Consider the following 264,553-nt stretch of genomic DNA (forward strand, 5'->3'; position numbering starts at 1 on the left):
ACTCGTGGATATTTAAGAAGTATTTTTTATGGACACCCAAGCCTCGTGGACTGGACTGAATATTTTTTGTAGATACGAAAGGCTCGTGGATTTTTAAGGAACATTTTTGTTGACTTGGATTTTGAAGGAATTTTTTTATAGACACCCAAACCTCATGGATTTTTAAGGATTATATTTGGAGACTCTCATGAAACGTGGATTTTTAAGGAATATTTTTTGTGGCCCCCATGTTCGGGGATTTTAAAGTAATATTTTTTGCGGACACCCAGGACTCGTGTATTTTTAAGAAATATTTTTTTTTTTTGAAATCCAAGACTCGTGGATTTTTACGGGATAAGTTTTGTGCACACCCAAGGCTCGTGGATTTTTAAGAAATATTTGTCGAGGACTCTAAAGACTCTTGAATTTTTAATGAATATTTTCTTGTGGACTCCAAAGACTCGTGGATTTTTAAGGAATGTTTTCTGTGGTCACCCAAGACTCCTGGATTTTTAAGGAATATTTTTATAGACACCCAAGACTCGTGGATTTTTAAGGAATATTTTTTGGGGACTCTAAAGACTCGTGAATTTTTAATGAATATTTTCTTGTGGACTCCAAAGACTCGTGGATTTTTAAGGAATGTTTCCTGTGGTCACCCAAGACTCCTGGATTTTTAAGGAATATTTTTATAGACACCCAAGACTCGTGGATTTTTAAAGTATATTTTTTGGAAGAACCTAAGACTCGTGGATTTTTAAAGTATATTTTTTTGAAGAACCTAAGACTCGTAGATTTTTAAACTATATTTTTTGTGGACACCCAAGACTCATGGATTTTTAAGGAATATTTTTTGTGGACACCCAAGACTCGTGGATATTTAAGGAATATTTTTTGTGGACACCCAAGGCTCGTGGATTTTTAAGGAATATTTTTTGTGGACACCCAAGACTCGTGGATATTTAAGGGATATTTTTTGTGGACACCCAAGGCTCGTAGATTTTTAAGGAATACTTTTTTGTGGACACCCAAGGCTCGTGGATTTTTAAGGAATATTTTTTGTGAACACCCAAGTCTCGTGGATTTTTAAGAAATATTTTTTGTGGACGCCCAAGGCTCGTGGATTTTAAGAAATATTTTTTGTGGACACCCAAGGCTCGTGGATTTTTAAGAATTTTTTTTGAGGACTCCAAAGACTCGTGGATTTTTAAGAATTATTTTTGAGAACTCTGAAGACTAAAGTGGATATTTAAGAAGTATTTTTTATGGGTACCCAAGGCCCGTGGATTTTTACTGAATATTTTTTGTGGACACCCAAGGCTCGTGGATTTTTAAGGAATATTTTTTGTTGACTCTAAACACAGGTGGATTTTGAAGGATTTTTTTTATATACACCCAAGACTCATGGATTTTTAAAGAATATTTTAGGGGGACTCTAAACACACGTGGATTTTTAAGGAATCCCCCAATGCTCGGGGATTTTAAAGAAATATTTTTTGCTGACACCCAGGACTCGTGTATTTTTAAGAAATATTTTTTTTTTTGAAATCCAAGACTCGTGGATTTTTACGGGATAAGTTTTGTGCACACCCAAGGCTCGTGGATTTTTAAGAAATATTTGTTGTGGCCACCCAAGTCTCGTGGATTTTTAAGGAATATTTTTTTGTGGACACCCAAGGCTCTTGGATTTTTAAGAAATATTTTTTGTGGCCACCCAAGGCTCGAGGAATGTTTTTTTTGTGGACACCCAAGGCTCCTGGATTTTTAAGAAATATTTTATGTGGTCACCCAAGGCTCGTGGAATATTTTTTTGTGGACATCCAAGGCTGGTGGATTTTTAAGAAATATTTTTTGTGGCCTCCAAGGCTCGTGGATTTTTAAGAAATATTTTTTGTGCCTTGGGTGCTCGTGGATTTTTAAGGAATATTTTTGGGACTCAAAAGACTCTTGGATTTTTAAGGAATATCTTTTACGGGACACCCAAGACTCATCGATTTTTAAAGAATGTTTTTTGTGGGCACCTAAGCCTCGTGGATTTTTACGGAATATTTTTTATGGACACCCAAGACTCCTGGATTTTTAAGGTATATTTTTTTGGGGACTACCACGACTCATGGATTTTTACGCAATATTTTTTGTGGACACCCAAGGCTCGGGGATTTTTAAGTAATATTTTTTTGTGGACACCCAAGTCTAGTGGATTGTTACGGAATATTTTTTGTGGAACCCAAGGCTCGTGCATTTTTAAGGAATATTTTTTTTTGTGGACACCCAAGGATCGTGGATTTTTAAGGAATATTTTTTTTGTGGACACCCAATGCTCGTGGATTTTGAAGGAATACTTTTTGTTGACTCTAAACACAAGTGGATTTTTAAGGAATATGTTTTCTAGACACCCAAGACTCGTGGATTTTTAAAGAATATTTTTTTGTGGGCACCTAAGCCTCGTGGAATATTTTTTATGGACACCCAAACCTCCTGGGTTTTTAAGGAATCTTTTTTTTGGGGACTCTAAAGACTCGTGGATTTTTAAGGAATATTTTTTGTGGACACCCAAGGCTCGTGGATTTTTATAAAATATTTTTTGTGATACCTTAGGCTCGTGGATTTTTAAGAAATAGTTTTTGTGATACCCTAGGCTCGGAGATTTTTGAGGAATATATATTTTTTTTGATAGCCAAGACTATTAGGGAAGAAATTATAACCAATAATTTTATTTAAAACAAATTTTCAAAAAAGTTTCCAATTCAATAATTTGACATTTTTGTTGCAAAAAAAAAAATTAAATCTACCTTACACACATTTCAAATTTTCCTTCTTCTCTTCCATTGCCCTACAATTGATTTTCATAGGCATTACGCCACTCTTCATTGTGGTATTCAATTGCTTGGCCACGTGCTGCCAATTCTTCAGATGTTAATTGATATTCTTCCTCTTCGGTGATAAACAATTGACGTAAAGCATCAGCAAAATGTTTGGCGGTATCCACCATAGATTGCCACATATTGGCAAATGTTTGAGCTATTTTTTCGGCCCTTTCAGAAATAGGCTCGCCAGGTGATTTTGGTCTTTCTGCCTCTGCAAATGAGGGTATGACATCGTAATTTTCATCTTCTTCCCCATAAGTATCACGTCTAAGGCGGTGAAGATGATGATGTAAGGGTCCTGGTTGGGCTTTCATCAAAGTAGATGATGATGCATAAGCCTATTTTTATGTTTTTTAGAAGGGTACACCATTAAAGAAAATTAATGATTTATAACGTAAAAGGGGAAAAATGTTTAAAAAAGTACTTACCTTGGGTTTATTTAAAGCCCGCGACCCCTCAACTCTCATTAGCATCAAACAACCCAAACCCATCATTAAGCACAGCATCAAAAGCGGAAACGAACCATTGAAAGTTTGGGTAATTTTGTGTGTCCCCTTTATCAACGACATCTTCGTGATTGCTGACAAATAATAAGAATAATAATTGTTATTAATTTTGCTTTTGTTGTTCTTCTTCTTGTTTCTCTTTTGTTTAATTTTTCTGTGATGGCTTTTAATTTTATTGAGTTTGTTGTTTTTGTTGTTGTTTTTTGTGAATGTTCCCAATTTACAAGGCCTTTAATTGCCAAGAGCTATTGTTTGCCCATGTTGTTGTATCCTTATTTTCAACTTTCTAATATCCTTTTCTGTATAAAACACAAAATTGAGAATTTAAACGTTTATTTATTATTTCCTACCGTTCAGTTACAGTTGCTGGAAAAATTTTACAATTGTTAACAAAGCCATTTTCTAACAGGGCTATTATACTTTTTGTTACCTTCAAAAGGTATACAATTACTCTTTGTTGTAGAGTGGTGAAGGAGTGTGGGAGGAATGGTGTATGGTTGCAAAAACATGTACTTTGGTGATATCTGTTTGCATTTCATCAGCATAGCTGGTGGCAGCAGTAGACTGATTATTCTGCTGTGTTTGATGTAAAGGAAGTGACCGGAAATGTTTTTGTTTTCAGTTTTTTTGCTTTATTTGCCCAGCTTAGTTTGTTATCTTTGTACAGCAAACATGCAAACTTGGCATATTGTGCACAAATAATGTCATAGTTGTTGTTGTTATTAAAGATATTCATCATTAGATTGTTTGAGTAACAGCAGTTGTGGCAGTGCTCTACATTAAAATTCATTAAATTAACCTAAATTTGAAAACTACAGTGAATTACGATGAAATACCCAAGGGGGAGATTTTTTAAGGAATATTTGTGGGGCCTCCAAAGACCCAGGGATTTTAAGGAATATTTTTTTGGGGACACCCAAAGACTCGTGGGGTTGTAAGGAATATTTTTAAATGTCTTCAAAGACTCGTGGCTTTTTAAGATATATTTTGGGTACAGCAAAGACACGTGGATTTTTTAGGAATATTTTTTTGGGGCAACAAAGACTCGACGAGGATTTGAAGGAAATATATTTTTGGGGACCCCAAAGACTCGTGGATTTTTTACGAAATATTTTTTCAATGACTCCAAAGGCTCGTGGATTTTTAAGGAATATTTTTTCAAAGACTCCAAAGACTCGTGGATTTTTAAGGAATATCATTGGCACCAAAGTCTCGTGGATTTTTAAAGAATATTTTTTTATTGGCACCAAAGACTCGTGGATTTTTAAGGAATATTTTTTCAATGACTCCAAAGACTTGTGGATTTTAAGGAATATTTTTTCAATTACTCCAAAGACTCGTGGATTTTTAAGGAATATTTTTTCCATGACGACAAATACTTGTCTTTTTGTAAGGAATTTTTTTTAATGACTCCAAAGACTCCTGGATTTTTAAGGAATATTTTTTCAAAGACTCCAAGAACTCGTAGATTTTTAAGGAATATCTTTTTAATGTCTCCAAAGACTCGTGCATTTTAAGGAATATTTTTTCATTGGCACCAAAGACTCGTGGATTTTTAAGGAATATTTTTTTATTGGCACCAAAGACTCGTGAATTTTTAAGGAATATTTTTTTTCATTGGCACCAAAGATTCGTGGATTTTTAAGGAATATTTTTTAGGGGACAAAAAAGGCTCATGAGTTTTAAGGAATATTTTTTGGGGACTACCTATAAAGTCTCAGGGGTTTGTAAGGAATATTTTTTGGGGACTACCTATAAAGGTTCAGGTGCTATAAGGAATATTTTTTGGGGCTATAAAGGCTCATGGGTTTTTAAGGAATATTTCTGGGGACTATAAAGGCTTGTGGATTTTTGAGGAATATTTTTTTGTGGACACCCAAGGCTCGTGGATTTTTAAGGAATATTTTTTTAATGACTCCAAAGACTCGTGGGTTTTTACGGAATATTTTTTCAATGACTCCAAAGACTCGTGGATTTTTAAGGAATATTTTTTCAATGACTCCAAAGACTCGTGGATTTTTAAGGAATATTTTTTCAATGACTCCAAAGACTCGTGGATTTTTAAGGAATATTTTTTCAATGACTCCAAAGACTCGTGGATTTTTAAGGAATATTTTTTCAATGACTCCAAAGACTCGTGGATTTTTAAGGAATATTTTTTCAATGACTCCAAAGACTCGTGGATTTTTAAGGAATATTTTTTCAATGACTCCAAAGACTCGTAGATTTTTAAGGAATATTTTTTCAATGACTCCAATGACTCGTGGATTTTTAAGGAATATTTTTTCAATGACTCCAAAGACTCGTGGATTTTTAAGGAATATTTTTTCAATGACTCCAAAGACTCGTGGATTTTTAAGGAATATTTTTTCAATGACTCCAAAGACTCGTGGATTTTTAAGGAATATTTTTTCAATGACTCCAAAGACTCGTGGATTTTTAAGGAATATTTTTTCAATGACTCCAAAGACTCGTGGATTTTTAAGGAATATTTTTTCAATGACTCCAAAGACTCGTGGATTTTTAAGGAATATTTTTTCAATGACTCCAAAGACTCGTGGATTTTTAAGGAATATTTTTTCAATGACTCCAAAGACTCGTGGATTTTTAAGGAATATTTTTTCAATGACTCCAAAGACTCGTGGATTTTTAAGGAATATTTTTTCAATGACTCCAAAGACTCGTGGATTTTTAAGGAATATTTTTTCAAAGACTCGTGGATTTTTAAGGAATATTTTTTCAAAGACTCGTGGATTTTTAAGGAATATTTTTTCAAAGACTCGTGGATTTTTAAGGAATATTTTTTCAAAGACTCGTGGATTTTTAAGGAATATTTTTTCAATGACTCCAAAGACTCGTGGATTTTTAAGGAATATTTTTTCAAAGACTCCAAAGACTCGTGGGTTTTTAAGGAATATTTTTGGGGACAAAAAAGGCTCATGAGTTTTTAACGAATATTTCTGGGGACTATAAAGGCTCGTATATTTTTAAGGAATATTTTTTGGGGACTGTAAAGTCACGTGGATTTTTGAAGAATATTTTTTGGGGACTATAAAGGCTCGTGTATTTTTAAGGATTATTTTTGGGGGCTTTAAAGACTTGTGAATTTTTAAGGAATATAGACTCGTGGATTTTTAAGGAATATTTTTTCGATGATCTTGGATTTTAAGGAATATTTTTTCAATGATCGTGGATTTTTAAGGAACATTTTTTCAAAGACTCGTGGATTTTTAAGGTGTATTTTTTCAATGATCGTGGATTTTTAAGGAATATTTTTTCAATGATCATGGATTTCTATGGGATAATTTTCAATGATCGTGAATTTTTAACGAATATTTGTTCAATGATCATGGATTTTAAGGGATATTTTTCAATGATCGTGGATTTTAAGGAATATTTTTTTCAATGATCGTGGATTTTTAAGGAATATTTTTTCAATGATCGTGGATTTTTAAGAAATATTTTTTCAATGATCGTGGATTTTTAAGAAATATTTTTTCAATGATCGCGGATGTTTTAGAAATTTTTTTTCAATGATCGTGGATTTTTAAGAAATATCTTTTCAATGATAGTGGATTTTTAGGAATATTTTGTAAAAAAAAATCATCATTATCCTTCGCTAAAATTCTGCACACTGTAGCTATCGCAGAGAGCAACCGAAAATGGATTAAATCTGTCCATTCCTTCGAGTACCTACTTTACAAATTTCCAAGTATACACCATTCCTGCAATATTTACACCGATTTAATAAAACCCCTTTTGAGCACAACAGTTTTATTTCAACACATAAATTTTCCAATTTATAAAAATTATTTCCATTAGATTATTTAAATTTCTCCAGTTTCACCTCCACTTCCATTATTATTATTACCACCCTTAATAGCCTGTTTGACTCTCTGAGCCAGCTGATTGACAGAATTGGCAAAATTTTCCCAAGCACTGCGCACCGTTTCGGCAAATTGTTGAGCATATTGTGAAAAATCTTTACCAGATTTGTTCATATTATCAGTTAAATCTTCCACTTCCGTTTGACGTTTACGTCTTGCCCCATCTGTGGAAACAAGTGCCTCATCTCCCACAAATGTTCTTTTGTTGGTTTTCCTGGTGGTTTGCTTTTTAGCCGTGGTGCGAGATTTCTTGCGTTGTTGTGCTGCTTTACGGCGACGGGCAGCCATTTGTCGACGGCGTCTCCGCTCAACGTCCAAAGCATCATCACCATCAATGCCATCACCGTCACCACCGGCTCCGCCAGCACCACCATTACCAGCTCCACCACCACCATTACTTCCGCCGGTACCTCCTCCCCAACTAAAGCATGGTGCCCGTTTTGAACGATGATGATGTGGCAAAGGCATTAAGGCCTCCAATTCGTAAAGGGACTCCAAAGCCATTTCATTGCTAAGGCTTATGGAGCGTTTACGACGACGTCTGTATTCCTCAGATGAATCTGAATCGTCATATTTTTGTATGGCTTCTCCAAAGCCAGCCTCCTGTTTCGAGCGTACCTTGGCAAATGGTACCTCAAAAGCTTTATCACTGCCTAGAGCAGCACCATTGGCCATAATTTGCGCCGCCTGGCCAGCCATTTGCACAGCACCCACGGCCATGCTTTCAAAGAAGTCCTTAAAGAAATACAGAATTTAAAAGAAAGAATTGAAATTAGTTGATGTGTGTGATTTTAAAATATATTTTTGGCGATAACAAAGACTCGTGGATTTTTAAGGCATATTTTTTGGGGATACCCAACGTAGATTTTTAAAGAATATTTTTTGGGGATACCCTAGACTCGTGGATTTTTAAAGAATATTTTTTGGGGATACCCAATACTCGTGGATTTTTAAAGAATATTTTTTGGGGACACCCTAGACTCGTGGATTTTTAAAGAATATTTTTTGGGAATACCCAATATTCGTGGATTTTTAAAGAATATTTTTTTGGGATACCCAATACTCCTGGATTTTTAAAGAATATTTTTGGGGGACACCCAAGACTCGTGGATTTTTAAGAATTTTTTTTGGGTCACCCAAGACTAGTGGATTTTTAAGCAATATTTGTTGGGGATACCCAATACTCGTGGATTTTTAAAGAATATTTTTTGGGGATACCCAATACTCGTGGATTTTTAAAGAATATTTTTTGGGGATACCCAATACTCGTGGATTTTTAAAGAATATTTTGTGGGGATACCCAATACTCGTGGATTTTTAAAGAATATTTTTTGGGGATACCCAATACTCGTGGATTTTTAAAGAACATTTTTTGGGGATACCCAATACTCGTGGATTTTTAAAGAATATTTTTTGGGGATACCCAATACTCGTGGATTTTTAAAGAATATTTTTTGGGGATACCCAATACTCGTGGATTTTTAAAGAATATTTTTTGGGGATACCCAATTTTCGTGGATTTTTAAAGAATATTTTTTGGGGACAGCCTAGACTCGTGGATTTTTAAAGAATATTTTTTGGGAATACCCACTATTCGTGGATTTTTAAAGAATATTTTTTTGGGATACCCAATACTCCTGGATTTTTAAAGAATATTTTTGGGGGAAACCCAAGACTCGTGGATTTTTAAGAATTTTTTTTTGGGTCACCCAAGACTCGTGGATTTTTAAGAATTTTTTTTTGGGTCTCCCAAGACTAGTGGATTTTTAAGCAATATTTGTTGGGGACAGCCTAGACTCGTGGATTTTTAAACAATATTTTTTGGGGACAGCCTAGACTCGTGGATTTTTAAACAATATTTTTTGGGGACAGCCTAGACTCGTGGATTTTTAAAGAATATTTTTTGGGAATACCCAATATTCGTGGATTTTTAAAGAATATTTTTTTGGGATACCCAATACTCCTGGATTTTTAGGCAATATTTGTTGTGGACACCCAAGCCTCGTGGATTTTTAAGCAATATTTTTTGGGGACGCCTCAGACTCGTGGATTATTCAGGAATATTTGTTGAGGACACCCAGGGCTCGTGGATTTTAAGGAATCATTGACCGAAGTCTGTGCGATGATATACATACGCATAAACATCCTATAAGAAACTTTTTTTTAAGGAATATCCCATATTTTTCAAGTGAGTAGAATATCCTTTTAGGAATATTGACTTACATTCTTTCTAGCGGATATCACTCTATCAAAATATTGTTCAAACCAATTTCTGGGTATTAAAACCGTAACTTATAAAATCACTAGTGGGAAAAGGTTTTGGCGGGATTTCCTTCCACATTATCCTTAGTTTATTTGTTCATGGAGCTAATTTAATTAACCATTCCTCAGAATCTACACATTTTTCCGTTTAAATCTGCCACACACGAAATGTTTTTTTGTTTTCTCCTCCTTACCTCTGGTCTGCCATCAGCTTCCCGTAGACACAGCAAAGCCAAATATATCGTAACAATTTTCAACACATTTCTGTGAAATTTAATTAACATATAAAATTTGCAATTACGCATAATTGCAGTTAGCTATATTATGTGCTTTCCACGAAACCACAAAATAGAATAAAATTTGGAAAATTTCGCTACAACTTTCAATATCAATGTCAATTTGAAACAATTAACTTGTGGGTTTTTCCAACGAATGACAAAATATTTACTTGGCACAAACATTATATAAAATTATTTAACAATTAAAAATTTTTAGTTTTGTTTTGTAGATAGTTATTTTCGATAATTTGATTTTTTGTCTCTTAAAAAAAAAAATAGTGCATTACATTGCATGTCTTTGAATGCATGTGATAAAAATCTCTAAAATTGCCTAACCAAAGCCGCAAAAATTATATATGCCTGGTGGTCATTTCAATGCTCATTTTTTTTTTGCCTGCAAACTGTTCATTTTCAGTTTATGAAAAAAAATATAAAAAAAATAATAAATAAATAGTTTCTTTTTACATTATTATTAAAATGGTTTCCACTCGGCTGCATTGGAATAAATAAAATTAATTTATTTAATTTTATTTATTTGTTTTTGCGTAATAGTTTTGTGTTAACACATTGTATATTATTCAAAACACAAAGTACATACATATTAATATATGAACATGTGTAGACATTTTTCGTGGAAATAGTGGCTTGTTATTGAAAATTAATGTCATGTAATGAAATTCAAATGACATTGTGTTGATATGTCTAAAAATAAATTCATTTATTTAAAGAAAAAAAAAATGGTCAAGGTCATTTATACCTCGAACATAAATTACCCTGAGTGGGTAACTTAAAAATTCAAAACTTTGTTTGGAATATTGTCAAAATTACCCCAAGAAATATTTTAATTGTAATAAATTATTTCTATTTGTTGTTGCTTTTGTAAAAAATTAAAAAATCGACAATTTTTCTTATATTATCTCCAGCAATAAGTAAAAAAATATAATTAAAAAGTTAATGATTCAAAAAATAGTGGCATTTGTTTCAGAATTTATGTTACATAGTCAGAATATTTTCAATGATTAGATGTGTAGATATTCATTATCATATTCCGCCTAAAAGTATACTCTAGTTTTATTACATAATTTTATATATGTTAGGCAACTCTTTAACTTTGAGATGTAGATGGCGATATAAATTCGATCTCAATGGCAATTTTCGTACTATTGTAGGATGAATATATATTACACCAATTTAATAAAACCTTTTTTGAGCACAACATTTTTATTTCAATATTTAAATTATCCAATTTATAAAAATTATTTCCATTAGATTATTTAAATTTTTCCAGTTTCACCTCCACTTCCATCTCCACCAGCTGTATTATTACCACCCGTAATAGCCTGTTTGACTTTCTGAGCCAGCTGATTGATAGAATTGGCAAAATTTTCCCAAGCACTGCGCACCGTTTCGGCAAATTGTTGAGCATGTTGTGAAAAATCTGTACCAGATCTGCTCATATTATAAGTGATAATATTTAAAAAATATTTATTTAAAAGATACATTTATGTTACATATTCAGAATATTTTCAATGATTAGATGTGTAGTTATTCATTATCATATTCCGCCTAAACGTATACTCTATTTTTATTAAACAATTTATCTCTGTTAGGCACTCTTTAACTTTGAGATGTAGATGGCGATATTAATTCGCCCTATTTTTAGGATGAATATCCATAAACCGCAAGTGGAGAACATCTTGAAAATTTCAGTCGTCCTCCATTGTAGAATAGAATATAGCTAAATTATATTTATATGTATATATTAGCTGAATGGATAAGAAAAACCTTCACACTATGTCAAGGAGTTTCTTCGGAGGATAACATTAACATTCAAGGATATAAGGACATTATTGATGTACTTGGGATTAATTCTTCTGGTATCTTCATGTTGTAATTCCACATGTCTGTTGCAATTTAAAATTATTTTATATATTCCGCCTAAGAGTATACTTCATTTATGACATAAATTTATCTTTATTAGATATAGATGGCGTTATTCAACATTTCAAGTGAGAAAGTAGGAATGCCTTACTTACTTCGCTGGCCTATTACAGAACATTTGTTCCATAGACCGAACTAAGAAAAGGTCTCCATTCCTCTCTGTTTTTCGCTTCGCTTTCTGGAATACCGCGCCTTGTCAATTCTTCATCCACATGTATGCTCCATCGAAGCTTAGGCCTGCCAATTCTGCGTGCACCGCCATGTGGCATGTATTCATACGTCTTTTTAGTGGGTTCATCATCGCTCATTCTTATGATATGGCCTAGCCAACGCAATCGTTGCACCTCGATACGTTTAACTATATTCATGTCTTTGTATAGCTGATATAGCTCGTGGTTCATACGACGTCGATATTCACCGTCAACGCAAATCGTCCCGTAGATCTTTCGAAGAATTTTCCTCTCAAACACACCAATCACTGCCTTATCTGCTTGCGCAAGTACCCATGCTTCGGAGCCATACATTAGCACGGGTAGTATCAGTGTTTTGTAAAGCGTTATTTTTGTTTGACGAGTTGTGGCTTTGTTTTTGAAGTGCTTACTTAAGCCAAAGTACCATCTGTTGGCCAATACAATTCTTCTTTTTATTTCACAACTGATGTCGTTTGTTGAGTTTATGGCAGTGCCGAGGTATACGAAGTCTTTTACTACCTCATAATTATAGGAACCAAATTCAACAGTTGGTCCGATCTCAATGAACGCATTGCGCGTCGACACCACCAACTTGGTCTTCTCGCCGTTTACCGCCAGACCCACTTTAGCAGATTCTCCTTCGACCTTCATAAAGGTATCGGTTACTTCTTTTACTGTTACAAGTAACATGTGGCTATTGGTGTAAATTGTGCCACTTCTTTTGACGTTTGCCTCTCGTATTACCTTTTCTAGCAGGATGTTGAAAAGATCACACGAAAGGCTGTCTTCTTGTCTAAAACCTCTTTTGGTACAAAACTCTTCGGAGAGGTTCTTTCCTATTTTAACTGAAGATCTTGTGTCAGTTAGAGTCATTTTACAAAGCCAAATGAGCTTTGCTGGGATACCAAATTCAGACATGGCTTGGAATACTTTGAACGTAGCGGGCTGTCGAAGGCTGCTTTATAATCGACAAAAAGGTGGTAGGTGTCGATCTGCATCTCTTGGGTCTTCTCTAGGATTTGCCGCAGGGTAAATATCTGGTCAATGGTGGACTTGCCAGGTCTAAAGCCGCATTGGTATGGTCTAATTATTTCGTTGACCATGGGCTTTAGTCGTTCGCACAATATGCCTGACACTATCTTGTAGGCGATAGGGAGAAGATTTATGCCCTATAGTTGGAGCATAAAGTCTTATCTCCTTTCTTGTGGACGGGACACAGGATGCTCAGGTTCCAATCGTCGGTACGTGTTCCTCCTGCCAGATGGTGCTAACTAGCTGATGCATACACCTTATCAGAGCGTCGCCTCCGGTTTTAAACAGGTCGGCTGGTAGGCCATCGGCTCCTGCTGCTTTATTATTCTTCAGCCGGTTGATTGCTGTTTTACCTCATCTTGGCCGGGCGGTATACATTCTATACCATCTTCTGGGAGTGGATCTGTGGTATCATCGTCATCGCTACTATTGGACACCAGCAGATTGGAGAAATGTTCCTTCCATAGCCTGAGCAAGCTATCTGTATCTGTTACCAGATTACCTTGCTGGTCTCTACAGGAGGATGTGCCTGTACCAAAGCCATCAGTTTGATGTTTCACTCTTTGGTAGAATTTTCGGACTTCATTCTGGCTCCTGTACATCTCGATTTTTTTATGTCACTCACAAAAATATTGTAAAGTATGGGACCCAGAAGAGAGCCCAGGGGAACTCCAGCTCGAACAGGTCTTTCAGTGGAAAGACAGTCTCCTACCTTAACTTTGAAACTTCTGCCCTTGAGAAAGCTAGCCACTAATCTGCAAGTCTTGGCATCAAAACCAAATTGCTTCAGCTTAGATAAGATCCCGTCATGCCACACTGAGTCGAAGGCCTTGGCGAAGTCAAGCCCAACAGCTATATGTAGTCCCAAATCTCCGATCAAATCTCTTGATCACAAAAGAGGAAAATAACGTAAGGGCATGGGACGTCGAGTGACCCGGTCTGAAACCAAACTGGCAGTCCTTTAGGATTCGTTTGTCTTCAACAATTTTTTAAGCCGTTTGAGTATGAAAGACTCGTAGAGCTTCCCAAAAGCTGAAAGCATGGAAATGGGACGATAGCTACCACAATCACTAGATGGTGAGCCTTTCTTCAGAATTGGTACGACCATAGCTTTCTTCCAGGCTCTTGGGAAGTACCCTAGGTTCAGTAAATGGTTGAATAAAATAGCAAGGAAACCAAATAATGCCGATCCCGCCTTTTTTAATGCTATGTCTGGTATCCTGTCTAACCCACTAGACTTTTTGGCGTGTCTGCTTGCAAGAGCCTCGTTTACCCAGTTGGGTAGAACAATCTCGGCTTGATTCCATCTATCGATATCAATTGCCGAACCATCAGCCGTGAAGGAGCTTGAAAACGTTTCCAAGGGAGACCGATCATTCATTCCGTCCACAGCCCTGGAAACAGAACCGTGGAAAGAATGGTCAATCGCTCCATCAGCCGACTCAAAGGCGTTCTGCAATTGATCAGCTAGAGCTTCAGCTTTAGCAGTGTCTTCAACGATATGTATACCTTCTGAGTCTATTAACGCGCCGACTGGGTCCCTGGAGGAAACTCCTGCTGCAGCCTTGACCTCAGCGAAGGTTCTGTTATATACAAGAAGTTTTGGAAACGTTCATGTTCAAAAATGCGAATCGAATCACTTATAATGTGATCGAGATTCCTTACATCCGCCTTAAGAGTGTTAAACCGCGAGGGATCGCCTCTGTTCTCGAATAAATCCGACAACCCGTGGGGGAAGCTCACCTAGGGTCATGTTTTTAATTCTTTGCTTTGAAACTGAGGAGTCGATAGCATTTCTAAACACTGATTCTAAATTAATAACAGTTGAGTCTATCTCTTCAAGAGAAACATTTCTGTCCACTGGCAGACAAATTTCTGAGAGTCCCTGCCTTATTTTGCCCTGAAATCGGACTAAATTGATTTTATCGAAATTACGGAAGGTATTTGTTTCCCTCTCTCTAAAGCCACCCATGTCGAAGACTACCTCCAGAGCTCTGTGCTAGTGTTCTACCTCTGGTGTTTGTGTGCAATCCACCCCATGATGGATGTTTGGCGTTTAAATCTCCTCCTATAAGAACTTCACCCCTTAAACTTAGATTAAATAAGGATTGAAGATCTGACAGATCTGACAGAAGATCCGGAAAACATTAGCAGGACGACAATATAAAGCTGCAAGGAAAACAGTTGACCCATCTTCCCTTGAAATTTTGACAACACAGGATAGCTTACAAAATTTCCTATTATAATAATAATTGTTCCACAAGCATCCCAAACCGGAAAAGGGAGACTTCCCTCATATCACTGAGTGCACCCCGATTCATATTAGCTCAATGATATGGGACCTACTGTTTATTGCCGAGTCCGAACGGTGTGTCTTAAGACACCACTTGTAGAGAAGTTTTACATGGCTGAAATACTCAGGAATTGTCGCCAACATTACTGAGGAGTATTTTGTCACCGTTGAATTGTTGATGATGCCTGTCCTGGGAATCGAACCCACGACCTTCAGCGTACAAGGCGGGTGTGCATACCATTGCACCTATTAATGGCCTTTAAAACGGATCTTCTCTCATAGAAATCCATTAAAAAAAAACTTCTTCTCATTGAACACATTACAAAAAATCTTCTTCCAATAGAAGACTTTTCAAAGTCCTCCACCCACAGAATATAAATTTTTTCCATTAAACACAGTAGGCTTCTGGTATCTGATATAGTAATTCTCCGTGTCAGTTGCAATTTATTATTTTATATATTCCGCCTAGGAGTATACTACATTCATACATCAATTTATATTTATCAGGCAACTGGGTGAATAATATGTATATTTCAGATATAGATGGCGTTATTGGTAAAAGATTTTTCAAGAGTCTTCTAACCATCAAAGACGTTCAATAGGTCTTCTTTACACAAATTTCCTTTGAACGGTAATTTCTCATTAAGGGCCTTTAAATTGGATCTTCTCCCAAAGAAACCTATTAAAAAATTGTCTTTCCGTAGAACATATTTAAAAGATCTTCTTCCTATAAAAGATATTTCAAAGTCATTCTTCCACCGAACACATAAATTTTGTTCATTAAACACATTAGCCTGGGGTTTTCAGTTAATTATTTATTTTAGTACTTTTCCAAAATTATTTGTTTTTGATTTGTATTGAAATTGTTAGTGATAATTTTGTTAAATTTATTTGTAAAATCTTAAAAATCATGTATCAAATGAAGACCTTAAACATGCCATCAAATGGTTTGGCCAAGCCATCCCACCAAGGGAAATGTTGTTATGCCGTGGTATGCCAAATTTTAGCAACTAAGCAAAACTTAACTCGCCTTCCTTTAAGTACCATTCTCTAATTTCCTATTTTCTCATTTCTCCCTACTTACAGTACACCTCTTTGGCCGGTCAACAAGCCCAACAGTACCAAGCTGCAGCTCAGCCCCAATACACTAACGCCGCCGCCTATGCCCAACAATTGCAACAGCAACAACAGGCTACCCAATATGCCAACTATGCTGCCGCTGGTGCTGCTCCTCAAGCTGCTGCTTATCAACCCAGCCAATATGCTCAAACTTTGCAACAATTGCAACAACGTCAACAATTAGCTGCTGCTCAACAACCCCAATATCAACAAGCCGCTACTGCCACCGCCGCCGCTCAACAACAGCCCCAAACTGCCTATTCTGCTGATCAATACAATGCTGCTTATTATGCTTACCAACAACAACAACAAGCCTACCAGCAACAACAATTGGCCCAACAACAACAACAGCAGCAACAACAACAATTGTACTATGCCAATCAACAACGTGAATTGTTGAAGCAATTGTACACCAACCAACCCAGTGCTGCTGCCCAACAAGCCCCCGTTGCCACCGCCACCCAACAACCCCAAGCCAATCAATACTACACTGCTGAACAATATGCCGAATACTTGAGCAAGCAACAAGCTGCCCAACAACAATTGCAACAACAACAGATCCAACAACAACAATACCAACCAGCTAATTATGCCACCGCTGCCACTGTTGCCGCTCCCACCACCCCAGCCACCCATACCCAGGCCTACACCACTGCTGCTGCCCCCGCTGAAGCTTCACCCATTCCACCACGTAATGGTTTGGAAAGTGGCCAATACTCAGCCTCTGATAAGGTGTCTTCCGTCAAATTCCAAAGTGGCAATTTGGCCTACAGTTTCTAAATTACTGCAACAACAACAATGACAAAAACTATACATGGTTAGTAGAGAAAAGAGAGTTGCTTGCCACTGATTGCCTATCTTAAAGGAAAGGTAATTAGTGTTGTCTACTCTCTTGGTCCTCCACCATCACCACCACCACTGTTCTTGTGTTCACTGTGAAATGTTATGAGTGGTCAGTGTTCCTTTTAATGAATGTCTAGTTTTGTTGTAATTGCCTTTTTTAATTTTTATTTCAAAATTTTATGCCATTTTCCTATTTATCGTTTTCATTCTAAATCATTTGGAGCCTCCCTCATTGGCCAAATTTCTCATTTTAGTTAAGTTAAATTTATTTTTATTGAGAATAAAGAAAATTAAAAAAATATATATGTCATTGTTTTTCTTAAATTTTGGGTGGGATTTAAAAGCCAGCAAAAATACTCAACACAGAATCCCCTACTAACCAATTATTTTTACAAGGGCATATCGCGCGTATTGAGTGGTTACTTGTTTACCACAAAAATAAGTAGTTAAATAAGTAGTCACGACTTTTAGTAACTACCTATTCAAGTGGTTGGAAATAAGGATTAATAGGGGGTTTTGTAATGAGTATTTTTTCTAGGAATAGTTAGAAAAAGTCCGTTGTTTTGTTATATATTTATACTAGTAAAGTGACCGCCACTTCGTATGTGGAGAGGAAATAAAAAAACAACAACAAATAATATTTATGTACTATTTGCAACACTTTAGTTAAATTTTCCAAAAAATCGGACGTATCTCACCCCTACAAATCAGCAGCGATTCAATTCATGGCTGTACTCGGGGTGTAAAAAAGTTCATACAACAAAACAAAAAAAAAACAGTCGTATAGGTCTACGTTTCCGTATGGACTTTCTAAGCGTTCAGAAAAAACACAATTTTGTTGAGAAATAAAAACCGTCTTCGCGTTCACATAAAACCAATGGTACAATATGCAATACAATTTTTCAAACCCACGGCTTATCCCCAAAAGGTTCAAAATTTCACTTAACACAAAAACTAAATTGTGCAAAATTTATTTTGTTGTTGTAGCAACGCAAATGTGTTCGTTCGTGCATTATTTCAGTTATCAGGTTCCTCCGTATCCAGATTCAAGAATTCTGCAACCTGGACTGGTTGCGTCCATAAGGAATCAGGAGACAGGTGAGTGGGGTTAACTGGGCAGCTAAACAAATGCAGTGTATCGTGTGGTCCCAATCCACATGCTGGGCATGTGTTGGGTAAATTCGGGCCCAATACGAATTGAGCTGGCTGCATCGTCCGGATCTTAACTCAGCTGGTGTTTGCCTTGGCAGCTGGCGTTCTTCTGCTGCGATGGATAGGGGTTGGTCTCCAAGTACGGCATTCACACTGTACCTCTGTACTGCCTGTGCAACCATATCAGTGTGAATGCTTCCCAAGCCTTCCTGATAAGCTCGTTGGTCTAGAGGTTCTCTTTTATACCTTTGGACCTCTCTCTCTAGATCAGAGCAAGGCAGAGAAACTAATTTGGTCTACCTTGTGCTCTCAATGAGCGTACATTTGTTGATGCTCACAACGTGTAAGCATCTACAAAGGTTGTGAGCGATAACCAATTTACGCGGCTTAGAGCACATTGTCTCTCTTGTGAGTCATGATCATGAAGATCTCTCCTGATGTGACAGGGATGCTTACTGCGATAACACCCAAGCAGGTACTGCATCGACAACATCTTATTGTGTTGACGCACCGGTAAAATCTTCGTCTCCTCATGAAGATGGTCCACTGGTGCATGAGGAGGCACCCTGTTGCAGTCCTCAGGGCAGTATTCTGGCAGGTTTGAATCTTCTTCCACTGCGTAGTGCTAACCTTTGCAGACCACGCTGGCGCCGCATGGCTTACCACAGACCGGCCTATTGCATTGTACTCGTAGGTGGTCAACAAGGTCCCTTCGTCAGCTACCCAAGTGCTGCCGGTCAGCGACTTGAGCACCTTGTTCCTACTTCTGATAAACATGCTATCGAACGTTACACACAGTATTTTGGGGTAGTTAGTGGTCGGAATCAGTGCACCATCGACCAATATGTTCAGTGGGAGCATCATTTTAGCCGTCCTGTGGTGAACAGTGTGGCAGTGGATTTAGGGGCGGATATTTTCATATTCCTCAGATGGAAGAACTGCACTAGGTCAGCTATGTAGACATTTAACCTATCACATATGACATCGATTATTGGTCCCTACCCCAAGATCGTACAATCATCCGCATACATCACGATCTTTATACCGTCTGCAGGCTGTGGAATTTCAGAAAGGTAGAGGTTAAACAGTTCCGGAGATATCACCCCTCCTTGGGGAACTCCCTGTTTCACTCTACGGGGTTTGGGCTTCTTGTTTCTGAATTCCACAAACGACTGGCGTCCGCACATATAGTTGATTACCCAACGTTTCAAACATGGCTGGAGATTAGTCTTCTCTATATCCTTGAACAGCTTGGCATGGTTGACGGTATCGAAAGCCTTCGATAGGTCACGAGCCACCATGACTGTTCGGTCCCACGGCCTTTTCTGGTTCAGTACTCTACTGATATGTGTGGATATGGCGTCTAATGCTGTTGTAGTACTATGCATTTTCCGAAATCCATGTTGATGTTGGGCAACTGGAAAATACCTTCTTATCGTGAGGAGGAGTAGTGCCTCTAGGATCTTTGCTACTGGCGAGAGGAGCGAAATCGACCTGTACGATTCACCTCTGCTTGTATCCTTGCCAGGCTTCAGTAACGGGACCACCGTGCCAACTCTCCAGGCTTCTGGTATGATATGGGTGGCTAACGATAGGTTGAAGACACTTGTCAACTCCAGGTTCATCCAGTTGCTTAAGTATTACCATCATTATTCGGTGTGGGCCCAAAGCTTTGAATGATTTCGCGTTTCGGATGGCATCTGCAACATCGCTCATCGTAAATTGTGGTACCTCCTTGGCTGGAAGGGCTCTTCTTATACGGCGTAGCACACTTCTCTTCGCCCTATCACTCTCGGGGTGCTCTATGAACTGCCGGTTAAAATAACACGCTCACCTCTTTGGGTCAGTTACTGTCACGCCGTTGAAGTAACTGATGTTCTGTCATCCTTCTTTTCGGGATTCGATTCAGGCACCAATGTTGCATTGCTTCAGGTGGTCTAGCCACTTTTTCCGCTTATGTTCGCCTACTAACCTGTTGACTTCAAGAGTAAGCTCTCTAACTCTTGGGTCTTCAGGGTTCGTACGACGAAGCTCATCACGCTCATTTGCTAGTCCCGTCGCCTCTGCTGGGAAATTTGGTCTTATTTCGGGTATTCGAGCAGCAGGTATGTATCGAGCGGCTGGTGCAGTGATGATGTCCCTGAAAGTTTTCTCAGCTACCCGAGGATCTGAGGAAGTGGGCAATTCTCTGAAGCGGTAATTGGTAAAATCTCTGAACCCTTGCCAATCGGCTTTCCCATGGTTCAGGAAAGTACGGCGTTCAGAGGTTATGAAATTGGGTGGTCTGTTTACGAAGACGATGATAGGAAGATGGTCTGAGATAAGGGAAATGACAGATTGCCAGGATACGTCATTTATCAGACCTGGTGATACAATGGTGATATCTAGCGAGCTGTAGCAGTCTCCCCCAATCCTCGTAGGAGCGTCTCTGGTCATTACCTAGGACGGAATACCAAAGCTCGTGATGAGCATTGAAGTCCCCTAGCACCAGACGGTTATTGTCCTATAAAAGCAAACAAATATCGGGCATATGACGCCGGGCACAGCTATTCATCGGCAGTATATACACATTAAGAAGCCCTACATTCCATGAATGGGTCACTAGAGACAGGCTCAGCCGAGATAGGTCTGCACTGGACATACTGGTGTATCAGGAATGCAAGTCCTCCTCCTCCGCTTCTTGGGCCACCCGTCCGCAAAACGTTGTAGGTATCACAACGCAAGCTACAGGTGACAGTGAGCTTTGTTTCTTGGATCGCGGCGATAATTATGTTTTTCCGACTCATAAAATCTACAATTTCGCTGACCTTATTGCGGAGACCGTTGCAATTGAATTGCAGGAATGATGCATTTCCGGGCCGCTGGACAACAGCTTGTGGTGTTAGGTGCTGCATTTGTTGTTGTTGGGGAGACTGCGGGGGCGTCTCGTATTCCGACGACGAAGAAGACGTAAGCAGCAACATACTTATCGCTGTAATAAGGCCAGAGCACCCACGAAAATGCACCCATTCCATACATCTTACCATTGTTGACATATGGTGGATGCGGATCTGGCAAACGGAACATATCCATACTGGCCCGGGGTTCATCTCTATCTCGGCACGGAACAGAAGGGCTCGGAGCAGGCATTCCGGGATAAATTGCCGCTCCCATGGTGAAAAAATACACGAACACAAACACATTATTGTTGAGGTGACGGATGCTGGTCGAATATTCCTCCGAGTCAATCCGGTCATTATTATTTAGTATTCTTCGTAACCACAAGTACGAATTTTCAAAACTACTTCCAATCAACACTCCAACAGTAAGCTTCACTCAATTCAAAATTCCAGCTTTATACTTTCGCCCAAATTCTAATTGTACCAAATTTGGTACCACTTAGTACTTTTTGTACCCATCCTACTTACTTTACTTTACTTAGCTGGCCTTTTACAGAACATTTGTTCCATAAGCCGAACTAAGAAAAAATCTCCAATCCTCTCTGTTTGCTGCTGTATTTTCCCAATCTGGGATATGTAGCTTTGTGATATCTCGTTTCACTTGTTCGCTCCAACGAAGCTTTGGCCTTCCAGATCTGCGAGAACCTCCATGCGGCCCGTATTTATACGCCTTTTTAGCGGGTTCATCATCACTCATTCTTATAACATGGCCTAGCCATCGCAATCGTTGTATCTCGATTCGTTCAACTATATTGATGTCATTGTATAGTTGATACAGCTCGATGTTCATACGACGCCGATATTCGCCGTCAACCCGTAGATCTTTCGAAGAATTTTTCTCTCAAACACACAAAGCACTGCCTTATCTGCTTGAGCAAGTACCCATGCTTCGGAACTATACATTAGCACGGGTAGTTTCAGTGTTTTGTACAGTGTTATGTTAAACTGCTTACTCAGCCCAAAGTAGCATCTGTTAGCCAACACTATTCTTCTTCGTATTTCACAACTGATGTTATTTGTTGTGTTTATGGCGGTGCCGAGGTAGACGAAGTCCTTTACTACCTCAAAATTATAAGTACCAACATTCACAGATGGTGGTGTTTTTATGGACATATTACGCGTCGATACCATCAACTTGGTTTTTACGCCGTTTACTGCCAGACCAACTTTAGCAGATTCTCTTTCGACTTTTGCAAAGGTGTCAGTTACTTCCTTTACCGATCGACCCATGATGTCAATGTCGTCGGCATATATCGTTCCATTTGTTTTGACCTTCGCGTCTCGTATGACCTTTTCCAGCAGGATGTTGAATAGATCACACGACAGGCCGTCTCCTTGTCTGAAACCTCTTTTGGTAGTAAACTCTTCAGAGAGGTTCTTTCCAATTTTAACTGAGGATCTCGTCTCAGTTAATGTCATTCTACAAAGTCGAATGAGCTTTGCAGGAATACCAAAATCAGACATGGCTTGGAACACCTTTGAACGTATAGGGCTGTCGAATGCTGCTTTATAATCGACGAAAAGATGGAAGGTGTCGATCTGCATTTCTTGGGTCTTTTCCAGGATTTGTCTCAAGGTAAATATCTGGTCAATGGTGGATTTGCCAGGTCTAAAGCCGCACTGATAGGGTCCAATAATTTCATTGATCATAGGCTTTAGTCTCTCACACAATATGCCAGATACTATCTTATATGCAATAGGGAGCAGACTTATGCCCCTATAATTGGAGCACACAGTCTTATCACCCTTCTTGTGGACTGGACATAGGATGCTCACGATCCAATCGTCGGGTACGCGTTCTTCCTGCCATCCTTGTACCCATCCGGATTTCCAAAAATAACCCAATACTACACTACAACAGCAATCTTAATGCCAAATTTCAGGATTCCAACTTTTATACGTTCACACGAATCCAAAAGATTCCAATCCTATACTCGAATAGCAATCTTTATTCCAACTTTCAGGATTCCAGCTCTATTCGTTCACCCAATCCATATTGTACCAAATTTAGTACCACTTAGTACTTTCTTCTTCCCTCTAAAATATATAAACAAACATACAAAATTGCTTCTTCCTTGTGCAAAAAAGTAGATTTCCATTTATATTTGTTTGACACGTTCTCCAAAGAATTCTTTAAATTATGGTTTTAGTTTACTTGGATCAATGCCATAACATTTGTTAAACCTTCATGGACAAAAATTCCAAGAAATGCAAAGTGCATATTAATTTTGTTTTCAATTTTGAGATTTGTTTTTTTGTGTTTCTATAATTCAAAATATACGAAAGAATATTTCTGCAACGCAGCAAAATATAGAGACAAATAGTATATTTTTGTAATTTAAATTACACTGTGTGTAATTTTTTGTGTCATGGAAATTAAAGTTCAAATGTTCTAGGAAGTTGTTACCTGAGATCTTAGGTACATTTTTGTAGTTGCTTGTATTCTTGAATTTTGGACGGTTCGGTATCTATGGACCAGAATCGGAGAAAAAAGTATAAAAATCGAATATTTTCTAACGTTTTTTGCTATTTTGACCTTTAAGAAAAGTTCGTAGTGGGCTCTGATGTTCCACAAAGTTGAATACTGATATATTCGCAACATTATTGTGGTTGAATGTTTTCTTGAATTTCGAATGGTTTAATTTCTATGGAGCAGAAACCGAAAAAGGAAAATAACAATTGCATTTGTTTTGCTATTTTGACCTTTAAGAACCATTTCTACAGGGTTCGTATGCTCTAGAAAGTTGTTTATTGAGATCTAAGGTACATTTTTGTAGTTGGTTGTTTGATTCAATTTTGATCGGTTTGATATCTGAAGGCCAAAATCTGAGAAAAAAATATAACGGAAACTTGACCTTAACGATTTTGACCTTGAAGATAAGGTTGAATGGATTTTATGTCTTCACAATTATTATTTTTTAAGATGAGAGCTACAACTTTGCCTCCACGAGTAAACCAAAATTCTTAGCGGCTTAGAAGATATGAGTCTGACAAAATGATCCTTTTTGACATCAAGGCCTGAGGTCTTTGGGGGCCCATAACCGCGAAATTCGAAGTAAGAGGGAAAAACGCCGAGACACGTGTCTTCTTATTTTTCGTCTTCTATAACGCTGCGGTGTCAGAATGTGGTTATTTTTTTTCGTGTGCCACAGTGTATTTAATATGGCATATGTGCCCTTCATTCACATGAATGTTCAGTGGCTTAAGGGCCAACTGTGTCGTCCTTCCACCTTCTTAGCTATAGCTATAGCTGTCGATATGTTGCCTTCTAATTTAAATACTTGCTTTCCAATAAGACCAAAACTTCGCTATGCATAACATCTGGTATTTCAATTGATTTGTAACATATTTAAGAAAGTAGGAGTGGTCGGGTTTTATGGTTTGTACATTTTACATATATAGCGCATTTAAAAAATAGGATGCAGGGTATAACCATCACCTCCGAAATTTAACAAAAAGAAAGAATTATCGAAATCGGTGCTGCTTGTTCTCAACTGATGCCATTACCAACGAACGACATTTGATTTTTATTTATATAGATATTATATTTCATATTTAATATTTTATATTTTTTTTATTTTATATTTTATTCTTTATATTTTTTGTGTATTTTATATATTGTAAATTATATTTAATATTTTTTATTTTATACTTTATATTTGATATTTTTATTTTATTTTTTTTTTTAATTTTATATTTTTTATTTTATATCTTATATTTTATATAGATATTATATTTCATATTTAATATTTTTTATTGTATATTTTATAGTTTATATTTTATTTATTTTTTTTTAATTTTATATTTTTTATTTTATATCTTATATTTTATACTTTATATCTTATATATGTATATTATAGTTTATATTCCAAATTTTTTATTTTACGTTTTTTATTTTATAATTTATAGATTATAGTTTATATTTTTTATTTTTTTTTTATATTTTACATTTCATGTTTTATATTTTCTTGGATGTTTTTTTGAGAAATAGTATGCTTTTAGCCCAATCCAGAATTCTTCATTTCTATTAATATGCAATATCGCATTCGTACTATCCTTCGAACTATTTTCTCCTTCAACATATTCAGCAAATGGAATTCAGTTAATTTTTGAAAGTCACTTTCATGTCCGTGAAACAATTTTCGTCGTCGATATGTTGTGCTTTTCCAAAATGCAATGCTAGCTGCAGGATTCCAAACATAAAAACATTGTTGTTGGTGGTTGATTGTTGTTCTGAATACAAAAATAGCCTTCAACTCGTGCATTCTAATTTCAACTTGGCGTTACGGGATACATTTCCTTGGTTTTCGCAATTGAAAACATAGAGTTAGTCGTGACGCTTTTAAATCCACACGTGTGTGCTGTTTTGATTTATCGACACTGCGGGATAATAATAGAGAATGCAAAATATGCAGAAGTGTCCCGGAATCAACAAAACGTACTTACGGATTTATAGAGGAGCTTTAGTTTGTCGCCACATAGCTATAAAAATATGGTCAACATTATTGATGAAATTTTTAACACAGCTGAGAATGTGGAGAGGTTTTTAAGGAAGCTTCGAACCATGGTTCTCGCCGAAATTGTGAACCCTTGGCGTTCTGTGTGTGTTGGTCGATCATTGACGCCAACAAAAAATTAATTTTTGCTTAAACAAATATTATTTTTAACCCGGAACATTTCCGCTAAACCATGTAAACATACTTTTAGAATGTAAGCTTAATGCACGAGTCGCCGAGTGGATGCATTACCAAGAATGCGATACTTTACAACAATGACCAGCTGAGTACCAGCACACGTAATAAGAAATGACAACATGAATCAATGAATGGTTAAGTAGTTGAAGGACACTGAGCATTGACACCATGAATGGGGTATCTCTATCCTAACAAAGAAATGGCAAAAGAAAGCGTACACATGTGTGGGAAAAGCAAACCGCAGGATACAAAGCAAAATCTTGTTGCCGAATCTTATTTGTTCGCATGCAAATTTGTAATATTATTATAGCCGGATTTTTACTTGTTAAAATGACTATTGAATTTGTTGACATTTTAAGGGGGAACACAAATACGAAGAAATAACAATAACAACTCAAGTGTTCTTACAATAATAACACTTCTGCATTATTTCGGAGGAAAGCAATCCAAGTGCAAGCAATCAACATCGTTGGAGGCAGAAATGTTTCTGATTCCTTGATTCGGACAACAATGTGTGGTTTATTAATACAAATGCGAATTAGGGGAAAATAGCGTAAACAATATTTCGCTTTATTAACTTAAGGAAATTCTAAGAGCATTGATTTTATATTTTGTGGAAGTGTTAAAACGATATTCATCAATATCCATGCAGTACAATATATTACGTAGGCTTTCGACATCATAACAATTCCACATAATTCAGAAGCCGTGCGGTAAACAACATACTTTCTGATTAATTATACATCAGAATTGTATGAAATATAAAATTACATGTATATCGGTATAAAACAAGTAAAAAAGTATCAGTCGGCTTTGCCGACAGAGATACACCTTCAGAATTGAAACTTTCATCTACTGGCAGATCGAATGTATTTAGGGTCTTTTCAGAATTTTATTTCCCATTTTTGACATTTGAACTTGCTGACAAAAATGTGGATTAGGATTAGAGTTCAAAAAAGTTGCGGAGTAGGTACTTAACCCAATTAGCGCCGAGAATTTTTTTTGCGAGAAAACTTAAAATTGTTTATGCGAATGCAAAAGTTGCTTCAACTAAAATCAAAGTGATTCGAGAGCAGGTCTAAAAGTGAACTAATGTGAAATTTTGTGTGACAGGTACCCGAAAGTGTGGACAAATATAGCCCATATTCGAACCTGATCTATATCTGGTAGATATATTATGACGTGTAAAGTAAGGACCAAATTGGTCACTCCCTTCAAAAAATATCGTGCGCACAATTTTTCCGAACATTTTTGAACTTTTGTGGGGGAGGTACTTGAAGGAGTGGACCGATTGGAACCTCATCTAAGTTTGGTAGAAGTTTCACGATGTGCAAAGTATGGATCAAATCGGTTACTCCCTTCAAGAGTTATCGTGCGCACAAATTTTCCTCACATTTTCGAACTTTTGTGGGGGAGTTACCGGAAGGAGTGGACCGATATAACCCATCTTCGACCTTAAACTAAAAAAAAAACAAGTAAAAAAGTATCTGTCGGCTTGGCCGACAGAGATATACCCTCAGCCTGTGTATATTGAAACAATTTTTTCCCAAAAAAACGAATGTATTTAGGGAATTTTGGGCGTTTGAACTGACAAAAATGTTGATTAGGATTAGAGATCAGAAGTTTTGCGGAGGAGATACTAAAAATAATGGATCTCCAGCCACTACATATGGTACCATAGGGGTTTTTTACAACTTCAGGGATGTTTGCTCAAGAAGTATGGGCTTGCCCCTGAAACAACTTTTACCATCGCAATTGAGGCAGCGAATGCAAGTTGCTTCAACAAAAATCAAAGTGATTGGAAAGCAGGTCTTAAAGTGAACATGTATCCGAAATTGTGTGTGGGAGGTACCGGATGGAGTGGACAAATATAGTCCATATTTGAACCTGATCTATATCTGGTAGATATATTAAGATGTGTAAAGTATGGTCCAATTCGGCCACTCTTTTCACGAGTTATCGTACGCACAATTTTACCGAACATTTTTGAACTTTTGTGGGGGAAGTACCTGAAGGAGTGGACCGATATGGCTTATCGTCGAACTTAAACTATGTTTGGACAAAATATTACTAAGACCAAACTTTGGACCGAATCGGCAGACCTGTTCGAGAGTTATTTTGCCCTCCAACCTCCTCACACGGTGTCATAGGGGTTTTTTGCAACTTTCAGGCTATTTTCTCAGGAAGTATGGACTTGCCCCTGATGAAACTTATACCGTCGTATGGAGGGCAGTGAATACAAGTTGCTAAAGCAAAAATCAAAGCGATTCGAGAGACGGTCCTAAACTGAACTTTTCCAAATTTTTGTGTGGGAGGTACCCGACGGAGTGGACCAATTGAGTCCATATTAAAACCTGATCTAAGTCTGGTACACGCTCCACGATGGGCAAAGTATGGACCATATCGGTTACTCCCTTCAAGAGTTATCGTACGCACAATTTTACCGAACATTTTTGAACTTTTGTGGGGGAGGTACCTGAAGGAGTGGACCGATATGGCTTATCGTCGAACTTAAACTATGTTTGGACAAAATATTACTAAGACCAAACTTTGGACCGAATCGGCAGACCTGTTCGAGAGTTATTTTGCCCTCCAACCTCCTCACACGGTGTCATAGGGGTTTTTTGCAACTTTCAGGCTATTTTCTCAGGAAGTATGGACTTGCCCCTGATGAAACTTATACCGTCGTATGGAGGGCAGTGAATACAAGTTGCTAAAGCAAAAATCAAATCGATTCGAGAGATGGTCCTAAACTGAACTTTTCCAAATTTTTGTGTGGGAGGTACCCGACGGAGTAGACCAATTGAATCCATATTAAAACCTGATCTAAGTCTGGTACACGCTCCACGATGGGCAAAGTATGGACCATATCGGTTACTCCCTTCAAGAGTTATCGTGCGCACAAATTTTCCGAACATTTTGCAACTTTTGTGGGGGAGGTACCGGAAGGGTTAGACCGATATAGCTCATCTTCGAACTTAAACTAAGTTTGGGCAAAATATTACGAAAGCCAAAATTTGAACCGAATCGGTTCATCCGTTCGAGAGTTATCGTGCGCTCCAGCCAGCCAGACAGACGGACGGACATTGCTCAATCGACTCCAAATTGTCTGAAACACATTTCGTCCAAACATACTTGGGGTCTAAAACCATTATTTCGATGAGGCACATTTTGCCCGTATGAAAGTGTATATAGCCTTCATAGCCTAAAGGCTGAGGGTATAATTAAAAAAATGTTCGTGTTCACAAAATTGGACGATGCGCGCAAAAGTTATAGCCGTTTTTATTCTCATATAAAGAAAACATATTTGAAAATATTTTATTTGTTGTTATGAGAAAATTTATGCATAAATCGTTAACAGCATTCCACATCTATTCGCAGATGTTTAAATATTTATTAAATTTATTATTATTTTCGAGGAAAATCATCAACAAATAATAAAACAAATTGAAGTAAATCAAAATTACCGTCGTAATTGAAACAGCGATTGCAAGTTGCTTCAACAGAAATCAAAGTTAGTCAAGAGCAGGTCTTAAAGTGAACTTATCCGAAATTTTGTGTGGGAGGTACCCGAAGGAATGATCAAATATAATCCATATTCAAACCTGATCTATATCTGGTAGATATATTAGGATGTGTATAGTATGGACCAAATCGGTCCTTCCCCTCAAGAGTTATCGTGCGCAAAATTTGTCCGAACATTTTCGAACTTTTGTGGGGAAGGTACCGGAAGGAGTGGACCGATATAGCCCATCTTGGAACTTAAACTAAGTTTGGACAAAATATTACGAAAACCAAATTTAGGACCGAATCGGTTGATCCGTTGAGAGTTATCATGCGCTCCAGCCAGCAATCTAGGCAGACAGACGGACGGACATGGCTAAATCAACTCCAAATTGTCTGAAACGGATTTCTTCCAAACATGTTGGGGTCTAAAACCATTATTTCGATGAGGCACATTTTGACCGTATGAAAGTGTATATACCCTTTAGCATAAATGCTGAGCGTATAATCATATTATGTTGAAGTCAATTGTAATTCGATGGAATGGCCCATATGCAATCTCTTTTCATAATATTCAATAACTATTTCAAAGCCAATATAAAACTTAACCGACCTTACTCATTGTTGTCGTACTTCTCTAATTTCGTCTAACTACTAAACAATAATAAACAACTCACTCGTTATGATCACGGCTGCCAGATTTGACGATTTATCGCCTTTTTGCCGATTTTTTTGGTTAAAAATTGGTTAAAGACGATTTGACGAGTTTTTCCTAAAAATGATGATTTTTGATATTTTGTTAATAAAGTCATAATTAATTTTGTAAAACATAATTTGTTAGATTTTAAAATATTCTCAGTTGATTTTAACAATTAATTCCGGCGAAAATCTATAATTTTCCAATTTTTTGGAAAAATTTTCAACATTTCAACCATAGACTCTTGCAAATTCTAGAACTGCGAAAGTTTTTATAATGAGGTCTGTACAGAAATGTTAAAATTACAAAATTATTTATATATATACAAAATTAATTATGGCTTTATAACAAAATATCAAAAATCGTAATTTTTTGGGAAAAAATCGTAATTTTCCAATTTTTAAAAAAAAAAATCGCCAAAATGTCGATAAATCGTCAAATCTGGCAGCCGTGCGCCAGACCCTCCTTGGTAGAGATCTCTGGTATCCAAGTATGAATTTTGCAGCTGTTTGCATTAAGTGGGCAATATTTTTCCATTGTGCTGATATATTATTGGGACGATGATTGCTTTGAATAAGCAATTGGGCCAGTTGAGTGGAAAATGCTGTGGCTGTCTTGTGTAATAGCAACTTACAGATGTCCAACATTTGTGTTGTGTCGGTTCGTACTTTTTTTGCTACGTTTAATCGGGTACATACCTTTGCTAAAACAAGGTGGTGATCCGAGTTTGGATTTGCTCCTTGGAACGATCGTACATCCAACACGCTCGATGAATGCCGTCCATCTATCACAAAGCGATCAATTTGATTTCTTGTTTTTTTTTTTGTCTAGAAACAGCCAGGTGCCCTTATGAATATCGAGATTATTAAATATGGTACTGCTAACTACCATGTTTTTTGCCACTGTCCCATGTCATTCACGGTGCTCTTTAACCAACTTTAAATGAAAGGAGCTTACACCTGGAAAGTTGTTGCGGATTCTGAAACTACAATGTTCATAGATGTAAAAATAAAAAAACAAAAAAAAAAAAAAAATCGACGGAGCGCTTTTTAAATAAATCGCGACCAAAGTTCACATTTTAAGGGGTTGTTGAGAATTTAATGATTTTGCTTGGAAACCGCTAGTCATATCGAAATGTGTTTAGAGAAAATACTGTAGCTGTGAAAATTCTCTACAAGATAGAACTTTATGATAATTTCGTAGGTTTTACCATTATTGAGATACAAAACTTCAAATTTGGACAATGCATTGACTGTATCGCAACCTTATAAAACATTGTCAAACATACATGGTGCGCCTTAACTAACTTTAAGTGAGAAAAATCCAAAAACAAGAAAAAAATCGCTGGAGGGATTTTTAAATAAATCGCGGTCAAAGTTCACATTTTTAGGTTTTTTTGGGTTTTCACGATTTTGCTTGGAAACCGCAAAATTTTTGGAAAATTGCAGTTTAAGACCTGCACTCGAATCGTTTTGATTTTTTTGCAACAACTTGTAATAGCTTGTAATAACTCCCAAACGGATCAGGAGATTCAGCCTTCTTAATATTTTGTCTACTCCCTCGGGTACCTCCCCCAACAAAAGTTCAAAAATGTTTGCACAATTTTGCGCACGATAATTTCCGAAGGGACTAACCGATTTGGTCCATATTTTGCACATCGTAAAATTTCTACCTGACATAGATCAAGTTCGAATATGGACTATATCTGTGGACTCCTTCGGGTACCTCCCACACAAAATTTCGTAAAATTGCAATTTAAGATCTGTTCTCGAATCGCATAGATTTTCTTTGCAACAATCTTTAATCGCATACAATTACGGCGGTATATTTTGTCTCTGGGGCAAGTCCATACTTCCTGAGAAAATAGCCCGAAAGCTATAAAGAAACTCCCTATGGCACCATATGTAATGGCTGTATCGCCTGATAACTCTCGAATGGATCACCCGATTCGGCCTTCTACATATTTTGTCTAAACTTAGTTTAATTTTCCTTCGTGTACCTCCCCCACAAAAGTTCAAAACTTTTCACTAAAATGGTGGACACGATAACTCTCGAAAGCAGTAACCGAATTGCTCATAATTTTGCATATGGTTGTATTACTTCAATGCATAGATCGGTCTCGAATATGGACTAATCGGTCCACTCCTTAGGGTACATCCCACAAAAAGTGATGTTTAAGAGTTCCTCTTGGATGGTGCTTGTCCTTGCGGCTCCCTTTACAACGGTACAATTTTTTCGGGGGTAAGTCCATACTTCTTGAGACAATGGTCTAAAAGATCCATGAAACCTTGAAGGATCCAACTAAAATTACAAATTCACAGGGAGTTTCTAATTGGTTCAAACTTTGGACATCGTTTGATTTCATCTAGTCTTGTATCAGATTAAAATATGGACTATATTGGTCCCTTCCTTCGGGTACCTCCCTCACAAAATTTGGGAAAATTGCAGTTTGGAAATTTTTTCCAAAAAGTTCTTCTTGTGGGCCTAAGAGGGTTTGTACGTAAGGTTACCCTCGAAGGGAGAAACGAATTTGATGTACATCTTATTTTTTCTTACAGCTCCGAATTATACCCGAATATTGACTACATCGGAACACCCTTTTGGGTACCTCCCACACAAAGTTTGGAAAGAGGGTAGTTTAAGGACTCGTCTGGAATCGGTTTTAAATTTTTGTCAACATGTTTCGCATGCGGCCCTAGTTAAAAAATTCTTCTTGCGGGCACTGTTACGATGGCGCATTTTTTTTTTTTTTTTTTTTTTTTTTTTTTTTTTGATTGCGATGTCATGCTTCCTGATATAATAATATATATAATTGTTCCACAAAAATCCCAGGCGGGACAAGGGAGACTTCTCTCATATCAATGAGTGCATTCCGATTCATATTAGCTCAATGATATGGGACCTACAGTTTATCGCCGAGTCCTAAGACAGCACTTGTAGAGAAGTTTTGCATGGCTGAAATACTCAGGAAATGTCGCCAATATTACTTGGGGGTTATTTTGCCAACGTTGAAAATTTGATGCTGCCTAGCCGGGGAATCGAATCGACGACCTTCTGCGTGCAAGGAGGGTGTGCTTACCATTGCACCACGGTGGCACCCAAACTTCCTGATATAATAACCCAAAATCTCCAAAAACCCTGCCGGTACCAACTGGGATGTACTTAAAATAACACTCGAAGGGAGAAACCGATTTGGTACAAACATCGTTGTACATCGTATTATATCTTACAACCTGGGATTATGCCCGAATATCGACCACATCGGACTACTCTTTCAAGTACCTCCCAAACAAAGTTCAGTTTCTTTGTTTTTCAGGACTCATCTGAGATAATTTTCTCTAGTTAAGACGGTAAAATTTTTCGGGACCAAATCCATACTTCATGAACAGTTTACCCAAAAACTCAACACACCCCTATAGACGTCAGAAGTATTGTGTTTGCTTCTTGTCTTTAGTTCCGAGTCTGGGGGCATATCTTTGTCGGCACGCCTGACTGATACTTCCTTACTTGTTTAAATGTTCTTTTATGAATCCCTTCATACTCAAACCCATCACTGTATTCTTAAGCTGGCATTGCTTTACTTTTGCGTCGCAACTTTATATTCTATAAAAAGTTTTTAGTTTCAATATAAAATTATGACTTTGAAAAAGAAACCTAGATTTTCTTGGCTACCATCCTTTTTTAATTGAATTTAGTTTTCAAACTAATCTTTAAGTTTATCTTTTTTAATATTGGATTTATTTAATTAAATTTCTCTTTTAAGCATGTCCCCTAAAGAAAAAATAAAATAAAATAATATCTTTGTGATAACATTGTAAATCATGGACTTTTTTAATTTCACTATACAAAGACAGAACCCATTTTTTGGGAAAACAAAAAAACTAAAAGCAATTCCCATATTTTTGTGACACACAATAAGCTGAAACAATTTTTGGGGCAAGTGAAAGTTTGGCTAGTCGTCGGTCGTCCTCCTCGCATTTGTAAACGCTACAAAATAATACAAATTCTCTTTATGCTTGACACACACACACAGCTTGGTAAGAATTATTGACTTGATTCACTTTCTTTTCACAAAAAAAGTGAAACAAATACACACACAATCTCACAGTCATACCAATAGTTTGCATATCGCATTGTAAACGGAAGAGTGGCTTGTATAACGGAACTGCTACAAAATTACCAAAAGGCATAGCATTTTTACATAGAAGTGCAGGATGCAGAAGACAACCATAACGAAACAGACAGACAGAGATACATACATACGTTCAATGTATGCAAAAGATAGATACAAGAAATTTGCAATACAAATTGTCGTGGCAACAACTTTCCTATAAAAATGGACAAACATTTAAAATCGAGAATTGAATAAAAACGCTCACTCAACACACCACTTTCGATCTAGGAACAGCGAGTTCATTTTATACCAATATAGAAGCTTAGTACATGGAACGGACGGAATGGCAAATACGGCTACAGTTCGTAAATTTGTTCACCGGAAGTTGTTAACAGTGCAGAGGGGAACAAAAAACAACGTCACAACAACATGCTGACAATTGCACAACGACAAAATTGTCAAATTTATTAAGAAAACAAACACACAAAACTAGGTTTAAAAGTAGATTTAGCAAAGAAATGAGTTTTTAAATAGTTGTAAAAAGTTAGGTGGTTTGTAATTTGAATTTCGCTACTACGTTGGTTGGACATTTGCAAGGCTTTGTACAGGTATTAAAGTTAAAATAAATTAAGATTAAGTTAAAATAGCGTAATCTAATATAAAACTGTGCAACAATTTTAAGGTAATCTTGTGCAAACAGTTTGAGCTAAGGATTTTTTTAAAGTACATACCCAAACGACAAAACCCCTATTTGCGTTATGTTGTGTCAGATCCAGCTTGGATTTTATGACCCCATCTAAACATGGTTAAATATTGACTTTTTAAAGCAACTCTGGCCTATATCTCTGAAACCTATGTGAATCTTCATCTCACCTCTGAAGCAAATTTGTAAATGAGGGCAAGAATAAAATATTTGTAGAAATAATGAACTCGAAAAACTACAATTATTGCCTCAAATTTTATTAAATATCGAAAATTTCCATTATTGGTATACATTTCGAGGTTGACGTAGGGTATGGAAGATACCAAGGAACGGTCCTGACCGGCATTAACATGGCAAAGCCCAGGATTTATCTAGGTCCCTCTTTCATCTCAAGCGGACACTGACCTCCCCGTTGTGTTACCTGGGGAGCTGCCTTTAACACCCGTTAAATGCAGTGAGCTAAAATGTGCCGCGCGTTCACCCATAAGAACGTTAAAAACGTGGGTTTGGGCGTCAGGTTAGTAACCCTCCACTAGAAAAAGCAGCCTACTATGAAAAAACAAAAGAAAGGAAAAACAAACCCCTCTAAAGTTGACGAACCCCGCAAACGTTTAAAGGACCATGATATGTGAATCTGCACCTGGATTGTTCGCACTCTTTATAGAGAAAGTTCAGATTACGCATTGGCAGACGTACTTGAAAAGTACAAGGCCGACATTACTTCCATACAGAAAATAAGATGGATTGGGAAAGGTGTCACAACAACACCTAAAGGTGACGCCCTGTATTATACCTGCCATGACACAAAGCATGAGTTTGGTTGCGGATTTGTAGTTGGTCGGAGGTTAAAACATTTGGTCTCCAGCTTCACCCCAGTGAATGAAAGACTCGCTGCAATTCGATTAAAAGCAAAATTCTTCAACAGCAGCTTTATTTGCGCTCATGCTCCCATTGAAGACAAGGACGAACAGACCAAAGATATATTTTAAGAGCGCTTAGAAGAAACTTATGACCGTTGTCCTGGCTATGACATTAAAATTATACTAGGCGATTTTAATGCCAAAATTGGAAAGGAGAATATCTTTGGCCCAACAGTGGGGAAATTTAGTCTCCCCAGTGAAACATCTGACAATGGTATGAGGCTGACAGACTTTGCAGCTGCAAAGAACATGGTAGTTAGCAGTACCTGATTTAAGCATCTCGATATTCATAAGGTCGCCTGGCTGTCTCCAGACAAGTAATCAAATTGATCATGTTGTGATAGATGGAAGACACTCGATCGTTGCGAGAAGCAAACATAGATTCGGACCACTACCTTGTCGCAACAAAGGTACGTACCCGTCTAAACGTTGCAAATAAAGCACGAACAGATACAACGCGGAAGTTGGACATCGGTAAGCTGCAAGCACAACAGATAGCCACAGCATATTCCACTCAAATAGCACAATTGCTTAATGAGAGCACTCCTTGTCCCGATAACATATCAGCACAATGACAAAATGTTGCCTACTCCATGCAAACAGCCGCAAAATCCATACTTGGATACCAGAGACCTTCACCAAGGAATCCATGGTATGACCAGGAGGGTCGTGCTGCTACCGAAGAGAAAAATGCGGCATATAGGGCTACTCTACAATCAGTAGCAACGCGTAGCGCACGAGAGAGGTATCGGAGGAAAACGAGAGAGGAGAAATATCTTTTCCGCAGGAAAAAAAGAGAGAAATGGAAAGACGGGAGTGTGAAAAAATCGAGATGTACAGGAGCCAGAATGAAGTCCGAAAGTTCTACCAAAGAGTGAAACATCAAACTGATGGCTTTGGTACAGGCACATATTCCTGTAGATAGTGTGCTGATACAGATAGTGTGCTCAGGATATGGAAAGAACATTTCTCTAAACTGTTGGTATCCGATAGTAGCGAAGACGGCGAAGATATCACAGATCCAATCCCAGAATATGGTATTGCATGTATATCGCACAGCCAAGATGAGGTAATTACAGCAATAAGTCGGCTGAAGAATAATAAGGCAGCAGCAGCGAGCTCTTCAAAACCGGAGGCGACACGCTGATAAGATGAATGCATCAGCTAATGAGCTCCATCTGGCAGGAAGAACGCGTACCCGACGATTGGAACCTGAGCATCCTGTGTCCCGTCCATAAGAAAGGAGATAAGACTTTATGCTCCAACTGCAGGGGCATAAGTCTTCTCCCTATCGCCTACAAGATAGTGTCAGGGATATTGTGCGAACGGCTAAAGCCCATGGTCAACGAAATAATGGGACCATACCAATGCGGCTTTAGACCTGGCAAGTCCACTATTAACCAGATATTTACCCTGCGGCAAATCCTGGAGAAGACCCATGAGATGCAGTTCGATACCTACCACATTTTTGTCGATTATAAAGCAGCCTTCGACAGCCCCCTACGTTCAAAGGTATTCCAAGCCATGTCTGAATTTGGTATACCCGCAAAGCTCATTCGGCTTTGTAAAAATGACTCTAACTGACACAAGATCTTCAGTTAAAATATGAAAGAACCTCTCCAAAAGAGGTTTCAGGCAAGGAGACAGCCTTTCGTGTGATCTTTTCAACATCCTGCTAGAAAAGGCACAATCTACACCAATAGCCACATGTTACTTGCTTATGCTGATGATATAGACATCATGGGACGATCAGTAAATAAAGTAACCGATACCTTTATGAAGGTCGAAGGAGAATCTGCTAAAGTGGGTTTGGCGGTGAACGGTGAGAATATCAAGTTGATGGTGTCGACGCGCAATGCGTTCATTGAGCTCGGACCAACTGTGGAAGTTGGTTCCTATAATACTGAGGTAGTAAAAGACTTCATCTACCTCGGTACCTCCGTAAACACAACAAACGACATCAGTTGTGAAATAACAAGAAGAATTGTAGTGGCCAACAGATGCTACTTTGGCTTAAGTAAGCACTTCAAAATCAATACCACAACTCGTCAAACAAAAATAACGCTTTACAAAACACTGATACTACCGGTGCTGATGTATGGTTCCGAAGCCTGGGTACTTGCGCAAGCAGATAAGGCAGTGCTTGGCGTGTTTGAGAGAAAAATTCTTCGAAAGATCTACGGACCAATCAGCGTTGACGGTGAATATCGACGTCGCACGAACCACGAGCTGTATCTGCTATACAACGACATCAGTATAGATAAACGTATCGAGATGCAACGATTGCGTTGGCTAGGCCGTATCATAAGATTGAGCGGTGATGAACCCGCTCAAAAGGCGTATAAATTCGGGCCGCATGGCGGTGCAAGCAGAATTGGCAGACCAAAGAAAAGATGGCGCAAACAAGTGGATGAAGAAATGACAAGGAAAGCGAAGCACTAAATAGAGAGAGTTGGAGACCTGTTCTTAGTTCGGCTTATGGAACAAATGTTCTGTATTTCGTACCATATCTCCAAAACCGCTAATTTTTTCTTAATGTTTTCTTTTAGAAAAATATTTGCTGGAATGTAATACACAACTCTTCACAACATGCCATTGTTGTAAAATGCCTCTATCACGTTGTTTTCAGCATATTTTTCACCGACGATTTAATAAATATGTCAATATTGTGGTGAAATCCGAACTGCGAGAATAAACTGTTGGTGTGTAGTAAAAGATTTGATGCAAAATGCCTCTGAAAAAATACGAATTAAGCATTTCAGAGTTTCAGAATGTTCTGAAGAATTGCTGAGAACTTTATTTGGAAGATTTTTACAAAGGGCTACTTGGTTCAACTCCCAATAGTTTAGCTGATACCGACCAGAATTTCAGTAATTATCTAAACATTTCTATATTTTATCGATTTTGATGCCCTAGACGGAGTTTTTCTTATGTTCTACCAGTTTAGCGCTACAATATTGCCAAAAACAGTAAGGCCAAATTCCTAATCGTTTCTGAGGTAAAGGACCGATAAACGCAAAAAGCTGTAGTTTTAGACCGTTTTAGGAGAGGTCATAAAATCCGACTGGATCTGACAGGACATAACCCTACTAGGGTTTTTGTAGTCTCAATATGTACCTTCAAAAAAATTATTCTAGATTTGCATTTGCATTTTCAGTGTTGCATAGTGTAATACAGGAGGAAATAGCTTTGTATAGATACATATTAATATTTAAGATTATAATACCTCCAACGATAAGATGGACATCGAAATATTTGTCGGTGACAAATATGAGGTCTAATAAAAAAGAAAAAAATATTTTAAATTCAGTTTTGGGAAGAGGAAAAATCAGCGAGACAAAGTCCGGTATATACGGTGGTTGAGGCCGTTATCATGGTTTTGTTTTTGACCAAAAAATTACGCAGAAGCACCGATGTGTGCACGCACAAAAATATACGTTAACAATGTGTTTGGATCCAAACATACATATGCTTGGAACTGGTTGCAAACAAATATATAATTGGGTGCAAACATATTATGCTTGGGTCCAAACATATAAATATTTGCAATATTTTGTAACAAATTTCAATTTTATTTGTTTGGGTACCAACATACATATTATATTTTTTTAAGGTTGTGAGAGGATCTCTCGTTATTTTATAATAAAGGGCTGTGTGCAGGGATACCAACTGTTCCGAGGTAAAAATCGCAACAGCCACATACTGCACCATAGGTCTGTAGCAGTTTTTACCTTAAAACAGTTCACATACCTGCTTAAACAGTGGTTTTTGTAAGTCAAAAATCACCACATGTAGCGGGAAAACCACCAAGTTGGGTTATTATTATACCCTCAGCACTTATGCTAACGAGGGTATATGAAGAAAAGACAAAATTTTTTAGTTTTCCATAAAAAAAAAAATTAAAATTTTTTTTTAAGCTACATGAATGATTTTTGGTACATAGATTGGGAAAAAAATCCCATTCTTAAATCTGTTCGAGATACTAATTTTGGTTGTTGCGCGCAAAAGTTATGGCGGGTTCAATTCTGATAAAAAGAAAAAATCTTTAAAAGACTCTAATCATTATATTGAGAAACTCTCTTAATTAGGGGCTCCATACATACTGTATGGTTACTGAGGTCCCATAACTTTAGTGAAAAAGTTGTAAATTTTCGCGGAAATTAGGAAAGCATTCAAAACAATTGGTAGTTTATAACTTGTTCTAATAAAATTCAAGCTGTTTATGCATCTGAAAAATATATAAAAAATATGTACGTAATCTAAACATCGCGAAGATTCAAATGAAACCAAAACTATACAAATACCTTTAGCGGTTTGCATATTATAGCAAAAAACAAAAAATATATTGAGGAAATTTATAAAATTTTTGTAAGAGAAAATATTTATTAAAATTTATTTTGTGAGTTAGTTGAACAAAATTTAAGAAAAATAGGTCGGAGTTTTTCTTCTATTTTAGTTAAATTTCACGCAATAAATCACATTTTTTATTCTAATCACTTCTCGAAAACACGCTAACATCTAGCAGAAGATATGGATATCTTTCAAATAAATGTTGGGTTCCTTTAAATGGGGTATAATCTTGAAATAAAATTGTATCGGGTAATGTTCATTTTGAAATGCGTGTAAATCGCGAAATCCTCAAAATCACTTGATGCGCATTCGGTTTACCAATACAGCGAATTCTTCTCTTTTAATTTGTACACATTTGCCAGGATTTACTTTGGCCGCTAAGATGTAGCATCGTCTGCAGTTTAGTGTGCAACAAACTGTTTTCCGCTTATATTTTGCACAAAGTGCATACACTTTTTATGCGCATCCGATTTCACTATCAACCGTGAAAAAATACATCGATCGAATCCTATTTCGATCAAATCCATCAAGAACCGTGGATGTAGCATCACACACTATTTTTGGGATAAATCGGATACAGCTCACATGCCACTAAATTTTTTAAACCGCTGTTTTCGCAAAACCGCGAATGATGTGTCAGTTTTTTCATTGACAAGAAAAAGATCCACAGAAAATGCGACTAAATCCGCGATATTTTCAAAAACATTTTTCGCACATTTTTCGGTTTTTGCAGTTGCTGTTTTCGCCGTTCTAGGGGATGGATTTTCACGATCTATGATTTATATGATCCGGACCGCCGAAAAACTAAAAAATCGCGGGGTACCAGCACACTCAAAAGGATATTGTAAATACTGTACCCAAAAAATAGGTTTTTTAGAAAAAATATCGCACTAAATTTTGGCCTTTGGCAGTAGATTACTCTGCTGCTGTGTGGGCTACATACTTAATATACATATCAGATTATGCGAAATCGCGAGTTCTTTAGTCCTATAATTGGCTTTTCGAAATATCCGAATGCGCGTCCCAGTTACATAAAAAATACAAAAAACACCTGAAATCCGGCTTCAAAATGTCAGCATCCATAAAAGGTAGATGCAGTGGAAATTTTGGAAAGTGATACATTAGAAGTGTAATCTTCATTTTGGGTTCTCCAACTTTTACTGTGGACAGATGTCCGTCATTTGAATGGTTTAATCAGAAATCGAATAGCAATCTAAAAAACCTGTTTAGATTCAACGTGTTTTTACCTATGGTTTTTCCTTTACGCGGTCGTAACTACCACGTAAATTAATTTTTTTTTTTTGCTAAATTTTTGAGCTTTGTACAAAAACATCTAAATTAATCCAGCAATAGTCATAGTTACTGGCAAACTACAATAGTTCGCGTATTATAATAGTGCAAACCTTGGCTTCATGGAAACTAAAAAATTTTGACTTTTCCTCATATACACTTTCATACGGGCAAAAGGTGCCTCATCGAAATAATGGCTTTAGACCCCAAGTATGTTTGGACGAAATGTGTTTCAGACAATTTGGAGTTGATTTAGCCATGTCCTTCCGTCTATCTGTCTGGCTGGTTGGAGCGCACGATAACTCTCGATTCGGTCCGAAATTTGGCTTTCTTAATATTTTGTCCAAACTTAGTTTAAGTTCGAAGATGGGTTATATCGGTCCACTTCTTCCGGAACCTCCCCCACAAAAGTTGGAAAATGTTCGTAACAATTTGTGCGCACGATAACTCTTGAAGGCAGTAACCGATTTGGTCCATACTTTGCACAGCTTGAAATTTCTGCCATACTTCAATTAGGTTCCAATATGGACTCAATCGGTACACACCTTTGGATACCTGCCACACAAAAATTGGTAAAAATGGGTTGCAACCAACATGTCTTTTTTGTTTTCTCTCGATTTGTGAGTAAACCATACTTCTCTCGATATCAGAAAAGTTCAGTTTAGGACCTGCTCTCGAATCGCATTGATTTTTGTTGTAACAAATTGTATTAATTTCTCGTTGGAAATCGAGCATTATGATCAATAATGCATCTGAAAAAAGAAAGCCGTCGACTCGAACCCACACACCCACCACTATGTGACATGACATGTTTCGCCTTTTGGTAAAGAAGGCTCCTCAGACATATCGGATGTGAGACGGCTTCGCTATCATCTAACTTTTACTCTTTCAAATGCAAAAAAGTGTTGTCACGGCGCACAGTGCGAAATATGAGCAATTTAGCGGAACTTTGCTTCTTCTTCTTCTTTATTGCTTATTCGATTTTCGAATGTTAGCGATCATATTACAATTGTCAAAAAAATTACATGTTTATGTTTTTATAAATTATTAACAAAATAGGAAAATATATCTCTATTTCTCGCTATGCTTATTAAATTTTCGGCGTTCTGGAATTCTGTCCATTGTTGGATATTTTGAATCCATGACATCTCTTTTCTTCCTCTGGTACGTCTTCCTTCTATGTTTGCTTGTAGTATTTCCTGGAGAATGATGTATTTACGGTTTCGCATAATGTGCCCTAGATATGCCGTTTTCCGTTTCTTTATGTTGTTTAATAATTCTCTTGTTGTATTCATTCTTCGCAATACTTCAGTATTTGATACATGCAGGGCCCATGGTATTTTTAGTGCTCGACGGTACACCCACATCTCAACTTTGCTAATAACTTTTAAAGGAAGGTCCATTCTTCCTGAGAAAATAGCATGAAAGCTGTAAAGAAACCCTATGACACCGTGTGTAGTGGTTGGAGCGCAAGATAGCTCTCAAACGGATCTGGCGATTCGGTCCAAAATTCGTAATATTTTGTGTAAACTTAGTTTAAGTTCGAAGATATGACATATCAGGTACCTCCCACACAAAAGTTCAAAAATGTTCGGAAAAAATTGTACGCACGATAACTCTTGAAGGGAGTGACCGAATTGGTCCATACTTTAGACGCCCTAATATATCTACTATATGTATATCAGGTTCGAATATGGACTATATTTGTCCACTCCTTCGGGCACCACCCACACAAAATTTCGGATAAATTCACCTTAAGACCTGCTCTCGATTTAATAAATTTAAGCAATTTCTTCTTCATTTACAGTATAAAAATGGCATTGCAAATTCGATCTTTAAATTACATTGTGACATAGTGCTGAGAATTTGTTGCCTGTGTGCCACTTCTTGGAATTTATTCCTGAAATAAAATAAATTCTTTATTTAACTTAGTTTATTATTCAGCATTGTCTAATAGCTTTTTGTTTATAAATCAGCTTGACGACTTTATAAAAAAATTGTTGACAATAAGCCGAATCATTTCTATTACATCAATAAGCTTGTGTCCTAACAAAATGTTTTTCAAAACTGAATTAGTATCCATTAAAACAGATTAAAATATCAAAAAAAGATTTTCTATTGTGACATGGCTATTTTTAACACTTAGAAATTCGTTGTGTTTAAACACAAATAAAGGATTAAAATGTATTATTGAAAACTTTACAAAAACAATATGAAACAAGTAAAAATGTATCAGTCGGCTTTGCCGACAGAGATATACCCTCCGCCTATCATCTATGAATAGATTGAATGTATTTAAGGTCTTTTTAGAATTGTTGGCCATTTTTGGACATTTTAACTTGCCGACAAATATGTGGATTAGATTAAAGTTCAAAAATGTTACGGAGGAGGTACTTAAAGGAATGGATCGACATAGTTCAATATGGATTTTTGGAGTCATATCTTTTCGATAGATATCGTGCCTACTAGTCATTTCAGCGGGTCGTCGTATCACTTTTGGACCAGTATGCTAGGAATCATGGACTTGTCCACGGATAACATAATACTGCTGTAAACTGCACTTAGACACAAATGTTGAACTTTTGTGGGGGAAGTACCCTAAGAAGAGAACCATTATGGACCATTTTAGAAACTAAATACGGACATATGTTAGGAGATCCCAAGTTTGAACCAAATTGGTTGTGCCGTTTCTGGCATTTTTTATATATTGGGTAGTGTACCAGTATTGCCCATCTTCGAATTGAAACTAAGTTTGGACAAAATATGACTAAGACCAAATTTTGAACTAAATCGTTTGATCAGTTCGAAAGCTACCGTGCTCTCCAGCTACTACAAATGTTGCCATAGGGGGTTTTTAATCTTTCGGACTGTTTTCTCAAGAAGTATGGACCTGCCCCTGAAAAAAACTTTACCGTCGTAATTGAGACAGTTTCAACAAAAATCAGTAATTCGAGAGCAGGTCTTAAAGTTAACTTATCCGAAACTTTGTGTGGGAGGTACCCGAAGGAGTGGATAAATATAGTCCATATTCGAACCTGATCTATATCTGGTAGATATATTATTCGGTATATTCGAAAAAATTGTGCGCACGATAACTCTTGATGGGGGTGACCGATTTAGTCCATACTTTACACATCCTAATATATCTATGAAAACAGCCCGAAAGTTGTAAAAAGCCCCTATGGCACCATATATAGTGGCTGGAGAGGTCACACCGATATATCGTAATAGTACTTCCAGTATTAGATGAAATTCGAAAGTGGTGCTTATAGGTCCGCTCCTTCCGGTACCTCCCGATTTGGACCAAACTTTGGACATCTAACTTTTGTCGAAACTTAGTTTATGGCCCTGTCTGTCCAATCCTTGTGGTACCACCCACACAAATGTTCAACATTTTTGTTTGGTTAACGGTCTGTTCGAGGATCCTTTGGACATTATTATCGAAGGTTTTCCTAGTGGCCCTGTTTACAGCGATATTATGGTTTTCGTGGGCTAGTATGGAAAAACCCCTGTCGATCGATATTCCCGCAAATTTTTGAGCTTAAATACATACGTTTTTTGAAAAACAAGTATTTCAATCCACACAGGCTGAGGGTATATCCCTGTCGGCAAAGCCGACTGATACTTTTTACTTGTTTTCCTACAATTTCTTCAAATAACTCACAATTTTTTTTTAATTCTTTCCTAATTTCCGCTAAAATTGACAACTTTTTCACTAAAGTTATGGAACCTCAGTAAACATATGGTATGTAGTAAGCTATAAATTAACAATGTGTCTCAATATAATGAATATCGTTTTTGTAAGATTTTTTCTAATAATCAGAAATGAAACCGCCATAACCTTTGCGCGCAATAACCAAAATTAGTATCTCGAACAGATTTGAGAAGAGGAATTTTTTGTCAATCTTACTTACTTACATAGCTGACCCATTACAGAACATTTGTTCCATAGACCGAACTAAGAAAAGATGCTTCGCTTTCTGGAATACGGCGCATTGTCATCTCTTCATCCACTTGTTTGCGCCATCTATTCTTTGGCCTGCCAATTCTGCGTGCACCGCCATGTGGCTCGAATTTATACGCCTTTTTAGGGTTCATCATAGCTCATTCTTATGTAATGGCCTAGCCAACGCAATCGCTGCATTTCGATACGTTTAACTATACTGATGTCGTTGTATAGCAGATACAGCTCGTGGTTCATACGACGCAGATTAGTCCGTATATCTCTCGAAGAATTTTTCTCTCAAACACGCCAAGCACTGTCTTATCTGCTTGCGCAAGTACCCAGGCTTCGGAACCATACATATGCACGGGTAGTATCAGTGTTTTGTAAAGCGTTATTTTTGTTTGACGAGTTGTGGCTTTGTTTTTGAAGTGCTTACTTAAGCTAAAGTATCATCTGTTGGCCAATACAATTCTTCTTTTTATTTCACAACTGATGTCGTTTGTTGTGATTACGGCGGTGCCGAGGTATACGAAGTCTTTTACTACTTGGTCCGATCTCAATGAACGCATTGCGCGTCGACACCATCAACGTGGTTATCTCGCCGTTTACCGCCAGACCTACTTTAGCAGATTCTCCTTCGACCTTTAAAAAGGCATTGGTTACTTCTTTTACTGATCGTCCCATGATGTCTATATCATCAGCATAAGCAAGTAACATGTGGCTATTAGTGTAGATTCTGCCACTTCTTTTGACGTTTGCCTCTCGTATAACCTTTTCTAGCAGGATGTTAAAAAGATCACACGAAATGCTGTCTCCTTGCCTGAAACCTCCTTTGGTACAAAATTCTTCGGAGCGGTTCTTTCCTATTTTAACTGAAAATCTTGTGTCAGTTAGTGTCATTTTACAAAGAGGAATGAGCTTTGTGGGTATACCAAATTCAGACACTGCTTGGAATACCTTTGAACGTAGCGGGCTGTCGAAGGCTGCTTTATAATCGACAAAAAGGTGGTCTTCTCCAGGATTTGGCGCAGATTAAATATCTGGTCAATAGTGGACTTGCCAGGTCTGAAGCCGCATTGGTATGGTCCAATTATTTCGTTGACCATGGGCTTTAGTCGTTCGCACAATATCCCTGACACTATATTGTAAGCGATAGAGAGAAGACTTATGCCCCTATAGTTGGAGCATAAAGTCTCATCTCCTTTCTTATAGACGGGACACAGGATGCTCAGGTTCCAATCGTCGGGTACACACTCTTCCTGCCAGATGGAGCTAACTAGCTGATGCATACACCTTATCAGCGTGTCGCCTCCGGTTTTAAAATGCTCGGCTGGTAGGCCATCCGCTCCTGCTGCCTTATTATTCTTGAGCCGGTTTATTTCTGTCTTTACCTCATCTTGGCCGGGTGGTATACATACAATACCATCGTCTGGGATTGGATCTGTGGTATCTTCGTCGACTTCGCTACTATTGGATACCAACAGTTTGGAAAAATGCTCTTTCTATATTCTTAGCACACTATCTGTATCAGTTACCAGATTACCTTGCTGGTCTCTACAGGAGGATGTGCCAGTTCCAAAGCCATCAGTTTGATGTTTCACTCTTTGGTAGAATTTTCGGACTTCATTCTGTCTCCTGTACATCTCGATTTTTTCACACTCCCGTTTTTCCATCTCTCTCTTTTTCCTGCGGAATAGCCGTTTCTCATCTCTCCTTTTCTCTCGACACCTCTCTCGTGCGCTACGCGTTGCTACTGATTGTAAAGTAGCCCCGCATTTTCCTCTTCGGTAGCAGCACGACACTCCTGGTCATACCATGGATTCCTTGGTGGAGGTTTCTGGTATCCAAGTATTTATTTCGCGGCTGTTTCCATGGAGTGGGCAATGTTTTGCCATTGTCATGATATGTTATCGGGACGAGGAGTGCTTTGATTAAGCAGTTGGGCCAGTTGAGTAGAATATGCTGTGGCTATCTGTTGTGCTTGCAGCTTACCGATGTCCAACTTCAGTGTTGTGTTTGTTCGCACTTTGTTTGCTACGTTTAATCTGGTACGTACCTTTGCTGCAACAAGGTAGTGGTCCGAGTCTATGTTTGCACATCGGAACGATCGTGCATCCAACACGCGTGATGCATGTCTTCCGTCTATCACAACGTGATCAATTTGATTTCTTGTTCTTTGATCTGGTGACTGCCAGGTGCCCTTATGAATATCGAGATGCTTTAATCTGGTGCTCCTAACTACCATGTTTCTTGCAGCTGCAAAGTCTATCAGCCTCATACCATTGTCAGATGTTTCACTGTGGAGACTGAATTTCCCGACTGTTGGGCCAAAGATATTCTCCTTTCCAATTTTGGCATTAAAATCGCCTAGAATGATTTTGATGTCATGGGCAGGGCAACGGTCATATGTTTCTTCTAAGCGCTCGTAAAATATATCTTTGGTCTGTTCGTCCTTTTCTTCAGTGGGAGCATGAGCGCAAATAAAGCTGATGTTGAAGAATTTAGCTTTTATTCGAATTGCAGCAAGTCTTTCATTCACTGGGGTGAAGCTGGATACCAGATGTTTTAGTCTCCGACTAACTACAAATCCGCAACCAAACTCATGCTTTACGTCATGGCAGCTATAATACAGTGCGTCACCTTTAGGTGTTGTTGTGACGCCTTTCCCAATCCATCGTATTTCCTGTATGGCAGTAATATCGGCCTTGTACTTTTCAAGTACGTCTGCCAATGCGAAGACTGCACCTTCTCTATAAAGAGTGCGAACATTCCAGGTGCAGATTCGCAGATCATGGTCCTTAAAACGTTTGCGGGGTTCGTCAACTTTAGAGGGGTTAGTTTTTCTTTTCTTTCGTTTTTTCATAGTAGGCAGTTTTTTTCTAGGGGAGGGTTACTAACCCGACGCCCAAACCCAAGTTTTTAACGTTCTTATGGGTGAACGCGCGGCACATGTTAGCTCACTACCTTTAACGAGTGTTAAAGGCAGTTCCCCAGGTGACACCACGGGGAGGTCAGTGTCCACTTGAGATGAAAGAGGGACCAAGATAAATCCTGGGCTTTGCCATGTTAAAACCGGTCAGGACCGTTCCTTGGTATCTTCCATCCCCTACGTTGTTGACAATAAGCCGAATCATTTCTATTACATCAATAACCTTGCGTCCTAACAAAATGTTTTTCAAAACTGAATTAGTATCCATTAAAACAGATTAAAATATCAAAAAAAGATTTTCTCTTGTGCCATGGCTATTTTTCACACTTAGAAATTCCTTTTGTTCAAACACAAATAAAGGATTAAAATGTATTATTGAAAACTTTGCTAAAAACAATATAAAACAAGAAAACAATTATCAGTCGGCTTTGTCGGCAGAGATATACCCTCAGCCTGTGTATATTGAAACAATTTTTTGCCAAAAAACGTATGTATATAGGGGGTTTAAAAATTTTCGGGGTATAAACCGACAAACATGTTGATTAGGATTAAAGAGCAAAAGTTTTGCGGAGGAAATACTCCACTACATATGGAGCCATATGGGGGTTTTACAACCTTCGGGCTATTTGCTCATGAAGTGTGGACTTGGCCCTTAAAAACTTTTACCATCTTAAGTGAGGCAGTAAATACAAGTTGCTTCAACAAAAATCAAAGTGGTTCGAGAGCAGGTCTTAAAGTGAACTTATCCGAAATTTTGTGTGGGAAGTACCGGATGGAGTGGACAAATATAGTTCGTATTTGAAGCTTATCTATATTTGGTAGATATATTAGGATGTGTAAAGTGTGGACCGATTCGGCCTCTCCCTTCAAGAGTTAACGTACGAAAAAATTTTCCGAACATTTTTGAACTTTTGTGGAGGAGATACCTGAAGGAGTGGACCCATATGGCTTATTATGTTTGGATAAAATATGACGAACACCAAATTTTGGAACAAATCGGTTGATCCGTTCGAGGGTTATCTTGCGCTCCTAGCCCTACACACGGTGTCATGTAGGTTTTATGCACCTTTCAGGCTATTTTCTCAGGAAGTATGGGTTTGCCCCCGATGAAACTTGTACCGTCGTAGGGGGGCAGTGAACACAAGTTGCTACAGAAAAAATCAAAGCGATATGAGAGCAGGTCCTAAACTTCTTCTTTATTTCCACTTAACTCCTTGGGGAGCATAGGGCCTTTACAAAGTTTTTCCAAACTATTCTATCACTCGCAATACGTTTAATTTCATTCCAGCTACTGCCGCTGCTCTCCACTTCCTTTATCAGGCTTCTTCTCCAAGTGGTCTTTGGCCGACCCTTCCTTCTGTGCCCTTGGGGGTTCCAGTCTAGGGCTTGGCGACATATCTCATCTTGTTCTTTTCGCAATGTGTGACCAATCCATTGCCACTTCCTTCTTTTTATTATAACGGGAATAGGTTCTATATCACATTTTTTGTACAGATTTTCATTGCTTATTACATTTGGCCACCAGATTTTTAAATAGATCGCAAGCATCTGTTTGTGAAGCTTTGCAATTTGTTGTTAAGGGTTGTTGTTGTTAACCATGATTCGCAACTATACAATAGTACTGACAGAACGTTTGATTTGAATATGTTGATTTTTGACTTCGTTAGTATAACCCTTGAGTTCCAGATGTTTCTTAATTGAAAGAAGGCGCTGTTGGCTTTACCAATTCTGAATTCAATGTCAGCCTGTGCACTGCTTTCGGTTGAGATCATGCTTCCCAGATAGCAGAATTTGTTTACGAACTCAATTTGTTCCTGTCCAATGACAAAATGATTGTTGTTTGATGCTTTTATTGCTAAAGCCTTTGTCTTTGCGGTGTTAATTCTTAATCCGACTTTCGCTGAGTGGGCAACTAAGTCATCGAGTTTAGACTGCATATCTGAGTGCTTGGTGGATAGTAGGTAAATGTCGTCTGCGTAGTCTAGATCCTCAAGATGGCTGCTTATAGTCCATTGGATACCACGACGGCTACCTGCGATTGTTTCCTTCATCACATTATCAATTACCAGAAGAAATAGTAGCGGCGACAGTAGGCAACCCTGCCTCACACCGGATTTTGGACGAAATGGTTCCGATAAACGGCCATTGTGTAGGACCCGGCAATGGAATCCGTCATACTGAGCTTTAATAAGGCTTATGAGCTTCGATGGGATACCTGTTGTTTGTAGTAGCTCCCATATTTTGGACCGGAATACGCTATCAAAAGCAGTTGTGTAGTCCACGAACGTCATATATATATTACTTTGCATTTCTATTGTTTGCTCAGCGATTATTCGGAGCGTATTTATATGGTCTACACATGACATATTTGCGCGGAACCCAGTTTGTTCTTTCCGAAGATTTGTTTCTACCGTGTAGTTGATTCTATTAAGAAGAATTCTTGTGCGTATTTTGGAAGGTATGGAAAGAAGAGAAATCCCTCTATAGTTTTTACATTGGGAAAGGTCTCCCTTTTTCGGCAGTTTTAGTAGAATGCCTTGTAACCAGTCGTTGGGTAGTTTTTCTTCTCTCCAAATATCTTGAAATAGTGGGTAAAAAAGTCGTGATATTTTTGTAGGACAGCATTTTATTATTTCTGGGGGAATACGGTCGTATCCTGGAGCTTTGCTGTTTTTGAGCCTTTTAATAGCATTCTCTATTTCAATGAGGGATGGTGGTTCGGTGCTAAGTTGATTAGACGTAGGTATGGGTACGTCGGACATGGTATTAAACTTTGAAGGAGAATTCAGAGTGTTATCTAATGTTTCCATAAAGTGCGTGCGCCAGCGAGAAACTTGTTCATCAATGTTTGTTAGAACAGTCCCATCCTTTGATTTGATGGGGCGGTCATGTGGTTTATGTCTCCCTGCTAGCCGTTTTGTTATATCATAGACCGCTTTAGTGTCGCTCCTATTTGCCGCTTCGTTTGCTTGCATCGCAAGTTCATCAGTGTATGCCCTTTTGTCTCTTCTACAAGCAGTTCTTACTTCCTTGTTTTTTGTTGTGTATAACTTTTCCAATTCAATTTTTTTATGCGACGATTTTTCATTGTTCTTTGATATTTTCAGATTTCTTCTATCTTCTATTAAGCTCCAAGTTGATGGGCTCATCCATTCCTTTTTTCCGGGGGCATAGTGTCCAAGTACATTTTCGCACGTTTGTAAAAGATTATTTTTAATGTGTTCCCAGCGTTCTTCTATGTCTTCGTTTGGGACATTCTCCTGTTCTAACATCATATTTAAATCGTTTTCTACGGCTTCCTGATAACGAGGGTATTTTAATTTTTCTACGTCAAACTTCGATGACGTAAATTTTTGATGTGTATTTTTGATGGCGCTTACTTTCATTTGCACTATCGCGAGAAGTAGGTGGTGGTCAGAGCCAATGTCAGCACTACGTTTTACCCGTACATCACAAAGATTATGTTTCCATTTACGACTAATGCAAAAGTGGTCAATCTGGTTTTCAGTTCTCCTATCTGGAGATATCCATGTCGTTTTGTGACTACGTTTGTGCTTGAAACAAGTACCACCTACTATGAGGCCATGTCTGCTACACGTTTCTAATAGAAGTTCTCCGTTCTCGTTTCGTACTCCTATTCCGTGCTTACCCATACAGTGTTTGTAGGTTGTATTGTCTTTTCCTACTTTAGAATTAAAGTCTCCCATACATATTAGTATATCTCCCTTAGGTGTTTTGGAGAGTACTTTATCTAATTCACTATAGAATTTCGTCTTAATGTCTGAGACTGAAGTCTCTGTCGGGGCATATACTTGGACAATGGTGATATTACGTATTCTGGAGTGGAATCTGGCTGTCAATATGCGTTCGTTTACTGGATTCCAGTTGATAAGGGATGTAGATGCGCTTCTGCTTAGGAGTAATGCAACACCGTCGCTATGTATATCCTTTTCATCCCGGCCAGAATAGATTAGAGTTTCACCTGATTGTAGTCGATGTAGTCCCGAGCCGTTCCATCTGCATTCACTTACACCCAAGATGTCAATACCCATTTTTTCACGTTCCTTTGCCAGTTGCGATAATTTTCCACATTCGTAGAGAGTTCTAACATTCCAGCACGCAATTTTGGTGCGTCTTTTAAATGCGAATGTTGATGTTGATTTAGTCTTTGTAGAGGTTTCTTTTATACTGTCTAAACATGAATTGCTCCCTCCCAGACCTGTGGAGCTTGCCGTCGAAACGGGGGGATTTGACATTTGCCTGTGACCCCCTGGGAGATGTGTGATATTCCTTCGTGTTGTATTCATGTTACTTTGACATTTTGTCAGGGTTTCTCCAATGCTTGTAAGGACAAAGAAGAGCTTAGTTGAGCCCGACACTCTTGAACGACTAAGCACGGGTGTAGGCTTCCTGGAAGCTTGTGGGCGCTACCGTTGACAGTTATCTGTTCTTCCGCTACCATCCCTTTTACACAATCCGACCATAATTATGCAATTATCTGCCTGACCCTATTCCCCGACTATTTCGAGTTGGCTCATTGGCAGATGAGATATTGTTGTTTGGATGCTAATTTTAAGGACGGCATCTACTCGTCCTGACAATGAGGTGTTCGGGCTATGGAGCTTCCATACCCTATTCCTCATCCGCTGCTTGTTCGGGGTTGTTTATTCAATATATTCACAACTGGCCCCAACTAGGGGCTGTGCACTATCCACAACCTGTGACCCGTCCGGTAGCTTGCAGCTCAGCTCTCACGGGTATCTCACTCCCGCGAACCGGAGGTCCTAAACTGAACTTTTCCGAAATTTTGTGTGGGAGGTACCCGTAGGAGTGGACCGATTGAGTCCATATTGGAACCTTATCTAAGTCTGGTAGAAAGTTCACGATGTGCAAAGTATGGACCAAATCGGTTAATCCCTTCAAGAGTTATCGTGCGCACAAATTTTCCGAACATTTTCGAACTTTTGTGGGGGAGGTACTGGAAGGAGTAGACCGATATAACCCATTTTCGAACTTAAACTAAGTTTGGACAAAATATTGCGAAAGCCAAATGTTGGACCGAATCGGTTGATCCGTTCGAGAGTTATCGTGCGCTCCAGCCAGCCAGACAGACGGACGGGCATTGCTAAATCGACTCAAAATTCTCTGAAACGGATTTCGCCCACACATACTTGGGGTCTAAAACCATTATTTCGATGAGGCACATTTTGCCCATATGAAAGTGTATATACCCTCGTTAGCATAAATGCTGAGGGCATAAACACGTGGACCGAATTTAACCTAATTTGGAAAAAGATATTGGACTTTGCGAAGATTGGGCCAAATCGGTTACATCGTTCGAGAAGTATTGTGTACTCCAGCCAGCCAGGCAAACGGACGGACATGACTTAATCGATTTCAATATATGGGATCTAAAACCATTATTTCTATAATACACATTTAGATCTTGTCAAAGAGTATATACCCTCTTTAGCCATAAGGCTGAGGGTATAAAAAAGAAATGTAATAAAGATGAAAAAGTAATTATTTTTTAATTATCCAACATTCTAAATCATTGGAATACACGTTGTATGCTAATTCTATTTGAATTACCATTTAAATTAGTATGCAGCAACAGATGTTTGCCACACGTACATATGCGCATACATTACCTTGCTCCACAACCAAAGAAAAAAAAACATATTTTAAAATATTTTATATATTTTTTATTACATTTTATTTGTTTTACATAGTAAAATTTAACCGCGATAAATTTTATTTTTTATGTTTTCATACATTTATTTACAAGAAGAAAAAGAAAAACATTAGCGTGAATTTAATATTTACAAAGCTGTTAAGTCGACACTTTAGACGAGGGGGGAGGGATCCAAAGAGAAGAAGGCATACTATACTTTACAACACACGATTGCTACTTAACTCTATCTCTCTGTTTCTCTGTAGCTCTCCTCTGGGTTTAAATGTTTTTAACAATTAATGTCGTTGAACTTAACAAAAGTGGTGAACATTATATACATAATGGAGCGGGGGGTTTTTCACTTTTCACTTTGTTATTACAACGAAAAAACAGCATGAAAAAAGTAAACCTCAGCTCAGTTTAGAAGAATGAAGGCGTTGTGCTATGTCCTAGGCAGAGAAAAAAACAGCGAAAAAGAAAAATTCAATACATTTAACGGTCGCTTGGAACGGAAACGGAAACGATAACTCAGGCGGGGTGGGCGAATATCATTTAATAGCCATAGTGAACACCATGACCGGCAACGGATGTATGCACCAAAGCTGGAGCAGCAACGGCAGCCCTGTAGTAGAAGAACACCAAACGGAATTAAGTAAATAAAACATAGTTAGTTTTAGTTTAGTTAGTTTAGAGTTAAACAAAGTACAAACTTGAATAGAATGGAGAGAAACTTACTTCACCAAAGCTGGTGCAGCATAATGGGCAGCATAGGCTGGTGCAGCATAACCATGACCGGCTAAAATGGGACCATGGGCTGGAATTTGAACAAAAGAAGTAGAAGAAAAAAGTTTTTAATAAAAGTAAGTAAATAAAACTTAGTTATCAGGGGGAAATATCAGGGGAGAAAATGTTGCCATGGAAGAGCTTATTTTCAACACATTAAGTTTGTGGAATTAAGGTAAAATTGTTTTAACATTCATTTAGTTGAAATTTATTCACTTTTCTAATTTAAACATACAATGTAGAATATTAAAAAGCCTTTAAATCGTTTTGTTTTATTCATGATGGCGTATACGTGTTATTAATGCATAGAACACCATTACGTATAAGTGCTATAAATCCATTAGCTTGGGTAATATAGCGTATACGCAGCACATGGTTGATGGTGTGCTTATTTAAGCTCCTTCTTTATTTTTTTTTTTTTTTTTTTTTGCTATTTTCATACATGTCACACATTGTATTGTAATTGGCAATTGCTTTTCGATAAATTATCAATTGTTTTGACAAATGATTGACACTTGTTTAAAATCAGGCTGGCGGCATTTTGGATGATTGACTATTGTATATTAAACTTTATTAAAATAATAGCAAAATTGAAACGCACTAAAAACTGGCAATGAAGCTTGTCTGGAAAGTTGTTGGAAAAAGTTGTGTCAAATATCAACCAAACAAGATGTCTAGAATAGAAGTAGTTTAAAATTGCTTATCATATTCAGTATATTAAAAAATATTACATCAGAGAGAGGGCGAGAGAGATTAAACGAAATGTCAATTGCTACAGATTTCATAACAAATCCTAATTGAGCTAATTAATTATTATACCCACAGCCTTTAGGCTAGAATATATCATATACCCTATACATGAAAGATTTTTGGTACATAGATTGGGAAAAAAATCCAATTCTTAAATCTGTTCGAGATACTAATTTTGGTTGTTGCGCGCAAAAGTTATGGCGGTTTCAATTCTGATAAAAAGAAAAAAATCTTTAAAAGACTCTAATCATGATATTGAGAAACTCTCTTTATTAGGGGCTCCCTACATACTATATGTTTACTGAGGTGCCATAACTTTAGTGAAAAAGTTGTAAATTTTCGCGGAAATTAGGAAAGCATTCAAAACAATTGGTAGTTTACAACTTGTTCTAATAAAATTCAAGCTGTTTATGCATTGAAAAATATATAAAAATATGTACGTAATCTAAACATCGCGAAGATTCAAATGAAACCAAAACTATAAAAATCCGTTTAGCGGTTTGCATATTATAGCAAAAAACAAAAAATATATTGAGGAAATTTATAAAATTTTTGTAAGAGAAAATATTTATTAAAATTTATTTTGTGAGTTAGTTGAACAAAATGTAAGAAAACTAGGTCGGATTTTTTCTTCTATTTTAGTTAAATTTCACGCAATAAATCACATTTTTTATTCTAATCAGTTCTCGAGAACACGCTAACATCTAGCAAAAGATATGGATATCTTTCAAATAAATGTTGGGTTCCTTTAAATGGGGTATAATCTTGCCTTGCACGCAGAAGGTCGGGGGTTCGATTCCCCGAACGGGTAATGTTCATTTTGAAATGCGTATAAATTGCAAAATCCTCAAAATCACTTGATGCGCATGCGGTTTACCAATACAGCGAATTCTTCTCTTTTAATTTGTACACATTTGCCAGGATTTACTTTGGCCGCTAAGATGTAGCATCGTCTGCAGTTTAGTGTGCATCAAACTGTAGAACGCTTATATTTTGCACAAAGTGCATACACTTTTTATGCGCATCCGATTTCACTATCAACCGTGAAAAAATACATCGATCTAAACATATTTCAATAAAATCCATCAAGAACCGTGGATGTAGCATCACACAGTATTTTTGGGTAAATCGGATACAGCTCCCATGCCACTAAATTTTTCAAACCGCTGTTTTCGCACAAACGCGAGTGATGATTCACTTTCATCATTAAAATGGAAACGATCGACATAAAACGCGTACTAGTCAGCGATATTTTGAAAAACATTTTTCGCAAATTTTTCAATTTTTGCAGTAGCCATTTCCGCCGTTCTAGTAGATGGATTTTTACGATCTGTGATTCATATGATCCGGATCGTCGTATTGTAAATACTGTACACCAAAAATAGGTTTTTTAGAAAAAATATCGCACTAAATTTTGGCCTTTGGCAGTAGATTACTCTGCTGCTGTCTGGGCTACATACTCAATATACATATCAGATTATGCGAAATTGCGAGTTCTTTAATCCTATAATTGGTTTTTTGAAATATCCGAATGCGCGTCCCAGTTACATAAAAAATACAAAAACACCTGAAATCCGGCTTCAAAATGTCAGCATCCATAAAAGGTGGATGCAGTGGAAATTTTGGAAAGTGATAATTAATCTTCATTTTGTATTCTCCTACTGTTACTTTGGACAGATGTCCGCCATTTGAATGGTTTAATCAGAAATCTAATAGCAATGTAAAAAACCTGTTTAGCTTCAACGTGTTTTTACCTATTTTTTTCCTTTACCACGTAAATTAAAATTTTTTGCTAAATTTTTGAGATTTGAACAAAAACATCTAAACTAATCCAGCAATAGTCATAGTTACTGGTAAACTGCAATAGTTCGCGTATTATAATAGTGCAAACCTTGGCTTCATGGAAACTAAAAAATTTTGACTTTTCCTCATATACCGTGTTTGGTGCAGTAATTACGTCAAATCGTCCCGATAACATATCAGGACAATGGCAAAACATTGCCCACTGCATGCAAACAGAGACCTCCACCAAGGAAACCATGGTATGACAAGGACTGCCGTGATACTACCGAAGAGAAAAATGCGGTATATTGGGCTACTTTACAATCAGTAGAAACGCGTAGCGCACGAGAGAGGTATCGGGAAAAAAGGAGATAGGAGAAACCGTTTTTCCGCAAGAAAAAAGGAGAGATGGAAAAGCGGGAGTGTGAACAAATCAAGATGTGCAGGAGACAGAGTGAAGTCCGAAAATTCTGCCAAAGCGTGAAACATCAAACTGATGGAATTGGTAACTGATACAGATAGTGTGCTAAAGATATGGAAAGATTTTTTTAAACTGTTGGTATCCAATAGGAACAAAATCGACGAAGATACCACAGATCCAGAAGATGGTATTGGATGTATATCCCCCGGTCAAGATTAGGTAAAGACAGCAATAAAACGGCTGAAGAATAATAAGGCAGCAGGAGCTGATGGCCTAACAGCGTAGCGTCAGCATCAGCTAGTTAGCTTCATCTGGCAGGAAAAACCCGTACCCGACGAATGTAACGGTTTGAAAATTAATTTGCTAGACAATTGCGGTTGTGTCCTTCACCTTTGCGTACTTATTTGAAGCCTAAAGACCTCTACAAAACTACTGAAAGGAAGTTTTATAAATAAAAAATATATTTTAACAAGTAAAACAGTATCAGTCGGCTTTTCCGACAGAGATATACCCTCAGCCTGTGTGATTTGAAACTCCAATATATTGACAATATCGAATCTACTCAATACGGATTTTGTAGGCCTTTTTGAAACTTGCCGACAAAAATATATTTGGTTTGAAGCTCAAATGTGTTGCGGAGGATGCATTTGAAGGAATGGACCGAAATAGTCCATTTTGGAGGTGTTTCTTATTTTGGGATTCATTCCTTTTGATAACATAGAGGTTAGAGGGACTTGCCCACGAAAAACATAAAATCGCCTAAACAGGACCACAAAGAATAGCATTGGTATAATTTTCCAAAAGTCCTTCAAACAGATCCTAAACTCTACCCTAAGGAGATGACCGATTTCTGAAGTAAAACACATTTGGACAAAATATTAGGAGATCCAAGGTTTGGACGGTTGCTCCGTACAGCAGATACAGCGCGTACTATTTTAGTGACATATTTTAACTTTTGGAGGTGGGGGGAGGTAACGAAAAGTGCGCACCGATAGTGCCAATCTTCAAACTTAAACTTAGTTTGAACTAAATATTATGAAGCCATTTGGACGGAATCGGCTGATCCGTTCTAGAGTGCCGTAGGGATTTTTACAGCTTTCGGGCTATTTTCTCGGGAAGTATGGACTTGCCCCTGAAAAAAACTTGCACCGTCGTCATGGGGGCAACTTGCATTCGCTACAACAAAGATAAAACCGATTCGAAAGTAGGCCTTAAACTGAATTTTTCCGAAATTTTGTGTGGGAGGTACCTGAAAAAGTTGACATATATAGTCCATATTTACCTTCGGACTTAAACTAAGTTCAGACAAAATATTACGATGGCTAAATTTTAGACCAAAACGGCAGATCCGTTCGAGAGTTATCGTGCGCACAAATTGTGTCATAGGGGATGTCTACAACTTTCTGGCTATTTACTCATGAAGTATGGACTTGCCCGTTATAATACTTGTACCTTTGTACTGTTGCTACGACAAAAATCAAAACGATCCGAGAGCAGGTCCTAAACTGAACTGTTCCGGATTTTTGTGTGGGAGGTACCCGAAGGAGTGGACCGTTAGAGTCCATATTAGAACCTGCCTGGTAGAAATTTCACGATGTGCAAAGTATGGACCAAATCGGTTGTTCCCTTCTAGAGCTATCGTGCGCACAAATTTTCCGAACATTTTCCAACTTTTTGTGGTGGTGGTACTTGAAGGAGTTTACCGATATGGCCCATCTTTGAAGTTAAACTAAGTTTGGACAAAATATTATGAAGGCCAAATTTTGGACCAAATCGGTTCATCCGTTCGAGAGTTATCGTGCGCACCAGCCAGCCAAACAGACAGACGGAGGGACATTGCTAAATCGACTCAAAATTGTCTGAAACGGATTTCGTCCAAACACACTTGGGGTCTAAACGCCTTATTTCGATGAGGCACATTTTGCCCGTATGAAAGTGTATATACCCTCGTTAGCATAAATGCTGAGGGTATAATGAATTTCGGAGAGGGAATTGAGTACCTGCCAGAAGTCCCGACCATGTCCACTTTTTAAATATGTCATATCTCGAAAAACGAACGAACCATGTTTTATGAAATTTTCTGGAATATGCCGTGGTTGTAAAAATTTACGTAAAACTCTATTTCAGGAAAACTACACGTTTTAGAGAAAACAGTTATTCAAAAAACAAAATGCGTAAGAAGTCTCAGAATTATCATTTTCATAAAAAATTTTAAGTTTTCTCCCAAAAAAAATGTTTACGCTAAGAATGTATGTTATGTGAAGACTAACATTGATATAACTGTTTCCAGCTGCTCTTACGCTAAACTTAGGTTCACGTTTTAAAATTGAAAATGTGTGAATGGGTATTCGATTTATGTAGCTCTTTTTGTGTATTATTTATTTATGTAAAAGCGGATAACAAGATAAATTTAAATAAATTTTTATTATTTTCGAAATAATTCACCTTTTTTCGAAATAATTTGCCCCTTGGACCAAAAATGACTTATCTCTAATTTTATACAATTCCGACAATAAATGTCATTAATAGAAGTTTAAATCATCTTGTCGCATAGTACATATCGCATATGTATGTCATTTTTATTCGGTAATTGGTATGAGGTGACAATGGCAACGGTCATATCACGCTGATATGAGTACGGTCTTCTTTGATCCTTTTTTTTTGAGGTTTTCCTGGCATTTTCATGAAATCTAAAAATAACTGACCACTCAAAAATATATGACAGTAAAATTACCATACTACAAGAAACTTAAGTACAATATTTAAATCATAATCTGAGGAAATTTATAAATAAACACAACTTTAGAATAACAATACACTTGAATTCAATCTTCAGTCCTACGCTACTATTTAAATTGTGCTCTCAAGTGTTGCTTATTGACGAAGGATCATTTTGAAGAAAATGTTTTCTTGTGGAAAAGAAAAACGTCCAAGAGTACATATTGTTACATTCTCTGTGTTTTGTCAAACAGGGTGGGACAAGAGGGTGGGTGTGTGATGATGTATTTGCATTGTTTACAAACATCTGCATGTGGCGTTACTGTGATTGATTGGGTTTTATTGTTGTGATTGATATGCAGATGTGGTCGTTGTAAAAATATTTGTGAATTCACACACACTTCAGAACACCAGACTTGAGAGAGTAGAAAAACGGCTATAAGTGAAGAGATAAAAATAAATAAAGGTTTATTGCTGTTGGATACAGTTAGAAAAAGATAGGAAAGAAGTAGTGGACAGCACAGTAACACAATGTTATGGTATGCACACCCGCCTTGCACGCTAAAGGTCGTGGGTACGATTCCTCGGCCAGGCAACATTAAAAATTTCAACGGTGGCAAAATACCCCTCAGCAATGTTGGCGACATTTCCTGAGTATTTTAGCCATGTAAAACTTCTCCACAAGTGGTGTCTTAGGACACCCCGTTCGGACTCAGCAATAAACAGTAGGTTCCTTATCATTAAGCTAATATGAATCGGGGTGCACTCATTGATATGAGAGAAGTCTCTCTTGTCCCGTATGGGATGTTTGTGGAACAATTATTATTATTATGGTTCGACTTATAAATAAAATCTTTGGGTACACAAGGAGAAATTGTGGTGCACTGTAATAAATTTGTGTCATATTTAAGCATAGCTGCAATATGCTCTCTAAAAGTGTTGCCTGTGACCTTTCGTATAGGAGCCACATTGGAAACAAGTAAAATAGGGCTATAGTCGGACGGGGCTGACCGTGTGATCCTCTACACCACGTCCCCTGGGCACTAGTTTTCCGCGGAATTTACCTATATGATTGCGAAGTCTCCCTTGTTCCTTCGGGGAAATTGTGGGAATATATGTATGTATGTACGATTGCGACACGTTAAATATTATTTTCATTATTTCGTAATGAACAGATAATACACATAAATATTTCTTCAAATAATTTAAAAAATAATTAAAAACAAATAAAAAGTCGTTATGTTCGACCAGGCCGAACTTTTTATATCCTCCACCATAAAATAGTCTTAATTAAAATGGAATAATTAGGGTCCTTTCACAATTTTAGGTGGAACAACTTTTCGACAATGGATAGATTCCTACTGCCTCCTACTATTTCTTAAATTACACTATGAACACAAATGTTGGGGCAGAGATAATTCCTTTCGGAGATGAAAGCCCTTGGTGTGTGTATATTAAAAACCCCGAAGGACAGATGCGCCGTGAGTCGAACTTCCCCGTTATGGCGTGATGAATTTTTTGCAAGAGACCCTGTAAGCCAACATGAATTAGCATTATATCTTTGTTTGTTGTTTTTGTAGAGCACTTAAGCAACAGTGAACAAAAATATAACGCTAATGCATGATGGCCCACAGGGTCTCTAACAAAAATTTCATCACGCCATAACGCGGAAGTTCGACTCACGGCAGATCTGTCCTTCGGGGTTCATAATATACTCACCAAGGCCTTTCTTCCCCAAGAGGAATTTTCCGTGCCCCAGACTTTCACCTCCATTTTGTTGCAAAGTTTTATCTAATCTAATCTAAAAAAATGTGTTCAGCTAGGTGAAAGGTACCACCTACGGGGCTATATCAAAGAGTCAACCTATCTTTAAATTTTTTGGCGGAAAAGTTTTATAGCTGCAGGGAACTTCAAGAGTCAAATTGAGTGTAGTTTCATCAAAATAATGTAGATCCTCAAAAAAGGACCCATGTTGACGATTTTTAGTGAAGAAATTTCGTGACCACTGAAAATTCCCGAAAATCGGGAGGTACAGTTATATGGACGGATATACCAAAACATGGACCTATGTATATTGACGATTATTTTTGAATAGACAAAATTGTAGCTAAAATTCTCAAAATACCGATCATTACAGCTATTTCGGTTAAAAACTGTAGCTAAAATTCTCAAAATACCGAAAATCGGGAGGTACCGTTATATGGGGGCTATACCAAAACATGGACCTATGTTGACGATGTTTCGTGGGGATGTTTCATGACGACTGAGAACCACAAATGTAAAATTGCAGAAAGTTCGGTTAAAAATTGTGGCTAAAATTCTCAAAATACCGAAAATCGGGAGGTACCGTTATATGGGGGCTATACCAAAACATGGACCTATGTTGACGATGTTTCGTTGGAGATGTTTAATGACCACTGAGAACCTCAAATGGCAAATTACAGCTAGTTCGGTTAAAAATTGTAACTAAAATGCTCAAAATACCGAAAATCGGGGGGTACCGATATATGGGGGCTATACCAAAACATGGACCTATGTTGACGATGTTTCGTGGAGATGTTTCATGACCACTAATAACGTCAAATATAAAATTGCAGATAGTTCGGTAAAAAATTGTAACTAAAATGCTCAAAATACCGAAAATCGGGAGGTACCGATATATGGGGGCTATACCAAAACATGGACCTATGTTGACGATGTTTCGTGGAGATGTTTCAGGACAACTGAGAACCTCAAATGTCAAATTGCAGATAGTTCAGTAAAAAATTGTAACTAAAATGCTCAAAATACCGAAAATCGGGGGGTACCGATATATGGGGGCTATACCAAAACATGGACCTATGTTGACGATGTTTGGTGGAGATGTTTCATGACCACTGAGAACGTCAAATGTAAAATTGCAGATAGTTCGGTAAAAAATTGTGGCTAAAATTCTCAAAATACCGAAAATCGGGAGGTACCGTTATATGAGGGCTATACCAAAACATGGACCTATGTTGACGATGTTTCGTTGGAGATGTTTTATGACCACTGAGAACCTCAAATGTCAAATTACAGCTAGTTCGGTTAAAAATTGTAACTAAAATGCTCAAAATACCGAAAATCGGGAGGTACCTATATATGGGGGGACATGGACCTATGTTGACGATGTTTCGTGGAGATGTTTCATGACCACTGACAACGGTAAAAAATTGTAACTAAAATGCTCAAAATACCGAAAATCGGGAGGTACCGATATATGGGGGCTATACCAAAACATGGACCTATGTTGACGATGTTTCGTGGAGATGTTTCATGACCACTGATAACGTCAAATATAAAATTGCAGATAGTTCGGTAAAAAATTGTAACTAAAATGCTCAAAATACCGAAAATCGGGAGGTACCGATATATGGGGGCTATACCAAAACATGGACCTATGTTGACGATGTTTGGTGGAGATGTTTCATGACCACTGAGAACCTCAAATGGCAAATTACAGCTAGTTCGGTTAAACATTTTAGCTAAAATTCTCAAAATACCGAAAATCGGGAGGTACCGTTATATGGGGGCTATACCAAAACATGGACCTATGTTGACGATGTTTCGTGGAGATGTTTCATGACCACTGAGAACGTCAAATGTAAAATTGCAGATAGTTCGGTAAAAAATTGTGGCTAAAATTCTCAAAATACCGAAAATAGGGAGGTACCGATATATGAGGGCTATACCTAAACATGGACCAGCAATACCCAGCTGACGGAACTGGGCTGCAATGTTAGTGTCAAATTCCATTTTACATTTTTATTTCAATTTTCAATGTATATTAGATATGGAATTACAAAGAAATTTTGCTTTTTGCCATATCTACATTACAGTGACTTCAAAACGTGCCCATAATTCTGATAAATTTTAATTTCAAAATCATTTTGTGCTTGAGGTTTTTTCACTGACTCACCTTATACTTAAGATTTTATCTAATCTTATGTAGAAACTCACCACGCTATGATACAGGGATATGAGGTTTAGGGATACGCAGTGAAATGCTATACTCGGTTTTTCGATCATTCGGTTTTTGTGAAAAGCTTTAAACTCGATTTTCGGTTAGTCGATTATTTGAGAGTTTTCAAAAGGTCGACTTTCGATTAATCGTTAGCCGCCGATATCCTATTATAATCGAATATAATCGACCATTTTGGTTGATGCGATAGGTTACCCGGTTTTAGCACGCCCAATAATCAACTACAACTAATAGTCGACCACAATTAATAGTCGAGTACGAATAATAATAGACTACGACTAATGGTTGACTGCGAATAATAGTTGACTCCGTCTTCCGAAAGTCGATTAAGAATAATCGATTATCCGGTTTTCGAACATTCAATAGTCGACTTCGACTTTTAGAAATTTGACGGCTAATCACCGATTAATCCATTAACCGACATCGATTTTAAGTATCCCTAATGAGGTTGTAAACAAGTCATTACCCTAATGTGCATACATATGTATGTATATTATTTAAAGCTCCTTAACAAATGATTAAAGGTAATTTGTTCGCATTATAAAGTGAACTTGTGTATTTTTTTGTTCAAAATCCAAATTTCTTAGAAAGTAATTGAGACCTTTTTCCATTGAACAACTAAAAAAGAATCAATGAAGAAGAAGAAAGAAAACAAACAGTAATTGAAACCCATTGAAATCTGCTCAAGTACAACAACATTATAAAGAGGCATAACATTTAAACATTTTAATCAATACGACCCAGGTTTGATATGACGGGGCTATTTTGCTTCACTCAGCTTTTTCTTTTCTTTGAATTATGTCGGCCAAGTTGTCAGAACAAGAGAAACCCACATAATTAACGTTAATCAAAATTAATTTGATATAAAAACTCTTTATTCCTTCCTTCCTTTTTTCCCACACAACTTTCCTGCCATAGCTCACTTCCACACACAATCAGTTAAGATTTTAATGAACTTCTAGCGATGATGAAAAACATTCATCATTGCATTCAACACGATTGGCAATATGTAGTCGATTGATTGATGACTTATCTTGGAAATTTGCAAAGAATGTGTAAACACATATACTCTAGGAGTATACATATGCATACGAGAATATGTATGTGAATACAAGCTTCATTATCAAAGAGTGAATTTGCAGAAAATGTTAAAATTGGTAGTCATTAATGCAATATGTGCTGAGCTGCTGCCAATAAAGGTTAAACGAAGAAGGACTCATTTAAATGTGTCAAATATGCCACAATACGTGAGTGGGTTTTAATTTGCCTATAGATGCGGAAGAATTGTGGGAGTGTGCGGTTATATTTTGAAATTCACCGCTGCCAGCTTAATAGCAATATAATGATGAGTTAAAGTGTCAAGTTCGGTGTGAGCGGAAATTAAAATCTATAAGAATACATCCTTTTCTTCTATAAAAAGACCTCCTGCCCTTCTATATGCAAACGTCCTGCTCTTGTATGAAAAGACGTTCTGCTCTTCTATCAGAAGACGTCCTGCCCTTCTATATGCAAACGTCCTGCTCTTATATGAAAAGACGTCCTGCTCTTCTATGAGCAGACCTCCAGCTCATATATAAGAAGTCCTCCTTCCCTTCTATAAGAAGACATCCTGTCCTTCTATATGCAAACGTCCTGCTCTTATATGAAAAGACGTCCTGCTCTTCTATCAGAAGACGTCCTGCTCTTCTATATGCAAACGACCTGCTCTTCTATGAGAAGACCATCTGGTTTTTTATAAGAAGGTCTCCTGCTCTTCGATGAGAAGACGTCCTGCTCTTCTATGAGCAGATCTCCTGCTCTTATATAAAAAGACCTCCTGCTCTTCTATATGCAAACGTCCTGCTCTTCAATGTGAAAACATCCTGTCCTTCTATAAGACGACCTTTTGCTCTTCCAGGAGAAGACATCCTGCCCTTCTATAAGATGATCTTCTGCTCTTTATATGAAGACGTCCTGCTCTTCTATAAGAAGACCTCTTCCTCTTCTATAAGGCCTCCTGGTCTTCTATAAGATGAAATTTAATTAAAAACTTGAATATTTTAGTTTTGTTTTTTTTTTCCTTTAAATGCATTCTATGCATAGTGTCCAAAAACCACTTTTCCGAACAAAATGTTAAAAAATTAGTTTTGATTATTCATATAGTGGGCTTAAGTATATATAAAATTGGAAAAATATATTTTTCAGATCAAAAAAAAAGAAGCACCGAAAGGGCTAAGTTTGGACAAAATATTACGAACGCCAAAATGTGAACCGAATCGGTTCATCCGTTCGAGATTTATCGTGCGCTCCAGCCAGCCAAACAGACAGACGGACGGACATTGCTAAGTCGACTCCAAATTGTCTGAAACACATTTCGTCCAAACACACTTGGGGTCTAAAACCATTATTTCGATGAGGTACATTTTGCCCGTATGAAAGTGTATGTATCCTTTCTAGCCTAAAAAGATGAAAACACAGTTGCTATCGGTAGATCTTTGAAAGCCAATATAAGCTATTGTATACATAGAAGATCTTGTAAAGACTTGTAGATTATAAATTACAGATAACCCGCTGAGGGTCTTCTGACTTTGAAGTTTTTTTCCCCTGGGAAATTGTATCTCTGAGTCTTTAACACTTAGATATTTAAATTCTTATAAATGTTATCAAATCAATTGGGAATATATGGAATATACAAAAATAAGTTCCTAATTAATATCAGGTATAAATCGAAATTTATGTATAACTAGCTGAACCCGGTGCGCTTTGCTGCCCCGACTACGACAAAATATAATGGAATGCATAATTATATTAACCTTTTTAATATTTTAGCGCATAAATATAGGAGATAGGAAGGCGTATATACCTTTTCAGGGTTGTTGCGGAGCTACTATGATATTTTTGTATGTTTCAGGAGGTAACACTCTTCCGTAAGCCTTCCCGCCTATAAGTTTTCCTAATGATTTAGATACATCATAATAAAATATAAATCTTAAGAAGTCTCTCAAAGATATGAGACTTAATAGCTGTAGCCTTGGTCAATTCCTTCCCAACTATAAGTACTTGTGTAAATAATGATGACTCCTACTGACTGCTAAGTCTTCAAAATTTCATTGAAATTGAACATACGTAACAAAAACATGAAATCGACCGAAAATATATATGGGAGCTATATTCCTATATTAACCGATCTCGATTTAATTTGTCAAATTTATTTTTAGACCAAATCCCGTCTCACATTCCAAATTTCATTTAAATTGAACATACATAGCGTGTTTTGTGCATAAAATACAGAAACTCAATTCAAATCTGAACCGATTGCGATATAATTTGTCCCATTTATTTCTAGAACGAATTCCGCCACGCTTTCCAAATTTCGGTGAAATTGGACATATAAAGCGTGTCCAAATCCGAACCGGTCTCGATATAATTTCGCACATTTATTTCTGGAACAAATTCCGTCAGACATCCCAAATTTCAGCGACATTGGACACATATAGCGTGTTTGATGCATCAAATACAGAAAATCGGCCGAAAATATATATAGGAGCAAAATCCATATCTGAACCGATTTCGATATAATTTGGCACATTTATGTCTAGACTAAATCCCGTTACGCATTCCAAATTTCATCGAAATTGGACATATATAGCGAGTTTGGTGTATAAAATACAGGAAATCGGCCGAAAATATATACAGGAGCTATATCCAAATCTGAACCGATTTCGATAAATTTTGGCACATTTATTTCTAGGCCAAGTTCTGTAACACATTCCAAATTTCAGCGAATTTTGACATATGTATATAGCGTGTTTGGTGCATCAAATGCGGAAAATCGGCCGAAAATATATATGGGAGCTACATCCAAATCTGAACCGATTTCGATATAACTCGGCACATTTATGTCTAGACCAAATTCCGTTACACGTTCCAAATTTCAGTGAAATTGGACATATATAGTGTGTTTGGTGCATCAAATACATGAAATCGGCAGAAAATATATATAGGAGCTATATCCAAATCTGAACCGATTTCAAAATAAATTGGCACATATATTTCTAGGTCAATATCCATCACACATTCTAAATTTCAGCAAAATTGGACATATATAGCGTGCTTGGTGCATAAAATAAGGAAATCGGCCGAAAATATATGTAGATGGGAGCTATATCCAAATCTGAACCAAACTCGACATAATTTGGCACATTTATTTCTAAAACAAATTCCGCCACACATTCCAAATTTCATTGAAATTGGACATAAATAGCATGTTTGGTGCATAAAATAAGGAAATCGGCCGAAAATATATGTATGTGGGAGCTATATCCAAATCTGAACCGATTTGAATAGAATGTAGTAAATTTATTTCTACATCAAATTCCGTCACACATACAAAATTTGGAGATTGTATCTGTAATTGTTCTAAAGATATTTGCATACAAAATCTAAATTTTTTGGAGGTACCTCCGGTTTTGATGCTATATCTCCAGATCAACGCGAAATTTCAAAAAATTATATAGCCTATTTTCATTCCATGCCATGTAGCAATGTACCCTAAACATTTCAGTAAGATCTGTTCAGCGGTTTTCGAGTCTATAAGGCACAAACAAACAAACAAACAAACAGACAAACAAATTTCAATTTTATATATATAGATAGATTTGTTTAAATAAAATTAGTATAAATTCTAAATATAATATGTAAAAAATCTAAAAATAATTCAAAAACAAAGTGCATTCTACTCTCAAACAACAAAAACAGTAAAGGTGCAAAATAAAATATTCCAAAGAAGCATATAAAGCATTATGTATGACTCATCGTCACACCATACGTTTACCTTTAACACTCAACCTACCATAACTATGTGAATTAGCATAGGCAGGAGCGGCATAATGACTAGCATAACCAAGACTAGCAGCATATCCATGACCAGCATAGGCGGGAGCGGCATAACTATGGTGGATGGCTGGGGCAGCATAGGCAGCGTGACCAATAGAGTGGCCAAGTACGGGTGCAGCGGCAGCATAACTGATACCGTGAGAATAAGCTGGAGCAGCGGCAGCATATGAAATGCCATGTGAATAAGCTGGAGCCGAATGGCCAATACTGATGGCAGCTGGAGCGGCATGGGCAACACTGATGGCAGGAGCAGCAATGGCGTGAGCTACAGGGGCGGCAGCAACTACATGACCTTAATATTTAATGTTAGAAATAACCAACATTCGAAACGAACACGACAATGATATTCAACAAATAACAATAACAACAAATGGTTAGAGATACAACAATAAACGATATAACAACAAACAATAAAGATTACATGGTAATGCAAATATGTACAAATGAAGTTATGTTTTGTGAGTTTGTGTGCATTTAAGACGACAATAGGTATGTACAGTGTTGTGCATATCAAAAACAAACAAATTAAGGATTACGCATTAATTCAAATTTTTGGATCCTTTACAATTTTGTAAATTGTGATATTTTGTATCCAGTTGTTCTTTGTTATGTGCAGAGAGCTTTCAACAAGTTGTTTCTGTACTTTGTAGTTGGGTGGGATAAAAACAATATTGGCTGATCCTTGAGAATGGGGAGTGCAAAACAAAAGCAACAACGGAATCTGTACATAACAAAGAACAACTGGACACAAAATATTACATTTTAAAAAAACTTGTAACGGATCCAAAAATTTGAATTAATGCGTAATCCTTGATTTGTTGCTTTTGATATGTGCAACACTGTACGTACGGTGCATCAGAACAATATTATGTTTGTGATAAGTGTTAAATTCTCTAATGGACAAATAAATCTTTACAATGTGACATATTTATTTATTTATGTTTATTTGCAAAACATACGGTGTTATTTATCTAAATGTTAAAGGTGCTGTTTCAATGTGAATGACTATTGTTTTGTTTTTAGTTTTAGTTTTAGGTTTTCTTTTTCTTCGTTTGTCCTCCTCCTACTCTCGCTACCACTTACCTGGTGCAGCATAACCGGCATCATTGCTAATGCTGGAACGTTGTACATGCGATTGTGAATGGGCTGTTTGTACATGACTAGAATAGTCCGATTGTGATGATTGGCCGTAATGACCCTTGACAGTGTGTTCTTGCGATTGCCCAACCGATGCATGATCAGCACTGGGTGCCGAAATGGAATAGGCAGCTGGACCACCAGGTTTGGCGTAGGCGCAAGCCAACAATGTAGCCAAAACGAATACAATCTGCAAGAGATAGAGGGGAAGAGAGAAAAAAATATACATCATAAAATGTTTGTTTTTACTCTTTGTTTTTGCCAAAGAAAAGGTCAAGTGTTTGTTGCTTTGTTTTTGAAAGAATTATTATTTTGTCTCCAACATATAGGCGGTAAAATAAAAGTTAAATTAATTGGTAGATATGTACATATGTATATAAATAACTGGAAACAAAATCGTACGAGTTTTTCAATTTAAAATTTATAAGAGTTTTATGATTTATTCTTTTAAATTTGAAAAATCTGGACCTCCCACAGAGAAATTTTGACTTCGACGTTGGCACAAATATCTCTTTTCAGGTTGGTAGCAGTGGAGTTTTTTTTCGGAACATTCTAGAAGTATACATTACACCAAAATATATACAATGTGAACTAAAACCTTAAGTCAAACATTTCATGGAGGCGCCTTAAGCGCAAATGTTTGACGTTTTTGGGGGCGTGGAATTGAGCTTTAACATAATTTAAAATGGTAAGGAAAGGACCAAAGCCGTTTTCAATATAATTCAACAAACTTATTTCTACTCCAAATTCCGTCACATATTTCATCAAAATTGGGCGAAAATATATATTGCAGCTATCTCCAAATCTTAACCGATTTCAAAGTTATATTTAGTCCGAATTCGGTGACAATTTCCAAATTGCATCAACATTTGGCAGACTTTGCGTGTTTGGTACACCAAATACCTCAGATCAGGCGAAAATATATACGGGAGCTACATATATCCAAATCTGAGACGAAATCGTTTACACTGTTTAACGTTTCTCATTTTCACCACTCAAACAGACAGACGAACCGGCAAGACCGAATTGGCTATAAATTTTACGAAAAGGATTTGCCATCGTATCGTTGTATACATTACCTCTTTAGCCATATGTATGTCTGAAGGTATACCGATATTGTTAAACAAGTAAAAAAGTTCAGTCGTTATAACCCACTAAAATCTAATAACAGTCCACGACATTGAATAATGAAAAATTACTATTATTTATAATTAGACAGTGGAATTTTATGCAACCCCTATTTTGATCCGATTCATGGAAAATTTTTGGACTGGTCATATTTTTGACTTCTTGCAATCGAAACATATGACATATGCAAAATTTATACAAGTTTGTGTGTAAAATGTTTCTGTTTATAATTCTCTTCAGACAAGTCAATAAAATAGAGAAATGTATAACCGCAGCCATACCAAAATACCGAAAATCGGAAGGTATCGTTTTATGGGGGCTATATGGAGGCCTGGACCTATACCGACAAATTTCAGGTCGAAAGTCTTATATCCCCAAGGAAGCCTAAGTACCAAATTTCAGCCATTTCGATGTTATAATGAGGCCACAACCTTTAAAATACCGAAAATCGGGAGGTACCCACAAATTTCAGGTCGACAGGTTTTCACGTCCAAAAAATTTAAGGTATTTTGAGGTTTTAGCTATGTACATCCTTGTCCCTGAAACAATATTGTTTAAAAAATCCACGGCTATTGATTGTCATTGAAAAAAATATTCTTAAAAAAATATCCACACCTGCTGATGGTCCTTGAAAAAATATAGTTTAAAATATCTACGCCTGTTGATGGTCTTTGAAAAAATATTATTTAAAATATCCATGCCTATTGGTGGTCCTTGAAAAAATATTGTTTAAAATATCCACGGCTGTTGACGGTCCTTGAAAAAATGTTTCTAAAAAAATATCCACACCTGTTGATGGTCCGTGAAAAAATATTCTTAAAAAAATATCCACGCCTGTTGATGGTCCTTGAAAAAATATTGTTTAAAATATCCACGGCTGTTGACGGTCCTTGAAAAAATATTCTTTGATTGTCCTTGAAAAAAATCTTCTTAAAAAATATCCACGCCTGTTGATGGTCCTTATAAAAATATTATTTAAAATATTCACGCCTGTTGATGGTCCTTATAAAAATATTATTTAAAATATTCACGGCTGTTGATGGTCCTTGAAAAATATTCTTTAAAATATCCACGGCTGTTGATGGTCCTTGAAAAATATTCTTTAAAATATCCACGCCTGTTGATGGTCCTTGAAAAAATATTGTTTAAAATATCCACGGCTGTTGACGGTCCTTGAAAAAAATATTCTTTGATGGTCCTTGAAAAAATCTTCTTAAAAAATATCCACGTCTGTTGGTGGTCCTCGAAAAAATATTGTTTAAAATATCCACGGCTGTTGACTGTCCTTGAAAAAATATTCTTTGATGGTCCATGAAAAAATATTTTTAAAAAAAATATCCACGCCTGTTGATGGCCCATGAAAAAATATTCTTAAAAAAATATCCACGCCTGTTGACGGTCCTTGAAAAAATATTGTTTAAAATATCCACGCCTGTTGATGGTCCTTGAAAAAATATTGTTCAAAATATCCACGCCTGTTGATGGTCCTTGAAAAAATAGTGTTTAAAATATCCACGCCTGTTGACGGTCCTTGAAAAAATATTGTTTAAAATATGCACGCCTGTTGATGGTCCTTGAAAAAATATTGTTTAAAATATCCACGCCTGTTGATGGTCCTTGAAAAAATATTGTTTAAAATATGCACGCCTGTTGATGGTCCTTGAACAAATATTGTTTAAAATATCCACGCCTGTTGATGGTCCTTGAAAAAATTTTGTTTAAAAAAATATCCACGCCTGTTGTGGTCCTTGAAAAAGTTTTGTTTAAAAAATATCCACGCCTGTTGTTGTCCTTGAAAATATATTGTTTAAAAAATATCCACGCCTGTTGATGGTCCTTGAAAAAATATTTTTAAAAAATATGCACGCCTGTTGGTGGTCCTTGAAAAAATATTGTTTAAAATATCCACGGCTGTTGACGGTCCTTGAAAAAATATTGTTTAAAATATCCACGCCTGTTGATGGTCCTTGAACAAATATTGTTTAGAATATCCACGCCTGTTGACGGTCCTTGAAAAAATATTGTTTAAAATATCCACGCCTGTTGATGGTCCTTGAAAAAATATTGTTTAAAATATCCACGCCTGTTGATGGTCCTTGAAAAAATATTGTTTAAAATATCCACGCCTGTTGATGGTCCTTGAAAAAATAGTGTTTAAAATATCCACGCCTGTTGATGGCCCTTGAACAAATATTGTTTAAAATATCCACGCCTGTTGATGGTCCTTGAAAAAATATTGTTTAAAATATCCACGGCTATTGATTGTCCTTGAAAAAAAATATTCTTAAAAAAATATCCACACCTGTTGATGGTCCTCGAAAAATATTTTTAAAAAATATGCACGCCTGTTGGTGGTCCTTGAAAAAATATTGTTTAAAATATCCACACCTGTTGATGGTAATCGAAAAAATATTTTTAAAAAATATGCACGCCTGTTGGTGGTCCTTGAAAAAATATTGTTTAAAATATGCACGCCTGTTGATGGTCCCTGAAAAAAATATTGTTTAAAATATCCACTCCTGTTGATGGGCCTAGAAAAAATATTCTTTAAAATATCCACGCCTGTTGATGGTCTTTGAAAAAATATTCTTTAAAATATCCACTCCTGTTGATGGGCCTAGAAAAAATATTCTTTAAAATATCCACGCCTCTTGATGGTCTTTGAAAAAATATTCTTTAAAATATCCACGCCTGTTGATGGTCCTTGAAAAATATTTTATTTAAAATATCAACGCCTGTTGAAGGTCCTTGAAAAAATATTGTTCAAAATATTCACGCCTGGTGATGGTCCTTGAAAAAATATTCTTAAAAATATCGACGCCTGTTGATGGTCCTTGAAAAAAATATTCTTAAAAATATCCAGGCCTGTTAATGGTCCTTGAAAAAATATTGTTTAAAATATCCACGCCTGTTGATGGGCCTTGAAAAAATATTGTTTAAAATATCCACGCCTGTTGATGGTCCGTGAAAAATATTTTATTTAAAATATCAACGCCTGTTGAAGGTCCTTGAAAAAATATTGTTCAAAATATTCACGCCTGGTGATGGTCCTTGAAAAAATATTCTTAAAAATATCGACGCCTGTTGATGGTCCTTGAAAAAATATTCTTAAAAATATCCAGGCCTGTTAATGGTCCTTGAAAAAATATTGTTTAAAATATCCACGCCTGTTGATGGGCCTTGAAAAAATATTGTTTAAAATATCCACGCCTGTTTATGGTCCTTGAAAAATATTTTATTTAAAATATCAACGCCTGTTGAAGGTCCTTGAAAAAATATTGTTCAAAATATTCACGCCTGGTGATGGTCCTTGAAAAAATATTCTTAAAAATATCGACGCCTGTTGATGGTCCTTGAAAAAATATTCTTAAAAATATCCAGGCCTGTTAATGGTCCTTGAAAAAATATTGTTTAAAATATCCACGCCTGTTGATGGGCCTTCAAAAAATATTGTTTAAAATATCCACGCCAGTTGATGGTCCTTGAAAAAATATTCATTAAAATATCCACGCCTGTTTATGGTTCTTGACAAATTTTGTTTAAAGAATCCACGCCTGTTGATGGCCCTTGAAAAAATATTGTTTAAAATATCCATGCCTGTTGATGGTCCTTGAAAAAATATTTTTAAAAAATATTCAGGTCTGTTGATGGTCCTTGAAAAAATATTTTTAAAAAATATTCAGGCCTGTTAATGGTCCTTGAAAAAATATTGTTTAAAATATCCACGCCTGTTGATGGTCCTTAAAAAAATATCGTTGCTTTACCCCCGCCTTGGTAAGAAACGGTTGGCTTATGTTGTCGTACATCGCTCTTATTATTTTCCGGAGTACTCCCTTTTTGCTTAATGCTTCCCATACGGCAGTTCGTCTGATGGTGTCGATGGCTTTCTTGATGTTGATGAACAGTAGATACAGAGGGGCGCTTTTCTGTAGATAATGTTATTATGACACGTAGGGTTTTGGCCCTGTCTCCACAGCTTCTACTTGGTCTGAAGCCAGCTTGTTCATATCTCGCAATGATGTCAGGTTGCCTTTGAATTCATTTTGGTTTTATGACTGCTAATATTTTGCTAATATTTTAGGTCCCACCGTGGTGCAATGTTATGTACACCCGCCTTGCACGCTGAAGGTCGTGGGTTCGATTCCGCGGCCAGACAACATCAAACATTTTTCAACGGTGGCAAAATACCCCTCAATAATGTTGGCGACATTTCCTGAGTATTTGAGCCATGCAAAAGCTCTCTACAAGTGGTGTCGTGAGACACACCGTTTGGACTCGGCAATAAACAGTAGGTCCCATATCATTGAGCTAATATGAATGGAGTGCACTCATTGATATGAGAGAAGTCTCCCTAGTCGCGAAATCTCAATTATTATATTTTGCATATGGAGTTCAGCAGGGTTATTCCTCTCCAGTTGTTGCAACGTTTCAAGTCACCATTTTTGGGTAACTTCGCAACGATGCCTTTCTTCCAAGTTGGAGGATATGCCTCCAACTGATATGATGTAAGGTCGATGTAACCCTGTTGGAGTTCTGCCGAGCTTCCGTCGAAAAACCATCTTCTCCTGCCGCTTTGTTATTTTTTAGTGGTTCTATCGCCTCTTTTATTTCGATCAAGCTGGGAGGGTTACACAGTATATTGAAAGTATTTTCTATTGGACCATTGGTTGTTGTACATTTCACAATTTTCAGTGACGTTTCTGACGTTACTAATTTCTCTAATTTCAGAAGACATATTGTCCGCTTTAGATTTCTCATATTACTCTAGTTACCTGCTCCAGCGGTTGTTTTAGCTAGGTATCCTAGTAACATTATTTTTCTTGTTCATTTGTTTTGCTAGTTGTTGATACTGCTCTCTTGCGATACTGTTGTTGTTCAGCTGCATCTTAAGTTCGTATCTTCGTCATATCTTCTGTTCCAGGTGTCGTCTTGAAGTTCTTTGGAAATTTTAAATAGTATTCTTCTAGTATGAAATTCGAAAAAAAAACATCCCTGCAATATTACAAACCTACACACATACAAAATTTCAAGATTCCAACTTCAACATTTTCGCCCTTGTGTTCATAGTACAAACTAAGGAAATTTATATAAAAATATACCCTAGTGCCATGTACATAAAATCCGCGTTCTCCTGTCGTTCATTCATACTTGCTTGTTAAATTTTGCTTCGAGCTTTTTCCCTATTTTTATCACAACTTATAAAAATATCTATTGATAAGGGCTAGTGGAAAAAAGTGACGTTTTTGCTCTTCTTATTATTAAAATTCGAGTCTGCAGTAGTAGGTGTTTGCCTTTTCTATATAAAAATTGAACAAAAAATACCCTCGCTATATTTTCCATTTCACTAAATAGCAGATGTCACAACGAAACATCGTTGACTTGTAATCTGAAATGTGAATATCAATGTCGTAAGCATTCAAAAAATTATTGTCATGGCAACAGCAATCATCAAGTAAAACAACAACAGCAGCACATGTGACAATAATGTAGAAAAAGGCTATCTTCTGTAGCAGAGAGAGAATCTCGTGGACAACTATTGGCACAACACAGTTGGTTGTAATCACAATAACCTTCAATACTGTGATGTGTAACATACATATTTATATATATGTATGTGTATTTATATTTATTCTGTGAAGTAATTTCATTTCATTCTTCTTTTATCCAGCAAGAAGTAGAAAAAATATTAAATTGTAGGAAAATTCTGAAAATTTAATAAAACTGGAATTGGTTTACTTTGCTGCTATATGATATCCTGTTAGCCTTGCTCAGAGGTTAAATGGAAGCTGTCATTGAGTTGACCACCTTTGGCTATGTGGACAATACTTGTCTAATGTAGAAATACTTAAAAGGTGAAGAATGATTTGTGTGGTGATATACCTGCATTGACATAGGTAACACATAGAAGAGAACAGTTAGTGTGAAGTGGGTTGTCATCGCCATAAATGTTCAAATAAATACAATGAAATAGTTATGTTGTAAATTTACTCAGCTAAATGTTCGAAGCCAAAGATGCTATTAAAGAATAGGTGATTGCTTCAATGGGGGTGATTTAGCATGTCATATTTTTAGCATCTTCACCCCGATCGTTTTACCCGCCAAAAGATGCAAAAAAAGATCGAGTTATTTTCTTGTTCTTGAATACAGTCGTTCCAAGTGTCCACAACCTTCCGTCTACTGCACGTAATCCTTGCAGAACAGGTCCAGACGATCTGTATTCCGGATATGCAAGTCAGTTAAACGTGATTTGCAGTTCATCTCCTTCACATCCACCGAAGTTGAAATAGTTATCTTCAAGTCCAAGCCATCTAAAGTCCATGGTAATGTTAAAGAAGTTAGAAACAGTAGGTTTGAGCTACTCGGCAAAGGTATTGAAACTAACAATTTCTCTACTGATAATTCCGAAAACAATTACTATTCTAAAATCAGACAATTCCTAATGATGTCAAACGTTAGATTTCTATCTATGTACATACATGGTAGGCAAGCCTTCATTGAATTCCATTTCAGTATATTTTCAGAGTTTTTTTGAACTAATGGTTCAAGAGATATCGCGCCTTGAAAACGTCGAATTCTTAAAACTATAGTCAAAGAAATACTCACAACTTCTTCAATATTGGTCCAACGATAATAATAGTTTTTTGTTTTTTATCAGCTATCTAATAAAAAAACAGAAAAAAATTGTACAGAAGTTTTCGCGATTTAATATAAAAACAAGTAAAAAAGTATCAGTCGGCTTTGCCGACAGAGACATTTTTTGGACATTTGAACTTGCCGACGAAAATATGGATTAGGATTAACGTTCAAAAGTGTTGCAGATGAGGTACTTAAAGAAATGGATTGACATAATCCATTATGGAAGTGGATTTTTGTTTGGGATTCATATCTTTTCGATAGATATTGCGCCCACTATTCATTTCAGTGGGTAATCGTATAAATTATGGACCAGTATGCCAGGAAGCTTGGACATGTCCACGGAAAACATAATACCGCTGTAAGCAGGACAACAACGAACAGCATCGGTATACATTTCCAAAGGATCTTCGAACAGACCATAAACTGCACACAAATGTTGAACTTTTGTGGATACCTCTAAGGTACCTCCATTTTAGAAGTTAAACTAAATTTGGACAAAATATTAGGAGATCCAAAGTTTGGACCAAATTTGTTCAAGAGATATCGTGCATGCCATTTAAGTGACATGTTTTAAATATTCGGGGGAAGTATCGAAAGTTGTGGACCGGTATTGCCTATCTTCAAATTGAAAGTATGACAAAATATGAGGGAAGCCAAATTTTGGACCAAATCGGTTAGTTCGAGACTTTTCATGTTCTCCAGCCACTACATATGGTGTCATAGGGTTTTTTTACAACTTTCGGTCTGTTTGCTCAATAAGTATGGACTTGCCCCTGAAAAACTTTTACCGTCGTAATTGAGATAGCGAATGCAAGTTGCTTCAAAAAAATCAAATTGATTCGAGAGCAGGTCTTAAAGTGAACTTATCCATAGTTTTGTGTGATAGGTACCCGAAGGAGTGGACAAACATAGTCCACTGATCTATATCTGGTAGATATATTAGGATGTGTAAAGTATGGACCAAATCGGGCAATCTCTTCAAGAGTTATCGTGCGAACAATTTTGAACTTCTGTGGGGGTGGTACCGATATGGCTTATGTTCAAACTTAAACTATGTTTGGACAAACTATTACGAAGGCCAAATTTTGAATCAAATCGGTTGATCCGTTCGAGAGTTATCGTGCGCTCCAACCACTACACCCGGTGTCATAGGTGTTTTTTGCATCTTTCAGGTTATTTTCTCAGGAAGTATGGACTTGCCCCTAATGAGACATTCGAGAACAAGGCCTAAACTGAACTTTTCCGAAATTTTGTGTGGGAGGTACCCGAAGGAGTGTACCGATTGAGTCCATACTAAAACCTCATCTATGGTCGGTAGAAATTTCAAGATGTGCAAAGTATGGACCAAATCGGTTATTCCCTTCAAGAGTTATAGTGCGCACAAATTTTCCGAAAATTTTCGAACTTTTGTGGGGGAGGTACCGGAAGGAGTGGACCGATATAACCCATCTTCGAACTTAAACTAAGTTTGGACAAAATATTACGTAAGCCAATTTTTGGACCAAATCGGTTCATCCGTTCGAGAGTTATCGTGCGCACCAGCCAGACAGACAGACGGACGGACATTGCTAAATCGACTCCAAATTGTCCGAAACGGATTTCGTCCAATTTTTGACCGTATGAACGTGTATATACCCTCGTTAGCATAATAGCTGAATTCTTGAAAATTTTCTGTACTAAACTATTGCTGCAGTTTTTGTGTGACCGCGATAGGTATAGCCATTACGCTCCTGTTTGGTATTTAAATAATCATCTTCTGAAAAAAATTTCACTTTAATATTTGTCCCTTTCCCGAGCTACAATTATTTGATCATCAATTTAGTTAATTTATTGTCCGGCTGGTACAATAATTTTCAAAATCGAAAAACTAAGCCGCTTAAAAAAATTCCTAAATAAAATAACCAAACAAATGTTAAAAAATGTATTTTATTTATTTATTTATTTTATTTTTTTGAAAAATAAAAAATGTTTCACACTGGTATAAAGGAATATTTGTACAAATTTAAAAAAAAATAACAATAATTAGTTATTATTCGAATCTCACAACCAAATAGGACTTAAATTTTGTAATTAATCATAGTTTAATGCTTTATTAAAATGGGCTACAAATTTTGTTAAATTTCGTAGTGGGTGGGGTACTACCCCTATACCCTATTTCTTTAAAAATGCTATATCTTTATAAATGAAAATCAAATGTCGTTGCTAATGGCATCAGTTGAGAACGGCTGGACCGATTTGGATAATTCTTTTTGTGAAATGTTCGCCATAACCCGACTTAGATTTTTATGCAAAGAAAATTTGACCACGCCCACTTTTACGAACACTTTTTTTTCAATTTTAATCTTTTCGACAAAAATTACTGAACCGATTTTCCTGAAATTGTCAGGGAGTGTACAGGGATGGTTCCCGGTTAAAATAGTCTACAAATTTAGTTGAATTTCGGAAGGGACTGGGTACTTCCCCCATACCCAATTTTTTGAAAATGTCATATTTACAATAATTACGAATGTATCTATTTGGAAGTTAATTTGCGAGACAATTGTGGTTGTGTCTCTGACCTTACACACTTTTTTAGGACCCGAAGACTTGACCACACCCACATTTTAAAATATGTTACATCTACAAAATTACTGAACCGATTTTCATGAAAAATTCAGGGAATGTACAGGGATGGCCCACGGTGAAAATAGTATGCAATTTTTTGAATTTTGAAGGGGCCATAATTAAAAAACGCCTTATCTTTATGAATACAACAACATAGGTTTTTATGAAAAGAAAAGTTTACCACGCCCACTTGTTCCAATTTTCAAAGTAAATATTTTCTGCAAAAACTACTGAAATTGTCAGGGAATGAATTCCAGAAGAGGTGGAATACCTCCCCTATGTGATATTCTAAAAAACGTAATATTTGCAAAAATTATGCATGTATCGGTTTAAAAATATACGGATTAATCTACAATCTAGGTACTTCTTTAGTACCTAAAGACCCGACCACGCCTGTTTTTTTTTTAATATGTCATAACTGCATACTACTGAAGGGACTTCCATAAAATTTACAGCAAAAGTTCAATGTTTGCCGTTATTATGTATATTTTATGAATTTCGGAAGAAATTCTTTATTTTAAACGCTGTATGTATAAGCCAAACATATGATTACATTGGTTTCAGCATACATTTTGGTAGGCAATGAACCAACATTTTTAATATGGTATATCTTGAAAACTGAAGACCACGACCACTCTTTTCAAAACATTATTTTTCCAAAACTACTGAACCTAATTTTCAGAAAATGTTCAGGAATGTCCCGTGGTCCAAAATGCAATATATTTGTAGAAGAATTTGGGGGCCTATTGTTTTATAATCGCTAAATTTGCTAAAATTATGAGTGCGTCGGGTTGCAAATTAATTTTCTAGACAACGGTGGTTGCGTTCCTGATCAAGATAAAAAGTTGTCATTAAAACTCATTACGACAAACCAGCAACGCGGACAGGGTTCTGCTAGTCTATATAAATAAAAATCTAATGTCGTTCGTTGGTAATTCTTTTTTTGAAATGTTCGGTTTTTATGCCAAGAAAATTCGACCACGCCCACGGTTACACCCACTTTCTTCAATTTTCAATACTAATCTTTTCTATAAAAACTACTGAACTGATTTTCCTGAAATTGTTGTGGAATGTACAGCGATGATCCCCGGTGAAAATAGGCTACATAATTTGTTGAATTTCGGAAGGGGCGAAGTACTTCGCCTATACCCTATTTCTTTAAAAATTAAATTAAATTTGCGAGACAATTGCGGTTGTGTCTCCGACCTTACCTATTTATTTGGGACCCAAAAACTTGACAACGCCCACTTTTCAAAATATATTATTTTTGAAAAAATATTGAACCGATTTTCTTGAAATTGTCAGGGAAAGTACAGGGATGGCTCCCGAAAGAGGCTACATATTTTATTGAATTCCAGAGATGGCGCGGTACTTCCCCTATGCAAAATTTTAAAAATATATATTTTGCAAACATTACGAAGGTATCGGTTCCAAATTTTACGAATTTATCTAAAATCCAGGTACTTCTTTGGGGCCTAAAGACCCGACGACGCACAGAGGACGAAATCATTGATCTAGCGGCGCGAAAGTCAAAAAATCAAAGTATAAAATTGCGAAATGTTTTCCATTATATCTATTACAGACACTCTGCTGACTAAGATTTTGTTTTTACTTTTTTGTTGTTGTAAATATTCACTCAGTTATTCAGTGTCAAGTGCAAGAAATTTTGACGGATCAGATTTTAATAAAATTGTTGCTAAAAACCTGATCTCATATTTGTTTAATTAATTCTTAATAAAACTAAACAAAGTTTATTTTTTATTGATAGGGGAGGGTTTAAGTTAAATTAAAATAAAATGTTTGGGGCCTGAAGATACATAGTTATAAAGCAATAAATTTTCAAAAATAATTATTTTTTGTATGTTTTTAGTGCAATATAATTTTGTTGGATGGAGCGTAACTACAAAGGTCCACCGAGGTTCGGTCCAGTTATTTTTTTAATAATTAAATTGGACTCCCCAGATTCCGAATAACCAAAATTTAGCTGCAAATAGCTGCAAATCGTGCTGATAAGTGGCCTTGAAAAATAGCTTAAATCTTCAAAATACCCAAAATCTGTCGGTACGGTTATATGGGGGCTATATCAAAATGTAAACCTATGTTCGCAATTTTTGGTGGAGAATTTTTGTGTCCACTGGGAACCCCAAATACCAAATTACACCTAATTTGGTAGAAAAATATAGCTTTAAATCCCCAAACGACTGAAAGTCGGGAGGTACCTTAAAAGGGGCCTATACCCAAACGTGGACCTATGTCCACAATTTTTGGTGGAAAGGTTTAGTGATCACTAGGAACCCTAAGTACCAAATTACAACTAATTTGGAAGGAAAAGGTGGATTAAATCCTCAAAATCTCGAATATCAGGAGGTACCATTATATGGAGGCTATACCAAAATATTTGCCTATGTTGTTCATATTTAGTCCATAATTACCCACAGACACGGATTGAGTTTGTGCAAAATTTCAGAAAGATATCTTCATTCGTTTCCAAGTTATTAATTTCGCGCCGCTAGATCAGTGGTTTCGACCACTGTGCGACGCCTGCTTTTTGAAGTATGTTATACTGAACCAATACTACTGAACCAATTTCCATGAAATTTGCAGCAAAAGTTCAAGGGGTTTGCCGTTTTTCTGTATATTTTATGAATTTCGGAAGAGGTGGAGTACCTTCCCCACGCCTTTCTATTAAACGCTATATGTAGAAGCCAAACATATGATAATATGAGTTTCAGCATACATTTTGGAAGACAATGATCCAGAATTTTATTAGTGTAAATGGGCTTCATCGGTCCAAGTTTTGATAAAGCTCCCATAGAACTGTACATTCTGATTTTCGGTATTCCGAAAGTTGTGGCCTCAATATCCACATTTTTATATATGTGTCCCCCATAGAACTGTGTGTTGCCATAGGATACAAAAAATTCAATTCTGAAAATTGTAAATATTGGTCCATGTTTGAAAATATAAGCGATGACACACAAAGCGAACTCTTTTAAAGGTTGTAGAGTGTATAAAATAATAGGACCGGCCCAACTTTACTCCGCACAGTGGTTTTTTTGTCGTCACCGACTCCTCATTTATTTATAGGATTCGATAGTAAACATATTGACACTTAGAAAACCAAATAAACATTTCAAAATATTGGAAGAAGTGCGCGTGGCGTGCTCCTAAAGACGAAAATTTTCCCCCAATTTTGGAAAATACTGGAGAAAAAATAGCCAGTTCTCAGGAACTGTAACAGATAATGTGTTCATTGTTTTTTGTCAGGTAGGTAGGATTGATGCCTTTAAGAACTGTTTCAATAAGCTAATGTTGGGTTTACACGAAGTGATGTATTTTATTCTATTTCAGGTACTAAATTTTAGCGAAATTCCAAATTTAATGGACTACAACTTTTAGGGAACTGCAAGGAGCAAAGTTTCGTTTTCGCAGCGTGATGCCAATGAGTATCCCTTTCAGACCATATATACTTTTGTACCAGTTCGGCTACGTCCGTTTAACGCTTTTTTACATAATTAATTGTAAAATATATGGAAAAATATGTGTGTTTTTCCTTACCCATATTAATTAAAGCTTTTTTGCACAAACGGACATTTTTAAATATATGACTTACTATATGAGTTATATGAGTTTTGTTAAACACCAAGGAGTATTTTTTTAATTTTTGAACAAATTTTAAATTTATTTTGTTTTGTTTTAATTTAATTTGTTTGCTTTTTATTGGTGTTTGACTTTTTAATAGAACATATAAAAAACTCAAATGTAAAATATGAACATTTGAACATATGTATGTATGTTCAACATAATTAATTGATAAGATTTTTGCTTTTTTGGCTCTTACATATTTATACTTGTATGTGTGCGTGTGTGTGATTGGTACATTTCATATCTGTTCATAATTAGAAAACTTTTAATTTAAAAGTTGCCTAATTAAAGTAATTATAAAGTTTTATCAGTGATACCAACCTAAAATAACATTGACTACAACATTTATATGAACTTTCTAAATTGTGTGTGACAATTTCATTTGTAGTTGTTGTTTTTATCAGAAGCACTACTTGTCAAGTCAATGGTTGGCTGTCGGTGTAAAAACTAAAAGATATCTTGAAACATTTTTTTACCGTTGTTATTTTTTGTGGAAGGAGATTTATGTTGACCTTTCGTGAGGCTTCGCTGTGAGGTTATTGAACCCAATTAAGGCGGATTCTTTAAAAGTTTGTTGTAGTTCTGTAAATTTTGGACGTAATTCCTTATCACATCACTAATTGTTCCATTGCCCTCTAATTGTGTCTACTTGTAAAATTTTTTTACAAGTGTAAACTTCAGTTTGTACTATCTTCAATGGCCCTAATTCACTTTTCTACGAAATTTTTTTTTTGGCAAAGTAGATGTTTGACCTTTTTGTTTTTTTACAATAATGTTAGGTTTTATTTTCAATATAAAGCGTCTTAAATGGACATAAGAGGACCTAAATGGTCACTGTCTTATTCAATTTATTTATATGAATCTTCTTACGTAAGGGATTTTAACAATAATGGGGGTTAAAGAGTACGCTGCCGTTCATATTAACTCAGTCACAATAATGTGATTTGATCGGATCTGAGAATCGAACCCGGGCTTTGTGCAGGTGGATGTGTTTACCATTACTACAAGCTGGAGCATGTTTATAGAAAATAACTGTAAGATTTTAAAATAAATTACTGTTTCTATTTCCTCATTCAATCGATTCTAATTACTTTCATGACATCGTACCATACAACACATGTAAATAGTTTCATTTTAAACAACCATTGCATACATTTAGGCTTTGGTAACTTTTATATTTTTGTATCTAAACCAACTATGAAATCGAATTTTTAGTTTTATTTCATTTTAATATCCCCCATCACATTTCCTTAGAAACGGATAATTAAAATTACAAACATTTTTGTTTCCAACCACTAACATGTTTTAAATGACTCTTCATCGTTATTCGAAACAAGATTTATTGCATAGCCTTTAGGCAGATACATTTCTATTACTCCCACACAATCAGAGTTTTTAGTTTCGCCATTGCCATGGCCATCATCAACATTGCACTGCATCATTTCTAGATTGCTTAAAAACCCATTAAACAGACAATTTTAGTAAGCCGCACCATTGAAATTGCAGTTTGGAACAATAACAACAAAAAATAGAAAAGAAACCCCATCCTTGCCTTGTCGATTAAACGTGCTAAAACTTTTGTAGTTTTGGATTAAATACAAATGTTTGGGGGTTTTCCCAAAGTTGTAAAAGAGAAAAGCAGATAACTTAGTTTTTGTGTTTTCGCTTCATAAGAAATTTTATATTATTAAAAACGAATTTCTTAGAAAGCAAACAAGTTTAAAAAAAGTTTTAAAAAATTCACGTTTAGAGGTTTCATGAAAAATTAATTTTTTAAAAATTCACGTTTGGTGGTTTCATGAAAAATTAATTTTTAAAAAATGCACGTTTGGTGGTTTCATGAAAAAATAATTTTTAAAAAATCCACGTTTGGTGGCTTCATGAAAAAATAATTTTTAAAAAATCCACGTTTGGTGGCTTCATGAAAAAATAATTTTTAAAAAATCCACGTTTGGTGGCTTCATGAAAAAATTATTTTTAAAAAATCCACGTTTTGAGGCTTCATGAAAAAATAATTTTTAAAAAATCCACGTTTTAAGGCTTCATGAAAAAATAATTTTTAAAAAATCCACGTTTTATGGCTTTATGAAAAAATAATTTTTAAAAAATCCACGTTTTATGGCTTTATGAAAAAATAATTTTTAAAAAATCCACGTTTTATGGCTTCATGAAAAAATAATTTTTAAAAAATCAACGTTTTATGGCTTCATGAAAAAATAATTTTTAAAAAATCCACGTTTTATGGCTTCATGAAAAAATAATTTTTAAAAAATCCACGTCTTATGGCTTCATGAAAAAAATAATTTTTAAAAAATCCACATTTTATGGCTTCATGAAAAAAATAATTTTTAAAAAATCCACATTTTATGGCTTCATGAAAAAATAATTTTTAAAAAATCCACGTTTTATGGCTTCATGAAAAAAAATAATTTTTAAAAAATACACGTTTTATGGCTTCATGAAAACAAAATTTTTAAAAAATCCACGTTTTATGGCTTCATGAAAAAATAATTTTTAAAAAATCCACGTTAAGGCTTCATGAAAAAATAATTTTTAAAAAATCCACGTTTGGTGGCTTTATGAAAAAAGTAATTTTTAAAAAATCCACGTTTGGTGGCTTTATGAAAAAAGTAATTTTTAAAAAATCCACGTTTGGTGGCTTCATGAAAAAAATAATTTTTAAACGTTTGATGATTAAATGAAAAAATAATTTTTAAAAAATCCACGTTTGATGATTAAATGAAAAAATAATTTTTAAAAAATCCACGTTTGATGATTAAATGAAAAAATAATTTTTAAAAAATCCACGTTTGATGATTAAATGAAAAAATATTTTTTAAAAAATTCACGTTTGATGGTTAAATGAAAAAATATTTTTTAAAAAATTTACGTTTGATGGTTAAATGAAAAAATATTTTTTAAAAATCCTCATTTGATGGTTAAATAAAAAAATATTTTTTAAAAAAAATCCACGTTTGATGGTTAAATGAAAAAATATTTTTTAAAAAATCCACGTTTGATGGTTAAATGAAAAAAATATTTTTTAAAAAATCCACGATTGAAGGTTGAATGAAAAAATACCTTTTAAAAAATCCACGTTTGATGGTTAAAAAATTTACGTTTGGTGGTTAAATAAAAAAATATTTATTTTATTTGCTGACATTGAAAATAAATACAAAATATCTTTAATCTGTCTACAAGCGATGTGATGCCGTGACAACGCCGTCAAATATACGTGAGAAACTTTTTAGACAGCATCAGCAAAAATATTTTCCTTTTTGCTCTCTTTCCAAGCTGTAAATTTAAACAAAGGTCGTCGTTTTTTCCTAAAACCGAAAACAGAATAGACTTCACAGAAAATTGGTGTTTCACAGTTGGCGGTTTATCTTGTTGAGACACAAATGGAGAAAAAAACAAAACCACAAAGGCTGACATTTAATAAAAATAGACATTGTCCATTAACACTGGTAGATGATGAGAAATTCCTTGTTAATGGAAACCAGACAACAGCGAAACCAGACAAAAGACAAAGCCAAAGTTTAGTCTTGAAATTGTTGTGGCAACGCGGAATTAGACTTGCAATTGTTTTACCATAAAACCATAACAACAATTGAATGAATGTTAAATTTGTTTTTCGAATTAAACGAAACGGCAATTTGTAGGCAAAAGTAGGCCTTTTATTGATTGTAATTGAACGAATTTAAACGTTGTTATCTGACTAGCAGCTAATAGCCACAATCGATTCAAACCAATATGTTTCAAACTGAATTTGGTTTGACCAAATTGTTTTGGTCATATGATTTATGGCTTTGTTGCATGTTTCCGTATTGGTATTATTTTAATTACGTGTTGGGAAATGCTCACCCACACCGGAAAAAACGCTAGTTGACAATAATTTTAAATTATTAGACCACATTTATTATGAATACTTATTTTTGTATTTTTTTTGTAGACAAAATTAAATTGAACTCGTGTCGAAAATTAAAGTTAGCAAAAAACAAACCTACTAATTTAAATTTAATTAATATTTCTTTGTATAATGATATTTAATAAATTTGCATGTTTATTAAGCGGTGTTTTGTTAAAATGTATCATAAATTAGAGAACAGTTTTTTTAATTTAACATATACAATTTGTGAAATTAATATAATTACATGAAAAACTATTTATTAAAAAAATGTATGTTTGAAAATATTTAAAAAAAAATTCATGTTTGAAAATATTTAAAAAAAACACACGTTTGATGGTTATGCGTAAAAATATTTTTTAAAAAATCCACGTTTGATAATAACACGAAAAAATATTTTTTTAAAATATTCACGTTTGATAATAACACGAAAAAATATTTTTTTAAAAAATCCAGGATTGATAATAAAACGAAAAAATATTTTTTAAAAAATCCACGTTTGATAATAGCACGAAAAAATATTTTTTAAAAAATCCACGATTGATAATAACACGAAAAAAAAATTTTTTTAAAAAATCCAGGATTGATAATAACACGAAAAAATATTTTTTAAAAAATCCACTTTTGATAACTACACGAAAAAATATTTTTTAAAAAATCCACGTTTGATAATTACGCGAAAAAATATTTTTTAAAAAATCCACGTTTGATAATTACACGAAAAATATTTTTTAAAAAATCCACTTTTGATAATTACACGAAAAAATATTTTTTCAAAAATCCACGTTTGATAATTACTCGAAAAAATATTTTTTAAAAAATCCCCATTTGATAGTTACTCGAAAAAATATTTTTTAAAAAATCCACGTTTGACAATTAGATGAAAAAAATATTTTTTAAAAAATCCACGTTTGACAATTAGATGAAAAAAATATTTTTTAAAAAATCCACGTTTGACAATTACATGAAAAAATATTTTTTAAAAAATCCACGTTTGACAATTACATGAAAAAATATTTTTTAAAAAATCCACGTTTGACAATTAGATGAAAAAATATTTTTTAAAAAATCCACGTTTGATAATTACTCGAAAAAATATTTTTTAAAAAATCCCCATTTGATAATTACTCGAAAAAATATTTTTTAAAAAATCCACGTTTGACAATTAGGTGAAAAAAATATTTTTTAAAAAATCGACGTTTGACAATTACATGAAAAAATATTTTTTAAAAAAATTCACGTTTGACAATTACATGAAAAAATATTTTTTAAAAAATCCACGTTTGATAGTTACACGAAAAAATATTTTTTGAAAAATCCACGTTTGACAATTACATGAAAAAATATTTTTTAAAAAATCCACGTTTGATAGTTACACGAAAAAATATTTTTGGAAAAATCCACGTTTGACAATTACATGAAAAAATATTTTTTAAAAAATCCACGTTTGATAGTTACACGAAAAAATATTTTTTGAAAAATCCACGTTTGACAATTACATGAAAAAATATTTTTTAAAAAATCCACGTTTGATAGTTACACGAAAAAATATTTTTTGAAAAATCCACGTTTGACAATTACATGAAAAAATATTTTTTTAAAAAATCCACGTTTGACAATTACATGAAAAAATATTTTTTTAAAAAATCCACGTTTGACAATTACATGAAAAAATATTTTTTTAAAAAATCCACGTTTAATAATTACAGGAAAAATATTTTTTAAAAAATCCACGTTTGACAATTACACGAAAAAATATTTTTTGAAAAATCCACGTTTGACAATTACATGAAAAAATATTTTTTAAAAAATCCACGTTTGATAGTTACACGAAAAAATATTTTTTGAAAAATCCACGTTTGACAATTACATGAAAAAATATTTTTTAAAAAATCCACGTTTGACAATTACATGAAAAAATATTTTTTAAAAAATCCACGTTTGACAATTACATGAAAAAATATTTTTTTAAAAAATCCACGTTTGACAATTACATGAAAAAATATTTTTTAAAAAATCCACGTTTGACAATTACATGAAAAAATATTTTTTAAAAAATCCACGTTTGACAATTACATGAAAAAATATTTTTTAAAAAATCCACGTTTGACAATTACATGAAAAAATATTTTTTAAAAAATCCACGTTTGACAATTACATGAAAAAATATTTTTTAAAAAATCCACGTTTGACAATTACATGAAAAAATATTTTTTAAAAAATCCACGTTTGACAATTACATGAAAAAATATTTTTTAAAAAATCCTCGTTTGACAATTACATGAAAAAATATTTTTTAAAAAATCCACGTTTGATAATTACACGAAAAAATATTTTTTAAAAAATCCACGTTTGATAATTACACAAAAAAATATTTTTTAAAAAATCCACGTTTGATAATTACACGAAAATATATTTTTTAAAAAATCCACGTTTGACAATTACAGGAAACAATATTTTTTAAAAAATCCACGTTTGACAATTACATGAAAAAATATTTTTTAAAAAATCCACGTTTGATAATTACACAAAAAAATATTTTTTAAAAATGTCTTATTAAAGTTTTGAACCCCCGACTTTTGGTGTTCCAGGCGGACATCCAACCAATGGAAGCTGGGACCCTCCGCAACATCATTATTCTTTTTCATAAATTACATTTCAACTTAAATAAAAATGCTAATGCAGCTTTAAGTCACAACAACAACGAATATATATTCGATTAATTCTGAATATAACAACGCAATGCAATCACAATATCTTATTATAGGAATCCCGAAACAGCGGCAAATAGCCGCAAGCAACACCCACTACGTACAGAGCAAAAGTAAAACACCACCAACAACAATAACAACATTATTAACACGTTCATTCTCCTTATTCTTCGTTGCTGCAAATTTAAAATTGCAATGCCATGTCAGATTTAATTTTAACGCTTTCACTCTTCAATAACAACAAAATAAAAATAACAAGGGGAAGAAAACAAAAAAAAAAACACATTCATTCTCATTTATTACATGAAACTATGGGGCTTGCCCCATCTTTCATTTATTCCCCATTCACCTAGTTTTTTTTTCTTTCGATTTTTCACTTGATATTCATAACAAAGCTTCGTTATTCGCTGTGACACAGGAAAAAAAAAACTAAAAACAAACTAAAGAAAATCTAAACTCCCTTTAAAATAAGACCATTTTTCCAGTTGTTGTTTTTGTTGCTGTCCGAACAAGAATGCCATCAGTGAATGGCACATAAAATGAATTCTCCATTGACCTCTGTTCAAAGACAAACTTCGCAAATGAAAGCAGAAATATCCAAGAATAAATGAAATTTAAAACGAGCTGAGTTGCTTGGCTGGATAGCTAAACGGACAAGCAGGAAAGCTAGCTAGCCGGATCTTCCTTGGTGTAACAACATGGTTTTGCAATTTTTCTATTCATCGTCAGTCCACTTGGACTCATTTTCAGGGTGTTTTTCCTTTTTCTCGTTTGAGTTCCATCTTTTGTGTTCTTTGATGTTGTCGCCGTCATCGTTGTTGTTTGTGAAAAAAGAGAAGAACTAAAAAACAGGGAATAAGTAATAAAAATAGTTTATGATGAAGTTTTACACTAAAGAACAATCTGCAGACACACACACATACACTGAATGGTCAAAGAGTAAAGTTGCTTGGTGTACTATATGGAAGTTTTATATACTGTTTATCCTGCTTTCAACAATAGCACTAAGTTGTTCTCGTTGTTGTTGTTTGCAGAGCACTATCATCATCATAATGCAGTACTTTTTCGTCTCACTGCAGCTGTGAACTTTGTAAGAGATGTCAATTTGAAAGAAGGTAACAGAGGTTGATTGGGATGGTCATCTGATATATTATCCTACGGGGGATGCCGAATACTAGTCGTTCTTTTAACAGAAAACTAGTTTGTCCTTAAATATAATGCGATATACGATCAGTCCTATCAAAGAAGACCAGTTGGTCCTTCCATAGAAAAAAATTGTTCTTCCTTAGAAGACCAGATGGTCGTTTTGTAGGGGATCAGTTGTTCCTCCCATATCACATCATTAGCCTTCTCTTGGAAGACCAGGGTACCTATTCAGTAACTTTTTAACAACTTTACATATTGTTTATTTTACAACAATTTCATTTGTTTGTTTTGTAGTTGTTACAAAAACAAAAGAAATTTTAACAGCAACAAGAAATTTTAACAGCAGCCCTCGGCACCGAATACATACACATTTTGTAATTGTGTTTGTTTAAAAATATAATTTTTTTTCAAGTTTCCCAATATGCACTTTTTTCGTAGTTAATTTAATTACAAACAAATGTTTGGGAAAATATTCTACAATTATGGTCTGTTGGGTTTGTTTTTATACCCTCCACCATAGTATGGAGGGTATATTAAGTTTGTTTTTCCGTTTGTAACGCATTGAAATACTCATTTGCGACCCTATAAAGTATATATATTCTTGATCAGGGCAAAATTCTGAGTCGATCTGTGCACGTCCGTCCGACCGTCCGTCTGTGGTAATCACTCTAGCATCCACAAAAATGGAGATAGAACGCTGAAATTTTGCGAAAATGCGTCTTTTGTTTGCAGGCAGGTCAAGTTCGATGATGGGCTATATCGGTCCACGTTTTGGTATAGCCCCTATATAACGATTTACGGTATTTTGACGTTTTTAGCTACATTTTCAAACCGATGTATCTATAATTTGACATTTGGGGTTCTTAACTGTCAATAAACTTATATAACAAAAGTTGTGGACATAGGTCCACGTTTTGTTATAGCCCCCATATAACGGTACCCCCCGATTTACGGTATTTTGCCGTTTTTAGCTACATTTTCAAACCGATGTATCTATAATTTGACATTTGGGGTTCTCAACTGTCAATAAACTTATATAACAAAAGTTGTGGACATAGGTCCACGTTTTGGTATAGGCCCCATATAACGGTACTCCCCGATTTACGGTATTTTGACCTTTTCAGCTACATTTTCAGACCGATGTAGCTATAATTTGACATTTAGGGTTCTTAAGTGTCAATAAACTTATATAACAAAAGTTTCATTTTCAGACCGATGTTTTAGTTCCATTTTCAGATCGATTTGTCTATAAATTGAGATTTAGGGTTCTTAAATGTCAATAAACATATATAACTAGTGGACATAGGTCCATGTTTTGGAATAGCCCCCATATAACGTTACCGCCCGATTTCAGGTATTTTGACGTTTAAATTCACATTTCTAGACCGAATTAGCTATAGTTTGATATTTAGGATTCTTAGTGACCACAAAACTTATATTCGAAATAATTATGAACGTAGGTCCATGTTTTGGTATAGCCCCATATAACAGTACCTCGGTATAACGGATTTCAATATCCCCATATAACGGATTTTCGGTATTTTGAGAATTTTACCTACAAGTTTTAACCGAATTATCTGTAATTTGAACATTTGAAATTCTTAGTGGTCACCACACCTCTCCACCAAAAAATTGTCAAGAAAGGTCGATGCATTGATAAAGCTCCCATATAAAAGTACCTCCCGATTTTCACTAATTTGATGATTTTAGCTACAATATTAAACCGACCTAGCAGTAATTTGTCATTTGAAGTTCTTAGTGGTCATAACACCTCTCCATAAAAAATTGTCTACATAGGTCCATGTTTTATTATAACCCCTATATAACGGAACCTCCCAATTTCTCGCCCACCAAAAATTGTCAACATACATAGTTAGATATAGGCACCATAAAAAAGGGCCTCCCGAATGAAGCATTTTATGTACATTATCTGACATTTTTTTTAACGTACCCACTTAAAGTTGGGGACAGGAGTGAAAACTAATTATTCCATTTTAGTTCAGAATATTTTATGGTGGAGGGTATGAAAAGTTCGGCCCGGCCGAACTTAACGCTTTTTTACTTGTTTCTAATAAAATATGTACATTTTTTTGAAACTTCTCATTTAAGAAGCAAATGTTCTCTTTTTTATTGTCGGTGTGAAAAAATGTTTACACACACTACTACAAAAGGGGCTCCCATCGCCTAGGCCTGGACTGCAGACCCTGTTTGTCTACTCATACGAGGGCAACACTACGTGTTACCAAACGCCATTTAACATTTCCATTGAAAAGTTTTACGTTTTTACTCGGTACAGTTTGACGTACGACCATGTGTTGCGTTGTTTGCAGTAACTTAAAAAAATCAATTTGCCCAAAAATGGAATTTTACTTGTGAACATTTTTGTCTGATCATTTTTCACAACTTTTGACGGGATTATCACTGCACGAGTGAATGGAAGATACTAAGCCATGGTCGACGCTCGCTCAAAAGCGAAGATCGTCCATAAACGGCCGTAGTGCCAAAACATATTGATGCCGTGTGTGAACATATAATGCAAGATCGTCATGTGGAATACCCCGAAATAGAGGCATCCTTGGGCATTTTTTCTACCAGCATACATTCGATATTGCAAGAACACCTATCCATAAAAAAAGGTTTGTTCTCGGTGTTCTCCCAGCACAATTTGACCATCCCTAAAAAAGGCTCGTGCCGACTGGTGCAATGAAATGTTGAAAAATACAATCTCAAACATCGTCCCAGGTGACGCATGATGGATCTATGCATATGAGCCAGAAACAGAACAGCAATCGACCATGAGGAAATGAATAATTTTCTCTAGCTCGAGGTCATGTCGGCTTTGCCGACAGAGATATACCCTCAGCCTGTGTGGATTGAAATACTTTTTTTTCAAAAAAAAAAAAACCTTATGTATTTAGAGGGGTCTTCAAAATGTTGGACGTATGAACAAAAGTATTGGTAGGATTAAAGCTCAAAAATTTGCGGGGATATCGATAGATAGGGCTACGAAAAACACAATATCGCTGTTAACAGAGCCACTAGGAAAACCTTCGGTAAAAATGTCCAAGGGATCCTCGAACAGATCCTGAACCACACAAAAATGTTGAACATTTGTGTGTGTGGTACCACAAGGCCAAAATTTGAACGTAAACTAAGTTTCTACAAATTAGGGATCCAAAGATTGGATCAAATCGGTTGCTACGTCTATGAGAAATCGCGCGTAGCATTTTAGCGAATACTTTCGAACATAAGTGGGGGAGGTACCGGAAGGAGTGGACCTATAAGCACCTCCTTCGCATTTCATGTAATATTTGAAGAAATATTACAATATCCAAAGTGTGGACGAACGCAGTATTCGGTTCGAGCTTTCCAGCCACTACATATGGTGCCATAGGGATTTTTTACAACTTTTGGGCAGTTTTCTCAACAAGTATGGACTTGCCCCTGAAAAACTTTTACTGTCGTAATTGAGGCATTTAATGAATGTTGCTTCAACAAAAATCAACGTGATTCGAGAGCAGGTCTTAAAGTGAATTTATCCAAAATTTTGTTTGGGAGGTACCCGAAGGAGTGGACAAATATAGTCCATATTCGAACCTGATCTATATCTGGTAGATATATTAGGATGTGTAAAGTATGGACCAAATCGGTCACTCCCATCAAGAGTTATCGTGCGCACAATTTTTCCGAACATTTTTGAACTTGTGTGGGGAGGTACATGAAGGAGTGGACCGATGTAGCTTATCTTCGAACTTAAACTTAGTTTGCACAAAATATTAAGAAGGCCACATTTTGGTCCGAATCGGCAGATCCGTTAGAGAGTTATCTTGCGCTCCTACCACTACACACGGTGGCATAGGGGTATTTGGTACCTTTCATTCTATTTTCTCAGGGAGTATGGGCTTGCCCCTGATGAAACTTATACCGTCGTAAGGGGGGCAGTGAATACAAGTTGCTACAATAAAAATCAAAGCAATTCGAGACCAGGTCCTAAACTGAACTTTCCGAAATTGGTGTGGGAGTTACCCGAGGCAGTGGACCGATTGAGACCATATTGGAACATCATCTAAGTCTGGTAGAAATTTCACGATGTGCAAAGTATGGATTGGTTAATTCCTTCAAGAGTTATCGTGCGCACAAATTTTCCGAACTATTGTGGGGGAGTTGCCGGAAGAAGTGGACCGATATAACCCATTTTCGAACTTAATCTAAGTTTGGACAAAATATTACGAAAGCCGTAAGAGAGTTATCGTGCGCTCCAGCCAGACAGACAGACGGACGGACGGACATGGCTAAATCAACTCCAAATTGTCTGAAACACGTTTCGTCCAAACATACTTGGGGTCTAAAACCATTATTTCATGAGGCACATGTTGCCCTTGTTAGCATAAATGCTGAGGGTATAAACAACAATAAAACTATACTTATACCCTCCACCATTATATGGAGGGTATATTTAAATTTGTCGTTCCGTTTGTCGATATATTCGTCGGCTGAAATTTGATGTTCAGTCTTCCTTGTGGGTATAAAACTTTCCACCTGAAATTTATCGGTACAGATACGCGCCTTCATATAGCCCCCATAGAACGGTACCTCCCGATTTCTGGTATTTTGAAGCTTGTGGCCTCAATGTCCAACCGAAAAGGCTGAAATTTGGTATTTAGCCTTCGTTGGGGGTATAAATTTTTTCACCTGAAATTTGTCGGTATATGTCCACGCCTTCATAGAACGGTACCTCCCGATTATGCGTATTTTGAAGATTGTGGCCTTAACATCCTACCGGAATGGCTGAAATTTGGAATTTAGTCTTCGTTGCGGTCTCAAAATTTTCCACCCGAAATTCGTCGGTATAGGTTCACATCTTTATATAGACCCAAGAGAAAGTTACCTCCTGATTTTCGATATTTTGAAGGTTGTGGCCGCAATATTCTACCGAAATGCCGGAAATTTGATATTTGGTTTTAGTTGGCGGTATAAAACTTACGACCTGAAATTTTTCGGTATAAATCCACGTCTTCATATAGCCCCCATAGAACGCTACCTCCCGATTTTCGGTATTCTGAAGGTTGTGGCCGCAATATCCCACTGAAATGACCGAATTTCTGTATTTGGTCTCCGTTGGGGGAATAAAACTTTCCACCTGAAATTTGTCGGTATAAGTCAACGTCTTCATATAGTCATATAGTAGTGGCCTCAATATCCCACCGACTTGACTCAAATTTGGTATTCAGTTTTCGTTAGAGGTATACAACATTCCACGTGAAATTCGTCGAAAAGGTACCTCTCGATTTTCGGCATTTTAAAATTTAGCCTCATTATCAGACCAAAATGGCTTACATTTGGTATTTAGTCTTTCCACCTGAAATTTGTTGGTGTAGGTTCATATAGCCCTCATAAAACGATACCTCTCAATTGTGGGTGTTTTGAAGGTTGTGGTCGCAAATTCCAACGAAATTGCTGACTTTTGGTATTTAGCCTTAGTTGGAAGTCCACCTCTTCACATAGCACCCAAAGAAAGAAACGGTAATCGTTATGAATTTGAAATATTATTTGTAACGTATTTTATGAAATAGCTAATGTAAATATGATTTAAGTTCTAATTGTCAATTATCTCGTCTCTTGGTTACTTTCGTCCAAAAGAATTGTTCTCTTGACGAAAGTAACATCTAAAATGTAGGCTTAACCAGTACTCTTTCTCTTTTTAATACTTCACTTCTCAAACTCACACCGACTGGTAAGCACCTCTCCTCATCTCTAAACTTTTTATACAACAAATAAATTGAATTACGTTTTATAACGATTTGTGAAAATATTAATTCCTTGTGTTTTATTTTCTCATCTCTCATTTCTCCGCAAATTATTCCTCATTGGCTATGAGGAATAATTAATAAAAATATACAGTCCACTACTTTTTCTACTCCTTGATGTTCCTGTTGGATATTTCTTTGGCTCGTCTCTACAAAGCAAAACCCTACCAACAAAACATCAACTTTATTCAATAAGACCTGTTTGTTTTCTAAGAGAAGACCAGTTGGTCTTCTCATAGAAGACCAGTTGGTCTTCTCATAGAAGACCAGTTGGTCTTCTCATAGAAGACCAGTTGGTCTTCCCATAGAAGACCAGTTGGTCATAGAAGACCAGTTGGTCACAGAAGACCAGTTGTCATAGAAGACCTTCTCATAGACCAGTTGGTCTTCTCATAGAAGACCATTTGGTCTTCTCATAGAAGGCCAGTTTGTCTTCTCATAGAAGACCAGTTGGTCTTCTCATAGAAGACCATTTGGTCTTCTCATAGAAGGCCAGTTTGTCTTCTCATAGAAGACCAGTTTGTCTGCTCATAGAAGACCAGTTTGTCTTCTCATAGAAGACCAGTTGGTCTTCTCATGGAAGACCAGTTGGTCTTCTCATGGAAGACCATTTGGCCTTCTCATAGAAGACCATTTGGCCTTCTAATAGAAGACCATTTGGTCTTCTCATAGAAGACCATTTGGCCTTCTCATAGAAGACCTGTTGGTCTTCTCATAGAAGACCAGTTGGTCTTCTCATAGAAGACCAGGTGGTCATAGAAAACCAGTAGGTCTTCTCATAGAAAACCAGTAGGTCTTCTCATAGAAGACCAGTTGGTCTTCTCATAGAAGACCAGTTGGTCTTCTCATAGAAGACCAGTTGGTCTCCTCATAGAAGGCCAGTTGGTCTTCTCATAGAATACCAGTTGGTCTTCTCATAGAAGACCAGTTGGTCATCTCATAGAAGACCAGTTGGTCATCTCATAGCAGACCAGTTGGTTTTCTCATAGGAGGCGAGTGGGTCTTCTCATAGAGGACCAGTTGTTCAAAGAAGACCAGTTGGTCTTCTCAAAGAAGACCAGTTGGTCTTTTCGTAGAAGACCAGTTGGTCTTCTCATAGAAGACGAGTTGGTCTTTTCATAGAAGACCAGTTGGTCTTCTCATAGAAGACCAGTTGGTCATCTCATAGAAGACCAGTTGGTCTTCTCATAGAAGACCAGGTGGTCATAGAAAACCAGTAGGTCTTCTCATAGAAGACCAGTTGGTCTTTTCGTAGAAGACCAGTAGGTCTTCTCGTAGAAAACCAGTAGGTCTTCTCATAGAAGACCAGTAGAATAGCAGTTGGTCATAGAAGACCAGTTGGTCTTCTCATAGAAGTGTAGTTAAAAAATTCACAAAAATGTGCATCTCCTCAGCTAGTAAGAAGCCAGTCAGTCAACACATACCGAAATCAATAGCAATATACCACCCAGTAATGCCACAGGCACAACATCACTTACAAAGAAGTAAATAACATTTTGTTTGTCTGAAAAGTTTTTTCCTATGGTTTCCAAACCTCGTGTTCACTGCATGTTAGCGACTGACTGACTGAGTAATATTGTTTCTACTGTTGATGTTGTTGTCCGTGTTGTAAAGTAAGTTTACTAGTTGCCAATGTAGTTACATGCAGCTGATTTCTCCCAGCTATATTACCAGCTAGTAAAGGAACTCTAGACGTGGTTGGCAATATGCGCATTACAACATGATGCTTGTCTAACTGACTGAATGACACAAAAAACACACACAAAGTTTCGTTGCTGTTTTTAACATTAACGCGTCATTCGCCATGTTCGCATATCCGGCTGCATCCGGTTACTTTACTTCGTACAACATAAACAAACCTTTGTTTATTTTGGTCTACGATGCTGCTGATGTTTTTCGTGTTCAAAGGAAAGCAAGGGGAAAAAGTTTGTTATTGTATATTGGAAAACAACAGTGTAGTTGTAATAACAACATCGCAGAAAAATAATCGTGAGGGGTGATTATACTTCAACAGAATGAGATGTCGTAAACGCGAAGGATAGGAAAACGACTGCGTGTGTTGGTTGTAGTTAACCGAAAAGTGTGGGTTACGGTTGCTGTTGTTGTTGCTGCTGCTGTTAAAACTTTTAACATGGATTTATAAATTGTCGTTGTTGTGACATTAGTTTTATTTGTCTTTATTATTTGATATTTTCCCCTATTCTTGAAGTTCATTTCGCTTTCATCAAAAGTTAATTAAAATTAATGTTAAAGCAAAAATGGTGCATTTCTCTCTTTCTCTGCTTATTTTAAAGAAATACGCAGCACATTGTCCCCTTATTATATCGAATACAGTGAACCCCATTAATATAGTCCATTGACGGCGCGTGGACATTTTTTATGGGAAGTATGTTTTAATATAATAGAATCCTTCCCTTGAGCTTTGTAGATTATTCTTGGGTTATTGCCTCTAAAACATAGAATCTTTAATGAAAATATTTGTCGCTCAAGAAAGTCCACCTTTGGGCAATGGTTACTGTGAATGACTGGCTAGAGAAACAAGCGGTTTTCTTCTTGAGTCTCCGACAAGATAAAATCACATTTTCAACTTTCATACGACAATAATCTTTCTTTGACCTTAATTTTACCTTGCCATTGTTCTATAATTAGACTGTTCACTGTACATAAAAACGCAATGTAATCTATTTTTTGCAATGAATAACGGCAATGCGAAATCTGTTTAAGTTTTACTAATTAAATAAGCCATATTGAAATGTGTAATTAATTTTATTTTTTTGTTCTCTTTCTCTCCCTCTCTTTTTTGTCAGATGCGAACAATAACAGCGTATGGATAAAATATTCGAAGGCTATTGCGTCCCCGACAGCTGTTGACCTTTATTAAAAATATGTTTAAACAAGCGTAAGAGAACCACATTAATATAATGGAATGAAGGTGAACAAATTAACATAATATTTCGGATTCAAAGAGGCTTTTGAATCATTAATAGACATCGGATTTTTACATGTTTTTATACCCTCCAACATAGTATGGAGGGTATATTAAGTTTTTTTTCTGTTTGTAACACGTCGAACTAATTATTTGCGACAATAAAAAGTATGTATATATATTCAGGATAAAATTCTAAAACGATCTAGCCATGTCCGCCTATCCGTCTGTTGTAATCACTCTAACGTTCGCAATAATTGAGCTAGAGGGCAACATTTTGCACCCGAGTGTGTTTTTTCCATAGGCAGGCCAAGTTCGAAGATGGGCTATATCGGACCACAAAACATCTCCACCAAAAACCGTCAACATAGGTCCATGTTTTGGTATAGTCCGTCCCCATGTAACGGTACCTCCCGATGTTTGGTATTTTGAAAATTTTAGTACAAATTATTGACCGAACTATCTGTAATTTGACAGTTGAGGTTTCTAGTGATCACAAAACATCTCCTCTAAAAAACTGTCAACATAGGTCCATGTTTTGGTATAGTCCCCATATAGCGGAACCACCCGATTTTCGGTATTTTGAGGATTTTAGCTATAATTTTTAACCGAACTACCTGTAATTTAACATTTGAGGTTCCCAGTAGTCACAAAATATCTCCTTCAAAACTGTAAACATAGGTCCATGTTTTGGAACAGCCCCCCATATAATGGTACCTCCCGATTTTTGGTATTTTGAAGATTGTAGCTACATTTTGCGACCGAACTACCTGTAATTTGACGTTTGAGGTTCCCAATGGTCACAAAACATCTTCACCAAAAGCTGTCAACATATGTCCATGTTTTTGTATAGCCCCCATAAAACGGTGCCTCCCCATTTTGCCCGAACTATCTGTAATTGAACGAACTGTCATAGGTCCATCGGTACCTCCCGATTTTCGGTTTTTTAGATTTTATCTACAGTTTTTGATACAAGTATCTGCAATTCGATATTTGAGGTTCTCAGTGGTCAGAAAACTTCTCCACCAAAAAAATAGGTCCACACTTTGATATATCCATCTCCATATAATGTTCTCGACCGACTGAATACATTTTTTATGTGTTTTTATACCCTCAGTATTTATGCTAACGAGGGTATATACACTTTCAGACGGGCAAAATGTGCCTCATCGAAATAATGGTTTTAGACCCCAAGTATGTTTGGACGAAATGTGTTTCAGACTATTTGAAGTCGATTGAGCAATGTCCGTCCGTCTGTCCGTCCCCCACAAAAGTTCGAAAATGTTCGGAAAATTTGTGCGCACGATAACTCTTGAAGGGAGTAACCGATTTGGTTCACATTTTGCCCATCGTGAAATGTGTACCAGACTTAGATCAGGTTTCAATATGGACTCAATCGGTCCACTCCTTCGGGTACCTCCCACACAAAATTTCGGAAAAGTTAAGTTTAGGGCCTGCTCTCGAATCGCCTTGGTTTTTGTTGTTACAACTTGTATTCACTATCACCCATACGAAGGTACAAGTTTCATCAGGGGCAAGTCCATACTTCCTGAGAAAATAGGCTGATAGTTGAAAAAACCCCTATGATACCATGCGTAGTGGTTGGAGAGAAAGATAATTCTCCAACGGATTCCGTCCAAAATTTGGACTTCGTAATACTGAGTCCAAACTTAGTTTAAGTTCGAAGATAAGCCATATCGATCCACTCCTTCAGGTACCTCCCCCACAAAAGTTCAAAAATATTCGAAAAAATTGTGCGCACGATAACTCTTGAAGGGAATGGCCGATTTGGTCCATACTTTACACATCCTAATATATCTACCAGATATAGATCAAGTTCGAATATGGATTATATGTGTCCACTCCATCCGGTACCTCCCACACAAAATTTCGGATAAGTTCCATTTAAGACCTGCTATCGAATCACTTTGATTTTTGTTGATGCGACTTACATTCGCTGCCTCAATTGCGATGGTAAAAGTTTTTTCAGGGGCAAGTTCATTATTCTTGAGAAAACATCCCGAAGGATGTAAAAACCCCCTATGGCACCCTCATGGTCTATGTCGGTCCATTCCTTTTAGTACCTCCTCCGCAAAACTTTCGAATTTTAATCCTAATCAACATTTTTGTCGGTTCTTACGCCCAAAATTTTGAAACCCCCTATATACATAAGTTTTTTGGGAAAAAAGTTTTTTAATTTACACAGGCTGAGGGAATGTCTCGGTCAGCAAAGCCGACTGATACTTTTTTACTTGTTTTACCTTATTTAGGTATCAGTGGTCACAAAATGTCTCCGCCTAAAATTGTCGACAGGATAGAAAATAATTATTCCGCTTTAGTTCTGAATATTTTATGGTGGAGGGTATAAAAAGTTCCGCCCGGCCGAACTTAACGCTTTTTTACTTGTTTATTTTTTGTTATCCGATTGTTATCCACGCCTTCATAGACCGGTACCTCCCGATTTTCGTTATTTTGAAAGTTGTGGCCTCAATATTCCTCCGAAATGGCTGAAATTTGGTATTTAGTCTTCAGTTTGGGTATACAACTTTCCATATGAAATTTGTCGTTATACATAGGTCCACGCCTTCATATAGCTCCCATAGAACAGTACCTCCTGATTTTCGGTATTTTGAAGGTTATAACCTCAATATTCCTTCCGAAATGGCTGAATTTTGGTATTTAGTCTTCAGTTGGGTTATAAAATTTTTCATATGAAATTTGTCGGTATAGGTCCACGCCATAATATAGCCCCCATAGAACGGTACCTCCCGAGTTTCGGTATTTTGAAAATTGTGGCCTCATTATTTTATCGAAATGGCTGAAATTTGGTATTTAGTCTTCATTTTGGGTATAAAACTTTCCACATGAAATTTGTCTGTATAGCTCCACGCCTTCATATAGCCTCCATAAAACGGTAACTCCAAATTGGCGGTATTTTGAAGATTGTGACCTCAATAATCCTCCATAATCGCTGAAATTTGGTATTTGGTCTTTATTTGGGGTACTAAACGTTTCATTAGAAATTGTTTGTTATAGGTCCAGGCCTTCATATAGCTCCCATAGAACGTACCTTTCAATTTTCGGTATGTCGAAGGTTGTGGCCACAATAATCCACCGAAACGACTGAAATTTGGTATTTGGCCTTCATTTGGGGTACTAAACGTTCCACATGAAATTTGTCGTTATCGGCCCAACCCTTCATATAGCCCCCATAGAAAGTCGGTACATGTTCACGCCTTCAAAAAGCCCCCCTAGAACGTACCTCCCGATTTTCGGTATTTTGAAGGATGTGGCCACAGCAGCCCACCGAAATGGCTGAAATTTGGTATTCTATTTATAAGCAAGTAAAAAAGTGTCAGTCGGCATTACCGACAGATACATACATATATGTATACCCTCAGCCAATGTGAAGTGAAACTTTCATCTACGGACAGATCGAATGTATTTAAGGTCTCTTCAGAATTTTGTGGCCCTTTTTGGACATTTGAACTTGCCGACAAACATCTGGATTAGGAATTAACTGCCCTAAGACACAAATGTTGAACTTTTGTGGATGAGGTACCCTTAGGGAGGACCGATATTGGCCATTTTAGAAATTAAACTAAATTTTAACAAAATATAAGGAGATCCAAAGTTTGGACCATTCAAGTGATATCGCCATAGCATTTTGAGAAGCATTTTTTTAAATCTTGGCGATAAGTATCGGAAGTTGTGGACCGGTATTGCCCCATGAAACTAAGTTTGGATATAATATGACGAAGACCCAATGTTGGACCAAATTGGTTGAACAGTTCGAGAATTATTGTGCTCTCCGACCGCCACATATGGTGACATAGGCGGTTTTTTACACTTTTCGGGCTGTTTTCCCAAGAAATATGGACTTGCCCCTGAAAAAAACTTTTACCGTCGTACTGGAGGTAGCGAATGTAAATCGCTTTAACAAAAATCAAAGTGATTCCAGAGCAGGTCTTGAAGTGAACTTATCCGAAATTTTGTGTAAGAGGTACCAGAAGGAGTAGACAAATATAGTCCATATTCGAACCTGATCTATATCTGGTAGATATATTAGGATGTGCAAAGTATGGATTACATCAGTCACTCCCTTCAAGAGTTATCGTGTGCACAATTTTCCGAACATTTTTTTAACTTTGGTGGGGGAGGTACTTGAAGGAGTGCACCGATATGGCTTATCTTCGAGTTTAAACTATGTTTGGACAAAATATTTTCTCAGGAAGTATGGACTTGTCCCTGATGAAATTTGTACCGTGAATACAAGTTGTTGCAACAAAAGTCGAAGCGATTCGAGAGCAGGTTCTAATCTGAACTTATCTGAAATTTTGTGTGGGAGGTAGACGAAGGAGTGAACCAATTGAGTCCATATTGAAACCTCACTAAGTCTGGTAGACATTTAACGATGTGAAAAGTATGGACCAAATTGGTTACTTACATCAAGAGTTACCGTGCGCACAAATTTTCCGAACATTTTCGAAATTTTGTGGGGGAGGTGCCGGAAGGAGTGGACCGATATAGCCCATCTTGCCCCTGATGACATTTGTAACGTCGTATGGAGAGGAGTGAATATAAGTTGTTGCAACAAAAGTCGAAGCGATTCGAGAGCAGGTCCTAATCTGAACTAATCCGAAATTTTGTGTGGGAGGTACCCGAAGGAGTGGACTGATTGAGTCCATATTGGAACCTCATCTAAGTCTGGTAGAAATTTCACTATGTGGAAAGTATGAAACAAATTGGTTACATCCTTCAACAGTTATCGTGTGCACAAATTTTCCGGACATTTTCGAACTTTTGTGGGGGAGGTACCGGAAGGAGTGGACCGATATAGCCCATTTTCGAACTTAAACTAAGTTTTGGCAAAATATTACGAAAGCTAAATTGGGACCGAATCGGTTGATCCATTCGAGAGTTATCGTGCGCTCCGACCAGCCAGACAGACGGACATTGCTAAATCAACTCCAAATTATCTGAAACGGATTTCGTCCAAACATACGAGTACTTGGAGTCTAAAACCATTATTTCGATGAGGCACATTTTGCCCGTATGAAAGTGTATATACCCTCGTTAGCATAAATGCTGAGGGTATAAAAAGCCCTATCTATCGATATACTCGCAAATTTTTGCGCTTTAATCCTATCCATATTGTTTTGAAAACCCCCCTAAATTCGTAAGTTTTTTTTTTTTTTTTGGAAAAAAAGTATTTAAATCCACACAGGCTGAGGGTATATCTCTGTCGGCAATGTCGACTGATACTTTTTTACTTGTTTTGGTACCGTTTCACGCCTTAGTATAGCCCCCATAGAACGTACCTCCCGATTTTCGGTATTTTGAAGGTTGTGAACACAATAATCCAACAAAATGGCTGACATTTGGTATTTAGTCTTCGTTGAGGGTATAAAACTTTCCCCCAGAAACTTGTCAGTACAGCTCCAGGCCTTAGTATAGCCCCCATGGAACGGTACCTCCCAATTTCTGGTATTTTGAAGGTTGTTGCCTCAATATTCCAGCGAAATTGCCTAAATTTGTTATTTGGCCTTTATTTGGGGTATTAAATGTTCCATATGAATTTTGTCGGTATAGGTACATGCTTTAGTATAGCCCCATGGAACTGTACCACCCGATATTTGGTATTTTGAAGGTTTTAGTCTCATTATCACACCGAGTTAGCTGAAATTTGGTGCTTAGTCTTTGTTGGGAGTATAACAATTTCTCCCAGAAATTTGTATAGGTCCACGCCCACATGTAGCACCCATAGATCAGTACCTCCTTACTTCCGGTATTTTGAAGGTTTTAGTCTCATTATCACACCGAAATGGCTGGAATTTTTTATTTAGTCTTTGTTCGAGGTAAAAAGCTTTCTGATTGAAATTCGTCGGTATAGATCCTCGATTCGATATAGCCGCCATAGAACGGTACCTCCCGAGTTTCGTAACTCTGAAGGTTGTGACGTCAATATCCCACCGAAAGACTGAAATATGTAATTTAGTCTTCCATGTGGTTATAAAATGGTATATAAAACGTCCGTCCCAATAGAAGCGTACCTCTTGATTTTCGGTATTCTAAAAGTTTTACCGAAATATCGGAAATTTGATATTTAGTCTTCTTTGAGTCTAAAAACTTTCCTACAGAAATTTGTAGGTATAGATCGACGTTTTGATATAGCCCCCATGGAACAGTACCCCCAAATTTCGGGATTTTGAAGGTAAGCCATACTGTTTTACCGAACTTGCTGAAATTTGGTACTTAGTCTCGTTCATAAACGAAAGGAAACTAATTTTTCCATTTTACTTGAATACAACTCGTGGTGGAGGGTATAATAAGATGGGTCTGGCCGAACTGAACGCCGCGGCGTTCCTACTTGTTTTCGTATTAATATATCCCTCGGTGAATGGTGTTAAAACTCTTCATTTTATCTTATTATATGTTCAAAGGTTGTGTTGAAGTACAACTATTCGCCTATTGCAATTCTTCGACGAGAAGTTACATAAGTCAACGTTTGGGTATAACTCCGGTAACTTCGGATATCACGTATTTCGAAGAATATATCGATATTTTCCATTAGCTGTAATTTGGCATTACCAGTTCTCTGTGGACAGGAAATATCCTTGTCTAATTTATTTGCAAAGGGCCTAATTTTACCAAAACAAAGAACACACAATCTAACTTGTTTCTTCTTTACAATTCCCACCCATCTAAAAAATCTCCTACTAATGTGGCCAATAATGCCCAAAGGATGCTTTAGCAGTAGTAATGTGTTTATGTTTACCTCACACACACACATACATTTTACCCTTTCATTAGCCTAACTAAGAAACTAACATAATTATAGTTATGTCCTTCGAAGAATAGGAGGAAGCATCCTTTATATTCTCTGAACTCAAATGTTAAATGTGCTAAGCTTAACAAGCTCTGAACACCCTTGCATTGCAATTGCCAAATTAACACTTCTACGGAATTAAATGCTTGAAAGTCATTTTGAGCAAAGTACACCACTTCATGGGGAAAGGATTAACACAAAGAAAAGGATAACGAGAAAGAAAATGGCATGGGAAACAAATTTGCCGAAAGTGGAAGTAAGGCAACACATTTGCAGGAAAACTATTTCTATAATTTAACTAAATATTTAGTTAAATACCAAAAACATTGGCCTTAAATATCCCCCTTTTTGTAAAAGTTATTTTTTGGAAAGAAGCATTTTGCAACGAAAACATCTCCTAAATTATGCAGCAAAACTTTCTTGGACAAAATGTGTATTTTCCGTGTTAAAGTTTTAAGGGAGAATGCAAAAGGATAAAGTTAAATCGCAAATCCTTTGGCGTATAATTGCAGTGTCCGAAAACAGTAAACAAGCGAAAAGTGCAGCAAAAAACAAACTTAAAAAATACGGCATCAAGTATTTCACATTATTTTTCCGCAGCAGCACGTGAAGAGTTTTACCAAAAGACAAGAGTTTTTTCTCTCTTGCTGCTAAGTGTCCTTTTTACAATAAGCGGCTATTTTCACACACTTGTACACACACAATCCAACCGAGCATGCACGTTTTTCTTGTTTAAAAGTTTTTTTGTTGTATTCTACCACACAAATAAAGCAACACACATCTACACACATTTTACATAAGGCTTACAATGTCCTTTTGAAAATTGTTCGTATTGTTCTATTCTTCCTTTAGAATTTTCATTTTTGAAAAAGACGTTTTTTTTCCTTTTTCTTTTGTTAAATTTTACGCACCTTGAAAGCCATTTTTAGGGTTTGTTTTGTTTGTTTGTTACACTTCTTTGGGGAAATAAAGTTTTTGTTGGTTAGTCGAGTGACACTGTACCGTTTTGAAGTACGCTGAATAAACTGTCTTAGCCTGGGATTCTGCCACATTATTTATACCATTCATTTGCTGGCGGCTGCATTAAAGCCATACTTTAACATTAAAGCCCAAAAGTCTTAGATAAGCCCACATAAAGAGCAGCATTCGAATCGCAGTTGCGTTGCTGCAACTGCAATGTTGCAGTTGTTTACTGCTGCAGCAGCATCATCAGCCACCAGCGCCAGCAGTAGCAACCGATTTGCACTGATCAACAACTTAAGAGTTTGGAAAAACTCTTTAATGAAAAACTTGTTTTTCTTCATCTGTTATGATTTCGTTTTTATTAAGATTAAGTGTGAGTGATTTTTTTTTTGGTGTTTTTATTTTGCTAAATTACAAATTCACCAAAGAGAGATAATTGTGGGTACAGTGATGTGTAAAGGAAATTAAAAACAAATGTTGGTTATAGATGGATGACTAAGGAGTTTTGCTGCACTGAAAAGGTGTTCCTATACCGACGAATTTCAGTCAGAAAGGCTTTTACCCCCAACAAAGACTTAATACCAAATTTCAACCATTTCGGTGGTTTGTGGTGGCCACAACTTTCCAAATACCAAAAATCGGGAGGTACCGTTCCATGAGGGCTATTCGAAGGCATGGACATATGCCCAAAAATGTTCGGGGAGAAAGTTTTATACCCCCTATGCTAATATGGCTAAAACCTTCAAAATACCGAAAATCGGGTGGTAACGTTCTATGGGGGCTATACGAAGGCGTGGACCTGTGCCGACAAGTTTCTGGGGTAAAGTTTCATAAACTCAACAAAGACTATGTACCAAATATCAGCCGTTTCTGAGGAATATTGAGGCCACAACCTTCAAAACCCCGAAAACCGGGTGGTACGTTCCATGGGGGCTATATGAAAGTGTAGATCTATACCGACAAATTTCATATGGAACGTTTACTACCACAAATGAAGACCAAGTACCACATTTCAGCAATTTCGGCGGTATATTGCGGCCACAACCTTTAAAATGCCGAAAATTTGGACGTACCGTTCTATGGGGGCTATACGATGGCGAGGACCTATACCAACAAATTTTCGGGGAGAAAGTTTTATACCCACCAACAAAGACTAAGTACCAAATTTCAGCCATGTCACTGTGATAATGTAGCTAAAACCTTCAAAATACTGAAAATCGGGTGGTATCGTTCTATGGGGGCTACATTAAGGCGTGTACCTGTACCAACAAGTTTCTATACCAAATTACAAAGCTTTATCTTAAAAATTGCGAGCTGTATCTTGATTTTCCGCCATAGCCGGTACCAAGCCCGGTTGAGAAAGGACGAGGAAGTGGCTTAGTGTCCTGAATTTGCTGAAATATGCGTTTCAGGCAGTAGGAGTATGGATTGGGGAAAAAAATTACCTCAGCAGTACTAGTCACAAAAATGGTACCCTTCACAACGAGAAGGTTTTGCTATAGGCCAATAACCCATACATGTAAAAAAGTCTTATTACTGAAACGTCAAGAAATGAAAGAAGAAATCCCTCAAACCCGATGACGACCTTTGGCTTGAAAACAAGGATTATGATTGCAACATGGAATGTCAGAACACTCTCTAAAACATCCAAAATTGAGCAAGTATGTAAAGAATTTGAAAACTACAAAATATACATTCTCGGAATGTGTGAAGTGAGATGGCTACAAAACGGCGCACTTCCCTTGCCAAAAGGTTTTAAATTCCTTTACTCTGGTAACCTACACAATCGAAAAAACGGCGTCGGACTGCTACTATCATCCAAGGCGAACAATGCTCTAATCGAATTCCGCAACCTCTAAATTCCGCAAAATCTCCATATTCCAGTGTTATTCTTCGACCGAACCCGATGAAGAAGACAATAAATTGGATGCAGCAATTAACTCTGTCCCTTCTGGCGATATTAAAATTGTGTTGGGTGACCTAAATGCTAAAGTGGGTACGAACAACCATAACCTACGCTCTATCATGGGTCAACATGGTCTGGGAACCTATAGAAATAATAACGGAGAACGTTTAATAGATTTCTGCACACGTCATCGCCTATTTATTGATGGTACCAGATTCCCGCACAAAGACATACATAAGTACACATGGGTCTCTCCCGATGGCCGATATAAAAATCAAATAGATCACGTACTGATTAGCAAGCTGTTTGTTGGCTCCCTTATTGATGTAAAGACGCGTAGAGGTGCAGGTATTGACAGCGACCACAATCTACTGGTCGGCACCTTCAGCCTCCGTCCAGCAGCCATTGGAAAAAATAAGAGCGCAGTAAAATACAACACTATTAAACTACAGGATCCACAGACAAAAACTCTCTACAACAATGTCTTAGACACAGCACTACGCGGATTGCCAACTCATGATTGGGACAGCATTTCGTCTTCCTGTAAGGATACCGCCGAGATTACACTTGGTCGACGTCAAAATAATCGTGCCCCTTGGATAAACGATAATTCCTGGAGAGAAATCGAACGGAGAAAACATTTGAAAAAGAAATTACATCAGAAAATGTTCACACTCCAAAAGGATAATTAAAGAAGAATACCGTTCAACAGCAAATGCGCTAAAACACCTAGTGAACGTGGACAGAGAAAACTACTATAATTCTATAGCTGACGAAGCTGAAAGAGCAGCTAACAGTGGAAATCTGAAAGGGGTATATACAGCCGTTAAAAAACTGTCAGGAACACATCTGGGAAACACACCATAAAGGATAAAAACGGAAATGATATTCACTCTATAAGCGACCAACTTGCTAGATGGAAAGAGTATTTCTCGGATTCGACCGGAATACAAAATAATGCTCATACCAACGTGCTATCAATCTCACGACGTAACCGTCGTAGAGAAATATCAACATCAGCGCCTACGATGGAAGAAGTTTCAAAAGTGCTAAAGAGCTTACAAAACGAAAAAGCCCCCGGACGGGATGGCATTCAGGCGGGGCTTCTTAAATACGGTGAACCTGCTGTCATAAACCACATAACCCAAATTGTGCAAAATGCATGGAGAACGGGCGAAATACCGAAATCTTGGAAAGATGGTGTAATTGTAACTATTCCCAAAAAAGTTGACCTGAAAAATTGTAAAAACTGGCGAGGTATAACTCTGCAAAATACCATATCAAAAGTCAAGGCCCAAATACTTCTAAATAGGCTTTCTTCTGTGGTAGATACATTTTTGCGTAAAGAGCAGGCGGGTTTCAAGAGAGGACGATCATGCTCAGATCACATAAATGCACTCGGTATCATCATTGAACAGTCGTTGTAATATAACTGCCAATTGTATCTTCTATTTATAGATTTTCAACGTGCATTCGACACTGTGTCGAGACCAGCACTGTGGACCGCTCTAGCCGTAAAAGGTATCCCCGAAAAAATTATACAACTCATCGAGAAAATGTACCGCGATTCTGAAATAGTAGTAAACTTCAATGGTCACCTTAGCGATCCTTTTGAAACTAGCACCGGAGTTAAACAAGGTTGTGTGCTCTCGCCCACACTCTTCCTGATTCTTCTAGACACCGTTATGGAAAAAACAAATCGCGATGCACCACGAGGTATACAATGAACCATTTACATTTACACGACATCGATTATGCTGATGCTATATGTCCGATTGCACAAAACTTCCGCGACAGAACTGAAACTGCAAAAATTAGTAGAAAACGCTAGTGGAGTAGGCCTCAGACACAATATTAAAAAGACCAAACTTATGAGGATAAATACTTCAACTTCTGCAACTTTAAATATCGAAGGAGAACAAATTGAAGAAGTCGATGAATTCTGTTACCTTGGATGTATGCTATCAAAAAACGGAGGTTCAGAAGACGACATACAAATGCGAATAAACAAAGCACGTGCAGCATTTCTGTCTATTCATAAAATTTGGAGATCAAGTCGCATCACTCGAACACATTTTCTGGCCAAACTGGGTGACAAATGAACAACTACTAATGTTAGCCAATACCAATACTATTAAGTCACAAATAGTACGCAGAAGATGGTCGTGGGTTGGTCATATACTAAGAAGGTCATCAGATGATATTGCTAAAATTGCTTTGGACTGGAATCCTCAAGGGCACAGAAGACCTGGCCGCCCAAAAACAACTTGGCAAAGAAATATCTGGAGAGAATGTCAGCAAATAATGAAATCCTGGAATGAAGTAAAGTTACACCATGCAACATTTTTAAGGTGATCTTGTGCAAACAATTCGAACTGAGGATTTTTTGAAAGTACAGACCCAAACCACAAGTAACCCTAGTTGGGTGTTGTTGTGTCAGATCCAGCTCGGATTTTATGGCCCCATCTAAACATGGTTAAATATTGAGTTTTTAAAGAAATTCGGGGCTATATCTCTGAAACCAATGCGAATCTTCTGCTGACCTCTGAAGCAAATTTGTAGATAAGGACAAGAATAAAATATTTGGAGAAAAAATGAACTCGAAAAACTACATTTATTGCCTCAAATTTCAAAATATATGCAAAAATTCCACAATTTTTATACATTTCGCACCGTATCTCCAAAACCGTTAATTTTTTCTGAATATTTTCTTTTTGAAAAATATTCCCTGGAACGTATTACACAACTCTTCAGAACATGTCATTGTTGTAAAATGCCTATATGCCGTTGTTTTCAGTACATTTTTCAACGACGATTTAATAAAAATGTCAATAATGTAGTGAAAGCCGAAATGCGAGAATAAACTGTTGGTGTGAACTGTGTTTGAAATACGTGTTGTAAAAGGTATGATGCAAAATACCGCTGAAACAACATTAAGTAAGCATATTAGAGTTTCAGAATGTTCTAAAGAATTGTTGAGAATTTTATTTGGAAGATTTTTGCGAAAGGTTATTTGGTTCAACTCCCAATAGTTTAGCCGATATTGGCCAGAATTTCAGCAATTATGTAAAATTTTTTATATTTTGATGCCCAAGATGGAGTTTTTCTTAAATGGTCTTTTCAAAAGATGTGTTCTACTAGTTTAGAGCTACAACATTGCTAAAGACAGCAAGGCCAAATTCCTATTCGTTTCTGAGATAAAGGTCTGATAAATGCAAAAAAGTGTAAATTTAGCCCGGTTTAGATGAGGCCATAAAATCCGAACTGGATCTGACAGGACAAAACCATACTAGGGTTTTTGTAGTCTAAATATGTTCTTATGTTCTAAAAAATGCGTACTTGAAGTTGTTTGCATTTTCAGTGTTGCATAGTGTTATTAGCCAGAAACCGAAGCTCATGGAGAGAAATGATTGAAGCCATATGTTCCTAAAGTGAACCATTTATTTTTTTATATAAGTGAAATTATTGTATTGTAGTATAATTTATTTCTTGATTAAAAAAATTAATAAAGGACAAAAAAATCTTGATTTCAACAGACAGACGTGGTTATATCGACTTAGTATTTAACACTGATCAAGAATATATGTACATATGTACTGTATAGGGTCTCCGATGAATATTTCGGTGTGTTACAAACGGAATGACAAATTCAATTATACCGTCCATATTATGCTGGAGGGTATAAAAACGATACCAGGAAACGGTCCTTTATGACGACAAAGCCCAGGACTTTTCTTGGTCCCTCTTTTATTTAGATGAGCATTGACCTTCTTACGATATACAGCAGTGAGCGACAGATATGATAATCATTTGGTTTTCAATCAAATAACTCGACTTTAATTAGAATATTGTTTGAAGCTTGTTTCTGACAATGGTGTCGCCTCGACTTGCTAAGATTACCTATTGATTTGACCTCTCCTAGCTTTCGTTATGTTCAGAGTGGAAGGCACTAAGTACTCCCTATTGTCCGACTTTTGATGGGCACCTGGGTATGTACTCCCAGCCAGTCCTTTAGGAAAGTTCAAAGGAGACATGCCTAAGTACTCCTGGGTGGAACAATTTACTCTTCGTTCAATGTAAGATACATTGATCAATACTCCCTCATGTCCTCTGTGATTCGACTAAGTCCTTCTATTCGGCAGTACTACATGGGATGGTTAAACGTAAGGGATCTAACGGAACGATGACTACAGATGGGTAAGTGCAAGGACTAAGGGCTAAGAACACCATAAAGGGTTTATTTTTGACGATTTTAATACCAACATTGAAAAGGATAATATATTTGGTCTAACTGTTGCAACGGTTTATTGAATCACTGATAACGGAATGAGGCTGATAGACGACATAGCTGTAAAATATGTGTTAGGTATCAGTACCAGATTGAAATATATCGATTTCCATGAGGTTCCAGGTTCAGGTGCCAATCGTCGGGTAAGCGTTCTTTCTGCCAAATGGTGCAAACTAGCTGATGCATATACCTTATAAGCGTGTCGCAAACGGTTTTGAAAACCCTGGTTGGTAAGCCATCGGCTCCTGCAGCCTTATTGTTCTTCAGCCGGTTTATTGCTGTCTTTACCTCAACTTAGCCGGACGGTAGCAATCAGGGATGGAAAATTCAGTACAATAGTACTTTTTTCAGTACCATTTCACTATAAAAAGTACCCCCGCCGCCATTTCGGTATCATTTCACACACTCTAATATAAAAAAATTTAATGTGGAACTATAAATGTAAAACTCAATATTGTACCTTCATGTTGGGAATATACCAAAATATGAACTGATATTGATCATTTTCTTCGTGGAGCTATTCCACCCTTTGAGCATCCGAAATATCAAGTTACAGTCACTACGGCGGACTAACCACTTAAAAGACTTCACATCGAGCGGTATCGAAGTACATTCCAATATGAGAACCAACAACACCTCCTTTATGGGGGCTATATTAGTGCGGACAAACTATCGATAGTCTTGGCTATTGTTATGATTACAGACGTAAAATAATGTTTACATCGACCATCCAAAGGTTTTTGTGGACTATCTGTCACGAATTATTTAAAAAATAATTTGTTCATACTTCAATATAAAGAAGGCTGTTCGACAGCGATCAAAACGACAGTCGGACTATCGATAGTTTGTCAGTTCTAGGCTATTTAAAACGTGCATCTATACCTACATTCTCTATAGGAATGTTTTATACCCATATCGAATACAAAGTGTCTAAAACTTTTAAAATACCGTTCTATGGGGCTATATCAGAACGTGGACCCGCACAGAAAAATTTCTGGGGAAGAGTTTTGTAGCCCCAACGAAGACTAAATACCAAATTTCAACAAATTTGGTATGATAATGTGGCTCAAAGCTTCAAAATGCCGAAAATCGGGTATGAGAGCTATATCAAAATGAGAACCATAATTCTTCTCTGATTTGCTACCGATGCCTCTCTCGAGCGCTACAAGATGCTACTGATTGTAGAGTAGCCCTATATGCCGCCGTTTTCTCTCCGGTAGAAGCACGGCACTCCTGATCATACCATGGGTTCCTTGGTGGAGGTTTCTGGTGTCCCAGAATGGATTTTGTGACTGTTTGCACCGCGTGGGCAATACACTGCCACTGCACTGATATTTTATCGGGACAAGGAATGATTTGATTAAACAATATGAATATGCTGCGACTAACTGTTGTGATTACTGCTTACCGATGTCCAACTTCCGTAATGTGTCTGTTCGTACATTATTTGCTACGCTTAATCGGGTACGTACCTTTGCTGCTGCAAGGTGTTGGTCCGAGTCTATATTTGCTCCTCCGAAAGATCTTACATCCTACACGCTTGATGAATGTCTTCCATCTACCACAACGTGATCAATTTGATTTCTTGGTTTCTGCATTGGAACAACCATTTGATCTTATGAATGTCGAAATGTTTAAATCTGGTGCTGTTAACTACCATTTTTTTGCCGCTTTCAAGTCTATCAGCCTCATACCATTGTCAGACGTTTCACCGTGTAGACTGAATTACCCAACTGTAGGGTCAAAGATATTCTCCCTTCCAATTTTGGCATTAAAACCGCCGAGAATAATTTTAAAGTCTTGGGCAGTCCAACGGTCATATGTTTCTTCTAAGCGCTCGTAAAATATATCTTTAGGTTGGGTTAGGTCAGGTTGAAGGGAGGGGTGATGCAAGATCATACACTTAAGCCATACGTAGGCCTGTTGTGCGCCTTAATTTGGGGTCAGGATGGGGTTGCATATTAGAATATAAGAATTAAATAGCTAAATTCCAGATTATTTTGTTGATGTTTAACTCGATTGTCCTAATCTGATAAAGTTTTTGTATTATGTCGCTCCCTAGTAGCTGGGTCCTCAGATTTGCAAAGATGTGGCAATGACAGAGATAGTGTTCCAACGTTTCGTCGTCCTCTCCGCATGCTCTGCATTCACTGTTTTTGACACAACCTATTTTGTGCAGGTGCTCTGGTAGCCCAGGTGTCCTGTAAGGATGCCCGCCAGTCTACTGATGTCTTGTTTACTTAGTAAAAGTAGTTCCTTTGTTTTGTCCTCGTCTGGGTTCCCCATAGAATTTTGGTGTTCTTTTCCTTCTCTTCTTCTGTCTTTAGCTCTAGATGTGTCGCTTTTAAGGGCTTGGCGTTATCTAGACTCACTGTAGGTTGCTATTTCGTTACCCCTAATCCCGATATGCCCTGGTACCCATATATTGTGTACCGTACCATATTGGGAGTAGTTGTTTATAGACATAATACATTGTCTTGATTGTTATACATAGTTTTAATGGCTGCTTTGCTAACCGTTAAGATGTTTGCATTGGTGTGAGTGTCAAACCAGTTGAGACACTCTGTTATCGTCGGATTTCCGCCTAAAGGATCGTGTTATGATTCGGCAGTCAGAGAGAGATTCTTGTTTCCGGTTCAATGATAAAGAGACCCAGTCCGCAAACCTGCAGCTTCAAGCGGGAATCTGTGCCAGAACTACTTCTATTGTTTCAGGTATACGGTCCTATAATATTTTATAGACTCACCCGTTGTGACGCGTAGTAGGCTTTGGTGGTATGTTTAGTGGTCTCTTCCGCTCCACTCGCTCCACCTTGTAGCTCCGATGGCTGCTTCATACCTTACTTGAATTCTTATTGGATGCCACGCTAATGCTTATGCAACATGTTCTTTAGACTTTTTGCAATATCTTCACATTGCATTTTTGTCCATAGCTGTCCACCATACCACAGCCGCGTATGTTACGATCGGTCTAATTACGCATCTGTATATCCAGTGTATCATCCTAGGATTAAAACCATTTTGAGCTTATTGGTCCGTGTTGCTGTACGCAGCTGAAACATTGACAATTAAATCTGTGGATGAGAAAAAACTAGAGGGTTTTGAAATATGGCTATATCGAAGAACACTCAAGATTCCATGGACTGCTCGTACAACAAACGAAGATATTTTAAGATGAATGAATGCTGATAGACTGCGCCTGAAAATTATCCGAAGAAGAAAAGCAGGATACCTCGGCCACCTAATGAGGAACAACAAATACAAAATTCCACAAGCGATTCTCAAAGGAACTATTGAGGGTAAACGAACCAGAGGGAGACGAGAAACTACATGGTTACGGAATATACAAGACTGGACACATATATCTGATGAAAGAAATCTATTAAATTGTAAACTGTAGACAACTCACCATTACAGAATGAATATTATAAAAAATGCATGCACCAAATAGCAACATATTGTAATGAATGAACAAAAAATGTATGATCGCTAATATCCGAACACGGATTTGCAAATAAAGAAGAAGAGCTTATTGCCCTTCTACACGTTGACCATTCATTGTGCTTTGTTGGCCTTTTCCTGAATATGGTCTTTCCATTTAAGTTTCCTATCCAGAATTACTCCTATGTATTTAACTGTATGAGAAATATGTATTGTCTTAATTAGTAAAACTGGTTTCTCGAAGTGTCCCACGTTCGTTTTTCCGGGTTAACGTTAAGACCTCTCGGTCTGGCCCAGTTATATGTTATTTCGAAAGCCGTTTCTGTCCTTTTACAAAGTAGATTTGGATTATTTCCCCTTAGAAGTATTATATTCTGCATAGCAGTATTATCATCTGCATAGCAGACTGGGTCAAATTCCTCGTCGGCTTAGTAGTCTATTTATGGTTGTAACCCACAACAGAGGTGATAGGATCCCTCCCTGTAGCGTTCCTTGTCCAACATGGTCTCTTGTTACCTCAGCCTTTAGGCTAAAGAGAGTATTTACACTTTGATACGACCAAAAATGTGCCTCAAAGAAATAATGGTTTTAGACCCCAAGTATGTTTGTACGATATCCGTTTCAGACAATTTTGAGTAGATCTAGCAATGTCCCTCCGTCTGTCTGCCTGTCTGTCTGTCTGGCAGCCTGGTGCGCACGATAACTCTAGAACGGATCAATCGATTCGGTTCAAATTTTGGATATCGAAATATTTTGTCCAGATTCGATTTAAGTTCGAAGATGGGCCATATAGGTCCACTCCTTCAGGTACCTCCACCACAAATGTTCAAAAATTGTCGCAAAACTTGTGCGCACGATAACTCTTGAAGGGCGTAACCGATTTGGTCCATACTTTGCAACTCGTGAAATTTCTACCAGACTTAGATGAGGTTCCAATATGGACTCAATCGGTCCACTCCTTCGGGTACCTCCCACACAAAATTTCGGAAAAGTTCAGTTTAGGACCTGGTCTCGAATCGCTTTGATATTTGTTTACGCAAGTTGTACTCGCTGTCCTCTATACGACGCTGTAAGTTTCATTAGTTACAAAAACCCCTATGACACCGTGTGTAGTGGTTGGAGCGCAAGTTAACTCTCGAACGGATCTGCCGATTCGGTCCAAAATTTGGCATTCGTAATATTTTGTTCAAACTTAGTTCAAGTTCAAAGATGGATTATATCGGTCCACTCCTTCCGGTACCTCACCCACAAAAGTTCGAAAATGTTCGCAAAATTTATGCGTACGATAACTCTTGAAGGGAGTAACCGATTTGGTCCATACTTTGCACATTATGAAATTTCTAACAGACTTAGATGAGGTTCCAATATGGACTCAATCGGTAAACTCCTTCGAGTACCTCCCACACAAAATTTCGGAAAAGTTCAGTTTGGGACCTGCTCTCGAATCGCCTTGGTTTTTGTTGTAACATATTGTATTCACTGTCCCCTATACGAAGGTACAAGTTTCCTCAAGGGCAAGTCCATACTTCCTGAAAAAAACAGCCTGAAAGTTGAAAAACAAACCCTATGACACCATGTTTATGGGTGGAAGCGCAAGATAATTCTCGAACGGAAATGCCGATTCCGCCCAAAATTTGGCCTTCGTAATATTGTTTTCAAACTTACTTCAAGTTCGTAGATAAGCCATATCGGTCCACTACTTCAGGTACCTACCCCACAAAAGTTCAAAAAAATTCGGAAAAATTGTGCGCACGATAACTCTTGATGGGAGTGACCGATTTAGTCCATACTTTACACATTCTCATAATATCTTAAAGATATAGATCAGGTTCGAATATGGACTATATTTGTCCACTCCATCCCGTACCTCCCACACAAAATTTTGGATAAGTTCACTTTAAGACCTGCTATTGAATCCCTTTGATTTTTGTTGAAGCAACTTACATTCGCTGCCTCAATTACGATGGTAAAAGTTGTTTCAGGGGCAAGTCCATACTTCTTGAGAAAACAGCCCGAAGGGTGCAAAAATCCCCCATGGCACCCCCATGGTCTATGTCGGCCCATTCTTTTAACTACGTTTTCCGCAACATTTTTGAACTTTAATCCTAGTCAACATTTTTGTCGGTTCATACGACCAAAATTTTGAAACCCCCTAAATACATAAGTTTTTTGTGAAAAAAAGTGTTTCAATTATCACAGGCTGAGGGTATATCTCTGTCGGCAAAGCCGACTGATACTTTTTTACTAGTTTTGACGTCATGAAGGCCGCAGCTTATCCATCTATTCTTTAACACGTGGTAAATCCAGTACCTTAGGGTGTTGTCCACCTGAAACTCGTCTAAGGAGTGTCTCGTTGCTGACGTTGTTAAAAGCGAGTGTATACATCTTCATTTCGAAGATTCTTTCTATAGGGTGAACTACTTCGTGTAATGCGGCTTCCACTGATGTACCTTTAATGTATGCATGTTGTTTGTATTTCAGCATATCGTTGGAAATATTACTCTTTAAACTTATAGGGCGATAAGATTTTGAGTATTGTGTATCTTACCTTGCAAGATTTGGGAATAAGGGCTGCCCTTGCTTCTTGCCAGGCTATAGGAGTATACGCACTCCGAACAGTTTAGCATATGGTAATATTACTTTCAGCTATAAATCGGGTTCGAATGTCGACTATCTCGGTCCGGCTATCACAAAATTCGGAAAAATTTAAGTTTAAGATATCCTCTCGGATCGTTTTGAATATTTTTCAGCATATTGTCCTTGTGGCCCCTTTTAAAGTTTTTTTCGAGGGCAAGTCAATACTTTCTGAGATAATGACATAAAAGCTCCAAGAACATTGACGGAACCAACTTAAATGGCAAATCCACAAGATAACTTTCGCAGCGATTTTCTGATTGATCCAAACGTATCGTATTATTTCATAGATTCATATATTAGGTTGGAATATTTACTATATCGCTCCCGTGATTCGGGTACTTGCCACACAAAATTTGGGTAAAGTGCAGTTAAACAGGTCATCTCGCATCATTTGAAAAATTTCTTCTTTCGGGCGCTTTTGCTACGGCGCATTTTTCGGGGGCACTTACATACCTGCTGAGATAATGATGCAAAAGCTCCAGCCTGCCGACGCCAACTAAACTGGGTAGTACGTAAATAGCCCTCAAGGGAGAAATCGATGTGGTCCAAACGTTGTACATCGTGTTATTCCTTACATCCTTGAATTATGTCCGAATACCATATATATAGGAACTATATCGAAATCTGGTGAGAAGTAATAGCTTTCGACCTTTCAACCAACAAAATAAACATTCTCAATTTTCACTCGGATATCCTATCAGATTGCCATTCTCAACTGAAAACTGCATAACCTTTGTTAAGGATACAATGCAGGCTACATCTTGACTTACACAACTTGATGTGTTATTACTTCAAAATTCTATCGCAACAAAAGCACTGTGCAAAGTCAATCTCTTTTAAATTTCAAATTAATTTTTTGTCTTCAAAAAACAAAATTAGATTTTTTGCAATTTTGTTAATTTTTGCTCAGCAAATTGTATTTTCTTTCATTTTCTCATTCTCTTTTAGACGTTTTCATTGATTCACTCTTTGGCTCAATTGTCGCTGATTTGTTCAATTTGTTATTCAGCTTTAATGAAAATTTCAGTATTTGTTTGGAATTGGTTGGATGGATGCTGGTTTTGTGTCTGGTTGACTTCATTAAAATTGAATCGCAGAGAACTAACAACAACAAAAGCAACAGTGTCGGCATCAGCATCACCATCATTATTTTTAAGCGCTGCACTTTAAATTAATTCAATTCACTTTTTAATCCAGTCTGCAAGCTCTTTTATTTAATTTAACCACAATTAAGAGATTATTGTTTGAGAAATTAAACCAACTACGGGTTGTTACGGGTTTGTTATTATGTGCGCAGATAATTGACAACATAACGACGACAATTGTAAATGGAATTGAAATAATTTAAACAATTAAAATGATGTTGCTAATGATAGTTAAAATTAAAATTTATAAATATCATTGTTTTTCGTTGGCCGCGGTGGTGTTGTTATGTCACTTTGTCTGTGAGTGTGGTTTTCCTCTGACATCGCAACAAAATTTTGTCGAAAGGAAAAATAGTTTTTGGCCGTAAAGGTTAACATGGCTTTATTAAGAAATCATGCAGTAATGTCAAGATGTTAGACGCTATTTATCGGTTCGCTGTTGTTTCTGAACTTTACAGAGGTCAATTTGTAAATCGTGACCAAGAGTGTTGGCATGTATTTAGTTGTTGTTGATGTTGTGGTAGCTTTTTTGTCGTTGTGATAGTTTTTTTTTTTTGGATAATTTAAGACATCAGTGGGTTAATAGGAAAACGTTTGAAGTCTGGAGTATTTATTATTGCTGGTGGGTGGGTAGCGCCTTTTAAGTAGACAAATTTATAACATATCGGAATAACATTAACAGGAACGAAATGGAATAAACATAGTGGAATGTTTTGCAATCAAAAGGGAATGATTGGTGGCGTTTTCAAGAAAAAGTAATAATATTACTTTTTTTTTGAAATTTTGCCTGTAAGGGCGAAGATAATTTTTAATGATTTTTTATTAATTTTCTCGTTTAGAGTTAAGCTTGATGATCGGAAATTATTTGCAAGTGAAAAAGGAAATCCAAGGACTCGAACCCACATAGTCACCAATTTACGTTACCTGGTTTCATTGGTGGTAAAGCAAATCTTCGGACGTATCGACTATGTAATAGCTTCTCTGTCCTAGAACTTATCTTTTTTATACCCTCAGCATTTATGCTAACGAGGGTATATTCACTTTCATACGGGCAAAATGTGCCTCATCGAAATAATGGTTTTAGACCCTAAGTATGTTTGGACGAAATGTGTTTCAGACAATTTGGAGTCGATTGAGCAATGTCCGTCCGTCTGTCTGTCTGTCCGTCTGCTTGGTGCGCACGATAAGTCTCGAACGGATCAACCGATTCGATCCAAAATTTGGCTTTTGTAATATTTTGTCCAAACTTAGTTTAAGTTCGAAGATGGGCTATATCGGTCCACTCAAAAATGTTTGGAAAAATTGTTCGTACGGTAACTCTTGAAGTGAGTGGCCGAATTGGTCTATACTTTACACATCCTAATATATCTACCAGATATAGATCAGGTTCAAATATGGACTATATTTGTCTACTCCATCCGGTAACTCCCACACAAAATTTCCGATAAGTTCACTTTAAGACCTGATATCGAATCACTTTGATTTTTGTTGAAGCAACTTGCATTCGCTGCCTCAATTACGATGGTAAAAGTTTTTTAGGGGCAAGTCCATATTTTTTGAGCAAACAGGCCGAAGAGTGTAAAAATCCCCTATGGCACCGTGTGTTGTGGCTGGAGATCCACTTCCATAACGGTCAATGTCGATACATTCCTCTTAGTATCTCCTCCGCAAAACTTTTGATATTTAAACCTAATCAACATTTTTGTCGGTTCAAACGAACACAATTTTTAAAACCCCATAAATACATACTTATTTTGGGGAAAAATTGTTTCAATATACACAGGCTGAGGGTATATCTCTGTCGGCAAAGCCGACTGATATTTTTTACTTGTTCAAATGCAAATGTGTTTTGTACATTTACGCGGATACTTGGCCACAGAAATGTATTTTCTTCACGACAAACGCTTTTTTGCGCTGCCTTTGAAGTTATGAGTTTGAACGCTAACACGCCGTGACAACATTTTTTGATATGTTTTCAAGGACGTGGGTTCAAATCCCAGCCGGGCTCAGTCTGTTTTTTATTTTTTGAAATTTTGCCTGTAATGGCGAATATCATTTTTAATGATTTTTTATTAATTTTCTCGTTTAGAGTTAAGCTTGATGATCGGAAATTAATTTCAAGTGAAACAGGAAAGCCAAGGACTTGAACCCACATAGTCACCAAATTACGTTACCAAATTACGTATCCGCGTAAATGTACAAAACACATTTGCATTTGAAAAACGATAAGTTCTAGGACAGAGAAACCATTACATAGTCGATACGTCCGAATATTTGCTTTAGCACCAATGAAACCAGGTAACGTAATTTGGTGACTATGTGAGTTCGAGTCCTTGGCTTTCCTTTTTCACTTGCAAATAACACTATGCAACACATAAAATGCAAACAACTTCTAGTATGCATTTTTTGAAAGTACATATTTAGACTACAAAAACCCTAGTAGGGTTTTATCCTGTCAGATCCAGTTCGGATTTTATGGTCTCATCTATACCGGGCTAAATCTACACTTTTTTGAATTTATCAGGCCTTCATCTCAGAAACGAATAGGAATTTTGCCTTTCTGTCTTTAACAATATTGTAGCCCTAAACTAGTAGAACTTACCTTCTGAAAGAACCACATAAGAAAAACTCCATCTAGGGCATCAATATCTATAAAATATAGAAAATTTTACATAATTGCTGGAATTCTGGTCTGTATCGCCTAAACTATTGGGAGTTGAACCAAGTAACATTTTGCAAAAATCTTCGAAATAAAGTTCATGTTGTTTCAGCGGTATTTTGCATCATATCTTTTACAACACGTATTTCACACCAACAGTTTATTCTCGCATTTCGGATTTCACTACTTTAATGACATTTTTATTAAATCGTCGTAGAAAAATGTACTGAAAACAACGTGATAGAGACATTTTACAACAATGACATGTTCTGAAGAGTTGTGTATTACATACTAGGGAATATTTTTCCAAACGAAAATATTCAGAAAAAAATTAACAGGTTTGGAGATACAGTGCGAAATGTATAAAAATTTTGGTATTTTTGCATATATTTTGAAATTTGAGGCAATAAATGTAGTTTTTCGACTTCATTATTTCTCCAAATATTGTATTCTTGTCCTTATCTACAAATTTGCTTCAGAGGTCAGAAGAAGATTCGCATTGGTTTTAGAGATATAGCCCCGAATATTGTATTCTTGTCCAAATATTGTATTCTTGTCCTTATCTACAAATTTGCTTCAGAGGTCAGAAGAAGATTCGCATTGGTTTTAGAGATATAGCCCCGAATTTCTTAAAAAACACAATATTTAACCATGTTTAGATGGGGCCATAAAATCTGAGCTGGATCTGACACAACAAAACCCAACTAGGGTTTCTTGTCGTTTGGGTCTGTACTTGCAAAAAATCCTCAGTCCGAATTGTTTGCACAAGATCACCTTAAAAATGTTGCACAGTATATTCCGAGTTATTACATTACTTCTAATCAAAGGTGGCATAAAAACTTCAAAACCCCGTACAGCACCGTATATTGCATCAATTTATTTCAGCCTTAAAAAACTTCTCCACAAGTGGTGTCTTAAGACACGCCGTTCGGACTCGGCGATAAACAGTAGGTCCCATATCATTGGGCTAAATATGAATCAGGGTGCCCTCATTGATATGAGAGAAGTCTCCCTTGTCCCGTATGGGATGTTGTGGAACAATGTTTATTTTTATTCCTCTCTCATGATTTTAATACCTTTCTATCATTAGAGACGGTATTTACCGGGTATTTACCCGGTAAATACCCACACGGTGGGTAAATACCCAATACCCATTTGTGGCTATTTACTATATTGAATCGCTAATACAACATCTTACACCCTACTTCTGGGTTAAGGTTGTGAATCGTTTCAAAATGGATAGTTTTACAATACTTTAAAAAAGTGAGTAAATACCCGAGTATTTACACAAATGTTGGGTAAAAACTCTTTAACTGCCGAACCACTTGACGTAGGCTGACGAAATTTGGCTCAAATCTTATTTATATCAAGAGATCATCTGGTATTGAAAATGAGTTCTCTGGGTCCATGTTTTGATATAGCCACCATATATCTGTACCTCCCGATTTAAGGTATTTTTACCTACTAGCCACATTTTTCAATCATATTGGCTGAAATTTGGCACAGTGAGTTCTATATATGTAGAAAATATCCTTGCAAAAATTTTTCAACATAGGTCCACGTTTTATGATAGCCCTCATACAGGGACGTAGCCAGGATTTCATTTCGGGGGGGGGGGGGGTCCCACCTGACCAAAATTTTGAAAGTTCATGTTAGCGAAAATGTCATATTTAGCAAAGATGCAAACCTTATTTTAGACGTATTCTACTGATGAAATAATTTTCAATACTATTTTTTAGTTCATATGGCGCAAGACTTCTTTGCTAATTTTATCTTTTAGAATTTTTTTGACAATATGTCACAGTTAATATATGGTCAAAACAATGAATATATTAATGTCATATATTTTTTGGTGGATCATTTATCAAATAATTCACAACTACAGTGAATGTTATGAAATTCAGTGATATCACTTCGGTAAGGCCAAAAGAAAGCGAATACAATGGAAAACCTTAGAAATATCATAACATTTAATTTGCAAATATCTTTACATTACAATTTTCAAAAATATGCAAGGCCGAGAACTAATGCTGAGCAATAGTTAGTCTATCCATCAAGAAATTGTAGCACCTAATCGCGGTTATGTAAATGACAAATTCTGTCGCCAAATCGTGCATCTGTTAATGCTAATGACTAATTTTGGCGTCCAATCGGCGAACTTCGCTTATAGAAATTCTGGATCTTCTCATAAATTTATCAGGAACAAGGGAATCTCTGGAATCCAGTCTTATCTTCGTTTAAAATGAAATTAGGTCGCCCAATCCATGTATACATTCTTTTAGCAAAAATCCATAAACACAATTTTTCCCAATCTACATTTTTTATACTCTCAGTCTTTAGCCAAAATGTGCCTCATCGAAATAATAGCTTTAGGGCAAAAAGTGTGTGGAAGAAATCTGTTTCAGAAAACTTGGAGTCGACTTAGCTATGTCCGTTCGTCTGTGTAGCCGCCTGGAGAGCACGATTATTTCTCAAACAGATCAACCGATTCGGTCCAAAATTTGGCCTTCGTGATGTTTTGATCAATCTACTCCTTCGGCAAACTTCCGCAGAGTATTTCAAAAATTTTCAGTGAAGTGCAGTTTAAGACTTCTATGGATAAGCTGTGTAAGCTTAAGACCTCAATGGTCATGGCTTACTACCCTTATGCTAATAATTAGCAATGAACGGAAACAAACAAAACGATTCCCGTACCAATCACTCAAAGCCACAAACTTTTCAGCTTCTCTGAATCGTTTCATTCTCACAACCAAAACAAAAACACAAACTTTTCAATGTAAAAAGATGGAAACCGTACGATTGCTGAAATGTATCTTCGGTTATGCTTTGCCGAGTTGTTTCATTCACCACCGAACAAAAAGTATTTTTTGGAAACGTTTGCCGTGCGTATTGTCAATGACACACTCAGACACACACACATGTGGTTGCTTAACAACCCTATAAGTTAGCATCAGCATACCACAGTGAATTTTATCAACCACCAAACGTTTTTGATTTATTCACATGTGTTTAGTACTATTCCGTTTTCTATCTGCTCTTGTGGAGTTGAGTACTTTTCGCTTTTCGTTTTGTTCCCACTCACGAATGTAAACAAAACAAAACTAAACAGCGAGCTCGGCCAACGTGGGTTATGTTTCGTTTTGTATTGTTCCTATGGAAAATTCGAAACGAAACGATTGGAAATGTTATTTAAAGTATTTTTACGTACGCTGCTTATAACTAATTAATAATTAGTTATAAGTAAATATAAAATACATTAATAAATAAAAAACTCTCTGGAAACGCTTTGCTTTTTTGCAACAAGTGTTCTCGGGGCTCCTATTACTACCGTACAAGTTTTTCAGAGGCAAGTCTATACTTCCAGGGAAAATGGACAGAAAGCTGTAAAGAACACCTAAGGCAATCATGTGAAGTGGCTAGTGTACACGACAACTTTCGAACCGGATACTGCGTTGGTCCAAACTTTGTTTATCGCAATATTTCAGCGAGCCTTATATATACACAATTCGAAGATGGTGCTTTTCGGTCTACTTCTTCTGTTATTTTCCCCCAAATTTCAAGAATTTTAGCTAAAGTGGTATGCGCGAGTTTTCTTGAACGGAGCAACAGATTTGGTCCAAACTTTGGATTTAGTTATATTTTTTCCAAACTTAGTTTTTACTCCAAAATGGGCCATACTGGGGTACCTCCCTCACAAACCTTCAAAATAGTTGTTTAAGTGCAGTTTAGAGCGGTATTAAGTTTTTCGTGGGCAAGTCCATATTTCCTGACTAAGAGTCAAAAGTTGAAAATTATACTGTGGCGATCTGAAATGACTGGTGAGCGCTATATCTTTTAAAAGGAATGACTCCCAAAATAAGCTATACTCCAAAAATGAACTATGTCGGACCGGTCCATTTCTCCATACCTCCTCCGCAACACTTGTGATCAATGATACAAATCCCTATTTTGTTTGCAAGTTCATACGTCCGAAATGGCTACAAATTTCTGAAAAGGTCCTAATGCATAGTTTTTGGGTTTAAGGATTTTGGCTGTGTAGCGGCTATTCGATGGTGGTTGTGGGCGCGGGCGCGGGAGATATAGAAATTCAAATTGCGACAATGCACTGACTGTATCGCCTCCTTATAAAACAATATCATGACTGTAATTTCCCAACTTATACTTATTACTTACCTACTTACCTGGCCCTTTAAAGAACATTTGTTCCTTAGGCCGAACTAAGAAAAGATCTCCATTTCTCTCTGTTTATTGATTTATTTATTGCCTGAATTTATACGCCTTTTTAGCGGGTTCATCATCGCTCATTCTTATGATATGGCCTAGCCAACGCAATCGTTGCATCTCGATACGTCTGACTATATTGATGTCGTTGTATAGCAGATACAGCTCGTGGATCATGCGACGTCGATATTCACCATCAACGCAGATTGGTCCGTAGATCTTTCAAAGAATTTTTCTCTCAAACACACCAAACACTGCCATGTCTGCTTGGGCAAGTACCCAGGCTTAGTAACCATACGTCAGCACGGGTAGTATCAGTGTTTTGTAGAGCGAGATGTGGTTTTGTTTTTAAACTGCTTACTTAAACCAAAGTAGCATCTGTTGGCCAATATATTTATTCTTTTTATTTCACGACTGATGTCGTTTGTTGTGTTTACGGAAGTGGCGAGGTAGACGAAGTCTTTTAGTACCTCAAAATTATAGGAACCAAATTCCATAGTTGGTCCGAACTCAATGGACACATTGCGCGTCGACACCATCAACTTGGTCTTCTCACCATTTACCGCCAGACCCACTTTAGCAGATTCTCCTTCGACCTTGACAAATGTATCAGTTACATATTTTACTGATGTCTATATCATCAGCATAAGCAAGTAACATGTGGCTATTGGTGTAGATTGTGCCACTTCTTTTGACGTTTGCCTCTCGTATAACCTTTTCCAGCAGGATGATGAAGAAATCACAAGAAAGGCTGTCTCCTTGCCTGAAACCTCTTTTTGTACAAAACTCTTCGGAGAGGTTCTTTCCTATTTGAACTAAGGATCGAGTGTCATTTAAAGTCATTCTACAAAGCTGACTGAGCTTTGCGGCGATACCAAATTCAGGCATGGCTTGGAATACCTTTGAACGTTGCGGGCTGTCGAAGGCTGCTTTATAATAGACAAAAAGGTGGTAGTTGTCGATCTGCATCTCTTGGGTCTTCTCCTGGATTTGCCGCAGGGTAAATGTGTGGTCAATGGTGGACTTGCCAGGTCTAAAGCCGCATTGGTATGGACCAATTATCTCGTTGACCATAGGCTTTAGTCGTTCGCACAATATCCCTGACACGATCTGGTAGGCAATCGGGAGTAGACTTATGCCCCTGTAGTTAGCGCACACAGTCTTATCTGCTTTCTTGTGGACGGGACACAGGATACTCAGCTTCCAATCGTCGGGTACTTGTCCTTCCCGCCAAATGTCCGGTGATTCGAACCCACGACCTTCTGCGTGCAAGGCGGGCGTGCATACCATTGCACTACAGTGGCACCCAGCCGAATTAATTTATGTCTTTACATCATCTTGGCTGGGCGGTATACATTCAATACCATCTTCTGGGATTGAGTCTGTGGTACCTTCGTCGTCTACGCTACTATCGGATACCAACAATTTGGAAAAATGCTCTTTCCATTTCCTGAGCACACTATCTGTATCAATTATCAAATAACCATGCTGGTCTTTACAGGAGGTGGTCTTTACAGGAGGATGTGATTGTACCAAAGCCATCAGTTTGATGTGTTAATTTTAGTAGAACCTTCGGATTTCATTCTAGCTCCTGTCAGTTTCTCAATTTTTTCACACTCCCGCTTTTCCATTTCTCCTTTTTCCTGCGGAAAAAACGTTTATCCTCTCTCCTTTTCTCCCGATACCTCTATCGTGCGCTACGCTTTGCTACTGATTGTAGAGTAGCCCTATATGCCGCATTTTTCTCTTTGGTAGCAGCACGACACTAATGGTCATACCATGGATTTCTTGGTGGAGGTCTCTGGTATCCAAGTACTTATTTTGCGGCTGTTTGCATGGAGTGGGCAATACTTTGCCATTGTGCTGATATTTTATCGGGACGAGGAGTGCTTTGATTAAGCAGTTTGGCCAGTTGAGTGGAATATGCGGTGGCTATCTCTTGTGATTGTAGCTTACCGATGTCCAACTTCCGTGTTGTGTCTGTTGGCACTTTGTTTGCTACGTTTAATCTGGTACGTACCTTTGCTGCAACAAGATGCTTAAATCTGGTACTGCTAACTACCATGTTTCTGGCAGCTGCAAAGTCTATCAGCCTCATACCATTGTCAGATGTTTCACTGTGGAGAATGAATTTTCCGACTGTTGGGCCAAAGATATTCTCCTTTCCAATTTTGGCATTAAAATCGCCTAGAATAATTTTAATGTCATGGGCAGGACAACTGTCATAGGGCTCTTCTAAGCGCTCATAAAATATATCTTTGGTCAGTTCGTACTTGCTTTCAGTGGGAGCATGAGCGCAAATAAAGCTGATGTTGAAGAATTTTGCTTTTATTCGAATTGTAGCAAGTCACTCATTCACTGGTGTGAAGCTGGAGACCAGATGTTTTAACTTCCGACCAACTACAAATCCGCAGCCAAACTCATGCTTTATGTTATGGCAGCTATAATACAGTGCGTCACCTTTAGATGTTGTTGTGACGCTTTTCTAATCCATCGTATTTCCTGTATGGTAGTAATGTTGACCTTGTACTTTTCAAGTACATCTGCCAATGCGTTAACTGCACCTTCTCTATAAAGAGTGCGAACATTCCAGGTGCAGATTCGCAGATCATTATCCTTAAAGCGTTTGCGGGTGTCGCCAACTTTAGAGGGGATTGCCTTTCTTTTCGCTTGTTTTTATACCCTCAGCATTTATGCTAACGAGGGTATATACACTTTCATACGGGCAATATGTGCCTCATCGAAATGAGGGTTTTAGACCCCAAGTATGTTTGGACGAAATGTGTTTCAGACAATTTGGAGTTGATTTAGCCATGTACGTCCGTCTGTCTGTCCGTCTATCTGGTTAGCTGGAGGGCACGATAACTCTCGAACGGAACAACCGATTCGGTCCAAAATGTAGCTTTCGTAATATTTTGCCCAAACTTAGTTTAAGTTATATCGGTCCACTCCTTCCGGTACCTCCCCCACAAAAGGTCGAAAATGTTGGGAAAATTTTTGCGCGCGATAACTCTTGAAGGAAGCAACCGATTTCTACCAGACTTAGATGATTTTCCAATATGGACTCAATCGGTCCACTCCTTCGGGTACCAACCACACAAAAATTCGGAAAAGTTCAGTTTAGGACCTGCTCTCGAATTGCTTTGATTTTTTGTTACAACTTGTATCCACTGTCCCCCATACCACGGTTCAAGTTTCATCAGGGGCAAGTTCATACTTCATGAGAAAATAGCCTGCAAGGTGCAAAAAGCGCCTATAACACCGTGTGTAGTGGATGGAGCGCAAGATAAATCTCGGACGGATCTGCCAATTCGGTCCAATATTTGGGAGTCGTAATATTTTGTCCAAACATAGTTTAAGTTCGAAGATAAACCATATCGGTCCACTCCATCAGGTACCTCTCTCAGAAAAGTTCAAAAATGTTCGGAAAAATTGTGCGCTCGATAACTGTTGAAGGGAGTGACCGATGTAATCCATACTTTGCACATCTTAATATAGCTGCTAGATATAGATCAGTTTCGAATATGGACTATATTTGTCTACTTCTTCTGGTACCTCCCACACAAAATTTCGGAAAAGTTCACTTTAAGACCTGCTCTCGAAGCACTTTGATTTTTGTTGAAGCGATTTGCATTCGCTACGACGGTAAAAGTTGTTTCAGGGGCAAGTCCATATTTCTTGGGAAAACAGCCCGGAAAGTGTAAAAACCCTTATGTCACCATATGTAGCGAACTGTTCTATTGATTTGGTCCAACATTTGGTCTTCGTCATATTTTATCCAAACTTAGATTCATGGGGCAATACCGGTCCACAGCTTCCGTTACTTCTCCCCAATATTTAAAAAATGTCACTAAAATGCTAGGACAATATCACTTGAATGGGGCAACCAATTTTGTCCAAACTTTGGATCTCCTAATATTTTTCAAAATTTAGTTAATTTCTAAAATGGCCCATATCGATCCTCCCTAAGGGTACCTCCCCCACAAAAGTTCAACATTTGTGTCTTTGTGCAGTTAATTCCTAATCCACATTTTTGTTGCAAGTTCAAATGTTCAAAAAGGGCCACAAAATTCTGATGAGACCCTAAATACATTCGATCTGTCCGTAGATGAAAGTTTAACTTCACATTGGCTGAGGGTGTATCTCTGTCGGCAAAGCCGACTGACACTTTTTTACTTGTTTCATAGTAGGCTGAGAGGTTACTAATCCGACGCCCAAACGCAAGTTTTTAACGTTCTTATGGGTGAAGTCGAGGCACATGTTAGGTAACTAGCTTTAACGGGTGTTAAAGGCAGTTCCCCAGGTGCTGAGTTCAGTGTCGACATGAGATGATAGAGGGATCAAAATAGATCCTGGGCTTTGCCATATTAAAGCCGATCAGGACCATTAAAGCACATATGACATTGAGAGATAATGTAAAATACCTTTTATGTTGGTTTTTGCTGAGGAAGTACATTATTATTGAACATTTTCCAAATCGGCAGAAAATACTTCTAATTATACGGGAAACAATGTTATTTCCTTAAACAACTTTACAACTGCTTTAGTATGCCCAGATCCGACTCCATTATATAAAATTTTTATTCAATTCGCTTAAAGTTTAACAAAACAAACATAAATAACTTATTATATTTTATCAGTCTCTATCTGCAAAAGACTTTCATTTTCATTTATTTTTTGCTTAAATTTTATTCTCATTCCTTTAGAGTTTTCTGTCATGTAATGCTGCTATTAAAAATTGTAAATCAATCAACAATTTAAGACCAACAGAAAAATAAACTGCCCCCAGATATGCCGTTGAATGTATGTCGTGTGCAGGCAGCCTATGCAGCAACAGCAGCAACAACATCAGCCTGGAAATGTGTGTCCCGATCAACTAACTGTCAACTGAGCTCTACTTAAGACCTCTGATGCAATGAAAAAAAGGCAAGCAAGGTAAGTTGAGCATGTCATTTCCAAAAGCAAACTCATGGCATTCAGTAGGTTGTTAGGTTGGTTGGTTGGTTGGTTGATAGTAGGCCTAATGAAACTGATATTGCAACAACAAAAGCCAAAGGTGATTCAGGCATACATATTTGTGGCCCATTCACAATTGTTGGTGGTCTTTGGTCGGCGTATGCTTGTCTAAAGTACTTTTGTGACATGTGTGTTCGTTGTTCGGTGGAAGTTGTTAGGTTTAGGAGATTATTATTTTTGATGTTGTTGTTCCTGTGTGGTGCTGTTGAGGTGTTGTCTGGATAAAAAAAAAACTTTCAAAATTTGCATTAGCTTTTAAGGAGGGGCCTTTTTGCCAACCAAAAAATCTAATGAATGAATGGGTGGCTCAAATGAATAGAGGAGTCACTCACTTTGCTGATTTTGCTTTAATGAGATTTCAGTTTCACAACTTAACTTTGTTTCTTAACTTACATTTGCATTGTTTGTCTTGAACCAATAATTATTGAAGCTCATTGATGGCAATTCTTTTGAAAAAAAAAACAAAAAGAAAAACAATTTATTGTCAATTTTTATTGCAGAGGTCGATAATGACGCAGCAGCAAAATACACCAACAATAGGATTCAAATAATGGTTCATTGTTCTGTGTCTTGGAGAAGAAGAAGCATCAGCATATTGAAAAACTTTATTCTGTTTTTTATTTCGATTTGTTTTTAATTTCAAGTTTTTTGCAAATTAAAAAAACGGCGAAACAAAAAACCTTGCAATAATACCCGCCCACCGCGGCCCAAAGCACACAATGAGTAATTAAACTTTAGTATTTTGGGAACATCCTAAATTGAATTTCCGAAGGACAAGTGGAAAATGAAATTTTAAATGTTATTTTTGTTTTATTAAGAACTCAATTGCAAATTGACCTTAGCACAGATTTAATTATTTAGAGAAGAAATTAAATCAATGACAAGTTCAAACAAGCAAGAACAGCGTTAAGATCGGCCGGGCTGAACTTGTTATACCCTCCACAACGAGTTGTATGGGACAATTAGTTTCTTTTCGTTTATGATGAAGACTAAATACCAAATTCTAGCAATTTTGGTGAAACAATGTGGCTAATGTAATGTGACAATATGATCACGTACATAACACAACAACTACTACTACCCAATCCCAAGGCAGCGGGATCTTTGAACCGGATTGACCCGGAACTACACAACATTCTTGTTCCGGCCAGCGGCTGCCACCTCAGTGTACATATGCTTGTATTTGTTTCGTTTTTCTGTGTTGGGAGCAGCATATCCCGGAATGCTTGCTCCAAATCCTTTTGGTCCGTGCCGGGACGGAGGAAAACCCAGGACCAATTTTTTTGTGCTCGGTTTGTCACATCCGCATCTTCACCCACATCCAGCCTTCGGTGAGATGCAATAGATGTCAGGAGTGGGTGCATCTAAGGTGTTGCTCTGGACTTGTCCACGTGAGGAACTAAGACAGGGACTATGTTGCTGCATGCTGTGTGAATACAGTCCCCAGTGAGTCGTCATCGGATTACGAAACTCCCCCGTAAGAGGTAAGATCGATGAAATAGTAGATTTCATCAGTCGGAAGAATATCAAGGTCGCCGCGGTGCAAGAAACCAAGCTCAACAACAAATGTAGCTTACAACGTTGCGATGGTTACAACGTGCTAGGGAAGGATCGCACCAGAAGTGTAGCTTTCCTATTGCACCAGTCTGTCCAATACAGACCTATCTCGCTTGAGCCTGTCTCTAATGACCCGTGCATTGAATGTATGGGGGTAGCAGTCAGGTGTGGAACTGCCGAGATAGAGTTGCTGAACGTATACATCCAGCCGAGAAATAGCTTTATCTCAGATTACGTGCCTAACATTAGCCCGATTTTGGAAGGCCATAATCGTATGGTCCTGGGGGACTTAAATGCGCATCATGATATGTGGCATTCGGCCCTCGGAAACGACCAGAGAAGTACAGCGCTGGCTGAGCAGATTGATAGCTCTACGTTTTGCACGGTCAATGAGGACGTCCCTACCAGAATTAGAGGAGAGTGTCACAGCTCGCCAGACATAACCATCATGTCACCTGGTCCGACAAATGACGTTACTTGGCAACCCGTCATTTCCCTTGGATCAGACCATCTTCCCATAATTGTCTCCGTTAGCAGACCACCCGATTTCATTACCTCTGAACGCCGCACATTCGTCAACATTAACAAGGCTGATTGGCCGGGTTTCAGAGAGTTCACCAATCACCGCTTCAGAGAACTGCCCAATCCTTCTGATGTTCGGGTAGCGGAAAGGACGTTCCGAGAAATCATCACTGCTACAGCCGCTCGCCATTTCCCTGCTGGTCGAATACCCGAAGTAAGACCAAACTTTCCAGCAGAGGCGACGGGAGTAGCAAATGAGCGTGATGAGCCTCGTCGTGTCAACCTTAATGACCCCAGAGTCAGGGAGCTGACAATGGAAGTTAACAGACTGGTCGGCGAGCATAAGCGGAACAAGTGGTTAAATCATCAGAAGAGTTACAACATTGGAGCCGGTATAGGTGAATTGTCGGCAACGGTTAAGTCACTCTCGAACCCTGGAAGAAGGGAAGATAGGACCTCAGCCACGTTGACTGACCCGAAGAGGTGCGCAAGTTATATCAATCGACAGTTTGTCGAGCACCCCGAGAGTGACAGGTCGCAGAGAAGAGTATTACGTCGCATCAGATCTCTTCCTGCCGAGGAGGAACCACCACAGTTTACAATGGATGATATTGCCAATGCCATCAGGAACGCTAAATCATCCAAAGCGTTGGGCCCTGATGGAATCTCCGTGGTAATGCAGAAGCTGCTGGATGAGCCGGGAGTGGAGTATCTCACTAAAGTTCTCAACTTGTCGCTATCCACCCTCATTGTTCCCGAAGTCTCGAAAATGGGCAGGGTGGTCCCACTACGGAAGCCCGGCAAGGATGCCAGCAAAAGTGAATCGTACAGACCGATTTCGCTTTTGTCGCCCGTAGCAAAGCTATCAAGTTGCCGATCATCAGTATGGATTCCGTAAGCAGCACAGCACGACAACAGCGCTGCACCCCATTACCACGTATATCTGTAAAGGACTCAACCAGAGACGGCCGTGCGATAGAACAGTGATGGAGGCGCTTGACTTATCAAAAGCCTTTGATACAGTCAGTCACTGAGGACATTAAGCAGACAACCCTCCGGTCTCTACCTCTCCTGTATTCCGCCCCCTCCAGACGGCATCGAGATCGTAACGTATGCGGATGATTGCACGCTCCTGGCGTCGGGTACCTATCCTGATGACATCTGTGAGACACTGAACAACTATTTAACCGATCTTACCACCTTTTTCCATTCTAGGAATATGCAGATTTCCGCCACAAAATCAACAGTCACTCTGTTCACCACATGGACAGCGCTGTTTGGAAGAGAATTGAACGTCGTGGTCGACGGTAGCAGAATTCCGACCACAAACTGTCCCAATATCTTAAGGGTCACATTCGACACTACTTTCACGCCGTACGCGCACGCCACAGCTATCTGCGACAAACTAAAAAGTAGGAACAAGGTCCTCAAGTCCCTAGCCGGCAGCACTTGGGGTGCAGATAAAGAAACCTTGTTGACCACATATAACGCGATAGGTCGGTCTGTGGTAAGCTATGCTGCGCCAGTCTGGTCCCCGAGATTATGTGATACGAATTGGAAAAAGATTCAAACTTGCCAGAATGCCGCCCTGAGAACAGCAACAGGGTGCATCCTCAAATCTTCACTGGACCATCTACATGAGGAGGCAAAGATTCTTCCAGTAAAGCAACACAATGAGATGCTTTCGTTGCAGTACCTGCTTGGATGTTACCGTGTGAGCCATCCCAATCACCATCTTGTGGGTAGGCCCGACACATTCAGGCAGATCAGGAAAGATATCCATGCTCTAGAGGGAGAGGTCCAACGATACAGGAGAGAACCCCTAGATCAACAAGCATATTAAGCAGGTTTGAATAGCATTCACACGGTCGCAGTTGCCATGGCCTTAATCCCATCGAAGCAGTCGCTTTCCTGGAACTGAAGATAGACCCAGAGCCAGATTGAACAGAAGAACGAACATACAAACATAATAACAAACACTGTTATTACAACAACAACTACTACTACCAAGAAACCCCTTACAGTCATGGGTAAACAGTGTTTTGACAACACTCCACCATACATTGTCTCTACCTAACAGTAGTGGTGAACAGGCCACACACTGGTAAATTTAACTCCAGTGTATTTTTGCAAACATCGTAGTTAGTGCTTTGGGCGAATAATTCGCATTCACTTCATGCCTCGAGTCACTCATATATTTCAGAGTTGGTTCCTGATGGGGGGGCTGGCTACTGCAGGTTGTTAGCTACACGGGTTGGAACTAAAGACTGTTCTAAAATCGCCAACGTATACCTTGGTGTTACCGAGTTGGGAATACCTTTTGGAAGCTACCCATTAATAAATTGCACTGGACCTTCGGGTTTTTCAGTTCTACAGGGCCTTCGGGTCATCTGTTCCATTCGGCACTGGACCTTCGGGTTTTTCAGTTCTACAGGGCATTCGGGTCATCTGTTCCATTCGGTACTGGACCTTCGGGTTTTTCAGTTCTACAGGGCCTTCGGGTCATCTGTTCCATTCAGCACTGGACCTTCGTCTTTTTCAGTTCTACAGGGCCTTCGGGTCATCTGTTCCATTCGGTACTGGACCTTCGGGTTTTTCAGTTCTAGAGGACCTTCGGGTCATCTGTTCCATTCGGCACTGGACCTTCGTGTCCTTCAGTTCTACAGGGCCTTCGGGTCATCTGTTCCATTCGGCACTGGACCTTCGGGTTTTTCAGTCCTACAGGGTCTTCGGGTCATCTGTTCCATTCGGCACTGGACCTTCGGGTTTTTCAGTTCTACAGGGCCTTCAGGTCATATGTTCCACTGTTTGAGTAATAGTAGTACACTGTAGAAACTAGACCTTAGTCCAAGACTAGCTCCAGAGCGATGAATTTATCGCGTCAACATCCGAACGCCGTACATATCGTCTTCCCGAACACCGATATCCGAGCATCAACAGCCGAACGCCGAACCCATCGTGTTCCCGAACGTCAACAGCTGAACATATCTTCTTCCCGATCATCTGCAGCCGAACACCAAATACATCGTCTTCCCGATCATCTGCAGCCGAACACCGAAGCCCGGCTCGAATCTAGAGCCAGGGGGCAATGGCTGTTTCTTCGTAATATGTATAATTTTTCACATACAACTGGACGTTTTTGTAGGATCAAGGGGCTACGCCCATGTCTCCATCTGTTGCCCACCTACACCAATCTGCATAAATTTAACAAAACACTTTTCTTGTTCTATTGAAGGGCTTTCCTTTTTGAATACTCCTACTAGAAGCGGAGATATTCGCATAAGAATAAGACGTTGAAATTTCTTCACATATATTTTTTGACCATTCCGACCCTGAATATCTCCGGCCCCCGAAAATTCGTGACGACCCGATCAAATTTGCGACCTGTAGCGTTGTTACAAAAAATGGAAAATGTATTACCGACTATTGCTATATGTCCGTTATTTAGCCACCCCCATGACGTAGGGGATGGAAGATACCAAGGAACGATCCTGACCGGTTTTAACATGGCAAAGCCCAGGATTTATCTTGGTCCCTCTTTCATCCCAAGTGGACACTGACCTCCCCGTGGTGTCACCTGGGGAACTGCCTTTAACACCCGTTAAAGGTAGTGAGCTAACATGTGCCGCGCGTTCACCCATAAGAACGTTAAAAACTTGGGTTTGGGCGTCGGGTTAGTAACCCTCCCCTAGAAAAAACAGCCTACTATGAAAAAACGAAAGAAAAGAAAAACAAACCCCTCTAAAGTTGACGATCCCCGCAAACGTTTTAAGGGCCATGATCTGCGAATCTGCACCTGGAATGTTCGCACTCTTTATAGAGAAGGTGCAGTCTTCGCATTGGCAGACGTACTTGAAAAGTACAAGACCGATATTACTGCCATACAGGAAATACGATGGATTGGGAAAGGCGTCACAACAACACCTAAAGGTGACGCACTGTATTATAGCTGCCATGACGTAAAGCATGAGTTTGGTTGTGGATTCGTAGTTAGTCGGAGACTAAAACATCTTGTATCCAGCTTCACTCCAGTGAATGAAAGACTTGCTGCAATTCGAATAAAAGCTAAATTCTTCAACATCAGCTTTATTTGCGCTCATGCTCCCACTGAAGAAAAGGATGAACAGACCAAAGATATATTTTACGAGCGCTTAGAAGAAACATATGACCGTTGCCCTGCCCATGACATTAAAATCATTCTAGGCGATTTTAATGCCAAAATTAGAAAGGAGAATATCTTTGGCCCAACAGTCGGGAAATTCAGTCTCCACAGTGAAACATCTGACAATGGTATGAGGCTGATAGACTTTGCAGCTGCAAAAAACATGGTAGTTTGCAGTACCAGATTAAAGCATCTCGATATTCATAGGGGCACCTGGCTGTCTCCAGATCAGAAAACAAGAAACCAAATTGATCATGTTGTGATAGATGGAAGACATTCATCGAGCGTGTTGGATGTACGATCGTTCCGAGGCGCAAACATTGATTCGGACCACTACCTTGTTGCAGCAAAGGTACGTACCCGCTTAAACGTAGCAAACAAAGTACGAACAGACACAACACGAAAGTTAGACATCGGTAAGCTGCAATCACAACAGATAGCCACAGCATATTCCACTCAACTAGCCCAATTGCTTAATCAAAGCCCTCCTCATCCCGATAACATATCAGCGCAATGGCAAAGCATTGCCCACTCCATGCAAACAGCCGCAAAATCCATACTTGGATACCAGAGACCTCCACCAAGGAATCCATGGTATGATGAGGAGTGTCGTGCTGCCACCGAAGAGAAAAATGCGGCATATAAGGCTACTTTACAATCCGTAGCAACGCGTAGCGCACGAGAGAGATACAGGGAGAAAAGGAGAGAGGAGAAACGTCTTTTCCGCAGGAAAAAGAGAGAGATGGAAAAGCGGGAGTGTGAAAAAATCGAGATGTACAGGAGCCAGAATGAAGTCCGAAAATTCTACCAAAGAGTCAAGCATCAAACTGATGGCTTTGGTACAGGCACAACCTCCTGTAGAGACCAGCAAGGTAATTTGGTAACTGATACAGATAGTGTACTCAGGATATGGAAAGAACATTTTTCAAATCTGTTGGTATTCAATAGCAGCGAAGACGACGAAGATACCACAGTCCCAATCCCAGAAGATGGTATTGAATGTATACCGCCCAGCCAAGATGAGGTAAAGACAGCAATAAATCGGCTGAAGAATAATAAGGCAGCAGGGGCCGATGGCTTACCAGCCGAGCTGTTCAAAACCGGAGGCGACACGCTGATAAGGTGTATTCATCAGCTAGTTAGCACCATCTGGCAGGAAGAACGAGTACCCGACGATTGGAACCTGAGTATCCTGTGCCCCGTCCACAAGAAGGGAGATAAGACTGTATGCTCTAACTATAGGGGCATAAGTCTACTCCCTATTGCCTACAAGATCGTGTCAGGGATATTGTGCGAACGACTAAAGCCAATGGTCAACGAGATTATTGGACCATACCAATGCGGCTTTAGACCTGGCAAGTCCACCATTGACCAGATATTTACCCTGCGGCAAATCCTGGAGAAGACCCAAGAGATGCAGATCGACACCTACCACCTTTTTGTCGATTATAAAGCAGCCTTCGACAGTCCGCTGCGCTCAAAGGTATTCCAAGCCATGTCTGAATTTGGTATTCCCGCAAAGCTCATCCGGCTTTGTAAAATGACTTTAACTGACACGAGGTCCTCAGTTAAAATAGGAAAGAACCTCTCCGAAGAGTTTGGTACCAAAAGAGGTTTCAGACAAGGAGACAGCCTTTCGTGTGACCTCTTCAACATCCTGCTAGAAAAGGTTATACGAGAGGCAAACGTCAAAAGAAGTGGCACAATCTACACCAATAGTCACATGTTACTTGCTTATGCTGATGATATAGACATCATGGGTCGATCAGTAAAAGAAGTAACTGATACCTTTATAAAAGTCGAAGGAGAATCTGCTAAAGTGGGTCTGGCGGTAAACGGTGAGAAGACCAAGTTGATGGTGTCGACGCGCAATGCGTGCATTGAGCTCGGACCGACTGTGGAAGTTGGTTCCTATAATATTGAGGTAGTAAAAGACTTCGTCTACCTCGGCACCTCCGTCAACACAACAAACGACATCAGTTGTGAAATAAAAAGAAGAATTGTATTGGCCAACAGATGCTACTTTGGATTAAGTAAGCAGTTTAAAAACAAAGCCACATCTCGTCAAACAAAAATAACGCTCTACAAAACACTGATACTACCCGCGCTGATGTATGGCTCCGAAGCCTGGGTACTTGCGCAAGCCGACATGGCAGTGCTTGGTGTGTTTGAGAGAAAAATTCTTCGAAAGATCTACGGACCAATCTGCGTTGACGGTGAATATCGACGTCGCATGAACCACGAGCTATGTCTGCTATACAACGACATCAATATTGTTAAACGTATCGAGATGCAGCGATTGCGTTGGCTAGGCCATATCAAAAGAATGAGCGATGATGAACCCACTAAAAAGGCGTATGAATACATGCCACATGGCGGTGCACGCAGAATTGGCAGGCCAAGGAATAGATGGCGCAAACAAGTGGATGATGAGATGACAAGGCGCGGTATTCCAGAGTGCAAAGCAACAAATAGAGAGGAATGGAGATCTCTTCTTAGTTCGGCCTATAGAACAAATGTTCTGTAATGGGCCAGCTAAGTAAGTAAGTACACCAATCTACTTTACATCATTGTAAAGATGGGATTTTCTACTTTCATAGCAAGGCCTTGTTATTAGAAAGTCCCCAACCAAAGCTAATTAAAATCGCAAAAATGAAAAGTTGGGTTTCATTAGCGGCTATTGCGATATATTCGTTGTTTGTCCACCTACGACAACCTACTTTACATGGTTAAAAGGTGATATTTTCTGCTTTCATTACAGGTTTTCCTTTTGGTTTATCCTTATAGACGCTTAGATATATGCTTTGGAATAAAACAAATTTTTTCCTCCATTTAAGTATTTGCCCATTATCCGCCCAACACCAAAATCAGTAGTCTCCTTCCCCTTCTAGACTTCCATTAACCACAAAAATTTCGTGACGATCCCATCAAAATTGTGACCTATAGCGTGATTTAAAAAAATGGGATGTAAGTAGTCGGCAATATTACGATATCTCCGTTATTTGGCCACCTACGCCAACCTTCTTTGCATCATTGTAAATTTTCTACTTTCATATTCAGGCTTTGTTTTTATATCCTCAGCATTTATGCTAACGAGGGTATATACACTTTCATATTGGAACAAGTTGGCTCATCGAAATAATGGTTTTAGACCCCAAGTATGTTTGGACTAAATGTGTTTCAGACAATTTGGAGTTGTTTTAGCCATGTCCGTCTGTCTGTCTGGCTGGCTGGCTCGAGCGCACGATAACTCTCGAACGGATCAACCGATTCGGTCCAAAATTCGGTTTTCGTAATAATTTGGTCAAACTTAGTTTAAGTTCGAAGATGGGTCATATCGGTCCTCTCCATCCGGTACCTCCCCACAAAAGTTCGAAAATGTTCGGAAAATTTGTGCGCACGATAACTCTTGATGGAAGTAACCGATTTGGTTCATACTTTGCATATCGTGAAACTTAAACCAGACTTAGATGAGATTACAATATGGACTCAATCGGTACACTCCTTCGGGTACCTCCCACACAACATTTCTTAAAAGTTTAGTTTAGGAACTGCTCTCGAATCGCTTTGATTTTTATTGTAGCAACTTGTATTTACGGTCCCCCATACGACGTTATAAGTCTTATCAGGGGCAACTCCATACTTCCTGAGAAAACAGCCTGAAAGGTACAAAAAAACCCATACCTCCCCCATAAAAGTTCAAAAAGTTCGGAAAAATTGTGCGCACGATAACCCTTGAAGGGAGTGACCGATTTGGTCTATACTTTACACATCCCAATATATCTACGAGATAAAGATCAGGTTCGAATATGGACTTTATTTGTACACTCCTTCGGGTACTTCCCACACAAAATTTTGGATAAATTAACTTTAAGACCAGCTCTCGGATCACTTTGATTTTTGTTGAAGCAACATGCATTCGCTGCCTCAATTAAGGCAGAAAAAGTTTTTTTAGGGGCAAGTCCATACTTCTTGAAAAAACTGCCCGAAAGTTGTAACAAAACCCCTATGGCTGGAGAGATCGGACCGAATACTGCGTTCGTCCACACTTCGGATATTGTAATATTTCTTCGAATAGTAGATGAAATTCGAATGTGGTGCTTATAGGTCCACTGCTTCCGGTACCTCCCTCACAAAATTTCGAAAATGTTCGTTAAAATGGTACTCGCGATTTCTCATAAATGAAGCAACCGATAAAGTCCAAACTTTGGATCTCTAAATATACTCGTAGTAGAAACTTAGTTTATGTTCAAATTTAGGCCCTATCTATCCAATCCTTGTGGTACTACCCACACAAATGTTCAAAATTTTTGTGTGGTTCGAGGATCCTTTGGACATTTTTACCGAAGGGTTTCCTAGTGGCCCTAATTACAGCAATATTATATTTTTCGTAGGCTAGTGTGATAAAAAAACCGATCTATCGATATTCCCGCAAATTTTTGAGCTTTAATCCTAAGTTAAGTTTTTTCTTTTTGGAAAAAAGTGTTTCACTCCACACAGGCTGAGGGTATATCTCTGTCAGCAAAGCCGACTGATACTTTTTTACTTGTTCGAAGGTCGCCAACCAAAGCTATGATATTCGTCATTATAATTAAAATTGCAAAAATGAAAAGTTGGGTTTAATTTGTGACTATTGTGATATCTTCATTGTTTGACCACCTACCACAACCAAAATTTGGTGACGATCCTATCAAAAGTGCGACCTGTAGCGTGATTATAAGGTTTAGGTGAACATACGGACGGACACATTATGCTAGAGGGTATACAATTATTAACATTAAATTATGAAATCATCTTTAAAGAGGATCGTAATTATGTTTCACCTGCTATATTAGTCTACAAAAATATTCATTTTTGAGAAACCAATACCTCGAATACAAATTTTTCTTTTTTTTCATCTCTAAACTGTGTATCTAAAAAAAAACTATTACCTACCAATCTAATAAAACTGCAATTAATAAATCATAGTTATGTAGACATGCATCAATACATCCAAGGCTAAGTCAATTTTGTATTCATGCGTGTATATTTATTTATAAACAAATAAATCGAGATCAACTTTACCAGCCTATATGACAAATTACTTGGCAGCCAGCACGAAAAAAAAGAACGTTAAACGCTTTGATTTTAATAAGCATTTAATTCTGTAGCCATAAAAAACAATTTAATACCAACAAAACCAATTTAATATCAACTTTTCGTCTTAACGCAAGTTTCAATTTCAGTTTTTGTCAATTCTCATCAACTCGATTATGGCGAATGATTTATGATTCTAAAAGTGATATAAACGTATAATTACAGTGATTAGTTGACAATTTAACATGTTAATTTATTGGTTTTAAGACTTTAGAGTGAGTATCTGGTGGGTTTATTGGGTTCAGTCACTTATTTGAAACAAAAAAAAAAAAACGCAACACAAAAGCTTACGGACTGATTGTAGGTTTTGGATTTATTGTAAATCCAAGGAATTGAAGACATTGTTTCGAGATTCATTTCGTTACAAATCGCATGAAAACAAAGTTCTTGGACAATAGTCTCATCTGGCCTGGACGGCCATAAAGTTCAGCCAGGTCCATAGCAAACCTGATATATCCGAAAATATAAAAAAGTCGTTTGTAGGTGTTTTGTACTGCAGGGCTGTCAGATATGGCGATTTTTCAATGCGTTTGGCGACTTTATTTTTGACTTGGCGACATGGCGATTTTTTTTGGCGGTTTTCAGAGTAGTTGGCGATTTTGCTGGCTAATTGTAGAAATTCAATCTACCATCCCTTCATTTTTTGTATATTGTTGTTTTATATGAGACAGTAAATACTTAATTCAATTTCTAATATATTTGCAAAAAAAATCAATTTTTTGTGAATATGGCTTAAGATATTTTTATTACCTCCACCATAGTATGAAGGGTATATCAAGTTTGTCATTCCGTTTTTAACTCATCGAAATAATCATTTGCGACATATCCGTCCGTCTGCGGAAAATTTTGCAAAGATACAGGCAGGTCTATTTCGAATATGGACTAAATCGACCCACATTGTGTCCCATATACCCCATATAACTGTACCGCCCGATTTAGTGGTCAAATGACAAATTATAGCTAATTCGGTCAGAAAACTTAGCTAAATAACTTCAAATCGGGCGTTCCAACGGGGCCTTTTCCAAAACGTGGGCCAAGTTCACAATTTTTGATGAATAAGTTTCTTGGCCGGGTGACGTAGGGGATGAAAGATACCAAGGAACGGACTTGACCAGCTTTAACATGGCAAAGTCCAGCTCCCCGTGGTGTCACCTGGGGTAGCTGCCTTTAAAAACAAACAGATCCCTCTAAAGTTAACGAACCCCCGCAAACATTTTAAGGACCATTATCTGCGAATCTGTACCTGGAATGTTCGCAGTCTTTATAGAGAAGGTGCAGTTTACGCATTGGCAGATGTGCTTGAAAAGTACAACGCCGACATTACCGCCATACAGGAAATACGATGGATTGGGAAAGGCGTCACAACAACACTTAAAGGTGACGACCTGTATTATAGCTGCCATGACACAAAGCATGAGTTTGGTTGCGGATTTGTAGTTGGTCGGAGGTATAAACATCTGGTTTACAGCTTCACCCCAGTGAATGAAAGACTTGCAGCAATTCGATTAAAAGCTAAATTCTTCAACATCAGCTTTATTTGCGCTCATGCTCCCACTGAAGACAAGGACGAACAGACCAAAGATATATTTTATGAGCGCTTAGAAGAAACCGCTCTTCTGCCCATGACATTAAAATTATACTAGGCGATTTTAATGCCAAAATTGGAAAGGAGAATATCTTTGGCCCAACAGTCGGGAAATTCAGACTCCACAGTGAAACATCTGACAATGGTATGAGACTGATAGACTTTGCAGCTGCAAAAAACATGGTAGTTAGCAGTACCAGATTAATCATTTCGATATTCATAAGGGCACCTGGCTGTCGCCAGATCAAAGAACAAGAAATCAAATTGATCACGTTGTGATAGATGGAAGACATGCATCGAGCTTGTTGGATGTACGATCGTTCCGAGGTGCAAACATAGAGTCGGACCACTACCTTGTTGCAGCAAAGGTACGTACCAGATTAAACGGAGCAAATAAATTGCGAACGGACACAACACGGAAGTTGGACATCGGTTAGCTGTAATCACAACCGATAGCCACAGCATACTCCACTGAACTGGTCCAATTGCTTAATCAAAGCACTCCTCGTCCCGATAACATATCAGGACAATGGCAAGCCATTGCCCACTCCATGTTAACAGCCGCAAAATCAGTAATTGGATACCAGTGACCTCCACCAAAGAATACATGGTTTTACCAGGAGTGTCGTGCTGCTACCGAAGAAAAAAATGGGCATATAGGGCTACTTTACAATCAGTAGCAACGCGTCGCGCACGAGAGGTATCGGGAGAAAAGTAGAGAGGAGAAACGTCTTTTCCGCAGGAAAAAGAGAGAGATGGAAAAGCGGGAGTGTGAACAAATCGAGATGTACAGGAGCCAGAATGATGTCCGAAAATTCTACCAAAGAGTGCAACATCAAACTGATGGCTTTGGTAATTATACATCCTCCTGTAGAGACCAGAATGACAATTTGGTAGCTGATACAGATAGTGTGCTAAGGATATGAAAGAGCATTTTTCCACACTGTTGGTATCCAATAGTAGCGAAGTCAACGAAGATACCACAGTTTCAATCCTAGAAGATGGTATTAAATGTATACCAACCGGCCAAGATGAGCTAAAGGCAGGAATAACCGGCTGAAGAATATTAAAGAAGCAGGAGCTGATAGCCTACCAGCCGAGCTGTCTAAAACCGAAGGCGACGCACTGATAAGGTGTATGCATCAGCTAGTTAGCACAATCTGGAAGGAAGAACGCGTACCCGACGATTGGAACCTGAGCATCCTGTGTCCCGTCCACAACAAAGGAGATAAGACTTTGTGCTCCAACTATAGGGGCATAAGTCTTCTCCCTATCACCTACAAGATAGTGTCAGGGATATAATGCGAACTACTAAAACCCATGGTCAATGAAATAATTGACCTTGCCAATGCGGCTTTAGACCTGGCAAGTCCACCATTGACCAGATATTTACCCTGCGGCAAATCCTGGAGAAGACCCAAGAAATGCAGATCGACACCTATCGCCTTTTTGTCGATTATAAAGCAGCCTTCGACAGTCCGCTACGTTAAAAGGTATTCCAAACCATGTCTGAATTTGGTATCCCCGCAAAGCTCATTCGGCTTTGTAAAATGACTCTAACCGACACAAGATCTTCAGTTAAGATAGGAAAGAATCTCTCCGAAGAGTTTTGTACCAAAAGAAGTTTCAGTCAAGGAGACAGCCTTTCGTGTGATCTTTCATGCTTATGCTGATGATATAGACAACATGCGGCGATTAGTAAAAGAAGTAACCGATACCTTCATGAAAGTCGAAGGAGAATCTGCTAAAGTGGTTCTGGCGGTAAACGGCGAGAAGGCGGCTGATGGCATCGACGCGAAATGCGTCCATTGAGCTCGGACCAGCTGTCCTATAATTTTGAGGTAGTAAAAGACTTCGTATAAACACAACAAACGACATCAGTTGTGAAATAAAAAGAAGAATTGTATTGGCCAACAGATGCTACTTTGGCTTAAGCAAGCACTTTAAAAACAAAACACTGATACTACCCGTGCTGATGTATGGTTCCGAAGCCTGGGTACTTGCGCAAGCAGATAAGGCTGTGCTTGGCGTGTTTGAAAACAAAAATTCTTCGAAAGATCTACGGACCAATCTGCGTTGACGGTGAATATCGACGTCGAATGTACCACGAGATGTATCTACTATACAACGACATCAATATAGTTAAACGTATCGAGATGCAGCGATTGCGTTGGCTAGATCATAATAAGAATGAGCGATGATGAACCCGCTAAAAAGGCGTATTAATTCGAGCCACATGGCGGTGCACGCCGAATTGGCGGGCCAAAGAATAGATGGCGCAAACAAGTGGATGAAGAGATGACAAGGCGCGGTATTCTAGAAAGCGAAGCAATAGACAGAGAGAAATGGAGATCTTTTCTTAGTTCGGTCTATGGAACAAAGGTTCTGTAATGGGCCAGCTAAGTAAGTAAGTAGGCTTTAATTGGGTTAATGTCGCGGCCAGGGCAGTGGTCATATGTTCTCTCTAGGCGCTCGTAGAATATATCCTTGGTCTGTTCGTCTTTCTCTTCGGTCGGGCACAAATGAGACTGATGTTAAAAAACGTTGCTTTTATGCGGATTGTCAACCGGAGTAAAACTTTAAGCCAACACCTAGCTCATGCTTCGTTTCACGGCAGCTATAATACATTGCGAAATCGTTTGTGATCTTTACGTCTGCCCGATTCTATTGCACTTTCTGTAAGGCGATAATATCAGCTTTGTACTTATTAAGTACATCCGCCAGTGCGCAAACTGCATCTACTCTGTAGAGAGTCCTGACATTCCAGGTGCAGATTCGCAGATCATGGTCCTTAATACGTTTGCAGGGGTCGTCAACTTTAGAGGGAAAGAAGAAAAATTATTTTTCTTTGTTTTTTTTTTTCATAGAAAGCTGTTTTGACGGTGTGAGTTACTAACCCAACGCCCAACCCAAGTTTTTATTGTTTTTATGGGTGAACGCGCGGCACATGTTGGCTCACTACCTTTAACGAGCGTTAAAGGCGCTCCCCAGGTGACACCAAGGGGAGGTCAGTGTCCACTTGAGATGATGTTAAAGCCGGTCAAGACCGTTCCTTAGTATCATTCATCCCCTACGATATACAATTTAGGGTCACAAATAATTTTTTCATTGCGTTACAAATGATAAAATCAAATTTAACATAACATGAAAAGCATAATGCAGTATAACTTTTAACATAAATTGAAGAATCTTCGATTTCTCTATTTTTGACTATTTCTGACACTTGATTTGGCGATTTAGGTAAAACAAAATCTGACAGCCCTGTCTTCATAGACGATAGATAGTTGTATGTGTGCGTCCATAGACACCAATGATGATTGCAGGCTTAGCATAACAGGTTCTTTATAAAATTCTTCAGTATCAGTGTTGTTAATAATCGTTTACTTGTATCAAGAATCATAATTAATTTTCATGGCTATAAAAATTAATTAGACATTAAGATAATAATGGCTTTTGGGAAATTGCTGTTAGAAAAATCGTGTAAATTAAATTGCTTTTAAAGTGAGCATATTTAAAGATATTTTTCAATATGTATTTAATTAAATAATTAATTTAAACATTTAGATTAAATCTATAAAGTATTTAAAGAGTACAGATTGCAATTTTTTGCGATAGACTGCAATATTGCGTTCGGCAAATTTCCACTGAATCCATTTTACACATCTGATTAATTTTTCTTGGTGACAACTTCATTATGTTGTCATGACAATTGGGCTGGGACGCTAAATTGTCTATTCAATCAGCTGTCATATCTGGCGGATATTCTCCAAAAACCGCATTCACTTCGTAATTTTCCAATCTTCTTGGCATCCTACAACAATTGTGTGGTCATTGCAAAAACCCCTAATCATTTTCCATGAATTCGTTCCTCTTCATTCAATCTGCAAAATATTTTCTTTAACACCACCACTAATTAGATGGGGCTCTCTTTGTTTATTGCAAATGTCGTGGCCTGTCATTTTATTTCGACCTTAATTATGCCTCGGTTAACAATGGCAATGTTCAAAATGTGCAAATTGAAATTGAAATTAGAAAGAATGAAAGCTTGTTCTTGTTGTGTAAATATCAAATGTCAGCCAAACACAAAGGCATTGTATTTGACTGTTCCATTTACGGAGAGCGTTTTCGGGAGCAGGAAATTCAATGTGATAGATATTCAAGAACTTTGCCAAGAAGAAAGAAATAGGAGCACAAAATGCAAAACTAAATGTCGCACAAATGTAATTTATTTCGGCTTATAGGCTGTGGGCAATGAGTGTTGGAATGAAATTGCAAGTGACCTTACTGCATTTTCGCTATTAATTTTGTCAAATTGTGGCATTAATGTGTGGAGTTTATTGCCTAGAAGACACCATGAAAAAATATTCTTTAAAAATCCACGTTTATTTTTAGAAGACACCATGAAAAATTTTGTTTAAAAACCACGTTTATTTTTAGAAGACACCATAAAAATTTTCTTTAAAAATCCACGTTTATTTTTAGAAGACACCATGAAAAAATATTCTTTAAAAAATCCACGTTTATTTTTAGAAGACACCATGAAAAAATATTCTTTAAAAATCCACGTTTATTTTCAGGATGTTGCATATAATAATTAAAGTTTTAAATAAAATAACATTTAAAGTTTTACGTGACAATTTCGACACAATAATTGTCGTAAATATCTCAGACTTGTAGCATTTTATCGCCAACGACAACAAAGAATTTGAATTGGTCGAATAATTGGAAATGTCTGTCACAGCATTTCTGTTGCAAATCTTCACGATAAACTAAGAATACAAAAGAAGAAGAAGACACTGGAACAGCAGCCAAATTGACCAGTTAAAAGGGACACCATATCTTCGCTCATTGCAATCAACAAGAGGAAGAAGAATGAAAACAAAAATTTGCATGTTCAAGCAAAAATGGAAAAAAAATGAAAATTTTAACAGAAAACTCTCCGACCATACCTTCTGGACGAAGGTGATGTGGAAATGTTGCTGCAAGGCAAATGTAAAATGTGTGTTCAACAAATATTGGCACTTTGCCACTTTGAGATTTGTGCATGGAAGAGTCGCCGCTTTTCAAAAACCCCCAACACCCGATTTAACAAAAGTTGCAAAAAAAAAAAAACTCAACAAAAACATAGCCAAAATGCAAAAGCTCCGAGTGGTGGTCAAAAGTTAAATAAACGTAACGTTTATCCATGTATCGGCCGCCAGTATATTCCTTGCACCTCCGCCTTTTCAAATGGCTATTCATAGTTGACCATGGGTTTGGTGTATTTTTACGATTTCTATTGTTGGCATTTTTTCCATGTGTGTGTTTTTATTTCTAGGAATGTCGAAAATCCTAACGTTGGAATATGGATTACATGATTCGATTTGTTTGTTGTCCTTTTTTGGGTGGAAATCAGAATTGCATTCATTGATTTCCAATGATTTAAATTCACTTGGATTATGATTTCCAAAAATGTGTCTGTGTGTTGGTTTTTGTAAGGGATTTGTGTTTGTTTAAGCGGAATGGTGATTAAAAAGTGAGTTGGGTTTTTTGTTAAATTCATTTTTAAAATTTAAATATCGATATAAGAATCGATTGTATTATTGATATATATTAATTCTTGGTCCCTCCTAACAATAAACGTGGATTTTTAAAGAATATTTTTCCAGGTTTTTGACGTAGGGGATGAAAGATACCAAGGAACGGTCCTGACTGGCTTTAACATGGCAAAGCCCAGGATTTATCTTGGTCTCCCTTTCATCTCAAGTGGACACTGACCTCCCCGTGGTGTCACCTGGGGAACTGCCTTTAACACCCGTTAAAGGTAGTGAGCTAACATGTGCCGCGCGTTCACCCATAAGAACGTTAAAAACTTGGGTTTGGGCGTCGGGTTAGTAACCCTCCCCTAGAAAAAACAGCCTACTATGAAAAAAAAACGAAAGAAAAGAAAAACAAACCCCTCTAAAGTTGACGAACCCCGCAAACGTTTTAAGGACCATGATCTGCGAATCTGCACCTGGAACAGACCAAAGATATATTTTACGAGCGCTTAGAAGAAACATATGACCGTTGCCCTGTCCATGACATTAAAATCATTCTAGGCGATTTTAATGTTAAAATTAGAAAGGAGAATGTCTTTGGCCCAACAGTCGGTAAATTCAGTCACCACAGTGAAACATCTGACAATGGTATGAGGCTGATTGACTTTGCAGCTGCAAAAAACATGGTAGTTAGCAGTGCCAGATTTAATAATCTCGATATTCATAAGGGCACCTGGCTGTCTCCAGATCAGAAAACAAGAAATAAAATTGATCATGCTGTGATCGTTCCGAGGCGCAAGCATTGATTCGGACCACTACCTTGTTGCAGCAAAGGTACGCACCCGCTTAAACGTAGCAAACAAAGTACGAACAGACACAACACGAAAGTTAGACATCAGTAAGCTGCAATCACAACAGATAGCCACAGCATATTCCACTCAACTAGCCCAATTGCTTAATCAAAGCACTCCTCATCCCGATAACATATCAGCGCAATGGCAAATCATTGCCCACTCCATGCAAACAGCCGCAAAATCCATACTTGGATACCAGAGACCTCCACCAAGGAATCCATGGTATGATCAGGAGTGTCGTGCTGCCACCGAAGAGAAAAATACGGCATATAGGGTTACTTTACAATCCGTAGCAACGCGTAGCGCACGAGAGAGATACAGGGAGAAAAGGAGAGAGGAGAAACGTCTTTTCCGCAGGAAAAAGAGAGAGATGGAAAAGCGGGATTGTGAAAAAATCAAGATGTACAGGAGTCAGAATGAAGTCCGAAAATTCTACCAAAGAGTCAAGCATCAAACTGATGGCTTTGGCACATCCTCCTGTAGAGACCAGCAAGGTAATTTGGTAACTGATACAGATAGTGTACTCAGGATATGGAAAGAACATTTTTCAAAACTGTTGGTTTCCAATAGCAGCGAAGACGACGAAGATACCACAGTCCCAATCCCAGAAGATGGTATTGAATGTATACCGCCCAGCCAAGATGAGGTAAAGACAGCAATAAATCGGCTGAAGAATAATAAGGCAGAAGGAGCCGATGGATTACCAGCCGAGTTGTTCAAAACCGGAGGTGACACGTTGATAAGGTGTATTCATCAGCTAGTTAGCACCATCTGGCAGGAAGAACGAGTACCCGACGATTGGAACCTGAGTATCCTGTGCCCCGTCCACAAGAAGGGAGATAAGACTGTATGCTCTAACTATAGGGGCATAAGTCTACTCCCTATTGCCGACAAGATCGTGTCAGGGATATTGTGCGAACGACTAAAGCCTATGGACAATGAGATAATTGGACCATACCAATGCGGCTTTAGACCTGGCAAATCCACCATTGACCAGATATTTATCCTGCGGCAAATCCTGGAGAAGACCCAAGAGATGCAGATCAACACCTAACACCTTTTTGTCGATTATAAAGCAGCCTTCGACAGCCCGCTGCGTTCAAAGGTATTCCAAGCCATGTCTGAATTTGGTGTCCCCACAAAGCTCATCCGGCTTTGTAAAATGACTTTAACTGAAACGAGGTCCTCAGTTAAAATAGGAAAGAACCTCTCCGAAGAGTTTGGTGGCAAAAGAGGTTTCAGACAAGGAGACAACCTTTCGTGTGATCTCTTCAACATCATGCTGGAAAAGGTTATGCGAGAGGCAAACGTCAAAAGAAGTGGCACAATCTACACCAATAGCCACATGTTACTTGCTTATGCTGATGATATAGACATCATGGGCCGATCAGTAAAAGAAGTAACTGATACCTTTATGAAGGTCGAAGGAGAATCTGCTAAAGTGGGTCTGGCGGTTAACGGTGAGAAGACCAAGTTGATGGTGTCGACGCGTAATGCGTCCATTGAGCTCGGACCGACTGTGGAAGTTGGTTCCTATAATATTAAGGTAGTAAAAGACTTCGTCTACCTCGGTACCTCCGTAAACACAACAAACGACTTCAGTTGTGAAATAAAAAGAAGAATTGTATTGGCCAACAGATGCTACTTTGGTTTAAGTAAGCAATTTAAAAATAAAGCCACATCTCGTCAAACAAAAATAACGCTCTACAAAACACAGATACTACCCGTGCTTATGTATGGCTCCGAAGCCTGGGTACTTGCGAAAGCAGACATTGCAGTGCTTGGTGTATTTGAGAGAAAAATTCTTCTAAAGATCTACGGACCAATCTGCGTTGACGGTGAATAAATATCATATATTAAATTTGAAGGCTATTCGATCAAAATTGACCGAGTTATAGCAAAATCGAGGAAAGATATATATGGGGGCTATATAAAAATCTGAACCGATTTTGTGAAAATCGGTAGAGCTACTCAGGGGCCTAAGAAAATATTACATGTTAAATTTGAAGGCAATTCATCAAAAATTGAGCGAATTATAGCAAAATCGGGGAAAGATATATATAGGGGTTATATTCAAATCTGAACCGATTTTTGCTAAAATTGGTAGAGCTACTCAGTGGCCTAAGAAAAAAACACATACTAAATTTGAAGGCTATTCGATCAAAATTGAACGAGTTGTAGCAAAATTGGGAAAAGATATATATGGGGGCTATATAAAATCTGAAACGATATATCTCAGAAGGTTGCAAGGATGGGCAGAATGTTTTTACACATTTTGATTTGGAAGATATGTCCAATTAACGGAAAACAGGAGCCAAGGTGGCAATAGGTGGCAATCAAAAGATCTGCTCTACTAAATATTAAGAATTTTGATTTTTTTTATCAAATTTAAATTTTGATTTCTTGATAACGGTACATTGCCCGTGTGCAGTTAATGTCAACATTTTGTACTAAAACGTTATATTTATAGCCCACTCATCAAATCCCCATCCAAAACTTTTAGTATTATCAACAAATTTTTCAGAAAATGTTATTTTAAATGTCGCCTTATTTTCATATGATTATCGCCTTAGATTATCTGAGAAATATTTTTCATATTTAAAGAGCTATAACTTCATTATGGATGCACATATCGACAAAATTCTTTCAGATACCTTGTATCGGATGTGTTTACTGTAAGAAAAAACATAAACATATGTAAAAGTTAACATCACATTTTTTGATTTTTGTCCACGCGGCAACACTGATTTTTTCTTAGTTCGCCCTATGGAACAAATGTTCTGTAATGGGCCAGCTAAGTAAGTAAGTACCTTTTAACATTAAACGTGGATTTTTCAAGAATATTTTTCCAGGTTACCTTTTAACAATAAACGTGGATTTTTAAAGAATATTTTTCCAGGTTACCTTTTACCAATAAACGTGGATTGTTAAAGAATATTTTTCCAGGTTACCTTTTACTAACAAAAACGTGGATTTTTATAGAATATTTTTCCAGGTTACCTTTTACTAACAAAAACGTGGATTTTTATAGAATATTTTTTCATCGTGTCTTCTAACAATAAACGTAGATTTTTAAAGAATATTTTTTATGGTATCTTCTAACAATAAACGAGTATTTTTTAAGAATATTTTTTTCATTGTGTCTTCTAACAATAAACGCGGATTTTTTAAGAATATTTTTCCAGGTTACTTTCTAACAATAAACGTGGATTTTTAAAGAATATTTTTCCAGGTTACTTTCTTACAATAAACGTGGATTTTTAGAGAATAATTTTTCTTGGTGTCTTCCAACAATAAACGTAGATTTTTAGAGAATAATTTTTCTTGGTGTCTTCCAACAATAAACGTAGATTTTTAGAGAATAATTACAATAAATTACAATTAAGCCTGATTAAAAAATCGCTAATGCGAAAAATTGTTATTCAATAATAACACTCACATATATCATATGTATGTACATATGTATGTACATACATATGTACTACATTGTAAAATGTCAAAAAGCCATGAGAACCATTTTTTTGTGTTGTCGTTCCCAATATATAACCTGTGTGGCTGCCGGTGCTGCTCTTGATGTATATGAAACAAGCCGATAGTTGGCAATGGCACCTTAACAATGGATATTGGCTCATTTGGGGTGTGGCCAGTTTGGCTATTAATTTCAATGGATTTTCGGATTTTTGCATTGTGAATGTGGCCTTTAGCTGGTTATGCTGGTCGGGTCATTTAACATTCACACGAACAAACGCCGCCGCCCGGCTATCATTAGCAAAAAATCAACTCATAATTCTTGTACAGCACATTGTCAAATGTCAGACGCAAAAGAAACAAAAAAGCATCACAAGGTTAAAATCACAGGCTAGACACTTTTTATTCTGATTCGATAAATAAATGAACACTTGAAATTCAATCAAATAAAACTAAAATACGAAAATAATTACAGGCAAAAAAGTTACTTTGAACGCCCTCATGTTTACCCCCATTGTCTGATTAGCCACAATTATTGCATTTCGCAACATTTATTGGAAAAGTTTGATCTTCATTTTCACTACAAACAATTGTCTTGTGGCCAAGACAATTGGCAAAAAAAATCGTTACACAAAATTGCTTAAAAGTTTTCTTATAAAATTTCACCATCAACCAACCAACCAGCCATCACTGCAAAATAAGTTAAGAAAAAGCACACATTTGTGGCTTTAATAGAACATAAAGAACAACATCTTAAAGTGTTTGTCATCTGTGGCTGGCTGGCTGTTTTGTTCGCCAACAAGCATATGTATATGCGGAGGAGTACTTCTGCTGATGATGCTGCCGATGATAGTAACTGCTGGTAATGTGAACAACCTAATGCTGCTGTTTTCCTCTTCATTATACTCCTCCAAAGAGTACTTGTACTTTGAATTCTATAGCTCCCCTTGACTATCAAGTTGTTCATGCCAACCATAAAGTACAGCAGACAAGCTGCAAAAAAAAACAACAACGAAAAATTATAGCAGCACGTTTCAATTGTACATGTGTTGCAGTCAGTCCGTCAGTCTCATCAAGAAGTTATCTCTTCTGCTTTTGCATATTGTGAGACAAATACACCATTTCGCAGGGATTTCATATCATTTTTAACCGTTGATAAGCCTAAATTTTTGGCCATACTTATTATACATGAATTAATATTAATTAATGAAGCTGAATTTTAACGTAAATTTTTATTAAGCATCTGCTTATTTGTATCAGTTTTGCAATCATGAAATTATTGTTTAACTTAATTTACTCTCTTTACTTTATTTGATTTGTGCATTCAGTTGTAGCCTACATTGTGACGTCAGTCATTTTTACCCCCTTCTGTTCTTGCGTATTTATTACCGCTGTCCTATTAGTTGTTTACATTAATTTGTCTGTTTGTATACGAGTATGTGTGTACATATGTGGATCCGGATCTCGTTTGAACATTGTAGAACCTTCCAGATGAAGGATGCTACAACAGTCTATGCATTCGCAAGCGGTTATAAATACGCGAACAATGTGGGTGGTCAGTTTAGTTGTAATTTATACCGCGACATCAACTGAACTGAAATCTTGTGTGAATAACTGAAGTAAAGGCAATAAAGCTTTGTAGAATCGTAATCTAAAGCGAACCCTTGTTTTATTTGGTACAAATCGTATCGGAAAATAAAACAAATTCCACACGGGATTATGTAAAAATTCCACAGATTTCAAAATGCTTGATGCAATATGTCCACATTTACCAACTGATTACACAGTACAACAAAATCCAACTTTTTTTAAAATTGCGAGAAACCCCACACAAATTATGAAAGAGGACCGACAAAAGAAGTCACGTGTATCGGCGTTTTGAAAGCTTACGACGGGAAGTAACCTAAATAGGCGTGGCAAGTTCCGCCCATTTCTACAGGTTTTGAAATATTCGACATCAGATTCCTTGGAATCCTTGCATTGGTCCCTTTTTTCAGAAACGGTTAAAAACTCCTTTAAAATGTTATCAATTTATTCTACAAAATTATTTGTCATAACATTTTACTGTAGGTGCCCGAAAACACGAAAACTGTAAATCGTACCTAAACGCCAGGTAATCACGCCAGTAAAATCACGTTTTAGGATTAATGTTGTACTTTATCTGAGTTTATTAAGTTTTGTTCCACAAAACTTCATTCTAGATGGAAGACGTCAAAGACCAAAAAACTATCTATCAAATTTAGAACATTTCTTTTTTTGACACTATCTCCAAAAAGTGAGTTTTTTTGGAGATTTTGACTCAGTTTGGAATAAATTTTAATTGAGTGTCTAAAAGTTTAACAAATAATTTATACCTATCATATCTAATTTTGTAACGTCATTTTCTTAACAAAGTATCTTCCTTAGATATCTAGTTTGTTCTGGGACTTACAATGAAATTTTGTGTAGAATATTTCTTCTTTTAACACCTTTCGTCTAAAATTAAATTTCATGTTACTTTTATGCATCAACTCGAAAAGATGAACAAAACAAATTTATTCAAACAATATTTGGATGTTTTGTTGGCAAATTTTATGTATATATTATCTTGATATATATTGCAAATACATATTTCATTTATTCGGCGACTTATATTGAAATTTGATGGAGATTATTTTTGTCTTTGGCGTCTTCTATCAAGAATGAAGTTTTGTGGGACAAAACTTATTAAATTTGGATAAAGTACAACATTAACCCGTGATTTTACTTTTGGCAGATTCCTGGCGTTTAGGTACGATTAAGAGTTTTGGTGTATTCGGGGACCTATAGTAAAATTTTATGACAACTAATTTTGTAGAATTTCAAGATAAGTGTTTCCACCGGGCTGATTCAGTCAGAGTATTTTATAAAATAAAACTAATTTATTTCATTTTTCAACTCAACGTTTCGTTGGTCTGTTTCCAACTTCTTCAGGAGTTCTTTATTATGAAAATCCTAACGACAGATACAATCGGTTACTTATACAGTTTTTTTTGTGTAGATAGATTTTTCTTTATACTTACAATTAGTTTTAGTTACATTGTTATTAAATATTGCCATTAAAATATAAAAACTGGACACCACAACACAAAACAACAAAAAAAAAACATTGTTCCACAACATCCCATACGGGACAATGAGTGCACCCCGATTCATATTAGCTCAATGATATGGGACCTACTGTTTATCGCCGAGTCCGAACGGCGTGTCTTAAGACACCACTCTTAGAGAAGCATTTCAAGGCTAAAATACTCAGGAAATGTTGCCAACATTACTGAGGGGTATTTTGCCACCGTTGAAAAATGTTTGATGTTGCCTGGCCGGGGAATCGAACCACTGACCTTCAGCGTGCAAGGCGGGCGTGCATACCATTGCACCACGGTGGCACCCAACACAACATTTGTATAATTTAATAAAATCTATATATATAAAAAAGGATGATGTTAGTTACTACGCTTATAACTCAAGAACCGCTGAACTGATTTTGACAATTCTTACCAATTCGGAATCGCCTCATGGCAGAAAAGGATAAAACCTAAAAAAATCGCGAAAATCTGGGAAAAAATTGCAAAAATATTTTTTGAAGAAAGTAAATGTTTCCACACATTTCTATCAAGCTTCACGTTTGGAGTATACCGGGACACTTTTTAGACAGTTTATGGCGAAAATTGTATATGCACCGACCGATTTTCATTTATTTTCAAGCGTCTTTTCAGGAAATTAACCGCGAAAAAAGGATAGACTTTAGTTTAGAGTTTGTAAATATTAGCAGTGGTTTCGGTCGGTTTCCGATTGAAAAGATGAAGATGAAGATGAAGGCAGAAAGTGGTTGATGGGTTATTGAAAAATCAAGACCTTGGATGTAATTTCATTGGAAGTGAGGTTGTGGCATATATGCATACTTCTAAACCGTAAGTAAAAACATCTTCGAAACATCAACTTCCGATTTATGTCGTATAAAATTTGAGTATTACAGATATATATTGATATTATCTAGGTCCTGTCATGATGCTAAAAAATTATATCCCCACTGAAAAGGAGTATGAATTCAATCAGTTTAGTTCCCGCAAAGCTAGAAGGCAATTACAAATGGCCAAATACATACATACATATGTATGTATGTATATCGAAAAAGTATGATATTCAAAATTGGAAAGAAAAAAGCAAGAGGTACGAATTATGTGTCAAATATTTTTATGTTTTTTTTTCAAAATAGTCTGGCTTAATCCCATTGTTGTTGTTTTATTATTTTAAAACAACTAATTTATTAGTGGTCTGTCTGTAGTCTGTATCGGGCGAATACCTTTTAAACGATAATTAGTTTGTGATATTAAATTGACTATGTTATTTACAATTCTGCGAGTCAGAATTTTCATCTTTGGCACAAAACCCGTAATGTAACAGGAACTCGAAATTAAATATAGTTTGACCAAGTAATCGCATGAGAACAGTAACGTGTTAGTGTGACCAGACTTCAAGCATCCGAAACACACAAAGAACGACAACTGAAAGAATAGCTCTGCTAACAAGGAGAAATGTACCAAGAACTGGATTGCGCAGTCTCAGTGAAAATACAATTACCGCAGTTGTCCGTTTTGCCAGAGCCACTGCCATTTAATTCCGAACTTGCAAAGCAAGTATAATTCGGTAGATCACTTTAAGCATAGAAGTTAGAAAGAAAAGCAGACGAAGGTGGTTACTTGATAACGATCGGATCCCTCTGCTCAAAATAGGTTAATTGATTAAAACTCAACTTTAAATGAGTGGTGAAAATATCACGTACAGTGGTGAAAACGAGGATTTCAGAAAACCGTCGATTATGAAACGAATATGAGCGTTATGATATTACTTTGCATCAACTGTGTTAACGAAAATTATTATTTACATCGCAAAATGTGTTATTGGCTTAAAAAACATCTTAGTCCCTATTTGCAGTTGCCTAATTTTCTCGCGACAATTGTCAGTTTATAGTATGGAGAGAGTCGAGGAAAATAGAAACACTTTGCCTCTCAGCACCTTCTCTCTTCGACAAACTGAAATTGGTTTAATATATATTTGCTTCGTAGATGGTCTTACACAGTTCATAACAAAGAAATATTTGCAATTGAACTCTACAAGGTGATAGCAATAATAGTATTATAAGTTTGAGCCAAATACATCAAGTTCAGTACCTAACAGACTGCGAGACGAAGTTCGCCGGGTCCCCTAGTAATCAATAATAATGTAAATAAAAATATTACAGCACTTAAATCTGTTAACTTTAAGGGATTGCAACTGAATAGTGGAGTTTTGTGTTATCTTTATCCTCTTTGGAATTGATTGATTTGTGTATTCTCTCTTGTATACCACTGTGCAACATTTTTAAGGTGATCTTGTGCAAACAATTCGACAAGAAACCCTAGTTGGGTTTTGTTGTGTCAGATCCAGCTCAGATTTTATGGTCCCATCTAAACATGGTTAAATATTGAGTTTTTAAAGAAATTCGGGGCTATATCTCTGAAACCAATGCGAATCTTCTTCTGACCTCTGAAGCAAAATTGTAGCTAAGGACAGGAATAAAATATTTGGAGAAATAATGAACTCGAAAAACTACACTCATTGCCTCAAATTTCAAAATATATGCAAAATTTCCACAATTTTTATACATTTCTCACCGTATCTCCAAAACCGTTAATTTTTTCTGAATACACAACTTTTGAGAACATGCCGTTGCTGTAAAATGCATCTATGCCGTTGTTTTCAGTATATTTTTCAACGACGATTTAATAAAAATGTCAATAATGTAGTCAAATCCGAAATGCGAGAATAAACTGTTGGTGTGAATTGTGTTTGAAGTACGTGTTGTAAAAGATATGATGCAAAATACCGCTGAAACAACATGAAGTAAGCATTTTAGAGTTTCAGAATGTTCCAAAAAATTGTTGAGAACTTTATTTGGAAGAGTTTTGCAAAAGGTTACATGCTTCTACTCCCAATAGTTTAGCTGATACTGACCCGAATTTCTGCAGTTATGTAAAATTTTCTATATTTTACAGAATTTGATGCCCTAGATGGAGTATTTCTTATGCGGCTTTTACAAACGATAAGTTCTGCTAGTTTAGGGCTACAATATTGCTAAAGACAGCAAGGCCAAATTTCTATTCGTCTCTGAGATAGATGAGGCCATAAAATCCGAACTGGATCTGACAGGACAAAACCCTACTAGAGTTTTTGTAGTCTACATATGAACTTTCAAAAAATGCATACTAGAAGTTGTTTGCATTTTCAGTGTTGCATAGTGTTATACACGTCGAAATTTGTGAAAAATTATCGGACAAAAATGTTCAAAAGTAAATTCCATTTTTTGCAAAGAGATTTTTTCAAGACATTGTAAACAACCCAACACATGGTCGTATGTCAAACTGTCCTGAGTACGCTTAACCTAAAAACTGTCTAACTTAAAAAAAACCAAATGACCAGAAAGTTTTCTAGTGACTCTCGTCTCACAAATGATGTCCATCGTATGTTTTGGGTCAGATCATCTCCCAATAATTGTCTCTATCAGAAAACCCCTCGACTTCATCACCTCTTTACGCCGCACTTCAATCATGGGAAAGCCCAGTTTGAGAGAGTTCGGTAATCACCGCTTCAGAGAACTTCACCAACCCTTTTGATGTTCGATAAGATGTCGTCATCAGAATACAATACTTTCCGCAGTCCTTCCCCAACAGTAACTGAACACGCAGAACTTAACACCGTTTAAGGCTGTTCCAATTCCTAAAAATACATCCTAAAATCAAGAAAATAGTGGACTTGAGCCCGGCTCAGGTGTGGGACTTCCGACGGATTTCTGATAAAACAAGTCAAAAAGTATGTGAATTGAAACTTTCATCTACGGACAGATTGACACAAATGTTGAACTTTTGTGGGGGAGGTACCAGAAAGAGAAGATCAATATCGGTCATTTTAGAAGATAAACTAAATTTGGACAAATTATTATGAGATCCAACGTTCGGACCAATTCGGTTGCCCCGTTCAAGGGATATCGTGCACACCATTTTAGTGATATTTTTTAAATATTGGAGTGAAGTACAGGAAGTTGCTGCCAATCTTCGAACTGAAACTAAGTTTGTACAACTTTTGGGCTGTTTTCTCAAGAAGTATGGACTTGCCCCTGAAAAAAAACTTTTACCGTCGTAATTGAGGTAGCGAATGCAAGTTGCTACAACAAAACTCAAAGTTATTGGAGAGCAGGTCTTAAAGTGAATTTATCCAAAATTTTTGAGGAAGGTACCCAAAGGAGTTTACATATATAGTCCATATTCGAACCTGATCTATATCGGGTAGATATATTAGGACGTGTAAAGTATGGACTAAATCGGTCACTCCCTTTAAGAATTATCGTGCGCGCATTTTTTCCGAACATTTTTGAACTTTTGTGAGGGAGGTACCTGAAGGAGTGGACCGATATGGGTTATCTTCGAACTTAAACTAAGTTTGCACAACATATTACGAAGGCCACATTTTGGACCGAATTGGCAGATCCGTTCGAGAGCTATCTTGCGCCCCAACCACTACACACCGTGTCATAGGGGTTTTTTATCTTTCAGGCTATTTTCTCAGGAAGTATGGGCTTGCCCCTGATGAAAGTTATACCGTCGTAAGGGGGGCAGTGAATACAAGTTGTTACAGGTCCGAGAGCAGGTCCTAAACTGAACTTTTCCGAAATTTTGTGTGGGAGGTACCCAAAGGAGTGGACCGACTGAGTCCATATTGGAACCTCATCTAAGTCTGGTAGAAATTTCACGATGTACAAAGTATGGACCAAATCCGTTACTCCCTGCTAGGGTTATCGTGCGCACAAATTATCCGAACATTTTCGAACTTTTGTTGGGGAGGTACCGGAAGGAGTGGACCGATATAGCCCATCTTCGAACTTAAAATAAGTTTGGGTAAAATATTACGAAAGCCAAAATTTGAACCGAATCGTTTTATCCGTACGAGAGTTATCGTGCGCTCCAGCCAGCCAGACAGACAGACGGATGGACGGACATTGCTCAATCGACTCCAAATTGTCTGAAACACATTTCGTCCAAACATACTTGGGGTCTAAAACCATTATTGCGATGAGGCACATTTTGCCCGTATGAAAGTCTATATACCCACGTTAGCATAAATGCTGAGGGTATAAAAACTGCACTATAGATTACAGGCCCAAAGTTAGTCCGCGACTGGTCTTCATCATTATGAGTTGTGGCATTCGGTCCTCGAAAATGACCAGTAGAGTTGTGTAGTTCCGGAGAGAACTAGTTCCAAGGAACTATTCCGGAACTATTGGAACTATATCCGACTCTTGCATTTATATAGTTCCTTTAGATCATATAGTTCCATTCGTGCATATAATTCCTTTCATTTTTTTAGTTGATTTTCTTCCTTTAATTCCACACACACTTCGATCTTTCTCGTTCGGTTCATCATTCAGATGCGGTCACATCGTTACATCGCTGCAATTTATTTACTTGTATGTAAATTTTATAGCGCTGGCTAAGCAGACTTATAGCTCTAAGTTTTGCAGGCTCAATGGGGATGCTCCTACCGGAATAAACGGAAAATGCCATTATTTGACGTGTCAGCCGGTCTGGGGAATGAAGTCACCTGGCAACCCGTTTCATACTTTGGGTCAGACCATCTCCCTATATTTGCCTTCATTAGCTGACCGGCCGACTTCTTTACCCCTGAACGCCTCAAATTTATCAAGCATGGGCCTAGTTTGAAACAGTTCGCCAATCAGAGAACTACACAACTCTTATTATGTTCTAGACAAATATAGTCCATATGCGAACCTGGTCTATATCTGGTAGATATATTAGGATGTGCAAAGTATAGATTGCATCGGTCACTCCCTTCAAGAGTTATCGTGGGCACAAATTTTCCGAATATTTTTGAAGTTTTGTGGGGGAGGTACCGGAAGAAGTCGACCGATATCACCCATCTTCGAACTTAAACTAAGTTTGGGCAAAATATTACGAAAGCTAAATTATCTTCGAATTTAAACTATGTTTGGACAAAATATTACGAAGGCCAAATTTTGCACCGAATCGACAGATGCTTTCGAGTGTTATCTCGCGCTCCAACCACTACACATGGTGTCATAGGGGCTTTTTGCATCTTTTAGGCTATTTCTCAGGACGTATGAACTTGCCCCATATAAAACTTATACCGTCGTGTGGGGGCGGTGAATGCAAAATGTTACAACAAAAACGAAAAACGAAGCGATTCAACAGCTGGTCCTAAACTGAACTTTTCCGAAATTTTGTGTGGGAGGTAGCCGAAGGAGTGGACCGATTGAGTCCTTATTGGAACCTTATCTAAGTCTGGTAGAAAGTTCACGATGTTCAACGTATGGACCACATCGGTTACTCTCTTCAAGAGTTATCGTGCGCACAAATTTTCCGAACATTTTCGAACTTTTGTGGGGGAGGTACCGGAAGAAGTCGACCGATATCACCCATCTTCGAACTTAAACTAAGTTTGGGCAAAATATTACGAAAGCTAAATTTTGGACCGAATCGGTTGATCCATTCGAGAGTTATCGTGCGCTCCAGCCAGACAGACAGACGGACGGACGGACGGACATTGCTCAATCGACTCCAAATTGTATTTTTTTTTCTCTGCGTGCAGCCAGCCAGTCTAATTGACAGACGGATGAACTATCCTAATCGACTCCAAATTATCTTAAAGGGATTTATTTTCTTTGTAGCTATTTAAAAATGTTTTATTGGAAATGGTATTTCTTGCATATTTCAATAATTCATTCATAGACAAATACTTAGTGTATGCGACAAATAAGAAGTACATGCATACAAAATTGTAAAATTGTATGCTCATATGCTTATATTCTACATTGAGACAAAACAGACTGGGAGTCAGTCGGCAGACAGACAGGGAAGACAAAATGCATCCACATAAACTATAAGTACCAGTATTATCTACAAAATGTTGTAAACAACCTACTGTTGGCTGCAATTACTTAGTAACTTATGTTACATGCATGATGCACATACATATGTACATAGGTACATATGAACATGTAATGCCTACCATTCAAATGCCTACAACATGAGTGTGGAGTAGTTAACCAAGCAACGAACATGTGTCTCATGTTTTGTTCATTCTTGTTAGTAAGGCAGGCTGGCAGGCATGCATTCTATGACTCAAATGAATTGAACGAACATATTCTTGTGAGCATCATGAAATTCTGTAATGTGAATGAATGTTCGTTAGTTTTTGTCCTGCAGTAACATAGGTTGACAATACATGCAGTTTGGCAAATTTAAGGACTTGTTCAGAGTTTTAGTGCTCTAAATTAAATGTTATATAAATTTTAATAATGTATATTATGTATGTAGATTTTTAGGATTTACAACAAGTATAATAGGTTAAATTCTGTAACTTTATTTAATATATTATTTATACCATAAGATTTTCCAGAATCATAAGTTACTTTAATTACACAGTTATATCAATCAACTAACAGGTTCGATTTTAATTATTATTAGTATGAGAGTCTTGAAACTTATTAGTTAGATAGTTAGTGATGTTCAAAGCAATTAACTGTATTGTATTGTATTAATTGCACCAGTAAGCAAATGCGGATCAACAAAGGGGAGAAGTTACCTTCAGAGGAATCAACACAGATTAAATATTTCAAATGATTTATTGGATTAAGTACCTATCTTCAAATGGGAAGTTATACAACACAAGTTATACAAAACAATACAATTACAACAAATATTTACTGTCAGGGCAGGTTTGGGTAAGCGGTTTATCGCATGATTGCATATCTAGATACATATACATATGTAAACAAATTGTTTTGGAACTCCTAACACCTAATGGGTTGAGCCAAAACAATGATTGGGACATAAATGGGGCTTTTAGAGAATTTTCGTACAATACTCCTTTGGCCCCATACAAATTACTATGGAAACCAAATCGCTCGGGTGGCACTAATTAACGTTAAACGATCGCCATAAAATTTCATATATAAGGTTTTTGGATCAAAAAGAAACAAATTTTAGGGGGTAGGAGACAGCGTTGCCAAGGGTTTTGTCCTTCAATTAAATTTTGAAAATCAACAAGTAAAAAAGCGTTAAGTTCGGCCGGTCCGTTATATGGGAGCCATACCAAAACATTGACCTATGTTGACGTTTTTTCGGTCAAAAATTGTAGCTGAAATCCTCAAAATACCTAAAATCAGGAGGTATCCTTACATGGGGGTTATACCAAAACATGGACCCATGTTGACAGTTTTTGGTGCAGATATTTAGTGATTACTATGAACCCCAACTTTCAAAGTACAGGTAGTTCGGTCGAAAATGTTACCTAAAATCCTCAAAATACCGAATATCGGGAGGTACCGTTATATGGGGGCTATACCAAAACATGTACCTATGTTGACAGTATTTGGTGCAGATATTGTGTTAATTACTAGAAACCCCAACTGTCAAAGTACAGATAGTTCGATCAAAAAATGTAGCGGAAATCCCAAAATACGGAAAATCGGGATGTACCGTTATATGGGGGCTATACCAAAACATGGACCTATGTTGACGGTGTTTAGTGGAGATATTTTGTGACAAATGAAAATTACAGGTAGTTTGGTCAAAAAATGTAGCTAAAATCCCCAAAACACCGAAAATCGGGAGGTACCGTTATATAAAAAGTTTTTTATATAACTTGTGGTCCGATATAGTCCATCTTTGAACTTGACCTGCCTATGGAAAAAAAAGACACTGGTCAAAAAATGTAGCTAAAATCCCCAAAACACCGAAAATCGGGAGGTACCGTTATATATAAAGTTTTTTTATATAACTTGTGGTCCGATATAGTCCATCTTTGAACTTGACCAGCCTATGGAAAAAAGACACTCGGGTGCAAAAATATAGCGCTCTAGCTCAATTATTGCGAACGATAGACTGATTACAACAGACGGACATAGCTAGATCGTCTTAGAATTATCAAGAATATATCGGCCTTTTTGTAGAAAATGTACTTAAGTTGAAACTGAGGTATGGCGTATTGTAACTCGCGAATTGTTGTAATATACCATAACTTTTGAACGCATTTAGGTAAAATAAACTGTTTTAGCACGATTCACCGAAAGATTTCTTAAAATTATAATTTGAGCGGAAGCTGTGGTCATATTAATGTAAAAAATAGGAAAAAATCGTTGAAGGAAACGAGTTTTGTTAAGTCAATTTTCAATTAGTGGCTTTACAATACAATGTAGAGTATAATGTTCAAAGAAGAAGTTAAAGAATACACTTCAGATATGAAGTTTCTAATGTATGATTTTTATACCCTACACCACTATGTGGGGAGGGTATTATAAGTTGGTTTTGGCCAAAAAGTTTGTAACGCATCGAAATAATGGTCGTAGACTTATATATATCAAAATGAATGCCTCGACGAGCTGAGTCGATTTGGCTATGTGTGTCCGTCCGTCAGTCCGTCCGTCCGTCCGTCTGTCCATCTAAACCTTGTAATCACGCTACAGGTCGCAATTTTGATCGGATCGTCACGAAATTTTGGGCAATAATGGGGGTCCCGGATAATATTTAGGGGTCGGAATGGGCAAAAAACTTATGTGGATAAAAAGACAACGTTTTTTCCAAAGCGAATATCTCGGCATCTATATAGGGTATACCAAAAGCAAAACCAGACAATGAAAGTAGAAAATATCACCTTTCTAATGATGTAAAGTAGGTTCTCATAGGTGATCAAACAACGAAGAGATTACAATAGACGCAAATAAAACCCAAGTTTTCATTTTTGCTATTTTAATTATAATGACGAATATCACAGCTTTGGTTGGGGCTTTCCAAAGGCAAAGCCTGCCTATGAAAGTAGAAGATTCCATCTCTACAATGATGCAAACTAGGTCGGCGTAGGTGACCAACTAACGGAGATATCGCAATAGTCGGCAATACATCCCATTTTTCCTTTTTTTTGGAAATCACGGTACAGGTCGCAATTTTGATCGAATCGTCACGAAGTTTAGAGGGTTAATGGGGGTCTCACGTATGAAGAAGCCTATTGATTTTGGTGATGATCGGATAATATTTAGGGGTCGTAATGGGCAAAAAAACGTACTTAGATAAAAAGACAACGTTTTTTCCAAAGCGAATATCTCATCTTCTATATGGGGTATACGAAAAACAATGAAAGTAGAAAATATCACCTTTCTAATGATGTAAAGTAGGTTCTCATAGGTGATCAAACAACGAAGAGATTACAATAGACGCAAATAAAACCCAACTTTTAATTTTTGCGATTTTAATTATAATGACGAATATCACAGCTTTGGTTGAGGACTTTCCAAAAGCAAAGCCTGACTATGAAAGTAGAAGATCACGTCTTTACAATGATGCAAACTAGGTCGGCGCAGGTGACCAACTAACGGAGATATCGCAATAGTGGGTAATACATCCCATTTTTCCATTTTTTTGGAAATCACGCTACAGGTCGCAATTTGGATCGGATCGTCACGAAATTTCGGGGGTTAATGGAGGTCTCACAACAAAGTTGTAGTTACCTGTGGACGGACGTCTTCCTTGTTGCTGCAACAATCCATAAGAATAACATCGTTTGTAGCGTTTTGTAGTTGGTGGAAAGTAGTTTTATTGGGAGCTGTATTCCCCAGGAACTTCTGGACACCGAGTTGAAAACGAGAACATCGGTGAGTGCGCACGCCATCCAATTTAATTTTTGCCAAAATTGATTTTTAAAGGCAAAAAAATTAATTTTGTTTCGAGAGAGACAACTATTTACGTCTGCCAGCTGAATATTTTGTTTACCAAACTGACAATACCAGCTGGTCTATTCTCTCAAAATAGTGGGTGTAAGGTTGCATTTATTAGCCCTCACTAGAACAGAGTTGCTTCAGGTCGTAATATACGAGAATTGTGTAAGGTTGGCAATGCCGCTTGTATTTGGTGTGTGTCTTTGATACACATTATTAATACAAAACGACATGAACCACCCTGTGACAAATCGACTGCATTATGAATCCGAGGAAGTAACCCCAAAAACAAGCATTAGTGCTTTCCGAGTAAATAAATTACAGCAATTGGAAAGAGCTAATGCTGAGCTGTCCAAAAAAAACGAGGAATATGAGAAAACATGTAACCAATTAAAAAGAGATATGGAATATCTGAAACAACAGTTACATAAACAAAACGAATCGTTTGAAACAGACGAAGACGAACTTCAGCAAGAAGTAGGTCGTTTCAATACTCAAGAAAGTAATGCCAATTTAGGACAAGAATGGCAAGTTCAAAATAGAAAAAAACGTTCAAACGAAAGCCCAGAAAATGCTTCAAGCTCAAAGAAAGTAGCCACTAATACCAAATACTGGTTAAGCAAAACACCACAATCTTCAAACCAATTTGCTATTTTGGAAGAAGAAGAAACAAACACCAACATGAACCCACCAGAAAAAATGGTAAAACCGCCACCAATATTTGTCGATAAAGTTTCTAATATCCAACCATTACTAACTCTCTTAACGGAAGTAACCCCTGATCAATTCGATATGAAAACATTGCGTAATGAACAAGTAAAAATATTACCAAAGTCTCATGAGGCATACAAAAAAATTATAGAAGAACTTGAAAAGAAGGACACCGAGTTCTTCACTTACAAACCTAAATGTGAAAGAGGATTCAAAGTGATCCTAAGAGATATGCATCCCAGTGTGAACATAGAACACCTAAAAGAAGAACTATCGACTAAAGGACATGAAGTGACCAACATTTGGAACATTAAGAGTCGATATACCAAAAAACCCCTTCATTTGTTTGAAGTGGAACTTGCGGCCAAATCTAACAATAAAGATATATATTCGATCACTAGACTCATGGCAAATATTATCAAATTTGAACCTCCACGGCCCAAAAAAATTGTTCCTCAATGTTCTAACTGCCAACAATATGGCCATACAAAATCATTCTGTCGAAAAAAGTCCGTATGTATAAAATGTGCAGGAAACCACGAATCAAAATCATGTCAAAGGAAAAACTGGGCAAACGAAGTAAAATGTGCTCTTTGTAATGGTAACCACCCCGCAAACTACAAGGGATGTGCAGTATATAACCAAATATACTCGCAAACTTTTCCCTCACTAAGAAACAATAGGGTCACTGAAAAAACACCAAATCAACCTTCTACCACTCTACCACAACGTAATGATAACGTTTCATATTCAAATGCAGCAAACGTTCAAATTTCCGAACCCAATCCGAACAACCAACAACAAACCCAGCCATCTAATAAAAACTCTGAAATTCAAGAAATGCTCAATAACCTGAACTTGCTAATGCAACAAGTGACAAACCTTCTTGTGAATATTTCTCAAAAACTTTCTAATATTTAAAAATGGATTATCTCAAAATAGTTTTCTGGAATGCAAATGGTTTGTCACAACATGTACTAGAAGTGAAAAATTTCCTCCTTTCAAATCAGATTGATATCCTTCTTATATCAGAGACACATTTTACTCAGAAACACCACTTTTCCATTCCAAACTACAATTTCTACCATGTGATGCATCCAAGTGGAAAAGCACGAGGTGGATCGGGAATTCTTATAAACAAAAATATTAAACATCACCAGGGAACCCATTACTCTACCGAAGAAATACAGGCGGCAAATATCATTGTTCAAGGACCTCATGGCCCTCTTACTGTCTCATCACTTTACAGTCCTCCAAGGCATAATATAAAAAAAGATCAATATATTTGTTACTTTAAAACCCTTGGCAATAAATTCATATCTTGTGGCGATTTTAACGCTAAACACACAATATGGGGATCTCGTCTTACCACTCCAAAGGGCAGGCAGCTGTACTGGGCTATACAAGAGCTAAACCTGAGAACAATAACCCCAAATTCCCCCACTTACTGGCCCACTGACCTAAATAAGACGCCCGATCTTATAGATTTCTGTGTCTGCAAAGGTATTCCAGCATTATCCGAAACATGTACAACCACTCAAGACTTATCATCTGATCATTCGCCGGTATTCTTAACTTTGTATTCTAAATACACAAAACAAGAACAACAATGTAAACTGCACAATAAGAAAACAAATTGGCATTACTTTCGATATCAAATCCGAGAAAATTTGAACCTGAGATTATCGTTAAAAACTGAAGAAGAAATTACAGAAAGTGTAGAGCATCTTGTACATGTCATCCAGAATGCATCATGGAACTCAACACCTAAGAGAAGTTTTGAAAATCACACTCAAGTCCCCAACTCTGTACAGAAAAAAATCTCAGAGAAAAGGAAAGCTCGGAAACAGTGGCAACAGAGTAGACACCCTGAAGACAAACGAAAGCTCAATAAGATAACTTCTGAATTGCGAAACCTTCTCAGAACCATTAATGACAGACAAGTTCAACATGAAATTCAAAATTTGGGCCCAACTAAGTCCTCTGATTATTCATTGTGGAAAATAACAAAAAAGGTAAAAAAGCAAGACAAAACAAACTATCCGGTTCGAAAAGATGATAATAGCTGGACAAAAAGCAATTCAGATAAAGCTGCAACATTTGCTAAGTATTTGCTAGATGTGTTTACACCAAATAATAGTGATGATACACCAGAATATATTCAATCACTCTTAAATCAACCCCACCAAATTGAATTACCAATAAAGAAATTCACAAAAGCGGAAGTTACACAAGCAATAAATTCATTAAAGTTAGCAAAAGCACCAGGCTACGATCTCATTACTCCAAAAATTCTAAAAGAACTCCCACAAGAAGGGATTAAACTGATTACTTTCATATTTAATGCTTGTATAACAAGAAATTTCATTCCTCCACAGTGGAAAGTGGCACAAATCTCGATGATCCTAAAGCCAGGAAAGCCAGTGGACCAAGCAAAGTCGTACCGACCAATTAGTCTTTTGCCTGTCATTTCCAAAGTTTTAGAATCGCTATTCCTTAAAAGACTAATGCCTATCATTGAAGAGAAACAACTTATCCCATCCGCATCAATTTGGATTCAGAAAAAATCATGGAACAATTGAACAAATCCACCGCCTTGTGGAAACGATCAACAATGCGTATGAATCTAAACAATATTGCACTTCAGCTTTCCTAGACATCTCACAGGCTTTTGATAAAGTATGGCACGAGGGTTTGCTATATAAAATCAAAAGATTTCTTCCAATAAACTACTACTTGTTTATCAAGTCATACATTCAAAATAGGTACTTTTATGTCAATGAAATGAACGAGATGAGCGAACTTAAAAGCATAAGAGCCGGCGTTCCCCAAGGCAGTGTTATGGGCCCAATTTTGTACCTTATATTTACTTCCGATCTCCCTCAATCAGAAACTGCTGTTATTGGCACATTTGCTGATGACACAGCAGTACTAGCTGTTGATAAAAATCCTACAATTGCGAGTAACACCCTCCAAACGTACCTTAATACGCTCTGTGAGTGGCTAAAACAGTGGCGCATTAAGGCAAATGAGACAAAGTCTACTCATGTAACTTTCACCCTTAACCGTGGAACCTGTCCTCCTGTACAGATGAACCGAATTGAACTTCCACAAAGCAAAGAAGTCAAGTATCTTGGATTATACCTAGATCAGAAACTGAACTGGAAGACACATATAAAAACCAAACGAAAATCATTAGAAATTCAATCCAATAAAATGAACTTCCTCATTGGACCAAACTCGCGAATGTCTCTTGAAAACAAGTTACTAATATACAAATGTATCATCAAGCCTATTTGGACGTATGGCATCCAATTATGGGGAACAGCTTCCAATACAACAATAAAACTACTCCAACAATTTCAATCAAAAACACTTGGTAAAATTACAAATGCTCCACAATACATAACCAATAAGCGATTACACGAAGAATTGGGAATGAGAACAGTCAAGGAAGAAATAATACACTAACTACAAAACTACAAACTAAGAATCGAGTCACATCCAAACCACCTTGCAACCAATCTGATGGCAAATCCAGATACATTCATAAGATTGAAAAGAATAGCGCCCCAAGATCTCATATAAAATAAAATATAGAGCACCTAATATAATATTTAAATTTTTAAACAACTATGTAATGTCATTTTAAATATAATGGACCCACCAGTGGGTAGGTCCTATTGAATAAAATAATGTACAATTTAATTAAGAATAATGTAAATATCAAACTTATGATAGAAAGCATTAATAAATAGCAATTAAAAAAAAAAAAGAGGAAGAATTTTATTGATTTTGGTGATGATCGGGTAATATTTAGGGGTCGGAATGAGCAAAAAATTTATTTGGAGAAAAAGTCAACATTTTATTCCAAAGCAAATATCTCAGCGTCTATAAGGGGTATACAAAAGGCAAAACCTGGCAATGAAAATAGAAAATATTACCTTTACAAAGATGTAACGTAGGTTGTTATAGGTGGTCAAACATCGAAGATATCGCAGTAGTCGCTAATAGAAACCAACTTTTCATTTTTGCGATTTTAATAATAATGACAGATATCACACCTTTGCTTAGGGGGACCTTCTAAAACCAAAGCCTGACTAAGAAAGTAGAAAATCCAATCTTTAAAATTATGCAAAGTAGGTTAGCGTAGGTGGTCAAATAATAGAGATATCGCAATAGTCGGTAATGCATCCCTTTTTTCCACTTTTTCTGCAATCACACTACAGGTCGGAATTTTGATCAGATCATCAAAAAATTTTCTCACAGAGATAGAAGCCTATTGATGTTGGTGATGTCGACAGTAGTCAAATATAAAATTAAATATTAATTATTTTGGTTCAGTTCGCCTTAAGCCATTTGGTATAAAAGCCAGATAGGTGAAAACTTTCGTATCTCCCTAAAAGAAATGTTTTCGAGTGAAAAGATTATGCACAGAGGTAGTGGTGTAGGGTATCACATAGTCGGCCCCGTACCGACTATAGCCTTTTCTCACTTGTTTTAATATAACCAATGCATCAATCTCAAACGGATGCTGATATTTTGAAGACTGGGGCGTGTAGCCTTCAAAGGTTCACAACAATCTCAGCTTAAAGTCGAAATTTTTCAATTCAAAATTTGCAACTGCCATTAAATTGTCGGTGAAACCCTCGTGAACTTAGTTTTTTTACGTTCTGAATCTAATAAGCCATGGCGCGTCCACTAGATAGGCGGATATGATACCCCTCAAATTTCGAAAATCTGTCAATTTTTTTTTTTTTTTGAAAATTGGGCGCACGCATTTTGGAAGTGTAATTTTTACCGAAACAAATAGAGCCTGTTTGAAATGTGCGAAAACATATATTTCGAAACTATCGCTAATCCGGAGATACAATTGATTTTTTCTAAAAATTAAGTGCGATGCTACATCCACTGTTCTTGATGGAACGCAATGAAACGACATCAAATTATGTATTTTTTAAAGGTTATCATCGAAATGGGATGCGCATCAAATGTAAATGAATTTCGTGGAAATTATGACCATCTAACTGTGTTTTGCGCCCTTATATGCAACAGACACTACATCGTGGCCGCCAAATAGAATTTCACAAAATGTACACCAAATAAAAGGAATTGATTCGCTGTGTTGGAAAATCGGATGCGCATCATGTCATTTTCACTATTACGCGGTTTACATGCGTTTTAAATGTTGTAATATTCAATATAACATTATTTTAATGCTATGTCACAATTGGAATTCCTTGTGATTTAATATAAGGTTCTAATAATATTCGCCAATAGGAAAACTATAAGCGAAAAATTTGTTGCAACGGAATATCTTCATTATTGAGTGAAATTTGGACGAAAATTACGGAAACTCAAGCATTTTTTCTTCAACCTTTGCTATAAAACCATAAAAAATAAAATTAGATAACATGATTTTTAGTTTTTATACCCTCAGCCTTTAGGCTAAAGAGGGTATTTACACTTTGATACGACCAAAAATGTGCCTCATCGAAATAATGGTTTTAGACCCCAAGTATGTTTGTACGATGTCCGTTTCAGACAATTTTGAGTAGATCTAGCAATGTCCGTCCGTCTGTCTGTCTGTCCGTCTGTCTGGCTGGCTGGTGCGCACGATAACTCTCGAACGGATCAATGGATTCGGTTCAAATTTTGGGTATCGAAATATTTTGTCCAAATTCGATTTAAGTTCAAAGATGGGCCATATAGGTCCCTCCTTCAGTTACCTCCCCCACAAAAGTTCAAAAATAATCGGAAAAATTGTGCGCACGATAACTCTTAATGGGAGTGACCGATTTGGTCCATACTTTACACATTCTCATAATATCTACCAGATATAGATCAGGTTCGAATATGGACTATATTTGTCCACTCCATCCCATACCTCCCACACAAAATTTTGGATATGTTCACTTAAAGACCTGCTATTGAATCACTTGATTTTTGTTGAAGCAACTTGGTAAAAGTTGTTTCAGGGGAAAGTCCATACTTCTTGAGAAAACAGTCCGAATGGTGTAAAAACACCCTATGGCACCCCCATGGTCTATGTCGGTCCATTCCTTTATGTACCTTTTCCGCAAAATTTTTGAACTTTATTCCTAATCAACATTTTTGTCGGTTCATACGACCAAAATTTTGAAACCCCCTAAATACATACGTTTTTTGTGAAAAAAGTGTTTCAATTTGCACAGGCTGAGGGTATATCTCTGTCGGCAAAGCCGACTGATACTTTTTTACTTGTTTCGTCATATTTTCTTTGTATTTTTGCAAATAACATGAATACTATAGCTTCAAACTTCACGACTTATATAATAATTTAATTTTATAATTTTTTATATATTTTTTGTAAGTATAAGCGCTATTGTTTCAGAAATATATAATAATTTAATTTTATAATTTTTTTATATATTTTTTGTAAGTATAAGCGCTATTGTTTCAGAAATATGTTTGTAAATACGTGACATTATTTAACAAATTTAATTTTTCGCGAATCCCTTGACACTTTTCGAACATTTTTTGCATCATCGCAAAGGGTGCGAATTCAGTTAACGATAATAGGATATAACAGCTTAATATATTAAACCGCGATTTTTTTTTTAGATTTTTTTTCTGATTAGCATAATTAAAACGGTCATATCTTTTGCGCGCAACGATCATAGTTGGTAACGAAAACAGATTTGGTATGACGATTTTTTTCTTAATCTATGTACCAAATTTTTCAAATTTTTTTTATTGAGTCTTTTCGAAAAATATTAATAAGTTCACAATTGCATAAAAAATAATAACTTAAAACTATTACGTGTTGTTTTAATTACAATATGTGAATGTAAAATAATCATTACAGCAACTAGCTTATTTTATAAACTGGGGAAACATGTTAAATAGAAACTGTAATGGTATACCGAGCTTGCTCCCGGCTCTATCTATGTACCAAAAATCATATATGTAGTATCATTTTTTTTATTATTTTGATATGGAAAAAATGATTTTAGATATTTTTCCTGATATATGGGAAATGTTGCCAATTATTTCATATTCCATTTCCAAAAAATTGATTTTTTTTCTTTTCGCCCTACATTAACGATTTTTGGTACATAGGTTAAGAAAAAAATTACCCAGTACAAATCCGCTCGTGAGCAAATTTTTGGTTGTTGCGGACAAATGTTATCGCGGTTTTACTTCTGCTTTAAAAAAAAATTATTATAAAAACGCTAATTATTTTATTGAGCACAATTGTCACTAAAAAGTTATCACGAAGTGACGTCATTAAGTAGATTGCATAATATTTGTAAAATGTTACTCAGCATTCGCGGAATTTACAAAAAATTGACAAAATTGTAAATGTAATCCGAATTTTTTGAAAATAATGGTCCATTTACCCGTCAAAAATTAAAAAAAAAGTAACAGTTTTAAAGAAAGACTTCACGGGGAATCAAATGAGACCAAACTTATAATCATAGGGATAGTAGTTAGGATATTATAGCCAAAATAAGCACATATGTATTTGTGTTACAAAAAACAAATTTTAGTTTGAAATAATAGTTTTCACATGCATTCTACAGTTGAAAATATTGGAAAAACTACATAGGAGTACTTCTTTTATTTTTCTTGAAACTCCCAAGAATATGGGCGGATTTTGCTTTATCTACATTCACATAGAAGGTTTCCCATTGAGGAAAGTTATCGGGTTGAAGAAATAAATCATTAGACTTCTTAAACATAAATAGAGTTCAAATAAACCACTTTAACTTATATGCATTATTAAAATCGTTTTGTCCGCATGTGATTTTCATGTACAGCAAGACCATATCTTTTCATTTGTATATATTTTTCGACACATAACTTGGACGCTTAGATGTAGCATCGGCTGCATCTAAGCATTAAAAAACCTATAAAACATCTCTAATTTGCGCAAGGTACAATAAATTTTGTTCCGCATCCGGTTTCAGTGTCACCACGAAAGTCTACATCGATATATGTATATCTATTTCAAAGCGATCAATCAGGAGCCGTGGATGTAGCATCACGCACTATTTTTGGGATAAAATTAATGTAGCTCCCTTATCAGTGAAGTTTTTAAATCTCTGTTTCCACAAGAACGAAGATGCTGCACTAGTTTTTTCATTGCAGTGGAAACGGCGATATTTTCGAAAAAAATTTTACGTGACTTTCCTATCTTGGAATTTCTCGTATCTCGCGTTTAAGTAGATGGAATTTCACGAGTAAAGATTTATTAGATCCGCAATGTAAAAATCTTAAATTTGCAATCAAGTACGAATAAATCGAATGACAATTGTAAAAATTAGACCCGAAAAATATGATTTTTAGAAAAATGTTCGCACAAAATTTTCGTATTTGGATGCAGATTTCTACGAAGCTGTGTAGGCTACTTCCATGACACATATATCAAATAACTCAGAATCCTATATACGATTTTTTGAAAAACCTGTTTGCAGAATGAAATTAGAAGAAATTTTCAAAAACACTTAAAATCTGGCTTCAAAATGTCATCATCATTTAATAGTAGACGCAGATAAAATGTTGAGAAGTTATACACTAGTGAGATGGTCCTTATTTAGTTGCCTTCTACTTTTACTTTGACGGGAAAATCGTGAAAATTGTGGTTTAATCACAAATCGAGAGAAAACAAAAAAAGACACGTTGGCTTCAACCCATTTTTACCCATTATTTAACATAAATGTAGCCACAGCTTCCACGTAAACTAACATTTAAGGCCAATATTTTTTGCGAAGTCTAAAAACATTTCATTTTATTCGAAAGCATTTAATTTGTATAATATTCAACCACATTTCGCGAGTTATTAAAGGCTAAACCTTGGCTTCAGTTTCGATGTGTTACATACAGAAAAACAAACTTAGCAAGTAAAAGGGGGCAGTGAATACAAGTGGCTGCAACAAAAATCAAAGTGATTCGAATAAATTGAACTTTTCCGAAATTTTGTGTGGGAGGCGAAGGAGTGCACCGATATAGTCGATATTGGATCCTCATCTATGTCTGGTAGATATGCAATGTATTGTAAAATTTTTCCGAACATTTTTTAACTTTGAATTTTTTTAGGCGGTACACTTTTAAAGTGTTTAGTTTTGTTAGATTTTAAGCTTGCCAAAGTTTGATCACAATCGGAATATGTTACCACGTGCCACTTGGGCCTCGAAGTTTCCATAGTAATTTGTATGGAGCCAAAGGTTATTTTTCACGAAATTGCTAAAGACCACATTTATTGTCTAATCGATTAGAAATTCATTGCTGTTGCTAGAAAAGGAATGCTAAACAAATTATGAAAATCTCCTAAGATGTTGATATTGCTCCAATAGTATATTTGGGCCCTATAATATAGCCCTATATTAAAATCCAGCCGATTTTCAAAAATTTTTTAGGATTCATTTCTGTGACTAAAAACAAAGAAATGATATGTGATCACAGAAATGTTGTGCTTGTTTCTCAACATTTTTCTGCCGATGTGCGGTTTTGGAAATTTTCAAGTGCAAGGCTCGCCAACTGTCTTCAAATTTTAAGCCCAAAATATTGTCAATGATTATTACATTATCCTTAATATCAGACATGTATGTATGTTTGCATATGTGTAGTCTCTTCACAATCATGTAGTGCATCTAAATTTTACTTAACAAAAAACTTTTTCTTGATGTTTACAATCATGTTTTCTCTTCAGCAATGGGTGGCTAAAATAAAAGTATCTTTTGCCAAAATCTAGTTTCTCCAAACTAACAAACAAAACATGTCATTTGTATTGCCATTAAAGAAGAGTTACGACTGAATTGCAACAAACTGCTATTGTTTCTCATGTCTTCTCACAATTCCACAGTAGCAACAACAGCAACAACAACAAGTGAAGGAGCAATTTTAATTTTGAAGCTAATTTCTTATCAGTGTGAGGATGAAGAGTGAGGAGACGAAGGTTTTGCCATAAAATTGCTTCATTTTGTGGCCCTGAGTAACTTTTGCTGAAATTAAAATGAAGCCATTAATCTCGCCTTGCAGGCAGGAAGCAAAATGGAATGTAAGACATTCCTGTAAATGAAATCAAAATTGAAATTTGATGTTTATTGTTGTTTGTGTCTTTAATTGTTGTAATGATGATAAATTCCTCGTAATAAGGAATTAAATAATACTGAAAATAAATTATTTTATTACAAAGTGCTAATTAATGGCAAGCAATAAAGAGAACATTAAATTCTTAGAATTCTACAACATACTGAAAATGAAAATTATATAAATACAAATTAAATGGATATTAAAATGTCATAATATTAAAATTGTAAATATTGGCAAACAAATCATGGACAGCGAACCTGCCAAAATCTATCGAAGGCAGTATACGTAGATTTTTTAAGAATATTTTCTGAATGGCGTATACCTGGATTAAACGTGAACGTGGATTTTTAAAGAATAATTTCGCTGAGGCAGCAAACGTGAATTTTAAAGAATATTTTATTAGAGGCAGCAAAAGGAGGATTTTAAAGAATATTTCATAAGATGCAGCAAACGTGGATTTTTAAAGAATCTCTTAAAGGCTGTAAACGCGGATTTTTAAAGAATCTCTTAAAGGCTGTAAACGCGGATTTTTAAAGAATATTTTCTCAAGAGGCAGTAAACGTGGATTTTTAAAGAATATTTTCTCAAGAGGCATTAAACGTGGATTTTTAAAGAATACTTTCTCTGAGGCAACAAACGTGGATTTTTAAAGAATATTTTCTCCAGAGGCAGTAAACGTGGATCTTTAAAGAATATTTTCTCCAGATGCAGTAAACGTGGATTTTTAAAGAATATTTTCTCCAGAGGCAGTAACCGTGGATTTTGAAAGAATATTTTCTCCAGAGGCAGTAAACGTGGATTTTTAAAGAATATTTTCTCCAGAGGCAGTAAACGTGGATTTTTAAACAATATTTTCTCACAAGCAGTAAACGTGGATTTTTAAACAATATTTTCTCACAAGCAGTAAACGTGGATTTTTAAACAATATTTTCTCACAAGCAGTAAACGTGGATTTTTAAAGATTTTTTTTTTTATATTTATTTCTCAATTTAACTGATATATATTTCTTTTTATTTCCCGCTTTCTCTTATTCATAAAGTATGATCTTAAAACCAATGACCTGTTAAAATTGCCACTAAATCAAATATGAAAATATCGTAAAAAATGTTTACAACATTTTTATTGACGTTAACTTCTGTTAATAATTTCTCCATAATACATTTCGGAATTGGCTTTACCGATTCCATTACCAGTTAATACTTCAAGATTTTTATTAACATTTATTTCTGCTTTTATAGAAAAATAAACTATTACTGCTGTAAAAATAAAAACTTAGTTTACTATTCTAATCTGTTTTTGATTTGATTGACATGAATAACCCAAAGAATAAGTGTTAAGTGGCTCATAAATTATATTTTTGTTTGTGTGTGCGTTAGTATATCATTACGAAATTATATAATAAAGTAAATGTTCCCTAAAAGAAAATAAAGTCCTGCGGGTTAAAAGCATTGTCAATATGAGAAACACGCCCACAATCTCATAGTATCTTCGTGAAGGTAAATAAGTCAGGCCACGTGTATTTTCTCTAAATGGTAACAAATGACAAAAATACAACAACATATCCACTTAATGAAATTAGAAAGAAACATTACGATTTCATATTAATTTTCTGACATAATTATCCTGAAATGTTGGCATGTTGAAATGCCTTACTCCTCACACATTTTTTTCACTTGTCCAAAATTGATGCAATATCTTTGGAGCGATAACGGGATAGATTAATTATTTCAAAGCTACAATTTATTATTTCAAGCGCCGTTCGCATGAAAGCCGCAAGCAAAAATTACCTGATGTCGGTTGATCTATTGCTGACAATTTACGCACCAACAGTAGTCCGGTGGATATTGCCTAATATTGCCTGCAATGAATGGATGGATGCCCCGGGTTATTTGGCTGATGGGGTGTACAAGTGTTTATCGAATTTACTACTAGTTCTACTCGTTGTTGTTGCTGTTTGGAGTTTTTGTTAAACAATCATCAACTTGTTCGAGTGGCCATGTGCACGATTTTGTGGCATACGCACTCAGCTGGGTGTGTACTGCTGACTGCCACGGCAGGCGGTGGTCACATAACAGTTGCAATTACTGATCAAAAACAACAAAATTGTTGATGTTTTGATTTTTATGAGGTTTTTTTCGGTGAAAAATTTAGTACGACTTGTGCGAATCTCTTCGGTGGGCAACTGTGAGAATAATTGCAATTTTGTTAACATGGCTACAATGGCCATACAAACATATGTAGCAATAAAGTTCAAACATATGTATGTACTACATACATCCTCCATGTACTCGTACACCAACGCAAGCTTTTCAACATGTTCACTAATTTAATTTATTAACATGAAAAGTAATTATATTACAGTGGACCAAAAGGGACACTTCCACACAAAAGACTCAACAAAATAACATGTATCATTAAAAAATATTCTTTAAAAAATTCACGTTTATAACGAAGATGGAACAGGAAAAATATTCTTTAAGAAATCCACGTTTATTGCTAAGATGGACAAGGAAAAAATATTCTTTAAAAAATCCACGTTTATTGCTATGATGCCCCTTAAAAAATATTCTTTAAAAAATCCACGTTTATTGTTAGAAGACACCATGAAAAAATATTGTTTAAAAAATCCACGTTTATTGTTAGAAGAGACCATGAAAAAATATTCTTTAAAAATCCACGTTTATTGTTAGAAGACACCATGAAAAAATATTCTTTAAAAATCCACGTTTATTGTTAGAAGACACCATGAAAAAATATTCTTTAAAAAATCCACGTTTATTGTTAGAAGACACCATGAAAAAATATTCTTTAAAAAATCCACCTTTATTGTTAGAAGACACCATGAAAAAATATTCTTTAAAAAATCCACGTTTATTGTTAGAAGACACCATGAAAAAATATTCTTTAAAAAATCCACCTTTATTGTTAGAAGACACCATGAAAAAATATTCTTTAAAAAATCGACCTTTATTGTTAGAAGACACCATGAAAAAATATTCTTTAAAAAATCCACGTTTATTGTTAGAAGACACCATGAAAAAATATTCTTTAAAAAATCCACGTTTATTGTTAGAAGAGACCATGAAAAAATATTCTTTAAAAAATCCACGTTTATTGTTAGAAGAGACCATGAAAAAATATTCTTTAAAAAATCCACGTTTATTGTTAGAAGACACCATGAAAAAATATTCTTTAAAAAATCCACCTTTATTGTTAGAAGACACCATGAAAAAATATTCTTTAAAAAATCCACGTTTATTGTTAGAAGACACCATGAAAAAATATTCTTTAAAAAAATCCACGTTTATTGTTAGAAGACACCATGAAAAAATATTCTTTAAAAAATCCACGTTTATTGTTAGAAGACACCATGAAAAAATATTCTTTAAAAAATCCACCTTTATTGTTAGAAGACACCATGAAAAAATATTCTTTAAAAAATCCACGTTTATTGTTAGAAGACACCATGAAAAAATATTCTTTAAAAAATCCACGTTTATTGTTAGAAGACACCATGAAAAAATATTCTTTAAAAAATCCACGTTTATTGTTAGAAGACACCATGAAAAAATATTCTTTAAAAAATCCACGTTTATTGTTAGAAGACACCATGAAAAAATATTCTTTAAAAAAATCCACGTTTATTGTTAGAAGACACCATGAAAAAATATTCTTTAAAAAATCCACGTTTATTGTTAGAAGACACCATGAAAAAATATTCTTTAAAAAATCCACGTTTATTGTTAGAAGACACCATGAAAAAATATTCTTTAAAAAATCCACCTTTATTGTTAGAAGACACCATGAAAAAATATTCTTTAAAAAATCCACGTTTATTGTTAGAAGACACCATGAAAAAATATTCTTTAAAAAATCCACGTTTATTGTTAGAAGACACCATGAAAAAATATTCTTTAAAAAATCCACGTTTATTGCCAAGATGGCCCATGAAAAAATTTTCTTTAAACAATCCACTGTTCGTTATTCGCATCCACACACATAACGAAAACATAATAAGTATTCTTTCACTGCAGATAATTGAGAGATACTTGTCTTTATTTGCCAAAGTTAATGGAGGTCAGTCCAACTTAACCTAGTGGCCTGTTTAGTTGTTTGTTTTCTGCCCTCCAATGTGAAATACCACAAATATTTGTTTAAACTTTGTTAATGTTTGTTAACTGAAAGTTATTTAGAAAAATTCTAGCACTGCAGCAGCACTCAAATTGCGTTTACAAAGCAGCAACAGAAGTATTCGTGGAACATTGTAGGATTACCTTGTAGTAAATTTTTCGAAATGTTATTCAGATTAGTTCTTAGAAATGTCTACCAAAAGACATGAGGTTATATGTAGGCTTTCCAATTGTTATTACCGAGAAAACATCCTAAAAAACTAGAGAATTGATCAGTAATGGTATTAACAGGGAAAAAATGGCAAAATGTTTGAAGTATTGAATGAGAATTTGGATGAGATTTTCAAGAGGACCCCTCAAAACAGGACAGAGATTGTAAACATACTTGGAAGAAATTTTTAATTTTCAGAAATGTTCACACACATACATATGTATTTAAAAAAGAAAGAATATCCTCTATAAAGAAGGAAATCTGTGGAAATTGTTATGTGACTATTCCTTGAAAAATAAGCACAAAAAATATGGTGACATTTGCATACACATATTTTGCAGAAACATAATACTTCGACTACCTTTATGCAATAAATAAAAGCCCCGACAAAACCAGGCATTTTTCATTGGTATTTTCTGTAATTCGAAATTTGATTTAACAACATTTCATAAATTATAATCGGCTAGCAAGAATTCCGCTTCAATTTTGATATTGATTTTTTTTGAATCATAACAGTTTTTCTGTCACCAAAAAAAAAATCTAAAGTTAAAACAATTTCAAAACGACATCCACAACGATTTCAGTCCAATAAATTTGTCACAATTAGATTTGTCACAAAACATAACATAACCTTCAAATATGTTTGACTTTCGCATGGCAATTGGTTTACATAAATCAATTAATAGTTTTTTTTTTTCGTGGTGTTACTCTGGAAGTACATAAAATAGGATTATTGCGTTATGGGGATACACTGAAAAAAATCTTAGCAATAAAATTTGATTTTTTAAAGATTTTTTTCATGCTGCTTCTCATCAAAAACATGGATTTTTGAAGAATATTTTCAATACACCTTCTCAGCAATAAACGTGGATTTTTTAAAGAATATTTTTTCATGGTTTCTTCCAACAATAAACGAGGATTTTTTAAAGAATATTTTTTCATGGTGTCTTCTAACAATAAACGTGGATTTTTTAAAGAATATTTTTTCATGGTGTCTTCCAACAATAAACGTGGATTTTTAAAGAATATTTTTTCATGGTGTCTTCTAACAATAAACGTGGATTTTTTAAAGAATATTTTAACATGGTGTCTTCTAACAATAAATGTGGATTTTTTAAAGAATATTTTTTCATGGTGTCTTCCAACAATAAACGTGGATTTTTAAAGAATATTTTTTCATGGTGTCTTCTAACAATAAACGTGGATTTTTTAAAGAATATTTTTTCATGGTGTCTTCTAACAATAAACGTGGATTTTTTAAAGAATATTTTTTCATGGTGTCTTCTAACAATAAACGTGGATTTTTTAAAGAATATTTTTTCATGGTGTCTTCTAACAATAAACGTGGATTTTTTAAAGAATATCTTTTCATGGTGTCTTCCAACAATAAACGTGGATTTTTTAAAGAATATTTTTTCATGGTGTCTTCTAACAATAAACGTGGATTTTTTAAAGAATATTTTTTCATGGTGTCTTCCAACAATAAACGTAGATTTTTTTAAAGAATATTTTTTCATGGTGTCTTCCAACAATACACGTGGATTTTTTAAAGAATATTTTTTCATGGTGTCTTCCAACAATACACGTGGATTTTTTAGGAATATTTTTTCATGGTGTCTTCTAACAATAAACGTGGATTTTTTAAAGAATATTTTAACATGGTGTCTTCTAACAATAAATGTGGATTTTTTAAAGAATATTTTTTCATGGTGTCTTCCAACAATAAACGTGGATTTTTAAAGAATATTTTTTCATGGTGTCTTCTAACAATAAACGTGGATTTTTTAAAGAATATTTTAACATGGTGTCTTCTAACAATAAATGTGGATTTTTTAAAGAATATTTTTTCATGGTGTCTTCCAACAATAAACGTGGATTTTTAAAGAATATTTTTTCATGGTGTCTTCTAACAATAAACGTGGATTTTTAAAGAATATTTTTTCATGGTGTCTTCTAACAATAAACGTGGATTTTTTAAAGAATATTTTTTCATGGTGTCTTCTAACAATAAACGTGGATTTTTTAAAGAATATTTTTTCATGGTGTCTTCTAACAATAAACGTGGATTTTTTAAAGAATATCTTTTCATGGTGTCTTCCAACAATAAACGTGGATTTTTTAAAGAATATTTTTTCATGGTGTCTTCTAACAATAAACGTGGATTTTTTAAAGAATATTTTTTCATGCTATCTTCTAACAATAAACGTGGATTTTTTAAAGAATATTTTTTCATGCTATCTTCTAACAATAAACGTGGATTTTTTAAAGAATATTTTTTCATGCTATCTTCTAACAATAAACGTGGATTTTTTAAAGAATATTTTTTCATGCTATCTTCTAACAATAAACGTGGATTTTTTAAAGAATATTTTTTCATGCTATCTTCTAACAATAAACGTGGATTTTTTAAAGAATATTTTTTCATGCTATCTTCTAACAATAAACGTGGATTTTTTAAAGAATATTTTTTCATGCTATCTTCTAACAATAAACGTGGATTTTTTAAAGAATATTTTTTCATGCTATCTTCTAACAATAAACGTGGATTTTTTAAAGAATATTTTTTCATGCTATCTTCTAACAATAAACGTGGATTTTTTAAAGAATATTTTTTCATGCTATCTTCTAACAATAAACGTGGATTTTTTAAAGAATATTTTTTCATGCTATCTTCTAACAATAAACGTGGATTTTTTAAAGAATATTTTTTCATGCTATCTTCTAACAATAAACGTGGATTTTTTAAAGAATATTTTTTCATGGTGTCTTCTAACAATAAACGTGGATTTTTTAAAGAATATTTTTTCATGCTATCTTCTAACAATAAACGTGGATTTTTTAAAGAATATTTTTTCATGCTATCTTCTAACAATAAACGTGGATTTTTTAAAGAATATTTTTTCATGCTATCTTCTAACAATAAACGTGGATTTTTTAAAGAATATTTTTTCATGCTATCTTCTAACAATAAACGTGGATTTTTTAAAGAATATTTTTTCATGCTATCTTCTAACAATAAACGTGGATTTTTTAAAGAATATTTTTTCATGCTATCTTCTAACAATAAACGTGGATTTTTTAAAGAATATTTTTTCATGGTGTCTTCTAACAATAAACGTGGATTTTTTAAAGAATATTTTTTCATGCTATCTTCTAACAATAAACGTGGATTTTTTAAAGAATATTTTTTCATGCTATCTTCTAACAATAAACGTGGATTTTTTAAAGAATATTTTTTCATGCTATCTTCTAACAATAAACGTGGATTTTTTAAAGAATATTTTTTCATGCTATCTTCTAACAATAAACGTGGATTTTTTAAAGAATATTTTTTCATGCTATCTTCTAACAATAAACGTGGATTTTTTAAAGAATATTTTTTCATGCTATCTTCTAACAATAAACGTGGATTTTTTAAAGAATATTTTTTCATGCTATCTTCTAACAATAAACGTGGATTTTTTAAAGAATATTTTTTCATGGTGTCTTCTAACAATAAACGTGGATTTTTTAAAGAATATTTTTTCATGCTATCTTCTAACAATAAACGTGGATTTTTTAAAGAATATTTTTTCATGCTATCTTCTAACAATAAACGTGGATTTTTTAAAGAATATTTTTTCATGCTATCTTCTAACAATAAACGTGGATTTTTTAAAGAATATTTTTTCATGCTATCTTCTAACAATAAACGTGGATTTTTTAAAGAATATTTTTTCATGCTATCTTCTAACAATAAACGTGGATTTTTTAAAGAATATTTTTTCATGCTATCTTCTAACAATAAACGTGGATTTTTTAAAGAATATTTTTTCATGCTATCTTCTAACAATAAACGTGGATTTTTTAAAGAATATTTTTTCATGCTATCTTCTAACAATAAACGTGGATTTTTTAAAGAATATTTTTTCATGGTGTCTTCTAACAATAAACGTGGATTTTTTAAAGAATATTTTTTCATGCTATCTTCTAACAATAAACGTGGATTTTTTAAAGAATATTTTTTCATGCTATCTTCTAACAATAAACGTGGATTTTTTAAAGAATATTTTTTCATGCTATCTTCTAACAATAAACGTGGATTTTTTAAAGAATATTTTTTCATGCTATCTTCTAACAATAAACGTGGATTTTTTAAAGAATATTTTTTCATGCTATCTTCTAACAATAAACGTGGATTTTTTAAAGAATATTTTTTCATGCTATCTTCTAACAATAAACGTGGATTTTTTAAAGAATATTTTTTCATGCTATCTTCTAACAATAAACGTGGATTTTTTAAAGAATATTTTTTCATGGTGTCTTCTAACAATAAACGTGGATTTTTTAAAGAATATTTTTTCATGCTATCTTCTAACAATAAACGTGGATTTTTTAAAGAATATTTTTTCATGCTATCTTCTAACAATAAACGTGGATTTTTTAAAGAATATTTTTTCATGCTATCTTCTAACAATAAACGTGGATTTTTTAAAGAATATTTTTTCATGCTATCTTCTAACAATAAACGTGGATTTTTTAAAGAATATTTTTTCATGCTATCTTCTAACAATAAACGTGGATTTTTTAAAGAATATTTTTTCATGCTATCTTCTAACAATAAACGTGGATTTTTTAAAGAATATTTTTTCATGCTATCTTCTAACAATAAACGTGGATTTTTTAAAGAATATTTTTTCATGCTATCTTCTAACAATAAACGTGGATTTTTTAAAGAATATTTTTTCATGGTGTCTTCTAACAATAAACGTGGATTTTTTAAAGAATATTTTTTCATGCTATCTTCTAACAATAAACGTGGATTTTTTAAAGAATATTTTTTCATGCTATCTTCTAACAATAAACGTGGATTTTTTAAAGAATATTTTTTCATGCTATCTTCTAACAATAAACGTGGATTTTTTAAAGAATATTTTTTCATGCTATCTTCTAACAATAAACGTGGATTTTTTAAAGAATATTTTTTCATGCTATCTTCTAACAATAAACGTGGATTTTTTAAAGAATATTTTTTCATGCTATCTTCTAACAATAAACGTGGATTTTTTAAAGAATATTTTTTCATGGTGTCTTCTAACAATAAACGTGGATTTTTTAAAGAATATTTTTTCATGCTATCTTCTAACAATAAACGTGGATTTTTTAAAGAATATTTTTTCATGCTATCTTCTAACAATAAACGTGGATTTTTTAAAGAATATTTTTTCATGCTATCTTCTAACAATAAACGTGGATTTTTTAAAGAATATTTTTTCATGGTGTCTTCTAACAATAAACGTGGATTTTTTAAAGAATATTTTTTCATGCTATCTTCTAACAATAAACGTGGATTTTTTAAAGAATATTTTTTCATGCTATCTTCTAACAATAAACGTGGATTTTTTAAAGAATATTTTTTCATGCTATCTTCTAACAATAAACGTGGATTTTTTAAAGAATATTTTTTCATGCTATCTTCTAACAATAAACGTGGATTTTTTAAAGAATATTTTTTCATGCTATCTTCTAACAATAAACGTGGATTTTTTAAAGAATATTTTTTCATGCTATCTTCTAACAATAAACGTGGATTTTTTAAAGAATATTTTTTCATGGTGTCTTCTAACAATAAACGTGGATTTTTTAAAGAATATTTTTTCATGCTATCTTCTAACAATAAACGTGGATTTTTTAAAGAATATTTTTTCATGCTATCTTCTAACAATAAACGTGGATTTTTTAAAGAATATTTTTTCATGCTATCTTCTAACAATAAACGTGGATTTTTTAAAGAATATTTTTTCATGCTATCTTCTAACAATAAACGTGGATTTTTTAAAGAATATTTTTTCATGCTATCTTCTAACAATAAACGTGGATTTTTTAAAGAATATTTTTTCATGCTATCTTCTAACAATAAACGTGGATTTTTTAAAGAATATTTTTTCATGCTATCTTCTAACAATAAACGTGGATTTTTTAAAGAATATTTTTTCATGGTGTCTTCTAACAATAAACGTGGATTTTTTAAAGAATATTTTTTCATGCTATCTTCTAACAATAAACGTGGATTTTTTAAAGAATATTTTTTCATGCTATCTTCTAACAATAAACGTGGATTTTTTAAAGAATATTTTTTCATGCTATCTTCTAACAATAAACGTGGATTTTTTAAAGAATATTTTTTCATGCTATCTTCTAACAATAAACGTGGATTTTTTAAAGAATATTTTTTCATGCTATCTTCTAACAATAAACGTGGATTTTTTAAAGAATATTTTTTCATGCTATCTTCTAACAATAAACGTGGATTTTTTAAAGAATATTTTTTCATGCTATCTTCTAACAATAAACGTGGATTTTTTAAAGAATATTTTTTCATGCTATCTTCTAACAATAAACGTGGATTTTTTAAAGAATATTTTTTCATGGTGTCTTCTAACAATAAACGTGGATTTTTTAAAGAATATTTTTTCATGCTATCTTCTAACAATAAACGTGGATTTTTTAAAGAATATTTTTTCATGCTATCTTCTAACAATAAACGTGGATTTTTTAAAGAATATTTTTTCATGCTATCTTCTAACAATAAACGTGGATTTTTTAAAGAATATTTTTTCATGCTATCTTCTAACAATAAACGTGGATTTTTTAAAGAATATTTTTTCATGCTATCTTCTAACAATAAACGTGGATTTTTTAAAGAATATTTTTTCATGCTATCTTCTAACAATAAACGTGGATTTTTTAAAGAATATTTTTTCATGGTGTCTTCTAACAATAAACGTGGATTTTTTAAAGAATATTTTTTCATGCTATCTTCTAACAATAAACGTGGATTTTTTAAAGAATATTTTTTCATGCTATCTTCTAACAATAAACGTGGATTTTTTAAAGAATATTTTTTCATGCTATCTTCTAACAATAAACGTGGATTTTTTAAAGAATATTTTTTCATGCTATCTTCTAACAATAAACGTGGATTTTTTAAAGAATATTTTTTCATGCTATCTTCTAACAATAAACGTGGATTTTTTAAAGAATATTTTTTCATGCTATCTTCTAACAATAAACGTGGATTTTTTAAAGAATATTTTTTCATGCTATCTTCTAACAATAAACGTGGATTTTTTAAAGAATATTTTTTCATGCTATCTTCTAACAATAAACGTGGATTTTTTAAAGAATATTTTTTCATGCTATCTTCTAACAATAAACGTGGATTTTTTAAAGAATATTTTTTCATGCTATCTTCTAACAATAAACGTGGATTTTTTAAAGAATATTTTTTCATGCTATCTTCTAACAATAAACGTGGATTTTTTAAAGAATATTTTTTCATGCTTTTTCATGGATTTTTTAAAGAATATTTTTTCATGCTATCTTCTAACAATAAACGTGGATTTTTTAAAGAATATTTTTTCATGCTATCTTCTAACTATAAACGTGGATTTTTTAAAGAATATTTTTTCATGCTATCTTCTAACAATAAACGTGGATTTTTTAAAGAATATTTTTTCATGCTATCTTCTAACAATAAACGTGGATTTTTTAAAGAATATTTTTTCATGCTATCTTCTAACAATAAACGTGGATTTTTTAAAGAATATTTTTTCATGCTATCTTCTAACAATAAACGTGGATTTTTTAAAGAATATTTTTTCATGCTATCTTCTAACAATAAACGTGGATTTTTTAAAGAATATTTTTTCATGCTATCTTCTAACAATAAACGTGGATTTTTTAAAGAATATTTTTTCATGCTATCTTCTAACAATAAACGTGGATTTTTTAAAGAATATTTTTTCATGCTTTTTCATGGATTTTTTAAAGAATATTTTTTCATGCTTTTTCATGGATTTTTTAAAGAATATTTTTTCATGCTATCTTCTAACAATAAACGTGGATTTTTTAAAGAATATTTTTTCATGGTGTCTTCCAACAATAAACGTGGATTTTTTAAAGAATATTTTTTCATGGTGTCTTCTAACAATAAACGTGGATTTTTTAAAGAATATTTTGTCATGTTGTCTTCTAACAATAAACGTGGATTTTTTAAAGAATATTTTGTCATGTTGTCTTCTAACAATAAACGTGGATTTTTTAAAGAATATTTTTTCATGCTATCTTCTAACAATAAACGTGGATTTTTTAAATAATATTTTTTCATGGTGTCTTTTAACAATAAACGTGGATTTTTTAAAGAATATTTTTTCATGATGTCTTCCAACAATAAACGTGGATTTTTTAAAGAATATTTTTTCATGGTGTCTTCCAACAATAAACGTCGATTTTTTAAAGAATATTTTTTCATGGTGTCTTCCAACAATAAACGTGGATTTTTTAAAGAATATTTTTTCATGGTGTCTTCTAACAATAAACGTGGATTTTTTAAAGAATATTTTTTCATGGTGAGTTCTAACAATAAACGTGGATTTTTTAAAGAATATTTTTTCATGGTGTCTTCTAACAATAAACGTGGATTTTTTAAACAATATTTTTTTATGGTGTCTTCTAACAATAAACGTGGATTTTTTAAACAATATTTTTTCATGGTAAGTTCTAACAATAAACGTGGATTTTTTAAACAATATTTTTTCATGGTAAGTTCTAACAATAAACGTGGATTTTTTAAAGAATATTTTTTCATGGTGTCTTCTAACAATAAACGTGGATTTTTTAAAGAATATTTTTTCATGGTGTCTTCTAACAATAAACGTGGATTTTTAAAATAATATTTTTTCATGGTGTCTTCTAACAATAAACGTGGATTTTTTAAACAATATTTTTTCATGGTGTCTTCTAACAATAAACGTGGATTTTTTAAACAATATTTTTTCATGGTGTCTTCTAACAATAAACGTGGATTTTTTAAACAATATTTTTTCATGGTGTCTTCTAACAATAAACGTTGATTTTTTAAAGAATATTTTTTCATGGTGTCTTCTAACAATAAACGTGGATTTTTTAAAGAATATTTTTTCATGGTGTCTTCTAACATTAAACGTGGATTTTTTAAAGAATATTTTTTTATGGTGTCTTCTAACAATAAACGTGGATTTTTTAAAGAATATTTTTTCATGGTGTCTTCCAACAATAAACGTGGATTTTTTAAAGAATATTTTTTCATGGTGTCTTCCAACAATAAACGTGGATTTTTTAAAGAATATTTTTTCATGGTGTCTTCCAACAATAAACGTGGATTTTTTAAAGAATATTTTTTCATGCTATCTTCTAACAATAAACGTGGATTTTTTAAAGAATATTTTTTCATGCTATCTTCTAACAATAAACGTGGATTTTTTAAAGAATATTTTTTCATGGTGTCTTCCAACAATAAACGTGGATTTTTTAAAGAATATTTTTTCATGCTATCTTCTAACAATAAACGTGGATTTTTTAAAGAATATTTTTTCATGCTATCTTCTAACAATAAACGTGGATTTTTTAAAGAATATTTGTTCATGCTATCTTCTAACACTAAACGTGGATTTTTTAAAGAATATTTTTTCATGGTGTCTTCCAACAATAAACGTGGATTTGTTAAAGAATATTTTTGCATGGTGTCCTCTAGCAATAAACGTGGATTTTTTAAAGAATATTTTTTCATGGTGTCCTCCAACAATAAACGTGGATTTTTTAAAGAATTTTTTCATGGTGTCTTCCAACAATAAACGTGGATTTTTTAAAGAATATTTTTTCATGCTATCTTCCAACAATAAGCGTGGATTTTTTAAAGAATATTTTTTCATGGTGTCTTCCAACAATAAACGTGGATTTTTTAAAGAATTTTTTCATGGAGTCTTCCAACAATAAACGTGGATTTTTTAAAGAATTTTTTCATGGTGTCTTCCAACAATAAACGTGGATTTTTTAAAGAATATTTTTTCATGCTATCTTCCAACAATAAGCGTGGATTTTTTAAAGAATATTTTTTCATGGTGTCTTCCAACAATAAACGTGGATTTTTTAAAGAATTTTTTCATGGAGTCTTCCAACAATAAACGTGGATTTTTTAAAGAATTTGTTCATGGAGTCTTCCAACAATAAACGTGGATTTTTTAAAGAATTTTTTCATGGAGTCTTCCAACAATAAACGTGGATTTTTTAAAGAATATTTTTTCATGGTGTCTTCTAACAATAAACGTGGATTTTTTAAAGAATATTTTTTCATGGTGTCTTCTAACAATAAACGTGGATTTTTTAAAGAATATTTTTTCATGGTGTCTTCTAACAATAAACGTGGATTTTTTAAAGAATATTTTTTCATGGTGTTTTATTTGCTTACTTACATAGCTGGCCCATTACAGAACTTTTGTTCCATAGGCCGAACTAAGAAAAGATCTCCATTTCTCTCTGTTTATAGCTTCGCTTTCTGGAATACCGGGCCTTTTCATCTGTTCATCCACTTGTTTGCGCCATCTATTCCTTGGCCTGCCAATTCTTGGTGCACCGCCAAGCGGCCCTTATTTATACGTCTTTTTAGCGGGTTCACCATCTCTCATTCTTATGATATGGCCTAGCCAACTCAATCGTTGCATCTCGATATGTTTAACTATATTGATGCCGTTGTATAGCAGATACAGCTCGTGGTTCATGCGACGTCGATATTCACCGTCAACGCAGATTGCTACGTAGATTTTTCGAAGAATTTTTCTCTCAAACACACTAAGAACTGCCATGTCTGCCTGCTCAAGTACCCAGGCTTCGGAACCATACATCAGCACGGGTAGTATTAATGTTTTGTAAAGCGTTATTTTTGTTTGACTAGATGTGGCTTTGTTTTTAAACTACTTACCTAAGCCAAAGTAGCATCTGTTGGCCAATATAATTCTTCTTTTTATTTCACCACCGATGTCGTTGTTGTGTTTACGGCGGTGTCGAAGTAGACGAAGACTTTTACTACCTCAAAATTATAGGAACCAACTTCAACAGTTGGTCCGATCTCAACACACGCATTGCGCGTCGACACCATCAGCTTGGTCTTCCCGCTGTTTACCGCCAGACCCACTTTTGCAGATTCTCCTTCGACCTTCATAAAGGTATCGGTTACTTATTTTACTGATCGCCCCATGATGCTATATCATCAGCATAAGCAAGTAACATGTGGCTATTGGTGTAGATTATGCCACTTATTTTGACGCTTGCCTTTCGCATAACCTTTTCCAGCAGGATATTGAAGAGATCCCACGAAAGGCTGTCTCCCTGCCTGAAACCTCTTTTGGTACAAAACTCTTCGGAGAGGTTCTTTCCTATTTTAACTGAGGACCTCGTGTCAGTTAAAGTCATTTTACAAAGCCGGATGAGCTTTGCGGGGATACCAACTTCAGACATGGCTTGGAATACCTTTGAACGCAGGGGGCTGTCGAAGGCTGCTTTATAATCGACAAAAAGGTGGTAGGTGTAGATCTGCATCTCTTGGGTTTTCTTCAGGATTTACCGCAGAGTAAATATCTGGTCAATGATGCACTTGCCAGGTCTAAAGCCGCATTGGTATGGTCCAATTATCTCGTTGATCATAGGCCTGGGCGTTCGCACAATATCCCTGACACGATCTTGTAGGCAATCAGGAGTAGACTTATGCCCCTATAGTTAGAGCATACAGTCTTATCACCGGGCACAGGATACTCAGGTTCCAATCGTCGGTTACTCGTTTTTACTGCCAGATGGAGGTAATTAGCTGATGAATACACCTTAACAGCGTGTCGCCTCCGGTTTTGAACAGCTCGGCTGGTAAGTCATCGGCCTTATTATTCTTCAGCCGGCTTATTGCTGTCTTTACCTCATATTGGCTGAGCGGTATACATTCAATACCATCTTCTGGGATTGGATCTGTGGTATGTTCGTCTTCTTCGCTGCTACTGGATACCAACAGGTTTGAAAAATGTTCTTTCCATATCCTGAGCACACTATCTGTATCAGTTACGAAATGTACCAAAGCCATCAGTTTGATGTTTCACTCTTAGGTAGAATTTTCGGACTTCATTCACACTCCCGCTTTTCCTTCTCTCTCTTTTTACTGCGGAAAAGACGTTTCTCCCCTCTCCTTTTCCCCGATACCTCTCTCGTGCACTACGCGTTGCTACGGATTGTAAAGCAGCCCTACATGCCGCATTTTTCTCTTCGGTAGCAGCACGACACTCCTGATCATACCATGGATTCCTTGGTGGAGGTCTCTGGTATCCAAGTATGGATTTTGCGGCTGTTTTCATGGAGTGGGCAGTGCTTTGCCATTGCGCTGATATGTTATCGGGATGAGGAGTGCTTTAATTAAGCAATTGCGCTAGTTGAGTGGAATATGCTGTGGCTATCTGTTGTGATTGCAGCTTACGGATGTCTAACTTTCTTGTTGTGTCAGTTCGTACTTTGTTTGCTACGTATAAGCGGGTGCGTACCTTTGCTGCAACAAGGTGGTGGTCCGAGTCTATGTTTGCTCCTCGGAACGAACGCACAACCAACACGCTCGATGAATGTCCTCCATCTATCACAACGTGATCAATTTGATTACTTGTTTTCTGTTCTGGAGACAGCCAGGGGATGTCGAGATATTTATATCTGGTGTTAACTACCGTTTTTTTTTCTGCTGCGAAAAAGAGAGACTGCGTCAAAGATATTTTCCTTTCCAATTTACGCATTAAAATCGCCTAGAATAATTTTAATGTCATGGGCAGGACAACGGTCATATGTTTCTTCTAAGCGCTCATAAAATATATCTTTGGTCTGTTCGTCCTTGTCTTCAATGGGAGCATGAGCGCAAATAAAGCTGATGTTGAAGAATTTTGCTTTTATTCGAATTGTAGCAAGTCTTTCATTCGCTGGTGTGAAGCTGGAGACCATGTGTTTGAACCTCCGACCAACTACAAATCCGCAACCAAACTCATGCTTTATGTCGTGGCAGTTGTAATACAGTGCGTCACCTTTAGGTGTTGTTGTGACGCCTTTCCCATTCCATCGTATTTCCTGTATGGCAGTAATGTCGGCCTTGTACTTTTCAAGTACATCAGCCAATGCGTAAACTGCACCTTCTCTGCAAAGAGTGCGAACATTCCACGTGCAGATTCGCAGATCATGGTCCTTAAAACGCGTGTGTGGTTCATTAACTTCAGAGAGATTTGCTTTTCATTTCTTTCGTTTTTACATAATAGGCTGCTTTTTTCTAGGGGGGGGGGGGTTACTAACCCGTCGCCCAAACCCAAGTTTTTAACGTTTTAGCTAACTACCTTTAACGGATGTTAAGGCAGTTACCCCAGGTGTCACCACGGGGAGGTCATTGTCCACTTTAGATGAGAGATGGACCATGGTAAATCCTGGACTTTGTCATGTTAAAGGCGGTCGGGGCCGTTCCTTGGTATTTCTCATCCCCAACGCCACCCATGGTGTCTTCTAACAATAAACGTGGATTTTTTAAAGAATATTAAAATAAAAATCCTCTAAGTGTTTCCCGTTTCAATATAAAAACCAAGATTTATGCCATCGGCATATTTGGTGTGTGTGTGTTTTTTACACATATGCATAGGTTCCCTTTCAGTATTCAAATGTTGAAATATTAACCATAAATCATAGGCGGTTTTTTGTCAACAACCCACTGTTCAGGCCTAGTTTCACAAGAACTGAAATATATTTTTTGGCAAATTTACAACAAGATAAAAATCTCTTCACACAAAACTACGCACTGTAGCTGACAAACATCGGTTCTCAATTTTTTAATTTTCCATTACAAAAACATTTACACACCCTTTTTTATTTTGCCTATGGGGTTTTAGCAGTTGCCATTGTTCGCAAAATTTATTAATTTATTGCAAATATTAAACATATGGCAGGCAAGCAGGCAGTTGAACCAATAACACATTTCGATGGAGGTGATAGTGAAAAACAACAACCGAAACAAAAAACTGCGGAACGTCATGTAAGTAGATTTGGTGTTCAGGTGTTGTATGGGTTGTGAGATAAATTCTAAATCGATTCGTTCGTTGTTAACAACGGTGGCGGCGGCGATGCTGCATTTTATGTGGAGTTCTGTTGGTGGAACATTATTTAACCCAATTTGGAAGTTGGTTCTCAGACAAGCCGTATAAAGAATGGCTGCTCTGCTGCTGATTCACCTATGACTTTGCACAGGTAGACTCATTGTAATTATTGTTCAATTTAAATACATAAATACTACACTTTGTGTGGGAAGTTTAATCAGTAATATCTTGAGAACGTTTTTCAAATGACATTTGAATATTTATCTACGAGCTGGGAAATCGTTAAGAAAAATAATTGCCTGGGTAAAGCAATAAATTCCATAAAATAATATTAAAGAGTTTTTAAGACAATGGAAACAGTATCAACCTTGAGCGTTCTAAATTACAGGCATAAATTAAATTAATTAAATATCTTCGGCAGAGGGCTTGTTTCACCATGGCAGTGATAATAAACTCGTGTTGTCTTCTCTGAATTTTCATGGTGCTTGCTGGGATAAAGAACAAACACATGCCAATTATCCATCCGCTTTGACAGTTCCACATCAACCACATGTCAAAATTGAGGGAGTAAATGGATAAATGGAAGGGATACTTTTTCGAGACCGCTCCGGACACGCAGAGAAGAGATATTGTAGGAGCAAATAGGCTATTTTTAAAATATAAAAATATATATTGTTGATTCAACAAAATAGTTTGAGCCATTATGGTACCTAACACAAAATATTTGGTTCAAGCAACAATAAATATTTTAAGATTTTTAAAATTCCTGTTCTTGGAATATGATTGCCCTACAATATATCTTCTCTGCGTGTATTGAATATCCTTGGGAATTACTCCGAAAGGAGTTCGTTATATCGTTTCCGGCATCGTGAACATCTCTCAGCGTGCCTCCATAATTGTCTGCTTCGTCGCGGAGTACGAGTTTTGGAAATATCTTCGGCCATTTAAATTCTATGTTCGAGTGTAAATTTTTGTCCCGTGTTCCATTCTGATGATCTTTGCACCAAACACAGCGTATTTGTAGTCGGTGAAACAGCATGGCCAGGACCCAAGAAATAAGAACGAACGAACAAACAAAAGTTGAAGTTGGGCCTATCTCGCTTGAGGTTATCTCAAGTCACACATAAATGAAAAATATGGGGAATAACAATCTAGTTCAACACTATCGGGATGGGGACGCCTATGGATAGCTATGACTTGCTTATATACCTGATATCAGTTATCTTTTGAAAATTTGAAATCTCCTGGTGCTAGCGAACTTCAATGTTCATCATAAACTTTGGCACTCCTTATTGATCTGGCCGACCAATTTGCAGGTTAAATAAAGACTGTTCATAGAAAATAATTGGATATTGTGACAGCTCGCCCGATATCCATCTCTGGCAATCTAACATCTTCCTTGAATCAGGAAACCATCCCATCATCTCATTCGTAAAGAGACCACCGACGCCATACTATCTCTGCCCAAGCGCTGTTCCTAGAAGATAATTGGATATTGTGACAGTTCGCCGGATATCCATCTCTAGCAACCTAACATCTCCTTTGAATCATCCCATCCCATCATCATATCTGTAACAAGACCACCGTCGTTATAACCTCTGATCGCCATACTTTCATTGCTCAGTCATTATTTTTATTTGAAAGGCAAAAACCGTCAGGTGTACAGGAACTTCATGGTCATTATGAACTTTGACACCCTTTTTTATACCCTCAGCATTTATGCTAACGAGGGTATACATATACACTTTCATACGGGCAAAATGTGCCTCATCGAAATAATGGTTTTAGTCCCCAAGTATGTTTGGACGAAATGTGCTTCAGACAATTTGGAGTTGATTTAGCCATGTCCGTCCGTCTGCCTGTCTGTCTGCCTGGAGCGCACGATAACTCTCGAACGGATCAACCGATTCGGACCAACATTTGGCTTTCGTAATATTTTGTCCAACCTAACTTTGAGTTCGAAGATGGGTTATATAGGTCCACTCCTTCCGGTACCTCCCCCACAAAAGTTCGGAAATGTCCGGAAAAAAATGTGCCCACGATAACTCTTGATGGGAGTGACCGATTTAATCCATACTTTACACATCCTAATATATCTACCAGATATAGATCAGGTTCGAATATGGACTATATTTGTCCACTCCTTCGGGTACCTCCCACACAAAATTTTGCATAAATACACTTCAAGACCTGCTCTCGAATCAATTTAGTTTTTGTTGAAGCAACTTGCATTCGCTGCCTCAATTACGACAGTAAAAATTTTTTCAGGGGCAAGTCCATACTTCTTGAGGTAACAGCCCGAAAGTTTGAAAAAAACCCCTATGGCACCATATGTAGTGGCTGGAGAGCTCGAACCGAATACTGCGTTCGTCCACACTTTGGATATTGTAATATTTCTTCGAATATTAGATGAATTTCGAAAGTACTGATACGTACGACTGAAATTTTTTTACTTGTTGATCTGACAGATCAATTATAGCCTCTGTCAGTACTATTGTATAGTTGCGAATCATGGCTAACAATATCAGCCTTAAACGACAAATTACAAAGCTTCACAAATAGATCTTGCTATAAAAATCTGGTGGCCAAATGTTATAAGTAATGAAGATCTATATAAACAAATAAAAAAATATCAGTCGACTTCGCCGACAGAGATATACCCTCAGCCTGTGTGAATTGAAACGCCCATCTATTGACAATATCAAATATACAGATTAGGCATTTTGGGGCCTTTTTTGAAATTTGCGACAAAAAATATATTTGGTTTGAAGTTCAAAAGTGTTGCGGAGGATGTACTTGAAGGAATTGACCGGCATAGTCCATTTTAGAAGTAGATCTAATTTTGGGAGTCATTCCTTTCGATAGATAATGTACCCACCAGTCATTTCAGTTGGTCTGAAAACATGGACTTGCCCACGGGATATTTCGGGCTAATTTCTCAGGAAGTATGGACTTGCCCCTGGAAAACATGTACCGTCATAATGGCAGCGAATAACATTTATTACAACAAACATCAAAGCGATTCGATAGCAGGCCTTAAACTACATTTTCTGAAATTTTGTGTGAGAGATACCTTAAGGAGTTGACATATATAGCCGATTTTCGAACCTGATCTATGTCTCGTAGAAACATAATGATGTGCAAAGTATGTGCCAAATCTGCTACTATCTTCGAGAGTTATCGTTTGCACCACTTTACTGAAAAGTGTTGAGTTACCTAAGGGAGTGGACCGATATGGCTAATCTTAGAACTTAAACTAAATTTGGAAAAATATTACGATGGCCAAATTTTGGACCCAATTTGCAGATCCGTTCGAGAGTTATAGAGCAGACGAACCACTACACTGGGGGCCATAGGGGCTTTTCACAACATCGGGCTATTTTCGCAGGAAGTATGGACTTGCCCCTGATAAAACTTTTACTACCGTAATGGGGACAGCAAATACAAATTGTTACAACAAAATCAAAGCGATTCGAGAGCAGGTCTTAAACTGAACTTATCCGAAATTTTGTGTGGATGGTACTTGAAGGAGTGGACCGATATGGCTTATCTTCAAACTTAAACTAAGATAAAACAAAATATTACGGAAGCCAAATTTTAGACTGAATCGACTGATCCGTTTGAGAGTGAACGTGCGCTCCAGCCACTACACATGGTACCATAGGGGTTGTTTACAGCTTTCGGGCTATTTTCTCAGGAAGTATGGACTTGCGCCTTAAAAACTGATATCGCCGTAATGGGGGCGGCGAATACAAGTGCCTGCAACAAAAATCTAAGCGATTTGAGAGCAGGCCCTAAACTGAACTTTTCCGAAATTTTGTGTGGGAGGTACCCGAAGGAGTGGTCCGATTGAGTCCATATTGGAACCTTATCTATGTCTGGTACACATTTCACGATGTGCAATGTATGTCCCAAATCGGTTACTCCCTTCCAGAGTTATCGTGCGCACAAATTTTCCGAACATTTTGTGGGGGAGGTACCTGAAGGAGTAGACTGATATGGCCCATCTTCGAACTTGGACTAAGTTTGGACAAAATATTACGATAGCCAAATTTTGCACCAAATCGGCTCATCCGTTTGAGAGTTATCGTGCGCACCAGCCAGACAGACAGATGGACGGACATTGCCAAATCGACTCCAATTTATCTGAAACACATTTCGTCCAAAAACAGTTGGGGTCTAAAACCATTTTTTCGATGAGGCACATTTTGCCCGTATGAAAGTGTATATACCCAATGGCAATGGATTGGCCATACATTGCGGAAAGAACAAGATGACATATGCCGCCAAGCCCTAGAATGGAATCTCCAGGGGCACAGAAGGAATAATCGACCAAAGACCACTTGGAAAAGAAGAAGTAGAGAGCAGAGGACCACTGGGAACCTCAAATGTCAAATTAAAGGTAGTTCGGTTAAGAACTGTTGTTAAAATCCTCAAAATACCTAAAATCGGAAGGTACTGTTATATGGGGGCTATACCAAAACATTGACCTATGTTGACAATTTTTGGTGGAGAACTTTTGTGGCTACTGAGAACCTCAAATGTCACTAGAAACCCTAAATGCCAAATTATAGCTAATTCTGTCTGAAAATGTGACTAAACACGTTAAAATACCTCAATTCGGGCGGTACCATTATATATAGGCTATACCAAAACGTGGGTAGATATATCCCATCATCGAAAATTACCTGCCTGCAAACAATATAGGCATTTCCCATAATTTCAGCGTTATGTTTCCATTTTTGTGAATGCTAAAGTGATTACAACAGACAGACGGAAGGACGAACATGCATAGATCGACTCAGAATTTTACCCTGATCAAGAATGTATCGCACTTGTTCAACAAAAGGGTAGTAACTCAAAATGTCCTATTTTTCAGTAGAGGCAAAACAATTTTTATATTAATATTAAAGCTATATTATACAAACAAAAACTATGCCATCGTAAAGATATCTTATCCACTACACAACAGCACTGGATTTCTTTTAATTTCGTTAAGTTTTTTGTTATATTTCTAACCATTTTTCGAGTTACTACCATTTTGTTGATAAAATTCTTTGTTTTAGTAGAGATATTATTTCGACTTACGGCCGTTAAACTGAAAAAAATGGGCGGCGATTGATAACAAAAAGAGGGAACAATTCGAAATACTACTCTTTTGTTGAAAAAATCGCGATGTAAATGCCTGAAACACGTAGGCGCAATACGTCTCTTTTGTTGATACACAGAAGTTACTCTGAAGACCTGAAGAGTAACTTAATGGTATTTTTTGATGAAAGAGTAGATAAAGCAGTGGGAAATTTTACAGTAGGTGGAGTTTATTATTGTGTATCGTTTTTTGAAGAAAAGTGAAAATTTCAAAATTTTGAGTTACTACCCTTTTGTTGAACAGGTGCGATATATTCTTTATAGGGTCGCTAATGATTATTTCAATGTGTTACATAGGGAACAGACTATATATAATAAAGATAGGAATATTATGATTGGACCAAAATTCGTTTCGAAGAAAACTGAATGCAATGACGGGCTCATATTTTTTATGTTTTGCATATTTGCATATGCACAAAATATGCAAAGTCTGCAGAAAATATGCAAAATATGGAACCATTTTTTGACGAAAATCGTCAATTAAATTTGGAAAATCATCGAAAAACTGTTCTAAATTAAGTTTGTTACCGTTAAACGTCGATTGTTTTTAACAGATTATTTTGTTATTAAGACTCTCCAGATATTCAAAAATCTGGACTAATAAGACTTAAATATAGTTATAAACAAAATTAGGTTTCACAAGGTGAGAAAATTTCCTATGACCCAGCCTTCTTATTACATACAACATAAGTTGATTTCCTATACAAATTTGTTAAAAAAAACTCAATCAGAAATGTCAAAATCAACGTATCCAAATATGTTGATAGTTTCTGCTCGGCCAAATTTGTCTAGCAGAAAAACAAATGAGCTAGACATTAAGACTAAGAAAATATTAAATTTGACATAAAATCCTTCATATTTTATTAAAAACATATAACTTTGTTGGCCCTAGGGTGATCTCTATTTATTTCGGTAAGAATCGATTCAGATTTGGATATTGCTCCCATATATACACGGTGTTCTTGAACCAAATTTAAATGGAAGTTGCTTACACCTTCTGAAACTACAATGTTCATAGATGAGAAAAATAAAAAAACCAAAAAATCAACATTATAAAAGATGTTAGTCCTTGTGGTCATGTCTACAAAACTATATTTTTCCTAGGGTCCCCAAATTTCTCAATTCTTAGGGACAATCCTTTGTACCCCTCGCGCAGTGCAGCTAAGTCCAGGTTTTTATTTACTGCGGTTAGTCTTTCCGGTCCTATTACAACGATATAATTTTACTCTCCATTTTTTTCTCGATTAAGGCCCGAAATGTATTTGGAAATAGATTCCTTCCTCTAAACCTCTCATGTGGAAATAATTGCAAATACCATTACCTTAAATTTGTTTATAAAACGCTAAAATGTCTTCCTCTAAACCACAAAACAATGGAAAATCCCAGTCACACACTCACACCTTCTGCCACTTAATTGTATTGGTAGAATTCAATTATATTGAGTATGTGTCTACGCTATGAAAATACACAATAGCATTTTTTCTTCAGTCGCCTTCCTTTTAGGCTCCACACCAGAACTGCTTGAATATTTAACACCCCCCACCCCACAATGTCGTCGTCGCTTAGTCAACAAACCAAAATGTGACACTAATTTCATTTCATAGCTGTAATGGAAAAATTGTTTTCTATTTGGCGGTTGCCATAATGGTATCGACGACTTTGCATACGACACGCAAGTGCTGCAAGGCATTCTGTCTCCTGTTGATATAATAAAAATTAATGAAGCCTAAAATTTGAACACTTGTAGCAAAGACAACGGTGCTAAAATGAACTTAAGAAAAATAATTTAAATAAATAAATTTATTTAAACTAAGTGATAAATAAAAGCAACAGGACAAAAGCCATATAACAATGGGAATTCAATTTAGGAAGGACAAGTAATTACTGGTGGGTACTTCAGAATTATCTTTAGGGGAAAGTTCACATTGCTAGCACATCCATTTACGTAGTGTATTCAAGTATTTTTACAATGTAGTAAATGGTGCAAGTCATCCCTTTAATCATTTAACAGCTATAAAGATATACCCTCAGCCTGTGTGAATTGAAACTCTAATCTATGAACCGATTGAATACTGCACAACCAAAATCCTTTCCCTAAAATAGATGTGGACCGATAAGCAACATCTTCGAACTTTACACTGTGCAACATTTTTAAGGTGATCTTGTGCAAACAATTCGAAATGAGGATTTTTTGAAAGTACAGACCCAAACAACAAGAAACCCTAGTTGGGTTTTGTTGTGTCAGATCCAGCTCGGATTTAAATATTGAGTTTTTAAAGAAACTCGGGGATATATCTCTGAAACCAATGCGAATCTTCTTCTGACCTCTGAAGCAATTTTGTAGGTAAGGACCAGAATAAAATATTTGGAGAAATAATGAACTTGAATAACTACATTTATTGCCTCAAATTTCAAAATATATGCAAAAATTCCACAATTTTTATACATTTCGCACTGTATCTCCAAAACCGTTAATTTTTTATGAATATTTTCTTTTGGAAATATTCGCTGGAATGTAATACAACAATCTTCAGAACATGTCATTGTTGTAAAATGCCTCTATGCTGTTGTTTTCAGTACATTTTTCAACGACGATTTAATACAAATTTCAATAGTTTAGTGAAATCCGAAATGCGAGAATAAACTGTTGATGTGAACTGTGTTTGAAATACGTGTTGTAAAAGATATGATGCAAAATACCGCTGAAACAGCATGAAGTAAGCATTTATGAGTTTCAGAATGTTCTAAAGAATTGTTGAGAACTTTATTTGGACGATTTTTTCAAAAGGTTACTTTGTTCAACTCCCAATAGTTTAGCCGTTACTGACCAGAATTTCAGCAATTATGTAAAATTTTCTATATTTTATAGATTTTGATGCCCTAGATGGAGTTTTTCTTATGTGCTTTTTTCAAAAGATTAGTCTAAATATGTACTTTCAAAAAATGCATATTAGAAGTTGTTTGCATTTTCAGTGTTGCATAGCGTTATCTAAGATTTGTAGAAATATTACGATATCAAAGTTTGGATCAACGCAGTATCCGGTTGTCGTGCACGCCAGCCGTTACTATGGAGGACGTAGGGGTTTTTACAGTTTTCGGGCCATTTTCTCAGAATGTATGGACTTGTCCCTGAATAGGAGCCCAGAGAACAACATGTTGCAAAAACTGAAATTTTGTGCTGGAGTTAACCGAAGGAGGGAACCGATGTAGACTTATTGTTGTCACCATTTCGGCGAAATTTTGTGAACTTTGGGGGGAGGCTACTAAAGGGAGGGGACCGAAATGGCCGAACAGATTTTGAAACGCACCGATCTTCTGCAATTTTGGATGTCATATTTTGTGATATCATCTTCAACTAGATTTCTCATTCGAAGTGTTGGCATTCCCTAGTGGGGTAAACCGTCATGGCTTGTATTCATTTATTGTAAGCTTGTATGCGTTTCTGGCGGGGGCATCTTTATCCATCCTGCTTCGGCCTTTTGGTACATGGAACAGACATCCCTTTCAAATAAAATTATGCAAAAACAAGTAAGCCAAGGCTACAGTCGGACGGGGCCGAACATGTGATACCCTATTTCACTACCACTGGAAATAAGCTTTCCACAAATCAACATTTCTTTATGGAACAAATAAACGTTAAATGAAAGGTGCTTACACCTGGGAAGTTTTTGCGGATTTTGAAACCACTAGACAAGACACTAGGATGACTTGATATAGAAAAATACTTCAAATAAAAAATAATTTAAAAAAATTAAGTTTCAGTGTTTTATTTAGAAATGCACTTAAAACAAAAAAATAATTTGTCGCTTAGCCTCAATATATACATTCTTTCTCACGATAGAATCTCTCAAATAAAACGCTTGCATTTAAATTATGAATGATGGCAAAATTAAACGGGAAGCGTTTTATTTGGGAGATTCTATCATGAGAAAGAATGTATATATTGAGGCTAAGCGACAAATTATTTTTTTGTTTTAAGTGCATTTCTAAATAAAACACTGAAACTTAATTTTTTTAAATTTAAAAATGAAGACAAAATCCTCAAAATACCAGAAGTCGGGTGGTACCGTTATATGGAGGCTATAGGAAAAATGGACCCATATTGGTTTTGATTTCATATTCGTGTATTGTCATCCAAATCTGAGAAGTGTGCAAAGTTTTAGTTCGATTGGTCACCTGCAACCGTGTTAAAAATGAGTTACCAGATTTCAACTAAACACACACCAAGGCAAGTTAAATAAAACACTGTAATAATAATAAAAACACTTCATATCTACAAATTTGTAAAAATTGTTGTATAAATAGAAGTTATCAAAATCAGCCTTTGCCTTCTAGCCATTTACATTCAAAATATGTCTGATGGGCTGGCCTAAACCACCAGCGAAACGATCGTAGCATAGTGGTTGAGTGTGTGGTACTTCTCCAGAATTCATTTTCCAATACAAATTCCTTAGGCCATGTTAGCTCGATTAATTCAAATAATTAATTGAAACCACAATGTTCATACGAGTAGATGAGGAAAATCAAAAAACAAAATAATTGCCGGAGGGATTTTCAAATAAATCGCAGTCAAAGTTCATATTTTTAGGGTCTTTTAAGATTTTCACGTTTTGGCTTGGAAACCCCAAGTGCTATCCCAATGGGATCACAAATAGTATTGTAGCTGTAAAAATTCTGTACAAGGTTGACCTTTATGACATTTTCGTAGCTTTCACCATTTTTGAAAATAGAAGTTAAAATTGCGACAATGCACTGACTGCATTGCACAGTGGAAAAAAGTACCGAGTTAGCGCGCCAAAAATAAAAGCCGATGTTTTATTGTATGTTTGTCCATAATTTGGATAAGAACAGCTCTAGATTGACAATGGTACTTCATTTATTATTATATTTAGTAAATTAGTGTGTTTATCCATATAACGCTACCTGCCGATTTTCGGCATTTTAAAGATTTCTACCACATTATAGAATTTCCAAATTAAATGAAACCTTTTCCAAATTAAAGGAAACCTTTTCCAAATTGAATGAAACCTTTTCCAAATCAAATGAAACCTTTATTTTTATTAAAAGAAAAAAGCCAGAATATTTTGAAAAATAAGAAAAATAGAAAGAAATAAAGAATTATATGGGTTTTCAGAAATTTTTTACTTAAATTCTAATCTTAAGTAATGACACAAAAGTGTAACTCGCTGCATGGTTTGCTTCCTTGAACTTAAACATTTTATAATCAATGAAGTGGTTTACGATTTGCTGTTTGTGGAATTGTCAATGGACATACTCATTACATAATTGGAGCAGTCCTGTTTATTGAGCTCTTGGTTACTATGCATAATCACGTCAACGACATTACGATCTGATCGAGTAGTACCACTCTGGTAAACAATTTTATTTTTAAAAATACCTATACTATTGGGTTCAACATTGCTGAATATGGCATTCAAAATTTCAAATTACACCGGTTTAATTCTATCATTATGTGTATTCGTTTACTTATTAAGTTATTGCATAAAAATTATCCTGCAGAAAAACTTTCAAAAATAAAATTGTGTGCCAAATTGGTACTACGCGATCGGACAATAGATTGTAATAGCGTTGACGTAATTGAGCATAGTATCGAACAGCTCAATCAACAGGACTGCTCCAATTATGTAAGGACCATGTCCATTGAGAATTTCCCAAGCAGCAAATCGTGAACCACTTCATTAGGTACTACCATTAGCCCCTGTTATAACACTGTGAACCGAGACAAAATCGATAGTTGTCAATGAGAGCCGTACCTAACATTTTCTTAGCGACATTTTTGCAGAACATTTCGAAGCTGAAAAACGTCACCTTGTGGTGGTTTTATAGCGGTTCTCAAAATAAGGGACGAAAAGGACATTGAAGGAAGCGAGTTAGAAGGTCGAAATGCTCTACAAAAAATCCTCATTCGATTTCACTGAAGATCAGTCATCTCAGAAATAAGCTAAAACAACAGTTAACAAAGATATAGCGTTAATTTCAGATGCCTTACATGGTCTTCAGCAGAAATTTAATTAGAAATGTTTAAATTCAAGGAAGCAAAACATGCAGGGAGTAAACTTTACTAGATTAGAATTTAAGTAAAAATCTTTGAAACCCTGTATAATGTTTTATTTCTTTCTCTTTCCAAAATTTTCTGGGTTTTTTTCCTTTCAATCAAAATAAAGGTTTCATTCAATTTGGAAAAGGTTTCATTTGATTTGGAAAGGGTTTAATTTAATTTGCAAAAGGTTTCATTCAATTTGGAAAAGGTTTCATTCAATTTGGAAAAAGTTTCATTCAATTTTGAAAAGGTTTCATTTAATTTGGAAATGCTATATCCAACCGAAATGGCCTAGATTCGGCATTTAGTGTCTGTTGAGATTATACATACATTCCTATAAGAAGTTTCGGTATAAGTCCACGTTTTTATATATCCCCCATAGAACGATACCCCCGATTTCGGTTATTTTGAAGCTTAAAGCCACGTTATCCAAACGAATTAGTTGAAAGTTGGCATTTGGTCTACGTTGGGAGTATAAAATATTCCGAAGGAGAATTGTCGGCACAGGTTCACGTTTTTATATGTCCCCCATAGAAAGGTACCACCCGAATTTCGACAATTTTAGATTAAAAAAATAATAATAAAAACAACTATAAAATATTTTGTTGCAGTTTGTTGCAGCTAAAATTTTACAAATTTGTCAAGAATCATATGTACTAAAAATAATATAAAAAATCTATGCGCCATCCTGCGACACTCCCTACTAATAGCTTTAACAAAGTACACAAGTTTAAATAAAATCGGATGTCACATGTTTTTAGTGTAAAATCCGAGTTACAATAGATAAAATCTTATATTAAATATTTTTTAATCCACCTGTCTTCACGAAATATTAAATACAAAAAAGCTTTGAAATTACTTTGTAGGAAGACTGCATGCGGCGATCGCAAATTTACTACTAAAATATATGATAAAGTCTAATCCATAAATTGTGAACAAAAAATGAACCGTTATTCCGCTCTGGCTGATGTAAAACAAATCAAGGTATTAAAATAGCGGTTGTATTCATATCAGATTATCTTCCTCTAAATGTGGAGCATATTTCCAAACCTTTAAACGGCAGACTTGTTCGAGGAAAAATCATTTTATTGAACAAAACATCTAGGTTTTTATAAGAAATTTTGACGTTTTCCATACTTATTTTGAAAATGTTCCATGTTTTCAGCATCCGCAGCACTCGAATGTATCTGTCGAGGTTCTGTGTAATATTCTATCTTATTTTAAGGAAATATGACATACCTGCGCGACTCTTATTGATATTCCGAGATGTTTCTATTATCTGTCAATTTAAACCCGTTTACGCTATTATTACGGCGTCCGCGGAATTATTTATATGGCTTTATTGGTGAAAAATTATTAGAAAACCCCGCTTTGTCGACTAAAAGAAAATCCGGCGTTAATATCTCAACAATTCACGAAAATAAAATGACTGTTCTATCCTGATGGCCAAAAATAAATGCATATTTTTCATAGTACTATCGGAAAAATTATCAGAAAATCATTTCGCGAAAAAGCTAGAAACATAATTTTTTCTGTGTTTGATACGGAACATCATAAGCTTTAAATCCCTACAAGATAAAAATCGTAGATTCATTCGTTTTGGGATAATTACGCTAACATTAACAAAAATGTAGGTGTTCTATTCTACTGACGTGGAGTGTATGTACGATAAATTCAACCTACAAACGTTCTAATTTTAGACATAGAGTATATTACACTTTTGAGTTGGGGATTAAAAGGTGGCCATTAGTCTTAAAGAAGTTTACATTGTCATGATATTGACTCTATCTTGATTTAGTTGGCATGTGTTTTCGTTTTCCCGAAATGTCAATATCCTATCCTATTTTTTATACCCTCAACCTTTAGGTTAAGGAGGGTATATACACTTTGATACAATGAAAATGTGCCTCATCGAAATAATGTTTTTAGACCCCAAGTAAGTTTGGACGAAATGTGTTTCAGACAACTTGGAGTCGATCTAGCCATGTACGTCCGTCTGTCTGTACTGCTGGCTGGAGCGCACGATAACTCTCGAACGGATGAACCGATTAGGTTCAAAATTTGGCTTTCGTAATATTTTGCCCAAACTTAGTTTAAGTTCGAAGATGAGCTACATCGGTCCACCCCTCCGGTACCTCCCCCACAAAAGTTTGAAAATGTTCGGAAAGTTTGTGCGCACGATAACTCTTGAAGGGAGTGACCGATTTGGTCCATACTGTGTATAGCGTAAACTTTTTACCAGAGTAATATGAAGTTCCAATATGGTCTCAATAGGTCCACTCCTTCGGGTACCTCCCACACAAAACTTCGGACAAGTTCAGTTTAGGGCCATCTCTCGAATCGCTTTGATGTTTGTTTTATCAACTTGTATTCACTGCCCTCCATACGACGGTACAAGCTTCATCAGGCGCAAGTCCATACTTCCTGAGAAAACAACATGAAAGTTGCACCGTGTGAGGTGGTTGGAGCGCAAGATAACTCTCGAACGGATCTGCTGATTGGATCCAAAATTTGGCATTAGTAATATTTTGTCCAAACATAGTTTAATTTCGAAGATAAGCCATATCGGTCCACTCCTTCAGGTACCTCCCCCACAAAATTTCAAAAATGTCCGGAAAAATTGTTCGTATGGTAACTTTTGAATATCTACCAGATATAGACCAGGTTCAAATATGGACTATATTTGTCCACTCCACCCAGTACCTCCCAAACAAAATTTCGGATAAGTTCACTTTAAGACCTGCTATCGAATCACTTTTATTATTGTTGAAGCAACTTGCATTCGTTGCCTCAATTATGTAAAAGTTTTTTCAGGGGCAAATCCACACTTCTTAAGCAAACAGCCCGAAGGGAGTATAACGCCCCTATGGCACCATATGTAGTGGCTGGAGATCGACTTCCATAATGGTCAATGTCGATCCATCCTTTAAGTACTTCCTCCGCAAAACTTCTGCTCTTTAATCTGATCAACATTTTTGTCGGTCCATACGTCCATACGTACGATTTTTTTTTTTTTGGGAAAAATTGTTTCAATATACACAGGCTGACGGTATATGAGGTATATGTCTCTCGAACGTATGAACCGATTCGGTTCAAATTTTGGCTTTTGTAATATTTTGTGCAAACTTAGTTTAAGTTCGAAGATGAGCTACATCGATCCACTCCTTCCAGTACCTCCCCCACAAAAGTTCGAAAATGTTCGGAAAATTTGTGCGCATGATAACTCTTGAGTGGAGTGACCGATTTGTTCCATACTTTGTATAGCGTAAACTTTCTACCAGAGTAATATAAGGTTCCAATATGGTCTCAATAGGTCCACTCCTTCGGGTACCTCCCACACAAAATTTCGGAAAAGTTCACTTTAGAGCCATCTCTCGAATCGCTTTGATTTTTGTTTTAGCAACTTGTATTTACTGCCCTCCATACAAGGGTACAAGTTTCATCAGGGGCAAGTCCATACTTCCTGAGAAAATAGCATGAAAGTTGCAAAAACCCATATGACACCGTGTGAGGTGGTTGAAGCGCAAGATAACTCTCGAACGGATCTGCCGATTTGGTCCAAAATATGGACTAAGTAATATTTTGTCCAAACATAGTTTAGGTTTGAAGATAAACCATATCGGTTCACTCCTTCAGGTACCTTCCCCACAAAAGTTCGGAAAAATTGTTCGTACTGTAACTCTTGAAGGGAGTGACCAAATTGGGCTACACTCTGTACATCCTAATGTATCTACCAGATATAGATCTGGTTTAGATATCGACTATATTTGTCCACTACATCCGGTACCTCCTACACAAAATTTCGGATAAGTTCACTTTAAGACCTGATATCGAATCACTTTCGAATCACAGCCCGAAGAGAGTAAAAACCCCCTATGGCACCATATGTTGTGGCTGGAGATCCACTTCCATAACAGTCAATGTCGATCCATTCTTTTTAGTATCTCCTCCGCAAAACTTTTGATCTTTAATCCTAATCAACATTTTTGTCGGTTCAAACGCCCAACATTTTTAAAACTCCCCTAAATACGTACGTATTTTGGGAAAAATTTGTTTCAATATACACAGGCTGAGTGTATATCTCTGTCGGCAAAGCCGACTTATACGTTTCTACTTGTTTACCCTTAGTTTAGATTTTTCAGTTTTCGTGTATTCTGAGACCTATAGTAAATCCTTATGGCGGACATTTTTGTGGAATATATGAACCCACCCTTAAAGAAGTTTTAAACATTTTATTAAAAAATTGACCAAAAATACCACTTTAGCAAGACGTTAAAGGGTTAACATATTCCAAAATATTGCTCAGAGCATTCTCAGTAATATTGCCAAAGACACTATATACATGAAATGCAAGGATTAAGAGTATTCCTACTCTGAATATTTCCAAACCAGTTCACAAAGCGAAATATTGGACCCCCTATTTAGGTTTCCTCCTGACGTAAATATTCAAAATCCCGATACGCCTGTCTTCTATTTTTCGGCCTTCTTTCATAATCTGCCCTATTCTACCTGCAATTTTGTACAGTGTAATCGGCTTCTATTTTACAAAAACGTTCAAACCCTTATTACATGGAGCTCCAAGCCGCCAATAACACTACTATAGGAACTTATATGAGAAAATCCTTGAGCTGAATCTTGGTTTGCGAACAAATTTTGTTTGGCCATTTATTATTGCTGACGCATCACAATCAATTATTGGGTCCAATTTTCTGAAGCATTTCGATTTGCTACCTGATGTTAGAAGACACTGCCTAATTGACAGCAAAACAAACATGTAAATTGTACGCTCCTCATAATTGCACCCATTCCCTACATCCATTACATCGCATCGATGCTGACATATTGTCTGACAAACGGAAGAGATCCATTTTTCGGGGTGTTTTCTACCCCGGCATGGACCATGGTGAAAAAATACACAAACATATAATCCAACAAGTAGAACCGTCCAACGAGGCATTGACCAGGTACGAGTATTTATATTACTTCTTCGTGAATCTTTGCCCTACAAATGGTAATTTTTTTACCTTTAAGATATGTTAGAAGTAGAAGTTGTGTGTAATGAAAAACGTGCGAAGATAATTCTAAATCCGTAAACTGTGTGGTTTTACCTATTACAAAATTAGCTTGCATCTTCTAAACCAATATAATTTTGTTTACGCTCAATTGTGTATTTTTAGTCAATCCATTAACATTAAAAAAAAACTCCGACAATATTCAGTTATGAAATCTAATTTCTGCTTTTATGTTAATCGAGAGCAATTCCGTTTTAGGAATTGACATTTAGTTTGCACTTCAAACGATATGATATCTTGAAACTTCAACGTCCTTGTGCGTTTATATTGACATACTCGTAGATGTAGATGACAAGATAAAATTTGGGTTTTATTTTTTTATGGAAAATTGGGGTGTTACGCTCGCTTTAGTTTTTAATTGATGCCTTTTACTTTTATGGTTGTTGTTGCTGTTGTTTCGATTGCTCTAAAATAATGCCTTAATAATTTATGAAAAATGCTTAATAACTCACGAACCGAAAATGTTTGTCGTTCACAGGCCTCCTTTGCCGACGCATTCAGCCAGCATGGACCAGCAATGAATAAGCAACAAGTTGTTATTTTGGCGAAGTGTTTTGGTGTGGCGTTTTGGTGTTATTAAAAAGGTTTGATTTTGTAGCCAACCAAACTACAAACGTACATACATATGTATACCCAGCAAAAAGTTTACATCAAGTCCGGCTGCAATGCATCCATCTTCTTACAAGAAGGTTCCCGGAGGGGAATAATCCGTTTTTCCTCTTTTGCTTGATTGGGAGCATGTGAGCGGCAATATTTTCCTAGATGTCTGCTGCAAGCCATTTTTATTCGTGCCGGATAGGGTAAAACCCCATTTGTCTGCTCCGCTTGTCAGATCCTCATCCACGACATGTTAATCAAAAAATGAAAATGAATCATGAACATTTTGTCGAAAGATCATGCATGGAGCGGAATTTACTTACGCATGTCTGTCCAGACCTATCTCTCTTGAATTTGACTCTAATGACATGGAATTGTCCCACTTTGAAGGGTCATAGCCGGGCAATGACCAAGCAGGCGTACAGTGCTGATCGACAACTTGATAGCTTTATATTTTGGTGAAGCTAGATCTTCCATCGATAATATGAAGCTCTCCAAACATCACGACTGTGTCACACGTTCTGAAAAATGGCGCCCGATTTTATAACATTTGACACCCGTGCTTTTCTAAACTGTAAAAAAGCTGCTTATGCAATAGTTCAGAGAGTATGCCAATCACTTTTCAGGTCCTCGGGAAGCTGACAAAATTTCATCACAGCTACAGCCGGTCGAATGCCCCACATATTATAACGTAATCAAGAGTGTGGTCTTAGGCGCGTACAGTACCGACCGGGCAAATTGCTAAATGGAATGTCACGGTGCTTTTGAACCAACTTCAAATGAAAGGAGCTTACACCAGGGAAGTTTTTACGGATTCTCAAACTACAATGTTCATAGATGAGAAAAATCCAAAAAAAAAAAAAAAACAAAACGAGTAAAAAGGTATCAGTCGGCTTTGCCGGCGGAGATATACCTTCAGCCCATGTGAATTGAAAATCTTTTTGGGCATTTGAACATGAATGTATTTAGGGTATCTTCAGAATTTTGAGTCGCCTTTTGGACATTTGAACTTGCCGACAAAAATGTGGATTAGGATTAAAGTTGAAAAGTGTTGCGGAGGAGGTACCAACGAAATGGACCGACTTGGTCCATTATGGAAATGGATCTTATTTTGGGAGTCATATCCTTTCGATAGATATCGCGCCCACTAGTCATTTCAGTGGGTCGTCGTATAACTTTTGGACCAGTATGCCAGGAAGCATGGACTTGCCCAGGGCCATATCGGATAGCATCGGTATTAATTTCCAAAGGAAAGACCCTAAGCTGCGCTTGGACACAAATGTTAAACTTTTGTGGGGAGGTATCCTAAGGAGAGGACCGACATGTGCCATTTTAGAAGTCTAACTAAATTTGGACCAAATTGGTTGACCCGTTCAAGAGACATAGTGGCATTTTTTAAATATTGGGGGAAGTACCGGAAGCTGTGGACCGGTATTGCCCATATTCGAAACTGAAGTTTGGATAAAATATGATGCAGGCCAAAATTTGGATCAAATCAATAATAATTGAACTAATAATAATTGAGCTAGAATGCAATATATTTTCACCTGAGTATATTGTTTGTCTATAGCTAGGTCAAGCTCGAGGTTCCCAGTGGTCACAAAATATCTCCACCATCTAATGGTGTCTCCCGATTTTCGGTATTTTGAAGATTTAAGCTACCTTTTTGACCGAACTACCTGTAATTAAATATTCAGTGCTGCCAGTGGTCACTAAACATCTCCAACAAAAATGTTTAACATAGGTCCATGTTTTGGTATAACCCCCATATAATGGTACCGTCCGATTTTCGGTATTTTGAGGATTTTAGTTAAATTTTTTGAGACTACCTATAATTTGACGGGTGACGTAGGGGATGGAAGATACCAAGCAACGGTCCTGGCCGGTTTTAACATGGCAAAGCCCAGGATTTATCTTGGTCCCTCTTTCATCTCAAGTGGACACTGACCTCCCCGTGGTGTCACCTGGGGAACTGACTTTAACACCCGTTAAAGGTAGTGAGCTAACATGTGCCGCGCGTTCTCGCATAAGAACGTTAAAAACTTGGGTTTGGGCGTCGGGCTAGTAACCCTCCCCTAGAAAAAACAGCCTACTATGAAAAAACGAAAGAAAAGAAAAACGAACCCCTCTAAAGTTGACGAACCCCGCAAACGTTTTAAGGACCATGATCTGCGAATCTGCACCTGAAATGTTCGCACTCTTTATAGAGAAGGTGCAGTCTTCGCATTGGCAGGCGTACTTGAAAAGTACAAGGCCGATATTACTGCCATACAGGAAATACCATGGATTGGAAAAGGCGTCACAACAACACCTAAAGGTGACGCACTGTATTATAGCTGCCATGACGTAAAGCATGAGTTTGGTTGCGGATTTGTAGTTAGTCGGAGACTAAAACATCTGGTATCCAGCTTCACCCCAGTGAATGAAAGACTTGCTGCAATTCGAATAAAAGCTAAATTCTTCAACATCAGCTTTATTTGCGCTCATGCTCCCACTGAAGAAAAGGACGAACAGACCAAAGATATATTTTACGAGCGCTTAGAAGAAGCATATGACAGTTGCCCTGCCCATGACATTAAAATCATTCTAGGCGATTTTAATGCCAATATTGGAAAGGAGAATATCTTTGGCCCAACAGTCGGGAAATTCAGCCTCCACAGTGAAACATCTGACAATGGTATGAGGCTGATAGACTTTGCAACTGCAAAAAACATGATATTCATAAGGGCACCTGGCTGTCTCCAGATCAGAAAACAAGAAATCAAATTGACCATGTTGTGATAGATGGAAGACATTCATCGAGCGTGTTGGATGTACGATCGTTCCGAGGCGCAAACATTGATTCGGACCGCTACCTTGTTGCAGCAAAGGTACGCACCCGCTTAAACGTAGCAAACAAAGTACGAACAGACACAACACGAAAGTTAGACATCGGTAAGCTGCAATCACAACAGATAGCCACAGCATTGCTTATCAAAGCACTCCTCATCCCGATAACATATCAGCGCAATGGCAAAGCATTGCCCAATCCATGCCAACAGCCGCAAAATCCATACTTGGATACCAGAGGCCTCCACCAAGGAATCCATGGTATGATCAGGAGTGTCGTGCTGCCACCGAAGAGAAAAATGCGGCATATAGGACTACTTTACAATCCGTAGCAACGCGTAGCGCACGAGAGAGATACAGGAAGAAAAGGAGAGAGGAGAAGCGTCTTTTCCGCAGGAAAAAGAGAGATATGGAAATGCGAGAGTGTGAAAAAATCGAGATGTACAGGAGCAAGAATGAAGTCCGAAAATTCTACCAAAGAGTCAAGCATCAAACTGATGGCTTTGGTACAGGCACATCCTCCTGTAGGGACCAGCAAGGTAATTTGGTAACTGATGCAGATAGTGTGCTCAGGATATGGAAAGAACATTTTTCAAAACTGTTGGTATCCAATAGCAGCGAAGACGACGAAGATCCACAGTCCCAATCCCAGAAGATGGTATTGAATGTATACCGCCCAGCCAAGATGAGGTAAAGACAGCAATAAATCGGCTGAAGAATAATAAGGCAGCAGGAGCCGATGGCTTACCAGCCGAGCTGTTCAAAACCGGAGGCGACACGCTGATAAGGTGTATTCATCAGCTAGTTAGCACCATCTGGCAGGAAGAACGAGTACCCGACGATTGGAACCTGAGTATCCTGTGCCCCGTCCACAAGAAGGGAGATAAGACTGTATGCTCTAACTATAGGGGCATAAGTCTACTCCCTATTGCCTACAAGATCGTGTCAGGGATATTGTGCGAACGACTAAAGCCTATGGTCAATGAGATAATTGGACCATACCAATGCGGCTTTATACCTGGCAAGTCCACCATTGACCAGATATTTACCCTGCGGTAAATCCTTGAGAAGACCCAAGAGATGCAGATCGATACCTACCACCTTTTTGTCGATTATAAAGCAGCCTTCGACAGCCCGCTGCGTTCAAAGGTATTCCAAGCCATGCCTGAATTTGGTATCCCCGCAAAGCTCATTCGTCTTTGTAAAATGACTTTAACTGACACGAGGTCCTCAGTTAAAATAGGAAAGAACCTCTCCTAAGAGTTTGGTACCAAAAGAGGTTTCAGACAAGGAGACAGCCTTTCGTGTGATCTCTTTAACATCCTGCTGGAAAAGGTTATACGAGAGGCAAACGTCTAAAGAAGTGGCACAATCTACACCAATAGTCACATGTTACTTGCTTATGCTGATGATATAGACATCATAGGCCGATCAGTAAAAGAAGTAACTGATACCTTTATGAAGGTCGAAGGAGAATCTGCTAAAGTGGGTCTGGCGGTAAACGGTGAGAAGACCAAGTTGATGGTGTCGAAGCGCAATGCGTCCATTGAGCTCGGACCGACTGTGGAAGTTGGTTCCTATAATATTGAGGTAGTAAAAGACTTCGTCTACCTCGGCACCTCCGTCAACACAACAAACGACATCAGTTGTGAAATAAAAAGAAGAATTGTATTGGCCAATATTGAGGTAGTAAAAGACTTCGTCTACCTCGGCACCTCCGTAAACACAACAAACGACATCAGTTGTGAAATAAAAAGAAGAATTGTATTGACCAACAGATGCTACTTTGGTTTGAGTAAGCAGTTTAAAGACAAGGCACATTGCGTTGACGGTGAATATCGACGTCGCATGAACCACGAGCTGTATCTGCTGTACAACGACATCAATATTGTTAAACGTATCGAGATGTAGCGATTGCGTTGGCTAGGCCATATCATAAGAATGAGCGATGATGACCCCACTAAAAAGGTGTATAAACACGGACCGCTTGGCGGTGCACACAGAATTGGCAGGCCAAGGAATAGATGGCGCAAACAAGTAGATGATGAAATGAAAAGGCGCGGTATTCCAGAAAGCGAAGCAACAAATAGAGAGAATTGGAGATCTTTTCTTAGTTCGGCCTATAGAACAAATGTTCTGTAATGGGCCAGCTAAGTAAGTAAGTACCTATAATTTGACATTTGAGATTCCTAATGGTCACTACACCTCTCCACCAACATAGATCCAGTTTTTAGTATAGTCCCCATATGACGGTACCTCCCGATTTTAGGTGCTTTCAGAATTTTGGTTTTATTTGTTGACCAAACTACCCGTAATTTAACATTTGAAGTCCCCAGTGGTCACAAAACATCTCCACCAAAAATAGTTAACATAGGTCCATGTTTTGGTATAGTCCCCATATGACGGTACCTCCCGTTTTTATGTGTTTTCCGGATTTTAGCTACATTTGTTGACCGAACTATCTGTAATTTAACATTTGAGGTTCCCAGTGGTCACAAAACTTATCCACCAAAAATTGTCAACATATGTAGGTCCACACTTTGATATAGCCCCCACATAAAGGAGTCGCCAGTTTGAAGACATTTTCAGATACATTTGCTAACCTTATTTAGGCATTTCGGGTATCCGTGCTCACAAAATAATTTTTGCAAGTTCGGCCCAGCCGAATTTATGTCCTTTTTACTTGTTCACGACTGGCAGTTAAGTCACGACTCCACATGCCACGACTTCCACTTATGTTTGCTGGGTTTGCATGTCCGTATGTACGATTGTTTGTATACTTATAAATAAAAATGGTACGTGGCTGTTGCGTATGGGCATTAATGATAGAATCTCAACTATTTTAAGGCGTTAGCCGGCTGTTAGCTTATCGCCAATCGTGAAGTGTGTGAGCAAAACAAAATTCCATTAAATTTTATGACTTTAGACCAAAAATGGTGGACGAAAAATCATACAATGAAAAAATTAACACTTTGGGGTATGAGGGGATAGTTTAAGATACTTAAAGATGAAGATTTCAACCATACTCCTCGAGAGCAACAAGTTTGATAACTTATATAAATCGGTACGGGTGTGGTGGCCCACCTCATGGGTTAATTGCATGCGTAAGTAAGTGAATTATACCTTTATTAGTGTGTGTGTTCGATTGATTATTTCCTTCATCTTATCACCCCTTCTGTCAAATGTTTATCCCAATCTTTGGATAATTGCAAACATTTATTTTACAACATCAAACGAAAATTCCAAGAAAAATTGCGTTTCATTTTGTTTTTCCTTAGCTGTGGCAAGAAAAAGGCGTTACTTTGCCAAAGAAAAATTTGGCAATAGTTGGTTCGTTCGCTCGTTCATTCCTTCCGTTGGCACTTAACCCAGGGAAACTTAACATAAATAAATCAGCTAAACGAAATATTGAAACAAAATTAAAATGCTGGCAGACGAAGGAAATTCACACACGCTCTAATTGCTTTACTATTTTTTTGTGATGGAAACCGCAGAGACAAGAATCAAAATCCAAAAAATTTTGGTCACACACTTTTTGGTGGTTATCGTTGCTGTTTGTTGGTGTCGTTGGAAAGAATGTCTGATATTTATGTAAATTACAATTTATTTCATGTTCGTTGACAGTTAAATTGCTGTGATTTTGATTGTATGACACTTTAACTGATGGAGTTAATATTTCAGAAGGAAATTGTGAGTCAGAGGATGTGGTTGACAGAATTGATTATATTTAGATTATACTACTACTATGCTCGAAAACTTTAGTCCAGATTTTCGCTTATTAATAGACTAGTCTTTGTTTAAAAATCCAAAGTAGATAGTCGTTGGAAAAGTGCGCAATCCATCTCAACTCGTGGCCTAGACAGAGTAATTACCACATATCATAAATTGGACATGTGCTAAAGAATATACGGACTAAAAGAGAAAAATTGGTCTTTGGGAATTCTAGTCCACAGTTGAAGAATTGAAGCGCAAATTCAATATCGCGCCATCGTAAACGCCATACTTTTAAGGTACAGCCGTCAACAACTATCTTCAAATTTATTCACGCGCACTAGCGGATGTACTTGAAAAGTACAACGAACAGTACTTCCAACTTTTTATTCCCTCCACCATAAAATATTTTGAAGGCAAATGGAATAATGTGTTTTCTTTCCTGTCCACACTTTTAGGTGGAATTGGTAACCTCAAATGTTACATTATAGGCAGTTCTGTTAACAATTGTAACTGATAGAGTTAGGTACTCTTGTTTCGAATTCACTGTACTAGTTCCAAAACGTATGAGTAACGTTATAAAATCTAACGTGGGATATGATAAATGATATGGGACATTGGAACTGCATAGTGAACTAGATAGTTCCATATAGTTCATTTGCCACAACTCTTGTAGCTGAACTTCTCAAAACACCTAAAATCGGGAGGAATCGTTATATGAGAGCAATACCAATTTGTGATCATTGTGAATTTCAAATATCAAATTACTGGAAGTTCGGTCAAAAAATGTATCAAAAATCCTGAAAATACTTAAAATTGGTTGGTAACGCCCTTTGGAGAATATGCCAAAACATGGACATATGTTGAAATTTTTATGTGATGAAATTTCGGCAAATTACAGCTAGTTCGGTGAAAAATTGTAGCTTCAATCTTCAAAATACCGAAAATCGCAAGTACCCAGGCTTCGGAACCATACATCAGCACGGGTAGTGTCAGTGTTTTGTAAAGCGTTATTTTTGTTTGACGAGATGTGGCTTTGTTTTTAAACTGCTTACTTAAGCCAAAGTGGGACTTCTCCAGGCTTTTCCGCAGGGTAAATATCTGGTCAATGGTGGACTTGCCAGGTCTAAAGCCGCATTGGTATGGCCCAATTATCTCGTTGACCATAGGCTTTAGTCGTTCGCACAATATCCCTGACACGATCTTGTAAGCAATCGGGAGTAGACTTATGCCCCTATAGTTCGAGCATACAGTCTTATCTCCTTTCTTATGGACGGGGCAGAGGATACTCAGGTTCCAATCGTCGGATACTCGTTCTTCCTGCCAGATGGTGCTAACAGCGTGTCGCCTCCGGTTTTGAACAGCTCGGCTGGTAAGCCATCGGTTCCTGCTGCCTTATTATTCTTCAGCCGGTTTATTGCTGTCTTTGCCTCATCTTGGCTGGGCGGTATACATTCAATACCATCTTCTAGGATTGGATCTGTGGTATCTTCGTCGTCTTCGCTGGATACCAACAGGTTTGAAAAATGCTCTTTCCATATCCTGAGCACAGTCTGTATCAGTTACCAGATTACCTTGCTGGTCTCTACAGGATGATGTGCCAGTTCCAAATCCATCAGTTTGATGTTTCACTCTTTGGTAGAATTTTCGGACTTCATTCTGTCTCCTGTACATCTCGATTTGTTTACACTCCCGCTTTTCCATCTCTCTATTTTTCCTGCGGAAAAGACGTTTCTCCTCGCTCCTTTTCTCCCGATACCTCCCTCGTGCGCTACGCGTAGCTACTGATTGTAAAATAGCCCTATATGCGAGATTTTCTCTTCAGTAGCAGCACGACACTCCTGGTCATACGATGGATTCCTTGGTGGAGGTCTTTGGTATCCAAGTACTGATTTTGCGGCTGTTTCCATGGAGTGGGTAATGTTTTGCCATTGTCCTGATATGTTATAGGGACGACGAGTGCTTTGATTAAGCGGTTGGGCTAGTTGAGTGGAATATGCTGTGGCTATCTGTTGTGATTGTAGCTTACCGATGTCCAACTTTCGTGTTGTGTCTGTTCGCACTTTGTTTGCAACGTTTAGACGGGTACGTACCTTTGCTGCAACAAGGTAGTGGTACAAGTCTATCTTTGCACCTCGGAACGATCGTACATCCAACACGCTTGATGCATGTCTTCCATCTATCACAACGTGATCAATTTGATTTCTTGTTCTTTGATCTGGCGACAGACAGGTGCCCTTATGAATATCGAGATGATTAAATCTGGTACTGCTGACTACCATGTTTCTTGCAGCTGCAAAGTCTATCAGCCTCATACCGATATCAGATGTTTCACTGTGGAGACTGAATTTCCCGACTGTTGGCCAATTTTTGGCATTAAAATCGCCTTTTATCTTTGGTCTGTTCGTCCTTGTCTTCAGTGGGAGCATGAGCGCAAATAAAGCTGATGTTGAAGAATTTTGCTTTTAAACAAATTGCAGCGAGTCTTTCATTCACTGGGGTAAAGCTGGAGACAACATGTTTTAACCTCCGACCAACTACAAATCCGCAACCAAACTCATGCTTTGTGTCATGGCAGCTATAACACAGTACGTCACCTTTAGGTGTTGTTGTGACGCCTTTCCCACCCCATCGTATTTCCATATGGCAGTAATGTCGACCTTGTACTTTTTAAGTACATCTGCCAATGCGTAAACTGCACGTCCTCTATAAAGAGTGCGAACATTCCAGGCGCAGATTCGCAGGTAATGGTCCTTAAAACGTTTGCGGTGTTAGTCAACTTTATAGGGGTTTGTTTTTCTTTTCTTTCGTTTTTTCATAGTAAGCTGTTTTTTTTTTTTTTTTCTAGGGGAGGGTTACTAACCCGACGCCCAAACCCAAGCTTTTAACGTTCTTATAGGTGAACGCGCGGCACGTGTTAGTTCACTACCTGTAACGGGTGTTAAAGGCAGTTCCCCAGGCGACACCACCGGGAGGTCAGTGTCCACTTGAGATGAAAGAGGGACCAAAATAAATCCTGGGATTTGCCATGTTAAAGCCGGTCAGGACAGTTCTTCCATCCCCTACGTCACCCTATGTGGGATCTGCGATGAATATTTTGCGATGTTACATGAATTTTCGGAAAAAAACAAACTTATATTAATATTTCCACATTGTAGTGTAGTTGTTTATGACTTCTTCATCCCAAGGACCTCCTCTTCATATAAAAAACTAAAACAAAAAAACATGCTTTAACGTTTACACGAAGCATTACAACATTTGTTTCTAGGGAAGTCTTTTCATCTCTCATTGCTGAATATATTGCAAAATAATTCTTAAATTATATTTTTACGCTCAAATGAACTTCTCAATATGATAAAAACAAAAGTGTATTTGTGTAGATGGATGGATGAACTTATCGCAATCGTTAGAATATTATGTATCACTTAGAGATGCTCGAAATCGTAAACATGATGCTCGGACAAGCAAACACACACACACATACTTACACGTACAAATGATTTGTTAACAAGCCAAAATAAAAAATAATGACCAATTAAAGTTTATTCGAATGTTTGTTTGCTGAGCTTTGTCTATTTCTTGTCCTACCGACATTGATACGAAGTAACAATTTGTGATTAGAGAAATAATATTTGTGAAGGTTTAGATAATGGCATTTCCATGGTAATGCTTGGACGAGGACAAAGGAATGTTTCAAGATTTTAATTGGGACATACACGCACACACATACATATTTGTATATTCCTGCCAACAATTCTTGTTATTGATATTTGATGTTATTGAGATGGACACAGTTAAGAAATAATTAGATTGGCAATTTATTGTGCAGCAATTATAAATTAAATTAATTCATTCAACAATGAAGTCAATAAATATTTCAAATTATGTTCAAAGTTCAAAGGCAGCTAAATGTTGAATTGTTATTGTTGAACCTTGAACCAAAAATAGTATAATTGACATTATTCCATAATTAAAATATTTGTAGATAACTAGAGTTAATTAAAATTATTTGTCAAGAATTTCATAGCTTGTTTGTGTTTTCAGAATTTCAAAGGCACATTATTTCCGATTATATAATAAAAGACTGGTTTAGCTTTTAAATCTATCATCTGTGTTGTAGTATTTATACTTTTCAATTCAAATACTTTGTTAAAACTTTTAGTTTCGAGTCATAGCAATAAATGAAAAATGTTTTATAGCTCTTTGTCATTTTAAAACTCTTTCTAATATTCTTGTTTCAAAAGCCTTCGAGTATTGTTGTTTTTAATTTACAATAAACGTTTTTGTATTTGTTTTGTACACCACGAAATTTCAATTTGGGAACTTGCTCACGGTAATTCTCACTGCGTTGAATAGATACAAGGATTTTAGAAGAGGGTCATCTAACAATATGCTCTATACGAATTTTGTATTCCCTTTTTCTTTTACCTGAAAAAAGGAGTAAACAAAGACACTGCCATAACTTCTCACTATGCTCCTTTAAAGGAATACACACCAGAATTGAAATTCAATAACAATTTAAACAAACAATTACTAACCAAATCCCCTAACCATTTGTCACGTATTTACCAAAAACCATTAAAGGCTCAAATCCCCAAACTTTTCAATTTCATAGTCCATAGGAAAACTTTATCGAAACCTTTTACCCCTCCCCAATTCTCTTTACCCTGAAACAAACAATAATAATAATAGTGGCCAAGGACCAAAGCAAAACTACAACCATCCTGAAGCAAGCAATAAACATCTCCACCTAGCTAGCTTGCCTTCTTCCTGTCTTATGTGGCGGATGTGCCAAAACCATTTACCGTATCCAACTGTGGAAGATTACGCGCCTTGTTTAAGTTCACCGTGTTAATCCCTCGGCTTTGCACTGTTACTAACACCACAGTTAACGGCTACGAACAAACTTTGGTAAATTGATTAAATGACTGATGTAGAATCAGAGGTTCGAACAAAATCATTTAGACGAAAACAATGGCACCGTTGGGTCATTAATCAAATGTCAAACAGTGGGGACATAAAGAAAATATTCTTTAAAAAATTCCACGTCTAGGGTGGATAATGAAAAAATATTCTTTAAAAAAGTCCACGCCTAGGGCAGAACATGGAAAAATATTCTTAAAAACATCCACCCCAAGGGCAGAACATGGAAAAATATTCTTAAAAGAATCCACGCCTAGGGCAGAACATGGAAAAATATTATTAAAAAATCCTAGGGCAGAACATGAAAAAATATTCTTTAAAAAAATCCACGCCTAGGGCAGAACATGAAAAAATATTCTTTAAAAAAATCCACGCCTAGGGCAGAACATGAAAAAATATTCTTTAAAAAAATCCACGCCTAGGGCAGAACATGAAAAAATATTCTTTAAAAAAATCCACGCCTAGGGCAGAACATGAAAAAATATTCTTTAAAAAAATCCACGCCTAGGGCAGAACATGAAAAAATATTCTTTAAAAAAATCCACGCCTAGGGCAGAACATGAAAAAATATTCTTTAAAAAAATCCACGCCTAGGGCAGAACATGAAAAAATATTCTTTAAAAAAATCCACGCCTAGGGCAGAACATGAAAAAATATTCTTTAAAAAAATCCACGCCTAGGGCAGAACATGAAAAAATATTCTTTAAAAAAATCCACGCCTAGGGCAGAACATGAAAAAATATTCTTTAAAAAAATCCACGCCTAGGGCAGAACATGAAAAAATATTCTTTAAAAAAATCCACGCCTAGGGCAGAACATGAAAAAATATTCTTTAAAAAAATCCACGCCTAGGGCAGAACATGAAAAAATATTCTTTAAAAAAATCCACGCCTAGGGCAGAACATGAAAAAATATTCTTTAAAAAAATCCACGCCTAGGGCAGAACATGAAAAAATATTCTTTAAAAAAATCCACGCCTAGGGCAGAACATGAAAAAATATTCTTTAAAAAAATCCACGCCTAGGGCAGAACATGAAAAAATATTCTTTAAAAAAATCCACGCCTAGGGCAGAACATGAAAAAATATTCTTTAAAAAAATCCACGCCTAGGGCAGAACATGAAAAAATATTCTTTAAAAAAATCCACGCCTAGGGCAGAACATGAAAAAATATTCTTTAAAAAAATCCACGCCTAGGGCAGAACATGAAAAAATATTCTTTAAAAAAATCCACGCCTAGGGCAGAACATGAAAAAATATTCTTTAAAAAAATCCACGCCTAGGGCAGAACATGAAAAAATATTCTTTAAAAAAATCCACGCCTAGGGCAGAACATGAAAAAATATTCTTTAAAAAAATCCACGCCTAGGGCAGAACATGAAAAAATATTCTTTAAAAAAATCCACGCCTAGGGCAGAACATGAAAAAATATTCTTTAAAAAAATCCACGCCTAGGGCAGAACATGAAAAAATATTCTTTAAAAAAATCCACGCCTAGGGCAGAACATGAAAAAATATTCTTTAAAAAAATCCACGCCTAGGGCAGAACATGAAAAAATATTCTTTAAAAAAATCCACGCCTAGGGCAGAACATGAAAAAATATTCTTTAAAAAAATCCACGCCTAGGGCAGAACATGAAAAAATATTCTTTAAAAAAATCCACGCCTAGGGCAGAACATGAAAAAATATTCTTTAAAAAAATCCACGCCTAGGGCAGAACATGAAAAAATATTCTTTAAAAAAATCCACGCCTAGGGCAGAACATGAAAAAATATTCTTTAAAAAAATCCACGCCTAGGGCAGAACATGAAAAAATATTCTTTAAAAAAATCCACGCCTAGGGCAGAACATGAAAAAATATTCTTTAAAAAAATCCACGCCTAGGGCAGAACATGAAAAAATATTCTTTAAAAAAATCCACGCCTAGGGCAGAACATGAAAAAATATTCTTTAAAAAAATCCACGCCTAGGGCAGAACATGAAAAAATATTCTTTAAAAAAATCCACGCCTAGGGCAGAACATGAAAAAATATTCTTTAAAAAAATCCACGCCTAGGGCAGAACATGAAAAAATATTCTTTAAAAAAATCCACGCCTAGGGCAGAACATGAAAAAATATTCTTTAAAAAAATCCACGCCTAGGGCAGAACATGAAAAAATATTCTTTAAAAAAATCCACGCCTAGGGCAGAACATGAAAAAATATTCTTTAAAAAAATCCACGCCTAGGGCAGAACATGAAAAAATATTCTTTAAAAAAATCCACGCCTAGGGCAGAACATGAAAAAATATTCTTTAAAAAAATCCACGCCTAGGGCAGAACATGAAAAAATATTCTTTAAAAAAATCCACGCCTAGGGCAGAACATGAAAAAATATTCTTTAAAAAAATCCACGCCTAGGGCAGAACATGAAAAAATATTCTTTAAAAAAATCCACGCCTAGGGCAGAACATGAAAAAATATTCTTTAAAAAAATCCACGCCTAGGGCAGAACATGAAAAAATATTCTTTAAAAAAATCCACGCCTAGGGCAGAACATGAAAAAATATTCTTTAAAAAAATCCACGCCTAGGGCAGAACATGAAAAAATATTCTTTAAAAAAATCCACGCCTAGGGCAGAACATGAAAAAATATTCTTTAAAAAAATCCACGCCTAGGGCAGAACATGAAAAAATATTCTTTAAAAAAATCCACGCCTAGGGCAGAACATGAAAAAATATTCTTTAAAAAAATCCACGCCTAGGGCAGAACATGAAAAAATATTCTTTAAAAAAATCCACGCCTAGGGCAGAACATGAAAAAATATTCTTTAAAAAAATCCACGCCTAGGGCAGAACATGAAAAAATATTCTTTAAAAAAATCCACGCCTAGGGCAGAACATGAAAAAATATTCTTTAAAAAAATCCACGCCTAGGGCAGAACATGAAAAAATATTCTTTAAAAAAATCCACGCCTAGGGCAGAACATGAAAAAATATTCTTTAAAAAAATCCACGCCTAGGGCAGAACATGAAAAAATATTCTTTAAAAAAATCCACGCCTAGGGCAGAACATGAAAAAATATTCTTTAAAAAAATCCACGCCTAGGGCAGAACATGAAAAAATATTCTTTAAAAAAATCCACGCCTAGGGCAGAACATGAAAAAATATTCTTTAAAAAAATCCACGCCTAGGGCAGAACATGAAAAAATATTCTTTAAAAAAATCCACGCCTAGGGCAGAACATGAAAAAATATTCTTTAAAAAAATCCACGCCTAGGGCAGAACATGAAAAAATATTCTTTAAAAAAATCCACGCCTAGGGCAGAACATGAAAAAATATTCTTTAAAAAAATCCACGCCTAGGGCAGAACATGAAAAAATATTCTTTAAAAAAATCCACGCCTAGGGCAGAACATGAAAAAATATTCTTTAAAAAAATCCACGCCTAGGGCAGAACATGAAAAAATATTCTTTAAAAAAATCCACGCCTAGGGCAGAACATGAAAAAATATTCTTTAAAAAAATCCACGCCTAGGGCAGAACATGAAAAAATATTCTTTAAAAAAATCCACGCCTAGGGCAGAACATGAAAAAATATTCTTTAAAAAAATCCACGCCTAGGGCAGAACATGAAAAAATATTCTTTAAAAAAATCCACGCCTAGGGCAGAACATGAAAAAATATTCTTTAAAAAAATCCACGCCTAGGGCAGAACATGAAAAAATATTCGTTAAAAAAATCCACGCCTAGGGCAGAACATGAAAAAATATTCTTTAAAAAATTCCACGCCTAGGGCGGATCATGAAAAGATATTCTTTAAAAAATTCCACGCCTAGGGCGGATCATGAAAAGATATTCTTTAAAAAATTTCACGCCTAGGGCGGATCATGAAAAAATATTCTTTAAAAAATTCCACGCCTAGGGCGGGTCATGAAAAAATATTCTTTAAAAAATTCCACGACTAGGGCGGATCATGAAAAATATTCTTTAAAAAATTCCACGCCTAGGGCGGATCATGAAAAAATATTCTTTAAAAAATTCCACGCCTAGGGCGGATCATGAAAAAATATTCTTTAAACAATTCCACGCCTAGGGCGGATCATGAAAAAATATTCCTTAAAAAATTCCACGCCTAGGGCGGATCATGAAAAAATATTCTTTAAAAAATTCCACGCCTAGGGCGGATCATGAAAAAATATTCTTTAAAAAATTCCACGCCTAGGGCAGAACATGAAAAAATATTCTTTAAAAAAATCCACGCCTAGGGCAGAACATGAAAAAATATTCTTTAAAAAATCCACGCCTAGGGCAGAACATGAAAAAATATTCTTTAAAAAATTCCACGCCTAGGGCGGATCATGAAAAAATATTCTTTAAAAAATTCCACGCCTAGGGCGGATCATGAAAAAATATTCTTTAAAAAATTCCACGCCTAGGGCGGATCATGAAAAAATATTCTTTAAAAAATTCCACGCCTAGGGCGGATCATGAAAAAATATTCTTTAAAAAATTCCACGCCTAGGGCAGAACATGAAAAAATATTCTTTAAAAAAATCCACGCCTAGGGCAGAACATGAAAAAATATTCTTTAAAAAAATCCACGCCTAGGGCAGAACATGAAAAAATATTCTTTAAAAAAATCCACGCCTAGGGCAGAACATGAAAAAATATTCTTTAAAAAAATCCACGCCTAGGGCAGAACATGAAAAAATATTCTTTAAAAAAATCCACGCCTAGGGCAGAACATGAAAAAATATTCTTTAAAAAAATCCACGCCTAGGGCAGAACATGAAAAAATATTCTTTAAAAAAATCCACGCCTAGGGCAGAACATGAAAAAATATTCTTTAAAAAAATCCACGCCTAGGGCAGAACATGAAAAAATATTCTTTAAAAAAATCCACGCCTAGGGCAGAACATGAAAAAATATTCTTTAAAAAAATCCACGCCTAGGGCAGAACATGAAAAAATATTCTTTAAAAAAATCCACGCCTAGGGCAGAACATGAAAAAATATTCTTTAAAAAAATCCACGCCTAGGGCAGAACATGAAAAAATATTCTTTAAAAAAATACACGCCTAGGGCAGAACATGAAAAAATATTCGTTAAAAAAATCCACGCCTAGGGCAGAACATGAAAAAATATTCTTTAAAAAATTCCACGCCTAGGGCGGATCATGAAAAGATATTCTTTAAAAAATTCCACGCCTAGGGCGGATCATGAAAAGATATTCTTTAAAAAATTTCACGCCTAGGGCGGATCATGAAAAAATATTCTTTAAAAAATTCCACGCCTAGGGCGGATCATGAAAAAATATTCTTTAAAAAATTCCACGCCTAGGGCAGAACATGAAAAAATATTCTTTAAAAAAATCCACGCCTAGGGCAGAACATGAAAAAATATTCTTTAAAAAAATCCACGCCTAGGGCAGAACATGAAAAAATATTCTTTAAAAAAATCCACGCCTAGGGCAGAACATGAAAAAATATTCTTTAAAAAAATCCACGCCTAGGGCAGAACATGAAAAAATATTCTTTAAAAAAATCCACGCCTAGGGCAGAACATGAAAAAATATTCTTTAAAAAAATCCACGCCTAGGGCAGAACATGAAAAAATATTCTTTAAAAAAATCCACGCCTAGGGCAGAACATGAAAAAATATTCTTTAAAAAAATCCACGCCTAGGGCAGAACATGAAAAAATATTCTTTAAAAAAATCCACGCCTAGGGCAGAACATGAAAAAATATTCTTTAAAAAAATCCACGCCTAGGGCAGAACATGAAAAAATATTCTTTAAAAAAATCCACGCCTAGGGCAGAACATGAAAAAATATTCTTTAAAAAAATCCACGCCTAGGGCAGAACATGAAAAAATATTCTTTAAAAAAATCCACGCCTAGGGCAGAACATGAAAAAATATTCGTTAAAAAAATCCACGCCTAGGGCAGAACATGAAAAAATATTCTTTAAAAAATTCCACGCCTAGGGCGGATCATGAAAAGATATTCTTTAAAAAATTCCACGCCTAGGGCGGATCATGAAAAGATATTCTTTAAAAAATTTCACGCCTAGGGCGGATCATGAAAAATATTCTTTAAAAAATTCCACGCCTAGGGCGGATCATGAAAAATATTCTTTAAAAAATTCCACGCCTAGGGCGGATCATGAAAAAATATTCTTTAAAAAATTCCACGCCTAGGGCGGATCATGAAAAAATATTCTTTAAAAAATTCCACGCCTAGGGCGGATCATGAAAAAATATTCCTTAAAAAATTCCACGCCTAGGGCGGATCATGAAAAAATATTCTTTAAAAAATTCCACGCCTAGGGCGGATCATGAAAAAATATTCTTTAAAAAATTCCACGCCTAGGGCAGAACATGAAAAAATATTCTTTAAAAAAATCCACGCCTAGGGCAGAACATGAAAAAATATTCTTTAAAAAATCCACGCCTAGGGCAGAACATGAAAAAATATTCTTTAAAAAATTCCACGCCTAGGGCGGATCATGAAAAAATATTCTTTAAAAAATTCCACGCCTAGGGCGGATCATGAAAAAATATTCTTTAAAAAATTCCACGCCTAGGGCGGATCATGAAAAAATATTCTTTAAAAAATTCCACGCCTAGGGCGGATCATGAAAAAATATTCTTTAAAAAATTCCACGCCTAGGGCGGTGAGAAAAAATATTCTTTAAAAAATTCCACGCCTAGGGCGGATCATGAAAAAATATTCTTTAAAAAATTCCACGCCTAGGGCGGATCATGAAAAAATATTCTTTAAAAAATTCCACGCCTAGGGCGGATCATGAAAAAATATTCTTTAAAAAATTCCACGCCTAGGGCGGATCATGAAAAAATATTCTTTAAAAAATTCCACGCCTAGGGCGGATCATGAAAAAATATTCTTTAAAAAATTCCACGCCTAGGGCGGATCATGAAAAAATATTCTTTAAAAAATTCCACGCCTAGGGCGGATCATGAAAAAATATTCTTTAAAAAATTCCACGCCTAGGGCGGATCATGAAAAAATATTCTTTAAAAAATTCCACGCCTAGGGCGGATCATGAAAAAATATTCTTTAAAAAATTCCACGCCTAGGGCGGATCATGAAAAAATATTCTTTAAAAAATTCCACGCCTAGGGCGGATCATGAAAAAATATTCTTTAAAAAATTCCACGCCTAGGGCGGATCATGAAAAAATATTCTTTAAAAAATTCCACGCCTAGGGCGGATCATGAAAAAATATTCTTTAAAAAATTCCACGCCTAGGGCGGATCATGAAAAAATATTCTTTAAAAAATTCCACGCCTAGGGCGGATCATGAAAAAATATTCTTTAAAAAATTCCACGCCTAGGGCGGATCATGAAAAAATATTCTTTAAAAAATTCCACGCCTAGGGCGGATCATGAAAAAATATTCTTTAAAAAAATCCACGCCTAGGGCGGATCATGAAAAAATATTCTTTAAAAAATTCCACGCCTAGGGCGGATCATGAAAAAATATTCTTTAAAAAATTCCACGCCTAGGGCGGATCATGAAAAAATATTCTTTAAAAAATTCCACGCCTATCTATGGCTGTGTTTGAAAAAAATTCCACGCCTAGGACGGATCATGAAAAAATATTCTTTAAAAAATTCCACGCCTGTCTATGGCTGTGTTTGAAAAAAATTTCACGCCTAGGGCGGATCATGAAAAAATATTCTTTAAAAAATTCCACGCCTAGGGCGGATCATGAAAAAATATCATGAAAAAATATTCTTTAAAAAATTCTACGCCTAGGGCGGATCATGAAAAAATATTCTTTAAAAAATTCCACGCCTAGGGCGGATCATGAAAAAATATTCTGTAAAAAATTCCACTCCTATGGCAGAACATGAAAAAATATTCTTTAAAAAATTCCACGCCTAGGGCGGATCATGAAAAAATATTCTTTAAAAAATTCCACGCCTAGGGCGGATCATGAAAAAATATTCTTTAAAAAATTCCACGCCTAGGGCGGATCATGAAAAAATATTCTTTAAAAAATTCCACGCCTAGGGCGGATCATGAAAAAATATTCTTTAAAAAATTCCACGCCTAGGGCGGATCATGAAAAAATATTCTTTAAAAAATTCCACGCCTAGGGCGGATCATGAAAAAATATTCTTTAAAAAATTCCACGCCTAGGGCGGATCATGAAAAAATATTCTTTAAAAAAATCCACGCCTAGGGCGGATCATGAAAAAATATTCTTTAAAAAATTCCACGCCTAGGGCGGATCATGAAAAAATATTCTTTAAAAAATTCCACGCCTAGGGCGGATCATGAAAAAATATTCTTTAAAAAATTCCACGCCTAGGGCGGATCATGAAAAAATATTCTTTAAAAAATTCCACGCCTAGGGCGGATCATGAAAAAATATTCTTTAAAAAATTCCACGCCTAGGGCGGATCATGAAAAAATATTCTTTAAAAAATTCCACGCCTAGGGCGGATCATGAAAAAATATTCTTTAAAAAATTCCACGCCTAGGGCGGATCATGAAAAAATATTCTTTAAAAAATTCCACGCCTAGGGCGGATCATGAAAAAATATTCTTTAAAAAATTCCACGCCTAGGGCGGATCATGAAAAAATATTCTTTAAAAAATTCCACGCCTAGGGCGGATCATGAAAAAATATTCTTTAAAAAATTCCACGCCTATCTATGGCTGTGTTTGAAAAAAATTCCACGCCTAGGGCGGATAATGAAAAAATATTCTTTAAAAAATTCCACGCCTATCTATGGCTGTGTTTGAAAAAAATTCCACGCCTAGGGCGGATAATGAAAAAATATTCTTTAAAAAATTCCACGCCTAGGGCGGATCATGCAAAAATATTCTTTAAAAAATTCCACGCCTAGGGCTGATCATGAAAAAATATTCTTTAAAAAATTCCACGCCTAGGGCTGATCATGAAAAAATATTCTTTAAAAAATTCCACGCCTATCTATGGCTGTGTTTGAAAAAAATTCCACGCCTAGGACGGATCATGAAAAAATATTCTTTAAAAAATTCCACGCCTATCTATGGCTGTGTTTGAAAAAAATTCCACGCCTAGGGCGGATCATGAAAAAATATTCTTTAAAAAATTCCACGCCTAGGGCGGATCATGAAAAAATATCATGAAAAAATATTCTTTAAAAAATTCTACGCCTAGGGCGGATCATGAAAAAATATTCTTTAAAAAATTCCACGCCTAGGGCGGATCATGAAAAAATATTCTGTAAAAAATTCCACTCCTATGGCAGAACATGAAAAAATATTCTTTAAAAAATTCCACGCTAGAACATGAAAAATATCCTGTAAAAAAATCCACGCCAAGGGCGGATTATGAAAAAATAGTCTTTTAAAAATTCCACGCCTAGGGCGGATCATGAAAAAATATTCTTTAAAAAATTCCACGCCTAGGGCGGATCATGAAAAAATATTCTTTAAAAAATTCCACGCCTAGGGCGGATCATGAAAAAATATTCTTTAAAAAATTCCACGCCTAGGGCGGATCATGAAAAAATATTCTTTAAAAAATTCCACGCCTAGGGCGGATCATGAAAAAATATTCTTTAAAAAATTCCACGCCTAGGGCGGATCATGAAAAAATATTCTTTAAAAAATTCCACGCCTAGGGCGGATCATGAAAAAATATTCTTTAAAAAATTCCACGCCTAGGGCGGATCATGAAAAAATATTCTTTAAAAAATTCCACGCCTAGGGCGGATCATGAAAAAATATTCTTTAAAAAATTCCACGCCTAGGGCGGATCATGAAAAAATATTCTTTAAAAAATTCCACGCCTAGGGCGGATCATGAAAAAATATTCTTTAAAAAATTCCACGCCTAGGGCGGATCATGAAAAAATATTCTTTAAAAAATTCCACGCCTAGGGCGGATCATGAAAAAATATTCTTTAAAAAATTCCACGCCTAGGGCGGATCATGAAAAAATATTCTTTAAAAAATTCCACGCCTAGGGCGGATCATGAAAAAATATTCTTTAAAAAATTCCACGCCTAGGGCGGATCATGAAAAAATATTCTTTAAAAAATTCCACGCCTAGGGCGGATCATGAAAAAATATTCTTTAAAAAATTCCACGCCTAGGGCGGATCATGAAAAAATATTCTTTAAAAAACTCCACGCCTAGGGCGGATCATGAAAAAATATTCTTTAAAAAATTCCACGCCTAGGGCGGATCATGAAAAAATATTCTTTAAAAAATTCCACGCCTAGGGCGGATCATGAAAAAATATTCTTTAAAAAATTCCACGCCTAGGGCGGATCATGAAAAAATATTCTTTAAAAAATTCCACGCCTAGGGCGGATCATGAAAAAATATTCTTTAAAAAATTCCACGCCTAGGGCGGATCATGAAAAAATATTCTTTAAAAAATTCCACGCCTAGGGCGGATCATGAAAAAATATTCTTTAAAAAATTCCACGCCTAGGGCGGATCATGAAAAAATATTCTTTAAAAAATTCCACGCCTACGGAGGATCATGAAAAAATATTCTTTAAAAAATTCCACGCCTAGGGCGGATCATGAAAAAATATTCTTTAAAAAATTCCACGCCTAGGGCGGATCATGAAAAAATATTCTTTAAAAAATTCCACGCCTAGGGCGGATCATGAAAAAATATTCTTTAAAAAATTCCACGCCTAGGGCAGAACATGAAAAAATATTCTTTAAAAAATCCACGCCTAGGGCAGAAAATGAAAAATATTCTTTAAAAAATCCACGCCTAGAGCAGAACATGAAAAAATATTCTTTAAAAAAATCCACGCCTAGGGCAGAACATGAAAAAATATTCTTTAAAAAAATCCACGCCTAGGGCAGAACATGAAAAAATATTCTTTAAAAAATCCACGCCTAGGGCAGAACATAAAAAAATATTCTTTAAAAAATCCACGCCTAGGGCAGAACATGAAAAATATTCTTTAAAAAATCCACGCCTAGAGCAGAACATGAAAAAATATTCTTTAAAAAAATCCACGCCTAGGGCAGAACATGAAAAAATATTCTTTAAAAAAATCCACGCCTAGGGCAGAACATGAAAAAATATTCTTTAAAAAATTCCACGCCTAGAGCAGAACATGAAAAAATATTCTTCAAAAAAATCCACGCCTAGGGCAGAACATGAAAAAATATTCTTTAAAAAAATCCACGCCTAGGGCAGAACATGAAAAAATATTCTTTAAAAAAATCCACGCCTAGGGCAGAACATGAAAAAATATTCTTTAAAAAATTCCACGCCTAGGGCGGATCATGAAAAAATATTCTTTAAAAAATTCCACGCCTAGGGTGGATCATGAAAAAATATTCTTTAAAAAATTCCACGCCTAGGGCGGATCATGAAAAAATATTCTTTAAAAAATTCCACGCCTAGGGCGGATCATGAAAAAATATTCTTTAAAAAATTCCACGCCTAGGGCGGATCATGAAAAAATATTCTTTAAAAAATTCCACGCCTAGGGCGGATCATGAAAAAATATTCTTTAAAAAATTCCACGCCTAGGGCGGATCATGAAAAAATATTCTTTAAAAAATTCCACGCCTAGGGCGGATCATGAAAAAATATTCTTTAAAAAATTCCACGCCTAGGGCGGATCATGAAAAAATATTCTTTAAAAAATTCCACGCCTAGGGCGGATCATGAAAAAATATTCTTTAAAAAATTCCACGCCTAGGGCGGATCATGAAAAAATATTCTTTAAAAAATTCCACGCCTAGGGCGGATCATGAAAAAATATTCTTTAAAAAATTCCACGCCTAGGGCGGATCATGAAAAAATATTCTTTAAAAAATTCCACGCCTAGGGCGGATCATGAAAAAATATTCTTTAAAAAATTCCACGCCTAGGGCGGATCATGAAAAAATATTCTTTAAAAAATTCCACGCCTAGGGCGGATCATGAAAAAATATTCTTTAAAAAATTCCACGCCTAGGGCGGATCATGAAAAAATATTCTTTAAAAAATTCCACGCCTAGGGCGGATCATGAAAAAATATTCTTTAAAAAATTCCACGCCTATGGAGGATCATGAAAAAATATTCTTTAAAAAATTCCACGCCTAGGGCGGATCATGAAAAAATATTCTTTAAAAAATTCCACGCCTAGGGCGGATCATGAAAAAATATTCTTTAAAAAATTCCACGCCTAGGGCGGATCATGAAAAAATATTCTTTAAAAAATTCCACGCCTAGGGCAGAACATGAAAAAATATTCTTTAAAAAATTCCACGCCTAGGGCGGATCATGAAAAAATATTCTTTAAAAAATTCCACGCCTAGGGTGGATCATGAAAAAATATTCTTTAAAAAATTCCACGCCTAAGGCGGATCATGAAAAAATATTCTTTAAAAAATTCCACGCCTAGGGCGGATCATGAAAAAATATTCTTTAAAAAATTCCACGCCTAGGGCGGATCATGAAAAAATATTCTTTAAAAAATTCCACGCCTAGGGCGGATCATGAAAAAATATTCTTTAAAAAATTCCACGCCTAGGGCGGATCATGAAAAAATATTCTTTAAAAAATTCCACGCCTAGGGCGGATCATGAAAAAATATTCTTTAAAAAATTCCACGCCTAGGGCGGATCATGAAAAAATATTCTTTAAAAAATTCCACGCCTAGGGCGGATCATGAAAAAATATTCTTTAAAAAATTCCACGCCTAGGGCGGATCATGAAAAAATATTCTTTAAAAAATTCCACGCCTAGGGCAGAACATGAAAAAATATTCTTTAAAAAATTCCACGCCTAGGGCGGATCATGAAAAAATATTCTTTAAAAAATTCCACGCCTAAGGCGGATCATGAAAAAATATTCTTTAAAAAATTCCACGCCTAAGGCGGATCATGAAAAAATATTCTTTAAAAAATTCCACGCCTAAGGCGGATCATGAAAAAATATTCTTTAAAAAATTCCACGCCTAGGGCGGATCATGAAAAAATATTCTTTAAAAAATTCCACGCCTAGGGCGGATCATGAAAAAATATTCTTTAAAAAATTCCACGCCTAGGGCAGAACATGAAAAAATATTCTTTAAAAAATTCCACGCCTAGGGCGGATCATGAAAAAATATTCTTTAAAAAATTCCACGCCTAAGGCGGATCATGAAAAAATATTCTTTAAAAAATTCCACGCCTAAGGCGGATCATGAAAAAATATTCTTTAAAAAATTCCACGCCTAAGGCGGATCATGAAAAAATATTCTTTAAAAAATTCCACGCCTAGGGCGGATCATGAAAAAATATTCTTTAAAAAAATCCACGCCTAGGGCAGAACAAGAAAAAATATTCTTTAAAAAATCCACGCCTAGGGCAGAACATGAAAAAATATTCTTTAAAAAAATCCACGCCTAGGGCAGAACATGAAAAAATATTCTTTAAAAAAATCCACGCCTAGGGCAGAACAAGAAAAAATATTCTTTAAAAAATCCACGCCTAGGGCAGAACATGAAAAAATATTCTTTAAAAAATCCACGCCTAGGGCAGAACATGAAAAAATATTCTTTAAAAAATCCACGCCTAGGGCAGAACATGAAAAAATATTCTTTAAAAAAATCCACGCCTAGGGCAGAACATGAAAAAATATTCTTTAAAAAAATCCACGCCTAGGGCAGAACATGAAAAAATATTCTTTAAAAAAATCCACGCCTAGGGCAGAACATGAAGAAATATTCTTTAAAAAAATCCACGCCTAGGGCAGAACATGAAGAAATATTCTTTAAAAAAATCCACGCCTAGGGCAGAACATGAAAAAATATTCTTTAAAAAAATCCACGCCTAGGGCGGATCATGAAAAAATATTCTTTAAAAAATTCCACGCCTAGGGCGGATCATGAAAAAATATTCTTTAAAAAATTCCACGCCTAGGGCGGATCATGAAAAAATAATCTTTAAAAAATTCCACGCCTACGGAGGATCATGAAAAAATATTCTTTAAAAAATTCCACGCCTAGGGCGGATCATGAAAAAATATTCTTTAAAAAATTCCACGCCTAGGGCGGATCATGAAAAAATATTCTTTAAAAAATTCCACGCCTAGGGCGGAACATGAAAAAATATTCTTTAAAAAATTCCACGCCTAGGGCGGAACATGAAAAAATATTCTTTAAAAAAATCCACGCCTATGGCAGAACATGAAAAAATATTCTTTAAAAAAATCCACGCCTATGGCAGAACATGAAAAAATATTCTTTAAAAAATCCACGCCTAGGGCAGAACATGAAAAAATATTCTTTAAAAAATTCCACGCCTAGGGCGGAACATGAAAAAATATTCTTTAAAAAAATCCACGCCTATGGCAGAACATGAAAAAATATTCTTTAAAAAAATCCACGCCTATGGCAGAACATGAAAAAATATTCTTTAAAAAATCCACGCCTAGGGCAGAACATGAAAAAATATTCTTTAAAAAAATCCACGCCTAGGGCAGAACAAGAAAAAATATTCTTTAAAAAATCCACGCCTAGGGCAGAACATGAAAAAATATTCTTTAAAAAAATCCACGCCTAGGGCAGAACATGAAAAAATATTCTTTAAAAAAATCCACGCCTAGGGCAGAACATGAAGAAATATTCTTTAAAAAAAATCCACGCCTAGGGCAGAACATGAAGAAATATTCTTTAAAAAAATCCACGCCTAGGGCAGAACATGAAAAAATATTCTTTAAAAAATTCCACGCCTAGGGCGGATCATGAAAAAATATTCTTTAAAAAATTCCACGCCTAGGGCGGATCATGAAAAAATAATCTTTAAAAAATTCCACGCCTACGGAGGATCATGAAAAAATATTCTTTAAAAAATTCCACGCCTAGGGCGGATCATGAAAAAATATTCTTTAAAAAATTCCACGCCTAGGGCGGATCATGAAAAAATATTCTTTAAAAAATTCCACGCCTAGGGCGGATCATGAAAAAATATTCTTTAAAAAATTCCACGCCTAGGGCGGATCATGAAAAAATATTCTTTAAAAAAATCCACGCCTAGGGCAGAACATGAAAAAATATTCTTTAAAAAAATCCACGCCTAGGGCAGAACATGAAAAAATATTCTTTAAAAAAATCCACGCCTAGGGCAGAACATGAAAAAATATTCTTTAAAAAAATCCACGCCTAGGGCAGAACATGAAAAAATATTCTTTAAAAAAATCCACGCCTAGGGCAGAACATGAAAAAATATTCTTTAAAAATTCCACGCGGATTATGAAAAAATATTCTTCAAAAAATTCCACGCCAGAACATGAAAAATATTCTGTAAAAAATCCACGCGGATTATGAAAAAATATTCTTTAAAAAATTCCACGCCTATGGCAGAACATGAAAAAATATTCTTTAAAAAATTCCACGCCTTTCTATGGTTTGAAAAAATATTCTTTAAAAAATTCCACGCCTAGGGCGGATCATGAAAAATTATTCTTTAAAAAATGCCACGCCTAGGGCGGATCATGAAAAAATATTCTTTAAAAAATTTCACGCCTAGGGCGGATCATGAAAAATTATTCTTTAAAAAATGCCACGCCTAGGGCGGATCATGAAAAAATATTCTTTAAAAAATTCCACGCCTAGGGCGGATCATGAAAAAATATTATTTAAAAAATTCCACGCCTATGGCAGAACATGAAAAAATATTCTTTAAAAAATTCCACGCCTATGGCAGAACATGAAAAAATATTCTTTAAAAAATTCCACGCCTATGGCAGAACATGAAAAAATATTCTTTAAAAAATTCCACGCCTATGGCAGAACATGAAAAAATATTCTTTAAAAAATTCCACGCCTTTCTATGGTTTGAAAAAATATTCTTTAAAAAATTCCACGCCTAGGGCGGATCATGAAAAAATATTCTTTAAAAAATGCCACGCCTAGGGCGGATCATGAAAAAATATTCTTTAAAAAATTCCACGCCTAGGGCGGATCATGAAAAAATATTCTTTAAAAAATTCCACGCCTAGGGCGGATCATGAAAAAATATTATTTAAAAAATTCCACGCCTAGGGCGGATCATGAAAAAATATTCTTTAAAAAATTCCACGCCTATCTATGGCTGTGTTTGAAAAAAATTCCACGCCTAGGGCGGATCATGAAAAAATATTCTTTAAAAAATTCCACGCCTAGGGCGGATCATGAAAAAATATTCTTTAAAAAATTCCACGCCTAGGGCGGATTATGAAAAAATATTCTTTAAAAAATTCCACGCCAAGGGCGGATTATGAAAAAATATTCTTTAAAAAATTCCACGCCTAGGGCGGATCATGAAAAAATATTCTTTAAAAAATTCCATGCCTAGGGCGGATTATGAAAAAATATTCTTTAAAAAATTCCACGCCTAGGACGGATCATGAAAAAATATTCTTTAAAAAATTCCACTCCTAGGGCGGATTATGAAAAAATATTCTTTAAAAAATTCCACGCCTAGGGCGGATTTTGAAAAAATATTCTTTAAAAAATTCCACGCCTAGGGCGGATTATGAAAAAATATTCTTTAAAAAATTCCACGCCTAGGGCGGATTATGAAAAAATATTCTTTAAAAAATTCCACGCCTAGGGCGGATTATGAAAAAATATTCTTTAAAAAATTCCACGCCTAGGGCGGATTATGAAAAAATATTCTTTAAAAAATTCCACGCCTAGGGCGGATTATGAAAAAATATTCTTTAAAAAATTCCACGCCTAGGGCGGATCATGAAAAAATATTCTTTAAAAAATTCCACGCCTAGGGCGGATTATGAACAAATATTCTTTAAAAAATTCCACGCCTAGGACGGATCATGAAAAAATATTCTTTCAAAAATTCCACGCCCAGGGCGGATTATGAAAAAATATTCTTTAAAAAATTCCACTCCTAGGGCGGATTATGAAAAAATATTTTTTAAAAAATTCCACGCCTAGGGCGGATCATGAAAAAATATTCTTTAAAAAATTCCACGCCTAGGGCGGATTATGAAAAAATATTCCTTAAAAAAGTCCACGCCTAGGGCGGATCATGAAAAAATATTCTTTAAAAAATTCCACGCCTAGGGCGGATCATGAAAAAATATTCTTTAAAAAATTCCACGCCTAGGGCGGATCATGAAAAAATATTCTTTAAAAAATTCCACGCCAAGGGCGGATCATGAAAAAATATTCTTTAAAAAATTCCACGCCTAGGGCGGATCATGAAAAAATATTCCTTAAAAAATTCCACGCCTAGGGCGGATCATGAAAAAATATTCTTTAAAAAATTCCACGCCTAGGGCGGATCATGAAAAAATATTCTTTAAAAAATTCCACGCCTAGGGCGGATCATGAAAAAATATTCTTTAAAAAATTCCACGCCTAGGGCAGAACATGAAAAAATATTCTTTAAAAAAATCCACGCCTAGGGCGGATCATGAAAAAATATTCTTTAAAAAAATCCACGCCTAGGGCGGATCATGAAAAAATATTCTTTAAAAAAATCCACGCCTAGGGCAGAACATGAAAAAATATTCTTTAAAAAAATCCACGCCTAGGGCAGAACATGAAAAATATTCTTTAAAAAAATCCACGCCTAGGGCAGAACATGAAAAATATTCTTTAAAAAAATCCACGCCTAGGGCAGAACATGAAAAAATATTCTTTAAAAAAATCCACGCCTAGGGCGGATCTTGAAAAATTATTCTTTGAAAAATTCCACGCATAGGGCGTTTCATGAAAAAATATTCTTAAAAAAATTCCTAGGGCGGATCATGAAAAAAATTCCACGCCTAGGGCGGATCATGAAAAAATATTCTTTAAAAAATTTCACGCCTATCTATGGCTGTGTTTGAAAAAATACTCTTTAAAAAATTTCACGCCTATCTATGGCTGTGTTTAAAAAAATACTCTTTAAAAAATTCCACGCCTTTCTATGGTTTGAAAAAATATTCTTTAAAAAATTCCACGCCTATCTATGGCTGTGCTTGAAAAAATATTTTTTTTTAAAAAAATCACGCTTTTGGCTTTGGTAGTTTATAAAAAATATATTTTTTCTATGTTTGTACATTACTTCCACTGTGCCTCCTGTTATCATTATTATGGTTGAAGATTTGTCAACTTCGTAAAAATTCCCTTACAGCAGTAATCATTTGTGCAACATCTTTTGTAGAGCAATCAAATACAAAATTCGAAAATTGATGGTCTGGTCTGAATAGCCGACCAAATAGGTTTTTTGTAGCTTTTTGTTGGCTTCCTTTTAATGAACTTTCAAAAGAAAATTAGTATTCAACTGACCGAATAAAAAAGGGGATTTGTTCCTTCGTTGTTGTATTGTTTTGTTTTTATGGCGAAAATACACAACAAAGTGAATAAAAGATGGTTCAGTTAATTAAACTTTGAATTGATTAGACCCAACGGAGGGGGAAGTGGAGTATTGGGTTAAATGAAATGTGTAATTAAAGGCATAGAAATTAATTTTAGTCTAGGGAAAAAGCGGGAGACAAAGCCAGCCAATGACCCAAAAAATGCAATAATTAATTAAACAATTTAATGTTTTATTTATAATAGAAATACATATTTTATAGATTTTTATTTTTATTTAAATTTAAAATCAAAATTTGATTTGAAATACACAAACCCAATTTTTGGAATAATTTATTTTATTGCGTATCACGCCTTGACAAAAATACGTTAAATGCCAATAAATTAAATAGCTGTTACTTTTCAGCATTGCATGCTAGGAAAATGCATATGCGTGGCTTAAATATTTCTTTGAAGAATTTTTGCGGAGTGACTAATATGTCCATATATTAGCACTCTCTTCTGTAGCCTGTGTAGAGTTTGGACTACGGCACTGTTTCAAACTCATAGCAAATAATTTATTAATAAAATCGTTTATTTTTCTCGGTTGAATGCCGCCGCAACGTATTGAGGTGCGAGTATTTATTTGCATCTGTTGGAAAATTGTATAATCAAACATTGATTCTGTCATTCAGTTCAATGATTGTCACTGATAGCTGTAACGGTACTCATGGTCATGATTAAAGTTTAAAACGGTATTTTGCGTTAGCATAAATAATCCATTCATTGTATGGCCACAATTGCGATATGCAGTAGTCATTAGCAATTTTATACTGCAGAGAATATTTATGTCAATTAACCGTTTTAATCGAAAAAAGCTCAGAAAAATACATCGGAAAAATTTCGACAAGAGTGGAGTTTTATACCCTCACCCTTCGTGCTAAAATGGGTACATAATAGGATGGTTTTAACTCAAAGGTAAAAAATCGATGTAGGCCGCGCGTTCCCCATAAAAACGATAAAAAACTTGGGTTCGAGCGTCGGTTTGGTAACCCTTATCTAAAAAAACATCCCACTATGAAAAACGAAGTAAAATGAAAACAAACCCCTCTCTGCAAAGAATGTAATGATGAAGTTAAGCCAATGGGGGAATACTCCAGACTTAAGCCATCAAAAACAAACCCCTCTAAAGTTGACGACTCCCGTAAACGTTTTAACGGTCATGATCTGCAAATCTGCACCTGTACTCTTTATAAAGCAGGTGTAGTCTATGCACTGACGGATGTATTGTAATACGATGGATTGGGAAGGGCGTCACGACAACACCTAAAGGCGAAGCACTGAGCTCCCATGACATAAAACATGAGCTTGGTTGCGAATTTGTAGGTGGTTGGAGGTCCCACTGAAGACAAGAACGAACAGACCTAAGATATATTTTACGAGCGCTTAGAAGAAACATATGACCGTTGTCCTGACCATGACATTAAAATTATTTTAGGCGATTTTAATGCCAAAATTGGAAAGGAGAATATTGTTAGGCCAGTCTCCACAGTGAAACATCTGACAATGGAATGAGGCTGAAAGACTTTGCAGCGGCAAAAAATATGATAGTTAGCAATACCAGTTTTAAGCATCTCGATATTCATAAGGGCACCTGACCAGACAATAAATCAAATTGATAACCTTGTGAAAGTTGGAAGATATTCATCGAGCGTGTTGGGTGTACGATGGTTCCGAGGAGAAAATATCGATATGAATCACCAATTTACTGCAGCAAAGGTATGTATCCGATTAAAGTAGGAAATAAAATATGAACAGACACAATACGGAAGTTGGACTTCGCTAAACTCCAATCACAAAAGATATTCACAGCATATTCCACTCAACTGGCCCAATTGCTTAATCAAAGCACTTCTCGCCCCGATAATATATCAGCACTGGGGCAAAGTTTTGGCCACTAAATGAAAACAGCCGCAAAATCGATACTTGGTAACAGAGACCTCCACCAAGGAATCCATGGTATGACCAGGAGTGTCGTGCTGCTACCGAAGAAAAAATGCGGTATATAGGGCTACTTTACAATCATTAACGACGCGTAGCGCACGGTACAGGTATCGTGAGAAAAGGAGAGAGGAGAAACGTTTTCTCCACAGGAAAAAGAGAGAAATGGAATAGCGGGAGTGTGAGAAATTCTACGCCCGCCTGGTCCATTTGACATCAACGACGGGATGCATTACTATTATACATACATATTCTGGCCGCTGGCCAAATAATAACCACTGATTTCGCACGAAATATCCTTCTTAAAATAAAGGGTTAGTAAGGCGTTTTGTAATGAGTATTATTGCTGAGTTGCTGCCTGTCTGCAATGACTTTTGATCAGCCTTTTGAGTTCGAATTTCCATACAGGAATGACGGCTGCAAAATATATTGCAAAGTCGATTCGATCAATAAAACAATACCTCGGTTGCCGGTTCTTTGTACTTAAAGTAATCTCCGAGCTCAACTATTACCGTCTGCTCAACAAATTCAATGAGAGAATAGGAGAAACATCATATTGGAAACAAAGCTTCCCGTCATCAGTAGCTCACGATGGTTACGACGTTTTGCAGAACAATCGTACAAGAAGTGGAGGATGTAAACTTTACTTCTTTACTTTACTTCGCTTGGGCTTGACTTTCCAGGCAGACTTGCTTAATGTGTACACTGTACATGTCGCCGATGTGCCTTGCGTTGTATGCTTCATATTAAATCTTTTCAAGAGACAATAAACGTTTTGTGCTAGGAGACTTCAGTACTCATCATGAGTTTTGGCATTCCTTCCTGGGCAATGGCCAGAGGGCTACATCGCTGGCCGAGCAAATTGATAGCTCCACATGTGACGCGGCGCTCGAAGACGCCTCTACGAGGATAAGTGGAGATTGACACAGCTCCCCAGACATCTCCATTGTGGTACACGAATTGATAAATGACCTGTACCGTAATTCTGTAATTTCAGTTGGCTCAGACCACCTCCCTATCATCGTCTCCAGCTTCATAACCTCTGACCGCTGTCCTTTTCCAAAACATGAAAAAACTGAGAAAAGCAAGGTTCAGAGAACTGTTGTTACTTTCAAAGGTGAGACATTGACATATCTGAAGAGATACGCATGATATTTTATGCCGAGAAACAGAAGTGTGATACACCGTATAAGGACCCTCGCAGACAAGGATGTTCCATCACAATTTATGATCAGCGATGTTGCAGATGTCATCTGAACGTCTCAATGGTAATGCTTCAGCACCTGGACGAACCCGGAATCGTACAGGCCAATTCGCATTAGTGAAGATTCTTGAGGCTCTACTTCCCATGACCAACATCGGCATGGATTCCACAAAATGCCAGTACCACAACAGCAACACAAGCCATATCAGTAAAAGACTCAACCAGAGCAAGCTGTTAAGCCGAATATTCATACTCTAGACCTATCGAAATCCTTGGATACCCTCAACAATACCAAGCGGTTCGAAGACACCGAGAAGATTTTATTCCAGCTGTGTTTGAAACGTTTGGCGCCAGTCGTATGGGGAATTCCGAAATAAATCGAAGTATTGTAGTGAGAAACAGGGAGTTTCCCAAGCGGGGTAATATCTCCGGAACTGTTTAACCTATACCATTCAAGAATTTCTTATCCTCCTGACTGTATAGAGATCGTAATAAACGATGATTGGAAGATCTTGGCCTCGCGTCCTATCGTCGATGACATATGTTCACCCCTCAAGATATTGGTCGATGGTATTTCGATTTCGATCACCAACCCCTTAAGAAATTCGGTGTAACGCTCAAAGGCAGTTTTAAGTCGTCCGCGCAAGACATTGCTATTTGCGACAAGATTCAAAATAACAAGTAAAAAAGTATCAGTCGGCTTTGCCCACAGAGATATACCATCAGCCAGTGCAAATTGAAACACATTTTTCACAAAAAAAACTTATGTATTTAGGGGCTTTCAAAATTTTGGTCGTATGAACCGACAAAAATTTTGATAAGGATAAAAGTTCAAAAAGTTTGCGGAAAAGGCACTTAATGGAATAGACCGACATAGAAACAACTTTTACCATCGTAATTGAGGCAGCGAATGTAAGTTGCTTCAACAAAGTGATTCAATAGCACGTCTTAAAGTAAACTTATCCAACATTTTGTGTGGGAGGTACCGGATGGAGTGGACAAATATAGTCCATATTCGAACCTGATCTATATCTGGTAGATATTATGAGAATGCGCAAAGTATGGAAGTGACCGATTTCACTCCCATTAAGAGTTATAGTGCGCACAATTTTTCCGAACGTTTTTGAACTTTTGTGGGGTAGGTACCTGAAGGAGTGGACCGATATGGCCCATCTTATATTATGAAGGCCAAATTTTGGCCGGAATCGGCATATGAGTTCGAGAATTAACTTTCAGGCTATTTTCTCAGGAAGTATGGACTTGCCCCTAATGAAACTTACTCTTACTCGTATAGAGGACAGCGAATACAACTTGCGTAAACAAAAATCAAAGCGATTCGAGACCAGGTCCTAAACTGAACTTTTACGAAATTTTGTGTGGGAGGTACCCGAAGAAGTGGAACGATTGAGTCCATATTGGAACTTCATCTAAGTTTGGTAGAAATTACACGATGTGTAAAGTATGGACCAAATCGGTTATTCCCTTCAAGAGTTATCGTGAGCACAAGTTTTGCGATAATTTTTGAACATTTGTGGGGGAGGTACCTGAAGGAGTGGACCTATATGGCCCATCTTCGAACTTAAATCAAATCTGGACAAAATATTTCGATACCCAAAATTTGAACCGAATCGATTGATCCGTTCGAGAGTTATCGTGCGCACCAGCTAGACAGACAGACAGACGGGCATTGCTAGATCGACTCAAAATTGTCTGAAACCGATATCGTACAAACATACTTGGGGTCTAAAACCATTATTTCGATGAGGCACATTTTTGGTCGTATCAAAGTGTAAATACCCTCTTTAGCCTAAAGGCTGAGGGTATAAAAAAAGTATCAGTCGGCTTGGCCGAAAGAGATATACCCTCAGCCTCGGACCTAAAGAAAAGAATAAACACACGATACTTCTGACGTCTATATAATAAGAGGTACAATATAATAAGATGAAGGCCGTTCGAGAGTTATCGTGCGCTCCAACCACAACACATGGTGGTATAGGGGTTTTTTAAACCGTTCGTACTATTTTCACAGGAAGTATGGACTTGCCCCTGATAAAATTTATACTATCGTAATGGGAGCAGCGAATACAAGTTGTTAAAATAAAAATTACAGCTATTAGAGAGAAGTTCCTAAACTTAACTTTTTTTTGAAATTGTGTGTGGGTGGTACCCGAAGGAGTGGACCGATCGGGAAAAATACCCAAGAGATGCAAATGCAGTCGTAAGGACACTTACCATCTTTTGTCGATTACAAAGCAGCAGCGTAATATTGGCGACATTTCCTGAGTATTTCAGCCTGTAAAACTTCTCTACAAGTAGTGCCGTAAGACACCATTAAGTTGTGGTGGCTAATACTCGTACATTCGCCACTGGATCTTCGGGTTTATAGTTCTACCGGGCCTTCGGGTTTGCAGTTCTACGGGGCCATTGGGTCAGCTGTTCCACTGTCTGGGCAATGGTAGTACAAGGTAGAAAATAGACCGTGGCTTTAGACTAACACCCCGCGACGAATCCATCGTAATCTCTAACACCGATATCCGAACGCCTAATCCATAGTGTTTCCGAACATCAACAGCCGAAAGCCCAATGCATACTGTTCCCGATCATCTGCAGCCGAATACATCATCTTCCCGATCATCGGCAGCCGAACACCAAATACGTCGTCTTCCCGATCTTCTGCGGCCGAATACCGAATACATCGCCTTCCCGGATATCTGCAGCCGAGCATCGAATACATCGTCTTCCCGATCATCTGCAGCCGAACACCGAATACAACGCCTTCCCGGATATCTGCAGCCGAACATCGAATACGTCGTCTTCCCGACCATCCGCAGCCGAACGCCGAATCCATACTGTTCCCGATCATCTGCAGCCGAACACCGAATACATCGTCTTCGCGATCATCGGCAGCCGAACACCGAATACATCGTCTTCCCGATCATATGCAGACGATCACAGAATACGTCGTCTTCCCGATGATCTGCGGCAGAACACCAAATACATCTTCTTTCCGATCATCTGCAGCCGAACACCGAATACATCGCCTTCCCGGATATCTGCAGCCGAACATCGAATACATCGTCTTCCCGATGATCTGCGGCAGAACACCAAATACATCTTCTTCCCGATCATCTGCAGCCGAACACCGAATACATCGCCTTCCCGGATATCTGCAGCCGAACATCGAATACATCGTCTTCCCGCATATGTGCAGTCGAACATCGAACACATCGGTTTCCCGATCATATGCAGCCGAACACCGAATACATCGTATTCCCGATCATTTACAGTCGAATACCGAATACATTGTGTTCCCGATCATCTACAGTCGAATACAGAATACATCGTCTTCCCGATCATCTGCAGCCGAACACCGAATACATCGCCTTCCCGGATATCTGCAGCCGAACATCGAATACGTCGTCTTCCCGACCATCTGCAGCCGACAACAGAATACGTCGTCTTCCCGATCATCTGCAGACGAACACCGAATCCATACTGTTCCCGATCATCTGCAGCTGAACACCGAATACAACGTCATCGCGATCATCGGCAGTAGAACGCCGAATACATCGTCTTCCCGATCATCTGTAGCCGAACACCGAATACATCGCCTTCCCGGATATCTGCAGCCGAACATCGAATACATCGTCTTCCCGATCATCTGCAGACGAACACCGAATACATCGTCTTCCCGATCATCTGCAGCCGAACACCGAATACGCCGTCTTCCCGATCATCTGCAGCCGAACACCGAATACGTCGTCTTCCCGATCATCTGCAGCCGAGCACCGAATACATCGCCTTCCGGATATCTGCAGCCGAACATCGAATACATCGTCTTCCCGATCATCTGCAGCCGAACACCGAGTACATCGTAATTCCAATCATCTGCAGGCGAACACCGAATACATCGTCTTCCCGATCATCTGCAGCCGAACACCGAATACATCGTCTTCCCGATCATCTGCAGCTGAACACCGAATACATCGCCTTCCCGTATATCTGCAGCCGAATATCGAATACATCGTCTTCCCGATCATCTGCAGCCGAACACCGAGTACATCGTAATTCCAATCATCTGCAGGCGAACACCGAATACATCGTCTTCCCGATCATCTGCAGCCGAACACCGAATACATCGTCTTCCCGATCATCTGCAGCCGAACACCGAATACATCGTCTTCCCGATCATCTGCAGCTGAACACCGAATACATCGCCTTCCCGTATATCTGCAGCCGAATATCGAATACATCGTCTTCCCGATCATCTGCAGCCGAACACCGAATACATCGCCTTCCCGATCATCTGCAGCTGAACACCGAATACAACGTCATCGCGATCATCGGCAGTAGAACACCGAATACATCGTCTTCCCGATCATCTGCAGCCGAACACCGAATACATCGTCTTCCCGATCATCTGCAGCCGAACACCGAATACATCGCCTTCCCGTATATCTGCAGCCGAATATCGAATACATCGTCTTCCCGATCATCTGCAGCCGAACACCGAGTACATCGTAATTCCAATCATCTGCAGGCGAACACCGAATACATCGTCTTCCCGATCATCTGCAGCCGAACACCGAATACATCGTCTTCCCGATCATCTGCAGCTGAACACCGAATACATCGCCTTCCCGTATATCTGCAGCCGAATATCGAATACATCGTCTTCCCGATCATCTGCAGCTGAACACCGAATACATCGCCTTCCCGTATATCTGCAGACGAACACCGAATACATCGTCTTCCCGATCATCTGCAGCCGAACACCGAATACGCCGTCTTCCCGATCATCTGCAGCCGAACACCGAATACGTCGTCTTCCCGATCATCTGCAGCCGAGCACCGAATACATCGCCTTCCCGGATATCTGCAGCCGAACATCGAATACATCGTCTTCCCGATCATCTGCAGCCGAACACCGAGTACATCGTAATTCCAATCATCTGCAGGCGAACACCGAATACATCGTCTTCCCGATCATCTGCAGCCGAATATCGAATACATCGTCTTCCCGATCATCTGCAGCCGAACACCGAATACATCGTCTTCCCGATGATCTGCGGCAGAACACCAAATACATCTTCTTCCCGATCATCTACAATCGAATACCGAATACATAATATTCCCGATCATCTGCAGTCGAACACCGAATACATCGTCTTTCCGATCATCTGCAGCCGAACACCGAATACAACGCCTTCCCGGATATCTGCAGCCGAACATCGAATACGTCGTCTTCCCGACCATCTGCAGCCGAACGCCGAATCCATACTGTTCCCGATCATCTGCAGCCGAACACCGAATACATCGTCTTCGCGATCATCGGCAGCCGAACACCGAGTACATCGTCTTCCCGATCATCTGCAGCCGATCACAGAATACGTCGTCTTCCCGATCATCTGCGGCAGAACACCGAATACATCGTCTTCCCGATCATCTGTAGCCGAACACCGAATACATCGCCTTCCCGGATATCTGCCCGATCATCTACAGCCGAACACCGAATACATCGTCTTCCTCATCATTTGCAGCCGAACACTGAATACATCGCCTTCCCGGATATCTGCAACCGAACATCCAATATATCGTCTTCCCGATCATCTGCAGCCGAACACCGAATACACCGTCTTCCTGATCTTCTGCAGCCGAACACCGAATACATCGTCTTCCCGATCGTCTGCAGCCGTACACCGAATACATCGTCTTCCTGATCTTCTGCAGCCGAACACCGAATACATCGTCTTCCCGATCATCTGCAGCCGTACACCGAATACCTCGTCTTTCCGATCATCTGCAGCCGAACACCGAGTACATCGCCTTCCCGCATATCTGCAGCCGAACATCGAACACATCGGCTTCCCGATCATCTGCAGCCGAACACCGAATACATCGTATTCCCGATCATTTACAGTCGAATACCGAATACATTGTGTTCCCGATCATCTACAGTCGAATACCGAATACATCGTCTTCCCGATCATCTGCAGCCGAACACCGAATACATCGTCTTCCCGATCATCTGCAGTCGAACACCGAACACGTCGTATTCCCGATAATTTACAGTCGAATACCGAATACATCGTGCTCCCGACCATTCACACCTGAACACAGACAACGTCGTTTTCTTCGGAAAAAAACGCTAATTCAACACGAACTCCTCAGCAGTCAAACCCCAGCGAGCCTGCATAATCTTCACACCAACCATCAATCCTAAACTGTACCCATTTAATATATTTTTATCGCATTTAAACACAAGCAGATTGTAAACTAGTACTTAATCTTCTAGTTTGGTAAGGTTTAGTGGGTCCTTATGGAGACCCTGGACGCGACTGAACTTGCCATAGTTTAATACAAAAAGATCTGGAGAGGTCATACGAAATGCAAATAAAAAGAATGACCACATTCGAAATTGAATCTGCTAAAGGTTGGTCTGGCAACGGTAAGACCAAGTTGGTTGTATCGACACGCAATGCGTCTACAGAACTCGTACCAACTGCGGAAGCTAGTATTGGATAACAACAGTTTGGAAAAATTCTCTTTCCATATCCTGAGCACACGAGATTAAAAATTATAGTATTCGAAATTGGGAAAGTAAAACAACAAATTGAGAAGAGTGGAAATATATTCTTAATTCGGTTTCAGTAGAGGGCCAACCGCGTAAATAAAGTAAAGAACACACAAAAGTCGATTTTTTTGTAGCGTCGATTTTTTGGTGAATATTTTTCCGAGCGTAATTCTGCTATATTAAAATAACTTCATTTAGTTAATAATAAATACATTAAACCACATAAAATATACAAACAAAATAACTTGATTTGGTTTTCATTGCAAACAGTACAAAGCGGACGGATGCAATCAAAACATGGATTAAAAACAAAAAAACAACTACAAGAGATAAACATATCTCCAACAAACACCGCCGTTGCAACGACAACAGTTAATGAACGCATGCCAACATTGTTGCTCGTGGTTTGGTATTGCTCGACATACCTGCGAAAAACCCATGGCCAATGCAAAAATACTTTTGCAAGTCGACCAACTACCGGACCACAACAGCAACAACATCACACAACACCAGTAGAATAAAATATTTCCACAATTTATTGGTAATTGCTGGGCGAAAAAAATATCAAAAAAAAAAATATTTTCCAAGAATTTGCAATTACAATTTCCCATAAAAAGAATGTTGAATCAGACTACAGATAGGCATAGCAAGAGACCCCCAAAAAGACACCCGCCTTGGTCAAATAACAGAAAGGAAAAAAAAACAATTTTAAAATGGACAACAATTAACGCGAATGTGAAAAATACTTGGCCTAAACGATAAATTAAGTCTAGATTTGGTTGAAGACAACAGCAACAATAAAGTCATTGCTTGCCAGGTTGGTTGGTTTTATTGTATAAGAGACTTTAATCCTAGGTGCGTGCGTGTTGTGATCAAGAAACTATGTATATGCCAGCAATAACAAAAACAAAAAATTATAGACATGATCAACAACTATGAAATGCCTTCACTTTTGCTGCACTTTTATGTGCTTAGATTCGCTACAGGTGTTGGGTATCATAATTTGGGTTCGCATTGGATATTTGTAACATGAAGATCTAAAGCATATTAAGACGATCCAAACAACAGCCTATGGCTGTTGACGAAAAAATATTTTTAAAACAAGTGAGCCAAGGCTATAGTCGGGTCGGGGCCGACTATGTGATACCCTACACCACTTCCCCTGTGCATAAGCTTTTGACTGGTAAAATTCAAAATATTTAAATTGGGATAGCTTAGCGCCTTTGCTCTGAATGTCTTCATTAATACAGGTCAATTTCATTGAAACACGTTTAAGTTCATCGTCAGAATAACTCAAATAAAAAAATGGAAAAGTGGGATGTATGCCAACCATCACCCATCACATTCCGACCCCCGCATAATATCCGACCATTACTAAAATCAATAGGTTTATTCCTCTGTGGGACCCCCATTAACACCCAAAATTTCGTGACGATCCGATCAAAATTGCGACCTGTAGCGTGATTACAAAGAAATGGAAAAATGGGATGTATTAACGACTATTGCGATATCTCCGTTATTTGGCCACCTACGTCAACCTACTTTGCATCATTGTAAAGATGAGATTTTCTACTTTCGTCTTCAGACTTTGTTTGTGGAAGGTTTCCAACGAAAGCTGTCATATTCGTCATTATTATTAAAATCGCAAAAATGAAAAGTTGTGTTCTATTAGCGGCTATTGCGATATCTTCGTTGTTTGACCACCTACAACAACACACTTTACATCGTTGCAAAGGCGATATTTTCTACTTTCATTAGCAGGTTTTGTTTTTGGCATACCCCCTATAGAAGCTGAGATATTCGGTTTGGAAAAAACATTGTCTTTTTCTCCAAACAAGTTTTTTGCCCATTCCGACCCCTAAAAATTATCTGACCATCCCCAAAATAAGTAGACTTTTTCCCCTGCAGGACCTCCATCAACACCCAAAATTTGGTGACGATCCGATCAAAATTACGACCTGTAGCGTGATTTCTTTAAAAGTGGAAAAATGGGATGTATTACCGACTATTGCTATATCTCGGTTATTTGGCCACCTACGCTAACTTACTTTGCATCATTGAAAAGACAGGATTTTCTACTTTCATAGCCAGGTTTTGTTTTTGGAAAGTATCCAACAAAAGCTGTGTTATTCGTCATTAGAATTAAAATCGAATAAATGAAAAGTTGGGTTCTATAAGCGACTATTGCGATATCTTCGTTGTTCGACCACCTACGACAACCTACCATACATCGCTGTAAAGGTGATATTTTCTGCTTTCATTAGCAGGCTTTGCCTTTAATATACCCCTTATAGATACGGAGATATTCGCTTTGAAATAAAACGTTGACTTTTTCCGCAAATAGGTTTTTTGCCCATTCCGACCCCTGGTTATTATCCGACCATCACCAAAATCAATAGGCTTCCCGGAGGGACCCTCATCAACGTCCAAAATTTGGTGACGATCCGATCAAAATTGCGACCTGTAGCGTGATTACAAGGTTTAGATGGACAGACGGACGGACGGACGGACTGACGGACGGACACACAGATCGACTCAGCTCGTCGAGACATTCATTTTGGTATATATAAGTATGGGTCTACGACCATTATTTCGATGCGTTACAAACTTTTTGGCCAAAACCAACTTATAATACCCTCCCCACATAGTGGTGTAGGGTAAAAAACCAACGCCTATGGCTGTTGACGAAAAAATATTTTTAAAAAAATCCACGCCTATGGCTGTTGACGAAAAAATATTTTTAAAAAAATCCACGCCTATGGCTGTTGACGAAAAAATATTTTTAAAAAAATCCACGCCTATGGCTGTTGACGAAAAAATATTTTTAAAAAAATCCACGCCTATGGCTGTTGACGAAAAAATATTTTTAAAAAATTCCACGCCAATGGCTGTTGATGAAAAAATATTCTTAAAAAATTCCACGCCTATGGCTGTTGATAAAAAAATATTCTTTAAAAAATTCCACGCCTATGGCTGTTGATGAAAAAATATTCTTTAAAAAATTCCACGCCAATGGCTGTTGATGAAAAAATATGTTTTAAAAAATGCCACGCCTATGGCTGTTGATGAAAAAATATGTTTTAAAAAATGCCACGCCTATGGCTGTTGATGAAAAAATATGTTTTAAAAAATGCCACGCCTATGGCTGTTGATGAAAAAATATGTTTTAAAAAATGCCACGCCTATGGCTGTTGATGAAAAAATATTCTTTAAAAAATTCCACGCCTATGGCTGTTGATGAAAAAATATTCTTTATAAAATTCCACGGCAATGCTGTTGATGAAAAAATATTCTTTAAAAAATTCCACGCCTATGGCTGTTGATGAAAAAATATTCTTTATAAAATTCCACGGCAATGCTGTTGATGAAAAATATTCTTTAGAAAATCCCACGCCTATGGCTGTTGATGAAAAAATATTCTTTATAAAATTCCACGGCTATGGCTGTTGATGAAAAAATATTCTTTAAAAAATTCCACGCCTGTGGCTGTTGATGAAAAAATATTCTTTAAAAAATTCCACGCCTATGACTGTTGTTGAAAAATATTCTCCAAAAATTCCACGCCTATGGCTGTTGATGAAAAAATAATCTTTAAAAAATTCTACACCAATGATGAAAAATATTCTTTTAAAAATTCCACACCAATGGCTGTTGATGAAAAATATTATTTAAAAAATTCCACGCCAATGGCTGTTGATGAAAAAATATTCTTTAAAAAATTCCACGCCAATGGCTGTTGATGAAAAAATATTCTTTAAAAAATTCCACGCCTATGGCTGTTAATGAAAAAATATTCTTTTAAAAATCTACGCCTATGGCTGTTAATGAAAAAATATTCTTTAAAAAATTCCACGCCAATGGCAGTTGATGAAAAAATATTCTTTAAAAAATTCCACGCCTATGGCTGTTGATGAAAAAATATTCTTTAAAAAATTCCACGCCTATGGCAGTTGATGAAAAAATATTCTTTAAAAAATTCCACGCCAATGGCTGTTGATGAAATAATATTCTTTAAAAAATTCCACGCCTATGGCTGTTGATGAAAAAATATTCTTTAAAAAATTCCACGCCTATGGCTGTTGATGAAAAAATATTCTTTAAAAAATTCCACGCCTATGGCTGTTGATGAAAAAATATTCTTTAAAAAATTCCACGCCTATGGCTGTTGATGAAAAAAATATGTTTTAAAAAATGCCACGCCTATGGCTGTTGATGAAAAAATATTCTTTAAAAAATGCCAAGCCTAAGGCTGTTGATGAAAAAATATTCTTTAAAAAATTCCACGCCAATGGCTGTTGATGAAAAAATATTCTTAAAAAATTCCACGCCTATGGCTGTTGATGAAAAAATATTCTTTAAAAAATTCCACGCCTATGGCTGTTGATGAAAAAATATTCTTTAAAAAATTCCACGCCTATGGCTGTTGATGAAAAAATATTCTTTAAAAAATTCCACGCCTATGGCTGTTGATGAAAAAATATTCTTTAAAAAATTCCACGCCTATGGCTGTTGATGAAAAAATATGTTTTAAAAAATGCCACGCCTATGGCTGTTGATGAAAAAATATTCTTTAAAAAATTCCACGCCTATGGCTGTTTATGAAAAAATATTCTTTATAAAATTCCACGGCAATGCTGTTGATGAAAAAATATTCTTTAAAAAATTCCACGCCTATGGCTGTTGATGAAAAAATATTCTTTATAAAATTCCACGGCAATGCTGTTGATGAAAAATATTCTTTAGAAAATCCCACGCCTATGGCTGTTGATGAAAAAATATTCTTTATAAAATTCCACGGCTATGGCTGTTGATGAAAAAATATTCTTTAAAAAATTCCACGCCTATGGCTGTTGATGAAAAAATATTCTTTAAAAAATTCCACGCCAATGGCTGTTGATGAAAAAATATTCTTTAAAAAATTCCACGCCAATGGCTGTTGATGAAAAAATATTCTTTAAAAATTCCACGCCTATGGCTGTTAATGAAAAAATATTCTTTTAAAAATCTACGCCTATGGCTGTTAATGAAAAAATATTCTTTAAAAAATTCCACGCCTATGGCAGTTGATGAAAAAATATTCTTTAAAAAATTCCACGCCAATGGCTGTTGATGAAAAAATATTCTTTAAAAAATTCCACGCCTATGGCTGTTGATGAAAAAATATTCTTTAAAAAATTCCACGCCTATGGCTGTTGATGAAAAAATATTCTTTAAAAAATTCCACGCCTATGGCTGTTGATGAAAAAAAAATCTTTAAAAAATTCCACGCCTATGGCTGTTGATGAAAAAATATTCTTTAAAAAATTCCGCGCATATGGCTGTTGATGAAAAAATATTCTTTAAAAAATTCCACGCCTATGGCTGTTGATGAAAAAATATTCTTTAAAAAATTCCACGCCTATGGCTGTTGATGAAAAAATATTCTTAAAAAATTCCACGCCTATGGCTGTTGATGAAAAAATATTCTTTAAAAAATTCCACGCCTATGGCTGTTGATGAAAAAATATTCTTTAAAAAATTCCACGCCTATGGCTGTTGATGAAAAAATATGTTTTAAAAAATGCCACGCCTATGGCTGTTGATGAATACATAGAATATTCATTTGAATAATTTTTCCTCCAAAAAATCTGATCATAATTATCAAGTGTAAATACAATAATTTAGGGCAACACATAGTCGTCCCGTTGCTTTTTCCTTCAAATTTTCTACTGCATTAAAATGCAATAAAAGTGTCCATTCTTAAATTTGGGTTCGTTATTGTTGACTGGCAAAAGAAAAAAAAAACAAAAACTATTGGACAAATGTTGCTCCAGTTTGTTTTGGCCAAATATCAAATGCGTGTTTATTTGTCCCCCTTTTCCTCCTGGCACTCCTGCCAAATTCTACTCCGGCGGCATGTCCGAGAATGTGTGTATCGGTGTGCGAGTGTAAGCATTTATTTTTATGTTCAAAATAATATGTTTGTGGAAACATAATTGTGGCAAGTGGTTTTGGCATAAAGAGTAGTTCAACCATACCACAACAATATTATGGGTTTGAAGTGGTCGAGAGAAGTCAATGACTCCAAGAAAAAAAACGGCACACTATCACAACATACACAATATTATTCTACTTGTTGGCCACAATTTCATATCATTTACGTTCTTAGATTTCTTAATCGCAGGAAAACACACACAGACACATTTAAACACACATACAAAGAAGACTTCATACGAACGCTTAATAGGCTTGGGTTAAGGAACCCTATATTGAGTAATGCACTGTTTTTCTTAAATACCTACTTTGGTTAATTTCAAAACGATCATCGAACAGCCATTTACTTTAACTTGGACTTTTGTGAGGGAGGTACCTAAGGTATGGTTCGATATATGTTTGCTTGTGTATTTTTCAGTTATCAGGTTCTGGTTCCTCTGTATCCAGACTCAAAAAGTGTTCAACCTAAACTGGTTGCGTCTATAAAGAATCAGGAGACAGGTGAGTAGGTTAATTGGGCAGCTAAACAAATACAGCGTGTCGTGTGTGGCAGTTAATTTAGCGGCGAATATGTTCATATTCCTCAGATGGAAAAACTGCACTAGGATAGCTATGTAGATATTTAACCTATCACATATCTCATCGACGTTAGACCCGACGCCTAGATAGTATAATCATCCGCATACATTTCGATCTCTATACCGTCTGGAGTGTGTGGAATTTCAGGAATTTCAATCATCGACCAGGTGCCGTCATGTCAATAATTACATATGTATGTGTTTGTGTTCGTGCTCGTTAGTAATTTTAGTTGGTGCCGGTAGAGTTTTTATTTAACACAGCTTCAAGGAACCAATTTCAGGAAAGCAAAAAACCCATTAGAAATCTCCCTACTAAACCATTATTTTAGCAAGGGCACTTCGCTGGAAATATGAACCCAACAAACCAAATGTCGGATGTCCGACACGTCTGAACAATTACGGAAGCAACATCGTTCAGATTTCGTTCCGATTTCTAAACGATTTTTCGGAGTGGTAATAGATCAGATTTTGTACCAATTTCGGAGCGAATGTCGGAAAGAAATTTCCTTTCCGAATTTCCCAAGGATTTTCTTCAGATATCGTTACGAAACCGGACCGTAATCGATGCGATGTCGCTCCGACATTTCGTTCCGAAAATAATGTCAACCACTTCATTCAAATTTCGTTAAAATATCGTTACGATTTCGGATCCGAGATCGGACGTAGCGTTTCGTTACGATTTCGGTACGATTGGTTTGTCCTTGTTATAATAATTGTTTAGTAAGGAGATTTGTAATAAGTTTTTTGGCTGGGTAGAGAGCTTTCCTGAAATTGGGTGATACCCAGGCCCGATTCTGACAGGCTTTAATATTACAGAGTCTAGGATTTATCAACGCCCCTTTTTATCTCAAGAAAACCTAGTTTTCCTCGTGCTGCGGAACTGTTGTAGCGTTGTTTTGTCATCGGGTGGGGTAAGCTATGCCGCGTCCAGGGTCCCACCAAACATTACGGAATTTGAAGACTAGTTTTCTCTCTGCTTGCTGGGGGGATAACAAGGACATCGATAATTTGATGACTATTCGGAACTTGATCTGCTGATGACGACTTGTAGATAATCTGTTACTCGATGCGTTAATGGTAAATTGTAAATAATGGGGGAACTTTATATTTTCGGCCTCAGGTGTTGGTGATTTGTAAAAGATTGGGAGCACCTTCATTCATAAGAACGTTAAAAACTTGGGTTTTGGACTTCGGGTTAGTAACCCTTCCCCAGAAAAAGCAGCCTACTATGAAGAAACGAAAGAAAAGAAAAACAAACCCCTCTCAAGTTGACGAACCCCGCAAACGTTTTAAGGACCATGATCTGGGAATCTGCACCTGGAATGTTCGCACTCTTTATAGAGAAGGTGCAGTTTACGCATTGGCAGATGTACTTGAAAAGTACATTACATTACATGCATTGTATTATAGCTGCCATGACACATAGCATATAGGGCTACTGTACATAGAGGTGTCGGCAGAGAAGAGGAGAGAGGAGAAACGTCTTTTCTGCGAGAAAAAGAGAGAAATGGAAAGGCGGGAGTGTGAAAAAATATAGATGTACAGCAGCCAGAATGAAGTCCCAAAGTTCTACCAAAGAGTGAAACATCAAACTGATGGCTTTGGTACAGGTAACTGATACAGATAGTGTGCTCAGGTTATGGAAAGAACAGTTTTCCAAACTGTTGGTATCCGATAGTAGCGATGACGGCGAAGATACCACAGATTCAATCCCAGAAGATGATATTGAATGTATACCGCCCAGCCAGGATGAGGTAAAGACAGCAATAAACCGGCTG

At 36.6% G+C, this 264,553-nt stretch overlaps 4 protein-coding genes across 6 annotated transcripts; 1 reads left to right on the plus strand and 3 right to left on the minus strand.

Moving 5' to 3' along the window:
• Positions 1-2,665: 2,665 nt before the first annotated feature.
• On the minus strand, positions 2,666-3,820 carry LOC141399044 (uncharacterized). The gene is made up of 3 exons (XM_073977026.1): positions 3,703-3,820; positions 3,275-3,426; positions 2,666-3,184 (listed from the first exon to the last, which is right to left on the minus strand). Exons 2-3 carry the CDS (start codon positions 3,413-3,415, stop codon positions 2,813-2,815), a joined length of 513 nt encoding a protein of 170 aa, XP_073833127.1. The 5' UTR covers positions 3,416-3,426; positions 3,703-3,820; the 3' UTR covers positions 2,666-2,812.
• A 3,289-nt stretch (positions 3,821-7,109) lies between these two features.
• On the minus strand, positions 7,110-9,956 carry LOC141399042 (uncharacterized). The gene is made up of 2 exons (XM_073977024.1): positions 9,696-9,956; positions 7,110-7,974 (listed from the first exon to the last, which is right to left on the minus strand). Exons 1-2 carry the CDS (start codon positions 9,804-9,806, stop codon positions 7,180-7,182), a joined length of 906 nt encoding a protein of 301 aa, XP_073833125.1. The 5' UTR covers positions 9,807-9,956; the 3' UTR covers positions 7,110-7,179.
• Positions 9,957-16,040: 6,084 nt separating this feature from the next.
• LOC141399043 (uncharacterized) lies at positions 16,041-17,363 on the plus strand. Its single transcript, XM_073977025.1, has 2 exons — positions 16,041-16,227; positions 16,323-17,363. The coding sequence occupies exons 1-2, from the start codon at positions 16,147-16,149 to the stop codon at positions 17,133-17,135; spliced, it is 894 nt and encodes a 297-aa protein (XP_073833126.1). The 5' UTR covers positions 16,041-16,146; the 3' UTR covers positions 17,136-17,363.
• A 36,755-nt stretch (positions 17,364-54,118) lies between these two features.
• On the minus strand, positions 54,119-170,865 carry LOC141399046 (uncharacterized). Of its 3 annotated transcripts, none has more exons than XM_073977031.1 (5): positions 170,588-170,865; positions 70,523-70,766; positions 69,396-69,731; positions 54,846-54,924; positions 54,119-54,732 (listed from the first exon to the last, which is right to left on the minus strand). In XM_073977031.1, exons 1-5 carry the CDS (start codon positions 170,624-170,626, stop codon positions 54,663-54,665), a joined length of 768 nt encoding a protein of 255 aa, XP_073833132.1. In that variant the 5' UTR covers positions 170,627-170,865; the 3' UTR covers positions 54,119-54,662. The 3 variants fall into 3 exon arrangements, with proteins under 3 accessions (XP_073833132.1, XP_073833131.1, XP_073833130.1); XM_073977030.1 differs by lacking the exon at positions 170,588-170,865 and adding an exon at positions 108,827-108,951 and having other exon boundaries at positions 69,396-69,722; XM_073977029.1 differs by lacking the exon at positions 170,588-170,865 and adding an exon at positions 108,827-108,951.
• Between the last annotated feature and the right edge of the window lie 93,688 nt (positions 170,866-264,553).

The sequence above is a fragment of the Musca autumnalis genome, unplaced genomic scaffold (assembly GCF_047663935.1).
Source record: "Musca autumnalis isolate F117 unplaced genomic scaffold, ASM4766393v1 scaffold_3, whole genome shotgun sequence".
Taxonomy (NCBI): Eukaryota; Metazoa; Arthropoda; class Insecta; order Diptera; family Muscidae; genus Musca; species Musca autumnalis.

What these genes read in the sequence shown, in the direction of transcription:
- LOC141399044 (XM_073977026.1), bottom strand. Translation starts at nt 3,415, where the DNA reads ATGTCGTTGATAAAGGGGACACACAAAATTACCCAAACTTTCAATGGT. An exon ending in GGGCTTTAAATAAACCCAAG is followed by an intron (nt 3,185 to 3,274) that starts GTAAGTACTTTT and finishes ACATAAAAATAG; the next exon opens with GCTTATGCATCATCATCTAC.
- LOC141399042 (XM_073977024.1), bottom strand. Translation starts at nt 9,806, where the DNA reads ATGCGTAATTGCAAATTTTATATGTTAATTAAATTTCACAGAAATGTG. An exon ending in AAGCTGATGGCAGACCAGAG is followed by an intron (nt 7,975 to 9,695) that starts GTAAGGAGGAGA and finishes TATTTCTTTAAG; the next exon opens with GACTTCTTTGAAAGCATGGC.
- LOC141399043 (XM_073977025.1), top strand. Translation starts at nt 16,147, where the DNA reads ATGTATCAAATGAAGACCTTAAACATGCCATCAAATGGTTTGGCCAAG. An exon ending in GGAAATGTTGTTATGCCGTG is followed by an intron (nt 16,228 to 16,322) that starts GTATGCCAAATT and finishes CCCTACTTACAG; the next exon opens with TACACCTCTTTGGCCGGTCA.
- LOC141399046 (XM_073977031.1), bottom strand. Translation starts at nt 170,626, where the DNA reads ATGGATTGTTGCAGCAACAAGGAAGACGTCCGTCCACAG. An exon ending in TGCCGGTTATGCTGCACCAG is followed by an intron (nt 69,732 to 70,522) that starts GTAAGTGGTAGC and finishes TTAAATATTAAG; the next exon opens with GTCATGTAGTTGCTGCCGCC. An exon ending in GCTGCACCAGCTTTGGTGAA is followed by an intron (nt 54,733 to 54,845) that starts GTAAGTTTCTCT and finishes CTTCTACTACAG; the next exon opens with GGCTGCCGTTGCTGCTCCAG.